Below are 288358 nucleotides of genomic sequence, written 5' to 3'. Positions count from 1 at the left end.
ATAAAGAAAACAAAAATCCTCACAACTGGACCAATGAACAACATCATGATAAACGGAGAAAAGATTGAAGTTGTCAAGGATTTCATTTTACTCAGATCCACAATCAATAGCCATGGAAGCAGCAGTCAAGAAATCAAAAGATGCATTGCATTGGGTAAACCTGTGCTGCAAAGGACCTCTTTGAAGTGTTGAAGAGCAAAGTTGTCACCCTAGGGTGTGCCTGACCCAAGCCATGGTATTTTCAATCACATGATATGCATGTGAAAGCTGGACAATGAATAAGGAAGACCGAAGAAGAACTGACGCCTTTCATTTCTGGTGTTGGCGAAGAATATTGGATATACCGTGGACTGCCAAAAGAACAAACAAATATGTTTGTACAACCAGAATGCTCCTTAGAAGCATGGATGGTGAGACTGCGTTCTACATACTTTGGACATGTTGTCAGGAGGGATCAGTCCCTGGAGAAGGACATCATGCTTGGCAGAGTACAGGGTCAGCAGAAAAGAGGAAGACCCTCAATGAGGTGGACTGACACAGTGGCTGCAACAATGAGCTCAAGCATAACAATTGTAAGGATGGCTCGGGACCAGGCAGTGTTTCATTCTGTTGTGCATAGGGTCGCTATGAGTCAGAACCGACTCGACGGCACCTAACAACAACAACAACAAGTTGAAGGAGGAGATGTGGGGGAGATTAGTTTTCTGGTTTCAGACATGTGCAGTTTTTTTTTTTTTTAACTCTGTGTCACTCAGAAAGAACCAACCTTTCTCCTGGCTCGTTGAACCAGACATGATGGCAGGGCATGGGCAGGCTATCAGACCTCCACTAGCCTTCTTGGTCAGGTGCCGAAACTGTTCAATCATATGGGATGGCTCTGCCACCTATCCCACTCTGGTCTTAGAGTTCTCAAACTAGGATCCACCTGTCAGCCCTGAAGTTTAGGTGAAGGGAGAGAATGTGGAGATGCATCTAGTTGTGAATTACCATCTGCAGAGAGTCAAGGGAACATGACTAAGGACTCCACGAAAGGCGGGATCCCAGCTTGTGGTTAGAGGTGTGGTTGGAACTAGGATATGTCAGAGTGAAGCCCTCCTATCCAAAAGTGAAGCTGTTCTTTTCCATCTGTATGCTTTCCCAGAGCCTTTATTCCTTTGTCTCCCTTTCTCTCACATCTGTCAGTGGCAGAATGGCCCTCAGTAAAACAAGCCTAAGAGGCATTACAGTGGGTGTGAACCTTTTTAGTCCTGACATCATTGCTCTTTCCTTCTAATTGCAGTGCTTCTGGCAAGCAAGGCACCCTATTCTCAGAAGCTTTGGCCAAGATAGTGGTCTAAAAGTACAGGTTTTTTTGGTTTTTTTTATTCCTGCTTCCAGGCAGAGAACGCCCTACCCGTGAGGATAAATGAGCCAGAAGGTTAGGTGGCTTAGGAGTACTCAAGCCATTTCTTTGACTTTTTCTAGCTCAGTTGTTCTCAACTGGGGGCGACTTTGTCCCCCAGGGGACATATGGCAGTGTCTGGAGACATTTCTGGTTGTCTTAACTGGCTGGGGGGAATGCGCTAACGGCATTTAATAGGCAATGACTAGGATATTGCTAGTCAGCCTATTATGCACAGGACAGCACCCCACAACAAAGAAGTATCAAGCCCCAAAATGGAGAAACTTCTTTTTAAGATTAAGAACAAGATTAACTTGCCAATTATCACTGTCATTACTGTTTAATTTTGTCCTGGAGGTTCCCTATAATCTTCTGTAAGGAAAAATACGAGAAGTATAAGGAAGTCTGAAAAAAGTACATGGAGACTCGACAAAGCACCTCAGGACTAGTATTATGAAAGGAAACCACTAAGCTACTACAAACTGTAGGATTTTAAAGTCTTTAACCATTGTACTTTGCTATTTATCAGGAAGTCCCTCCTTCCTGTCTCCTACAGTCTCTCTCCCTCACATGATTTTTTCCTATGGTCATGGAGAAAAATAGTCCTTTGCCTCTTTGGTTTCTTTGATACTTGAGGTACACCAGGCCTAAGCATCTTCCCAAATCTCATTATTGGATACAACCACCCTTGGGCTACACGGCCACAAGAAGCAATATTCTTTAGAAATGTCACCTATGCTGCCTGACAGAAGCTTGCAGAAAGGGCCATTGTAATGTCTCTGGAATATCAGAGTAGGGCTTTAATGCAAAGTGACACCACAGGTCTCTACAAATCAAGGTATCCTCTCATTTCAGTCATGGCAGAATCAGATGCCTCTTGAGCTCTTACTGACACAACCTATTAATCTGCAAGGCCAAGTAGAAAGAGAGATCCCTAAAATTAAATAGTCCTGGTTCTCCACTCCATTGAGAACGGTACAACCCTTTGATTGATGTAAGGAAGTGAGGTGCAATGTAATTAAAAAGTTAAAGATTATCCTGGGAACAGTATGTACTCTCCATGTATTTATTATGCTAGATAGGCTTGGTTATCATGTTGAATAAAACAATCTGTTCATATCTTGAGAGACCAAAGACCCACCAATAAGTAGAGAAACAAAACCAAGAGTATAATGCTGAACAGCCATATTTATTTCTCCATCTCATTAAAAAATGTTATTGGAATTTGGATCGGGATTGCATTTTATCTATAGATTGCTTTGGGTAGAATAGACATTTTCACAATGTTGAGTCTTCCTATCCATGAGCAAGGTATGTTTTTCCACTTATGTAGGTCTCTTTTGATCTCTTGCAGTAGTGTCTTGTAGTTTTCTTTGTGTAGGTCTTTTACGTCTCTGGTTAGATTTATTCCTAAGTATTTTATCTTCTTGGGGGCTATTGTGAATGGTATTGATTTGGTAATTTCCCTTTAATGTTCTCTTTTTTGGTATAGAGGAATCCAACTGATTTTTGTATGTTTATCTTGTATCCAGATAATCTGCTGAAATCTTCTATTAGTTTCAGTAGTTTTTTTCTGGAATTCTTTAGGTTTTTCTGTATATAAGATCATGTCATCTGCAAATAGAGATACTTTTACTTCTTCCTTACCAATTTGGATGTCCTTTATTTCTTTATCTAGCCTAATTGCTCTGGCTAGGACCTCCAGCACAATGTTGAATAAGAGTGGTGATAAAGGGTATCCTTGTTTGGTTTCTCTTCTCAAGAGGAATGCTTTCAGACTCTCTCCATTTAGGGTTGATGGCTTTGTATGAATGCCCTTTATTTTGCTGAGGAATTTCCTGAATGGCCATATTTAAAGTTTCATGAATATACAGGTGTCAAAGTGAGGATAATCCACGAAGAATATAAAGAGGACAGCAACCTCCAACAGAAAAAGCACATGTCGTGTACATTCTAAAGTTAAAATCTCAGCCCATAAAGGGATTTTCAATGTTTCAATGCCTTGGACAATATAGGAACTCTTCCACAGATCATATTTTCCTGGACAAATCCTGTGTCCTCTTTCAAATGTATGTTATTTGTCCCTTTTCTCAAGTAGCTGCCCACAATGTCACAGGGTCATATTTTTCCTATACAAGTATGAAACAGCTTCCCCTCCCTTGCAGACAAGGCAATTTCTGAAAGGTGTCTTAGATTATACTTACATATAAAGAATTTTGATGTAAGGAACTGGGATGTAGTACTGCTAACCTCTGACTGGTCAGCACTCCCTCCCTTCCTGCAATGCAGTCTTTTAAAGGCAGTCTCACTTTAAAATTCAGAGTTTGTAGTCTTTTATTGGAAACAATAATCATATAAAGAGTCATTTTTGCCAAAGTACCTCAGACCATAATTTCCCCAAAGGCCTTCCTTAAAAAAAGCAAAAAACAGTTGCTGTCAACTTGATTCTGACTAATGGCGACCCCATCTGTGTCGGCGTAGAGCTGCATTCCACAGCGTTTTCAATAGCTGATTTTTTCAGATGTAGATTGCCAGGCCTGGCTTTCCTTCTGAGGACTCTCGGGATGGACTCCAACCTCCAACCTGCCAGTTAGCAGCCAAGTGTGTTAACTGTTTGTACAACCCAGGGACTCTAGAGGCCTTCCCTAGTACTTTGATATTCTATTCATTCTCTTTTCAAGCCTAGTCTCCTTATCTTTAATTTTCTCTTTCAGTTAACTGTCAGATCTTCACTTGTCAATGGCTTTGGATATGATTTGAGAAGTTCTACAACATCACTTCCATTGCTTCAATAAAATATTGCATCTTTTGTGGGATTTGCAATTTGACTTTGCAGTGGATGTACACCACACTGTCCAGTGCTTAGACAAAGATGTAGATGAAGAAATGTGATGTTAAACAAGGTGAGATGTTTGAGTCAAGAATAACTGCTTTTTTTTGATGTTTTTAACATTTTATTGCGCTCTAGTGAAAGTTTACATAGCAGATTAATTTTCCAATCAATAATTCATACATAAATTGTTCCATGACATCGATTCTAATTTATACAATCTGTCAGCACTCTCCCCATTCCCTCCTTGGGTTCCTAGTTTTCATTTGTCCAATTTCCCTGTCCCACCCTGCCTTCTCATCTTTGCTTTGGGTCAAATGTTGCCCTTCTGGCCTCTCGTAGTTGATTGTTCTATGTAGCACATTCCTCATAGGTGTTACTGTAAGAATAACTTTTAAGTTGTTGGTTTACTAGTGGATAGTTTCATGTTATGACAACTTTAGTTTCCTTACCTCATACCTGTGGAAGGTTGGATCATGCTAAAGTGTGAGTGAGTTATGGAATCAAATAGAGAGCCGTCTAGGGAGGGTGAGGTGAGGAAAGAAGTCCCTGAGGAAGTGAGAGCTAAACTGAACATTTAGTAGTTAAGTTAGCCAGCACAGTGAGCTAAGGGTTAGAATGTTTCAGGCAGGACACTGTGTGTAAAGGCCCAGAGGCAAAAGACTAACCTCTTGTAATAGCCTCCAGCATGCCTCTCTCCAGCCACTTTTCACTCCTCTAACCCATTCTCTTTACTGCACCGGGGTCATGTCTAAAACACAAATCAAGTAATGTTATTCCTGCTCAAAACGCTTTCACGGTTTCCCATTGTATGCAGGATAAAAAAACACAAAATTTTAACAATCTCCTAGGCCCTGCATTGCCAGGCTCCTCCCTAATTACAGCATCATTCCATGCCAGTCTTTCTCCCCCCTTTCAGTTTCTATCACACAAGCCTTCTTTGGGTTTTCCCAAAAGCTTCTTCCAGGCTTTCCCCCAAGCTGTTCAACCTACATGTTATAATATTCTTACTCTTACCTCCTTTAATTAATCCCTATTCATCCTTCCCATCTCAGCTGATTAAATCAATCAGCTTCTTGCCCTGCACTTCTTCATAACACTTCTAACCGTAATTAAATTATCCAGTTACTTAGTGCGTCTCCTCAAGTAGACTATAGGAACCTTATGTGTTTTGATATATCCCCAGGGTCTAGCCTTTTGTCTAACCCATATTTGCTGAATGAGGAGCAGTGGTTCTTCTGGCAAACTAAAATGAGTTTTGTGTGACTGGAGCTGTGAAGCATTTGCCAAACACTTTCCTAGAACCTGGTTTTCAGTGGCCTTTGGTGGGACTATAAAGCTAATAAGATAGGACCCTAGGTGCAGAATAGCAAGCCTTGGGCCTGACTTTGCCTCCTTCAGGTAGCCTGTGCACACTGATTGCAGTATCTGAGAGAAAAAGCCCCTGTTCTTACCTTTCATCATTTTGCAAGCTGGCACCCTCATTTGGGTTCCTCATATTCCTAGCCTCAGACGTTGGCCAGAACTCCCCATTGCTGTCCAGTTGATTCAGTCTCATAGCAACCTTATAGGACAGAGTAGAACTGCCCCACAGGGCTTCCAAGGCTGTAACCTTTACAGAAACAGACTGCCACGTATCTTTTTTCTGCTGAATGGCTGGTGGCTTGGAACTGTCAACTTTTCAGGTAGCAGCCGAACACTTAACCACTGTGCCAGCCAGGCTCCTTACTGACCAGAAAAAGGGGATGGAAACTCAAGGCCCAGGCCCAGCACTGCCATGAAATCACAGGAGATTCACTGCCCTGTTCTCGGTCCTCTGAGGTGACCAATTTTTGACATTCTCCATAAGACAACTCTAGGGAAGCATGCAGTGCTCAGAGTAGCCACTAGACGGCAAGCCTCCTCTAATGTACCTAATGAGGGCATGCAGTCGGCAATTCAGCTGTAGGTCGGCTCCCCAAAACCAGGAAAGAAAAGGAAGTTTGCCTTCAGGGCAGGTCAGACCCAGCAGCCCTAGGCATGGCTTTCCTAAAGAAAACCTCTTCCTTCCCAGGCCTAACCAGAAAGATAAGACAAGCAAGCAGTGTGGATCCTCCAGAGCTTTAATAACTCCCTTTCTTGGGATATCAGGACCTCACAGCAGGTGAGCTAAAAGGCACGCCAGAGAGCTGTGGTCTCAGTATGGGTCATTAAAAGGGTACAGAGGGTGCCCCACATCTCTCGGAACCCACTTCCCATCCACCTGGAAAGAGAGATGGACATATGACTCCATTAGCAGGAGCTGACATTACAAAGATGCCTGCCTCTCTCCCCCAAAGCTTCCGGAACAACCTCACCTAACTACATCACTATGCCAGATGGCAGTGATCAGCCCCTGGCCTCAGAGAGCGCCACAGTATCAGAAGCATTACAGCACCAAACCCATAATATAGCCAACAGCCTCAGCTGAGTTTCAGTGCTAGGGAACTGTTTATTTCCCTGGGTATAGCAGGCTTGTGCGTTCCTCTCACTGATATCATTTACTTAGAACCTACCATGTGTCAGGAACTGAGTTCATTTTTACAGATAGGAAGCTGAAGCTCAGAGAAGTTAAATAACTTGTTATAGGTTACAAGATATCAAGGGGCAGGACTGGGACTCCCAGGGAATGCTTCTTATCCCTGAGCTGTACTACATCCTGGAGCTCAATAAACAGAAAAAAGACCCTTGTGTCCTGGACAGCAGTGACCCGCCACCACCACTAACATTCTGTCCTTCCCCTGAGCAACTGCCTGAGGCCAGAACCGGGGCAGAATTTTACAGGGATCTCACATTCCCGAACTCTGATAAATTCTTACCATAAGCTTGGGCACAATATATCGCCAGTTTCTGTTCAGACCATCTAAATGTTTCATTTCTTCTGGGCTGAAGGTGAAGTCAAACACCTGGGGGTGAAAGGAGGGGTAGAGGGGGTCACTAAAGCCAGTCTTGTAAATAGAAGCTGGGGTTCCAAAGAACTGCCTTCATAGCCAGAGAGTTGGGACCAGACTGTGACCCAAAAAGCTAAAGGAGGCAGGACCATCACATACCTGAATGTTCTGAAGGATTCGGGAAGGAGTTATACTCTTGGGAATGGACACCACTTTCCTCTGGACCTGCCATCTAAGGCGGGGGATTGAGGTAGATGAGGAACAGTTGTTAGTGTTTCTGAGCACTGTTTCATCCTCCACGCTGCCTTCTCTGAGCTCCTGGAGCCCCTGAGGCCCACCAGAACAGGCAACATGCCTCACAGTGCCCTCCACCCAGATCACACTGCAAGCTCCTAGGGAACCCTTCAACCCTTGCCTTCCAAACCCAGGGTCCCTTGTCCCCACAGACTCCCTTTCCCCAACACTGCACGTACCTGAGCAAGACCTGAGCTGGAGACCGGCCATACTTTTCAGCCAGTGCCAGGACCACTGGATCCTCAAGCAGGACAGGCTCATCAGGATCCCGCCAAGCACGATCAGAGGAGCCCAGAGGGCTATAAGCAGTCACCTCCAGACCACGTGCATGGCAGTGAGCAATCAGCTCCTTCTGAGCCAGGTATGGGTGGCATTCCACCTGAGCCAGAAAACAGCTCATCACCAAAAGTGGCCACACCCAGCTTGTCCAGCCCCGCTCACACATGCATGTCCTGACCAACCCCGCTTTGCTGATGCTCCCCTCTTCCTCAGCCCGCTTTTCCCGTTCTCTTCGCCACCGGTGACGTCATTCTCTCCCAGGGATTGAATACCCACTTTTATGCTGAGGACTTGCACACTCTGACAACTTCCAGCCATTTCCACTTATTAGGGGCATCACTTGCTCACTCATGCTCTGTGCATACATCCTAAACAGCTGGTATGCTTGCCACGCTCACCTGCAGGACAGCTGGACGCACAGAGGCCACACTGAGCACATCGTCGATCTGCCGGCTGTTGAAGTTGGACAGGCCCAGTGCCCGCACCAGCCCCTTGGCCACCAGTGTCTCTAGAGCCTTCCAGGTCTCCTTGTAGTGGGTGGGGTCATAGCGTATCGTCCCATCCGCATTCTTAGGGAAGGGGTTGTCTCCCTGCCTGAGTGTGGAACAGCCCCGAGTGTGGGCATAAATCCCAGGCTTCTGCCCTATCTGCCCATCCAGCTACTCTGTGCCATGCCCCAACTCCAAAGAGACAAAAGGGCCAAGAGTGAGAAACAGTCATGCTTTTTCACCCATCCAGATCATGACTTAGGTGTTAATTCTACATGGAATACCCATTCCCCCTTCTTTTCTTCCTAGACCCAGATTGTATCTCTTCTGGGAAGTCTTCCTTAGCTCCTTCCTCCTCAGGGAGTTACATGCTCTTCCAGCCTACTTCCAGCATAGGATGCAGTACTGATGGCAGGCTCCTCTCACACCCTCTGCTGGGGTTTGTTTGTTACTGCAACCTAGGACCTAGCTCAACAGAAGGGTCAGTGTATGTTTCCTGAATGAACAAAGGAAGCAGGAGGGACCACCCATGCACACCCGAGGATACACAACACACTAAACTACATTCCTTTTTCTGTAGCTAAATTCCTGGCTACTATAGTAGAAAGGCTCAGAATCCCATGGCAAGCTCCACAGCTTGCCTCCTAGACAAGTGTTCCTATCGTGCTCTGCCACTGGGACTTAAGATAAAGTATTAACACTACCCCACCCAGATCCCCTGCCTCCCCAAATAAAGACCCTGGGAACAGCTCACTCAAAGGCACAAGGCCAGTGCATCAGGTACAGGTCCAAATACTCCAGCTGGAGGTCGGCCAGTGTCTTCCGGAGGGCAGGTTCCACATCTTCAGGGTGGTGTTTGGTGTTCCACAGCTTGGATGTCACAAACAGCTCCTCCCTTGGTACCGCCTGGTACAGGGGGCAAGGCCCATAATGAGAAAGGCCATGGGTACCCAGTCTCACCTCTTGCAGTGGAACTGGAAAGAAGCTAGTACCAGATTCCCTCCACCCTCTAGCTCCAGCCTCTGAACTCTCCCATCCCGTCCTCTCTGTAACCCAAGTCCTCACCTTGCCTGGTCCCACATTCTCTTTTAGGGCCTCCCCGATCTCAGTCTCATTGCCATACATAGCAGCACAGTCAATGTGGCGATAGCCAACACTCAAGGCATACTTAACAGCTGCTTTCACCTGTCAGGTAAAAGGAGCAGATTCAGCAGTTGTTCTGAGTCAGAAACTGCCCTACCCCCAACACCCAGGGTCACTGATAGAAAAGCAGTAATATACTTGGGGCAAGAAGCAGTCCTGAAATCAAACGATGCATTGCACTGGGTGAATCTGCTGTTAAAGACCTCTTTGGAGTGTTAAAAAGCAAAGATGTCACTTTAAGGACTAAGCTGCACCTGACCCAAGCCAAGGTGTCTTCCATTGCCTCATATGCATGCGTAGGCTGGGCAATGAATATGGAAGACCCCCTTTGAGTTATAGTGATGGCGAAGAATAATGAATATACCATGGACTGCCAAAAGAATGAACAAATCTGTTTTGGAAGAAGTACATCTAGAATTCTCCTTAGAAGAGAGGATGGTGAGACTTCACATACTTTGGACATGTTATCAGGAGGGATCAGTCCCTGGAGAAGGACATTGTGCTTGGTGAAGTAGAGGGTCAGTGAAAGAGGAAGACCCTCAACGAGATGGAATGATACAGTGGTTGCAGCAATGGGCTCAAGCATAACAATGATTGTGAGGATGGCGCAAGACCCAGCAATGTTTCATTCTGTTGTAACATAGGGTTGCTATGAGTCAGAACCAACTTGATGGCACCTAACGACAACAACAATCCATGCCCTGGAGATGAGAAGATGGAAGATGCCTCTAGTCTAGAGGACCACAAGCCTCCTCAGGGAACTCAAACCTTTTGTCCTGCCCCCATCCCACCAGCCTCCAAGTTACCTTCCCATTCAAGTCATCTTAGCAGAGCCCAGCAGAAAACTAACCCATGTGTTCCCAGCATTGGACATAAAGAAGGATTTAGTAAATATTTTTTGAATCAAAAGATAGATGGATAAATAGAAGTACAGGTCATGGAGACAAGTCCCCAACCCTGAGGAGCTGGTTAGGGAACATGACGTATTCCCAGGCCAAGTATACACCGGAAAAGGCTCTTGGGGAGTCATGTAGCCAGAATGAGCTCTGGAGGCTCAAGGCCAGCAGAAGAGATGACAGGGAAAAAATTAAGGAAGGTGAAGAAGCTGGACCCAAAGTCCCCAGATGAATGAGAAGAAAGCAGCCATCAAGTAGGAGGATAGTGAGTCAATTTACTAAAAACCAGACTAGAAACATGACATCAATAGCAGGATCCAAGGTGCCAGGCCCTTGCCACAAAGCAACCAAAACTCTTCTTGTGGGTGCCTGGTCTGGCATTCAAGACCTCCATCTGGGGGCAGTTACCCACGCTTCCGACCCTACTCCTGCTATTCTGTAACCCCAGACCTTGGCCTTGGTTCTGTGTCCAGGACCTAAGTCAAGGGCCCTCACTCTGCATTGATCTGGCTCCTGGACTTGTCCCCAGGCTGTGTGGAGTACCTTGGCTCCAGGGTCCTAGGCACCTATAGGAAGAACATCAAAGGGAAAAAGGCAGAGATCACCCAACCACAACATAAACACCAGACTAAATCCGAGATAGAAGCCACTGTTCTCTTTGCTGGAGTCCCTCCCAAACTTGATCCCCAAACTTCTCTAGAGTCTGACTCAGATTTCGAAGAAACATGGAAAAACCCTGGGGAGATCCCCCACCCCAGGTGCTCTGTCAACCCTAGGAAAGCAGGTCTCCATCCCCAGGCTCCCCTGGGCTGTGAGGGTCTATACCAGAGGTTAATAAACTATGGCAGCTGCCTTTTTTGTTTGTTTTTTTTCTTTTTTAAAGTCTTTGAACTAAGAATGGTTTTTACATTTTTAAATGGTTACTTATTTAATGGTTATATAAGTGCCTACATAATAACCTCCATTTTGCCTCTTGTCCAGCAAAGCCTAAAATATGTCCAGCAAGAAAAAGCTTGCTGATCCTTGGGTCTACACAATCGACCTAGCTATTCTTCAAACCCGGACACCTGCTGTGTGCCTAGCTGTGTGTGAACACTAGGGAGAGACCCAGCCCCCAAAATCTGGATGTGGGAGAAAAGACATGACCACAGCACAGGGTGACAGGGCAGAGGGGGCTTAGGGAGTGCTGTGAATGAGAAGTGATACAGGGAAGTCAACTCCCCCAATGCCAGAAACAACAAAGGTTGCTGTCACTGCTGTGGACAGTCACACATGTAAATGTGCATCCACACAGTACAGATCCAGTCAGAAGAATGATTCCTTTCCTACACCCTTGGCCCTGCTGGGGCTCTCAGCCCCTCTTCTGAGTAAGCTCGGAAGGTGAAGGCAGCTGGGGGAGCCAAGGACTCACTGCTGGTCCCTTCTTCCCTTACCTTTCCCCACTGCCCTCCAGGCCCATCCCTACAAAAAGTGGAATATGAGGTGGGGGGCTGTCAGGGAAAACCCAGTGTCCTAAATCCTGCCTTTTCTGTGACAGAGGCTCAAGAAGCTCCCCTCTTGTTCCCCCATCCCTCACCTGGCCAGGCTCACTCCTCCAGGTACCCAGTCCAATCAGGGGCATCTTCTGCCCAGTATGCAGGAGGACATGGGAAGTCATCATTGCCTCCTGAAACAAAGACGGGAAGAGAATGGCATGCGAGTCAGTGCTGTAGCTTGGGGGCTCAGCCACCCACTTGTCAAGACCTCCGCAAAACATGGGTGAGAGATGGATGGGGAAGGGGGGAGCAGAAGTGGTAAGGCAACAAATATGTGGTTGTATATATGTTTTAATAGGCAGAAGCAACTGAGACAGGGTGCCCAGAACAAACCAAAGCCAGCAATTCCTGGACAAACACTAACCAGACAACAAGCCTGGCTTGGCTGCCCTTCCTTCTAAAGGTCTGTGTTAAGAGCTCCAGTACCTAAAAATAAAGATAGGGTATATACCCAGAAGTATCCAGCCTTGAGTAAACAAGGTCTCAAGCCAGTGTAAGCAGGTAAAAGACATAATCAAAGAAAGACCAGGTGACAGAATGGGCCTAGAAAGAAGCCACTTCTCTTGAGGATAAAATGAGTGTTCCCAGGAGTTTGTCAGAACTACAGAGACTCCCTGAGTCCCTCTCAGAGGTCTGATCATCCATGTTGGTAGGCCTTAGTGAGCTCCTACAAAGGAACTGAATCATTTTTCAGATGAGAAAATGGAAGCTCAGAGAGGTGAAGCTATTTGCCCCATCTGAACTGCTAAGTACTGGTGGAGCCAATGATCCAAGAAGCTAACGGAAAAAGGCAGGAATAAGACAGGTTAGCACAAACCTGTAAAAACACATGTTCTAAGCCTATGAAAATGCCAGTATCAGACCTCCTTATTTAACTTCACAAGAGGGAAGAGAGACAATCAAGATCAATATCAGCACAAAGCTGATTCCTATGATGTACAGATCAGACATACCTTCTCACACCAACGTTTTTACTAATTCTGACACCAGCCGTCCCTCCCACAGCACTCTCTACTTCTCTGCTGGGTTTGATAATCTGTTGCAATGGCCACATAGAACTCGGACAATATTCACAGTTATCCGGTTTATTAGGGAAGTAATAGGTACAACTTAGGAAACAGTTCTTCGATCAGGACAGCTTCTTCTCTGGCCATGCCCACAGACAGGCCTCTGCTGCTTGGGCCTGGGCCCTTGCACTTGGCCCTCTAACGACAGTCTCCTTTTAAACCCCTCAGGACAGGCTCCTCTCAGCCCCTCTTCTGTCCTGCTCAGGTGTTACAAAGCTCTTTAGCTCCACCAATAAGTAAGCTCCACCAGAGGCACCCAACTCCATCTGGAAGCCTCGTGCCTTGAGGCACTCACTTCTCTTTCTTCTGTGGAACAGCACACCTATAGTAGCCGCCTCACTCTGTGGGCCGGAAGCCCACTGCACTGCCTCACACTATCTCCAGTGTTACAGCTGTCTCCCGGGTCTATGAAGTTCTCAGTGCAGGGATCCTGGGTCCAAAGGATGTGCTCTGCTCCTGGGTCTTCTTTCTTCATGGTAGTGAAGTCTCCTCTCTGCTCTGGTATTGGCTATCTTTCTAAGCCTAGTAGGATGGCAAGACCCTCCGGGGAATTCCATACACCTTATTTGCATGGTCCCACCCCTGCAAGCATTCCATGCACTTTTTTTGCCTTGTTAGCAAGCTACCCAACCCCTTTGTTGGGCCACAAGCACCTTATTTTCTAGTCCCACCCAATCATTTTGTAGGAGTCATAAGACCATGCATGGCTAGCAAGGCCATATTATGTAATATGCACCTCAAATCCTCACTAAATGTCCTTGTACAATGTGCTACAGAAAAGGAAGTGAATTCTATAGGGCACGGATCAGGGGACAGTGCCATTGGCTTTTTTTCTTTCTCTCTGAAATAACTCTTTATTGTGATTCTCTGTTACTTGCCAGAACAAAACTCTTAGATAAAAGCATAAATTTTTTTAAGTTTTTTTTTTCCTTAATAATATTTTATTGTGTTTTAGGTGAAAGCTTACACAAGTTAGGTTTCCCTTTAACAATTTTTATACAGATTGTTCCATGACATGGGTTACAATTTTTACAATGTGTCAGCATTCTCATTATTTCCATTCTGTTTGTTCTGTTTCCATCGATCCAGCTCCCACTCCCCTCCTTGCCTTCTCACCTTTGCTTTTGGGTAAATGTTGGCCATTTGGTCTCATACAGTTGATTGTCTAAGGGAGCACATTACACACAGGTAATATCATTTCTTTTGTAAGCCAAACTATTGTCTTGATGGAATACCAATTGAGATGTTTCAACAAACAGATGTGGGGCTGGAAATGCTCACGCTTCCATGCTAAGAAATTTGGAAGACAGCTACCTGGCCAACTGACTGGAAGAAATCCATATTTGTGACTATTCCAAAGAAACGTGATCCAGCGGAATGTGGAAATTATTGAACAATATCATTAAAATCACATGCAGGTAACATTTTGCTGAAGATCATTCAAAATTGGTTGCAGCACTATATCGACAGGGAACTGCCAGAAATTTAAGCCAGATTCAGAAGAGGATGTGGAATGGGGGATATCATTGCTGATATCAGATGGATCCTGGTGAAAGTAAAGAATACCAGAAAGACTTTTACCTGTGTTTGATTGACTATGCAAAGGTTTTTGACTGTGTGGATCATAACAAATTATGGATAATATTGCAAAGAATGGGAATTCCAGAATGCTTAGTTGTGCTCATGAGGAACCTGTACATATATCAAGAGGCAGTCATTTATTGCCCTGACAGGGAATACAAGAGAACCTCTGAGGGATCAAGACAGCAGCAGGATGCAGACCCCAAATTCTTGTAAAAAGACCAGACCTAATGGTCTGACTGAGACTTGAGGGACCCGGAGGTCATGGCCCCCAGACCGTCTGTTAGCCCAAGACAGGAACCATTCCCAAAGCCGACTCTTCAGACAGGGATTGCACTGGACTATAGGATAGAATATGATACTGGTAAGGAGTGAGCTTCTTGGATCAAGCAGACACATGAGACTATGTGGGCAGCTCCTGTCTGGAGGGGAGATGGGAAGGTGGGTTCGGGAGGACAGAAGCTGGCTGAATGGAATCAGAAAAAGAGGGTAGAGAGAAGGAGTGTGCTGTCTCATTAGGGGGAGAACAACTAGGAGTATATAGCAAGGTGTATATAAATTTTTGTATCAGAGACTGACTTGTCAACTTTCACTTAAAGCACAATAAAAATTTTTAAAAAAAGGCAGTCATTTAAAAGAACAAGTGGATATTCCATGGTTAAAGTCTGGAAAGGTACATCAAGGTTGTATCCTTTCAATATGAAAGCTGAGCCAATAATCCGAGAAGCTGGACTTTATGAAGAAAATTGGGATATAAGAATTGGAGGAGAGGGGGAGGGGCCAAGATGGCAAAGTAGTCAGACGCTTCTGGTGAACCCTCTTACTACAAAGACCCCCTAAAAACAAGTGAAAAGATTACATTTATGACAAGCTAGAAGCCCTGAACATCAAAGGCAAAGTTAGAAAATGGACTGAGCAGCAGAGGGAGGGAGAGATGGTTCAGAAGCAGAGAGGAGTTGCCAGACCTGAATTGCCGTGAACCCTCAGGCAACATTCCCAGGAGTGGCTGCAGTGGGCTGGTAGTAGTGTTCGGCCACATTGTCCTCAGGGAGAAAATCCAGCTTCACAGCCTACTCACACCTCTGGACCCAGAAAAGAATGGCACTCTCAGCAAAAGCTAAGGACTTGCATATATTTTACCACACCACCCTCCCCGAAGCAGGCTTCATTGGCTGTCAATTTCCCTTGCCTGAAATAGGTCCTGCTGTGCAACCTGAGCTATTCTCCCAGTCTTGGAGAAGGAATAAGTTCACAATTGGGGAAAAGATAATCTGCCAGCTCCACTAATCTGGAGAGCTGAGGACAGAAGCAGTTCCTGTCCAGGCATAAACAGTCAGTGCGCTTTGAACACCTTTCCCCGCTGCATGGACCTGTGCAGGCCTATTTCAGGAGAATAGGCCCTTGTTGCCAGACTGCAATTGTTGCAGCTGTGTGGTGGAGAGGTGGGTGTTTGATGTCTGACACTGCTTTGCCTATTAAACAGGATCCTCACCTACCCACACCAGGGCCCTAAGGACTGGTGGTTCCACTCAAGTCACCCAGCCATCTGTGACTGGGGTCCAAGGATAACTGGTACCTCCCAGTCCTTAAAACCAAAAGCACTGGGTACCCAAGGTCCATCTGCAGAACCCACCCACCTATGTGCTCTAGGGAACAGGGATGCGCTTTCCTTACAGACACTTGGGGGATGGTTGTCAGCCCCCTGCCTTGTTCAGAGCATGACCCCCTGCAGCAACTAGATACCGGTACCTACACCAATCACCCTTGCGCCACTAAGACAGTAGGACAGAGCCTGTACCATACACTTGATGACCAACTACCTGGACACCTGAGCTGAATCCATACAAGAAAATGAATGGACTCCTAGGCTCATGTACCTGGTTAACAGCTCTAGCCATCTGGCGACGGGACGTTAGTGCTTCAAAGGCAAAAATAATCAAGATAGCTCACTCAAGAAACCTATTTGGGCATATCAAAACAAAACAAAGCAAGAAGCTAGGATACAGTAAACAAACATAAAATAAACTAATACAATAACTTATAGATGGCTTGGGACAAAAGTCAATATCAAATCACATAAAGAAGCAGACTATGATCACTTCAACAAGCTCTCAGAACAAACAGTCAAGGGATCTTTTGGATGAAGGTGCCCTCCTGGAATTACCGGATGGAGAATACAAAAGATTAATATACAGAACTCTTCAAGACATCAGGAAGGAGATCAGGCAATATGCAGAACAAGCCAAGGAACACACAGATAAAGCAGCTGAAGAAATTTAAAAGGTTATTCAAGAACATAATGAAAAATTTAATAAGCTGCAAGAATCCATAGAGAAAGCAATCAGAAATTCAGAAAATTAAGAATAAAATTGCGGAATTAGACAACTCAATAGAAAGTCAGAGGAGCGGAATTGAGGAAGTGGAAGGCAGAATCTGTGAGACTGAAGATAAAGCACTTGCCACCAATATACATGAAGAAAAATCAGATAAAAGAATTAAAAAAAATGAAGAAACCCTAGGAATCATGTGGGACTCTATCAACAGAAATAACCTATGAGTGATTGAAGTAGCAGAACAGGGAGGGAGAACAGAAAATACAGAGAAAATTGTTGAAGATTTGTTGGCAGAAAACTTCCCTGATATCATGAAACACGAGAAGATATCTATCAAAGATGCTCGTTGAACTCCACATAAGGTAGGTCTTAAAAGAAAGTCACAAAGACATATTATAATCAGACTTGCCCAAACCAAAGATAAAGAATTTTAAGAGCAGCTAGGGATAAATGAAAAGTCACCTACAAAGGAGAGTCAATAAGAATAAGATCAGACTACTCAGCAGAAACCATACAGGCAAGAAGGCAGTGGGATGACTTATATAAAGCATTGAAGGAAAAAAAATGCCAACCAAGAATCATATATCCAGCAAAACTGCCTCTCAAATATGAAGGCGGAATTAGGACATTTCCAGATAAACAGAAGTTTAGGGAATTCATAAAAACCAAACCAAAACTACAAGAAATACTAAAGGGAGTACTCTGGTTAGAAAATCAATAATACCAGATATCAACCCAAGACTAGAACACTGGACAGAGCAATCAGATATCAACCCGGATAGGGAAATCACAAAAATTAATCAAGATTAAAAAAAAAAAGCTCCAAACAGGGAAACAGTGATGTCATTACGTAAAAGAAGACATTAAAACAATAAAGAAGGACTGAGAAATGTAATCATAGATCTTTCATATGGAGAGGAAGACAAGGCAATATAAAGAAACAAAAGTTAGGTTTAAACTTAGAAAAATAAGGGTAAATATTAAGGTAACCATAAATAAGACTAACAATCCTACTTATGAAAATGAAATACAAAGCTCAATAAAAATTATTTAAAAAAATGAAATACAAGAAAAGAATAGAGACTCAGCAGAAACAAAATCAACTACAATGAGTAAGAGGAAAACACAATATATAAAGCTGCTCAGCACAAAAATTAAGTGGGAAAAAGAAACTGTCAACAATACACAAAAAAAGACATCAAAATGACAGCACTAAACTCATACCTATCCATAATTATGCTGAGTGTAAATGTACTAAATGCACCAATAAAGAGAGAGTGGCAGAAATGGATCAAAGACCTAATATAACATCTAAAATGATAAAGATCATGGAAGGAAAAATAGGGACAATGCTAGGGGCCCTAATACATGGCATAAACAGTATACAAAACATTACCAACAATGCAGAAGAGAAACTAGATACCTGGGAGCTCCTGAAAACCAAACACCTATGCTCATCCAAAGACTTCACCGAAAAAGTAAAAAGATTACCTACAGACTGGGAAAAAGTTTTTAGCTATGACATTTCTGATCAGCATCTGATCTCTAAAATCTACATGATACTGCAAAAAAACAACAACAAAAAGACAAATAACCCAATTAAAAAATGGGCAAAGGATATGAATAGGCACTTCACTAAAGAAGACATTCAGGTAGCTAACAGATACATGAGGAAATGCTCACGATCATTAACCGTTAGAGAAATGCAAATCAAACCTACAATGAGATTCCATCTCACCCCAACAAGGCTGGCATTAATCCAATAAACACAAAATAATAAATGTTGGAGAGGTTGTGGAGAGACTGGAGGAAATGTAGAATGGTACAACCACTTTGGAAATCAATTTGGCACTTCCTTCAAAAGCTAGAAATAGAACTATCATACAACCCAGCAATTCTGCTCCTTGGAACATATCCTAGAGAAATAAGAGCCTTTACACAAACAGATTTATGCATACCCATGTTCACTGCAGCATTGCTTACAATAGCAAAAAGATGGAAGCAACCAGGGCACCCATCAACAGACGAATGGATAAATTATGGTATATTCACACAGTGGAATACCATGCATCAATAAAGAACAATGATGAATCTGTGAAACATTTCATAACATGGAGGAAACTGGAAGGCATTATGCTGAGTGAAATTAGTTGCAAAAGGACAAATATTATATAATACCACTATTATAAGAACTCAAAAAATAGTTTAAACAGAGAAGAAAATATTCTTTGATGGTTACAAGAGCGGGGAGGGAGGGAAGGAGAGGGGCTTTCACTAATTAGATAGTAGATAAGAACTATTTTAGGTGAAGGGAAAGACAACACACAATACAGGAGAGGTCAGCACAACTGGACTAAGCCAAAAGCAAGGAAGATTCCTGAATAAACTGAATACTTCGAAACCCAGCATAGCAGGGGCGGGTGTTTGGGGACCATGGTTTCAGGGGACATCTAAGTCAACTGGCATAATAAAAATCTATTAAGAAAACAGACTGCATCCCACTTAGGAGAGTGATGTCTGGGGTCTTAAATGATACCAAGTGGCCATCTAAGATGCATCAATGGGTCTCAACCCACTTGGAGCAAAGGAGAATGAAGAACATCAAAGATGCAAGGTAATAATGAGCCCAAGAGACAGAAAGGGCCACATAAACCAGAGACTACATCAGCCTGAGACCAGAAGAACTAGATGGTGCCCAGCTACAACCAATGACTGCCCTGAAAGGGAACACAACAGAGAACCCCTGAGGGAGCAGGAGAGCAGTGGGATGCAGACCCCAGATTCTTGTAAAAAGACCAGACTTAATGGTCTAAGACTAGAAGGACCCCAGAGGTCATGGTCCCCAGACTTTCTGTTAGCCTAAGACAGGAACCATTCCTAAAGCCAACTCTTCAGACAGGGATTGGACTGGACTACGAGACAGAAAATGATACTGGTGAAGACTGAGCTCCTCAGATCAAGTAGACACATGAGACTATGTCGGCAGCTCCTGTCTGGAGAAGAGATGAGAGGGCAGAGAGGGGCAGAAACTGGGCGAATGGACACAAAAATAGAGAGTGGAGGGAAGGAGCGTGCTGTCTCTTTAGAGGGAGAGCAACTAGGAGTATATAGCAAGGTGTATATAAGTTTTTGTATGAGAGACTAACTTGGTTTGTAAACTTTCACTTAAAGCACAATAAAAATTAAAAAAAAAAATTGAAGACTCATTAACACCCTGTGTTATAAAGATGATACAGTGGCTGTAACAGTGGGCTCAAGCATAATGATTGTGAGGATGGCACAGGACCAGGCAGTGTTTCATTCTCTTGTACATCAGATTGCTATGAGTCGCAACCAACTCGATGGCACCTAATGATAAACACAGAAACAATCTATTATCTGGCTGAAAGGTGACCTCCAGGAGTAGCTTCAGTGCCAAATTCAAAGCGTATCTCACTGTGATGGTCTTGGGGGTTCCTGTAGTCTCTATTGGTTCAGTAAGTCTGGCCTTTTTTAGAAATTTTGAGTTTTATTCTACATTTTTCTTCCATTCTATCTGGGACCTTCCAAAGTGTTCCTGGTCAGAATGGTCAGTAGTGGTAGCCGGGCAACATCTACTTCTTCTGGTCTAAGGTTAGAAGAGGCCTTGGTTCCTGTGGGCTATTTATTCCCGTGGATTAGTTTCTTCTTTGAGGCTTTGATTGCCTTCATTTTCTTTTGCTCCACACAAGTAGAGACCAATAGCTATATCTTGGATGGCTACTCGCAAGTTTTTAAGACCTCAGATGCTACTCACCGAGGTAGGATGTAGAACATTATTTTTGTGAACTATGTTATGTCGATTGACTAAATTGTCCCCCGAGACAATGATCGCAAGACTTTTAACCCAGTAAACCAATCGCACGAGTTATCTGGCTATGTCTAGAGGCCTCTGTAACTGTGCCCCCAGGTGATTTGTTCTATATGCAGAACATACAAATGTGTATATACTTGTCTCCAGATACACCTATACATGCACATGCATTTACTCACATATGCCTTTCTATACACGTATATGCATCTATATCAACCTATGTAACCACACATGTTTTTGGTTGTTTTTACTGTTGTTGCAAAATTGTGTGTTATACCATTTACCAAAACTGGCCCTTTTTCTCATGTCTTTATTTACCTGGATCAAGATGTGATGACTTGACCCATATTTTGTCTTGCCTTTCCCATCACCAAAAGTGACAAGAGTCAAGTACCTAACTATCTAGAATATTATTCCCCCTTCTTCTCCCTCCTTTCTGTGTGTATATCTATTCTTGACTTTTTATAATAGTGGGACCATAGAATATCTTTTTGTGATTGACTTATTTCACTCATTTCATAACATTCATCCACGTATGTTTTGCGGACTCATTAGTTTTTATAGTTGCATAGTATTCCATTTTATGTATGTACCACAATTTGCTTATCCATTCATCCATCGATGGACACTTAGGTTATTTCCATCTTCTTGCTATTGTGTATAATGCTATAATGAACATAGGTGTGCATATGTTTATTTATGTCACTGCTCTGATATTTCTAGGACATATACCTAGGAGTGGGGATTGCTGGATCATAAGGTATTCCTATTTCTAGCTTTTTGAGGAAGTGCCATACTGTTTTCCATAATGGTTGTATCATTTTGCAATCCCATCATCAATGTATAAGAGTTCCAATCGCTCTACAACCTCCACAGCATTTGTTGTTTCCTGTTTTTTTTTTTTTTTTTTAATCATTGCCATTTTTGCAGCGGTGAGATGGTATCTCGTTGTAGTTTTGATTTGTATCTCTCTGATGGCTAATGATCTCATGCACCTTTTCATGTATTTGTTGGTTACCTGAATGTTCTCTTTGTGACACTGGCTTCTAAGAATGAGCTAGACTTTCTCAAGAGTCAAGGGGGAAGTCTTCTCAGGAAGGGGGAACTAGACATAGGACTTCTATGCAGCAAAAAAGTAGTGAATTATATAAGCTGGTAAGAAAATTACCAGCTGAACAATGCAGGTAGGTGACTGGGGAATCCCTCTTTGGAGAGCTTTGAAAGTTAGAAGTTTCTAAATGGCCCGAGAATATTCATTCATTCAGCAAATGTTGAATGGCCCGGACCTTGTGCTAGACCCTTGAGACACATGTATTCAAATAGGGTCCCTGTCCTCCTGGAATTTACAAGCTGGTTTTTTTTTAAAAAAAAAAAAAAAAAAAAAAACTGTGATACAGTTATGACTGAAATCTACCAAAGTCTGCAGGAAAAGAGTAACTAAGTGAGAATGGCTTCTTGGAGGTGATACCTGAGTTACGTATTAATGAATGAATGATCACGAGTTATGTAAGTGAAAGGGAAAGGAGAGGAAAGGTTCACCCCAAGAGTAATTACCTTTTCCCTTGACCTCATCAGTACTGTAAATATCACTTTCCTGGGATTGATTTCATTGTCAAAATACCTTCATAAATGCAACCTTTTTTCCAAATTCTGAAAGGGCATCAAGAGTATTTCGGTAAAGCAGGTAACAAAACAAGTTGTGAGTATAACCAGTATACTAATTGTCTTTCCTAACACTTCTGACCCAGGAAGAATTTTATAGTCTAGTATAACCTGGCTATGAAAACCACTCTTTTCTGCTAAAAAAGCAAACAGACAAAACTGATAAATGTGGACAGCAAACCACAGATAGCTGAGGACAGTACTCTGTAACCAAACCTCCCGGGGCACAAACCTCCAGAGATCATGTAATCACATATGGGCTTCAGAAGGAACTAGCCTACCTACTGCCAGCAGGGTATATGGCTGGTTTTCTGAGCTTCATCACCAAACAAGTGACCTGTTGTCCTCTTCCAGATTTCCCAGCACACATGGGAGGGCTCTCAAATTACACCTGGGGTAAGAGCTTGAACAAAAATCCTACCTGGGGAAAAAGGAAGAAGAAACTTGATGCCTGCTTCTCCCCTTCTTTTGCTGATAAAACTGAAAACCAAAAGAGCTGGAGTGTAGGAACCTGAAATTATGGAGACAGGAAGACCTAGCAAAGATCTGCAAAGAACAAGAGCTCCAAAGATGGGAGTGGAGGGGCCACGGTGGAAGAAAAATGTTTTTCCCTCTGTCAGCTTGTGGCTTCCTCTTTTTCTGCCTGAGGCAGCAGCTTTTCAGCCCAGTCCTGCATTAACAGACTCCAGGCTCTGAGCTTATCAGGACACTGCCTAACTGGACTTCTGGTGCACTCTGTTTTTGAAATGCTTAGGTTATCTTGGGGGAAGTTCTGGATATAAGAGAGAGACCTGGGTGTATGTAGGGAGAGGAGCGCAAGAGGGTCGTATTAGAACTCAGGTTTTACTATTCTTAACTCAGGTCCTAGGTTCTTTTCTGTGGGGCTCATTTTTCCCTTCAGAGCGAAGGGCTCTATACTTGCTGCCTGAATGCAGGGAACCTGGAGACAGTGGCGCAGTGGTTAAAAGCATGCCTGGTAACCAAAAGTTTGGCAGTTCGAATCCACCAGCCACTCCTTGGAAACCTTATGGGGCAGTTCTACTCTTTCCTATAGGGTCACTATGAATTGGAATCAACTCAAAGGCAATGGGTTTGGTTTTGTTTCAATGGGTTTCCCTGGTTGCACTGGTCTTTCTTCTGCCTCCCATAAAAATTGATGTCCCACCCTAGGAGCCCTAATACAAGGCATAAACAGAATACAAAACATTACCAAAAATGATGAAAAGAAACCAGATAACTGGGAGCTCCTAAAAATCAAACACCTATGCTCATCTAGAGACTTCACCAAAAGAGTAAAAAGACCACCTACAGACTGGGAAGGAATTTTCAGCTATGACATCTCCGACCAGCCCCTGATCTCTAAAATCTACATGATTCTGTCAAAACTCAACCACAAAAAGACAAACAACCCAATCAAGAAGTGGGCAAAGGATATGAACACACATTTCACTAAAGAAGATATTCAGGCAGCTAACAGATACATGAGAAAATGCTCTCGATCATTAGCCATTAGAGAAATGCAGATTAAAACTACGATGAGATTCCATCTCACTCCAACAAGGCTGGCATTAATCCAAAAAACACAAAATAATAAATGTTGGAGAGGCTGCGGAGAGATTGGAACTCTCATACACTGCTGGTGGGAATGTAAAATGGTACAACCACTTTGGAAATCTATCTGGCGTTATCTTAAACAGTTAGAAATAGAACTACCATACAACCCAGAAATCCCACTCCTCGGAATATACCCTAGAGAAACAAGAGCCTTCACACAAACAGATATATGCACACCCGTGTTTATTGCAGCTCTGTTTACAATAGCAAAAAGCTGGAAGCAACCAAGGTGTCCATCAATGGATGAATGGGTAAATAAATTGTGGTATATTCACACAATGGAATACTACGTATCGATAAAGAACAGTGACGAATCTGTGAAACATTTCATAACATGGAGGAACCTGAAAGGCATTATGCTGAGTGAAATTAGTCAGAGGCAAAAGGACAAATATTGTATAAGACCACTATTTTAAGATCTTGAGAAATAGTATAAACTAAGAAGAACACATATTTTTGTGGTTACGAGGTGGGGAGGGAAGGAGGGAGGGAGAGGGTTTTTTACTGATTAATTAGTAGATAAGAACTGCTTTAGGTGAAGGGAAGGACAACACTCAATACACGGAAGGTCAGCTCAACTGGACTGGACTGGACCAAAAGCAAAGAAGTTTCCGGGATAAACTGAATACTTCAAAGGTCAGCGGAGCAAGGACGGGGGTTTGCGAACCATGGTTCAAGGGGACTTCTGAGTCAATTGGCAAAATAATTCTATTATGAAAACATTCTGCATCCCGCTTTGAAATGTGGCGTCTGGGGTCTTAAATGCTAACAAGCGGCCATCTAAGATGCATCAATTGGTCTCAACCCACCTGGAGCAAAGGAGAATGAAGAACACCAAGGTCACACGACAACTAAGAGCCCAAGAGACAGAAAGGGCCACATGAACCAGAGACCTACATCACCCTGAGACCAGAAGAACTAGTTGGTGCCCGGCCACAATCGATGACTGCCCTCACAGGGAGCACAATAGAGAACCCCTGAGGGAGCAGGAGATCAGTGAGATGCAGACCCCAAATTCTCATAAAAAGACCATACTTAATGGTCTGGCTGTGACTAGAGGAATCCCGGCGGTCATGGTCCCCAAACCTTCTGTTGGCACAGGACGGGAACCATCCCCGAAGACAATTCATCAGACATGAAAAGGACTGGACAGTGGGTGGGAGAGAGATGCTGATGAAGAGTGAGCTAATTATATCAGGTGGACATTTGAGACTGTGTTGGCATCTCCTGGCTGGAGGGGGGATGGGAGGATAGAGAGAGTTGGAGGCTGGCAAAGTTCTCACGAAAGGAGAGACTGGAAGGGCTGACTCATTAGGGGGAGAGCAAGTGGGAGTAAGGAGTAAGATGTATATTAACTTATATGTGACAGACTGACTTGATTTGTAAACGTTCACTTGAAGCTCAGTAAAAGTTAATAACAAAAAAAAAAAAATTGATGTCCCTCAGGGTTCTGTCCTCAATCCTCTTCTCACTCCCCAATGGAGCCAAGTCTTTAGTCATCACCTAAGCAGTGACTCCTCCCACCCCAATTCTGTACATTCAACTCCGCTGGACATCTCTACCAGATTGTCCCTTAGGTACTAAAAATACTCATCAAATCCAGCAGCAAAATGCAGAGGGATAGTTTAGGCTCTGGGGTTGCACAGACCTGGGTCTGAATCTCAGGTCCACTATATCTAAAGCACTGTGCACAGTGCCTGGCCCATGCTCTTCTTCCTATATGTTCTGTCTCACTAGTGACTCAAGGCCCGGAATAACAAGTGCTAAAGCAAACCAGACAACATGTTCACAGTTTAATCCATGGGGCCTTAAAAGATAGCCATCTAACTTAATGGCCTGACTCAGAATAGAGGAACCCTGGAAGACACGGCCCCCAGACTCTCTCTAAACCCAGAACTAAAACCATTGCCAAAGCCAACTCTTCAGACAAAGATTAGACTGGATTATAAGACATAAAATGATACTTGTGAAGAGTGCACTTCTTAGTTCAAGTAGGTACATGAGAGTAAATGGGCAGCTCCTGTCTGGAGGTGAGATGAGAAGGCAGAAAGGGGCAGGGGCTGGTTGAACAGACATGGGAAATCTGGGGTTGAAAGGAGGAGTGTGCTGTCACATTATAGGGAGAGCAACTAGGGCCATATAACAATGTGTATATAAATTTTTGTATGAGAAACTAACTTCAGCTATAAACATTCACTTAAAGCACACACACAAAAAAATAGCCATCTAAAGAAAGTATCTGCAGTTCCTTTCAGGCATTTCTGTGTATTATCAGATTACGATTTTGATAGGTGATATCTTCTCCCATACTTATAAAGAAGCTAGCTTGGAAAACTACCTTAAATACGTAATGGTGGCCCAGAATTGGTCTGTTTAGTTGGGTAAAAAAATCCTGTTACTAATACTTCTAAATATAAAAAATGATAATGTTTGTTCTAAGCTGTGCTGTAAGATTTAAGCCTGCAATACTACTTGATGTACTTCGTGATGTATGTGAGAAGTATTTAAAAATATATACTTCCTAAGTCTTTCTTTAATCCATCCATATATACCTCCATTGCAATGGCCCTAGCTCCAACCACCATCACCCCTTACATGGACCATGGTAATAGCCAGTTCATGAATCTGGTTCCAATGTCGCCCCTTCTTTCACAATCCATCCACCAAATCTGACCATCTGACTCCCAGGCTCAAACTCCTTCTGTAGCTCTCCCCTACCCTTAGGATAAAGTCCAGATTCCTTAGTAATACCCTTCATAACCTGGCCCCTGCCTTCCTCATTTCTCCATCTCCTCATCTCAGACTCCATGTTCCAGACTCTAAAGAACCAGCTACCACTTGACTCCAGCCCTCTGAATACTTTCCTTCCCCAAGCCCATCCTTGCCAGGCTAACTGTTCCTCATCCTTCAGCTAGCTTTACATTTCTGGCTCCTCCTATGTACTGGTTATCACAGTATCACATTGCTGCATTTTGCTATTTACATAACAGTTTCCCTCACAAAACTGGGTACTCAGAAATCAGGGCCTGTCATCTGTCTGAAGTCAATGCTATATAGCCTGCCAATAAGCACATAAGCACACATGCGCATGTGCGGCACACACTCAAATGGAAGTAGATATGACACCTGGAGTTTGACCAGCAAAAAGTTAAGACATTGTCTCTATCAGCTTCTTCCTTTACTTCTTGGGAAACCTGGAAGGAATCGTCTCTGGAGAATCTCAAAGCACTTTACCATCTTCAAGACACCCCAGCGGTGCCAGACAGCATCATATTGAAATTGCTCCTGTATTACAGAAAAGGAAACTGAGACCTTGGGAAAAGTAATAGTCATGATCAGAATTATCAAGACTTGTCTCAGTGAGGTCCTACAGCCGTAAGTATGAACAAGCTGAAGGAGAGTAAATTCTCAGTACCCTCCTCTGGTGAAGGTTCAGATTGGAGCTTCACTTTTAACAGAGCTCTGGAGCAATCAGGGGAAACAAAAAAACACGCCCTAGCTTTTTCCAAAGCCTAGGCAGGTGCCTAAGCAAGCGAATTCACCCCCCTCCCTCCACTTCCCAAAAGCATGTCTGACCTTCCATGGAAAGTCAGAGCTCCTGAAAAAAACCGTGGAGGTGAGCAAACAAAAAGAAGATGGAGATGGCAACAAAAATTTACCAAACATATATGTTTGCTGGGCGCTTTAAAGGCTTTATCTCGTTTAATTCTCCCTACACCTCTGATGAAGGAACCTTTTTTTGTTGCATTTATGTATCTTATTTTGTTTGTGCTTTAGGGGAAAGTTTACCGCTCAAGTTAATTTTCTCATACAAAAATTTATACTCTTTTTACCGCTGAGGAAACTGGGGCCCAGAGAAGCTGAAATCTTACTCAAGATCATGCAATAAATAAGATGAGGCGCTGAAATCTGAAACTAAGTACAGCCACCTCTAAGGCCCGCGGTCTTCTCTCTATCCTGGGTTGACACCTCTGGGTCAAAGACTGAGGCCACCTCCTCCGGCAAAAACTCACCTCAGCACAGCACAAGCACAACGTGAAGGGGGTAGCGTGATCTTCCCTCAACTCTGCACCCTGCCCAGGTTTCAAAGAGCCTCAGCTTCCAGGAATGGTGGGCTGCACGGAAAGTCGGCTTGATCAAAGAGCCAGGGAGCCGGCTTAGGTATCCTAGTGAAGAGGAAACTCCTCCCGGAGGGAGGGACTGGACCCAAGGATCCGGAGTCACACACTGCGGTTCCACCCCGCCCCCGCCCCCGCCCGCGCCCCCGCCCCCGCCCCCGCCGCGGGGGAGGAGCTGGGGTTTGGAATCCAGGGCTGCAAGGTTGTACCAGCCCCTCCCTTTGGTACTGGAGGTCTGATTGGCGGAAGCTTGGACAAGCAAAGCAGAGCACGAGTTTGAAGATCTTGCGGGGGTGGGGAAGCGCCCCCCACGTGGGTGGTCCTTAGGGCGGGGCCAGACCACTCCTCCTGCTGGCTTGCACTGCACCACGCACCAAAGCGACGCCTCTGCATCCAGCCCAAGCTAATTCTCTGCTTGGATACGTTTAAAAGAGGATTGTTAAAATGCCAATAAACTTGTGATTAAAACTGATGGTATTCGGAGACTTCGAAATTATTTTCAGGGATAGTAGAAGGAAAAATTGGAGGGTCACTAATCCAGAAAGCAAGAATACTGTGGAGTAGATGGGACTGGAAATCTCAGACCTCAAAGCTTTGGATTCTGAGAAAGAGTGAGTCACTACCAGTTAATTCTTCCAACACAGGCCTGACTTACTACACAGTTCTGTTCCCAGGCCTGTCCAAAAGGAGCACCAATATTTAAGAAATGGAAGAAGAAAAGCCCAAAAAGGAGGCAGAGAAGAAACAGCCTGAGAGGTAGGAAGGGACCAAGTGAATGTGGTGTCTCGGAATCCGAGGGAAAAGAGTTGTTTAGGAAGGAGGGTGTCTTAGGCTAGATTGTCTAGAGAAGCAAAACCAGTAAAGCATATAAATACATAGAGAGAGATTGAATCAAGGAAATGGCTCATGCGGTTGTAGAGGCTGCAATGTCCCGAGTCCAAGGGTCAGAATAGAGGCTTCTCCTGATTGATGTAGCTGTGGGAGCTGGTGAACCAAGGTCAGCAGGTCAGAGAGCAGGGCTTTTGTTCGCGGGCTGTGAAGATTGCCAAATCCCAAAGATTGGCAGGCAAAACTGCAGGTAAACTGCTAGCTCAGGTCCCAAGAACCAGAGATCAGATGAACAAGAGCCCACTGTAGGATCCAGAATGAGCAAAAGCCCACAAGCCTTGCCAGAATATCCACTTATATTCAGTGCAGGCCACACGCCCAAGGAAACTCCCCTTCAACTGATTGGCTACTCACAGCAGATCCCACAATGAAGGTGATCACATAATATCGAATCTCATAGTGGAAGTGATCACACCATCATACTAGTATCATGTTACTGAGAATCATGGCCCAGCCAAGTTGACCCACAACCTTAACCATTACAGACGGCGAGTGGGAATTTATTGTTTTTGGCCACCCAGTGTCCATTCTTCCTTTTTTGGAGAACTACTTCCTACCCATTGGATCAGATTTAATAGCCATTAATTCAGGCACCTGCCCTCCTTTAGCCAATGAGTGGATGAATAACCCAAGATATGCCAAGACTGTTAAGTACTTCCTGCTAATAAGATCTTGTGAAGCTAACTGCTTCTCACCTATGTCACACCCTGCCTTCCCTTTGGTCTTTGCCTCCCAGAAAACGTTTTCTTTGGTTAGGCAAAGCCAGGTTTTGTTGCTTGCAACCAAAGAATGCTAACAGATACAAAGGAATAAAAATAGTATCAGTTGCTGCACAAGGAAGAATTTAAAAAAAAAAAACCAAACCGGTTGCCGTCCAGTCAATTCCAATTCATAGCGACCCTATAGGACAGAGTGGAACTGCCCTATAGGGTTTTCAGGAAGCTGCTGGTGGATTTGAACTGCCATCCTTCTGATTAGCAGTAGAGCTCTTGACCACTGTGCCGCCAGGGCTCCCCCAGTTTATAACCAATTTATTGAGCATCCACAATTTGCCATATTGTTTGTATTCACGCTCTATATTCTGCACAGAAACCCTATGAGAAAAATTGAGGCACAGAGAAGTTAAATCACTTTCCCAATGTCACCCAGCTAGTAAGTGGTAGGGCTTTGAACTAGCTCTTCCTGGTTAAATCATGGCTGAGGAAGTGACATGGAACAGACCTGAATTTTGAAATTTGAGTAAACCAGAACCATAACTAAAAACCAAACCAAACCCATTGCTGTCGAGTCGATTCCAACTCAGCGACTCTATAGGACAGAGTAGAACTGCCCTATAGGGTTTCCAAGGAGCGCCTGGTAGATTTGAACTGCCGACCTCTTGGTTAGCAGCCATAGCACTTAACCACTACGCCACTGGAGTTTCCAAACCCTAACTAGAACAGGAAAAATTATGGGTGGAAGCCCTGCTAGGAACTTAATCTTCCTTTTAGAAAACAAGGGCAGCATAGGCATTGCATAGCAACCAAATCTCTTGCCCCTGAGATTTTGCGCAGAGTCGGAAACAGCAGTGCCCTGCTCAAAGATGGTGACTAACCACACTGCTTTGAATGTGTGTTGCGCTCCTCAGTCCTGGCAATAATCCAATCCCGCACATGAGACTTCTGAAAGGGCTTGCTACCCCTCTTCTGAGTTTCCCATTCCTGGGGTTGGACCATAATTTTCTCTGCTCTGGTTATGATTCCAGATCACCCAAATTTTCAAAATTTGGTCCTGTTCCAATTTTACTTCGTTGGCCATGACTGAATTAGTTCCAGCCAGTTCAGAGCCCTGGTAAGTGGATAATCTGTGTTAAAAAGTTGTATTAGTTATGTATTGCCGTATAACAAACTACCCCCAAAACCTAGCAATTTAAAACAACAAACATTTATCATTTCACAGACTCTGTTGATCAAAAACTCAGCTTGACTGGGTGACTCTGGCTTAAGGTCTCTCAGAAGGCTGCAGTTAGGCTGTGGGCCAGGACTAGCATCCTCTAAAGGATTAACTGGGAGAAGATCTGCTTCTAGGCTTATTCATGTCATTGTTGGCAGAATTCAGTCTCTCACTGACTGTTAGCTAGAGACCTCCTACAGTTCCTTGCTACATGGCCCTCTCCACAGGGCAGCTCACAACATGGTAGCTGGCTTCCCCCAGAGTGTGCAAGTAAGAAAGCAAGAGGGCATCAAGATGGAAATGACAGTCTGTTTGTAGCCTAATATTGGAAGTGACATTTCATCACTTCTGCCATATTCTCTTCATTATAAGGGAATCAGTAAGTCTAGCCCACACTTAAAGGGAGAGGGAATGACACAAGGGCATGAATATCAGAAGGTAGGGATCACTGGGGGCCATTATAGGGAGCACGTATTGCAGAAGTCAAGATTGGCTGGATCCTGTGTAGAGAAGTCAAATAAATAAGACTAAAAAGAGACTTTTGGATTTGGCTGACATGAGGGTCTTTGGTGACCACAAGATTCAATGGAATGGTGCAAGCCTGGACCACATGGCCTAGACTTAGAAGTAAACAGGAGATGAAGACATGGAGAATCAGAGGGTAGACTTCTCAAGAAGATAGGAAAGTGATGGGTTAGTGACTTGAGAGGCAGAAGGGAAGGAGAGTTTTTTTAGTATCTGGGAAATTTGAACATAATCACGTGTTAAAGCGAAGGGTTCAGTGGAAAAGTCAGCCCGGGGTTGGCGGGGGCGGGGGGGCCAGGGAGAAGGCTCCCTAGGCCACAGGACGGGAAGAATAAATGGAAATTACTCAAGTAAGGAAGGTGAGAAGAATCTTTAGAGTCAGAGAAAGCAACGTGTACAAAGCTTAAGAATTACTGCATAGGATCAATTAATGGACTGCTGCTTGCATGGGTGTTGATTGTGGATCCAAGTAAAATGAAAGCATGATGCTGGCCCTTATTAAGCGCCCAATGAATAAATGTCTGAAAATTTTATTCATATAGTTTAATAAATTTTATTCATATATTGTCCAAGCTCTCAAAGGAGTAACAAACTTGTAGGGAAAGTGTGACTAGAGTCAGGCCTTAGTAGCTCAGTGATTCTCATGTGTACCACCTATGGAAGCCATACACCTCTAGGCACTTGTACAGGTACCCCTTGCTGGAAATAGCAAGCTAAATTGGGCAAAGAATTTCATAGCAATTATTCTGTCTTTTGTGTTATAGGAGATTGACATGATGATGCATCAACCTGCCAAATTTAATGCAGCTGTGGAAGTCAGTATCCTACAGAGTATCAGTCATGTGCTGTGGTGTCTCTCTGCTTTGCTGCCCCAGGACTTGCTCCATGGCCATGGAAGGCAGTTTGGCTATGTGCAGCACAACCTAGAAGTGTGAGAAATTAAGGTCCCCAGAGATAACTCTCAACAAATGAAGAGACAGGGAACTGTAGTTAAAGGCTCCAGCCTCCCCATCCTCCACTGGGACAATTCAAGGTATGTTTTTCACAATTTCTCAGAGAGTTTCCCAGGGGAATTGAGCCCCAGTCGTCCACAGTATTAACCAATTCATATATTGACTTTTCTCTGTCTCATTTCCCCACTCCCTTCTGATTCCTGGGATCATTTCCCAAATAAATTACCTGTTCTCAAGACACTTGCCATCTGGACTTTTTTTCCTTAAAAAAATTATTGGTATGCTTCCTTTATAACACTAGTATGTGTTCATTATTACAACTTCTCTTTTTCTAATTGTGGTGAAAATATACACACCGAAACATTCATCAACACAATAACTTCCACATTTACAATTCAATGTCATTAATTGCATGTTTAATGCTGTGCCACCATTGTTGTTAGGTGTCCTTGAGCCCGTTCCAATTCACGTACCCTGTGTACAACAGAACAGAACACTGCCCAGTCTTGGGCCATCTTCACAGTCATTGGTATGTTCAAGCCCATTGTTGCAGCCACTGTGTCAGTCCATTGCATTGAGGGTCTTCCTCTTTTTCACTGACCCTCTACTTTACCAAGCATGATGTTCTTCTTCAGGGACTGGTCCCTCTTAATAACGTGTCCAAAGTATGTGAGATGAAGTCTTGCCATCCTTGGTTCTAAGGAGCATTCTGGCTGCACTTCTTCCAAGATAGATTTGTTCATTCTTTTGGCAGTGCATGGTATATTCACTATTCTTTGCCAACACCACAATTCAAAGGCCTCAATTCTTTGGTCTTCATTTTTCATTGTCCAGTTTTCGCATGCATGAGGCAATTGAAAACACCATGGCTTGGGTCAGGCACACCTTAGTCTTCAAAGTGACATCTTTGCTTTTCAACACTTAAAGAGGTCTCTTGCAGACATTTGCCCAGTGCAATGCATCCTTAGATTTCTCTACTGCTGTTTCCGTGGGTATTGATTGTGGATCCAAGTAAAACGAAATCCTTTACAAATTCAGTCTTTTCTCTGTTTATTATGATATTGCTTATTGGTCCAGTTGTGAGGATTTTTGTTTTCTTTATGTTGAGGTGTAATCCATACTGAAGGCTGTGGTGCTTGATCTTCATCAATGAGTGCTTCAAGTGCTCCTCACTTTCAAAAACAAGGTTGTGTCATCTGTATAACACAGGTTGTTAATGAATCTCCCTCCAGTCCTGATGCAGTGTTCTTCTTCACATAGTCCAGCTTCTCAAATTATTTGCTCAGCATACAGATTGAATAAATATGGTGAGAGGATACAACCCTGATGCAAACCTTTCCTGATTCAAACCACGCAATATCCCCTTGTTCTGTCTGAACAACCGCTTCTGATCTATGTACAGGTTCCTCATGAGCATATTTAAGTGTTCTGGAATTCCCATTCTTTGCAGTGTTATCCATATTTTGTTATGATCCACACAATCGAATGCCTTATGGTATCTCATTGTAGTTTTGATTTGCATTTCGCTCATTGCTAATGATCGTGAGCATTTCCTCACATACCTGTTAGCCGCCTGGATGTCTTCTTTGATGAAGTGTCTGTTCATATCCTTTGCCTGTTTTTTAATTGGGTTGTTTTTTTCTTGTTGAGGTTTTGCAGTATCATGTAGATTTTAGAGATTAGACGCTGATCGGATTTGCTGTAGCCAAAATTTTTTTCCCAGTCCATAGGTTGTCTTTTTACTCTTTTGGTGAAGTGTTTGGATGAGCATATGTATCTGATTTTTAGGAGCTCCTGGTTATCTAGTTTCTCTTCTTGTGTTTGTGCATTGTTAGTAATGTTTTGTTTACTGTTTATGCCATGTATTAGGGCTCCTAGCATTGTCTCTATTTTTTCTTCCATGATCTTTATAGTTTTAGATTTTGTATTCAGGTCTTTGATCCATTTTGAGTTAGTTATTGTGCATGGTATAAGGTATGGCTCTTGTTTCTTTTTTTTTTTTTTTTTGCATCTGGATATCCAGTTGTGCAAGTACAATTTTTTAAAGAGACTGTTTTTTCCCCATTTAACAGGCTTTGGGCCTTTGTCAAATATCAGCTGTTCATATGTGGATGAATTTATGTCTGGATTCTCAGTTCTGCTCCATTGGTCTGTGTATCTGTTTTTGTACCAGTACCAGGTTGTTTTGACTACCGTGGCGGTATAATAGGTTCTAAAATCATGTGAAGCCTCCCACTTTGTTCTTCTTTTTCAGTAATGCTTTCCTTATCTGGGGTCTCTTCCTTTCCATATGAAGTTGGTGATTTGTTTTTCCATCTTATTAAAAAATGCCATTGGAATTTGGATCAGGATTGCATTTTATCTGTAGATCATTTTGGGTAGAATAGACGTTTTCACAATGTTGAGTCTTCCTATCCATGAGCAAGGTATGTTTTTCCACTTATGTAGGTCTCTTTTGGTTTCTTCCAGTAGTGTCTTGTAGTTTTCCTTGTGTAGGTCTTTTATGTCTTTGGTTAGATTTATTCCTAAGTATTTTACCTTCCTGGGGTCTATTGTAAATGGTATTGATTTGGTGATTTCCTCTTCAATGTTCTCTTTGTTGGTGTAGAGGAACCGAACTGATTTTTTCATGTTTATCTTGTATCCTGATTCTTTGCTGTAGTCTACTGTTAGGTACAGTAGTTTTCTTGTGGATTCTTTGGGGTTTTCTGTGTATAAGATCATATCATCTGCAAATAGAGATACTTTTACTTCTTCCTTACCAATTTGGATCCCCTTATTTCTTTATCTAGCCTAATTGCTCTGGCTAGGACCTCCAGCACAATATTGAATAAGAGTGGTGATAAAGGGCATCCTTGTCTGGTTCCAGTTCTCAAGAGAAATGCTTTCAGACTCTCTTCATTTAGGATGATGTTGGCTGTTGGCTTTGTATAAATGCTCTTTATTATGTTGAGGAATTTCCCTTCTGTTCCTATTTTGCTGTGAGTTGGATTTTGCCAAATGCCTTTTCTGCACCAACTGATAAGATCATGTGGTTCTTGTCTTTTGTTTTATTTATGTGATGGACTACATTGATTGTTTTTCTAATGTTAAACCATCCCTGAATACCTGGTATGAATCCTACTTGGTCATAGCGAGTTATTTTTTTGATACGTTGTTGAATTCTATTGGCTAGAATTTTGTTGAGGATTTTTATGTCTCAGTTCATAAGGGATATAGGTCTGTAATTTTTTTTTTTTTTTTTTGGTGTCTTTACCTGGTTTTGGTATCATGGTTATGCTGGCTTCATAGAATGAGTTTGGGAGTATTCCATCCTTTTCTATGGTCTGAAATACCTTTATTAGTAGTGGTGTTAACTCTTCTCTGAGAGTTTGGTAGAATTCTCCGGTGAAGCTGTCAGGGCCAGGGCTTTTTTTTGCTGGGAGTTTTTTAATTACCTTTCCAATCTCTTCCTTTGTTATAGGTTTATTTAGTTGTTCTATCTCTGTTTGTGTTATTTTAGGTAGGTACTGTGCTTCTAGAAAATTTGTCCATTTCCTCTAGGTTTTCAAATTCATTAGAGTACAATTGTTACCCGATTGGGGTTTGTGCCCTGGAGCAGTCGAGCCAATGAAACGTACTCCAAGTCAGAAAAAGTGAGATGTATACATCACTAGGGACCCACAACAACGTAGGCTGCCTCTGTGGAGTCCCAAAGAGCAATTTTTATGTCAGAGCTTATGTATCATTTTGGCAAGGATTACCTAATGTTTTTTAAGCATGCAGCCCACAGATGGTTATATACATCACAAAACAACTACCAGAAACTTTTTAACTAAAGATATGCATGTCGGACATCTGTACTCTAATCTGTATGTTTGTAACAGGCTGAAAAAAGCTTCCATAAGAATCTTTCGGCTAGTGGAACTGGCCTGCCAAGTCCACTCTGACTGAGATAAGGAGCAAGAAAGAAAGTTGCAGATCAAAAGGACCAGACAGCCTTCCTAGCTGCGGTCATGCAGGCTGAAGGCCATTTCTCAATAGAACAAAGAAAAGGAGAGAGACCAAGGCCACAGGAGCCAAGAGAGCACTGTACCTCTTTGGAAGAGACCAGTACAGCTGGTGCAATAAAAAATGCTTATAGATTACTTACAGCATCTATGGGGTTAGTTATGTCAAGCTCTCAATCACCCATTTTGAATAGGAGAAAACGTGTTGCAAAGTATTAGGGTCACACAATTTTTCATAGTATTCTGTTATGATTCTTTTAATTTCATTTGGGTCTGTTGTGATATCACTCATCTCATTTGTTATTCAGGTTATTTGCTTCCTCTCCTGTTTTTTTTTTTAGTTTGGCCAATGGTTTATTGACTTTGTTGATCTTTTCAAAGAACCAGCTTTTGGTCTTGTTAACTCTTTTAATTGTTTTTCTGTTCTCTATTTCGTTCAGTTCTGCTCTAATTTTTATTATTTGCCTTCTTCTGGTGCCTGAGGACTTCTTTGCTGCTCTCTATTTGTTTGAGTTGTAGGGATAATTCTTTGATTGTGGCCCTTTGGTTCCAAACCAAGTCATTATGTGAAAATCAGAGTTATGGGGAAATGGAGGATGATTACATCATTACATAACTGCCAAGTTACATCATTATACAACTGTCAAATTACATCATTACACACCTGCCGAATTATTTCATTATATAACTGCCAAACCACTGAGAATCATGGCCCAACCAAGTCGACACATAATCTTAACCATCACAGCCAGCATTACTCTCACATTGCGCCTCAGCATTCATTACTGCCAGACATACACCATTAATGCACAAAATTGTAGAATAGTAGATTTTTTACTATTGTTCTAAATGCGAAATTTTGGATAACAAGACAGTGTAGAAGTGAAGAGTAGGTATAGTTTTTAACTGTTACTGTAATTTAAACTATTAAAAGTAATTATTCTATTTATTTGATTCTATTTATTAGTTTGTGATTTATCATGCAAATCCTGTGCATTCTCAATGATGCGTATAAAAATGAAAAAATTTAGATAAAAAAATTTCTGTAATAGTTGGAAACAGGCTGTTTGGAAAGTGATTCACAGGACATAAAATAGAAAAGACTGAAAGCTATTGTTTTAGAGATATTATTTTCCCATAAAGTGTATAGTATTTTGACAGGCAGGAATTTTGACAGGTTCAAATGTGGTTTGAACCCCTACTGAGAATTTGCATTTCTAACAAGTTACCAGGTGATGCTAACACTCTGGTAAGGACAATTCTGAGGACCACTAGTAGTGTAGTGTTCCTCAAAATTTATTATACATAAGAATCACCTGGGGATCTTGTTGAAATGTAGATTCTGATTCAGTATATCTGGAGGGGAAATGCAAATTCCCAGCAGGGGTTTGAACTGGAATGAACTGGTTCGAAGCCCTGGATAGAGCATTCCCAGAGCATTAATTGCCAAAGGCATGTTGAGAGGAACTACCAGTGATCACTTAAGATGGAGCAAAAGTTCTTGCACAGCATTAATTATTTAGCTAAGAATTATGGACTTCGCAGGAACAGTAAAGTTTTCTGAGCAGAAAAACTAATGAAATAAGTTGTGATGGTTAAGGTTGTGTGTTAACTTGGCTGGGCCATGATTCTCAATGGTTTGGCAATTATATAATAATGTAGTTTGGCAGTTATGTAATGATGTTATCATCTTCCATGATGTGATCTGATGTGGTTAGCCAATCAGTTTTAAGGGGAGTTTTCTCAGAGGTGTGGCCTACATCCAATACATATAGAGACCTTCTGTAAAAGCTCACTCTCTTGCTTTCAACCCTGCATCTGGTTCGTCATCATATGACCTTCGGTTCTTGGGACTTGAGCCAGTCGCCTGCAGTAATGCCTCCTGATCTTGAGATTCATCAACCTTCACAGCCTGTGACCCAGCGGCCTACCTTCTGGCCTGCTGATCTTGCAGTCCTGCAGCTATGTAAGTCAGGAGAAGCCTCCAGTCTGATGCCAGACCCACGGACTTGGAACTTGCCAGCCTCTACAACCATGCGAGCCATTTCCTTGAGATAAATCCCCCTGTATGTGTATTTAAGTAACTGGGGTGACACAGCGGTTAAAGTAATCGACTGCTAACTGAAAGTTCAGCAGCTCAAAACCACCAGTGGCTCTGTGGGAGAAAGATGTGGCAGTCTGCTTCCATAGAGATTTATAGCCTTGGAAACCGTACAGAGTCACTATGAGTTGGAATCAACTTGACAGCAATTGGTTTGGTTCTTTTTTTTGGTTTGTGTATATTTATATGGAAACCCTCGTGGCGTAGTGGTTGAGTGCTATGGCTGCTAACCAAAAGGTCGGCAGTTTGAATCCGCCAGGCGCTCCTTGGAAATTCTATGGGGCAGTTTACTCTGTCCTATAGGGTCGCTATGAGTCGGAATTGACTTGACAGCAGTGGGTTTATACATTTATATATATATGCTTCACTGGTTTGCATCTCCAGAGAACCCCGCCTAAGACAAGAGTACATTGAGGAGATTAATCGGGTAAAATATATAGATCAGATGGGGTAATGTTTGGAGGTAGCAGCAGGCCAAAGCCTGTGTTAATAAGGGTCTGAGTTTGGGAGGTATTTTGTTACTGGAGAAAGGCGAAATACCTTCTATATGATGAAAGTTGGCTGTCTAGGTGAATGACCCATCTGCCCCAGAAGCCAAATGGAGAAGCCATCCCTCTTTTGGGTCTATCAGAGTAGCAAATGCCTATGTATCTACAGCTAAAATGCTAAGAAGCTACAGTCTGTCAGAGGATACTGAGGGAGACAGCTTCAGTAGCATCAATCTAAAGACAATGACTGAAGGAATTGGGTGATATAAATTGGTATGGAAGTGAAGGATTTACTGAGGGATCTTGGGGAGGGCAGTGAGAGTCCACCTGGCTTTCCTAAGGTACAGTGAATTAGTTCTCAGAACCGTTTCATTGCCTTTCCTCTGACACTATATGTGTCAAAGCAGTATTTTTACTAATATTTTACTTCTTAGCATTCCTTCATGCTAGGAAGGGAGGATCCTGGAAAGCAAGCAGGAACATGCCCGTCCCTGTACAGCAGCCTTCCTGTGGTAAATATATTGATTTTCTAATTTATGCATCAGCTCTTTCTGAGTTGGTAAATGCTAATAAGCTCCCTGAGTTAGGATTCCCTAATAATGATTGAGTCTGAAACCTAGGCCCTGGGCTGCATTGACCAAGCCAAGTCTTGCCAGACACCAGCCCACATCCCTGACATGTGTGAGAAATAGACCATAGAGTGGTAAGAATGGAAGCAGGGGGACTAGTTAGGAAGGTCTTAATCACTATACATGGGATGTTAGTAACTTAGATAGGGTAGAAGTGATGAAGTGGTAAGAAGTGGTCAGATTCAGGATGTATTTTAGAGAGTGAGTGATAGAACTTGTTGATGAAAGATATAAAGAGTAAGGGGAATAAAAGGATGACTCTCTGGAAGTTTGGTTTGAATAGCTTGACATATGGTGGTGCTGTATACTAACACTAGGGGATCACTATGTGAATGATAGAAAAGGGTTCTTTTTGCACAAGTTGTATTTGAGATACCTGTAAGACATAAAAAAAGGGAGTCAAGTAGGCAGTTGGATATATGAGTGTGGAGCCCACTGGTGAAATCTGGGCTGTACAGATGATGTCTAAGGTCTTGAAAATTGGTGAGCTTACCTAGGGAGTGAGTGAAGACAGAAGAGAAATGAGGACCAAGGATTCCATTCTGAAGGGTCATGAAATACTTAGAAGCCAGAAAAGGAAAAGGACCCTAAAAGGATATTGGGAAGGAATAACCAATAACATAGAAAAAAAAAAAAAAAAATCAGGAGAGTGTGAAATCCCAGAAGCCAAGTAAAGAAAGCCATCCAGGGAGAGAATGATAAGTCCCAACAAATGTTGCTGAGAGGCCATGTAAGATGGGGACTGAGGATTGACCATTGGATTTGGCGAAGTGGCATTCTTTGGAGATCTTGACAGCAGAGGCTTTAGTGAAGTGGTGGAGACAAAGCTTGATTAGAGCAAATTAGGAAGAGAGTTGGATGTGAGAAAGTATATAAAGTGCATATAGGCAAAATGCTTATAAGCAAAACCCATTTAGGAGTCTCACTACAGCAAAATGGGGCACCAGGGAGGGACTTTTCCCCCTGAATTGGGAGATGCACTATTATAGTAGGCTATGTGCTCATTCGGAAACCCAGGTGGCATAGTGGTTAAGGACTGCGGCTGCTAACCAAAAGGTTGGCAATTCAAATCCACCAGGCGCTCCTTGGAAACTGTGGGGCAGTTCTACTCTGTCCTATAGGGTTGCTATGAGTCAGAACCAACTCGACGCAAGGGGTTTGGTTTGGTTTGGATGTGCTGATCCGGGAGCCCTGGTGGTATGATGGTTAAACACTTGGCTGCTAACCAAAACTTTGATGGTTTGAACCTGTCAGTCGCCCTGCTGGAGAAAGATGTGGCAGCCTGCTTCCCCTTCTGTAAAGATTTACAGCCTTGGAAACCCTGTGGGACAGTTCTACTCCATCCTATAGGGTTGCTACGAATTGAAACTGACTTGAAGGCAGTGGGTTTAATTTTTTTTTTTTTTGCTTTATGTGCTGATCCAGTAGAGTGAGGAAAACTGACAATTCAGGAATAAGAGAATAATTGAAGGAGCAGGCAAGAAGGGTTGGACTTCAGTGGGCAGGTGCAGGGGTGGCTTTTAGATAGGAAAGGAGACTAATAAATGCCATTTAAAGTAATTGATGCCTTCACTGTATCATTTAATCCTCATACTAATCCAGCGTTGGCATTATCATCCTTATTTTATAGAGGGGTAAATTGAGTGTCAGAGAGATTTAGTGATTTACTTAAGATGAGGTAATGGTTAAAATGGGATTAACATTTTTTTTTGCTAATTTCAAAGACAGTGTTTAGTTCACCAAAATCAACAAAAGTTGTTGAATGAATGAATGAATATATGATAAGTGTACACAGAAGCACACTATTCAAGAAGTTGGATAGTTGTTATATAGAATGTCATACTGAGGAATTGGGAATCTCAGAGCCCTGAACCTCCAACCTAAAAGCTGCCGAACTAGATTGGTTATGAGTCAGCCAGTATAGTTGTTGTTTAGATACATCTGTGTTCAAATCCTTGCTAAGCCCCTTATTAACTGTGTGACTTTGGGCAAATTTCCTCACCTATGAAATGAGAATTTTAATACTTTGCTCAGATATTTAGAAGTTAAATGAAATAATGGCTGTAAAATGGTAGCAATATAGTAGGAATTTAGTGAACGGTAGTGATTATTATTTGTATTCAGAGTAGGGGGCTACAGGCTAGGCTGGTGTAAGAGAATGACCCCCTTTCCACTCTGCCCAGTGAGGCTGCTGATGAGAAGGAAAATGCTACCAGCCCTGACAAAGATATAGCAGGACTGCCTGACGAAGGAGGAGCCTGTAGCTGGTTTGCTGGCTTGCAGGAGCTCTCTCTTTCCCCCCTCTCTCTGTCACACACACACACATTTATGTGAAGCCACAACTGTTATAGCTATGTCAGGACAGAACCACAGTCACAAAGATTAATGCTGCAGTGAGGTGCTGGAAAGGAAACTGAGCCAACTGAAACCATTGGGCTGGGGCTGTGAAGGGCTTGAGAGAAGAGGACAGAATACATGGGCAAGACTGGCAACGCAAGGGCAGAACCGCAGGAGGAAGCAGACAGCTTAAATCATACGGCGCTGCAGATTTCCCCTGTCAATTTCACTTCCCAATTTTACATCTTCCATTGTACAGGATGCCTGGTAGCACTGTGGCTGCTAACCAGAAGGTCGGTTGTTTGAGCCCACTAGCTGCTCCACAGGAGAAAGATGTGGCAGTCTGCTTCCATAAAGATTTACAGCCTTGGGAACCCTATGGGGCAGTTCTACTCTGTCCTATAGGGTCAGTATGCGTCAGAATTGACTTGATGGCAACGGATTTACTTTTTTTTCCATGAAGCAGGATTTTACATTCCAGGAATTACATATATGTTGTGATAAGAGGGAAGTGTGGAATTCTAGTGAGAAAAGTAGGAGATGAAACAGCACGTAACCTACGGGTAGGAAGAAGACTATTCATGGAGAGCCTTAGATGCCACATTAAAACATCAGATAAATGACTAGTCGTTTGGAAAAACAAACTCCTAACTCATACTAGACACAAAAGTAAATTTCAGAAGGTTTAAAGGTTTGAATATAAAAAAATAAAACAAAATACTACAAAAAGAAATAGAATATTTGTATAATATTGGGCAAGGAAAGCTTTCTTAACTTGACACCAAAGTTAGAAAGTATAAAGGAAAATATTGACAGTTTTCACTAGATAAAATTGAAAATTGTACAGCAAAAGACATCATAAGTAAGGTTAAGAGTCAAATGTTAAAAAAGGAACAGAGTTTGCAATATTTAATGGCAAAAGGGTTAAAATTCTTCCTCTGTAAAGAATTGCTATGAAATCAATAAGAAAAGACAAATGTTACAATAAAAAATAGGCAAATTCCTTACAGGTGATTATTAAACAAAGAAAGAAAAATGGGTATAAAAAGGCTGCTTATTCAAACACACTAATAGCTAAAGAAATAGAAATCATTTTCCCCATCAAACTGATTAAATTAAAAAGATCAAGCCCCAGTATGGCAAAGTGAATTACTTCATATGGCCTTTCTGGCCATAGTCTTTCTAACTCCCACCAAATGATGGAGTGGGATTATGCAAATGAGGTGCTTGTGCCCCTCCAAGGGGGCTAGATAACTTGCTAATAATGTAAATAAAGTGCTTGGCACTTTGGTAGGGGTGAGACCAGGCAAATAAGGTATATGGAACCCTAACAAGGGGGTTGGTCCATTCTGTCATCCCGGTAGGCTTAAAATTAGCCATTCCAGAGGTGGGAAGGGAGGACCTCACCACCACCAAGAAAGATGAGCCAGGAGTAGAGCATGTCCTTTGGATCCTGGATCCCTGTGCTGAGCATCTCCTGCAACCAGGAGACTCAGAGAGGAAGCTGAAACACCAAAGATGGTGAGAACTGGTGGCAGAGAAGGGGTGACAGCAGAAACAAGAGACCAATAGGAGATGGCACGATGGGCTTCCCGGCAGGAGGCTTGCTGGCAGAGTAAGGTGCCTCCAAGCACTTGGTGAAGCTAGGTTTGCCAACCCACAGGGCTAGAGCTAAGGGCCTTTGGGCCAAAGCTTACTGGCAGAGTGGGGTGCCACTGGGTACTTATTGGCAGAGCTAAAAGAGCTTTCTAATACTTGCCCAAGCAGGGCAGAGGCCTGAGCCGAGGGGCCCAGGGCCAGAGAGAGACCTGCCTGTGGGCAAGGCTGAGAAGAGGTTGTCTTAATTAAAGAACTGTATCCTGAGCGTTCCTGAACATGAATCGTAGCCTGTTATTTCCCTAATAACTCCATAATTGTGAGTTCTGTGTGGCCATTGCAATGAGTTATGGAACCCAGCAAAGAAGTAAAGAATGCCATGGGAGAGACGGTTGGTGTCAGATTGGTAAAAAGCTTGGAGGGAGGAGGCATGTCTGACCTCTGCCTCATAGGAATCGGCCTTGAGCTGTTGATATTGATTCTCCTTCCCCCTCATGAAATTCGAGGAGGTCAGACACCTCCACCATGCCATTTTTATGCCCAGTGTTCCAGACAGTATGGAAAAAAGGATGTACTCATACACTGTTGATGGAAGTACAAAATAGTGCAATCTTTTTATAGCGTAATCTGTAAATATATATTAAAATTTTTAATGTGCATTCCTTCTGATCCAGCAATATTATTATTAATATTGTTGTTATTGTTATAAATTACCCAAATGTTCATAAGAGGGAATTGACAAATAAATTATTGTATATCTACATGATAAAAACTATATAACCACAACAAGGATAAAAGAAACCAAAGTATGGATGTGGGAAAATGTCCATAATATGTCATTAGTGAAAAAAAATCAGGGTTACCAAAAACGGGCTTGATACCAGCTGTGTTCAGCTCATTTAGCTCCAAGGATCAAAGTCCTAGTGTTTCAGAAGGTCAGAGTACCAGTTCCTGTCCCTGGATCAAGGTTGTGCAAGAAGAAGGAAGAGGCTAGCCATGAACCAAGGGCGGGGGTTGGGATTTCTTCTCCAGCTCTGCTGCAGCCATGACAGAGCATTGCTATGGAGCTTGTATTCTTTCTCAGGGAAGAATATGGGTGAGGGTTAAAGCTTGGTGCCCTTCCTACTCCACTAGGATATGAAGGTTACTTCTCTGATCTCTGCTAGTGCTGGGCTTTGGGAACCTGAATTCCTTTTCTAAGGGATCTGGCAAATAAGCCTTTGCTATAAAAAAAATAAAGCTTCTGTAAAAAGTGGCGTGGCAGAGGTATCTGACTTCCTCTAACTTCACAAGGGAAAGGAGAGTCAAGATCAGCAGCCCAAGGCTGATTCCTGTGAGGCAGAGGTGAGACATACCTCCTCTTGCCAGCCCTTTTTTAACAATTCTAACACTGTCTGTCCACCTGAGGCTCAGTTTTCCCACTCAGTGGGGAGGGAAGCCCGATGTGCTGTCCCCTGCCAATCTTCTACGGTCTACTGGTTCTGCTGCCATCATTTCTCTGCTCCTGCTTGTCAGTGTCTCCAGTGTTAAAGCAAGTCCAGTGTTACAGCTTCTACTATTTGTCTTTCAGTGTCTACCTTTAAGACCAGTGGGATGATAAAACTGACTGATTCCCTCATTAGGGTTCCATATACCTCATTTGCATAGCCGCACCCAGTCATTTGGTGGGCCTTATAAGACTGTGGCTAGAAAGGCCATGTAAAGTAATTCACAGCACCACAGCTTCCCTTTTAGTCATCAACCAGCTATAACCAAGCCACTTGGCTTGATCATGTCATTATCTAATTGGAGGAGAGATAGTTGTGTCCATTTTTGAGGGACAGTACATCATGAAATTTCACGGTCCCCGAAAGTAAAAGATTAGGCATTCAATAACCTCTAGTTTCGCATGGGCTTTGAGGAGTAAGATCCTAGGAAGCTGAATAGCTTACTTATTAAGTGAAACCTTTAGGGCCCAGAGCATAGCCCAGATGAAGCTATTATTATTTAAATGTCCAATTAGTAGCTAATTAGAGCTCTGGAACTCCCTGGCCAGGCCCCTCCTGGAAACTCTCTTGGGATTGAAGCAGCAAATCCAGTTTATAACATGTACTGATCAAAATCACTTCCTTGGTGAAAATCCCCACTTTGGTTCGTCCCATCTAAGATAATAAAAAAAAAAAAGATAATAGAGACCCAAATTACTACACGTGTACTTAATGCCTGTAATTTTTTTTCTGAAATGGAGGATAGAAGTCACACTGTGATTCTCAGGCCCAGGCTAGTTCCACATAAGAAAAGCTTCCTCCTGTCAGCAGTTCAGGCCACCATCCAGACCAGAGTGGTGGTGACTGGCCCAGTTTTAGCTGAAGTTGACTCACAATGCTGTCTGCCCCTAGGGAACTCAGAGAGCAGTACTAAATAGTTGAGAGGGCCACTTTCTTTCTACTGTACGTTCATTCTTCTTGCTAGCCTATGGTGGAAGGAAGCAGGAACCTCAGTCCTTGAAAGTAGGGAAATTGAGACATCGATTAATTCACAAATACCTGCTCAGCACTTCCTGTGCACCTGATGTGAATAAGGGACTTGAACGCCTGTGACAGATATAGGTGAATGGGGTGCAAGCAGGATTCCATCAATCTTCTGGCTCCAACTTAGTGCCTCTGCATCCTCATGATACTCAAAAATAAGATCACCACGTGTGCGACTAACCATCTGAGAGTGATCACCCTCTGCTTGACGGATTCTTTCATGCGTTCACGAGTTCATTCCACATTCCCTGAGTACCAACTGCTTACAGGCCAAGTGCTGGATCCTGGTGATGCAGAGGTGAAGATGTAGCCCTGTCCTCAAGGACTGGACAGTCCAATGGTTCCTATTCTCAGTGCTCTGAAGTGCTTACCACCACCAGTACCTTGACTCACCAAGATCATGGCCCATCAGGGGACAGAAATAGAAGTAATCAATAATTACAGAATGATGAGATAAGTGCATCTGTGACAGAAATATGCACAGGGAATGGTGGAATACAGAGGAGGGGCCACAGAAAATCAGCCTAGGAATGGGGAGATTGTCTGGAAAGGTCTCCCAGAATTGATGACACTTGAGTCCAGTTTTGAGAGACAAGCAGGAGTTAGATAAAGAAGAATCAGTGAACAGGCTATCGGAGAGCACAGAGATCTTCAGTATCACTATACACTCAAAAAAAAAAAAATTTTTTTTTTTTTTTTTTGTACACTCAGGGAACCGCAAATCGTACTTAGTGGCAAGAACAACATGAAGTGTGTGTAAGAGAGGACAGAGAGTCAGATGGTGGAGGGCCTTATGTGCCAAGCTGAGGAAGAAGTTGAACTTTATGCTAAATGCCAAGAGGAGATATTAACAAAAGGTTTAGAAGTCATTGGGGGAATGGGGGTGTTTAAGTTGAAGGAGAAGACTTGGGGGACATTAGTCTTCTGGTTTCATACATGTGCAGTTTTTTTTACTCTGTGTCACTCAGAATTAGAAAGGACCAACCTTTCTCCTGGCTTGTTGAACCAGACATGATGTCAGGGCATGGGCAGGCTATCAGACTTCCACTAGCCTTCACGGTCAGGTGCCCAAACTGTTCAATCATATGGGATGGCTCTGCCACCTATCCCACTCTGGTCTTAGAGTTCTCAAACTAGGATCCACCTGTCAGCCCTGAAGTTTAGGTGAAGGGAGAGAATGTGGAGATGCATCTAGTTGTGAATTACCATCTGCAGAGAGTCAAGGGAACATGACTAAGGACTCCACGAAAGGCGGGATCCCAGCTTGTGGTTAGAGGTGTGGTTGGAACTAGGGCATGTCAGAGGTGAAGCTGTTCCTTTCCATCTGTTTGCTTTCCCAGAGCCTTTATTCCTTTGTCTCCCTTTCTCTCACATCTGTCAGTGGCAGAATGGCCCTCAGTAAAACAAGCCTAAGAGGCATTATAGTGGGTGTGAACCTTTTTTAGTCCTGACATCATTGCTCTTACCTTCTAATTGCAGTGCTTCTGGTAAGCAAGGCACCCTTTTCTCAGAAGCTTTGGCCAAGAGAGAGGTCTAGAAGTGAAGGTTTTTTTGTTTTTTATTCCTGCTTTCAGGCAGAGAAGCCCCCACCAGTGAGGATAAATGAGCCAGAAGGTTAGATGGGTTAGGAGTACTCAAGCCATTTCTTTGACTTTCTCTAGCTCAGTTGTTCCCAACTAGTGGCAACTTTGTGCCCTAGGGAACAGATGGCAATGTCTGGAGACATTTCTGGTTGTCTCAACTGGCTGGGGGGAACGTGCTGATGGCATCTAATGGGCAGTGACTAGAATATTACTAGTCAGCCTGTTATGCACAGAACAGCCCCCCACAACAAAGAAGTATCAAGCCCCCACATGTCAATAGTGTTGAGGTTGAGAAATAACTGTAAATACGTACACTTATAGGGAATTGGTTCAGGAATAAAGGATCTGAGCACTCGACCCTGAGGCATCATGTGGCTAGAAGTAAAAACCAGCTTTGATTGTATAAATTTAGGCTGTAAGTCTCCTGCTAGCCTGGCTAACAACTACCCTATGGTTGACCCAGTCTGGGCACTTCCTCTTCACTGTACTAGTCTGGATATATTTATGCTTTTTCATTCCAGCTCTCCTAAAATTGGAAGTTAGGGAAGATGGAAGAAAAGAAGAAAATCATCACTTTGATTATGTTTCTAGTTGGGTGGGGGAGGAAGGTTAAAATTTGAGCCTAGAATTCATAGAGTTCATGAGTTCAACATCCTAAACATGTGCCTCACTTAATAACGAATAAGTAGCAGCTCATTATAAAACAGGACAGAGACAGAAAAAGAACAAATACCAAATCATACCTGAATTTAAGCTTGGAGTCTGATTGAAAATATGGGAATTGGGGTGTTGGGTTTATAAAAATAAAACCAAAGATATGAGTGAAGTCAACGAAAACTCAGAAACAGGTTCAAATAAGGGTTAGGTAAGAACTGTTTAGGAGCCCTGGTGGTGTAATGGTTAAGCACCTGGCTGCTAACAGAAAGATTGGTAGCTCAAACCCACCAGCGGCTCCGCAGGAGAAAATACTAGGCAATCTGCTCCAGTAAGGATGAAACAAACAAACAAAAAAACCCAAACCCGTTGCCATCGAGTCTATTCTGATTCATAGTGACCCTACAGGACAGAGTAGAACTGTCCTATAAGGTTTCCAAGGAGCACCTGGTCGATTTGGACTGCCGACTTCTTGGTTAGCAGCCATAGCACTTAACCACTATACCACCAGGGTTTTTTCCCAGTAAAGATGACAGCCTAGGAAATGCTATGAGGGCAGTTCTACTCTGTCATATAGGGTCGCTATGAGTTGAAATTGACTTGACGGCACACAGCAACAACAGCAAATAGCTGCTTAAGAAGTCCTGGTGGTGCAATGGTTAAGCACTGGGGTTCCAACCCACCCAGCAGCTCAGTGGGAGAAAGACCTCCTGATCTGCTTCTGTAAAGATTATAGCCAAGAAAACCCTATGGGACAGTTCTACTCTGTCGCATAGGGTTGCTATGAGTTAGAAATCCACTTGAGGGCACCCAAAAACAACAAAGAGCTGCTTAAGTACATTTACTTTTTGATGGACTCAAATGATTGATTGAAGCCAAACCAACAAACTGTAACACTGATACCAGCTGCTGTTCGGTCCTTCTGACTCATGGCAACCGCATCTACTTCAGAGCAGAACTGCGCTCCATAGGGTTTTCCATGGCTGTGTCTTTTGGATGTAGGTTGCCAGGCCTTTTTTCCAAGGAGCCTCTGGGTGGATTCGAATTGCCAACCTTTTGGTTAGTAGCCAAGGACTTAACCATTTGCACTGCCCAGGGACGTCTTAATGCCAATAATAATGATGATGATAGTAACTACCGTGTATTAAGCACTTACTGTGGGCCAGAGATAACTGTCACACCATTTTAGTGGGAAGAAAAACTGAGGGTCACGGAAGTTACTTTCATCCTCAGGTATGTATTAGTGTGTGTGTGTGTATTAAACTACTCCGATCTTGATGGGCAGACCAAGGCAGGAGGACAGTTCCCCTGTATTCTGCACCGTTCAGACCACAGTTCTATGCAGCTGAGTTGCTGCCCAGGGAACACCAACCTGAACACTTGGAGGAGATAGAATAAGACAGAAATGGGCTGTCACTTAAAGTATTCAAGCAAAGACCCAGTAACTATCAGGTCTGCTAAAAAGGGAGTATTGTAATGGGAGATTAAGCTCCACGTTCAGTGTCAGGGCACAGAGGTCAGGGTCTAGATTAGTGCACGGCACGTGTTGTTGTTTATGTATTATGGAGTGGATTCCAACCCATAGTGATCCTATAAGGACAGAGTAGAACTGCCCCGTAGGATTTCCAAGGCAGTAATTTTTACGGGAACAGATTGCCAGGGCTTCTCCTGTGGAATGGCTGGTGGGTTAGAAAGAACTGCTGACCTTTCGGTTAGCAGCCTAGTATTTAACCATTGCTCCGCCAGGGCTCCTTGCATGCCAAATAGTGGGGAATTAATTGTTCAGTTAGTTAACTGAGGTTCCTTCCAACTCTGAGGTTCTAGGACTCTGTATTTTCAGATGAGGTAACAGTTCATAAGTAAATATTTAATTGTGCAAGTAACCACTTCATGAAAGGTCTGCAACATCAAAAACTTTTCTATAAACAGAATGGCTGTGTTACACAATTACAGGGCATTATTCACATAGACTATAATGGGAATATCACCCCTTGAAGTTGTGCAACACAGCGGCCCTCGTTATAAATATAAGGTAATTGTAATAAAAACAAATTGTGGCCTCTAGTAAAGGTGGGGAAAAAAAAAGTAATAATTGAGTGTCTTTTTTTTTTTTTTTTTTCCTAGCGTCTCAGAGCATTCTCAAACATGTTTACATGATCACAGCCAGAATCTTAAGCTTCTTTCAAATTCCATCAGGGTCAGTCGCTGCTAGTTGCCCATCCTTCTCCCTTCCTTCCTTTCTACCTAACAGAATCTCAGTTTTGTTAGTAGCAGTAATATGGCCAACTAACAGTTTCTAGCCTCCCTTCTAGCTAGGAGTGGCCATGTGACATTGTTCTGGCCAATAATATGTAAACCCAATGAGGGTTTCTGGAAATTCTTTGGTTCCCCAGCTGGGTCCCTTACCCTTTCTGGCTGCCTTTTTCCTTTCATCATAAAGCTGGAAATAGAGCAGCCATTTTGTGCCTAAAGCTGCATGCTAGGGATTTGGGAACAGAAAGTAGCAGCCTCGGTCTCTGATGGCAGCATGGACCACCATAGCGGCCTTGGACTGCCTAGTTGTTAAATGGGAAAAATGAATCCCCTCTTTGGCTAAACTGTTGTTAATTTGAGTTTGTTACCTATAAAAAAAAAAAAAAAATAGCTGGACTCAATTCTAACAAATATACCATCCTTGACAAGTGTTCCTCAAATTGGAATCTGAAAGCCTCTGTGTGCCTCAGTATAAACTGAATCCTTGTAAATTTGAGGATTCAAATGTTCTCTGAGAACTGTTAAATGTAATCTTTTCCTTTCAGCAATAATCTAAAAGTTAAACTATTCCAAAGCATCCGATGAGTTTGTAACTGAGTACTGCCCTGTGACTTAAGTGTCCATGCATGCATTTGTTGTTATAATTGCATGAAAGCCTCTAGTTTTAATGGTTTATAGGTTTAACTGTAATGGTTTATAAGTTTAACTTTGATAGTTTATAAGTTTATGTCAAGCTGCTATTATTAGTTTATTAAGTCCTAATGTAAAAATTATTGCTGTTTGGGACATCTGCTTTTATGCTCATATTGAACTGCCTTACCTGTTATACCCAGTTTGCTAGGAAGACGGGGCAGTGGCTGTTGATGAGTCAGCTGTGTCTACCACAGCAAATTAGTGCGGTGATAAAACTACTGCTTTGTTAAGTGAAGGCCAGATGATGTCAAAGAACACTGTATGAACAAAGGTTTCATGTTGGCTTGAACAGAAAAAGATGGTGGGAGAATTGAGTCATTATCACAGGGCACAGGCAGTACGGAATCCAAAAGGAGTTGGACTGGAGCAGTCAGGATCATATTCGTGGAGAATACTGCTTATAGGAACCTCATCTGGTATATTTCAACTTGCACTAGCTCAGCAGCAACAGTAGTAGTAATTAACAAGGAAAACATTTTCACAAATCAGTATTTAAAGTTATTTTCAATATTGCATCGTGGAGCAACCTATGAAAAGATTAAGCAGTTTGAAAGAAAAAAAAAATTAACAAATGTTAAATAATTAAATTTAATCAATTAAATCAACTTTGGGGTCTGCAAGAATGTTTTCCCTTTCATACAGTTTACATATTATTGTTTTTGAGAATATTAACTTTAAGATAATAGACTGAAAAAAAACAGTTGCTGTCTAGTTGATTCCAAGTCCTAGATACCACATGTGTGTCAGAGGAGAACTGCTCCATAAGGTGTTCGATGGCTGATTTTTCAGTAGATTACCAGGCCTTTCTCCTGAAGTGCCTCTGGATGAACTCAGACCTCCAGTCTTTGGTTAGCAGCGGAGGGTGTTAACCATTTGCACTGATTTAGGAGAAATATTGAAACCATTATTCCCTGTCCTAAAATGTGACCCAGATGGCGCTGGACTCACAAGGACACATCAGTTGGGCCCTGAGGTATAAAGCCAATAGCTAGGACAATCTGGGAAAACATCTTTTAGGGAACCTTTCACATAAACTAATAAAACAGCACAAATAACCCACATACCTTCCACTCTTAAGTTTTTCTGCTAGTATTTAGTGAATAGTAAGATTTGTTGGACCGGTGAGGACCCTCCTGACTGTCTCCTGAAACCTGTACCAATGATCGATAAGAAAGACAATTCAAAATGTAGGATCACAGTTTCTAGCCAATCTGTGAAAAGGTGAAGGTTTCAATGGTTTTGCTTATTTGTAATGTTAACATATACTAACGACTCTGTAAAGTTTCTCACACTGGGGCGGACATGGCTGTGACAGCATGTTTGTCCGTTTTCCCACTTTCGCTTATTTTGTAATATTCCTTGGACATGGGCAGACATGGCTCTACCAGCATGCGTGTCCATTTTCCCACTTTTGCCTCTTTGAATATATGCCAAATAAAACTTTCTTTTTGCTTTACTAAACTTTGTAATGTTTTCACCCTGCAACAGCACTACCCAGGGACTCCAAGATAAAAAACAAACACTGCTGTCAAGTCAATTCCTACTCCTTCTGAAGAACTGGGCAAGGAACCAGTGCTTTGCCCAGCTAAGAAGAGCCGTACTTACTTGAATTGGACAGAGAAAAATTTTTAAAAGGCCTAGCTTCTAAGAAATAGAGCAGATTATGATTGATGCAAGCATTTTCTCAGTGACTGCCCTCACCCCAAACAATTCTTTCTGACAAAGCCCCACCTGAAGTCCTCAGCAACCAGCAACTTCTTAACAGATTTTTCTTATTTTAATGTAAAGAATTTTAAAGGAAATTTACTAGGTAAATTTCAAATTACAATAATTTAATTCAGGTACTCCTTTTTGTTGTTGTTACTCTTTCCAAGGTGCGATAAACCTCAGTGTTGACGGTGGAGACCAGAGGATATTATTCCTGGGAGAAAATCCATTTTCACGAGTGACGCTTCACCCACAAAATACTGTTCTTTTTCAGTTGCCTTTGATTTTTTTTTTTTTTTTGATTGCTTTTGCTCCTCCCCCCACCCTCATAGAAATTCTCTGAAGTTCTGGTCTTGGCTCACCTCTCTCCACTTTCTCAGGTATCTCATTTACTCCCATAGTTTCAAGTATCATTGATGTTGTAGGTGATGTCAAAATCAATATAATTCATTAATTTATTTAACAGATACCTATTGTACAGACCATGTGATAAGAACCATGCCGCTAAGTATTAAGGATAACATGATCAACAAAACAGGCGGGGTTCTTGCCTTCCATAGCTTTTCTTTGAAGTTTCCACATATCTATCTCCTGACCATCTCCCCTACAATCCCAAATTCAACATGCCTGAAAGTGGGCTCTTCATCATCTCCTGAAATCTGTTTCCGTACATTTCTGTGAATTGCACCATTTTTCACCCAGTTCCCCTGGCCTCTGTGCTTGGATCCCCCCTCCCCTTTACTCCCCAACATCTGATTCCCAAATCTTGCAAAATTTGCCACCTAATCCCATCTCTCCACACTTGGCACCACTGCCTTTGCTCAGGCTCACAACCTCCTTTCTCCTGGTAATGACAATGGCTTCTTTACTGGTCGCTGTATTCCATATCTTTTTTGTCCCCTAAATCTATTCTCTATGCAGCTGCCAGAATGTAGTAGTACAACCTGACGTGGTCGTTCTCCTATTCAAAACTCTTTAATCTCTTTCTGTACTCCCATACTCAATCTCACCTCCTAGGATAAAATCCAAACTCCTTAGCCTGGCTTACGAGGTACATCATGACCCATCTCTGTCTACATCTTTCGCTCTACATTCTGGTCCTTGTCATTTACATTCTACTGTTGAACTATAGCATCGCTATGAGTAGGAATCGACTCGATGGCAACAAGTTTGGTTTTTTGGTTTAATATTGAACTACTTGTAGTTCCCCAGATAAGTCATAGTTTCCTCTCTTGTAGTTTTCTCTAAAATCCTTTAAGATCTTTTTCCCTCGCTTTTTCTTAGCCAACTCTGTAGTGATCCTTCAAAATAGTAAATGGTGTCCTAATTCAACTTTGCATGTCTGGTACTTAGCAGAGTTAGGCCTCTATAAATAAAAAAAAAAAGAAGCACAATAAATACGTTTTAATTAAACTTCTAACTTCTGTGCTGCTGATTTGGGTCGGAATCGACTGAACAGTAATTTTTTTTTTTTAAAGAGGAAGCAGTAACAGGGTAGACTCCAGAGTCACACAATCTAGGCTGGTCAGACCATTGTGAGGCACATCTCCAGGGGTGCACCTTTCACAATATAATGTATGTAAATACCACATTTACATAGATGGCTCTATTGTGTGGGATAGAATCTGGCTTGACTACCCATTGGCTGTGACCTCGGACAGTTACTTAAATGCTTTGGACATCAGGTGCCTCATCTGTAAAATAGGTAGTATTCAGTAAATGTTTGTCTTTTTTTTTTTTATAATTGTGCTTTAAGTGAAAGGTTACAAATCAAGTCAGTCATATAAAATTTTTTACACACCTTGCTACATAATCCTAATTGCTCTCCCCCTAATGAGACAGCACACTCCTTCCTTCCACTCTCTCTTTTCGTGTCCATTCGGCCAGCTTCTGACCCCCTCTGCCTCCCATCTCCTCTCCAGACAGGAGCTGCCCATATAGGCTCATGTGTCTACTTGATCCGAGAAGCTTACTCTTCACCAGTATCATTTTCTATCCCATTGTCCAGTCCAATCCCTGTCTGAAGAGTTGGCTTTGGGAATGGTTCCTGTCTTGGGCTAACAGAAAGTCTGGGGACCATGACCACCGAGGTCCTTCTAGTTTCAGTCAGACCATTGTGTGGTCTTTTCATGAGAATTTGGGGTCTGCATCCCACTGTTCTCCTGCTCCCTCAGGGGTTCTCTGTTGTGTTCCCTGTCAGAGCAGTCATCGATTGTAGCCAGGCACCATCTAGTTCTTCTGGTCTCAGGCTGATGTAGTCTCTGGTTTATGTGGCCCTTTCTGTCTCTTGGGCTCATAATTACCTTGTGTCTTTGGTGTTCTTCATTCTCCTTTGCTCCAGGTGGGTTGAGACCAATTGCTGCATCTTAGATGGCCACTTGCTAGCATTTAAGACCCCAGATGCCACTCTCCAAAGTGGGATGCAGAATGTTATCTTAATAGATTTCATTATGCCAAATGACTTCGATGTCCCCTGAAACCATGGTTCCCAAACCGTTGCCCCTGCTTCGCTGGCCTTTGAAGCATTCAGTTTATTCAGGAGAGTTTGTCATTATTTTTAACTTCAAGCCTGCTTCACCTCCAATGTTTCCTATCTCACTGGTTAATGGCCTCCCTATTAATTATGTCACCAAGATAAGAAACCTAGGAATCAGATTTAATTTACCCTTTTCTTTCACTCAAAGTCCGATTAATCTCCCTACCCCCGCCAAATCCAAACCCGTTGCCGTCGACTCGGTTCTGACTCCTAATTAATCCCAAGGCCTATAGAAATATTCCTTGTATTTCCTCCTTCTTGCTACCCCCATTGCCAGTGTTCTATTATAGTTCTGAGTCTTCTTTTCTCTGGAGCATTGCAGTAGCCTCCTAATTGGTCTCTTTGTCTCTCGCCTCTACTCATTGAATTCATCCATCGTGTAGCTGCCAGAGTCATTTTCCTAAAACACAGTTCAAATAATTTAATTTCACATCTCAAAAATCTTCAATACATTCTATTTATTAACACTTCTGCAATGCCAGTTAATTTTGCTGTATTCTAGTATTTTAAAGATAAATAAAACAGGAAGAACCCTTCCCAGACTACTGATGAACTAGTGAGGAAATCACATGGGATATATGTAAAAAGAGAGCTAGAGGTATGTACCAAGTCCTGGGGGAGGATAAAAGAGGAAGCCCTCTCCCCCACTTCTGTGTTCCTTCTACAATCGCTTACTTAGGCGGTGTCCAACAGATTTCTTCTCTTGTCAGAACAATATCCTGCTATTTCATTTTTATTTTATTTTTACTGTGATTTAGGCAAAAGTTTATAGAGCAAATTAGTTTCTCATTAAACAGTTAATACACAAATTGTTTTGTGACATTGGTTGCCAACTCTGTAATGTGTCTACATTCTCCCCTTTTCCACCCCAGGTTCCCTGTTTCCATTTGTCCAGTTTTCCTGTCCCTTCCTGCCTTCTCCCCTTTGCTTTTGGGTTGGTGTGTCCATTAGTCTCATATACATGATTGAACTATGAAGTAAGTCCCTCAAGTGTGTTATTGTTGGCCCTACAGACGTGTCTAATCTTTGGCTGAAGGGTGAACCTCAGGAGTGTCTTCAGTACTGAGCTAAAAGGATGTCTGGGGTCATACCCTTGGGGTTTCTCCAGTCTTTGTTAGAAAAGCAAGCCTATTTGGGTGTGTGTGTGTGTGTGAATTTTGTAGAATTTTGTTTGAAATTTTTCCCTCACCCTGTGTAGGGCCCTCTGTTCTGATCCCTGCCAGAGCAGTCGGTAGTGGTAACTGGGCACCACCTAGTTGTTCTGGGCTCAGTCTGGTGGAGGTTGTGGTAGTTGTGGTCCATTAGCCCTTTGGAGTAATGTTTCCCTTGTGTCTTTGGTCTTCTTCATTCTCCTTTGCACCAGCCAGGATAGGACCAGTAGATGTATCTTAGGTGGCTGCTCGCAGGCTTTTAAGACCTCAGTTGCTACTCACCACAGTCGAAAATAGAACATTTTCTTAATAGACTATGTTATGCCAGTTGAGCTAGATGTCCCCTGAGACCATGGTCCCCAGCCCTCAGCCCAGTAGCTTGGTCTCTCAGGGCATTTATGTTGCCGGCTGAAAACCCCAGGTTTTGCTCAGAATGACTTGTTACAGCCAATAAACAAGAAGCCAAGGTGGGAGATCAGAAAGATACCTTTATTTTGTTGTATAAGGAAAGGAGCAATCAGGGCTGCTGCCTCCAAGACTGCTCGCAGTCAGCTTGAGGAGGTGGGTTTTACAGAGAGCAGATAAGGAAATACAAATTCATCATGAATATTCAGGACTGACCTTCAGGCAGGCGCTCAGAGCTTGGGGATGACTATGTATTTTCTTTATACAAGGGTTCAATCCCCCAAGATGGAGGAAGAGATTGATTTTCTTTCATTAGGAGGTTGAGTCTCCACCCAGAGGCAGGTTGAGGCCTGTTCTGTGGTTAATTTGTTAAGGACAATTTTAGAAGAATGTGCAGTATATTCTGCTCTGTGTAGGAGGATAAGCCAGAGCAGGTGTCTCTCAGAAGGGTTGGACTCTGAGGCTGTCTGCCTCATTTGGATGTGTCTGTGAAGCTCCTGTGACTTTGCCCTGGTTATTTCATTTTTTATATATCCAAGGGGATAGGTTGTTAACATTTCACTGGGCCGGGATAACTCTTACGGTTCTTAAATGAGACAAAATAAGCCCACGTGCCCAGCTCAGGGCCTGATGAAGAGTGGATACAATAAATGGTAATTTTCTTCTGGCTGAAGTAGGGCTGTGTGTTGTTGGTTAGGCTGCCCATAGCAATAAGCATTCGCTATTAAACCCTGAACTCGATATCCTCCCACCCCAAGGAAATAAGTAATGCCAAATAATTATTCAGCCTCAGGAAGTGAAAGAAAAAGCAAATTAAAAAAGCACTATTTTTGCAAGAAAGGATGATAAATACCAAAAAAACAAGATGCTCCGCCAGCATGACACAGCACTTCCCATTTCTTATCCCTGCCATAAACTACAAGGGAGTTAGTAGAATAGTGGAGAGGCGGGGTGGGGTGGGGAGGGAGGGGAGAGCCCAGAGAAGGGAACATAATACTATTTATTTGACACTCACTGACTGAGCTATTTTAAATCAGGTGCTGTGTTGTGACCTGGGCACACAGAGGTGGATATGACCCAAGCCCTGTTCTCCAAGAAAGTCAGTCTAGCAAGGGAAGAGCACATATAAACAAGTAAAATAGCTTTAAAGATTTTTTTGGCTATACAGGCTATTGTTGGGGCACAAAGGAGGGAATGGTCAATTTTGGGAATGAGAAAAGATTAGGAACAGCTTCAGAGGAAGTAATGCTTGAGCTGCCTTGAAAGATGTTTTTTCTAGAACAATTAGGGGAACAAAAGTTAAACAAAAGCTTTGAAACAGCTACCCATTGTTCAGGTGTTACAAGTAAGGAGGAATTACACTAAAAATAATGGCTAACATTTCTAAAGTATAGTAAGAGCTGGGTATTGTGTTAAGTGATTTACATAGATTATCTTAGCTCTCACAACAATACCATTAAGTATTAATGTTGTTATTGTTAGTTGCCATAAAGCCTATTCTGTACTCCCACTTTATAGGTGAGAGAAGAGAGATTTAGTGGGATTAAAAATCTTGCCCCAGTGTCACCCATTAGATGATCGTGACTGGAGCAAAGGACAGTAAAGAAAACCAAAGACTCAAGGGAGCAATTAGTCCAAAGGATTAATGGACTACACTAACCACAGCCTACTCAAACTGGAGGTGCCAGTTGCCACTTCTGACTGCTATGACTGGGATCAAAACGGAAGGTCCTGGACAGAGCTAGAAAAAAAATTGTAAAATAAAAAATTCACAAAAAATACTGGACTCATAGGACCCACAAGGACTTACAAGGTCACATCAACTGGGCCCTGAGGTATAAAGACAATAGCTAGGACAATCTTGGAGAACATCTTTTAGGGAACCTTTCACATAAGCTAATAAAACAGCACAAAAGACCACATGCTTTCTACTCTTATCTTTTTCTGTTAGCATTTAGTGAATAGTAAGATTTGTTGGACCATTGAAGACCCTCCTGACTGTCATTACTGAAACCTGTGCCAATGATTGTTAAGAAAGACAATTCAAAATGTAGGATCACAGTTTTAGCCAATCTGTGAAAAGGTGAAGCTTTCAATGGTTTTGCCCATTTGTAAAGTTAATATATACTGATGATTCTGTAACATTCCTAGGATTCAGGTACACATGGCTGTGACAGCATGTTTGTCCATTTCCCACTTTTGCCTCTTTGAATATATGACGAATAAAATCTTTCTTTTTGCTTTACTAAACTTTGTAATTTTTTCCCCCTACAACAGTTAATGGCGTAGTCGTCAAGGATTTCTGAAGCTATGAATCCAGTCAACCTTGAGGAGACCTGGACTGCAGATCAGAAGCCAGCAAAGGGAGGGCCTATCCTCTGGACCTAAGCATTCACGCTCCATGTCCCTTTGACACTGGCAGGGTAAGTGCTCTCAGAAAAATCAGTCTTTGCTTATTCTTTTTTGTCCTCTTTCGTGTGTTTTCTTAACTTTTGTTTGGCATATTTGTTTGAAAAGCTGATTGTTTGATTATGAAGAATCTTTCTTAGATTTTTGCTTCACCATTTGGTTAAGAGTGACATTTAGTACCTCTTTTGGTGAACTGCAATTTAGGTCCAGATTCAGGCATTTGAAACATTAAAGAGGTAAATATATTTTTGAAGAGATCTGGATCACAATAAGCTGCAAAATTCAGGTCTTTTTGAGACTCAGAAAATCTGGAAAATAGTGCTCTGTTTTGCCAGATTTGCAGGGGGAGGTGGCAGCTCCTGACCTGTTTTATGAAATTCGCAGGGAGAAGGAATAGCTCCTGACCTGTTTTATGAAATTTAAGGCAGAGTGGGTAGCTCTGTACTTGTTTTTTGATATAGTTTCTCAATAAAGAATCATAATGTTAAAATTAAAATCATCAGTAGCTACTTTAAAGTACTTTCTAGATTTGAGGAACTAGTATATTTAAGGCCTAAAATAAGAGAACAAGTCTCTAGCCAACAGAACGATTAAGTTCAAAAAGAAGGAAACCAAATGCTTAAACCTTAGTGTTTAACATCTTTGATAGGTAAGCCTGGATTTCCCCCCCTGCTACTGAGACCCTGGTTTGGGTTTCATATTTAAAAACACTATAAACTGAATATACTAGAAGTAATTTGGAATTTCAGTGACTACTTTGGGAAAACGAGCTTCCGTTTGTGTTGTCCTTTCTTTCCTTTTTGGGGAACTTTTGCTTGATGCTCAAGTTTTGTGAAAAGTTCTAATATTCTTCCATTTGAGACTCTGGAAAGTTAGTATGTTTTATCTAGAGCCTGTTTTTTCCATTGAATTAGTTAATCTTCCCCCAAATTTCTATATACACTTTAAGAAGCTAGGATCCCCGTATCCTTGTTTTGTGTGATATTGTTTGCTGAGTTTATGTGGTCTTCCTGTCTCCTTTTTTCCTGAGAGCTTACTTCTGGCCTAGATCATTGTGTCTAATTTTCTGTCTCATATGAGGTTGGAGGCTGACTGGAGGCTATGCTGTTTTTTTGTAAGGTTGTCTTAGAACCTCAGTTCTTTCCTCGTCCAAGAAAAATTGTGTCTTGTGTCTGTCTTATGATTTAGATTTTTAGTAGCTACTTGGAGAAACTTTGATATAAATTGGTCTGTTTGAAAAGTGCAGGAAGATCTTTATGATCTGTACTATGTCAATCTTAAAAGTGAAACCTTTCAAAGTAGATATTATATGAAATGTGTTTTATTTACGGAAAAAGAATAATTTTGTCTTAAAGTAAAACTAGCAGTTCCAGGGCATGAAAAAGGAGGTATAGGACAAGCCTAGAAAAATTGCTAAAGGCCTTTGGTATTTAGTGGGTGGATAAAGAGAAAGTAAAACTACTTACCAAGAAAATAGTAAAAGGAAAAGAAATTAGTTATCTTTTGCCTTTCAAAATGCCTAGGTCAACTTAAAAAAAAAAAACAACTTAAACATATGTAAATGAATCAGAATGACCTAATCTTATCTTCTACTTTGAGTCAAAAATAGGGAGGGCAGGGCAGGATCAGGCCTCCTCAGCCCCCAGTCTCTGAGGTCATATAGCTCCAGGGAAGCTCTTGAAAGACCCCTTCCAACTAGGTAGAGATCCTTTTAATACAAAAGATAAGAAAAATTGCCACTTTGCTATAGTTATCAGAAATTGGGTGGATCCCAATCATAAAAGAACTGTAAACAAAGTTCTCTCTATTGTAGAGGAACTCTAAGGAGCCAAAAAATAGGAATCACAATGAGACACATCTGAAATGGTCTGGGAAAATGTTTCCAACCCTAGCCAGAGACTTAAGGTTATATCCATATCAATGGATTGGTCAACTGATCAGAGACTCTGTGATTTCTAAAGCCAGTTGATAAAGTCTTTAAAGGCTAAAACTGGATTGAAAAAATTTGGGAAATAGTAAAAGTTGAATTACACGAACTTTATTTCAACTACAGTTATGTTTTATAGCATACTGGTTTTAAATAATTTCCAAGATGTTTTAGGTAACTTATTAATTAAATTGAGTAAATAGATATTTGTCATAATTTAAATTTATATACTTTTGCTTTTCATGCCACAAGAGAAAGAATATATATATTTAAGTCTGCAAATGAGTGTGTTAGTTTTTGACATTTTAAAAAGATGCGCTATAAGAGATATGAATGAAGTAAGAATTTAGGAAAATTGGAAGTCGTCAAAAATGAAATGGAATGCATAAACATTGATATCCTAAGCATTAGTGAGCTGAAATGGGCTGTTATTGGTCATTTTGAATTGGACAATTATATGGCCTACTATGCCAGGAACGACAGCTTGAAGAGGAATGGCATTCCACTTATTGTCAAAAAGAACATTTCAAGATCTATCCTGAAGTACAACACTGTCGGCGGTGGTAGGATAATATCCATATACCTACAAGGAAGACCAGTTAATGTGACTATTATTCAGATTTACTCACCAACTACTAAGGCCAAAGATGAAGAAATTGGAGATTTTTACCAGCTTCTGCAGTCTGAAATTGATTGAACATGCAATCGGGATGCACTGATAATTACTGGCAACTGGACTGCGAAAGTTGGAAACAAAGAAGAAGGATCGGTAGTTGGAAAATATGGCCTTGGTGATAGAAACGATGCCAGAGATCGCATGATTGAATTTTGTGAGACCAACAGCTTCTTATCACATGACTGAATTTTGTGAGACCAACAGCTTCTTCATTGCAAATATCTTTTTTCACCAACATAAACAGCAATAATACATGTGGACCTTGCCGGATGGAATACACAGGAAGCAAATCGACTACATCTGTGGGAAGAGACAATGGAAAAACTCAAAATTATCCGTCAGAATGAGACCAGGGGCCAACTGCAGAACAGACCATCAATTGCTTATATGCAAGTTCAAGGTGAAACTGAAGAAAATTAGAACAAATTGATGGGAGCCAAAGTATGACGTTGAGTATATCCCACCTGAATTTAGAGACCATCACAAGAATGGATTTGATGCGTCAAAAACTAATGACTGGAGACCAGACGAGTTTTGGAATGACATCAAGGACATCGTACATGAAGAAAGCAAGGGGTCATTAAAAAGACAGGAAAGAAAGAAAAGACCAAAATGGATGTCAGAAGAGACTCTGAAACTTGCTCTTGAAAGTCGAGTAGCTAAAGCGAAAGGAAGAAATGATGAAGGAAGAGAGTTGAACAGAAAATTTCAAAGGGCAGCTCAAGAAGACAAAGTAAAGTATTATAACGACACGTGCAAAGACCTGGAGATGTAAAACCAAAAGGGAAGAACACGCTCGGCGTTTCTCAAGCTGAAAGAACTGAAGAAAAAATTCAAGCCTTGAGTTGCAATAGTGAAGGATTCTATGGGGAAAATATTAAATGATGCAGGAAGCATCCAAGGAAGATGGAAGGAATACACAGAGTCACTATACCAAAAATAATTGTTTGATGTTCATCCATTTCAGGAGGTACCATATGAGCAGGAACCAATAGTTCTGAAGGAAGAAGTCCAAGCTGCACTGAAGGCACTGGAGAAAAACAAGTCTCCAGGAACTGACAGAATACCAATTGAGATGTTTCATCAAACAGATACAGCACTGGAAGTACTCACTCATCTATGCCAAGAAATTTGGAAGACAGCTACCTGGCCAACCAAATGGAAGAGATCCATATTTATGCCTATTCCCATGAAAGGTGATCCCACCAAATGCGGAAATTATTGAACAATATCATACATAAGTAAAATTTTGCTGAAGATCATTCAAAAGTGGCTGCAGCAATACGTCGACAGGGAACTGCCAGAAATTCAAGCCAGATTCAGAAGAGGATATGGAACTGGGGATATCATTACTGATGTCAGATCAATCCTGGTTGAAAGCAGAGAATACCAGAAAGATGTTTACCTGTGTTTTATTGACTATGCAAAGACATTTAGCCGTGTGGATCATAATAAATTATGGATAACATTGCAAAGAATAGGAATTCCAGAACTCTTAATTGTGCTCATGAGGAACCTGTACATACATCAAGAGGCAGTCGTTTAAATCAGGAAAGATGCATATCAGGGTTGCACCCTTTCACCATACCTATTCAATATTTATGCTGAGCAAATAATCCGAGAAGCTGGACTCTATGAAGAAGAAGTGGGCATCAGGATTGGATGAAGACTCATTAACAACCTGCGTTATCCAGATGACACAACCCTGCTTCCTGAAATTGAAGAGGACTTGAAGCACTTACTGACGAAGATCAAAGACCTTCAGCGTGGATTACACCTCAACATAAAGAAAACAAAAGTATTTATAACTGGACCAATAAGCAACATCATGATAAATGGAGAAAAGATTGAAGTTGTCAAGGATTTCATTTTACTTGAATCCACAATCAACACTCATGGAAGCAACAGTCAGGAAATCAAGAGACGTATAGCATTGGGCAAATCTTCTGCAAAAGACCTCTTTAAAGTGTTGAAAAGCAAAGATGTCACCTTAAAGACTCAGGTGTGCCTGATGCAAGCCATGGTGTTTTCAATTGCTTCCTATGCATGTGAAAGCTGGATGATGAAGAAGGAAGACCGAAGAATTGATGGCTTTAAATTGTGGTGTTGGAGAAGAATATTGAACTGCCAAAAGAATGAACAAATCTGTCTTGGAAGAAGTACAGCCAGAATGCTCCTTAGAAACAAGAATGGCAAGACTATGTCTCACATACTTAGGACATACTGTCAGGAGGTGTCAGCCCCTGGAGAAATACATCATACTTGGTAAAGTAGAGGGTCCGCAAAAAAGTGGAAGACCCTTAATGAGGTGGACTGACACAGTGGCTGCAACAATGGGCTTAAGCATAATAATGATTGTGAGGATGGTGTACAACTGGGCAGTGTTTCGTTCTGTTGTGCAGAGGGTTGCTATGAGTCAGAACTGACTTGATAGCACCTAACAACAACAACAACAATGTTAAATAGCATATAAAACAAAGAACTAGATTTCTTGCTATTAAAATAACAAAATTTTCTTTGATTTCTGAGTTAAAGAGTTAATTTATTTGTGTAATCTGCCTTGAAGACAAAGGTTTGGCCTCTCGTTAGAGTAAGATTCCTGAGTCAAAAACCAAGCTGCGTGGCTTTAGAAAAAAAAAAAGCTAAGGTTTTTACGTTTCAGATCTTTGGCCTAATAACTTAAGTTTTGTTTCTCAGTGACCTTTAATAAGCTCCTGACAACCTTGAAACTTCTTGGAAAGCCACGAATTTTTTTTTTTAATAAAGGAAAAGTGCTAAAAAGATTATTTCAATATGTTATAAATTTCATGGAATGTGTTGTCAGAATCAAGAGAAGCGCCTGATTCTCTTTGGGTTAAAATTTATATGTTAGTGTTTTCTCTTATGTTTTTGCCTAATAGTGAAAATATTAGACAATAAATGAATAAGATTGTGTCATAATTTTATTATTATTTCTTACTTGCTAACTGGGTTACAACTTTATTAAATCAGTGGTTCGATTGGGGAATTCACATCATTTACCTATGAATTTTTTTTTTTATTACTATTCAGGTATTTAGAGACTTGACAATCTTGGTATATCCTGACTATATGGTATTATGTCTTAAGATTATTATGTATTATATCTGAAGCTCTTTGGAAATAAGGTTAACCATTATTTTTAGTATTATTTTTTATCTAACGTGTTTTAACTGATTTTATTTGGCCTTTACATTATGCTTGTAATTAATTTCTATCAAGTGTTTCACAATTAAGAGTGTTATTTATATAAGTTAATTATGGCCATATTCAGTTTTGTCATCTGCAGATAAGTGTTTACTTTGCTGATTTGCTGAAAACATTTGACCAAATTTCTCAACAAAAAGATGGACTGTATTGGACTTGTGAAAAGGACTGTGACTAGACTGAATAAAATTTCCAGAACTCTTATGCAGAGGCTGATGGGCTTACAGACCAGCTGAAACAGAAATTAACTACATAAGATTGAGTAAAGGATACTATGGGTTTTATGTGGGAATGTTGTTGATGCTTTAAGGTTCTACTTTCTAGATATAAGAAATTGTTTTCTTTCTCCTAAATTATCTAACTAATGGGTTTGGATATTTTAACTGTTGAATTAGAAGTTCCTGTTGGTAAACTTAGCAAAGTTGTAAATATAAATTTCTGAAGTTGGAGCTATAATTTTATAAAATAGAACAGCATTTCCTATTAGTCTCTCAAGGAACAGTTTTGTGCCTTAACGGATAAATGTTGCTATATTTATTTAAATACACAACCTGAGGTTTTGCAGAATGTAGTTGCTACTGAGACAACATGAAAAGCAGTTACTGATGCGGCTTATGCATAAATAAACCCCTCATGAAATTTGTTTTCTTGGTTCAAAGACCTTAGGGTCATGGTTTCATTAGTTATTTCAGACAGTTGGCCTCATACTATTGTTAGTGTTTCTATTCTACTTCCTAGTTCGCTGTATGGTGCCTGGGATCTTAAAAACCAGATGGTGCCCAATTACTGTTTATTGAGCATTTTTGATCAAAGATTCTATAGCAAGATCATGATCCAAAGGAGGGAACCATGAAAGAGTTATAATTCTTCTGGAATCCAGATTTCTGGCTTTCATGGAGGTTAGAGTAACCCATAATAGGAAATGCTGTTCTATTTCATATTTTAAAATTATAGCTCCAACTTCAGACATTTATATTTACAACTTTGCTATTGCCTTTGGGTGTCATTTTGAACCTTGAGCTTTGAGGAAAAAAAGGGTTCCTTGAAGAATTCAGTCTTTTGGGGAAACTGACTCCAAAGATTAGACTGAGAGTTACGTTTAGGGTAAATCAGTAATCCGTTTAATTAGTCTTCAAGACAGTCTAACGTTTATAATCAAACTCTCACCCTCTTACTATGTAGAAATTTATGTATCTTAAAGAAACCAGGTTCTCAGAGGAGGTCGACCTCATGGTTCAGACTCCATATTGTCTTAGGCTCCACTTTTGCTTCTGAGAAAGTGACTCATGACTGTTAATAGATAAACCAAAGAGGGGCAGCCTGCACTCAGGAAGAACACTTATTATGTTTTAAAGAGATTAACTGACGATCTCCAACAGGTGAGGTCCATCCTCTATTATCTTGCTAATCGTGAATTTTCTAATTCTCTGTTTGTCACATGTAAATTTTTCTATATTTTCTGTTTTCTCCAGACAAACTTTGTGTCTCCTTGTGGATATATGTTTTTATGTGGTAGAGCCAACTATACTAGTTTAGATGACTCCTTTCCAATTGATAGTGAATTTACGTGGGCAATCTCTTGTTTAGATCTCTGGTGAATGCATGGGCAATGCACTTTGGGAATGTTAGGATTACCTTTAGATATTCATAGTAATGATGCCAGTAAATATTGGAAAGGTAATGTTAAACTGTTATACATTGTAAAATGAAAGTCAGATGAAAACTCATTGGTTTAGCGCTCAGGGTATTGTTGGTAGCTTTAATTCCTACTTATGGTATAGTTGAATTGGAGAAATCTTTAAGAAATTTATCAATCACTATGCAACTAATAGATGAAGTTGCTAATGGGGTGGAAACACAACAGCAATCTCTGACCTCATAAGCCAAGGTGACATGAGATAATGGAATAGCCTTAGATTTTTTTATTGGTCCAAGAAAGTGTAATCTGTGCTGTAGCAAATACCTCTTGTTTCATTTGGATAAATAACACAGGAGAAGTAGAACAGGATATACATAGAATTAGACAGGCTACTTGGTTACACACTGTAATACCCTTACAAATACCAGATTTATTTAGTTGGTTACCATCAGGAATAAGTACATGGGCTAGATCACTATTGCAAGGGATAGTAATATTTTTAGTCTGTATCCTGATAGTATTATGCATAATAAAATTTATCTTCTATTGTCTTACACACCTAAAAGCCAAAAGGAGGCCTCGAGCTAAAATGTTGATGTACATTTAGTCTGCTTACTTCAGCAACGCAATTAATGAGAACGTTGCTCTTACTTAAGATTCTGGTGAAGAACCAGATGGTATCTGGTGGAAAACCAGCACTGTGAGTTTAAAGAGCCTACCATGGCCGCCATCTAGGAGCTCCACTAAGTCCAGGTATTGATCATCGATGTCTTATCTCCAACTTCCAATCAAAAGGAGGGAATGATTTAGTAGATGATATTGGAGCCATTATTCCTTGTCCTGGAATGTGACTCAGCTGGAGCTGGACTCACAAGGACTGTTGTAGGGGAAAAAACATCACAAAGTTTAGTAACCCAAAAAGAAAGCTTTATTTGGCATATATTCAAAAAGACAAAAGTGGGAAGCAGACAAGCATGCTGCCAGAGCTAATAATGTCTGCCCCAAGCTGGAGGAAGGCTACATTAGTAACATTACAAAAATGGGTAGAATCGTTGAAAGCTTCACCTTTTCACAGATTGGCTAGAAACTGTGGTATTACATTTTGAATTGCTTTTCTTAATAATCATTGGTATAGGTTTCAGTAACTGACAGTCAGAAGGGTCTTCATTGGTCCAACAAATATCTACTCACTAAATGTTAATAGAAAAAGGTAAGAGTGCAAAGTCTTTTGTGTTTTGTTTGATTGGCTTTATGTAAAAAGTTCCCTAAAAGATATTTTTCTTCCCTAAAAGATAATTTCTAAGATTGCTCTATCTATTGTCTTTATCTCTGGGCCCAGCGCATGTGTCCTTGTGACTCTTTGTGGGCCCAGCTTCAGCTGGGTAACATTCTCTATGCTCAAGGACAGGGAATAATAATCCCAATATTATTTTCTAAATTAAGACCCACAAAGACTCACAAGGACACATAAACTGGGCCCTGAGGCATAAAGACAATGGCTAGGACAATCTTGGAACACATCTTTTAGGGAATCTTCCACATAAGCTAGTAAAACAGCACAGAAGACCCATATGGTTTCCATTGTTACCTTTTTCTACTAGCATTTAGTGAATAGTAAGATTTGTTAGGCCAATGATGACCCTCCTATCATTACTGAAGCCTAGACCAATGATTGTTAAGAAAGACACTTCAAAATATAGGATCACGGTTTCTAGCCCATTTGTGAAAAGGTAAAACTTTTAATGGTTTTGCCTATTTGTAATGTTAATATATACTGATGATTCTGCATTGTTCTTTGGACAGACATGGCTCTAGCAGCAGGCATGTCTATTTTCCCACTTTATTCTGTAATATTTGCTTGGAGTTTGGGCAGACAAGGCCCTAACAGTATGCTTGTCCTTTTCCCACTTTTGCCTCTTTGCATATATGCCAAATAAAACTTTTCTTTTTGCTTTACTAAACTTTGTGATTTTTTTTTTTTCCCTACAACAAGCCATTCCCAGAGACTATCTTTTAGCCAGACCATAGACAGGCCCACAAAATAAAAACACTAGAGAGGAACATGCTCCTTAGAACAACCAATTGAACTAAATCAAAAGGGCAATATCTGCCCACAGGGATAGATGAGAAGGCAGGGAGGGGTAAAAAATCAGGACGAAAGGAAATGGGGAACCTAGGGAGGAAATGGGGAGAGTCCTGACACATCGTGGGGAATTAAACCAATGCTATTTTTTATGGAACATTTTATGCACAAACTATCAAATGGGAAACTAATTTGCTCTGTAAACTGTAACCCAATGCACAATTAAAAAAACAAAATCATAAGGCTTTTAATTCAGGGAATTGACTACAGAGCCCTGGTTTTTAAATCACAAATCCAAGGAGTGACATGATCACATTTCAATAAGATTCCCTTCAGCTATAGTGGAAGGAATGGATGGGAGATGGAAAACAGCTCAGCCAATAATCGGAATAATAAAGCGGCTTTATATTTTTATCCAAGGTACAGAAACCAGGGATACTAGTCATCTGGCAGACGCTGCGGTGACTGGGACGATTTGAGAAGTATTTAGATACTTCTCTCAGGGCTTGGTGTGTAGTTCCCAGGATGTCCTCCGTGAGCGACAGCGAGGACCCTTAATCTGGTTTGCGCTTTAAGGGCACAGCGCGCAAGGGGTCCTAGAAGTAAAGGAATCCCGGCCCCCATTGAGATCATAAATTAATTGAGGACTTTGGGCTTGAGGGCGGCCGAGAGTGCATCCCACTCTCCGACCTCAGCCGTTGGTGGCGGCAGTGATGACTGGGGGCGATTAGTACTATCTGCGACCACTCCCGCCCCTCAGCGAGGGGAAGTGCTGAGTCATTCTGGCGAGGCGCGATGGGACCCGACTGCGAGTGGGGCAGATTCCCCCTCCCTCTCCTCCTCCTGCACCCCCGGCCCACGCCGACTCTCGCGAGAGCCCAAGAAACTATAAAGGCAGCGCCCCACGCAAGCTCCGCAAATTCTTTTCCTGGCTGATCTTGGTGCCTTCTGTTTTGCAACTGGTGAGTCTCTAGGTAGCTTGGCCTCGCGAACCCCCCCACCTGTTGCTACTTTCTGCTCTCTTGCTTTTCTCCGGGGCTCACATAGTCTCTGTTGGAGGCGCCGTGACCGGCGAGGCGGCCCGCGGGGGCCTGGCGCCTGAAAGTGTTTGGGCGGTCCCCTCACCCCGCGTTGCGCATCTCCTTGTGCTTTCGGGGACTGGTTGAGCCCCGAGGCTTACACCCGCTCCAGTCTCTTTCCCTCGAGCAAAGTGTGCTGGTTGGCTTGGCGCGCGGCTGGGTGAGGCGGCGTGGGAGCTCCACGGCTAGCCTCCTGCGAGGCAGGGCGGGTTCGGGAAGCTTCTGGAGTGGACCTAGAACCAGAGCTGTGGCTGCAGAAGGTTACCCGTAATCGGTCTTTGTGTGGTAGAGGTGAAAGCGGCCCCGGTCTTCAGCTGTGATTTGCTGTGAGGTTTTCCCAAATTCCCTCGCTGAAGAATGCGCAATCTTTTCTGCTGGCGATTTCCGAACTACTAGGATGAGGGTGACGTTGGGAGCGGCAAGAAGGTACCTGAACTGGGCTTTGCAGGCGTGGCCCTCTCTAGGGGGTTTGGGAGCGTGTCTCCTGAGGGCGCCGCACCGACCGGAAGTCCAGCAGACTTTCCTCTTGGTTGGTCGGGCTTTTGTGGTGTTGGGGTCACCTGGAAAAACAGGTTTGGACGAGAAGCCTGTTTCTCTTAGGGCCACACCCCGTCGCCAAGTTGCAGCGTACCTTACGGTTTCTTTGTTAAAGGGTGTTAAAATAGTTTTTATTTTATACAGGCTGTGAAACCTTTGCGAAGATCGATTCTAGGCATGCGCACAACGTTTCCTTTGATTGTATTATGAACCGAGAACTTTGGGCATTACGGGAAAATTAGTTTCTTAGGGTTTTCAAACCGGTAACTTAATTGAGTTAAATCTTAACTCCTTATCTTGGTATTGATCTGGGCGAATCCAATGCATTAAACTGAACTCTTGATGGCACTGATTTTTCTTCCGGGATCTCGGCCCCGAGGCCAGACACCCATTTTGAAAAGACTTCTAGGGCTAAATCCAATACCTAAAGTTTTTAAATTGAGCAGATGCCAGAATCTTGGTCTGGATTGGCTTTAGGGCGTGTGCTTTCTTGGGCACATCCACCTGGAGAAAGTTCCAGTGCACTTTACATCTTATAGATGGAGGTGCAGTCGGCAGAAAGGCAACATGAGGGCTTGTGGGAGTCAGGCAATCAGCGTTGGTGGCTTTGTGCATTGTGTACTTGGGTTCTGGTTTGAGAGTCTCTACCTTATCCCTCCCTTCTCGGTGCTTCTGTATAATGAAAAGGCAGAAGAAAATGCCGGTTCATAATGTCTCAGAAAAGGTGACTTCGACTTACTAAAAAATTGTCCTTTTTAGATGAAAACAAAGACTGAGATTTCAGAGACTTTTGTAACATCTGGGTTTGGTCCAGAAATTAGAAAGCTCAGATTGTGGCCCTTCCATTGTGACTCTTGGCTGCTGGCTTGCATTACTAATGATAAAAATTTTGTGTTCAGGACCACTGGACCTGATTGTTCTTGGTTCTACCACTAAGTCCCTAAGTAGGTGAGAGCTACCTTGTATCTAAAAAGACAAGACTTGTTTTTAATTCATTTTCTTTTATCTTTTCCAGCTGATAACAAGATGTCTTCAGGAGCTGCTAAAATTGGGCACCCTGCCCCCAACTTCAAAGCTACAGCCGTTATGCCAGATGGTCAGTTCAAAGATATCAGCTTGTCTGACTACAAAGGTAAGAGTAATTACATGGGATTCATTATAATGGAATTATGATCCAGAGATAACTTGTTAAATTTTGGTATCTGTTACATTTGATTCTAAAATTCTTTGTATCTCCCAGGACAAGGCCTTTAGGGCAGGATTCTGTTACCTTTATGCTGAAGCAAAAGAGTGATGATCAGTGTTTACAGAATAGATATTGTAGGTTCAGACTTCTTCTGGAGAAGGCACATGCTTCATTATATGTAACCATATTAGGTCAATTTGATTTTCTCAGTACTTCTGAATTGTTTTCATTATCATCTCTTCTGTTAAGACGCCTGGCCAGGCCCAGTGGTTAAGAGCTTGCCTGCTAACCAAAAGGTTGGGAGTTCAAATCCACTAGCCCCTCCTGGAAACCCTGTGGAGCAGTTCTACTCTGTCCTGTAGGGTTGCTGGTGAGTCGGAATCAACTTGATGTCAACGGGTTTGCTTTTTTTGCTATATTCTCAAGTCTTTGGGCTATGATACAGCTTAGTGGTCATTTGTGAAATGTGTGTGTCACAGCCATTACGTTATTAGGCAGAGGGCTCAGGCCCATTCCCTTGACTGTTTTTGCCGCCCCCGCCCCCCCGCGCCAGAGAAGAGTTGATGTCACAGCTGAAACAACTCCCCTTAGTTACGTGCAGACACTTGGCAGTCTCTAATGAGGCCATTCCTTTCTTGCAGTCCCAGAGCACCTGGGTCTTCTGGGATAAAGATTTCTTAGAATGCAAACCTCGAACTCAAGTGTACTTCCCTTAGTGGTGTAGTAATTGGTTCTTGGAGTTGGCTTTTGGGTAGAACTTTTAACTAGGTTTCCTAACACGTCGCACTTGTTCGATGGTGATGAGAGCAAGTAAGTGGGGCCCTGTGGAGGGAAGCTTCTCCTGACAAAGTAAGTAACACCAGAGGTACGTGACCCTGGCCCAAGAGTATAGGCATTAGGTCTAGGAGGAGCAGCTCTCTGCCCTCCAGGGCTTGATCTGCTGAGGCTTCAAAGTGCTTGTTAGGTAAAGCCCTGGAGGAGTTATTTAGATGAGTCAGCTTCTAGTTACTTTCCTTTTCAAAGTAAATGTCAAAAAAAAAGGCTACCTGGGAATAAAGTAAATGTTTGGAGTTGTTCCATAGCTCAGCACGTTAGGTGTGGTAAGAGACTTCCTGGACAGTTTGAAGGTCTACTTCAACTGGTAATCTGAGTGACCAGTAAAATTCCAGTTAGAAGTTGTGTTAACCTACCGGGACTTTTGAAACTTTGTTTATAAGATTTTTATTTCTTGTCCTGTCAGGTTTGTTAGGAACGAGTTTGTGGCGATTGAGGTCCTTAAAGGTCCTTACCGGTCCCATCACTATGGTTCATTGTGAAAGACGTACAAAGGCTGACTTCCTTTTGTTGGTTTCTTGTCACCTGTCAGCAGAGAGCTCAGCAATTCAGCTCTGGGCACTCTTCTAAGCATTGGCAATATGCCACCCAGTTAAAAGTGATAATTGCGTTTTGCTTTCCTTCATTGGAGTAAGAACGTGGTGTTTATACTCTTGCCTTAACTAACCGTAGGAGTAGATAGAGGTTATAGGAGTTACAGTTGGCAGCTAATGAGGAGGCAGGAGAATAAAGCATGGAGCTAGAAAGAATTTTTTCTCATTCAGATGTATGAGTCTCCAGGCCCTCCTGCTGCAACAAGTTCTAAAATAGATGCTAGGAGACAGCTATGTTGAGTCGTCTTGCCCGGGCTTTGAATCTGTTCGTTCTGGTTCAAACCCCTATTGAGAATTGCATTTTTAACAAGTTCCAGGTGATGCTGATGTTGCTGGTTAGGGACCATGCCAGAACCACTAGTACATCAGTGGTTCTCAAAATCTATTACACGTAAGGATCATCTGTGGATATTGTGAAAGTGTAGGGCCTGATTCAGTATATCTGCGGTGGAAATGAAAATTCTCAGCAGGGGTTCAAACCAGAATGAACTGGTTTGAAGCCCTGGTCTTGTCATTTAACAATTGTGTGTCTGCCATCAACTTAATAAGAAAGGCTTTTTCATAGGAAATGTATCCTTAGCTTTTCGTTCTCTGTAAGGCTAACCTGAGGATTCTTTCCTTTTCAGGAAAATATATTGTGTTCTTTTTTTATCCTCTTGACTTCACCTTTGTGTGCCCTACGGAGATCATTGCTTTTAGTGACAGGGCAGAAGAATTTAAGAAACTCAACTGCCAAGTGATTGGTGCTTCCGTGGATTCTCACTTCTGTCATCTGGCTTGGTAAATGTCTTTGTCTGTTTGGCATGTGGACTTACTAACTAAGCAGCAATTGGGAGACATTGGCAATAGACTTTCTCAAGTTTTGACTTCTGGCTCCTTGTAGACAGAGTACAAAGGCTCTTGACTTCTTGTTGCTTTCTTGTTACTTGGCAGCAGAGAAGAAGCAGCTTGAGTTGCAGCTGAGCATGTTCTGGTGATCTTTACTGTCTTCAGCCATTCACTTTGCTGCTAGAAAGACTTTTGAGTATTGGGAGAGTTAGATAAGAGCATGGGAAAGAGGAAGGAATGGGTACAGTTAATGCTGTGGCTACACAAGGCTTTAAATGAATGCAATTGTATGTGTGTGCCTTTTGCTGTAGGATCAACACACCCAAGAAACAAGGAGGGCTGGGACCCATGAATATTCCTTTGGTATCAGACCCCAAACGCACCATTGCTCAGGACTATGGGGTCTTAAAGGCAGATGAAGGCATCTCATTCAGGTAAATACCTGCTGGGGGGCTGGCATTCATCGGGAGAATTGTTGGATTGGCTGAGAGGCATTTATTTGGAGAAGACTAGGCCCTGATCTGCAGATACTCCTGCCTCATTGTATTTCTCATGCAGGGGCCGCCTCACTAAGGGCAAGGCAAGTTCAAGTCTTTGAGACCTGTGCCATTTCCTCAGCAAATTACTAAACCTGTACTGCCTAATTCTTCAATCTCTTCCAGGGGCCTCTTCATCATTGATGATAAAGGGATCCTCCGGCAGATCACTGTAAATGACCTCCCCGTCGGCCGCTCTGTGGATGAAACTCTAAGACTAGTTCAGGCCTTCCAGTTCACTGACAAACATGGAGAAGGTGAGCCAGATGTCTGATGACTGGACAGCAGAATCGTGGTGGTATGGTGGGAAAGGTGGCGGAACAAAATTTGTCAGATAAAGAAAGAAAAGTGATTATGTCTCATCAAAAAATAGAAATCTCTGTATTACTATGGGTTGAGGAGGTGTGGGGATAATGGAAAAACTTGGGAAGAATATAAAGGCTTTTTGATTCAAGTGAATACTCTTTGCTTCTGCCCTGCTCGTTTAGAATCACTCACTGCTGCAGATTTTACTTAGTGGAGTGTAGGAGGATCCCTGAGTATGTTGGAGCAAAACAAAAGACTGAGAATCGCATCTAGAGATGAAGCCATTTTGACAAGTGTTGAGGGGAAGAGCTTACTCTCTAGTCCTATTATATTGGGATTTTTGAAATATATAAAGGTGATATTGAACGCTCTGAAAATTGGAAAATAAAAATAGAACCAAGATAATAACTTAACCCAAGGGTAGTTAGGTAGATAGATGTAGTTACTACATTTATTTTCATGTAACGTCTATTTTTTAAAAGTTCATTTTGTTGTACGATTGTATTTGTAGAATCAGTTTTCGTATATAAAGTTTACATAAATGTTTTAATGTAAAAATGTTTAAAAAGTGGGAAGGAGTAGATGAGATATCTATATTCTCGGACGTGTCAGGATCAAAGGCGGTTTTCGTAAGTCTGTTTCTACAAAACCTAAACGTGACCAAGCACATTCAGCTTTTGATTTTTTGTCTAGCATTGCTAGAGTATGAGCCTTTCCTTTCCTATTGCCCCAGAAATAGTAGTCCTGTCCTTATGTGCCCGCATTGCAGTGTTGTGATGAAGCAGAGCCCCATTTGGTTTTAGCTTTGGAGTTGTAAGACCGTAGCTTTTTTTTTTTTTCTCTTTCTCCGAGTGCATCTGTTGCTGGAGTGAGACAACGTTATCCAAGTGAGTTAGCTTAGTTTTTAAGGGCTCAGGTCCTGGTGCTAGGTATGTAGGAGAATGGGGGGTCTTGACCCATCCCAAGCTTAATGTAATTATGTACAAGGTAATTGTGATCAAATGTTACTGACTTCAGATCAAGGGCACAGACAGTTTTGGCTGAGCTTTCTATGACCTGGGACAAATTTCTTCCCTTACTACATCTCATTTTTTTTCCTCTGGAAGATGAGCAATTCACACTAGCGTTCTCAGATCCATTTTAGCTCTGATCTTGTCAAGAGATGAAGAAATTGAGTCTAAATAAGTGGTTTTTGTTAGAGGGACCCAAAAGTGGTTAGAGTGAACGGCTGAATAATAGGGTCAGTGAGCACTGATACCAAGAGGCACCATTTGCAGAAGCATGTCTGGGTTTTAGCCTGGCTGATTGAAGGAGCAGGCACCTGAGGCTGCCCCCTGCTGGGGGATGAGGTTCAGCACAGAGGCAAGAAGGAAGGGGAGTGGCAAAGTCAGCCATTTCCTGGACTTTCCTAGGGCCTTGCATATAGGTTAGACTCTTTTGAACCCTAGCTTGTGACACTGTAAAACTTGCTTCTTTGTATTTTGTATTGGTTTCTGCTACCCCCTATTCCATTAGTTCTGACACAGTCTTTTATGGCTTGTCCCCATTTGAGAGCCTATGAATGCTGTAATGTTTGACAAATAATATCTCTATTACTAAGGACCGGTAAACCAATACTTAACCACACCATTTATTCGTCGTAAATGGTAGAATTGAGATCCAAATTCACATTTTTTTTTTTTTGGTAATTAAAAGTGTTGGAAAAGACATTGCTTAGGACCTTCTGTGTTGGAACCGTTCTCATACTGGAGTTACTGTGACTGGTATCATTTCCTCCTGCACTTTTAAAAAGCTGGTTCATGTGGAACTAACTGTACTAGCTCTGGTGGGCACCATATTGATTCTGATAAACATCTCTGTTGATCTTTCTGCCTGTCACTAAAACTGGTGTGGTTGTAAGCGCTATGAGGCCCAAGCACCAAGGAAACTGAGTTAGCAAGGTCATCCTTTCTGGTTCGTTATACTTCATACTAAGCTGTGAGACGCAGCTGTTTGTGTCATGATTTATAATTGGGCTATTCTAAAGCTCTGTGTTCTCCTAGGCAGAGGAGTATTTTTTGGTACCCCTTTAGTACCTAATGCCAAGCTTCCATCTGGCCCCTTTACAGGAGCAGATTGCCAGGTCTTCTGTCCTGCAGAGCTTCTCTGGTGGGTTTGAACCGCTGGCGTTTTCAGTTAGCAGCCTAACCATTGCGCCACCAGGGCTCCATTGTTGATGCTTAAAAAAGGGACCTGTATTTTAACCGTTTGATGTTAGCGCAAATACCTATAACTATTAAATGGAGATTTCAAGAAAGTAATGGTAGCTGGGTCTGCTACTTAGCTCTTGTTCCATTAATACATTGCCCAGAAAGCTGGTTTTAGAGTCTAATAGCATATGAAGCTATATGACATCTTCCAACATAAAGGGGCTTTCCTCTCTTACTTGAGCAAGTGAGACTCTTAACTGCTGTATTACTGGACTTCAGTGACAACGTGTTTTGTAGAAGACAAAACAGCAAATCAGATAATGGCTTGAAGTCCTTTTGCCTCGCTTTCCTCAGGCTAGCTCAAGGAGTATAGCTAGGTCAGCATTGTAGGAAATGGTTGAAGGCTATACTTCCTGCAGTGTGTGAAAGTATCTAAACCCTGACCTTTTACTTAGCAAAGAGGAGAAGGTGTTTTTACTTAGTGAGACAAGATGGGCCTTCTGTGGAGGGTCCTGCCCCTTGTAGTTCACGCTGTCCAGTTTGGCAGAGTTGAAAGGTGTAGGGCAGGCATCGTCTGCCTGGGGAGGCAGACCGGTTACTGTCTTGAGATCTCTGAACTTCTTCCAGAGGAAAGTAGCAGCTTCATTTTAAAGGCTTAAGAAATACAAGCTTTCAAGGACTGCTTTGGGACCCAGTCCCAGCTTGACTTTTTAGTTTGTTTCTTTTGTGGGTATGGGGAAGTTAGGGCAAATCATTTACCTTTTTTTTTTTTTTGAAAAGCAGTATCTGAAGCACAGATAAAAGCATGGAGAATATTAATAAGCATTTGCCTACCTATCTTAATATTTTGCCATATTTGCTTTTGGACAGATTTTTTTTTAGAACACAGCATAATAATTGAAATTCTTGTTACTTTAAATTTCAGGCGTACCTCATGAATAAATTCAGTAGAATAGTATATTAGGGTTCTGGTGAGGATTAGATTATGGTTCTAGTTAACCTTGGACTGAAAAGGCTGAATGATCTCTAACATTGCAGGACAGGCTCCTTGGGCTGAGGTCTGGCTTTGAGGTGGTCCTTTGTTCGTGGGAGGAGGGTGGTACCCACCACTGAGCTGGTTACTGATGAGAAGCATCTTTCTCTTACAGTGTGCCCAGCTGGCTGGAAGCCTGGCAGTGATACCATCAAGCCTGACGTCCAGAAAAGCAAAGAGTATTTCTCCAAGCAGAAATGAGCATGGGGCCATTTTAGTGCTGGGCTGCAGTGGGCACCCTTGAGAACAAAAGCCTCTTTTGTACTTCTCTTCATGCATAAAACACAAAGCCTTATACTTGGCTGAGACCTGATATGTGATAGATATAGACCTTTCCTGCAGGGGTGGGAGAGGCCAGCCTTTCTTCACCCTGGTGGAAATGGCCTGAGCTGTGCTGTGGGACAGGCCAGCTAATGTGTTTCGTGTACCAGTAGTGGAGCATGAGCCCATTGATCTTTTGTAGTTTCTATTAAATTTGAACCAAGACCTTGATGGTTCTTCATTTTAGGGGGTATCTGCCTTTATGTTTAAGAAAAAATCTACTCTTTGTTTTCCCTTTTGAAGAAGAAAATGAGAGCTGCCTTAAACCAAAACTAAACCCAGTGCCCACCGAGTCGATTCAGACCCATAGCGACCCTAAAGGACAAAGTAGAACTGCCCCATAGAGTTTCCAAGGAGCACCTGGTAGATTCGAACTGCCGACCCTTTGGTTAGTGGCCATACCACTTAACCACTACGCCACCAGGGTTTCCGAAAGCTGCCTTATATCAGGAAGTTACTATATCGAGGGAAAACGCAGGAAACAGGGAATGTAACTGAGCCACACTGTTATATTTTATTTCACTTGTGTGGAGCTGAGCTAGTCCTGGGATAGTGTTGGCCAGGGCACTGCAACTTACGCTGCAGGCTGGGATGCAGGTAAGACCCCAGTGAGATTGCCCAGGCATCTACGTTTACACCATTGTGGCTGTGTGAGAACCAGAGGCTTAGCCTCTTCTGCTAAGTGCCTGGTGCTAGCTCTGTAAAAGAACAAGAGTTGCAGGATTCTGTACCTCTGGAACTGAAAGGGAGGGGGAGACAAACGGCTGGTGGCCTTGGGATAGGGCTTTCAGTAGCAGAACAGTCCTCAGCACATCTTACCTTGGGTTTCTAGCCTTGATTAGAGGAGAGAGACAGACAGCTGCCATCTTTGATCCATGGTGACCTTGTGTACAACAGAATGAAAGGTTGCCTGGTTTTGCATTATCCTCGGGATCTCTGGCATGTTCTAGTCCATTGTCATAGCTGCTGTGCCACATTATCTCACTGAGGGTCTTCCTTGCCCTCACTGGCCCTCCATTTCACCAAACATTCCCTTCCAGCAATTGATACCTCCTGATGATGTTGCCAAAGCAAAAAGCTGGACCATGCTGTTAAGATCCAGGTTTTTATTGGCTAGTTTTCAGCAGTAGAAGCCAGCCCTTTATGATTAGAGGATAGTTGGTCCTTTATTTGACCCTCATCCATGTCATTGTCCTGAGGGGGTGGTTAGTGAAGTTGGGTTTCTCCTGGGGCCTTGAGGCTTTGGGGCAGATTCAGAACTGAGGATTCTTCAGTAGGTCATGTGGCAGACTTCCTATATCAGCTACCCCAGCCTACCCAGCCCTCCAGAACCCAGACTAGAGCTAAGAGCAGCACTGCGGGATTCCTAGAGCCTTTAATAATGGCCAACACACCACTTTTCTATATGCCAGGGACTGTTAGTGCTTTGTGTGAATTTATTCAGTCCTTAAACAATCCGTCAGGTGGGTACCATTATTTAGGGGATGCTTGTTGCTCAGACCCTGTAACAAGTACCTTAGGGCACTGTGAAGAAATGGTGTAACAGGCAATAAATACTCCCATATTGCAGGATAGCTAGGAATTCTGAATCCATCTTGATTTTTAGCTTAGACTGTCTTGACCAAAGCTTAACTTCCCTAAACCTTACCTATATTATCAAAAATAATCATCTTGTACCCAAAATAAAACCTCTCTTGCCAAAGCCAAGAAAGTCTTAGCAAGTACCACTGTCATAAATAGGGGTCTCACAGAAGAGGGAAGGTATCAGGGACCAGGGGATGCAGATGGTGAGACTCTGGGACTGAGCCAGCCTCGCACTGTGCTGGGATTCTGGGGCTTAGGGGTGTGTGTGGTAAGGGGAAGCAGCTCAGGGGATACCAGGCTATGCTCTTCTGAGGGCAGGGCCAAGCCCAACAGGGCCCAGCGCTGGGCTGGCGGAGTAGAAAAGTAGGCCTTTTGCTCTTCTGAGTAGCGTTCTTGGGGTGCCACAGCATCCCGGTAAGTCCAGTCACGCCAATGGAAGTTGAAGCCTTCAAGCAGAGTGATGCGGTCAGCTCTTGTAGGAACACAGTCAAGGGGTTTTGTGGGTAGCAAGTTTGGCACTTCTATTCCTGGCAGCAGCACCACCCCTCGGATGGCAAACCAGCCCCCAAATCTGGGGTGTATACACACACCTGATATGTGCTGGGGTGAGGGTAAAGAAAAGCAAGGTCAGTCATAGAGGTCAGGTCATCTTGGCACCAGGTCCACTTAGGATCACTGTGAGCTAGACTTGTTGACTTACCACTCAGTGGACACTGATTGCACATGTTACATGCTGTTGAGTCAGTTTCGACTCTGACCCTTATCACAAAACAAAAACGTTGCCCAGTCCTGTGCCATTCTCACAATCATCATGCTTGAGCCCATTTTTGCGGCCACTGTGTCAATCCATCTTGATCTTTTTTTCACTGACTACCAAGCATGATGTTCCCCAGGGACTGGTCTCTCCTGTCCACATACAAGCTTGTTCTTTCTGTGTCTGGACTCTCCCTGTTCTAGATAGCCCTTTTCATAAGCTCATTCTGGCCGTGAGGAACCTCAATCAACTTGCCAGTCAGTCATGCCACTGATCTGATCAGTGCTCTGCCCCCTCTATCCTGGATAGCCTTGCAAGACAGTGTTTTAAGAACAGACTGGGTTTTCTGACCTGACATGTCCCCAGAGAAGACTTCACAAAGTAGGCTATGGGGCTGAACTATGGCCAAGGCACAGCTTCTTTGTCCTGGATTGTGTCTACCGACCCATCCAGCGGAGGCAGCAGTGTGGGAGGGGCTGTCACCATTTTCACACAGTACCCACCCATTCACATTTGTCCTCTGACCTGGTTCCCCCAGGGGTCAGCCTCCACGTCCTTTCGTTGGTAGTAGTAAGCAGCCCCTGCCACATGGGCTGCTGTCTGAGCCAGAATCTTAGGGCGTCGGTTGGGGTGTACCTCGTAATCAGCGATGACTTCGATCTGCAGCTCTGGAAGGCTCTGGGATGCAGGACAAGATGGAGGGTCCTGTGAGCATGAGGGGTGTCATGACCTTGGGAGCCCTAATTCTGTGTTAACATTACCCTGTCCTCAAGTCCCATGTGGATGAGAGAACATTACCTTAACCTGGGGAAGGGAGGCTCCATTGTGAGGAAAGTTATACTTCTGTTTTGGAGAGCCCATGTTTGAAGGGAAACACACAAGGTCTTGCTCAGGAACCTCCACTGGGATGGGTAACTTGGCCCTGTCCTGAAGAGCTCCAATGTGGAAGAGGACATAGCCCAGCTTTGGAGAGACCCAGAATATGAGTGTGTGTGTGTATGTGTGTGGTGGGGGGTTATTTTTGTTCTCAAAAGGCATTAAAGACAATAATGCTTGAGGCAGGAGAGAGATGCCTGGAGATGTCAGGCTCATTGCTATTGCAGTTGGAGGCCAAGGGAACCCTGATCTGAGGCTCATATAAAGGTTGCCCATCAGTGTAGGGCCACTGAGATTGATTTTAGATCTAGGGGGCTGCCAGATGAAAGTGGCTAAACCTGGAGTGAGAAGGCACAGCAGGGAGAGATGATCACAGAGTGTCAAGGCTGGCTTTAGGGTACCACTCCATCTGGGAAGTGGCTCTTAGCCCTGGGTCTAGATCATGCATTGAGCTTTGAGGAGCTACAAGCAGCTGTAGGCTTGGGAGCTGGGTGAGAACAGGAGCCTTGCCCACCTCTCTAATGCGGCCGAGGTGGTAGGCCACACACTGGTCCACAGGGTCCGTCAGTGGTCGGAGATGGCAGCTCTGCAGGAAGGGCTTAAGGGCCCGGTCAAACATGGCAGGTGTGCTGAGTACCAGGAAAGCCAGAGTAGGTCCCGGCAGGGACAGGTGGAAGACTGGAGGCAGGAGTGCATTGTACCATGCCACCTGAGGCAGAGAAAAAGTTTAGACCAGGCTGGACACTCTGGCCCCTAAGTCAGGAGGGTCAGCCTAGGCTGTAGCCATGGCTATACCTTAGCCTGGCATTCAAGGCCTCATACACCTTGCTTCAGCTTCCGTCTTATTTACTGAATGAATATTCACTGAATTTGGTAGGGAGTTTAGAATAGAGGCAGAAAGATGATAAACAACTAAGAACAATAGCAATTAGGGCAATGACAGGGCCAGATGAAGACCCTCTGAAATTAGAAAATGCTTTTGGGGAAGCTGAGTCTTGAAGGTTGGGAAGGAAATTGAGAGACATGAGGAGGCAGATCTGGTGTGCATTCTAAACAGAGGTCACAATATAAGCAGAGACAGAGGCAGGAAAGTATTGGGCACATTTGGAGAACAGCAAATTAGTGGAAGTAAGGGTCTGTAGAGGGGAGCACAGAGAGAGAAGAGATGAGTGAGATTGTGATGTCTTGAACACCAATTTAAGGTGGATCTAATTTGGAAACGATGAGGAGCTGCTGAAGATTTAAGGAGTAAACTGACTTCAATTTTAAAAGATCTATTCGGCTGCACTGTAGAGGACAGATTGGAGGCAAGGTGACAGCAAGGAGGCTACTGCAGCTATCCAAATGAGAAAGAATGGTGGCCTAGACCAGAATAGATACAGGTGGGATGGAAGGAAATGGATTTGGGAGAGATTCACAAGATGGAGCCTATAGGTCTTGATGGCTGATTGGATATGTGGATGTGGAAGTGAGACTGGAGCCTAGCACATCTGGTAGGGCTGCTGCGGTCTCTGTTCAGTTCAGTGCACTAGGTTGTCCTCACTCTCCCCCATACCTTCCACCCACCACTGCCTCCACACCTTTACTCAAGGTGTTCCTGATGTTTGGGATATACGTAACCCTCATCCTTATCAATCCATTTTTTCTGATATATAGCTCAATCCTGTGTTCCCTAGTAAGTCTCCTCGCTCAAGTTAGACCCAACTTATCTTTCTCCCTCTACATCCTGTACAGCACTCATTAGACAGGGTGGGGAGTGGGTCGTATTTTAAGCATCAGGCAAAGAACTCAAGCTGACTTCTACTTAGCTCTGTGTCCAAGGTTGCTGCTCAGTGCAGGGAGCACTGGTGAAAGGGAAATGTGCCTATGTAAACAAGTGTGGGGGTGGTAGTGATGAGGCTTCTGTGCCAGGCGGGTGCACAGAATTTCTACCCAGCCCAGCGCTAGTAATTGGCAACATCATGAATTATCCTTCTGTTGGTTGAGGAAACAAACCAGCCAATTGTTTCCTTGTTCAGTTCCTTCCCTCCTCAAAAAAAACCTAGAAATCCTAGCCATGCAAACTTTCTAGGCCTTGCTCTTTCAAGGTGACTCTGGCTCCACGTGTCCCTTTCTTGCTATGAATTACATAAGTGATAATCAGGGCCACACAGGTTACTCGACCATATGGTGTCTCTCATTCATCAATTCGGTATTATATGGGCCTAAAAGGACAAATATGCCTCCGCTTCTCTACTTTTTTAACCCAAGTCCTCACTGACACCCTGTGCCAGTCGGTCAGATGGACATAGACCAGAGGCTCTCGGGTAAGATCAGAAAGCTTCCAGGTACTTAGGCGGCAGGACAGAGACCAATCATACGCCTCGCGCTAACACCACAGGAGGGATAACCAACCTGGAAAGGATAAACCTCGAAGCCAAAAGGGCACAGCGTGTCCTCAATCTTCTGCTTCAGCTCTGAGACTTGCGGCTCCATAGTGCACGCTACACGCTAAGCTTGCTGGGAAATGGAGTCTCAAGGCTAAACTGGGCGGGTAGTTTCGTGGTAACTTGGACTCCATTTCCCAGGAACTACGGGGACCAGCACCGGTATATTATTGACTCTGCGTGATGCATATTGGGATACGTAGTTTATTTGGTCCCCAGAGCCAAGTGCTACATAATGAGGAAAACTCGGTTTCCCGGCAAGGAGTGTGACTGCACTATTGCTTCTAGGGAAATGTAGTTCCGCCGCTTCCATTGCCGGTTGTCTCCACCAGAGGCGAACTCAGTTTCCCAGTGGCACTGCGGTAGTCAGTCCGAAGTCTGATTTATCCCGACTTCCCGGAGGGTTTGAAACCCGCGGCGGCAATAATTTCTGGCGCCGGTTCGGCGCAATGGTGTCTGTGTCCAGAATCTGGGGATGTTTCCAATATTCGGCGCCTTCAACTACCGCCTGACATCTGTTTATCAGGGTGTTCTGCTTTTTCCACAGTTCCCCAAGAGCGCCTCTGCCCTGATTAGTTGCCAAAGTCTCAGTTCTGGGCTGGTCATCCATACCCTTATTATTGCTTCTCCACCCCTTTCTTTTGATGTGACGTGTGGTTTTTCCTGAGCCTTGCTTCGACATCCTCGGCTGGGAGAGCAAGGGCACAAGATACCAGGAGCCAGACCTCTGCCGCAGGATATGAGCAGAAGCCTGAGCTGGTCTGAGCGGCTCGACGCGCTTCTCAATGCCACTGATGGAAATGTGGCCCGGATTAAGGTGAGGGGGCGCCTGAGACTGGCCCGCTTGGGGGTCGGGTTAAGGGACTCTCAGCTCACTGGACTGTGCATCTGTTTCTTTTGTAGCAGCTGCTATATCCCCTTGGGGTCTCCGCCGCAGGTAGGTGGTGCCCGTTTTCCATCCCTAAGCCTTCTCTCTTTTGAGGATCTGCTTTCTTCCAGTGCCTGTACTATTTACTACTTCTTCCAAATTCCAGCTCTTTGTTCTCCTGAACTCTGTTCCACCATACAGATAGGGTCTGGACTTGTCCCCTCCTTATTCCCTCAGCAGGGGACCTGGCTGGTACGTGGACTTCCCCTCTTTACTTGCCTCCCCAGTCTGGAGTCCAAGCTCAACAGTCCTGGGTTCTGAAGACTCCTCCCACTGTCCCAGAGGGACTGAGCTGGGCTGAAGCCCACAGTCCATCCCCTGTCTGGGATGAAGTTACAATTCTCCAATCCCAACTTAGATCCCAGGCTCAGGTGAGGTGTGGACTCCTGGGGCGGGTGTGTGTGTGTGTGTGTGTGTGTGTGTGTGTCTGTGTGTCTGTGTCTGTGTGTCTGTGTGTGTGTGTCTGTGTGTGTGTGTGTCTGTGTCTGTGTGTCTGTGTCTATGTGTCTGTGTGTCTGGGTGTGACTGTGTGTGTGGTTGGTGAAGTCCTTTACACAGGTGTTCATGTGGTTCTTCTGCCTGGGTAGGTGATTGAGGCACTAAGGCAGGCTGTGCGGGGCCTTCTAGAAGAACAAGAGCAGCAGAAATACCAGATCTGTGCCCTGGAAGGTATCTGGCTGGCCCGTTATTTTACACACATAGCCTTGTGTGCGCACATGAGTCTTGATTTGCAAATAGGGTCTCTGGGTTCATATGTGAAGCTTTAAGGGGCTGATCCCTAACTTGTCTTATTACATACAGCATCACTAAGATTGCTGCAGGAGAGCCCAGAGAGGAGGGTCCTTCTCCTTGAGCAACGCCTGGAGGGACTTAGAAGGGAACTGCAGGGCCTCCGGAGCCAGGTGCAGGAGCAGGCCCAGGCTCAAGCTCAGAAGCAACCAGAACCAGGACAGTGTAGTGCTACCAACGGCCTTCACCAGAAATTGCAGAATGAGTAAGTGATGTATAAGACCCCTCCTTCTTCAGGCCTCTGAATTTGTGGTACTCTGGGGGACTGGTGGCTTCCTCCTTCTGGACTTGTTGGTTGGCTCTACAATGACACTGCTGTCACCCCTGCAGGCGGCAACTGCTGTGGGAGGAGTCAGAGGTTCTGTGGGAGGAGCTGAAGTTGCTGCGGGACCAACTGAGTAAGTAAAAGATTAGGGGTGGTGTTCTCTTCTTCCCCTTTTCTGGAAAATTTTCTTGCTCTCCCAGTAAGTGACCATAGCTCTGACTGTCTGAGCTACTCAGAAGTCTGACCGGTATCTTGTTCTGCTCTTTTCCTCTCATGGTGTGGGTATAGTCTTCCCAGTCAGCTTGGAAGCTTCCTAATAGCTAGACCAGAATGCTTCTGTCAATTTTTAGCAGCAGGCTGGGCAAAGGCAGGGAGGGAGAAAGAATGAGGTTGGGGGACAGCCCCTGTACATTCTCTCTCATCTCCAGGCCAGCATCAGGAGTTGCTGCTGAAACAGATGACTGAGGGGCAGCAGGTTCAGGCCCCCAGCTGGAAGGTAGGACCAGGATTGTATCTCTCCGGGGCGGCTCCTTCCTTTCTCTATCTATCTGTTTTATAGGCAGGCCAGGACACCTCCCTCTCATCTCCTTCCCTCTCTTCCTTATGTTGACTCCACCTCCTTCCAAAGCTCTTCTTCCCAATCCCTCTCCCCAGGCGATGAAAAACCGTCCTTGCCCACAGTAGAGTTCCAAGTGTGCTGAAGAGGCCAGTCATGGGGAGGGAGTTTCCCCCTGGAGAGAGAGAGGTTTGGTCCAACCTGGGCGCATGGTCTAGCAGATGTTGGAGCAACTACAAAGTGGCCAGGAGGGCAAGGGTCACGCTCTGGAGGCTGCCAGCATAGAGGCCCAGGATGCCCAGCGGGAGTTCGACCTTCTCAGGTCAGGGGATGTGGGTGCTGTGGCAGTGGAGGGGATTTATCTCACAGAAGCCAGGCACTGGGGACCAAAGTTCCACTAGCCTAGATTTAGCCTGGGTTGATAGGTGTAGTATGGGTATCTGGGTTGCTGCCTATAGGAGCAGTATTGAGCAATCTTCACTTGATACGGCCACTGAGGTATCTTCCCTTTGAAAGAAAAAGGGGGAGGAGACTGGAGTCCTGACCTTGGGAAGGGGGGACAGTTCTCTGCTGGGAGGGCCCCCCGATCCACCATCACCACCTCTGCCTCTGATTCTTCTCTCCTTCCAGGACCTCCATTCATGTCCTCCAATCCAAGCTGCCCCTGACTACCACCTTCACCATGTCCCTTTCTTCACCTGACTCTGAAGTCAGTCTTCTGGGCAGTAACAGTAGCTGGGAACTTTTAAGGAAGCTAGGTGGGGGTAAGGGCTGGGGCTCCACTTCTGGGGGAGGCTGAATCCATGTGATGCCTGGATACCAGCTGCCTGATTGTTTGGCATTGGGTAGAATGGAGCCTCTGCCTCTTTCTTTGTGGATCCATCAACCTCTGTTGCTAGTTATCCCAAGTCAGGCATGCATGTCCCTCCCCATCAGATAGACCCAGGGCCTAATTCTGTGCCTATCACAGTGCTTGCTGATGGTTTGTTCTCTCTTCCCTTTTGCCTCCCTTTAGAGCTCCCGAGAAGCACCCTTTCTAACCCGGAGCCCAACAGCCTTCAGCTTGAGCAGGTGGACCTATCCCTTCAGTCCCCCAAGGTCCTCATGACTGACCTGTAAGAACTTGTAGGAGTAGTGGGATGAAGCCTTCCTTATCCTTCTGTACCCACCCAGGGCCTTAAGGTCCAATTTCAGGGCCCTCTGCCCTCCGCTCTTGATCTAGCTGGTATTTGCCCTGCCTACTGAGGCTTCTCACTACCTGTCTCCCTCACCCCCATCTGCAATAAAATGGTTTAATCCTCCCTGGTGTATTAAGTTTTCTGTGAATCAGCATGCACATGGGATATACTCAGCTATATCTTTTTTTTCATCCTATTACTTGGCTGCTTCCTGCTACCTCTATCTTTAAAATCCAAGTTTATAGACATTTATAGCTGCACCTTCTGAGTGAAAGCCCTGTGCTCAATCAAACTTAGAAGGAGATGGGAGCTTACAGTCCAGCTGGTAGAAAGAGCTAGGAACTGCTCTGGGACAGTAGTGATGTGGGGATGCTCACATTCTAGTGGGCCTGGAGCTGGGCAATAGGAGACTTCTCATCTTCATTTTCTGTTTTTTGAGGTTCACTCCACCCTCTCCACTCCTCATCCTCACCAATATGCCTCCATTCCTGCAGCAGCCTCCTCCCTGGTCTCTCTTCCTTCAGTCTCTACCTGTAATCCAGTGGCTTTCAGAATTTTTTGATGTGACCCCTAGTAAGAAATACAGTTTACATTGTGACCTAGTAAATACAGATGTTTATTAACTGAAGCAAAAATTTTATGATTTAATACTCATTCTTACTAGGTCTGATACACTCTGATACTTTCTATTACATTTCATTAAAAAAACTACCTCATGGCTTCCGATCCTTCCACCACCTGGCTGCTTTCTGAATTGTTATCTCCCTGGGTAGACTCAGGGCAGCTCTTCTTTCTCCTTACGTAGGCTTTGTGTTCTAGATAGTACAGGCCAGGGTTTCCTTAGAAGACACAGCCTCCCAATGAGACCTCATGAGGCTTCAACCATTGCTAAATCTAGTCAAAAAAATAATGCCATCCATCCACCAAGTGGGTGTTTACTGAATATTCCCTGTGTGTTAATCATGTAGTGCTGCTATAACAGAAATACCACAAGTGGATGGCTTTAACAAAGAGAAACTTGTTCTCTCACAGTCTAGTAGGTTACAAGTCCAAATTCAGGGTGTCAGCTCCAGGGGACGCCTTTCTTTCTCTGCCAACTCTGGAGGAAGATTCCTTGTCATCAGTCTTCCCCTGGTCAAGTTGCTTCTCAGGCGCAGGGACCCCAGGTCCAAAGGACATGCTCTACTCCTGGTGCTAGCTTTCTTGGTGGTATGAGGTCTCCCATCTCTCTGTTTGCTTCTCTCTTTTATATCTCAAGAGAGTGCCTCAAGATACTATTCAATCTTATAGATTGAGTCCTGCTTCACTAACAACTGCCATCCACCCTCATTAACATCACAGAGGCAGGATTTACAACATACAGGAAAATCACACAATACTGGGAGTCATGGCCCAAACAAATCGATACACACATTTTTGGGGGGACAGAATTCAATCCATGACACTCTGTATTTGTCTTGAGTGAAGATGTACAGTGGGTTCACGTGAAGATGCTGGGTCTTAGTCTAACTAGGGAGACAGTTATCTGAAATAAAAGCACGATAAAAAGTTGAGGAGAGTAGGGCAGGAACTAATTCCAGTAATGGAGGGCATTTAGGTCATGGAGAGAAAGCCTTGATGCCTGAATAGCTACAAAGCAATTGCAGTGTGATGGATTGCTGTTATGTGGCCTTTCCAGCTATCATCTTATAACTCTCACCAAGAGATTGGGTGGAACTATGCGAGTAAGGTGCTTGTGGCTCACAAAGGGGATTGGACACCTTGCTAATAATACAGATAAGGTGCATGGCACACTTGTGGGGGTGAACCACGTAAATAAGGTATATTGAATCCTAACGAGGGGATTGGTCTGCCATCCTGCTAGGCTCAAAAGAGAGTCAATTCCAGAAGCAGAGGGGCACCTGACTACCACAAAGAAGAGCTAGGAGTAGAGTGCATCCTTTGGGCCCAGGATCCCTGTGCTGAGAACCTCCTAGATGGCAGGAGACAGAGAGAGAAAGCTGTCACACCGGAGATGGCACAAGATGGGGAAAAGCAGTGGCAGAGAAATGGCAGCAGCAGAGGCAGCAGAACCAGGAGAACAGCAGAAGACCATGTGGTGGGCTTCCCAGCCCACAGAGCAAAAAAGCTGAGTGGCCTCTGGCAAGAGGCTTGTTGATGGTGTAGGGTGCTCCCGGGCACGTGGCAGTGGAGCTAAAGAGCTTTGTAACACTTGCCTGAGCAGGGCATAGGCAGGCCAAGGGCCAGGGGCTAGGGGAGAGGCCTGCCACAGGCAAGGCTGAGAAGAGGCTGTCCTGATCAGGGAACTGTATTCTGAGCATTTCTGATCCTGAATTGTAACCTGTTCCTAATAAACCCCATAATCATTAGTATTGTCTGTGAGTTCTATGTGGCCATTGCAATGAATTATCAAACACAGCAGAGAAGTAGAGAATGCCGTGGGAGGGACCGTTGGTGTCAGAATGGGTAAAAAGGTCGGAGGTAGGAGGTACGTCCTTCACAGGAATCAGCCTTGGGCTGATGCCGATGGTGACTCTCCCTCCCCCTTGTGAAGCTAGAGAAGGTCAGACACTGCTGCCACACAGTTTTTACAGGAATCCTCCTTGGTTCTTTCCCCTTGGCATTGGGAGGCTGGGGAGAGTGGAATGGTAGAGATCAGACCTGGGTCAAATAGACTCTGTTTTAAAAAGCATGTAAACAAAACCTTCCCATATGCCGTGCAAACTTTCATCAAAAATACAATATTTAAAAAAACAACAACAAAAAAAAACCTTCCCATCAAGAGCCATCTTTCTGCTGAAGCAGCTGCAAGGAAACCCCTTTTTTACATTGTTCACTGGGCAGGTGATCATCTGGCATGGTGGCTTATTCATTCTGCTTGCTCCAGTACTCTATTTATCTATCAATTATTTTGCCTCAGATTCTGAGGGAGACAGGCTTGCAGGGGTACTAGGGCTCCAACATAAACATCAAAGAGCAACGAGGAACAATGATATTTGAACTGTCACCAGGTGGCAGCACATGATTTGTTGCCAGAAGAACAGTACTGAAGAGGCTTTAGGCCAGCGGGTCTGGACTGGGGTGATTTCTTTTATCTCCCTTCAGTTTAGCATCCTGTGAGCTACCAAACTTATCTTAAAACAGTGCCTTGTTTAGGTTATTCCCCTGTTCAGGAACCTTGGATAGCTCTCATACCAGAAAGGAAAAAGGACAAAATTGTCATTTAAGTTTAACCCACATTCAGTCTCTTCTCTTTCCAGCCTTATCTCTTACCGTACATTTCTTAAACTTTACTGCCCCCGGGAATGCACATCACCTACACTCTAATCGTATTATTTAAATTTCACTCATCTTTCAAGACCTGCGTCCCATCGCCTTCCAGGAAAGAAGTCCAAAGATGTCTGAATGGAGGTCTCTACTCTAAGAGAGTGCTAGTGCAAGGCCTTTTGCTTGCTCTTGTCTTTGAAGACCTTGTCCTGCTTCAGCTGGCTCAGGCATGAGATTATGAGCGCCTGAGGTCTAGGCATAAGGAAAGCATGAGGAAATATGTGCCTGTTGAAACTAAATAGAATTCTTATCCCCCACCCAGCTTTTTTTTTTTTTTCCACCCAGCTCTTTTAAAATCCTGATTTCAAGCCCAGGGCATGTGTTACCTCTTCTAAGAAGGCTTCACTGAATCGAATCTCAGTCTAGATGAATTGCTATCTCAGCATTTTGTTAAACCCCACCCTTCGCTTTTACTATCTCAAGTCACTAATAATTATTTATGTTATCAGTCCAATCTCCCCCCCAATACTGATATCCTGCAGGACACAGCATTCATACAGGTTTTCCTTACTCAGCTAAATTTTCACCAACCCAAAAGCCGCGCCAGTCTAGTCCACTTTCAACTGGCTTTGTCAGTTACCAGTAGCTTTGTATCTGGCATTTTGATTGGTCCGTCTTGTGTTTACTGCCCCGCCCCCTGAAAGGTTCCTGGACTTGGGTTTCCCCAGGTGTATTCCCTCCTCCGTGGTTCCGCCTTTTCAACACACTGCCTCGTCTGTTTTTACCTCCACTTCCTTCCTATTGGTTCCCTTTGTCCCCCGGAGTTGGCCCTTAGGGCTGTTGATTGGCTTTTCTGGACGCCCATTGTGCCCCCCTCAGACCACGTGGTATTCCTAACGTTAATTGGGCAATTCCACTAGCTCGTTTATCAAGGATTGACGATTGATTGGCTGTTCTGGGGGAGGGCTCGAGGAGAGGGGCGGGGCCCCTAGAGACCCCGCCCCCAGCTCCCCTGCCTCGCTCGGCAGGCGTTTCTAGTCGCTTGAGGCCCCGGAGTCCCGCGGAGCTTACGGCTGCCCTTACTGGCTCACCGGCCGGATCATCCCTCTGGCCCCGCCAGAGCGGAGGGGGGAGCGGCCCCGACTGCGAGGCCATGGCAGTAGCCTTCTCGTCTTCCGCCGCCGCTAGCCCCGTTGAGTCGCCGGCTTCTGCGCGAGGGACCCCCACCGCCTCCGCAGGCTGAGGAGCCGCTGCCGACGCCGCGCTGTGAGGGCTACTATGGTCCCTTTTTACCGCCGCCTCCCCCTTCCGGCCGCGCAGGGACCCCTCTGCCTGCCCTGTCCTGCCTCAGGTAACGCCAGGAGAGCGCGTGGGGCACACACCCAGGGCACCCCGGCCCGCGCGCGGACCTGCTACACTGCCTTGGCCGCGCGGTGCGTTGGCGCTCGGATCTTTCAGCGGACAGGACTCCCTTTGCTTCCTAGAGGTCCTGCCCTCCGCAGCTGGGAGGACAGTCCTCTCGCTGGCCCCCTTCCCCTTCCCTCTCCACTTTCCTCACGGTCCCGGGACAGGACCCCGCTTACTCCCGTCAAAGGCTGGAACCCATTAGAAGTTCTCTCATATCTGATACCTGGTCCCTGACTCCTCTCAGGGATTTTCCTCACCTCAGAGACTCAGGAATCCTTCAGTTCCTTGGAAAAGTCCTGTTTCAGAGGGAGACCTCCCTCTTCTCAGTAAGGTCCCTCTCCCCCCAGAGTTTTGGACTCCCTCACTTCCCTGAAACACACTCTTCCCTCAAAAACATCCACTCTACCCTCGAAAGATACTTCCCTCACCTCAGACACTACTGTTTCCTCTTCTCTTTTCTCCTCTGCCTTCCCCTCTTCTCCCCTTCCCTCCTTTTCTCTCCTCTGCTTTTTTGTCTTTCACTTTAAAGACTGTAGACGAACCCAGTATTCAGACTTAGCTACAAGTGAGATGCAGATTTATCTATTTTAAAAACATTTAAATTGATACCCTAAGAAAAACCTTGCTAAAGAATTCTGTCGGCATGGGGAGCCACTGAAGGTTTTGTAAGCAGAAGTTTGGATTATCTCTGGTGGAAGGAGAGGAAGAATTGAAAATTAAGTGTGGAGGCAGAAACGAGCATGCTAGTCCAGGTGAGAAGGATGAACTGGGGTAGTGGCAAGAATATGTCAAGAAGGGAACACAATTCCAGGAGGTTTGAAAAACAGAGTTGAGAGGATTAGTGAGAGGTTTCTGACTCGGCTGATAGGATAGACTGGTAGCGTTAATTGAAATAGAGAACATAAAGAAGCAGTTTTGGGGGAAGGTAATGAATTTGGAAGGAGTCCCTGGGTGGCACAAATGGTTAAGCACTGGACTACTAACTAAAAGGTTAGTGGTTCAAACCCACTCAGAGGTGCTTTGGAAGTTAGGCCTGGTGTCTGAAAGGTCACAACCTTGATGAGTCAGAATTTGCTTATGGACAAGCTGAGTTTGAAGTGCTCTTCAGATATCACTGTGGGTAGCTGGAAATTTGGATTTGAAAATTAGGATAGAAGTTGGAACTGAACACATACATTTGGGAGTCAAGAGGGAATATATGGGTGATATTTGAAGCCTTAATATGGGATGGTAATACTGAAAGAAAAGAAGAAAATAACTGTGGACCAGAAGGAGCATCAGTGTTTGAAGGGTAATAGACACTGAGAAAGAGAGGATAAAAGAATGGGACAAGAACTAGAACAGAATGGCATTATAATAGAAGCCAAAGGAAGAAAGGGTTTCAAAAAGGGAAGGGTTGGTCATCAGTGTTAGTTGCTCCAGAGGTTGAGTACAATGAGGATTGGGAGGAAGCCACTAAATTTAGTAATTAGGAGGTCACTTCTTAGTTTTGAAAGGTAATTTTGATAGTATGGTGGTGGCAGTGATGGGAGTAGCTAGAATATGATGGATTGCGGACTAAATGGGAGGCAGAGGGTGAAATTACTCTTTCAGTATGTGGTTGTGAAGAAGAGCTGGCAGGACTGAAACTAATCTTTATGGAGAACGTACTGTATGCCAGTGTCTCTTACCCTTCAAACAATGATGCTCTTTCTCGTCCATAAAGATGCTATTTTACATAGATCACTTTGTGGTTTAGGTATCAGTATCCCTCTTTTACAGTTGGGAAGATGGTACCAAAGATTTGAACAAGATCTGCCTAGTTCCAAAACCTGTATTCTTTTCACTTTGGCACATGTGTATTTTTCTTTTTAGCATGGGTGAAACTTAATTTTATAGGTTGAGGAGGAGGTTTACTCAGGAAATAACGTGTTGGCATTTCTTTCTTTGACACCAAAAGGATAGAGGTCAAATGGATAATGATGTGGTAAACAAAAAAAAAAACCCAGTGCCGCCAATGATGTGGTAGAAGGGAAAAAAAGGTAACAGATGGCCTTATTTTCTTGATGTAATCAGTCACTGTGGAGTAGTCAGTTATCTCTGGAGACTGATGGAACTGCGGTGAGTTTCAGGCTTGAGTATTGTGGCCACAGAAATCTGTAATGGAGAATAAAAGGGGAATGAATTCAGGATTTAAAAAAAAAAAAAAAAGATTGCTGACCACATTGAAGGCCTAGTTAAAGCTAAAAACAGTATATTTGTAACAGGGCCCAATAGCATGGGTTTTACATTTTCTTTTTTCCAGCAGCTTAAGATCAAGAGGGCAAAAAAGATGGTTGGCTTGATCCAGCTTTGGAATTGGCAAAACCGAAAGATAAAATGGGGAGTAACGTTACAGTTAGAGATAGCATGGGGATGTGATTGCTTCTGTGTCTAGACCGGGGTTATAGAAGTAAAACCTGCAGGGGGCCTGGTGTACTGGGATAATGAGACATTCAGAAATGTTTTTGAAGACAAAGTTTTGTCGGAAATAGAGAATGGAAAAGCCCAGAGTACGTTATTTCCAAGGTAAAGCCAAAAAATTAAGGTGTAACAGTCTCAGTGCTGTTAAAGGGAAATTAAGTTATTGAAGTATTAGGAGGTTAAGGAGCGGTGAAGTGTGTTGAATACATCATCAATATGGATGTTATAGTTGCACAGTATGATGAGAGGATGGAGCAGAGAAGATATTAGGTCCTGTAGGTGGGCTGTTTATCAAGGGTCCCAGAGTTGGGTGGGGGGTTCCCTGGCACTTGTTAGAAAGTAGTACAATGGTATAGATATTTGTGTCTAAGTTAACACCGAGATCCTAGATACCTGGTACCTTGGATGTATGATGGGTTGTTCTCTCATATAAGATGTATGTTTGAAATGGTCTCTCAAATACAAATTCTTTGTGATTTGGCATATGATAAGCCTTGATTTTGTTTAAAGGTATATGTGCTGGGAGGCTAGAGTTCCACCCCAGAATCCCCAATAACATTTTGTAGAAACTTCAGGTTTTAATTCACTGTAAACTACACATTTATATGTGCTCATTCCCTGGCTCGCATAGAGTAGAAAGCTGATTTGCTTTTATGCCTTTTTCCTTGTGTGAAAGTTTTTTTGGAGGTACTCTTAGTGTTATACACCTCGTTTTGTTCTGCAAAATGAATGTTGTGTTGGAATTTGAAACCCATGATAGGAGCTTTTATGGGGTTTGTCTCTTTCTAATAGGTGCAGTCCAGTTACTACATTGTATAGTGTGGGTGATGGTAAATGTTTTGGACCAACCATCAGTATTATATTATTTTCCAAGTCATCATATGGAGATGGCTTCAGTGTGTCTCTGTAGTGTTATTTTTGCTAAGCACTCGGAGCATTTGTTTCAGAGAAAAGCCTACTTGTGGTAATTTTTAAATCTTCTATTCCTGAAAATTTCAGAAAGGTAGCACTGTATAAGGAAAAAACATTGGAAGTCCTAATTGTAGTCAACCACATTAATATTAGCTGTATGACTTTAAGGGTAATTTGGTGGAATAGTGGTTAAGTGCTTTGCTACTAACCAAAAGGTTGGCAGTTTGAACCCACCAGCCATTCCGTGGGAGAAAGATGTGGCAGCCTGCTTCCATAAAAGATTTACAGCCTTGGAAACCCTATGTTCTACAGGGACCCTATGAATTGGAATCGACTCGACAGCAGTGGGTTTGGTTTTCAGGTTTGATATGACTTTAGGCAAATTTCATATCTTCTGTGAGCTTTAGTTTTTTAATTTAGCCTTTTGAATAGGTAATGCATTCAAATGATTAAATACAAGAATATATTTATATATAAATGTAAGTACTAATATATTTTATGTAAAGATAAACAGTGAAAAGTCTCGCTTCCATGCCCATCTCCTATCCATCCACTCAGTTTCCTACCCCTTTCCAACCATTTTTAAGTTTCTTATATATCCTTTTAGCCTTTCTTTAGGCAGACACAAGTATGAATATATAATCTTATTTTTTCAATTTTTCATGCAAATGGTTCCCAGCTGTTATGTACTCCCCCCCATCTTATTTTTTCACTTAATGTGTCTTGGAGACCTTTCCAGATTACCACACAGAGAGCTTCCTTGTTCTTTTTTTTCTTCTTAATACCTGCACAGTATTCTATTGAATGGATATGTCATAATTTATTTTAACTATTTCCTTACTGGTGGAGATTTGTGTTGTTTCCTTTCTTATGGGCATGCTGTAATAAAAACCTTTGATCATATGTCATTTTACTTGTGTGCAACGGTATTTGTGGGAAAAGTTCCCAGAAGTGAGATTTCTAAGTCAAAAACATCTGCATTTATAACTATGAAATATGTTGCCAAATTGCATTCCTTTGGGGTGGTTCCAGTGTACATTGCCTGTTGCATCAGCAGCAACTGTATGGTAGTTAATACACTGCTTACCGTGTGCTAGCTACTCTTTTAAGTGCTTTTCGTACACTATCTCATTTAATCCTAATAGCATCCCTTTGAGGTAGATACTATTATTATCCCTGTTTTTTAGATGAATAAACCATGGCATAGAGAATTTAAGCAACTTTCCCACATCAACAGCTACTGAGTGGCAGAAATTCAGACTCAGGCACTCTGACTCCAGGATCAGTGCTGTCAGCATTATGCTATGCTGTTATCAAACTTAAATTTTTGCAGTCTGATAGAGAAAAATTACACCTTAGAGTAGTTTCAATTTTTTTAATTATGTTAAGATTAAGCATCTTTTTTAATGTTAAAAATCACTTGCACTTCCATTTCTATAAATTACCTGTTTAAATTTTTTACCTATTTACTTGTGTGATAGACCTTTTCATCTTGATTTATAGGTCTCTCTCTCTCTGTCATTGTCTGTATACACATGCACACAGACACGCACATGCGTGCTTTGGTCTGTGATATGTATTGCAAATACTTTTTCCCATTTGTCTTTTCACTTTTGTTGTTTTATTCCCATGCAGGAGCTTTAAATTTTTGCGTTGTCGAACTTCTCAATTTTTTCTTTTATGGCTTTTGAGTTTTGAGTCATAGTAAGGCCTTCCCTATTTCAATCCTTAGTTTTTTTAATCTATCCAGTGGGATCAAGAAAACAGAATTATTGTGAAGGTCAAAGTGTTTTGTGAACTGTAAACTGTAAATCATTATACAGATGAAATATGGTGTTATGTATTAAATTGTTTTCTGAACAGTTTATAGAGGCTATCATTTTTTTCCCTGCATTAAACAGAATAGAATGACATAATTTTCTTTCAGCAATGTGGAAAGCTAGTATGGTACTGATCTTGTGGTCAGTATTTTCCTTAGACAATTTGCATGGGATCTTATCCAGAACTAGGTACTGTAGAAATCATGAAATATTTTTGCATAATTTAGTCTCATTGTTCCTTGTGTTATGTATAATTAGAATCTGACTGTAAGTTTTCAAAAATTGTTTTCCTCACAAATTAGCTACGGTTTGCAAATTTGGACATTATTTGTACTGATATATAGACCAATAGGCAGGTGCATGGTTTAAAATCAGGAAGGAGTTGTGTCAGAATTGTATCTTTTCACCATACTTATTCAGTCTGTGTGCTGAGCAGATATTCTGGGAAGCTGGACTATATATGAAGAAGGTCGTGGCATTAGGATTGGGGGAAGACTCATTAACAACCTGAGGTATGGAGATAACACAACCTTGCTTGCTGAAAGTAAAGAGGACTTCAAACATTTAATGATGAAGATCAAAGACTGTGCCCTTCAGTATGGATTATACCTTAACATAAAGAAAACAAACATTCTCAGAACTGGACCAGTAAGCAACAACATGACAAATGGAGAAAAGATTGAAGTTGTCAAGGATTTCATTTTACCTGGATCCAAAATCAATGCCTGTGGAAGCAGCAGTCAGGAAATCAAACGACATATTGCATTGGGCAAATCTGCTGCAAAACACCTCTTTGGAGTGTTAAAAAGCAAAGATGTCACCTTGAGGACTAAGGTGCACCTGACCTAAGCCATGGTATTTTCAGTCATCTCGTATGCATGTGAAAGCTGGACAATGAATAAGGAAGACCGAAGAGGTATTGATGCTTTTAATTACAGCCTTGACGAAGAATACTGTGGACTGCCAGGAAAACAAACAAATCTGCCTGGGAAGAAGTACAGCCAGAATGCTCCTTAGGAGTGAGAATGGTTAGACTTCATCTCATGTACTTTGGACATGTTATCAGGAGATAACATGTTATCATGAAGAAGGCCATCATGGTTGGTAAAGTAAAGGGTCATGAAAAGGAAGAAGACCCTCAACGAGATGGATTGACACAGTGGCTGCAACAGTGAGCTCAAACATAGCAAAATGATTGTGAGGATAGTGCAGGACTGAATAGCGTTTCATTCTCTTATACATAGGGTCATTGTGAGTCAGAACTGACTCAATGGCACCTAACAACAAAAACTTATCTTCTTTTTTTTTTCCTCCTGTGTAAACTTTGATTCATAGCCTACTATTAAAATATGTTTGCCATAATTAATTTGGAGGTAAGTTAGAGTCCAAGCCCTCATGGAGCTCATAGTCCAGTGAAAGAGACAGATAAGCAGCAGTGAAAATACTATATGATAACTGTGGTAATAGAGATTTGTGCAAGGCATTATTGAAGCATAGAAAAAGGAGATTGAGGGTTCATAGAACACTTCCCACCTGAAATGATTACTTCGAGAGCCATGTGGAGGAAGTCGGGAAGAATCCACTAGACAGAAAGAATGTTATATGCACAGGCACTGAAGTGTGAGCAGGGCTGTACAGGTAGTTCTTTATATTTGGAGTAGATTGTCTATGGGTAGAGGAATAGAGATAGATGAGGCTGGAGATATGGGTGGGGCTAAATGAGGAAGAGTCTTTGTATTGTCATACAAACTTGAAAGTTTACTCAGCCTGGAGAATGGATTAAAAGAGATGTGAGAGGGCAGATAGGAAGATAAGGCAGTAGTAGTTGAGTACCAAGAAAGTAGCACAGGTAGTCCCAGACTTACGATGGGGTCCCATTCGGACAACTCCATCGTGAGTCAGTTCTGACATAAGTTTTTATTATTATTATTATTATTGCCTTTTATTTTCAGGATCTTTATAAATCCAGTCTTTATTTGTCTTTCGTGGTTGGAAACATTACGTATAAACTTAGATATATTTTAACATTGTATGTAGTACATATTACTAGGATAAGATATACAAAAAAACCAGACAAGTGCAGTTCATAACTCTAATACAGTGTAAGTCAGGGACTACCTATAGTTAGTACCCAAAATCAAACCCACTGCTGACGAAGGTAGAATTGCCCTATAGGGTTTTCTTGGCTGTAAATCTTTTTTTTTTTTTTTAATTATTGTGTTTTAAGTAAAAGTTTACAGTTAATTCAAGCCAGTCTCTCATACAAAAACTTCCACACCTTGCTGTGTAGCCCTGGCTGCTCTCTCCCTAATGTGACAGCACACTCCTCTCCACCCTGTATTCCCTGTGTCCATTCAACCAGCTCCTGTCCCACTCTGGCTTCTCATCTCATCTCCAGACAGGAGCAGCCCACATAGTCTCATGTGTCTACTTGAGCCAAGAAGCTCACTCCTCACCAGTACCATTTTCTGTCTTAATAGTCTAGTCCAATCCCTGTCTGAAGAATTGGGTTCGGGAATGGTTCTGGTCTTGGACTAACAGAGGGTCCGGGGGCCATGACCTCTGGGGTCCTTTCAGTCTCAGACAGGCCATTAAGTCTGGTCTTTTTACAAGATTATTTGAAGTCTGCATCCTACTACTCTCCTGCTCCCTCGGGGGTTCCCTGTTGTGTTCCCTGTCAGGGTAGTTATTGGTGGTAGCCAGGTACCATCTAGTTCTTCCGGTCTCAGGCTGATGTAGTCTCTGGTTTATGTGGCCCTTTCTGTCTCTTGGGCTCATATTTACCTTATGCCTTTCGTTTTCTTCATTTTTCTTTGCTCCAGGTGGGTTGAGACCAATTGATGCATCTTAGATGGCTGCTTGCTAGTGTTGAAGGCCCCAGATGCCACTCACCAAAGTGGAATGCAGAATGTTTTCTTAATACATTTTATTATGCCAGTTGACCTAGATGTCCTCTGAAACCATGGTCCCCAGGCTCCTGTCCTGCTACTCTGGCCTTCGAAGTGTTTGGCTGTACTCAGGAAACTTCTTAGCTTTTGGTTTAGTCCAATTGTGCTGACCTCCACTGTGTTGTGTGTTGTCTTGTCCTTCACCTAAAATAAAAAAAAAATAGTAGGCTGTAAATCTTTATGTACGCAGACTGCTACATCGTTCTCGCACAGAGCAGCTGGTGGGTTTAAACAGCTGACCTTTCATTTAGCAGCCAAGCACTTAACCACTGCGCCACCAGGGCTCCTGGTGTAAGTCAGCAAGTACTACAAAAGCTAGAATGAGGTGAACATCATGTAAACTGAGATAGTAAGGGAAGGCTACACCCAGAAGGTGGGCTAAGTCTGGGGGATAATGATTATGCCAGTTTTAGTGGAGCAAAGACTTTGAATACCAGGCTAAGGAATTTTATTAGCAACAGAATGTCACTGAAGATTTATAACTGTTGTGTGTGTTATGTGAACTGTTACTAGTTGCAGTTTGCTTCCTTCTGGTTAGTCTGAAATGCTGTTGAAATCTTTTATGCCTATGAAATAGTAGAAATACTATCAAAGAAGATTATATGTTAAAAGAGGTGAAATTTTGGACTGAAAAATGACTCCTTATTTGAAAAGAGATAAATATATAGCAAAGACCTATGAAAATAGGCATTATATGAAAACATCTTTTATAATAAAAGTTCTGTGTGGTCTCCTTTGGACTTTCAAGACCAGATAACTTTGCTAGCATGTATGGTTAAGTCTGGTCTTGTTGAGGCTCCACAGGTTTAGGGAAATCACATTAAAAGCCCTTTTAAAGCTCCATAATTGTATTATAGAATACATCTTTAACCAGAACTGAAATGTTTTTTCCAGAACTTTTAACAGAAAGAAAATATTTCAAGGAAGCAAACCTCTATCAGAAATCTCTTTAAAGAAATATTAGGTAATACTCTGCAGTTAATATGAACTACCTAAGCTTAATGCCTACATCTTTTGCATTTGGATTTCTATAGGTTCGTAATTCAATGTTTTAAAAGACTCAGGATCATTATACATTGATTGTGAAATTATGCGTACTGTGCTATATTTATTACGGCAATAAGTTGTTACTGTGTTTTATAATTATAGATGCAATATAATATTACAAGAATGTTATAAAATGGAAGTGAAGAATTAGTAATAATCCCTCTACTCCAAAATAAGCATGATCACCTTTGTGTAAATCCTTTTTTCCCCAGTACATAATTTCCAGTGCATAATAGTTATAATAATTATTTAATTTTTACATTCGCTTCCCTTCTCTCCCATTTAATATTATAAATTTTATCTCACGTAGCTGTACAGTCTTAAGTTACTATTATGAGGATGAGTGAAGAGATGGTTTTTAGTTGTTGTAACCTTTTTCTTCAATTTTTAATCAAAAGTAATGCACGATCATTGTAGGAAAAAAAAACCTTCTGAGGATATATTACATTTAAAAAAAAGTTGTAATTACCTCCACCACTGAGATGAAAGTTTAGTATATGTATTCCTCTAAATTGTTTTCTAGGCTAGTACTAATGTTTATTATTATTATATTAAAACAAAAAGAAGATTACACTGCACATTCTAATTTTCAACTTGTTACTGTCACTTAACAGTAAATTTCGGACATCTTTTAATGACAAATATTAAGTTATATGGATGTTATTTTTTAAAGCTATCCCTATTGACGGACATTTGGGTTGCCTCCAGTTTTTCTCTATTACCAACAGTGTGTAAGTTAATATTCTTGTACACTTATGCTTACAACCTGCTGTCGAGTCGATTTTGACTCATAGGGACCCTATAGGATAGAGTAGAACAGACCAAGGAGCGGCTGGTGGATTCGAACTGCTGACCTTTTGGTTAGCAACTGAGCTCTTAACTACTGCACTACCTATAATAACTCATTTTTAATGGCTGAAAAATATTCATTCATTTGAGAAAGAAAACAAGGTTGAGTAAAAATATTTTTGGTGAACTTTAGATAATCCTCATGTTATTTTGTTTTCCCTTTTATCACATTGCTCCTTTGACTATACAACAGCCTGCTTTAACCTCAGGAACCTAACTTCTTCCTGCTTGATTTCTTTCCCACCATCTCTGAAACAGCCTTCTAACTCACCTCACCAGAAGAACGTGAAATGCCTGTCTGCCCTAAGTAGTCATCTCAAGGTTTTACAAAATCAAATAGGAATATTTGCCAAAAGAAATACTGATTCTGGAAATTCATTCACTCCTGTTAAGTGCCGTTAAATTGATTCCAACTCCTAGAGACGCTACATGACAGAGGAGAACTGCCCAATAGGGTTTCCTAGGCTGTAATTTTTATGGGAGCAGATTGTCAGGTCTTTTTTTACTATGGAGCCACTGAGTGGGTTCTAACCACAGACCTTTTGGTTAGTAGTTGAGCACTTAACCATTGCACCACCAGGCCTCCTAGTATTTTAGTATTTCAGCTTATTTGAATGGGGTCCATTGTGAGTTTATCTTGTGTCAAGTTTCATGTTGTGGGTGTATATAGTGTCCTTACTTTTTTTAGTGTACTTAGAAGATCAGAAACTGTGTGCTTTATGTCCAAACCAAACCCAAACCCGTTGCCATTGAGTCGATTCCGACTCATAGCAACCCTATAGCACAGAGTAGAACTGCCCCACAGGATTTCCAAGGAGCGCCTGGTGGATTTGAACTGCTGACCTTTTGGTTAGCAGCTATAGCCCTTAACCACTATGCCACCAGGGTTTCCTCTTTATGTCCGGATTATGGAAAATAATAGTCCCACTGAGTTTTGTCCTAGTTAGATCCTATGCGTAATATGTGTTCATTTTTTTGCTATCCTGTTTTGGAAGTACTTTGACAGATTGGAGGGCAATAAAGGCTGAACCTGAAAGAAGGTGACCAGGGTGATCTTCACCCCAGATTCCACGGGAAACTTGAAGGAATTGGGCATGTTTGCCCTGGGCAAGACTTGGTAACTGAAAAGCTATCATGAGAAAAAATACAGACTTAATTCTTTGTATACGTATTTGCAGCAGTCAGAATTAGGATTAAGGGTCGTAGGGGGAGCAGAAAAGGAATTTGTATTTATTAAATTCTTACTGTATGTCAGGCATTCTGCCTAGTTCTTTATATATTTATTTTTATGCTTTAGTCCCTTAGTGTGTTCTCGTTTAATTCTTAGGACAACTCAATAAGATATAGTTAATATTTATTTTATAGATAACAGCTCAGAGAAGTAACATGCCAAGGTCATTCAGCTACTAAATGGGAGTCAGAATTTTAAAGCTTGTCCTGTTGAACTTATTTCAATTACACTTGTACATTTTAAATATTATGTAACATATTAGAAATATTGGTCTTTCCCTACAATTATTTCATGAAATACATTGTAGTCAATGTTTTCACCTTCCTTTTTCAATCTCAGTATCTTTGCAATCACTTGATCCGTTTTGAATTGTCTAGTACAGTTCACTGGGTAGTTCGGTTCTCATGATATATCATCTGTTCTTCCACCTAAGCTGTTTCGAGATACAGTATTTTTTGAATATGTATGTGCTGCTTCACTAGATATTTTATTTCAAGCAACAAGTATTCATTCACACAGTTGGTTTTTTTTTTTTTTCCTTTTATTTCTAGTGTTGGTGTTTTTTTTGGGATCTCTCTGCTTTAGTCAGAGGAGCCTGGGTGGCACAAATTGTTTTGCAGTCGGCTGCTAACTTAAAGGTTGGCAGTTTGAACCTACCCAGGGGCTCTGCAGAAGAAAAGTCTTGTCAGTCTGCTTCCTTAAAGAGTACAGCCAAGATATGAAGCAGTTCTACTCTGTCACACATGGGGTTGCCATGATTGGGGGCGGACTTGAAGGCAGCTAACAATAACATATCAACATGCTGTATACATTTGCTGAATTATTAGTTTTTTTCCTTGACAAAAAGTTTATCATCTTTTGTTTGTTTTTATTATGAGAAATATAATGAACACCCATCTACCCAAATCCCAGATTCAACAATTATTAACATCTTATAAAATATGCTACATCTATTTTTATCTGATATCTTTTAATGTAAATGCAAACATAATAGTTCACCCCTATTTCTGTGTACCTCTCCAAAAGTATTACAAAATCTTAATATTATTATGCTTAACAAAATTAATAATTTCTGCTATCATCTAATACTACTCCTTATTAAAATTGCCTCAGTTGTCTTTTATAGCTGGTTTGTTCCAATCAGAAATATCATCACTGCATTTAGTTGTGTCTTTTAAGTCTCCTTCAGAATCAGAATTTGAACATAGCACTGTATAATCCAAAGCCTGTATTTTTCCTGCATTTTCAAAGCAAAAACATTGTAACAATCAACTTTTCAAAGACAGAACAGGGTGCTTGGGGGAAGTAGTAAGCTCTTTGTTCCTGGTGTTATTTCAGTAGGCTGAACTGACTGTGGCCTCTGTAGTATTCGGCCCACTGGACATTTTTCTTCATCTTACATGAATTCTATTGTATTTATATGGTTGCTATTTCCACCTTTGGTTTTTGGATATACTTTTTCTTGGTATTATTTTTAACTCTTTTGTTCCTTTTCAGTCTCATTGTAGATTCTTCCTTTTTTTTTTTTGTCCTGTGTGTATTGATGTTCCTTTGGCTTCTCATCTACCCTCACCTAAGTATGTATTGAAGAAGCTTGGACGTTGGCACATAGTAGTAAATACTATCTGTTACTCATATTATTTACTTTGGGAAACTCTTAAGAACTGCTGGTGACCCTAAAATCTGATTCTCCAGTCTAGTCCTCTCTTAAGCTCCAACCTGGTAACGCTGCCTCTTGGAGATCATCACCTGGTATTTAAGCATCTCAAACTCAGTAAAATCAGAACAGAATTTACAGCTCCTCACTCATTCCCCCCATCACCCAAACCGGAAACATGGGAAGGATTCTAGTTAAACTTGGAGTTAGCCTAGGTGCCTGTTCTGCTTCCTACTTCCATTTTACCACCTTTTTAAATCTCTTTCTCACTTCTCTGTCCTCACTGCCCTAGCCTTAGTTAAACCCTCCTTGCTTCTAATCTGGAGTCCTTGGGTAGTGTAGACAGTTAACATGCTTACTTGCTAACTGAAAGGTTGGAAGTTTGAGTCCACCCAGAGGTGCCTTGGAAGAAAGGCCTGTTGGTCTATTTCTGAAAAATCAGCCATTGAAAACCCTGTGGAGCACAATTCTACTCTTACACACGTGGGGTTGCCAAAAGGCAAAATCAACTTGATAGCAACTGGGTTTTTACTTCTCATCTATTGTGCTCATTGATTTACATGTGTCTTCCCAGGAGACTCAGCTCCTGGAGGAATGGGGTCATGTTTTATTTTGTTTTGTATATTCTCTGATTTTTTTCTTACCAGAGAGACGGTATTAGTATAGTGTTAAAGAATACAGGCTCTGGGTTTGAATTCTGACTCTACTACTTCTGACTCTACCATTTCTTAGCTGTGAGAGCTTAGGCAAGTTGACTAATTCCATCATAGCTCTATTTCCTCATTTGTAAAATGGGAATAATAATAGTATCTGTTTTATAGGGCTGGTAGGAGTATAAAATATAGAGCACTTAGAAAATTGTCTAGAATATTGTAAGTGTTCACTAAATATTAACTTATAACATGTATCATAATGCTTCACACTGAGTGGGAACCCAGTTAACATCTGAATTAATAGAGGGCATTCCTGAATTGGCCAAAAGATTGGACTAGTCATAGCCTCCGGACACCCCGGTGGCATAGTGGTTAAGTGCTATGGCTGCTAACCAAAAGGTCAGCAGTTCAAATCCACGAGGTGCTCCTGGGAAACTCTATGGGGCAGTTCTGCTCTGTCCTATGGGGTCACTATGAGTTGGAATCAACTCGACAGCAGTGGGTTTTTGGTTTTTGGACATTTTTCTTCATCTTTCTTGATTTCTATTGTATTTATGTGTTTGTTAGCCTCTGATTGCCTTTACAACTTTCAGTCTAAGTTTCTGTTTTATGTCATGGTCTAGGGGGCCTGATGGATTGTGGTTATACAGCAAATGTGATGCTTATCCAAAAGAGCATAATACACTTGTAAGAACTGGCTTTTGCTCTGCCTGGTACTAGTATATGTTATTGTGTATGTGCCTGGCTAATTAAATAAGGGATGCCAGCTTTTATGCTAGATTGCCTTTGGTTTGAAAGGAAACTGCAACTCATTATTTAACAGCAGGGTGGCAAGCTCAGCAGTATTGCTTTTGTTTTTAATTAGGCAGTCATCCTGAAATGTGTCTGTATTTGCTATGTTGGTCCACTGAAAGGATAACAGCCGAGCTGACCTGTCATGTAGATTTGCCATGTGGTTGGTCTTGATACACAGCTGATGTGCTTGTCAGTATTCCTATTCTGGAACATGGCCAGTTTTCTGGGCTGCGTATCACCCTGTAATGAATTCTTGTTTTATTTTGGCTTAGTTACGAACTTTTTATGCTATAGAAAGAAAATATGGTGGCATTGGTATATATGTTTGCATTATTTTTCTACTCTTTATACAGTGAAAGCTGTGAGAGCCGAAACTCCATGGGACTGCCTTGTTTTTCTGGGTCTTGCAAGCTTTCTGCCTTTGACAGGGTGCAGTCTTACCACTTTTCTATTGCTCATTTTATGGAAAATATTTGAGTTTTCCTTCCCTGACAAGTTCCATCTTATACAGGTTCTGGCTCTTACAGGTTTTACTGTACCTAGGTGTAAAAGTTCACTGCATCTCAGAAATCCTTTTTACTCACTTTGTGGGATTTCATTACCAACTTTTTATACACATGAATCCATATTTGGATGGATATTGAAGAATTTTGGTTGCTGACTGTCATGGATTGAATTATGTCTCCCCCAAAATGTGTGTATCAATTTGGTTAGGCCATGATTCCCAGTATTATGTGGTGGTTCTCTGTTTTGTGATTGTAATTTTATGTTGAGAGGATTAGGGTGGGATTGTAACACCACTTTTACTCAGGTCACCTCCCTGATCCAAGGTAAAGGGAGTTTCCCTGGGGTGTGGCTTGCACCACCTTTTATTTCTCGAGAGATAAAAGGAAAGGGAATCAAGCAGAGAGTTGAGGACCTCATACCACCAAGGAAGCAGCAGTGGGAGCAGAGTGTGTCCTTTGGACCTGGGGTCCCTGTGCCTCAGAAGCTCCTTGACCATGGGAAGATTGAGGACAAGGACCCTCTTCCAGAGCCGACAGAGAGAGAAAACCTTCCCTTGGAGCTGACACCTTGAATTCGGACTTTTAGCCTGCTTTACTGTGAGGAAATAAATTTCTCTTTCTTAAAGCCATCCACTTGTGGTATTTCTGTTATGGCAGCACTAGATGACTAAGACACTGTCATTTGGCCATATCATGCCGCCTGTTGACTTATGGCTGTTCTGTGCATTGCAAGATTTTATTGCATACACTTTGTTTCTGTGAAGTGAAGGAGATACCAAAACAAAACCCACTGCCCTTGAGTTGATTCCAACTCATAGCGACCTTATAGGACAGAGTAGAACTGCCGCGTAGAGTTTCCAAGGAGAGCCTGGCGGATTCGAACAGCCGACCTCTTGGTTAGCAGCCATAGCACTTAACCACTACGCCACCAGGGTTTCCAAATAATGTACTTGGAATGCAAAAGAAAGTATGACTGGGAGTTGGTGTATCTTCCCTGTCACACTGGCACATCTGTTCTTTGGAAAGTCTGTTTAAATTAATGCTAATTTTTATGTCTGTAGCGTATGGTTGAATGACTGAAGGCTTTTGCTCTAGAAGCTAGTGGAACCATCATCTGTATGTTCTTTAGTCTCCACTGTTGGGGGAGAATGGAGAATAGTAGTAGCTTTCTATTTAGCTAATAGGCAAATCATTTTCCACAGAAATTTAGCTGTGTTTCTGGAGGAGGACACACAGTGTCATAGGAGGAAGTGTTTGGATTTGGAACTACTGGATTTGAATTCCGAGTCTATCACTAGTTGTATGAGTTGGGCAAGTCATTTAATATTTCAGAGTCTTCCTCTTTAAATTGGAGCTGATAATACCTACCTTGCAGAGTTGTCATAAAGATAAGAGATAACATATGTAAAACAATTGGTAGGATACGTGGTCCATAGTAAATGGTGGCTGCAGAAGCATTTCAGACGTGTATGGTCTGAGTAGGAGTTCTAAAAAAATTTCCTTGATTCTCTGGAAAATTATTTGTGGAATTCCTACTTTGGAAAGATAAAATATATAACAATGAGCATATTTAGCCCCTAGGTGGCACAAACAGTTAAGCGCACAACTGCTAGCCAAAAAGTTGATGGCTCGAATCTACCCAGAGGTGCCTTGGAAGACAAGCCTGGCAATCTGCTTCTGAAAGGTCACAGCCTTGAAAACCCTATGGAGCAGTTCTACTCTGTACAGATGGTCTTGCCATGAGTCAAAATTGACTTGACAGCGACTAACATCACTAGCATAGGATATTTAAGGCCCCTGTGTGGTGGAATGGTTTGCAGTGGACTAATTGAAAGGTTGGCTGTTCATATCCATCTAGCCATGCAGTGAAAGAAAGGCCTGGTGATCTACTTCAGTAAGATTACAGCCATTGAAAATCCTGTGGAGCACAGTTCTGCTCTGACACACATGGGATCTCCATGACTTGGAATCGATTTGACAGCAACAGGTTTAATTTTTTTTTTTTGTATATAGGCTGTTTAGTTCACTAACTTTTTATTGGTAACTTTTCAAATTTTCCAATGTTACCAATCAGAACTTTTAATTTAAAAACTTACCTTTTTGTGAAAAATAAATCAATCCCAATATAAGTGAAAATTAACCTTTGAGTAAACAAAGTCTGTGTAGATGAGAAGGGTCCCTGGACGGGGCAAATGGTTTGCATTCTGATACTAACCTAAAGGTTGACAATTCAAACTCACCCAGTGTTCGTGCAGAAGAAAGGCCTGGCGATCTGCTTCTGTAAAGACTACAGACAAGAAAACCCTATGGTGCAGTTCTACTCTGTAACACACGGGGTCGCTATGAGTTGGAATTGACTCCATGGCAATAGGTTTGGTTGGGGTTTTTTTTTTGGATGTAGAAGAGAAAGAAAAATAGTTTGAGCTTTCGAGTTGGTAAATACTGAAGTTGAGAGCACAGTTACCGAAAACGTGTCTCCTTGTAAGCCTCATAATTTTGACATTTTTGAAAGATTACTAATAGCTATTTCCTAGTTTAAGAACAAGTGTGATTAAGCTTTTCTAACACACTTTTTCTCAACGGGGGCACTATTGGTATTTAAAAAAAAGAAAAGAAGTATTTAGGGTGGAACAATTCTTTGTTGTGCAGTACTGTTCTGAGCATTGTAGGCCATTTAGCTTCCCTGGCCCCTGCCCACTAAAATGCCAGTAGTGCCTACACCCCTACATCCTCACCATTGTGACAACACTTTCCTCCTGACAACACCCCCCGCCACGAAATTTTCACATGCCCTTAGTTGAGACCTGGAGTCCCTGGGTGGTGCAAATGGTTAATGTCCTCAGCTGCTAACCAAAAGGTTGGAAGTTCGAGTCCTCTTCCGAAAAATCAGCCATTTAAAACGCTGTGGAGCACAGTTCTGCTCTGACACACTTGGAGTCGCCACGAGTTGGAATACACTCGACTGCACCTGTTTTAGTTGAGAGCCACTGAAGCTCTGGCTGAAATATTTTTAGTGGAGCAGACTTTTCATTTAAGAATTCCAAGTTTTTACAAGCTTATAATTCTTCTCATTATCAACAAAGTGTAGTCTCGAATCAAGCAGTCTCTTTAGATATAGGCCTACAATTTTGTAAATCATTATATCTTTCTACTAAATGTGAGGGTAACTGTAATTGTCTCTGTTCCAAAAAAAAAATGTTTATGTTAAGGGACACTATTAGTATCAAAAGGTAATAATCCATGAATAAGATGAAAAGAGGTAATCCAGAGGCTGAGAACATCATATATTTTAAATAATGTATTTTTTGATAAATTGTTTGTACAAATGAATTGGTTTCAGATTAACAAAACAAAACAAAAACCTAGGGTGTCTTTTCAGACATACCTTTGCAACTTTATATGGCTAATTTAAACATGTCAGATTAAATTGACAGCCATTTATAATTTGGCTTAAAATGTGATCATTAAAAATGCTGGCTAAGGGAGCAGAAGGCAAGGTTTGAAAGTTTTCCCTTGCTCTGCACTTCTTCAAAGGGGGTTTAATGAAGCTCTTACTCTCATAAAGGGGATTGCACTTTTTCCCACTGATTTCAGCTGTCTAGTATTTGGAATTACTTTAGCATGTAATGGAAACCTGGGTGGTGTAGTGGTTAAGAGTTTGGCTGCTAACCAAAAGGCTGGCAGTTCGAGTCCACCAGGTGTTCCTTGGAAACCCTATGGGGCGGTTATGCTCTGTCCTGTAGGGTCACTATGAGTTGGAGTCGACTTGACGGCAGTGACTTTGGGGTTTTAGCATGTAATAGGGATTCTAGGAATAAGTACCAGTGTTTTTTATAAGCTCTTTTTATTTTATGTTTGTGGCTTTGAATAATTTAGGCTTCCCAAAAATTCCTTCAATGCGTTTGACATTTTAGCATAGGATATATGTATTGTTTGGACTGAAAACTATAGTGGAATGGTTGCAGGATGAATGTTTGGGAATCTAGAGACTTGCCTTGCACATTAGGATGCTATTTGTTTGCCAGATTGCTTTCATTTTTCTTGGGCTGAGGCATACTGCATAGCTGTTGTTTTGGCAATAGATTTTTTTTTAATTGGGAAAAAATTTATAGAAATATAAGTAGTGCAATATAATAACTACCTTCCAGAATTAACAAGTATTAATAAAATAACAACATTAGCAAATATATCATTTTTGTTATTTGCTACAGATTAATTTTTTTAATAAAAGAGAACACTATTGCTATAGTTTCTTTGTTCCCCTTCATTGTCTCATTTCTTTTTTACAAAGAGACAATTGCTATCATGAATTTAGTGTCTGTCTTTCTGGTTCATACGTTCAGACATTTACTATAAATACGTACCTTTAAATAATATAATAATTAAATAATAATTATAATAACTAACATGAGTTGACTGCTTACTGTTTGCCAGGCCCTGTTCTAAGTGCTTTATATCTACTAACTCATTTAATCAATAACCCTAGTGGCGCAGTGGCTGCTAGAGAAAAAGTCAGGTTTGAACCCACTAGCCCCTCAGCGAGAGAAAGATGTGGCTGTCTGCTTCTGTAAAGATTACAGCCTTGGAAGCCCTATGGGGCACAGCAGTTCTACTCTGTCCTATAGGGTGGCTATGAGTTGGAATGGACTAGGCGGTAGTGAGTTTGTTTTTTGTTTTTTTTTTTTATGGTTGTTTTAAGAATTAAATGAGTTAATGCATATAAAATGTCATATGTAGGTACTATTTTTCTTTCTAGTTTACAGGTACAGAAATGGAGACAAAGGTTAAACAATGTGTCTGAGTTTATATAACTATGTTATGGAGCAAGGATTTGAACTGAGATCGTATGGCTCTAGAAGCCATACCTTTAATCGCTATGCTGTACTGCTGCTGTATAATACATTATATTTTGTGTGATTTTTTTTTAGAGGTAGTTCTACAATTTTTTTTAGTAACAAAAAAACAGTGTTTTTTTTTTTTTGTTGTTGAGAATATGTGCAGCAAAACATAAATTTTAATGATACCAGTATTCACACACAATACCAGTTGCTGTTGAGTAAATTCCAACTCATGGTGACTCCATCTGTGTCAGATTAGAACTCCTCCATAGGGTTTTCAGTGGTTGATTTTTCAGAAGTAGATTGCTAGGCTTCTCTTTATAGGTGCCTCTGGGTAGACTTGAACCACCAGCCTTTCAGTTAGCAGCCAAGCATTTAGCTGTTTGTAACACCCACCAAGCACGTTAGCTGTTTGCACCACCCAGGGACTCCATACCACTACTACAACTTGCTTTTTCTCCGCATTCAGCAATACTGTTGAGATACATCTGTATTGCTAGATGTAGTTCACTCATTGTAAATGCATGTATTTTATTTAATGAACATGCTACGATTTATCTATTGCTCCTACAGATAAATATTAGGTTGTTTCTTTTTCCCTCTCCCCCATTACATACTCCTGTGCAAGAGTTTTTCTAAGCGTATAACCTTTAAATTTTTTTTTTGTTGAGAATGTAAGGAGCCCTGCTGGCGCAGTGGTTGCAGGCTCGGCTGCTAATCAGAAGGTCAATGGTTTGAACCCACTAGCCTCTCTGCAGGAGAAAAATGTAGCAGTCTGTTTAAGTAAAGATTTATAGCCTTGGAAACTCTATGGGGCAGTTCTGCTGTGCCCTATACTTGGTGTGAGTCAGAATCGACTTGAGAGCAGTGGGGTTTTTTTGTTGTTGTTGTTGAGAATATATGCAGCAAAACATACACCAATTCAACAGTTTCTACATGTACGATTCAGTGACATTGATTACATTCTTTGAATTGCGCAACCATTCTCGCCCTCTATCTTAGTTATCTAGTGCTGCTATAACACATATACCATAAGTAGATGGCTTTAACAAACAAATTTACTCTCTCATAGTTTAGGAGGCTAGAAGTCCAAATTCAGGGTCCAGCTCCAGGGGAAGTCTTTCTCTCTCTGTCAGCTCTGAGGGAAGGCCTATGTCATCACTCTTCCCCTGGTCTAGAAGCTTCTTAGTGCAGGGACCCCAGTCCAAAGGACGTGCCCATTCCTGGCTCTTCTTGCTTGGTGGTAATGAGGTCCCTCTCCTCTCTGCTGGCTTCTTTCTTTTATATCTCAAAAGAGATTGACTCAAGATACAACCTAATCCTGTAGATTGTGTCCTGCCTCATTAACATAACTGCCTCTAATCCTGCCTTATTAATATCATAGAGGTTAAGATTTACAACACATATTTTACAAAGTAAAATGGAGGACAATCACATAATACTGGGAATCATGGCCTAGCCAAATTGATATTCATTTTTGGAGGACGTAGTTCAATCCATAATACCCTCCTTTTCTGAGTTGTTCCTCCTCCATTAACATAAACTGCTGCCCCGTAAGGTTTCTATCTAATCTTTCAGGTTGCTGTTGTGAGTTTGATCCAATATAGTTCTTAAAACAGCATAATGCTCAAGGCAGACATTTTTTACTAGTTAAGCTAACCTATTGTTTGGTTTTAAGAAGACTTCAGGGGATATTTTTGGTTTAAGGTTTAAAGATTATCTCAGGGCAGTAGTTTCAGGGGTTCAGCCAGCTTCTGTGGCTCCGGAAAGTCTGGAGTCCATGAGAATTGGAAATTCTGTTTTGCATTTTCATTCCTTTGATCAGGATTCCTCTACAGAATACTTGATCAGAATGTTCCATAATAGTAACTGGGCACTATCCATTTCTTCTGGTCACATGGCAAAGGAGGCAGGTGTTCATGGAGACAATTAGCCACATTCCATTTCCTTCTCCTATTCCTTACTCTCTTCTTCTGTTGCTCCAGGTGAATAGAGACCAAGTGTGCCTTGGATGGCCGCCTGCAAGCTTTTAAGATCCTAGGCACCAGGCAATGAACTAGGAGATAGAACAGAAGCACAAACATGTTATAGTCCAGTTAACTGGGGTATCCCATGAAAACATGACCCTATACCTCCAAACCCAGGAACCAAATCTCATGAGATTTTTGGCTGTATGTAGGTAGCCTCAGCAGCTACTCTTTTTTTTTTGGTCGTTGTTATAAATATATCACACGACTTTTACCAATTTAATTTTTTACTGGTGTACCGATTATTGACAGCAATTGCAATAGTTTGCTGTGCAGCCTTACCCTAATCAATGTGATTTTAGCATGTAACTTTTAAAATACTTTTCCCCCTTCTTGGAAAGTGCTCTGAGCCAGAATACAAAGTCATATTTTCAAAATAAAAATATCAAAATTGCCAGCCTATTGTGCTGTTGTGAAACTTGTAACAGACTCCTACCAAACCAGTTTAGTTGCAATTAGCAATTCCTTACTTCCTCCCACCTAGCTGAGAATGTAAAACCAGACCTGCTGAGATGCAATGAACAATTCTGTCTTTACCCTTTGGCTTGGAGAACTAGGACCTGCCAACTCCTCCCCTCCAACCCTGAGGGCATTGTGGAGGTTAACAATGTATTTCATTCAAAATGAAATATATTTCAAAAAATGAAAAAGTCAGTGGATGGCAATCTTATCAAATTATTTAGTTAGTTTAGCGGGCAACTATGTTTTATGTATTTGATTTCAACTTTATATCTTGTATTTTATTTTCCTTAAAGTTTAGTTTGCTTTTTCTTCTTTTCTGTGTTTCCCAAATTGTAATCAGCCTGGCTTTCCTCTGCATATAAATCCTGGTCCTCTTTTCTACCCAGGTGACTAGTTTAACTCATTACAGCTCTCATAGTGGAAAAACACTGAACCTAAGAAATGATGAAATGGAAGAAGCTGGGGCTTTGGTGTTGGATGGACCAGGTTCCAATTCTGGTTCTACCAGCTTGTGTGTCCTTAGGCAAGTTACTTAACACCCTGAGCCTACATTTCTTTTTCTGTAAAATGGAGATTGCACCTACCTTGGTGTTATGTTTTGAAGATTAAATGAGGAAATGTTTGCAAAATTCCTTGTGTTTGAAAAAAGCTATTAACTCCCTTTCCCTGCTGCAGAGGATCCTCAACTCTTAGTATACATAAGAAATGTCGCAGAAACATTAGAGGGGGCTTGATAAAATTTCCAGGTGTCACTGCCCAAGAGATTCTGAATCATCCCAATGGTAGAACCCAGGAATCTTGGTTTTAAATTGGTTAATTTTTTTTCCTTTTCTTGGCTGTGACCTTTCACACCTCTGGGTGGGTTCGAACTGCCAACCTTTTGGTTAGTAGTCAAGCACTTAACCTTTTGTGCCACCCAGGAACTGAAATCTGGGTTTTAAACAAGCTCCTCAGGTAATTTTGGAGCAGATGAATGATGGGCACACTTTGAAAAATGCACTACTTTTGGTTCCAATTCTGCTTTGCTAGTAAATAGCTCGTTGTTGTTGTTAGCTGCCTTAGAGTTGACCCCCAATGCATGGCAACCCCATACACAACAAGATTGGACCATCGTGATGCATAGGGTTTTTGGAAATAGACTGCCAGACCTTTCTTCCTAGTCTTAGTCTGGAAGCTCTGCTCAAGCCTGTTACAGCATTACAGCAATACAGGAGCCTCTGCTGACAGATGGGTAGTGGTTGCACTTGAGGTACATTGCCCAGGCATGGGAATTGAACCTGGGTCTCTGCCATGAAAGGTGAACCACCACTGCCCCCAAGTAGCTTATAATCCAAAATCCGTTGCCATCAAGTCTATTCTGACTCATAGCAACCCTATAGGACAGAGCAGAGCTACCCTGTAGGTTTTCCAAGGAGTGGCTGATGAATTCGAATTGCCAGTCTTTAGGTTTGCAGCCCAGCTCTTAGCCACTGTACCACCAGGGCTCCATAAATAGCTTATACCAAAACCAAGTGAAACCCATTGCTGTCAAGTCGATTCTAACTCACAGCAACCCTATAGGACAGAATAGAACTTCCTCATAGGATTTCCAAGGCTATAATCTTTACGCGCGGACTGCCATATCTTTCTTCTGTGGAGCAGCTGGTAGATTTGAACCACTGACCTTTCAGCTAGCAGCTGAGAGCTTAATCATTGCACCACCAGGGCTTCTCAGAAGTGCAATAGTGGTACGTAAATATTTTATTCTTTGGGAACTCAGGTTATTCTTCCTTCTGTGAAGACTCCAGAGGAACTAGCTTAAGCAAAAATAGTTTAAAGATACAGGGTTATCTCATGGAACCATAAGCCAGGATATAATTAGGCCTTAGGAATTGGGAACTAAAGCACAGTAGGGAAGTCAAGAAGTTCTCTCTGTATCTGTCCTTTTTTTTTTTTTTTTTTTGCAAGTCTACCCCAATCTTTAGGCTTTTGATGCTTTCCAAGCTACATAGTGGAAAATGGCCATGGCCAACGGCTCCTGACTTTATATAGCCTAAGCCTCTGTTTAGAAAAGCAGCCAGGCTGAGGCTGGACTATCTTAATTCCAATTCCCAATTACCAGGAAAAGAACTGTGATTGGTCCATCTTGGGTTGGGTCTCCACTTCTGGCTATGGCTAGGGAGGCAGAGTCATGTTGTAAATATGGCCCTGGGAACCTTGCCACTACCCCATGGTCGGAGGTGGTGGAGTGAGGAAGCGTAGGTGTCCACCATATTTATGAAAGGATCTCATTAACTGAAGAGTCACCATGTTGTATTTTGTATCAAAAAACCAAACACATTGCCGTCAAGTGGATTCTGTCTCATAGCAATCCTATAGGGCAGAGTAGGACTGCCCCATAGGGTTTCCAAGGAGCAGTTGGTGGATTCAAACTGCCAACATTTTGGTTAGCAGCCAAGCTCTTAACCACTGTGCCACCAGGGCTCTGTGTTTTGTACAGAACCCTTATAATCAATTCTCATGGAAAAAAAGTGAAAATAGGGAGACAGGCTAAGAGCAAAAGTGGGCTGGTGCCTTTATTCTTAGTCATGTAACAGATGTGTGGAGCCTTCTATAGTCACTTCCGTGGTACTGTGCTGATAAATCAATTGCTTTTGATATTTTCTTTTTTAAAAAAATTATGTATAATTTTGAATGCTCCCTGCTGTCTTTGTTTTTACATATATTGGACTTAATAAATTTTCAAATGTAGAGAAAATTTTGAGGTTGTGTAGAGTATTGGTAGGAGCACAGGCTTTTTAATCAGTTTTGTGTTTTAATTTTACCTTGGCCATTTAGTGGCTGTATGATTGTCTGACCTCTCTGTGAAATGAACATAATAATTTCATTTCATGGATTATTTGAGAATCAAATAAGATGACATATATCAAGCTCTTGTACTGTGTTTTCTAGATAGTAGGTGCTCAATGAATCATAGACATTAATTATCATTGTTATTTTGTTACTTAGAATACAATTGATCATCTTCATTTTATTGTTTAAAGACTGGTTACATCTTGGGCTTTAAATAAATCAGTGGTTTTTGGAGGTAAAGGTGTAAGTATTTTTTAGATCTGAAAATCTGCAGCTAGAATGTAAATTTGCAGTGAGAGCTCACTGTTTTGCATGTTGATGGTTTTAATGAGGTGTATTCTCCATCTCTTGTTTAGTGTCAAACCAGAACGGAAGTACAACTCAACAAAAAATTAACATGTGTGGAGTTCCTTCTTAAAAGAAGAAAAGTGGTTATTGAAACTATGGATCGGAGCAAACGAAATTCAATTGCAGGATTTCCTCCACGTGTGGAGCGTCTTGAAGATTTTGAAGGCGTTGGTGGAGGGGATGGGAATGTGACCCAGGTGGGAAGAGTTTGGCCATCTTCATATCGAGCTCTTATAAGTGCCTTTTCCAGACTGACGCGTTTGGATGACTTCACCTGTGAGAAAATAGGGTCTGGCTTCTTCTCTGAAGTGTTCAAGGTGAGTGATGTCCAAACTTTTTATGTCTTGCTGATGGTCAGCTTCACTGCAAAGGATTGATAAGCTGTGCTTCATTAAAGGTCATGGGCTTTGCCTAGGTAGGGTGCTGTGTATCTTGAGAGGTGTTCCAAACTCTCTTCTCAAGCTATTTATTAAATTGGATTCTTAAAAAAATTATAAAAATAATGCATGCAAATAAAAATTTCAAACAATACAGGAGTTCCACCTCTGCTTCTGTTCCCACCCTATCCCAAATGCGTATTTTCTTCACTAATAACCACTATTAACAGTTATTTACAGAATAAGTGTAATGGAAGAAAGTTCACCAATGTCTTCCAGCTGTCCTGGCACATTGTATGTGTTCAGGAGATATTTGTTGAATAAATGAATGAAAACAAAATTCTTCCATATGGCCTCTTAAATTTCTGCTGATCTAGTGTGCTCCTTCTACATGGAAGGCAAATTTCTCAAGGCTGTCATGTATGATTGTGTAGTGTGTGCACTGCACAGTGGTGCCTGGTTAAGAGGGCTGGTAGCGCTTGAGATCTAGGATGTTTGGTTCACCTGGCAGAGAGCTTATCTGTCTGTATCCATCCATTTTTCTTGGCGCAGAGGTACCCTCTACTTGACAAGCAGTTACCCCCAGGGCAGTTTTTACCCAGAGGTGGTAACTTTTTTCTCCTTCATCTGCCGAAGAGGAACTCCTTTTTCTAATTCATCTACACAGAGGTGGATTTACACAAGAGTATTATAGGCTTGGAAACCCTGGTGGCGTAGTGGTTAAGTGCTATAGCTGCTAACCAAAGGGTCGGCAGTTCGAATCCGCCAGATGCTCCTTGGAAACTCTATGGGGCAGTTCTACTCTGCCTTATAGGGTCGCTATGAGTCGGAATTGACTTGACAGTACTGGGTTTGGTTTGGTTTGGATTATAGGATTGCAGAAGCACTGAAATTGGAAGTATTGCAACTAGTGCCTCTTCCTTTTTTTTTTTTTAAATAGGAGAGAAGAGAAACATTAATTCCTTATATTTAGATGTAAAGATATGTATTTTATATACCTTATACTTATTTTGTACTTTGTGCTTCCATACATTTACACACACTGTAGTATTTATTCTTTCTGCCTAGAAAAGCTTTCTCTTCATTATTACTTGGATGATTCTCATTTATCCTTGGCCGAGCTCAGGCTTCTCCACTGTGGTGTGAATCTCATCCTGATATATCCCTTCAGGTTAAGCATTCCTGTTCATATTCTTGTAGTTACTTTACCATACAATACTTACTTTTCTGCTATAACTTGCCTTTTGCTTTCTAAAGAAGGTTTACATGTTTAGAAATCACATTATAAAAATTATTGTTTCATAGGGGCTTAGTTAGGAGTTAGGGCTGGAGAGTATCAGATTCACGGTAGTAAAACTATGTTTCCTATATGATTTTCAGTAATGAAGATTTTAAAACGTAACAATAAATACAGTTTTATCACATGGTAAGATATAATTGATAAATAAAGATGACAAAAATAAACTTAGACATCATTAAATGAATCTCGAAAAGCACATCATAAGAGTCAGTAGGGTCTCAGGTCATTCAAAGAAGTTACCATATTTAACTACTCTCAAAGTGTCTTCTTTCCTGCTTTGTCTTCCTATATTCCATCCACTAACAATTTGTTTTTGTTATATTCACAGTATTGATACCCAGTGATGAGCCATCTATTACCAATAAATGTCTATTCAATGCAAACCACATACCCTAATTAACAGAGCAGGTTATATCCAGTTGTGTTTTTAAAACTTTTGTAGTAGGAGAATCGACTGTACTGTAGTTACTTAATTTCTTGCCTGCTTCCTATCTTGAATTCAGCACCTTCACATTAGAAACTCTGTCTTAATTATCTCTGGCCTCTACCCATACACCTAGCATATTACCTAACACTTAAAAATGCTTAATAAATGTTTGTTGAGTGTCTGGTCTTTGACAGCAGTTTTTGTATAACAAATAGTTATAGTTGGTTTATAATCACTTAAATTTTATTACCTGCCAAGAATGTTAAACATAATACTTTCCATAGTGTATTCAGCATTGGAAAAAGAATGAGAGAGAGCAAAGAAATTGATTGTTTGAATTGGCTAGCCTTCTTAGGCATTGTAGGGGGCACGGAGTTTGAGGAAGAGCGACTGGGAATAGTGGTTTTGAATTTAGTGGACTAGAAAATGGTAAACCATGAAGGGATGTTCTGTTTAGAGTGCTGCAAATCCTACCTGGGAGAAGTGAATTGCTTTTCTGTGTCTGGCCATTTGGGGGCCGGGGATGGAATACTAAATAATTTGCTAAGAAAATGTCTTTAAAAAAACCAACTCAACTCCCAGAAAGCTTTTGGGGAAACCTTTATCAGTCTGTACCCATAGAGGATTAAACATGACAATGAGTAAAAAAAGAAAGGAGGGAAAAAAAAAACTCAAAACCCATTGCCATTGAGAGAACACACTAAAAAGAGGAAAAATTTTTGGTAGTAAGGGAAGCAAGTCTCATTAAAATGAGGAGAAACATTCTTTGGGGACAAATATTTGAGGGAAGAAATTGATCTCAGATGTTAACTGCCAACAGATGACTGACTAGCTGCTCCGCCTAAGGGTCAGGGGGTCTTCATGGGTTCAGACAGAATCTGGTACTCAGCTTTGCAGATTCAGAAACCTGATTCTGTCAGTTTACCCAAAATTGGTCAAAGGACACTAATTTATATTTAACAATTATCTCTTGAATTTCTGCCATGTGCCAATACTGTGTTGGAGTACACATGTAAATAACATAGATATATCCCTATTCTGAAGTTATTCACAGTCTGGGAAGGAAACATCACATATTATGGAACAATCATGTGTGCTAGACACGTTGTGGAGTCTTTTATGGGCATTATCTCATTTAATCTCTTAACAGTTCTATGAGATAATTGCTGCTAATATTACCATTTTACAGATAAGAATATTGAGTCTTAGCAAGGTTAGGAAATTTGTTCAAGGGTGGACAGCTAGTAAGTGTTGAAGCTGGAATGTGAACCCAGGCAGCCTGACTGTTTTGTTTTCTTTTAAAGAAAGCATTATCAAACCAATTTTATTACTGAGAAAGTGTTATCCTGGTTTGGTAAAGTAGAGGGCCAATGAAAACAAAGGAGAGCCTCAGTGAGATCGATTGACGTAATAGCCACAACAATGAATTCAAATGCACCAATGATCTTAAAGATGGTACATGACCAGGCAGTGTTTCTTTCCGTTACACGTAAGGTTGTTGTGAGTTGGAGCCAACTTGACTGCAGTTATAACAACAGCAGTCATCCTAGTTGGTTGTTTGCTCAGATATGCAGCTGTGAGAGCTGTAACTCAAGGGACTGCCTTGTTTTTCCGGGTCTCGTGAGTTTTCTGCGTTTGACAGGGTGCAGTCTTACCACTTTTCTATCACTCCCTATTAGTGGAAAATACATATTCGAGTTTTACTTCTCTGACAGGTTTCCGCCTTACACAGGTTCTGGCTTTTGCAGGTTTTACTGTAGTATTAATGTAAAGTGTTATTTATTTTACCAGCTAAATATCTCTCAAAACTGAATATTCTGTTCTATCTCTATGGCCACTGTGTTAGTTCAGACGTCACCAACTCCCACCTGTATTACAGTAATAGACTTTGTAAGATTATTTTCATTATGTTAAAGTATTTTTAATAATAGCTTCATGAAATATAAATCATAAAATTTATACTTTTAACCCCCACATGTCTGTCAGTTTGTTGTACTGTGGGGGCGTGCCTGTTGCTGTGATGTTGGAAGCTATGCCACTGGCAGGGTCACCAATGGAGGACAGGTTTCAGCTGAGCTTCCAGACTAAGACAGACGAGGAAGAAGGACCTGGCAGTCTACTTCTGAAAAAAATTGGCCAGTGAAAACCTTATAAATAGCAGAGGAACATTGATGCTATGTGGAAGATGAGCCCCTCAGGTTGGAAGGCACTCAAAAGACGACTGGGGAAGAGCTGCCTCCTTAAAGTAAAGTCCACCTTAATGATGATGGAGTTAAGCTTTTGGGACCTTCATTTGCTGATGTGGCATGAATCAAAATGAGAAGAAACAGCTGCAAACATCCCATTCATAATAGGAATGTGGAATGTACAAAGAATGATCTAGGAAAATCAGAAGTTGTCAAAAATGAAATGGAACACATAAAGATTGATACCCTAGGCATTGGAACACTGAAATGGACTGGTATTGGCCATTTTAAATCAGATCATCCTATGGCCTACTATGCTAGGAATGACAAAGAGGAATAGCATCATGTTCATCATCAAAAAGAACGTTTCAAGATCTGTCCTGAAGTACAGCACTGTCAATGATTGGATAATATCCATTTTTTTTTACAAGGAAGACCAGTTAATACCACTGTTATTCAAATTTATGCACCAACCACTAATGCCAAAGATGAAGAAATTGAAGATTCTTACCAACATCTGTAGTCTGAAATTGATCAGACATGCAATCAAGATGCATTGGTAATTACTGGTGATTGGAATGTGAAAGCTGGAAACAAAGAAGAATCAGAAATTGGAAAATATGGCATTGGTGATAGAAATGATGCCAGAGATCACATGGTAGAATTTTGCAAGACCAATGACTTCTTCATTGCAAATACCGGTTTTCAGCAATACAAACAGTGACTATAAACGGGGACCTCATCATATAGAATACACAGGAATCAAATCAACTACATCTGTGGAAAGAGACGATGGAACAGCTCGATATCATCAGTCAGAATAAGGCCAGGGGCTGACTGCAGAACGCACCAGCAATTGCTCATGTGCAAATTCAAGTTGAAGTTGAAGAAAATTAGAACAAGTTCAGAAGAACCAAGATATTACCTTCAGTGTATCCCACCTGAATTTAGAGGCCTTCTCAGGAATAGATTTGATGCATTGAACACTAGTGACCAAAGACCAGACAAGTTGTGGAATGACATCAAGGACATCATACATAAGAAAGTAAGAGGTCATTAAAAGGACAGGAAAGAAAGAAAAGACCAAAAGGGATGTCAGAAGAAACTCTGAAAGTTGCTTTTGAACAGAGAGTAGCTAAAGCAAAAGGAAGAAATAATGAAGTAAAAGAGCTGGACAGGAGATTTCAAAGGGCAGCTCGAGAAGACAAAGTAAAGTATTATAATGAAATGTGCGAAGACCTGGAGATAGAAAACCAAAAGGGAGGAACACGTGGCATTTCTCAAGCTGAAAGAACTGAAGAAAAAATTCAGGCCTCGAGTTCCAATATTGAAGGATTCTATGGGCAAAATATTAAATGATGCAGGAAGTATCAAAAAAAGATGGAAGGAATACACAGAGGCACTGTTATCAAAAAGAATTGGCCGACATTCACCTATTTCAGGAGGTAGCATGATCAAGAATTGATAGTATCGAAGGAAGAGGTCTAAGAAGCACTGAAGGCATTGGCAAAAAACAAGGCTCTAAGAATTGGCAGACTACCAATGGAGATGTTTCAGCAAGTGGATGCAGTGCTGGAAGTGCTACTGTTCTATGCCAAGAAATTTGGAGGACAGCTGCCTGGCCAACTGACTGGAAGAGATCCATATATATCTATATATATACCCATTCCAAAGAAAGGTGATCCAACGGAATGTGGAAATTATCGAACAATATCATTGATATCACACACAAGTAAAATTTTGCTGAGGATCATTCAAAAGTGGTTGCAGCAGTACACTGACGTGGAACTGCCGGAAATTCAAGCCGAATTTAAAAGAGAACATGGAACAAGGGATATCATTGCTCATGTTAGATGGATTATGGCTGGAAGCAGAGAATACCAGAAGGATGTTTCCCTGTGTTTTATTGGCTGTGCAGAGACATTTGACTATATGGATCATAACAAATTATGGATAACATCACAAAGAATGGGAATTTCAGAACACTTAATTGTGCTCTGTACGTATAACCTGTACATAGACCAAGAGGCAGTTTGTTCAAACAGAACAAGGGAGTGCATGGTTTAAAGTCAAGAAAGCTGTGCATCAGGGTTGTATCCTTTCACCATACTTATTCATTCTGTATGCTGAGCAAATTATCTGAGAAGCTGGACTATATGAAGAAGAATGGGCATCAGGATTGGAGATTCATTAACAACCTGTTATATGCAGATGACACAACCTTGTTTGCTGAAAGTGAAGAGGACTTGAAGCACTTACTAATGAAGATCAAAGACCACAGCCTTCAGTATGGATTACACCTCAATGTAAAGAAAACAAAAATCTTCATAACTGGACTGATAAGTAACACCATGATAAATGGAGAAAATATCGAAGCTATAAAGGATTTCATTTTTCTTGAATCCACAATCAATGCCCATGGAAGCAGCAATCAAGAAATCAAAGGTTGTGTTGAATTGGGCAAATCTGCTGCAAAACACCTCTTTAAAGTGTTAAAAAGCAAACATGTCACTTTGAGGACTAAGGTGTGCCTGACTCAAGCGATGGTGTTTTCAGTTGCCTCATATGCATGTGAAAGCTGGACAATTAATAAGGAAGACCAAAGAAGAATCGATGCCTTTGAATTATGATGTTGGTAAAGAATATTGAATGTACCATGGAATGCTAGAAGAATGAACAATCTGTCTTGGAAGAAGTACAGCCATAATGCTCCTTCGAAGCAAGGAAGGCAAGACTTTGTCCCACATACTTTGGTCATGTTATCAGGAGGGACCAGTCCCTGGAGAAGGATGTCATGCTTGGTAAAAAAGAGGAAGGCCCTCAACGAGATGAATTGACAAATTGGCTGCAACAGTGAGCTCAAGGAGAACGACGATTGTGAGGATGGCACAGGACTGGGTAGTGTTTTGTTACGTTGTGCATAGGGTTGCCATGAATCAGAACTGACTCAATGGCACTTGTAATCGTTAAGGTTTATATATATATATATATATATATATCAACTTGGCTGGGTATTGTTAGTGGTTTGGCAGTTATGATATAAGTAGACTTTCTGACAAGACTCGTGGACTTTTGCTTACTCTGGATCCTGCAACTGACTCCTGTTCATCCGACCTCTGGTTCCCAGTATTGTGTGATTGTCCACCATTCTGTCATCTGATGTGGTGTAAATCCTATCTCTGTGATGTTAATGAGGCAGGTTTCAATCTACCAGATTAGATTGTATCTTGAATCAGTCTCCTTTGAGATACAAAAGAGAGAAGAAAGCAAAGAGACGGGACCTCATACCACCAAGAAAGCAGAGCCATGAGTGCACGTCCTTTGGACCCGGGATCCCTGTGTTGAGAAGCTCCTAGGCCAGGGAAAGATTGATGACAAGGACTGTCCTCCAGAGCTGACAGAGAAAGCCTTCCCCTGGAGCTGATGCCCTGCATTTGAACTTCTAGCCTACTAGAATGTAAGAGAATAAACTTGCTTGTTGAAGCCACCCACTTGTGGTATTTCTGTTATAGCAGCTCTAGATGACTAAAACAGAACCTAACAACAACAGTGGGTGTGAAAGGAGCCCCAGTAGTGCAGTGGTTGATTCCTTGGCTTCTGACCGAAAGGTCTGCAGTTTGAACCCCACCAGCAGCTCCGCAGGAGAAAAGATCTGGCAGTTCGCTCACATAAAGAGTAAAAATCCTATGGGGTAGTTCTACTCTGTGCTATAGGGTCGAAACTGACTCAACAGCGCACAACAACAACAGTGGATGTGAAGTGGTATTTCATTGTGGTTTTGATTTGCATTTCCCTGATGACTGATGGTGTTGAACATCCTTTCATATGCTTATTGTCCATTTGTACATCTTCTTTGGAGGAACGTCAGTTCAGATCCTTTGCTCATTTTTTAAATTGAGTTATTTGTCTTTTTATTGTTGAGTGGAAGAGTTCTTTATGTTTTCTAAATACTACCAGTCATGTGGAAACCCTGGTGGCGTAGTGGTTAAGAGCTGCGAATGCTAACCTAAATAAAGGTCAGCAGCTCGAATCTACCAGGTGCTCCTTGGAAACCCTGTGGGGCAATTCTGCTGTGCTGTGTAGGGTTGCTATGAGTTGGAACCAACTCAACTGCAACGGGTTTTTTTTTTTCTTACTAGTCATGTATCAGCTACATGACTGGCAAATATTTTTTCCCGTTCTGTGGGTTGTCTTTTTGCTTTCTCAGTAGTGTCCTTTGAAGCACAGATGTTTTTAAATTTGATGATGCTCAATTTATTTTTTCTTTTGTAGCTTGCGATTTTGGTGTCACATATAAGAAACCGTTGTTTAATCCAAGATTAGGAAGATTTACCTGTATGTTTTCGTCTAAGAGTTTTATAGTTTCAGTTCTTATATCTAGGTCTTTGTTCCATTTTGTGTTAATTTTTGTATCTGTTATGAGGCAGGGGTTCAAATTCATTCTTTTGAACGTGGATATCCACTTGTCCTAGCACCATTTTTTGACAAGACTATTCTTTCTTCATTGTTCTTGCACCCTTATTGAAAATCAGAGTTTATTTCTAGACCCTCAGTTCTGTTCATTGACCTATATGTCTGTCCTTATGCCAGTACCACACTGTCTTGATTACCATAGCTTTGTAGTAAATTTTGAAATAAAAAAGTGAGTTCTCCAACTTTGTTTATCTTTTTCAAGATTGTTTTGGTTTTTCTGAGTCTCTTGCATTTCCACATGAATTTTAGGATCAGTCTGTAAATTTCTGCATAGAAGCCAACTGGAATTTTGATAGAAATTGTGCTGGAATTGTAGATCAATTTGAGGAGTATTGTCATTTTAACAATTGTTGTCATTGTTAAGTTGCTGTCAAGTTGATCCCAACTCATGGGACCCCCATGTATGCACAGTTACACTGCGCCTTAGGATTTTCAAGGCTTTGACCTTTCAGAAGCAGATCACTAGGCCTGTCTCCTGAGGCGCCTCTGGGTGGTTTCAAACCAGCAACCTTTTGGCTAGTAGTTGAGTGCTTAACTGTGCCACCCAGGGACCGTCTTAACAATATTAAGTCTTTTGATCCATAAACATGGGATGTCTTTCTATTTATTTAGGTCTTCTTTAATTTCTTTAAGGAGCCCTGGTGGCACAGTGGCTAAAGTGATCGACTGCTAACCAAAAGGTGAGCAGTTTGAAACCATTAGTGGCTCCGTGGGAGAAGGATACGGCAGTCGGCTTCCTTAGAGATTTACAGCCTTGGAAATCCTATGGGGTCAGTATGAGTTGGAATCAACTCAATGGCAGTGGGTTTGGTTTGATTGGTTTAATTTCTTTAACTATGTATACTAGTTTTCATTGTATAAGTCTTGCAATTATTTTGTTAAACTTATCCCAAATATTTATTTTTGATACTATTATAAATGGAATTTTAATTTCGGATTGTTCACTGCCAGTGTATAAAAATAAAACTGACTTTTGTGTATTGATCTTGCTGAACTTCTTTCTTAATTCTAATCCTTTTTGTTTTCCTCGTGGATTCCTTGTTGTTGTTTTTGTTAGATGCCGTCGAGTCGGTTCCAACTCATAGCGACCCTGTGCACAATAGAATGAAACACTGCCTGGTTCTGTGCCATCCTTACAGTCGTTGTTATGCTTGAACCCATTGTTGCAGCTACTGTGTAAGTCCACCTTGTTGAAGGTCTTCCTCTTTTCCGCTGACCCTGTACTTTACCAAGCATGATGTCCTTCTCCAGAGACTGATCCCTTCTGACAACATATCCAAAGTAGTAAGACGCAGTCTCACCACCCTTGCTTCTAAGGAGCATTCTTTGTATTTCTTCTAAGACAGATTTGTTCATTCTTTTGGCAGTCCATGGTATATTCAGTATTCTTCACAGACACCATAATTCAAAGGCGTCAATTTGTCTTTGGTCTTCCTTATCCATTGTCCAGTTTTCACATGCATATGATACAACTGAAAATACTGTGGCCTGGGTCAGGCGCACCTTAGTCTTCAAGGTGATATCTTTGCTTTTCAACACTTTAAAGAGGTCCTTTGCAGCAGATTTGCCAATGTGATGCATCTTTTGATTTTCTTTACTGCTGCTTCCATGGGTATTGATTATGGATCCAAGTAAAATGAAATCCTTAACAAGTTTTCCCTTTTCTCTTTTTATCTTGATGTTGCTTATTGGTCCAGTTGTGAGGATTTTCGTTTTCTTTATATTGATGTGTAATTCATACTGAAAGCTGTGGTCTTTGATCTTCATCAGGACGTGCTTCATGTCCTCTTTACTTTCAGCAAGCAGGGTTGTGCCATCGGTATAATGCAGGTTATTAATGAGTCTTCCTCCAATCCTGATGCCCATTCTTCTTCCTATAGTCCAGCTTCTCAGATTATTTGCTCAGCATACAGATTGAATAGGTATGGTGAAAGGATACAACCCCAGTGCACACCTTTCCTGACTTTAAACCACTCAGTAGCCCCTTGTTCTGTCCAAACAACTGTCTCTTGATCTATGTACAGTTTCCTTATGAGCACGATTAAGTGTTCTGGAATTCCATTCTTCGCAACGTTATCCATAATTTGTTATGATCCACACAGTCAAATGCCTTTGCATAGTCAGTAAAACATAGGTAAATATCCTTCTAGTATTCTCTGCTTTCAGCCAGGATCCATCTGACATCAACAATGATATCCCTGGTTCCACGTCCTCTTCTGAATCTGGCCTGAATTTCTGGCAGTTCCCCGTTGACGTACTGGTGTAGCTGCTTTTGAATGATCTTCAGCAAAATGTGCTCGTGTGTGATATTAATGACATTGTTCGATAATTTCCTCATTCGGATGAATCACCTTTCTTGGGAATAAGCATAAATATGGATTTCTTCCAGTCAGTTGACCAGGCAGCTGTCTTCCATATTTCTTGGCATAGACGAGTGAGCACTTCCAGCCCTATGTCCATTTGTTGAAACATCTCAATTGATATTCCATCAATTCCTGGAGCCTTGTTCTTCGCTCGGACTTCCTCCCTCAGCACCATCAGTTCCTGAATCATATACTACGTCTTGAAATGGTTGAACGTCAACTAATTCTTTTTGGTATAATAACTCTGTATATTGCTTCCGTCTCCTTTTGATGCTTCTTACATTGTTTAATATTTCCCCCATGGAATCCTTCACTACTGTAACTTGAGGCTTGAATTTTTTCTTCAGTTCTTTCAGCTTGAGAAACGCTGAGCATGTTCTTCCTTTTTGGTTTTCTATCTCCAGCTCTTTGCACATGTTATTATAATACTTTAGTACATGCCCCCATGTGTCTGTCAGTTTATCATACGTGGGGGCTTGGGTGTTGCTGTGGTGCTGGAAGCTATGCCACTGGTATTCAGATACCAGCAGGGTTACCCATGGAGGACAGGTTTCAGCTGAGCTTCCAGTGAATTCCTTAGGACTTCTATATCCAAGATCACTTCATCTGCAAATAGAGGTAGTTTTACTTTCTGTCTAATCTGGATGTCTTTTATTCTACTTGCCTAACTGCACAACCCCCATTTTTGATTGGGAGAATTACTTCTGTCCCTTTGTATGCAGTTTGGTAAGGCTATAAATCAAGGAATCTTGCCCTCCCTTATGCCGAGAGATAGGTAGGTTATAATTTAAAAAAATCTGCCGTTATTTATTGAGTGAGAGGCAGTCTGCTTCTGTAAAGATTTACAGCCTTGGAAGCCCTATGGGGCAGATCTGCTCTGTCTTACAGGTTCACTATGAGTCGACTTGACAGCAGTGGGTTTGGTTTGTTTATTGATAAACCAGAGGCTTAAGAAATGAAGAATTCTGAGGGTTGGAGATACAGCTGTAAAGTCCCATTGGTGCTGCCCTCCCTGTGCCTACCTTAGGAAAAGTTGACTCTGTATGTTTGCCATACCTGCTGATAACTCCTCCCTGGCAGAACCTGACATGGTCAAATAATTACCATTTGATACTACTGATTATCTTCTCTTCATGTATATGTTATAATTTACTGTTTTCTGTTTTTATCTTCATTATTTTCTTAGGTCTATTTTGTTCTTTCTCTACCTTTTGGAATTTCATTCTTACCCCAGTTTTTTTTCCCCCCAGTATTTCCAATTTTCTCATGTATGTAATTAAGCTTTAAAGTTTCCTCTTGATTAGGCCATATCACAGTTTTTTTTTTTTTTGTGCTCTCATCATTTCTAAATGTCATTTTGCTTGATTTCCTTTGAATCTAAGAAGCATATAAAATAAAGTTTAAAAGTTTCCACTTTGGGGGTTCTTTGGTCATTGTTTGGTATTTAATTTCTAATTTTAGTGAGTGAGGATCAGAGAAAATGGACTGTATGATGTCTGCCTTTAGGTTTTGCTTTGGCATAATATGGTCAGATTTTTTAAATGCCTCAAATGTGTTTGAAAAGAATATGATTTGTTTTGTTTGTTTTTACATAAAGCTTTGTGTATGTCTGTTAGATCAGGCTTTTTTATTACGTTATTCAAATGTCCTGTGGCCTTACTTTGTTCTACTAGTCTATTACTTAGAAAAGTGTTTATTAAAATCTCCCAATGTTTTCATAGGTTTCTTTTTTTGTTTGTTTCTATCAGTGTTTTATTTGTTTCTAGACCATCTTGTAAAAAAAAATGTATTAATAGAAGCTCATAACTGTTATGGATTGTACGCTGTTGATAGATGCACGTTTTATCAGTATTTGTCCCATTTTATGCTTTTAGCTTTGAATTCTATTTTGTCTTCTGTCAACATTACATACTTTCCTGTTCTAAGCATTTGCCTATATGTATTGTTGTTTTCGTTAGTACTTTTCTGATGTACTTTTTTTCATCTCTATTTTCAACCTGTCTGTAATATACCAAAAAAACCAAACAAACCCGTTGCCGTCAAGTTGATTGCGACTCATAGCGACCTTCTAGTACAGGTAGAACTGCCCCAAAGAGTTTCCAAGGAGCGCCTGGTAGATTCAAACTGCCGACCTTTTGGTTAGTAGCTGTAGCTCTTAACTGCTATGCCACCAGGGTTTCCATCTGTAATATAGTATGTTTTATATAAACAGTTTTTGTATTTAGATTTTTTTTATCCAAAATTAAAGTTACCCATTAAGAGACAGAGACTGTAATCTGTTTACATTTATTGTGATTAAAAAAACCCATTGCCATCAAGTCCATTCCAACTCATAGTGTCCCTAAAGAACAGAGTAGGACTGCTATCTTTACATTGAATAAACTCTTAAATGGTAATTTAATTGAGGATAGAATTTAGGACAACAGTTACTTTCCTTAGCACGTTGAAGACATTCTTCCTTTTTTTTCCGGACTTCTGTTGTTGCTGATGATAAATTAATTCTCAATCTGATTGTTATTCGTTTTTAATCAGTTTTTTCACTCTGGTAGATAAAATTCTCTTTTTCTTTGTTCTGTAGTTTTCGCTCTCCTAGTCTAGGAATGGATTCATTTATATTTCCTCTCCTCAGGATTTGGTGTGTTCCTTTACTCTAAGAAATCATGTCGCTGTTCAGTTCTAGCAAATATTTGGACATTATCTTTCCAGTTTCTGCCATTGTCCATTTCTATAGTCTCTTCAGGTTCCATTATGTACTTATTGAATTGTCTCATACTAGCTTTCATGTTTATTCATCTCTTTTTCATATTTTTTATTTTCTTGTCTCTTTTGTGCTTTTTTGGTAATTCTTAGCTTATTTTCCTAATTATCTAATTCTGTTTTCATTTGGTCATTTCTGTTGTTTAACCATCCATTGAGATTTTTATTTCAATTATATTTTTCTTTTCTAGACTTTCTATTTGTTTTTCTTAAATGCACCCCTCTTTTGTTTTACAGTATTTGACTCTTACCTTCCTTTTTCTCTTTGAACATCTAATTTTATATATTTTATTTTTTATTATAATTGAATTTATTTTGAAAATTACATTTATGTGATATAAACCCAAAAGGTATAAAAGGCTATTTAATGAAAAATAATTTATATCCTTCTGTTCCCCAGTTTTGCTTCCTGGAGGCAATCAGTATTCATCATTTCTTATTTATCCTTCCAGAGATATTCTATGCATAAAAAAGCAAAAACATGTATGTGTGTATTTGTGTGTGTTTAACCCTTTTCCAGTAAAAAAATAGAAGATGTGATTTGTGCCTTGATTTTTTAAAAAGTTCCTTTCCTTTCCTTCACCTGCCTACCTACCTATACTTACCCATACCTATTCTTACCTTATCTGCACCTACCTACCTACTCCAAGATAGGAGATCACTGGAGTGTAAGTTCTATGAGGGCAGGAATTTTTCTCTTTTTATCTGTTTGTACTCTGCTGTATCCTCAGTGCCTAGAAGTATATTTGGCACAGAGTAGCCATTTCTCTACAAGTTTTCCTTCTTTTATCTTAGTGATTTGTAGGACCTCCTAATATTTTAGAAGGTTAACCATTTATTTTTGCTGTGAATTAGATACTTTCCCAAGCTTGTCAGTGTTTTTTAACTAGTTCATAACAATTTTTGCTGTGTAGAAATATTTTATTTGGTCATTGTCTTAATCTTTTCATTTCTGGCTTCTACGTGTTTGCATACTTAGACTTTCCTCACTTCTACATTATAGATAAAATATCCAGGTTTTATGATCATTTTTATGATTTTACTACTTAAATTTAAATATTTATTCCATCTGAAATTGATTTTTCTAGCTGGCTACTCATTTATGCCAATAATGTTTATTATATATTTTAATATTTTTCTCAGTGATTTTGAAATACCACCTTTATTTTATACTTAAGTCTTCTAAGTTTTTGGTCTATTTCTAGACTTTGTATTCCTTTCCATTGCCTGTCTGTCTTGTCATACAGCAGTATTACACTACTGTAATAATGTAATCATTGAGTCGTTCTTTTAATATCTGATTAGTCTGGTTTTCCATTATTCTTTCTTTTCCGAATTTTTCTGGTATTTGATTTTTTTAAATATGAGTTTTAGATCGGTTTTCCAGTTTCCAAATATATACTACTGATATTTTTATTGAGATAATAGTAAATTTATGAATTAATTTAGGGTAGAATTGATAACTTTGTTATATTGAATCTTTTTGTATAAACACATGACATGCCTTTATGTCTGTTGAAATATTTTGTCTCCTTGGAAACTCTATGGGGCAGCTCTACTCTGTCCTATAGAGTCGCTGTGAGTTGGAATCGACTCGATGGCACTGGGTTTTGGTTTTTGGTAGAAATTAAAGTTTTTTTTTTTTTTTTGATGTGTATCTTGGATTTCTTGCTAAATTTATTCTTTTTTTTCTGTTGCAGTTGTAAATGGGACTTTTCCTTCTATTGTATCTTCTAACTGTGTATATGAGGGCTGTTGATTTTTGCATATTAATTTTTTATGCAGCTGGCATACTGAATTTTTTTATATTTGCAGTATAGTTTCAGTTGATTCTCTGTTTTTCCAGGTATATAGTTGTATCAGCTATGAATGAGGATAAATTTATTTATTTAATTTCCCGTTTTATACCTCAGTTATCTTTTTCTTGGCTAATTGCATTGACTAATACTTTTTGGAAACCCTGGTGGCATAGTAGTTAGGAGCTGTGGCTGTTAACCAAAAGGTTGGCAGTTCGAATCTACCAGGCGCTCCTTGGAAACCCTATGGGGGAGTTCTGCTCTGTTCTATAGGGTCACTATGAGTTGGAATCAACTCTGCAGCAACTGGTATTTTTTATTATTTTTTATAGGTTTTCTTATGTACTTTCAGAGAGCTGAATACATTTTGGTCATTCATTTTTTTTTTTTTTCTTTGCTTGTTTTAAGCCCCTTACAGATTAGTTGTATTCTTAGACTGTGGATCCTGCTATTCGTTGTGTCTGCTAGTTCTCATTCATGGTTTGTCATTTGTCTTGTGGCTTTATAATTTTTGATTGAAAGCTTATCTTGAGTTTTAGGTTGTGGAGGTGTCCCAACGTAGTGGTTTTACATTTTCCTCCACTGGGATTACATAGGTTCTGGATCTGAGCCTGAACCTAAATGTTTTATTTTACTTTCTTAGCTCAGGCTTTCTGTACAGTACAAATTTGAATTCTGAACTTGATTCTCACAAGTTCTCATTCAAGGCAATAATAAGGTCTAGCATTATCCCATTATCAATGCCCATTATAAAATAGGAGAAAGCTAGTAAGTTATATTTTATGGTATTTTAGAAAGTGACTAGGTGATTTTTTAGTGAGAACATTATCATTGGGAAAAGGCGAAACAGGTCTGTTTATTTCTTGTCACACATAATAATCTAATAGAGTCCTTGGATGAAATTTGGCCTGCTGTGTGTTTTGTAAATAAACTTTTACTAGAAAATAGCCACGCCCATTTGTTAATGTGTTTTCTGTGGCTGCTTTCATGCTAAATGGCAGTTGAATAGTTGCAACAGAGACCATATGGCCTTGAAAGCTTAAAATTTCTGCTCTCTGACCCTTTACAGGAAAAGTTTGCCAACCCTTGGTCTAATAACTCAATCGTTCACAGCTAGGTAATGGTTAATTTTTATCTTTGATTACAAAGTACAGATGATTACAGGGCTTTAAAGGTCAGGTTAAATAAAAAGTGTATCAGTGGCAATAAAAGGAAATATTTGACTTTTGGTATGGGAGATACAAACTATGCAGGTAACTTAAGGTCTTCCAGTTGCCCTAGATGGTGAAAGAAAGATCATTTGATGGGTGACTTCACTTTAAGGAGTCTGTATTTATGTAGCTTATTTGTAATCCTTTAAAATAATTTTAGTTTTAGAATTTAGGACCTTAAAAATAGGTATTAGTTATGTTTGTTCAGTTTTTACTGTTCTTTCATTTAGTTCTGAAGTCTGGCTCTACATAAGTAACACAGACCATGCTTTGTTATGCTTGTGCCCGTTATTGCAGCTGCTTTGTCAATCCATCTCGTTGACTGTCTTCCTCTTTTTTGCTGACCCTCTATTTTACCAGGCATGATATCCTTCTCCAGAGTCTGGTCCCTCCTGATAACATGCCCAAAGTATGTCAGTAGCCCCATAAATACCAATTAGAATGATCTGTCATTTTCCTTACCAAAAATTATTATTTTTTAATTACCTTGTCATAAATAATCTTATTTAGTTACATAATTGTAAAAATATCTGCTGGACCTCTGACCTGAAACTGAAGCCGTTCCTTTAGACTACCTCCCAGCCAAACAATAGGCAAGCGCAAACAGAAAACAATAGCACCCCAGAGGAATGTATACCTTAGACAATCAATTATATGATTATAAAAAAATTTATGTGATTATATAAAAAACAAAGGTGGGAAGGTAGGAAGGGGTAGAAAATGAGGACAAAAGAAAATGGAGAAGGCAGGGCAGAAATGGGGAGAGTACTGACATGTTGTGGGTAAATGAAACCGAAGCCAAGAAATGCTTTATGGATAAACTATTGAATGGGGAACTAATTTGCTGTAAACTTTCACCTAATGCACAATAAAAAAAAAAAATCTACTTGAGTAGTTGACTTAAAAGTAACTTGGGCTCCTCTAGGATGTGACCAACCTGTAATTTGATTGAATAAACTTGGGTTATCTTTATGGATTGTCAGTCTCCTAGGACTTCAAATAAAAATTAAGTTGTTATTGGATGATATGTATTTTAGGTTGCATTTAATTATTAGTGTTCTATGTATTACCATGGTAAAAGTAGAAAGTTTTGAACATAAAGTTCCCTTTCAGTACTTATAAGGTGATAGAGACAGAGAGAGAAGAGCAGAGAGAGACAGACACATGGAGAGAAAAGCCAATACTTCATTCTAGGAGAAGTATATGTAGAAGGAAATCTAAGCTCATTAGTAGTGAAGCTAGTGAAGCATATCTCTATTTTTCTCATACTTTATGTTTGGGAATACAAATACCATAAAAGTGTATTTATGAAATATATGTAAATGGTTGGTTTTTATAATAGTTCCAGGAATGGATTAACTAAAAAACAAATTAATAAAACCCCAAAAAACAGCTCTTCTTTTAAATGTATTTAACTACTACATTTCACAAAAGTCTGTTAATTTTATTTATTTATTTTAATTATTTTTATTGTGCTTTAAGTGAAAGTTTACAAATCAAGTCAGTCTCTCACACAGAAACCCACATACACCTTGCTACACACTCCCAATTACACTCCCCCAATGAGACAATTTTTTTTTTTTTTTTTTTTTAATGAGACAGGCTGCTCTCTCCCTCCACTCCCTCTTTTTGTGTCCTTTTCACCAGCTTCTAACTCCCTTCACCCTCTCATCTCCCCTCCAGGCAGGGAATGCCAACATAGTCTCAAGTGTCCATCTGATCCAAGAAGCTCACTCCTCACCAGCATCCCTCTCCAACCCATTGTCCAGTCCAATCCATGTCTGAAGAGTTGGCGTTGGGAATGGTTCCTGTCCTGGGCCAACAGAAGGTCTGGGGGCCATGACCACCAGGGTCCTTCCAGTCTTAGTCAGACCATTAAGTCTGGTCTTATGAGAATTTGGGGTCTGCATCCCACTGCTCTCCTCCTCCCTCAGGGGTTCTCTGTTGTGTTCCCTGTCAGGGCAGTCATTGGTTGTAGCCAAGCACCATCTAGTTCTTCTGGTCTCAGGATGATGTAGTCGCTGGTTCATGTGGCCCTTTCTGTCTCTTGGGCTCATAATCACCTTGTGTCCTTGGTGTTCTTCATTGTCCTTTGATCCAGGTGGGTTGAGACCAATTGATGCATCTTAGATGGCTGCTTGCTAGCATTTAAGACGGCAGACGCCGCTCTTCAAAGTGGGATGCAGAATGTTTTCTTAATAGCTTTTATTATGCCAACTGACTTAGATGCCCCCTGAAACCATGGTCCCCAGACCCCTGCTCCTGCTACGCTGGCCTTCGAAGCATTCAGTTTATTCAGGAAACTTCTTAGCTTTTGGTTTAGTCCAATTGTGCTGACCTCCCCTGTATTGTATGCTGTCTTTCCCTTCACCTAAAGTAGTTCCTATCTACTATGTAATTACTGAATGCCCCTCTCCCACCCTCTCTCCCTCCCCACCTCGTAACCACAAAAGAATGTTTTCTTCTCAGTTTAAACTATTTCTCAAGTTGTTATAATAGTGGTCTTATACAATATTTGTCCTTTTGCAACTGACTAATTTCACTCAGCATAATGCCTTCCAGGTTCCCCCATGTTATGAAATGTTTCACAGACTCCTCACTGTTCTTTATTGATGCGTACTTTTCCATTGTGTGAATATACTATAATTTATTTATCCATTCAGCCATTGATGGGCACCTTGGTTGCTTCCATGTTTTTGCTATTGTAAACAGTGCTGCAATAAACATGGATGTGCATATATCTGTTCGTGTAAAGGCTCTTATTTCTCTAGGATATATTCCGAGGAGTGGGATTGCTGGATCGTATGGTAGTTCTATTTCTAGCTTTTTAAGGAAGCGCCAAATTGATTTCCAAAGTGGTTGTACCATTTGACATTCCCACCAGCAGTGTAGAAGTGTTCCAGTCTCTCCACAGCCTCTCTAACATTTATTATTTTGTGTTTTTTGGATTAATGCCAGAAGTCCGTTTATTTTTAAGGTTAAGTGTACCTTAGCTGATTTTTCTGAAGTAGATTGCTAGGCCTTTCTCCCTAGTCTGTCTTAATCTGGAAGCACCACTGAACTCTCTTCAGCATCATAGCAACATGGAAGCCTCCACTGACAGACAGGTAGTGGCTGCGCTTGAGGTGCATTGGCCAGGAATCTGGGCCTCTCACATGGAAGGCAAGAATTCTACCCCTGAACCATCACTGTTCCTAATTTGCTCTGTTGTTGTTGTTAGGTACCGTTGAGCTGGTTCTGAGTCATAGTGACTCTGTGTACAACAGAAGGAAATGGTGCCTGGTCCTGCGCCATCCTCCCAGCTGTTGCTATGCTTGAGCCCATTGTTGCAGCCACTGTGTCAGTCTACCTTGTTGAGGGTCTTGCTCTTCCTCCCTTATCCTCTACCAAGCCTGAAGTCCTTCTCCAGGGATTTATCCCTCCTGATAACATGTCTAAAATATGTGCGACGTGGTCTCACCATCCTTGTTTCTAAGGAGCATTCTGGTTGTACTTCTTCCAAGACAGTTTTGTTCATTCTTTTGGAAGCCCATGGTATATTCGATATTCTTTGCCAACACCACAATTCAAAGGCATCAATTCTTCTTCAGTCTTCCTTATTCATTGTCTAGCTTTTGCACAGTCTTTATGGACCAGCGTAGTAGTTCTCACCTGAGGGCAATTTTGCCCTCCAAGAGACACTTGAAAATGTGTCTGGAGACATTTTTTGGTTATCACAACTGGGTAGGGGTGCTACTGGTGTGTAATGGGTAGAGGCCAAGGGTGTAGCTAAATACCCTAAAATGCAGAGGATAGCAAGCACAACAAAGAGTTACATGGCCCAAAATGTCAATAGTGCCGAGATCGAGAAAGGCATTAGAAATAGATGAAAGTATTTTATAACCTGTATTTTCCCCCATTTGGAAAAAATATGCTTTTAGAAGCAAAATAGTGTGGGTTTATATTTTGAACCATTTTTCCTTTGACCATCTTTTTTTTTTTTTTTTTTTTTTAAGACCACAAAACAGAGAATAAGATAATTTCATTGCTTCTAGGAAAATGACTTGGAACATTTTGGATGTTAGTACGGTCTGTTTAGGGAAGAATTAAGTATGCGTAAATGCAGGTGATGTGCGCATGCCTGTGTGTACATTTGAGTGTAAAAGGGAAAAGTAAAACCAAATGACATAATGACCCTAGCCTCTCAACCTCTGGTAAGTGGAAAATCTATCCAATTCCAGTGTAGCAGTGGTTGATGGCCCACTTAGTGTTTCAAATTAAGAGTGCCTCTGTTGGAATATACCAAGTAACCATTAATAATCTTTAGTTTCTATATATTTGCCTATTTCATGTAAGTGAGGTCATACAGTATTTGTCCTTTTGCAACTGAGTTATTTTGCTTAGCATATTTTCAAGATTCATCCATGTTGTGGCATGCATCAGAACTTCATTTCTCTTCATGGTTCTGTAATATCCCATTGGATGTATACACCACATTTTGTTTATTCAGTCATCTGTTGATGGATATTTTGTTGTTTCCACTTTTTGGCTATGGTGAAAAGTGCTGCAGCGAATGTTGGTGTACAGGTTTCTGTTTGTATTCCTGCCTTTACTTGGATTGCTTGGTCATATGGTAATTCTGTGTTCAACTTTTTGAGAAACCTCTAAACTCTTTCCATAGCGGCTGCACCATTTTACATTCCTACCAGCAGTGGAGAAGGGTTTTTAAATTTAGGTCTTTGATCCACTTTGAGTAAATTTTTGTATGTGGTATGAGGTAGGGGTCCAAATTCATTCTTTTGGATGTACGTATGCAGTCTTCCCATTACCATTTGTTGACAAGACTATTTTTTCCCCGTGGAATTGTCTTGGCACCCTTGTTGAAAATCAGTTGACTCTGGCTGTGAGGGTTTCTCTCTAGACTGTCAGTTTTATTCATTTATGCGTATACCTATCTCTATGCTAGTGCCACATTACCTTGATTGTTGTTGTTGTTGTTAGGTGCCATCGAGTCGGTTCCGACTCATAGCGACCCTGTGCACAACAGAATGAAACACTGCCCGGTCCTGCGCCATCCTTACAATCGTTGTTATGCTTGAGCTCATTGTTGCAGCCACTGTGTCAATCCACCTCGTTGAGGGTCTCCCTCTCTTCCATTGACCCTGTACTCTGCCAAGCATGATGTCCTTCTCCAGGGACTGATCCCTCCTGACAACGTGTCCAAAGTATGTAAGATGCAGTCTCGCCATCCTTGCTTCTAAGGAGCATTCTGGTTGTATTTCTTCTAAGGCAGATTTGTTCGTTCTTTAGGCAGTCCATGGTATATTCGATATTCTTGGCCAACACCACAATTCAAAGGCGTAAGCTCTTCTTTGGTCTTCCTTATTCGTTGTCCAGCTTTCACATGTGTTACCTTGATTACTGTAGCTAATGTGGAAATATTATTAGTTACCTTGATTACTGTAGCTAATAATATTTCCACATTTTGTTTATCCATTCATTAACTGATGAACATTTATATTGTTTCCATTTTGTGGCTATTATGAATAATAGTTTGGTAGGATTTAGAAGGAGCCCTGGTGTGCAGTGGTTAGGCACTCAGCTGCTAACCAAAAGGTCATTGGTTCGAGCCCACCAGCTGCTCCATGGAAAAAAGATGTAGCAGCCTGCTTCCATAAAGATTACAGCCTTGGAAATCCTGTGGGGCAGTTTTACTTTGCCCTGTAGGGTTGCTGTGCATCAGAATGGACTCCATGGGAATGGGTTTGGTTTTGGTTTAGTACTATTTAAGATAAAAAACTATGAGTTTTCCATTTTCAAGATTTTTTTGGCTATTCTGGTCCCTTGCATTTCCATATGAATTTTAGGATCAGCTTTTCAATTTCTGCAAAAAGGCATCTGGGTTTTTCATAGGCATTGCATTGGATGTGTAGATCAATTCGGGAAGTATTGCTGTCTTAACAATATTCAGTCTTTTGATCCATGAACTTGGGATGCCTTTCTATTTATTTAGATTTTAATTAATTCCTTTCAGCAATGTTTTGTAATTTCAGTGTACAAGCCTTGCACTTCTTTTGTTAAATTTATTCCTAAGTGTATATTCTTTTTGATATTGTTGCAAATGGAATAATTTTTTGAATTTCATTTTGAGATTGTTTATTGCTAGCATAAAAAAATGCAATTGATTTTGTCTGTTGTATCCTGCAACCTTGTTGAACTCATTTATTAGTTCTGATTGTTTCTTGGTATTGATTTTTTAGGATTTTCATTATATAAGATCATGCCATTTCATCAACGTAAATTTTGAATGCAGAGTTAATCGGTCAATAATCAGTCCCCAAATAATTATTGACAAGATTAGTTGAATTTCTTATGGATCCACAGCTTTTCTTGTTAACCAGGTTATACAGTCCTTTAAATATGTCTTCCCACATCCAAAGAGGTATGGCTGCTTGGTTTTAAACCCACCATTCCAAAATACTCTGTCACTTTGGAAACAGATTATATTCTAAAGGCATTACTGGTAAGGGAATCAACCCTGAAAGAGTGGTATTCATAGTACTGATTTGGTCACAAGAAAAAGCCTTGTTTGTCTTATTCCTCTCGGGAATAAGATTTTCTCCTGTCCCCTCCCTGGACCTTTGCAGTGTGAGTTACTGTATTTTTACACAAATAGCGCACATGTCCTGCTTTTTTTTGCCAACTGTGGGAAATTAGCATAGTGCACTTATGAAAATACCTGGGGGGGGGGAAGGGGGCAGGTGTGGTAGGCAAAAAAAAAAAAAAAGAATGTGCGTGTTATTTGTGTCAAAATACATTAAATGCCCATATTCTGTGTCCTCACAGAAACCTGTTACCTTTCTGACACTCTGTTGAAATCATCCGTTTTAAGTGTTTTTCATCCCACTTAGCTTTAAGCTCCATGAGAACAGGGACCATGGCTTATTTACTTCTATTTCTCCAAGAAATAGCACTATGCTTGGCGCAGGCTAGACATTCATTCATTCATTAATTCAGTTATTGTGGGCCAGACGCTGTGCTTGATACAGTGATGATCAAGACTGTTCCTTTCTTTGGGGAGTTTTAATAGTCTAACGGTAAATTCTGACATTAAGTAGTTACAAGGGTAATGAGTGCAACACAAGGGGAAACAAAGCATGTTAGTTATCTGTAGCTGTATAACAATATTACCACAAATACACATTTATTCTTTCAGTTTCTGTGGGTCAAGAGTCTAGTTATGACTTAGCTGGCTGTCCTCTTCAAGGTTTCACAAAGCTGCAGTCGAGGTGTTAGCCACAGCTGCTGTCTTGCCTGAGGCTGAACTGGGGAAAGATCTGCTCACTTAGTTGTTGACAGCGTTTAGTTCCTTGCAGGCCACTGAGCTGAGGGCCTCATGGCAGCTTGCCTCTTTAGAGCCAGCAAATAAGAGTGTCCTAGCAAGATGGGTTACAATCTCATTTAACATTATTATTTTTAGATGCAGTTAATCTTTTTTTTTTTTAAATTTAAAAAATTAAGGTTGCAGTCACCGTTGCCATATTATATTGATTAAAAGCAAGTCACAGATCTTGCCCACACCCGAGGGGAGGGAATCATATAAGAGCATGAACACGAGGAGGTAGGGATCATGGAGGCCCCCAGAGTTATCACATTACAAGTTGCAGTGGGAATACAAAAAAGCCATAATCTGATTTAGGGAGGAAGGATGGTCTCACTGAGAAGATGAGGTTAAAATTGAGACCTAAAGGTTGTATAGGAGTTAGCCAGGCGAAGGAGCAGGTTGGAGATGAGTATTCAGGCAGAAAGGGGTACCTATGGGCGAGAAAGTCTGAGGTGCAACTGAGGATCTGAAAGAAGTTCAGAATGGCTAGAAGAGGGTCAGGGAGAGATTGGTAAGAGAGTTAAGTAGAGGCGAATTGTTGAGGGCATCATGCGTATTAAGAATTTTGCACTTTATTTTAAGCAGGGGGTTTATGTGCTCTGATATGTGTTATAAAAAGATCGCTTTGACTGCAGCGTATCAGAGGAATTGGAGAATATAAGAATAGATTGTTTGGCAGTGGTCAGGGTGAAAGATGACGTGATGTGACTTGGCCAAGGGAGGTGGTAAGGGGATGGAGAAGAGTGAAATGATTTGAAATACTAAACATGTGTTTTACCAACTTAAATATGCTTGTAAACAATTGAGAAATATTTAGAAGGTACAATCTGCAGCATTTGGTGAACGGTTGGACAGGATGATGAGGTGAAAGGAGGACTCAAAGTTTGGGAGGATTCCAAGTTTGAGGAACCTGGTATTTGGAACATAGGAGGAACCCTAAAGGAGGAGCACATTTGATTCCAAGGTGGAACAGGTTTGGACTAGGGTTTGAGGTACTTATGAGATCAACACATGGAGATGATCAGTAAGCAGTTGCTTATAACCATCTGGAATTCAGGAGATAGATCTGGCTTGGAAATGCAGATTTAAGAGCCATTAGCATAGAGTAACTGAAGCCATGGATATGAATGAGATTGTACAGGGAATGTAAGTCTGCTGATACTGAAAGAGGGCCTGGGACCAAGCATTGAGAAACTGCAACATTTAAGGGTTGAGTAGAGGAAGAAAGAGCTGACAAAGGAGCCTGAATAGGAGTAGCAGGAGGGGTAGTAGAACCACTGTGCACATGTATCTGTGTGTTAGTAAGAGTGATGAAGAAATCTAAACCTAAGATGAGCACAAGGTTTGCCTTCTTTTCACTGTACCCTGTATAACAATGTTCATCTTGTAGTGTTGCAAGAATCGGATGAAATAAATGCAGTGCGTAGCACATCAAGCAAAAACATCAAGCAGCTATTGTTATTTTCTCTTTCAGTTTCACAGGGCAATTCAAAATTGATCCTAGATCAGCTTACTATTTTTTAGATGTGATTTCACTTGTTTTTCAATTTACATGCATAGCTTATTGGTTAGGCAGGGACTTGGGGAGAATTTATTTGCAGATTTTAGGGCTCTCTCTCTTTGTGACTTCTTGCCTTCCAGCATTTACCCCCTAACTTTCTGGCTGCCCTACCTTCCTTGAACTCTTTAAACAAGGTGATTTCATTTTTGATGGTTATAGGAAATCAAATACTTGTTTTCTTAAAATCGCTGTATTTTTCATAGCTTTATTGACCACTCCCTCCTTTTGCCTCCTGTGTACTGTGCACAGACTCTTATCTGAGCAATGTTACATGTTACGGCTTTTGTTTACCTGTTTACCTTCCTCTAGGAGAGCCAAACGCCCTGTGCTTTTCATCTCTGTATCTCTAGTACCTGTCACAGACTCTACTACATAAAGGGAACTCACTAAATATTTGTGGCATGAGAGAAAATCATGTGTGTGTGTGTATAGTATAAGAATATATTGATTGATGGGCTTAAGAGGCAGTATAGCGGAGAGAAACTCTGGAACTGGCCTGCCTAGGATCTACCACTTATAAGTTTTCTGCCCTTGGGCAACTTGCTTGACTTCTGTGCCTCAGTTTCTGCATATGTAAAATGGAGATAGTAATAGTATCTACCTCTTGGTATTGTGGAAATCCTGGTGGCATAGTGGTTAAGAGCTACAGCTGCTAACCAAACGGTTGGCAGTTCGAATCCACCGGGTGCTCCTTGGAAAGTCTATGGGGCAGTTCTACTCTGTCCTATAGGGTCGCTGTGAGTTGGAATCGACCCGACGGCAACCGGTTTCATGGTATTGTTGAGAAAATATAAAGCACTTGGAACAGTGTGTAGCACATAACACACCATATACGTATAGGACTAGTTGTTATTATTCCTATTAATATATGTAGTTAATATCTATTGAGTTCTTTGTGCTAGGAACTGTGTTAAGAACTTGTATATATTATCTTGTTTACTCCCCAGAAACAATCCTGTAAATTAGCTGGTTATACTTCTGTTATACAAATGAGGAAACTGAGATTCAAAGATGTTTAGTATCTTGACTAAAATACACATCCAGTAAATGGTGCAGCTAGGATATGAATTCCTATTTACCTAATTGATGAATAGGAGATTGCATCTAATTTTGATCTAGTATAGAAGAAGGAAATAGATTGTTAATTTTTATATATTCATATATCATATTTGTGGAATAGATACTGTGTATGTATTGCATTTTTATAAAGTTCAAACCGATTAGGTTTGTATGGCAAATACACAACTAGTTATATCAGATAGAGGCTGAAGTTCCCACTCTCTTTTCTCCCCCAAACCATTTTCCTAAATTGACAGTGCCATGTCTGGAAATGCCAAGCTGTAAGAAACACTAAACTTTCCAACTAAAAAAGCCAGATATCTGCCACCTGCTCGGTACTGAAAAATTGATTTATTCACATTCATGGTTATACATACATTTATTTAACACACATGGTTTATTATTCAAATGCTGAAATCTGTAGTAGTTGTGACAGTTGTGCTATAAAGAAAGGAAGGAGAGCATTTTAGTAAGTGAATGTTATTTCGTTCTGAGATGTTTTGTTTTTGTACTTCGAAAGGTAAAGATTTTGTGTTCTCTGGTATCTTTTTGTTTGCTTTGTCTGAGGATTAAGATGCTGGATCTCAAAATGCTAGTGTTACTGCCATGGTCTCAGTGCCCCCAAATGTACCAAAAACTGACTATAACTTGAGAAATTTACAAGAGGGTGAATCTTTTCTCTCTTAAATGTGATCAGTGTTGCAGCCTGAATCTACAAATACCTCAAGGGTTTTTCTCAAATAGTCTGTATTTCATTTCATGGTTGTGTTTGTGCCTTTCTATATGCCTCTCTGATACCACACTGGAAAATGTGTTTTCATTGGCATCGCCTGTGATCCAGTTCTAACAAGGTGAAAGGCTTGCATGTTTCAATAACCACTGTGTCAGAAGAGTTAAACTTGGAGGTAGATAAAGCAGCTTTAGTAAGATGGTTAAGAAGTAGGTCGTGAGGATGATGTGAGGTAGTATGTACTCTATCTGCGGGGGTGAAGGTGAGGAGAAAGTCTTTTAGACATTTCAGCTTATTGGTGTTCAGAGTTTTGCTCTGAGATGTCAGTATGTACCAAGGCCTTTTGGGGGACAAAGTAATGGGCTCTGGGAGTGAACTGAAAATAACCCATGAGCAAAAGAGTAGTGTGTGTATGTATATATGTGTGTCTGCCTGCTTGTCTCATATCAAACCAGCCATTGCAAAATTGAACTGCCCCACATAGAAAGTTAAGGTAACATTCAAAATCCAGAATGGGGTTAAGGAAGAATGAGTAGAGAAAACTCTTAAATGCATAGCTTTGACATGAAAGCAGTATTATTTAGGAATTGAGCAGGATTTTTAACCATCAGAAAATGTTTTGAATGCTAGAAACAGTCAAGGAAAAAGGTATGGATAGGGAAGACTGGAGCAGTAAGGACTGAACCTTGAGAAGCACCTTTATTTGGGAGAGGATGTGGAGAAGAAGGAAAAGAAATAGCAAGAGAGGCAAGCAACAGTCAAAGATAGGTTCATAAAGATCAGGGAAGCTGCTAAATCTACAATTCCAGGGGGCTGAAATCATACTGCCGGGATTTACAAAAAGAGAGAATAAAGAAGAAAAATAACTTCCTTTCCTACCCCTCACCTCTTATTTTTAGAGTTTAGCACTGAAAGGGCTGGGAGAAGAAAGCAGGTAATAGTTCAGTGCTTCTGAGGGCCCTGTGCCTTGAACATGGTCTTTGTTGCATTGTCCTATTGCCTCTCTTGCTAAATTTGCTAAACTGCTTCTTGCTACATTTCCTATTGTTTTGCAACTCCTTTTGAGGTATTGAGGGGTTCAGAGAGGGAGCTCTCCTTGAAGGTTCTGTGTTCTAGGGTATGTAAATGATGTGTTTAAAATGAGACTCCCGTATTTGTTATCACAGGTATACTTAAGGTTCACACACAAGTTTGTGATTTTAGCTTTTGGTCTTATTGAGTACATTTAAAAATGGCTTCAGAGCTGATGTGGAAAGCTGGGCTACTAAACAGTCAAGAATTTTGCAGATGTCTCTTAATGGGCTGAGCTCAGCACTAGATAACATCAAGGAATAATTTATCATAGCAGATTTTACTGTGTGCATATTTCTGTGCAGGATATAAAAGAAATATCTCCTAAGGTCCTTCACCTTAACTGATAATCCAACTGGAAAAAATGCAAGCACGCCAAGTTGTATATGTAACTTGGATTCATTCAGTGCATAGAGGTTATTTATGTAAATGATATGATATACATGCTAACATGTGAAGGATATTCTAAAAAGTTGATTGTATAGTGTATTATTTTGCAGTGAGCAGAGCGAGAGGGTTGGTTGACTCTGCCTTTGTGATCTCATAGCACTCTAGTGATACCTCTTTTCCAGTATATAATAAACAATATAATTACTTGCTATCTTGTCTCATTAAGTCTTTTATTTACTCAGAAGATATTTAGTTAATGCTCATTAGTTATAGGATATTGAGCTAGGTGTTAACTAGTTAACAGTTGCTGTTGAGTAATTTCCAATTCATGGCAACTTGCTAGGGATAGAGAAATAAATTAAGATTAAATTCTGCCTTAAAAAGCTCTTTGCCCAGGGTGGAAGACAAGAAGTATCGTTAAAATACAGTATCTGCTAAAATAGAGCCTTTAGCACAGGCATGATATAGATAGCTAGCTATCTGTCAATGAAGAACCAGTTGCTGTCAAGTTGATTCTGACTCCTGGCAACCCCATGTGTTTCAGAGCAGAACTGTGCTCCATAGGGTTTTCGGTGGCTGATTTGTCCAAAGTAGATCTCCAGGTCTTTCTGCCAAGGTGCCTCTGGGTGGACTTGAACCTCCAATCTTTGGATTAGCAGCCAGACATGGTGGTTACCATTTGTGCCACCCAGAGACTTCCTCTATGTGTGTGTGTGTATGTGTGTATTAGAGAGAGAGCGAAGGCTTTATATATTACAAGCCTATGTTGTTAGATATATACAAGATCATGATTATTATTTCTTGGTAGAATTAATTATTATATAGTTATAATTATTATATAGCGTCCACTCAATGCTTTTTTTCTTAGGTCAGTTAGTCTCAGTTCTGTCATGCCAATAACTTTGTGTTGTCTGGGTTCCTGTTCTGGTTCTGCCATTTACTTAGATGTATGATCTTGAGAAAGTCACTTACCCTTTCTGTGTCTCAGTTTTCATAGCTTTAAAAATGAGGATGTTAATAGTACCTACATCACAGGATTACTTTGGGGATTAAGTAAATTAACATATATAAAGCAGTTACAGTAGAACTTAGTATGTAGCAAGTGCTATAAATGTTAGCTATATTATTGCTTTTTATTTATAATTTTTTAATGCACTTTTAACTACCCTGAAATGAAATTGATAGGTAATTTTGTTTTCTAATGCTCATAATAAAAAAAAAATGATACCCTAACAATATGATAAAGAAAAAATAAATGAAAATTAAATTACTAAAGTATAGTTTTCAATATGCAATTTTTTTGGCATGTCTTGTCTAGAAGACATAATGAAGCAGTCAGATGCTAAACTCTTATGAATAAGTTTAGATTTAAGAGAAGACCATCAGAAGCCACTCCACGCAAGAAGGAAAATTAAAGAGCAGAGAGAGATGCCAGTGTGTTAACCAATCCAGTGGGCTAGTGTAGTAACCAGCCAGGCTTATTGGTATGTGATAAGAGAAGGAGAGAGTAACTTCAGTTGAGATAGGATAGTTTGCCAAGACAAATTACAGATGGATGAAGGAAAGAAAATGAGGAATGCATCTTTGCCAACTTTACCAGAATGTTTCTTTGTAAAATGCTCACTTAATGTTGAATGTTTCATTGTATCATTTGGGAAAAAGAGTTGGCAGAGTAAGCACGTTGATAACTTTATTTGTGGGTGAAGCAAAAATGCATTTTTGGCTTATATTTGATATTTTGAAATAAAGACTAAATACTGTAAGTCCCCATGAATGTGAAAGCTGCGAATGGGTTCTGATACAGGTGTATTGAATTGGGGATTCAGATACCAGGAGCAACATTTGCCATTGATGGTCTGATTTTCTGAAATTTTAACCAATTTTTGATGTTCTGAAAAAAACAAAAAGCAATTTTTCCACAATTCACGAGGTATTTGGATTCCTGGAAAGTTCTGTGCATCTATTAAAACCATACAAGATTACTTTGTTTTTATGTAAAATGGAGTTAGAATCCAAGTTCGGGTCATTATAAATATATTCTTCATTTACATGAATGTCTTTCAAGATATTTGAATTTCATACAGCATGTGGGGCTGTGCTCCCTTCTGCAGCACTATCCTGCAGCATACAGGATGTCTAGCGTCTCCAACCAGCAACATTCCCCCTCTTCATTGTGATAACCAAACACTTCACCTGAAAACTTCCAAAACACTTTCTAAGTGAGGTTTTATAGCCTCTGTTGAGAACTACCAAACTCTATTTTGCCAGGTATTAATGTTACGACACCAGCTTATCGTGTATTTATTGTACACTCACTGTAACTTCTTGTCTAGAAGTCCTAAGCTGCTTATTTAATAGTTAACTTTATGGTTAATTGCTCTATGATAACTCATGTTATTGTCCTTATTGTTATTTCTGTTTCTGTTAACTGGTCAGGTGTTTATGCTTTTCTCTCCCTCTAGAAAATAAGCTTCCTGTCTCAAGTTTTAATCAGTTAAATTCAGCAAACACTTTTGAGCAGTCAACTGCTAAATGCTAGACACTGTGCCAGAGAAGAGGTTCTCAGCTTGGTTTCATACCACACTGCCAAAGGTGAAGTGTATTGCATGCAATTTGCTTTTTGTTATTAAAAATGGTTAAAGTACCAACATATGCAAATAATTTAATTTTAAAAATATAAATTAGAGCTTAATTAGAGTCACCTTTGTATTAACTGTCACTCTCACTTGCATGTCAGTATGTATGCTTTCTTGAATGGAATAAATTTTTTTTTTTAGAGATATAGCTAATGGACATGTGATTGTATATAACCTGTAACTTAATTTTTCCATTCTAAAGTTTCTAGTGAGCAGCCTACTAATGTCTATCATAGTTTTATAATTATTGCCATGCTTTTTTTTCCTGCAAAATTTTTTTCTATTTTGACAAAAATCTAGACTTGTCCATATGAGAATATGTGGTATGTGTCAGGATGTGTGTGGGCTGGAGGGAGGGAAGATGGAATTGCTATTCTGAGGGATAAGAAATGAACAAGGCAGTTCTTGCCTTTAGGCGTCTAGGGGACAGATAGACAGGAAGCCTAACAGCACGTAATATGCAAATGCTGTAATAGAGATCAATAAGGACAGAATACTCATCTGACTTTTCTTGAAGTAAAGCGGGATTTTCTCAGAGGATGTGATAGTTCCTGCATAATTAAAAGGAATTTGTTAGGAGATTGGGATGGAAGGGCGGGAATTGAGGATTGCATCCAGGCAAGGAGAATAGCATGATCAAGGCAAGGAAATGTGAGAGTATAGTGTTTTTGGAGAGAATTCTAAGTAGTATGTAGTAGTTAAAGGAGAGTAAGGGAGGATACAAAGGCAGTTGATGGGCTTAATTTTGATAAGGAAGAGCCACTGAAGAATTTTAAGCAGGAGAGCAACTAGATAACTTTGCAATTTTGAGGCACAGGGGAGCTAGAAGAGCTGACAAGCTGATGTCTCATGCTGATCTGCAGTCTTCAGCATTTAGTGCAGTACAGTACCTTCTGGACGTTGTTACTGTTGTTAGGTGTTTTCGAGGCAGTTCCGACTCACAGTGACCCTGTATACAGCAGAACGAAACACTGCCTGGTCTTGTGCCATCCTCACAGTCTTTGCTGTGCTTGAGCCCATCACTGCAGCCACTGTATCAGTCCATCTCATTGAGTAAGGGTCATCCTGTATTTTGCTGTTTGTCTACTTTACCGAGCATGATGTGCTTCTCCAGGGACTGATCCCTCTTGATAACATGTCCAGAGTACATGAGATGAAGTCTCTCCATCCTTGCTTCTCAGGAGCATCCTGGCTGTCCTTCTTAAGACAGATATGTTTGTTTTCCTGGCAGTCCATGGCATTTTTTCAATATTCTTCGCCAACACCATAATTCAAAGGCATCAATTCCTCTTCGGTCTTCCTTATTAATTGCCCAGCCTTTGCATACGTATGAGGTGATCGAAAATACCATGGCTTGAGTCAGGCACATCTTAGTCCTCAAGGTGGCATTTTTGTTTTTTAACACTTTAAAGAGGTCTGTTGCAGCAGATTTGTCCAACGTAGTATGCCATTTGATTTCCTGGCTGCTGCTTCCCTGGGTGTTGATTGTGGATCTAAGTAAAATGAAACCCTTGACAACTTTAGTATTTTCTCCATTTATTATAATGTTGCTCATTTGTGAGGATTTTTGTTTTCTTTATGTTGAGGTGTAATCCATACTGAAGGCTGTGGTCTTTGATCTTCATCAAGGCTTCAAGTCCCGTTCGTTTTCATCAAACAAGATTGCGTCATCTGCATATCGCAGGTTGTTAATGAGTCTTTCTCCAGTCCTGAAGATCCATTCTCCTTCATATAGTCCAATTTCTCAGATTATTTGCTCAACGTACAGATTGAATAAGTATGATAAAAAGATACAACCCTGACGTACACCCTTCTTGATTTTAAACCACACAGTATCCACTTGATCTATTTGAACGACTGCCTCTTTGTCTGTGTACAGGTTCTATGTACAGGGCACAATTAAGTGTTCTGGAATTCCCATTCTTTGCAGTGTTACCCATAATTTGTTATGATCCACACAGTCGAATGCCTTTGCACAGTCAGTAAAACACAGGTAAACATCTTTCTGGTATTCTCTGCTTTCAGCCAAGATCTAGCTGACATCAGTAATGATATCCCTGGTTCCATGTCCTCCTCTGAATCCAACTTGAATTTCTGGCAGTTCCTGTTGATGTGCTGCTGCAACTGCTTTTGAATTATTTTCAGCAAAATTTTTCTTGCATGTAATATTAATGATGCTTCTATACATAAGACAATAATATTTGCTACTGTTTGAATGTAGCTGAAAAATGAAAGATTATCAGTCATTTCTGAGTTGCATGTACACATCTTTAGTTTGTGGCTTGTACCTGCTGTTTGCAGATCTTAAAGTTATCTTTACCTTCAGTTTTAGTTTTAGGATCTGTTCTGAACCTTTGATCAAGGGGAGAAAATCTGTTCTTGATTATTGCATGCCTAATGCCACTTTATATTTTCTTTTATTGTGCTTTAGATGAAGGTTTACAGAGCCAATTAGTTTCTAATTAAACAATTAATACACATATTGTTTTGTGACATTGATTGCCAACCCCATGACATGTCAACACTCTCCCCTTCTTGATCTCAGGTTCCCCATTACCAGCTTTCCTGTCTCCTCCTGCCTTCTCATCTTTGCCCCTGGGTTGGTTTTCCCATTTAGTCTTGCTCGTTTTATGGGCCTGTCTAATAAATCTTTGGTCAAAGGGTGAACCTCAGGAGTGACTTCAGTACTGAGTTAAAAGGGTATCTGGGGACCATACTCTTGGGGTTTCTCTAGTCTCTGTCATACCAGTAAATCTGGTCTTTTTTTGTGAGTTTGAATTTTGTTCTACATTTTTCTCCAGCTCTGTCCGAGATCCTCTATTGTAATCCCTGTCAGAGCAGTCGGTGGTGGTAGCTGGGCACCATCTAGTTGTGCTGAACTCAGTCTGATGGAGGCTGTGGTAGTTGTGGTTTATTAGTCCTTTGGACTCCCTTGTGTCTATGGTTTTCTTCATTCTCCTTTGCTCCTAACAGGTGGGGCCAATGGATGTATCTTAGATGCCTGCCCATAAGCTTTTAAGACCCCAGACGCTACTCACCAAAAGTAGCATGTAGAACATTTTCTTTATAAACCATGTTATACCAATTCAGCTAGATATCCCCTGAGACCATGGTCCCCAGTAATTCAGTCCTTCGAGGAGCTTGGATGTGTCTGTGAAGCTTCCATGATCTTCCTTGCCTTGGTCAAGTTGTACTAGCTTCCTGAGTGTTGTGGCCTGTCTTACCCTTCACCAAAGTTACCACTTATCTATTGTCTATTTAGTATTTTTCCCTCCCTACCCCTCCCCTCCTTCATAACCATCAAAGATTGTTTCTTTTTGTGTGTAAACCTTTTCGTAAGTTTTTATAATAATGGTCTCGTACACTGTTTGCCCTTCTGTGATTGACTTTTTTTACTCAACATAATGCTTTCCAGATTCATCCATGTTGTGAGATGTTTCACAAATTCATCATTGTTCTTTATCGTTGCATAGTATTCCAGTGTGTGTATGTACCATGGTTTGTTTATCCATTCATCTGTTGATGGGCACTGAGGTTGTTTCCATCTTTTTGCTATTGTGAATAATACTGCAATGAACACGGGTGTGCATTTGTCTATTTGTGCAATGGCTCTTATTTCTCTAGGATATATTCCTAAAAGGAGTGGGATTGCTGGATTGTATGGTATTTCCATTTCTAGCTTTTTAAGGAAGTGCCATATTGTTTTCCAGAATGGTCGTACCATTTTACATTCCTACCACCAGTGCAGAAGAATTCTAGTCTCCCCACAGCCTCTCTAGCATTTATTATTTTCTGTTTTTTTTTGATTAGTGCCAGTGACATCAGGGCGAGATGGGATCTAATTGTAATTTTGATCTGCTTTTCTCTAATGGGCTCGTGATCACGAGCATTTCCTCCTGTGTTTTGTTAGCTGCTTGGATATCCTTTGCCTATTTTTTAATTGGATCATTTGTCTTTTTGTTGTAGAGGTGTTGGATTTTCTTGTAGATTTTAGAAATTACAGCTTTGTTGTATTTGTCATAGCCATGGATTTTTTCCCAGTCTGTAGATTTTCTTTTTATTCTTCTGGTCAAATCTTTTGATCAGTATAAGTGTTTAACTTTTAGAAGGTCCCAGTTATCTAGCTTATCTTCTGGTGTTTGTGTATTGTTAGTTATGGTTTGTATCCTGTTTATGCGGTGTATTAGGGCCCCTAGCGTTAACCCTATTTTTTCTTCTATGATCTTTATAGTTTTTGGTTTTATATTTAGGTCTTTTTTTGGGGGGGGTTAATCCATTTTCAGTTAGTTTTTGTGTGTGGTGAGGTATGGGTCCTGTTTCATTTTTTTGCAGATGGTACATATAGTTCTGTCAGAACCATTTGTTAAGAAGACTGTCTTTTCTCCATTTCATAGACTTTGGGCCTTTGTCAAAGATCAGGTGATTGCAGGTGGATGACTTCACCTCTGTGTTCTCAATTCTGTCCCATTGGTTAATGTGTCTGTCATTGTACCAGTACCGGGATGTCTTGACTACCGTAGCTGTTATATATAGTAGGTTCTGAGGTCAGGTAGTGTGAGTCCTCCTACTTTATTCTTCTTCAGTACTGCTTTACTTATCTGGGGCCTCTTCCCTTTCCATGTAAAGTTAGTGATTAGTTTTTCCACATCTTTGAAGAATGCTGTTAGCATTTAGATTGGGATTGCATTGTATTTGTAGATTGCTTTGGGTAGAACTGACATTTTCACAATGTTGAGTCTACCTATCCATGAGCATGGTATGTTTTTCCATTTATGTAGGTGTCTTTTGGTTTCTTGCAGCAGTGTATTGTAGTTTTCTTTGTACAAGTCTTTTACTTCCTGGGTTAGATTTATTCCTAAGTATTTTATCTTTCAGAGGGCTATTGTAAATGGTATTGTTTTACTGATTTCCTTTTCAAAGTTCTCTTTGTTGATGTAGAGGAATCCAACTTTTTGTATGTTGATCTTGTATCCTGCGGCTTTACTGAATTCTTCTATTAGTGCCAGTAGCTTTCTTGTGGAATCTTTGGGATTTTCTATGTATAGGATCATATCATCTGCGAGTAGGGATATTTTTACTTCCTCCTTACAAACTTGGATGTCCTTTATTTCTTTTTCTTCCCTTATTGCTCTCTCTAGCTAGGACTTCCAGCACAATGTTAAATAGCAGTGGTGGTAAAGGGCATCCTTGTCTTGTTCCTTTTCTCAAGGGAAATGTTTTCAGTATCTCTCCATTAAGAATGATGTTGGCTATTGGTTCTGTATAGATGTCCTTTATTATGTTGAGGAATTTCCCTTCTATACCTATTTTATTGAGAGTTTTTTTTTTTTTTAATCAGGATTAGGTGTTGGACTTTGTCAAATGCCTTTTCTGCATCGATTGAGGTGCTCATGTGATTCTTTTGTTTTATTTATGTGGTGGATTACGTTGATTGATTTTCTAATGTTGAACCATCCTTGCATACCTGGTATGAATCTTACTTGGTCTTAGCATATTATTTTTTTGATACGATGATGAATTCTATTGGCTGAAATTTTGTTGAGAATTATTGTATCTATAATCATGAGAGATCTTGGTCTTTCTTTTTTTGTGGTGTTTTTGCCTGGCTTTGGTATCAGGGTTATGCTGGCTTCACAGAATGAATTTGGAAGTATCCCTTCCTTTTCCTTGTTCTGAAATAGTTCAAATAGCACTGGTGCAAGCTCTTCTCTGAATGTTTGGTAGAATTCTCCAGTGAAGCCATCTGGGCCAAAGCTTTTTTTGGTTGGGAGTTTTTTTTTTTTTTTTTAAATTATTAATATTATTACTTCTTCAGTCTCTTCTTTTGTTATGTGTCTGTTCAGATTTTTTAGCTCAGTTTGTGTTAGTTTGGGTAGGTAGCGTGTTTTGAGAAATTTGTCCATTTTCTCTAAGTTTTCAAATTGTTATAGTTTTTCATAGTACTCTGTTAAGATCCTTTTTTTCCCCTGTTGGATCTGTTGTAACGTCCTCCATTTCATTGCATCGTCTCCTGTTTTTCTTTTGTCAGTTTGGCCAATGGTTTGTTGATTTTGCTGATTCTTTCAAAGAATCAATTTTTGGTTTTGTTGATTTTTTTCTATTGTCTTTCTATTCTCTATGTCACTTATTTCTGTTCTGATCTTTGTTATTTCCTGTTTTTCTGGTGGCCATGGACTTCTTTTGCTGTTCTCTTTCTATTTGTTTATGTTGTATAGCTAATGTTTTGATTTTGTCCCTTTCCTTTTTGATGTGTGCATCTACTGCTATAAATTGACTTCTGTGCACTGCCTCTGCTGTGTTTCAGATGCTTTGGTATGATGTGTTTTCATTCTTGTTTGATTCTAGGAATTTTTTAATTCCATCTGTGATTTCTTCTATTACGCAGTGATTTGTAAGCAGGGCGTTATTCATGTTCCATGTATTTGATTTTTTTTCCCTTGCTGTTCCTGTTATTAATTTCTACTTTGATGGCATTGTGATCAGGGAAGATGCTTTGTATTATCTCAGTGTTGTGGATTTTGTAGAGGGTTTCCTTGTGGTCTAAGATGTGGCCTATTCTGTAGAACATTCCATTTGCATTGGAAAAGAATGTACATGTCACTGCTGTTGGGTGGAGTGTTCTGTATATGTCTCTGAGGTCAAGTTGGTTGATTGTGGCCTTTAGTTCTTCTGTATCTTTGTTGAGTTTCTCTCTAGATGTTCTGTCCTTTACCAAGAGTGGTGTGTTGAAGTCTCCTACTGTTATTGTGGAACTGTCAATTTCCCTTTTCTGTGCTGTTAGAGTTTGTTTTATGTATTTTTGAACCCTATCATTTTGGTGCATAAATAATTATTATGGTTACATCCTCATGGTGGATTGTCCTTTTAATCATTATATAATGTCCTTGTTTGTCTTTTATGATGGGTTTTGTTTTAAAGTCTGTTTTATCTGAGATTAGTATTGTCACTCCTGCTCTTGTGTGCTTGATATATTTTTTTCCATCCTTTGATTTTTAAGGTATTTTTGTCTTTGTTTCTAAGGTGTGTCCCTTATAGACAGCGTATTGATGGGTCCTGTTTTTTTATCCATTCTGTCACTCTTTGTCTCTTTATGGGTATATTTAAGCCATTTATGTTCAGTGTGACTATTGATGGGTGTGAGTTTATTACTGTCATTCTGTGATTTTTTTTTTGTGGTTCCTTGTTTTCTTTGTTCTCTTACTCTCTTGTGCTAAATTTGTTTTGTTTGTGGATTTTTTTTTTCCATTTCTCTTTTTTTTGTAGATTTTGTGTTTACTGAGATTTTATATTTTTCTTCTTTATTTAGATGAGTAGGTTTGCTAACTTTCTTTGAGGGTACCTTGAAATTTACCCTTATATTCCGGTCCTTTATTACTTGAAATCAGCTTGACTTCCTCTCCTTTTGAAATCTCTATACCTACACTGTTTTTTCCCTCTTTTGTTGTTCTGACTCTGTTGTCATTTACTGATTGACTTCTCTGATTCCCCATTGTAAATCTTTTAGTTTTATCATTGAGACTTCATTACCTAGGTTGGTATCTGGCTGATGCACTCCTGTGTCCTGGATTCAGGTTGTCATCTGATGTTGTTGGTTCTCTAACTGAAGGACTCCCTTTAATAATTCTTTTAGGTTTGGTTTGGTTTTTACACATTCTCTTGAGTTCTGTTTGTCTCGAAACGTCCTAATTTTGCTATTATATTTGAGTGAGAATTTTGCAGGATATATTATTCTTGGTTGGAAACTTTTTTCTTTCAAGGTTTATATATGTCATCCCATTGCCTTCTTGCCTGCATGATTTCTGCCAAATAATCAGAGCTTAGTCTTATTGTTTCCCCTTTGTGTGTGACTTTTCATTTTTCTTGAGCTGCTCTCAGGATTCTTTCTTTGTTTTTGGTTTTAGCAAGTGTGATTATGATATGTCTTGGTGATTTTCTTTTGGGGTCTATCCTATATGGGGTTTGTTGAGCTTCTTGAATGGTCACCTTTTCATCTTTTATGATATTAGGGTAGTTTTCTATCAACAAACCTTCAATGATCCTCTCTGTGTTTTCTCCTCCTGTTCTGGAACTCCAGTCACATGCAGACTTTTGCTTTTGATTGTATCCCACATCATTCTCAGGGTTTCTTTATTTTTCTTCATTCTTTTCTCTGATTTTTTTTCCTCAAATAAAGTGGTACCCAAGCATTTGTCTTCAATTTTGCTGATTCTGTCTTCCATTGTTTCAGATTTGCTCCTAAAGCCTCCTGTTGCACTGTCCATTTCTGAAATGTTGTTGTTTATCTTTTGAATTTCTAGTTGCTGTTTGTGCATGATTCCTAGTTGTTTGTTTTGACATTTTGGTCCTGTATTATTTTCTTGAATTCTTCCATTGCTTTTGTCTGTGTTTTCCCTGATTTTATCTATATCTTCCATGATTTTGTCTATTTTTTCCTTGTTTTTGTCTGAGTTTTTCTTCATCTTTTGTAGAGCCTTGAATATTAGAGCTCTGAGTTCCCTATCAGGTAGTTTCAGTGCCTTTTCTTCTACTGGAAGGTCATCTGATGCTTTATTTTGGTTGTTTTCTGGGATCACCTTGTCCTGATTTTTTATGTTTTGATATTGTCTGCTGTCTTCAGGATATTTAGGAATTATTTTCTTCATTTATTGATTATAGATTTGTTTGTTTTGTCCTGCTTTTTTGTTTTATTTGGTTATATGTGGGCAGGCTTGCTGGGTGTGCTTTGTTCCTTGCTTGTCTGTGGGCAGGATGCTTCTTACCACCTTGTCCAGGTGGACAGGGCTGGTCGCTCAGCTGTGGTACAGCAGGGCAGGTCCAGTGTGGGAGAGGGGTGGGGATGGGTCATTTGCAAAATGTACTGGGGCTGACAGGGTGGGGCAGAGGGCAGTGCAGGGCAGAATCCCGTGGTCCACACCTGTGCTGCTTGGAGGTATGGCATTTGGTGCACTGTGCAGATCGGCAGGAGGGAGGGGAGAGGATGTGATGTGTGGAGCTAAGTGAGTGAAAGAAAGAAGAGAGAGAAATAGAAGAAAAAAGAATAAAATGAAGGAAAAAAGTGAATAAAATGGTGGCATGGTAGGATTTGATGAATGAGGATGGGGCGGACTTGGCAAGGCTGTGTACTGGTGGCGGTCTTGCCAAGAGGTGTGGCCTGGCCTGTTAAGAAAGGGTGTGGGTGTCACATGGGGCTAGTTGAGCAGGGGAAAGAGAGGAAAAAAAACCCAGCAACAACAATAACAAAAATAAATATGGTGCTGGGGGTGCTAACTGTTGGGGGTGGGGTGGGATTGGGGTGGTGGCAACTTGATGTCTCTTTTGTTGAGCATCGTGGCAAGGCCCCTCAGGAAGGGGCATAGGCAGTGTAGGGCCTTGATGGGAGAGAGAAGGGGAAAGATAAAAAAAAATGTGGTGCTGAGTGAGCAGGCCTGTGGGGACAACACATACCTGGGGAGGCCGTGTGCCTGAGGCTGTCTAGCTGAGCAGACAGCGCAGCCTGTTGAGAAGGGGTGGAGGTGGCACATGGGGCTATGTGGGTAGATTAAGGAAAAGGAGGGAGAGAGAAGAAACAACAACAGCAAAGAAGAAAAAACTAACAAACAAAAAGAAAAAAGGAATAAATGTGCTGAAGTACTCTGCCAGTGTGGGCAGCGCAGATCCGGGGAGGCTGTGTGCCGATGGCTCTCTAACTGAGTGGTGTGGCACAGCCCTTTAAGAAGGGGTAGGGATGGCACAGGGGCTAAGTGGGTGGGAAAAAGGAAGGGAAGGAAGGGAGAGAGAGAGCAAAGGAATGGAAAAAAAATAGCACTGAGGGAGCTTGCCAGTGGGGTGGCATGGACCCGGGAGGTGGTTCTCTAGCTGAGTGGTGTGGCACAGCTCATTAAGAAGGGGCAGGGATGGTGCATATGGCTAGGTGGGCAGGAGAAAGGAAAGGAAACAAAGGAGAAAGAGAAAAAACTATCTGCATTCCTTGGTGGCTGAGGTCCAAAATGGCGAACTGGTGCTGTGTTAGCTGGTAGGGAACTTCCACTCTATAGCTCTCCTTGTCCTCTGTTCCCTACCAACTTCTTATTCTACATGTTGCTTAGTTGTGTTATTTATCCCTTCATTTGATCCTTAGGGTTCCCAGATTGATGTTTGTATCTGTTTTAGTTAGTTTTTCGGGTCTTTGCTCTAGAGGGATGGCATTGTGTGTCTGTCTACAGTGCCCTGTTGGCTTCACCTCTCCACTTTATATTTTCTTAGTGACTGTGATCACTTAGTCACTGGATGGCACAAATGGTTAAACACTTGGCTGCTAACCAAAAAGTTCAGAAAGGTTGGGAGTTCAAGCTCACCCAGAGGTACGTTGGCAGAAAGGCCTGGAAATCTACTTCTGAAAAATCAGCCATAGTCACATTACTGCCCTGACATATGGGGTCGCCATGAGTTGGAATCAACTTGACAGCAACTGGTTTGGTTTTTTTTTTTGGTTAAAAGAAAACACCTTGATAAGTAAATGATTCAGTGACCCACAGAAAGTATATTGAAGTATCATTTAACTGTTACTGCCATTGTTTTCACTGGGGCCTTATGATATGCTAGGCTTTACCCTAGGCACTGAGAAACAAAGTTGAATACAAAATAGATCCTGGTCTCATGGTGCCTTATAGCCTAGTGAGAAGGTATTAGTTATAGTTATAGTCATCAACTATGAGATGAGTGTTATATTGGTATTATGAATGTAATTCTGAGGTAATAGAAAGAAAGTAACTAAAGAAGCCTTCAGAGAGGAGTTTTTTTTTTTTTTTTTAAATGTAGGCTTGAAAAGTAAGTAGAATTTGGGGGGCTAGAGGAATGGAGAGGAAGAATATTTTATGCAGATGAAAGACATATGACGGTGAGTTATGAACATGTTGGGCATCCTGTCTTGTTTAAAGAAGTGGGGCGGGGGGTTTGTTTTGTTTTTTTAAATTAGTTTGAAGCACACATTGTTTAACCCTGAATTTTCATACATTTTTAAATATATCAAACTTTCTTAACAGCTATCATTTTGTTAAAAACTCAGGATAAAGACCAGACTTACTGGTCTGATAGAGACTGGTGAAACCCATGAGACTATGGCCCGTAGACACCGTTCAAACTTGGAACTGAAATCTCTGCCAGAGATCACATAATAGCTATACAATAGACAGGCCTATAAAATGAACAATAACACCAGTGAGGAATGTACACCTCAGAATAATCAACTGTATGAGACCTAAAGAGCAGCATTTGCCCAAAAGCAAAGTTCAGAAGGTTGGTGGGGGCAGGACGGGTAGACATGGGGAAGCCAAGGAGGAAGTGAGGAGAGTGCTGACATATTCGGGGGTTTACAACAAAGTCACAAAACAACCTGTGTACAAATTGTTGAATGGGAAACTAATTTGCTCTGTAAATTCTTACCTAAACAACAATTAAAAAAAAAAAAAAAGACAAAAAGCAAAACAAAACAAAAACAAGCAAACAAACAAGAACTCAGGGTGACAGTTTTCAGATGATTAAAGAAAAAGAAGAGTGACTTTCAGGATGGAGAGCCATTACTAAAACACAGATGTCTTCTGTAAATAGAGTTGGAAAAATACTGTCAGTGAGTTCTTTGTATATAAATGTTTCTTTTTACTTATCCATGCAGGATCTGAAAAGGAAAGCCAGTTCTCTTTCATCAGTCACGAGGTGCATGACAACAGAATCATTGATGCAGTGGGAAGAGGGTTGGGTTCCAAATCTCCCTGAGTGATCTAGAAGGAGGGGAGAGGCAGCCAGTGTTCTCCCTTGGTTTTTCTGATCAGGGTTCCTGAAGCTCCGAATGTTTTTTTTTTTTTTTTTTTCTCCCCTGTCTAGTCTAGTCACTCTGGAACATCGTTTCTTTGAGTTCTAAGATGAACTGTGATGTCCTATATTAATAGACATGCTAAGTTTCTAGCGCTGTTGTCATTTGAAAGGAATTTATAGAAGTTGAAGAGTTAAGTCAGTTGTCATGTTTTCTGTTGGAATTCCTACTTGGCCAAGTAGAACATACTGAAATAATACTCTTAAAGCCATAGGATGATGACATTTCTGCATAGCAGGTCTGTATTGTGTAAGATCTGAACTGAAATTTTTTTTTTTTAAAACTGGAAAGTAATGAGGTCCTTGGGACTTCATTACTTCATTTTTCTACTGCCTCATTCATATTTTTTGGTAGGAATACATAGATCTCAGTGAATAATTGAGCTTCTTTTGAGTTGCTGTTGCTAGTTGCTGTCGAGTCGAATTGATTCCAATTCATGGCTACCCCATATGTGCAGAGTAGAACCATAGGTTTTCAAGGCCGTGATCTTTCAGAAGCAGATTGCTAAGCCTGTCTCCTGAGGTGCATCTGGGTGGGTTCAAACTGCCATCCTTTCAGCTAGTAGTGGAGTGCTTAACTGCGCCTCCCAGGGACCTCTTCTGGGTAAGGGAACTAAGTGTTTTCTCTGGTGCTTTTATTTTACTACTACTAAGACCATATTTAAGGTGCCCTGGTGACGAAGTGCTTAAATGTTTGGCTGGTAGCCGAAAGGTTGGCAGTTCGAACCCACCAGCCTTTCTGTGAGAAAAAGATGTGACAGTCTCCTTCCATCAAGATTTACAGCCTTAGTCCATAGACATATCCAAAATCCCTAAGGGACTGAGTTACTGGGCTGAGGGCTGGGAACCATGGTCTCGGGTGACATCTAGCTCAATTGGCATAACATAGTTTATAAAGAAAATGTTCTACATCCCACTTTGGTGAGTAGGGCCTAGGGTCTTAAAAGCTTACGAGTGGCCATCTAAGATATGTCTACTGGTCCAACCCCATCTGGAGCAAGGGAGAATGAAGAAAACTGAAGATAAAGGGAAAAGATGAGTCCAAAGGACTAATGGACCACTACTACCACAGCCTTCACCAGACTGAGTCCAGCACAACTAGGTAGTGCCTGGCTACCACCACCAACTGCTCTGATAGGGATCACAATAGAGGGTCCCAGACAGAGCTGAAGAAAAATGTAGAACAAAATTCAAACTCACAAAAAAAAGACCAGACTTGGTCTGAGGGAGACTGGAGAAATCCCAAAAGTATGACCCCTGGACACCCTTTTAACTCAGTACTGAAGTCAATCCTGAGGTTCACCCTTCAGCCAAAGATTAGACAGGCCTGTAAAACAAACAGTAGCACATGTAGTTCAACCACGTATACGAGACTAAATGGACGCACCAGCCTAGAAACAAGGATAAGAAGGCAGAAGGGGACAGGAAAGCTGGACAAATGGAAATGGGGAACCTGAGGTCAAGAAGGGGAGGGTTTTGACACGTTGTGAGGTTGGCAACCAATGTTACAAAACAATATATGTATTAATTGTTCAATGAGAAACTAATTTGCTCTGTAAACTTTCACCTAAAGCACAATAAAAAAAAAAAAATTTACAGCCTTGGAAACCCTGTGGGGCAGTTCTATTCTGTCCTACAGGGTTGCTATGAGTCAGCATTGACCCAACAGCAATGGATTTGTCGTTTTATTTTTTTCTGAGTTCATATTTAGAGGGTGAAAACATATAATTAATTTTGTTGCAAGTATTATGGTTTTTGTACCTTGTGTGGAGAGTGCATTGAAATTATAAAATAATATTTTAACATGTAAAATAGATTGAATTCTATAGAAGGTGGATAATTTTGGAAGTAGACTTTTCTCTGCATATGGGTATGAGCGTGAGTGATGTGGCCCATGTGCTTCATGATTACAAGGTGCTTTGGGTTGGGTTACTACAGTATTAGTTCTACAATGTTCACTGACTTCTTTCTACGGTTAACATGCAGTGCTTTTTTTCCCTTATAGATGTATTTTTATGGTGTTTGGGGGGAGATTTTGAGGATGTGAGTCTAGTGTCTTATAAAAACTGTTTCATAATAAGTATTATGTAAGACTTATGCTTATATCTTTTTTTGTGCATGTTTAAAATTCCACAGAAGGAACTTTTTTTCCTTTTGGTGTCCTAAAACTTATCAGTGTCGGCCATAGAAATCAGCCTGAAAATTTCCCCCACTTTTTTCAAAAGGTACAGAAAAAAGACTTGATTTCTTGAAGTGTTCATTAACTATATTTTTCTGACCAGCTCAATGTGAAACAATTTTTGTCTTGGATGGAATAAATCCATCTCCATTAATGGAAGTGAGACCCTAATGTAGTCAGGGTTTACAGAAAAACACCCTCTACCATTTCTGTTTTTTTTTTTAAACTGGCACTAAAACATCTGGGCATGTTTACGTGTGGAAACTTTGACCTCATATATAGCTGCTGCCCTTGAGCCTCTTTTCTTGTTCTATTTTGTTTTCTAGGTGTGCCACCGAGCTTCTGGTCAGGTGATGGCTCTTAAGATGAACACATTGAGCAGTAACCGGGCAAACATGCTGAAGGAAGTACAGCTCATGAATAGACTCTCCCATCCCAACATCCTTAGGTAATGGCTTTTCCCACCTTCTGGTGACCAAAGAGAAAGCTGAAGCACTATTGGAGGCTTGTTAGAACAGCATTGACAGCTAAAAACAGGGACTTAGGATTTTTCATGCTGTATCTATCTTGCTGGGGTTTAGCTGTGCCCTTTGTCTGTCTTTTTCTACCCACCGAGACTTAATATCCTGGTAATTAACTGCATTTAATAAAACAACTTCTTATGTGCCTCAAGCTGCTTTACTCTTAGTAGCTGCTTATCAGACCAGTTGTTTCTTATTGCCAAATTAGTAATTTATCAAAGAGAAAAGACTTTGGTCTTTATGTGGTTATTTACATTTCTTAATTGCATCTTGAGGAATCATAATTAAATCTGTGAATGAAAACAAAAATGAAATTATGCCCTCAAGCTGTCTACCCTTATCTTTCAGCACTCACATAAGAAGGAGACATACTTTTTAAAGGAGAAGTATATTTATATATAATAAGATTATTTAATCATCACTTTCTAATAATCAGTATCTGAATCTTTCTCATTTTAATTATCGTGATATTTTAGTGAGGTGAGTATATTTCCAAATGAGACCAAATAAGACAGTTCAATTCAATACATACTTAAGAGTGCTTATGTGTAAGACACTAAAAAATTAAAAATGCTATTCACTTAGGGTTATTTATTGCAAATATTTTATATATTTATATTGGAGTAGAGAGGAATAATACACCTTAAGAATGGCTTACACGTTTAATCCGTGGTTCTACGTTATAGAAATTAGGTTATATTGTTTCTCTGAAACTTACTATCTTTAAATAAAATTACTGACTTCCTAGTCCGCTACAAAAATGTTCAGCCAATATTTTTTTTCTTTTTTATTGAACTTTAGATGAAAGTTGACAGAACAAACTAGTTTTTCATCAAATAGTACACACATTATTGTCTGACATTGGTTAACAACCCCACGACATGTCAACACTCACCCTTCTCACCTGCCTCAGGGCTGGTGTGCCCCTTTAGTCTTGTTTTGTTCCATGGGCCTGTTCAATCTTTGGCTGAAGGGCTCAGGAGAGACTCATTACTGAGCTGAAAGGATGTCCGGGGGCCGCACTCGCTGGGTTTCTCCAGTCTCTGTCATCAGCCAATATTTTTATTATGACTTTCTTCCAGATCCACAAATCAGAGTAACATGTTTTCTGAGCATCTAGTATATGCGTGGTGATATGTTAGATACCAAAAGGTGTGTATATAAAATGGAATGTCTGCTAGCAAGGAATTTACACTGTAATTGGGGATCTAAGACTTACATACGTGAAAAGAGAACTGATCAAATCAGCTAGGATACTACTGCCACTTGGTAGAATAAACTCTCAAGTGCTACAGAAATTCAAAGGAGAGGTCATATTGCCTTGGCAGAGTCAGAGAAGCCTTCTTGGAGGAGGGGACTCGAGCTAGACCTTGCATTTTGTTAGGGTTTTATTTATTATTGAGCTATTTGAAACGTAGTATTTTTTAAATAATTTATTTTATTTTGTTGTTCTTCCTACCGAGACTATACACAGGAAAACATAACCAATTCAACAATTTCTATATGTACAATTCAGTGACATTGATTATATTCTTTGAGTTGTGCAGCCATTCTCACCCTCCTTTTCTGAGTTGTTTGTTCCTCCTGCCCCCTAAGTTTCCTCTCTAATCTTTCGAGTTGCTGTTGTCAATTTGATCCCACATAGATGGATCTTAAAACAGCATAATGTTCAAGGCAGACATTCTTTACTAGTTAAGCTAAAATATTGTTTGGCTTTAAGAAGACTTCAGGGATAATTTTTGGTTTAAGGTTTAAACATTTCTCAGGACAATAGTTTCGGTGTTTGATAGGGTTTTAGAAGATAGGGAAGGTACTCAGAAAGGAGCAAAATAGTATAAGTAAAGCACAGAGGTGAAAGTGCAAAGCTTTTTCAGGAGTCAGAGTAAAGACCCATTTGGATACTAATAATAGAGAATACAGCCTTCACTATGGATTACACCTCCACATAAAGAAAACAAAAATCCTCACAACTAGACCAATGAGCAGCATCATGATAAATGGAGGAGAAAATAATGAAGTTGCCAAGGATTTCATTTTACTTGGATCCATAATCAATGTCCATGGAAGCAGCAGTCAGGAAATCAGATGATACATTGCATTAGGCAAATCTGCTTCAAAAGATCTGTTTAAAGTGTTAAAAAAAGCAAAGATGTCACATTAAGGACTAAGGTGCGCAGGACCCAAGCCAGGATATTTTCAGTCACCTCATATGCATATGAAAGCTGGACAATGAATAAGGAAGACTGAAAAAGAATTGATGCCTTTGAATTACGGTGTTGGCGAAGAATATTGAATGTACCATGGACTGCCAGAAGAACAAACAAATCTGTCTTGGAAGAAGTAAAGCCAGAATGCTCATTGGAAGCAAGAATGGAAAGACTTCTCACATACTTTGAACGTGTTATCAGGAGGGACTAGTCCCTGGAGAAGGACATCATGCTTGGTAGAGTAGAGGGTCAGCAACAAAGAAGAAGACCCTCAACAAGATGGACTGACACAGTGGCTGCAACAATGGGCTCAAACATAACGATTGTGAGGATGGTGCAGGACTGGGCAGTGTTTTGTTCTGTTGTATGTAGGGTCACTGTGAGCCAGAACCAACTCGATGGCATCTAACAACAACAATAGAGAATCACCATTTATTTAAAGCCTTGTGAGCCCGGTGCTTTACTTATTTAAAGATTTAATTTTCACAACCACTCTCTAGTGTAAGGAATTGAGGCCTAGAGATTGTGTTGGCCTGGGCTCTTTTTACTCGGCTTCCCCTAGAAAAACTGAGAGTTCAATAGAGTAGTATTGGTAGGTAAAACTGGAAAGGTAAAATGGGGCCAAATTATGCAAAAAGCCGAGAAGATTGTATTTTATGCTTTGTTTATTGGATTCTGAGTAGGACATGATAGAGAGTAAATGATGGCAAGGTGCAGAATGGTTTAGTGATAGGGAACTGGTGGGCAAGATATCAGTTAGGAGGCCTCCACCATGTTTGAATATGAGGTGGATAAAGCTTGATTTGATATTTTTAAGCTGATCATATTTTCGGCTTAAAAAATCGTGTATTGTTATTATTATACAAGTGATACACGATCACTGTGAAACATTTTGAAAAGTTAACAAAAGCAAGAAAATAAAAATTGCCCTTAATCTTGGCACCTGGAGATAAAATTAGTATTAACATTTTGAGATATTTCCTGCCAATCTTTTTCAATTCAGTACTCCTTTTCCTCATCCTCTTCACTGTGAACTGGACTGACAAATGAATGGGGAGACTGACTTTAACTTTTATTCCATCACAGCAAAATGTTTAATAAAAGCAGTGTAGTATAATGGTTAAAAACGAAGGCTCTATATTCTAGACCAGACTGCCTGGATTCAGATTGTGAATCTTGGGAAAGCTACTTAACCACTCTGAGCTTTAGTTTTCCCATCTATAAAATGGGGATAATGATAGTGAATATCTCATAGAGTTGTTGTTGAGGATTAATTAAATTAGTACATGTAAAGCACTTAAAATAGTACCTGGCTTTGTGGTAAGTGCTCAGTAAATGTTAGATATTATGATGAAACCTGTGAGAGCTGAAATTCAGTGGGACTGCCTTGTTTTTCTGAGTTTTGCAAGTTTTGACAGGGTGCAGTCTTACTACTTTTCCATTACTCCCTATTAGTGGAAAACATTTGAGTTTTCCTTCTCTGGTAATTTTCTGCCTTACACAGGTTCTGGCTTTCCAAGTTTTACTGTACTAGTTTCTTTTTCTCTGGACAGTTCTTTAAACGGCCCATTGTAGCCTATCTGACTTTTATTCATTCATTCACTCAACAAACATTTGTTGAATGCCTGCTGCTGTTGCTAGCACAATCAAGGGTTTTTCTGCTAGAGTAGCACTGCCCAATAGGACTTTCTGCAGTAATGAGAATGTTCTTTATCTCTGCTGTCCATCTGGTAGCCATATGTGGCTAATGAGCATTGAAATGCAGTTAGTGGGACCAAGGAACTGAATTTTAAATTTAACTTTAACTAATTTAAATTTAAATACCCACATAGAGCTAGTGGCTACTGTATTGGACAGTGTTGGGCTGGAGTCTAACTACATTTTTGTCCTTAGTTCGCATTGTTCTAGCCTAAATGTAATGTTGTGATGAGATCAGTGTTACCATTCCAATTCTGATGTCTCATTAATCCATTTTCTTGGCTTATCTCCTTTTGATCCATTGAAGGTTTAAAATCTAAGTAAGCATATCTAGTCTTGTTATTGCTTGAGAATGACCCCCCCCTTTTTAAATTTATACAAAATAATAATCTTTGCTCTCAGCTAAGTTTTTTAAGGTATAAAAAGTAATATTAACTTTATCCTGATCTTCACTGTAAGCCAACAAATGAGATAATGTATATAAAGCCTCTGGCACAAGATCTGGCACACTGTAAGCATATAGTACATAAAAATCCTTATAATTATTGTGTTAACCGTGGTGGGTTTACACTCTGCTGGTGACTGTTTTTGTTCTGCATAAGCCATCTGTCTCGAATAGACTGATTTTTAAAAGTCTGGAAGTAGATTAATTTTAAAAGCAGCTTTCTAACTTTATATCTTCTGCATTTTTGTGTTTTCACTTTCATTGTATATTTTGAATACAACAAAAGGAAATTATCCTAGCCCATGGCCTAAAGCAAGCAGAGTCCTCTTGGCTTTTGTTATCCAGAGAAGTACTGTGGCAATAGAAGCATTTATTATATGTCCTTCTCCACCCACCCACCAATTCCATCTCAGGGCGGATCCATATGTGTCAGCACAGAACTGTGTTCCTAGGACACCTTAAATGTCAAAGTAAGCATGACCATGTTCCATTCTCAAAGTTCTTAGGATTTTTTTTTTTTTCCTAAATGGTTTCTAGTTGTCTTACCACTTTACTGTTAACATTTAACTTATAATTTCAATTTTTTGTTACTATTAGTATCCCCACGAGTCTGTCAGTTTGTCATACTGTTGGGGCTTGCATGTTGCTGTGATGCTGGAAGCTATGCCACTGGTATTGAGATACCAGCAGGGTCACCCATGGAGGACAGGTTTCAGCTGAACTTCCAGACTAAGACAGACTAGGAAGAAGGACCCGGCAGTCTACGTCTGAAAAGCATTAGCCAGTGAAAACCTTATGAATAGCAGTGGAACACTGTCTGATATAGTGCTGGAAGATGAGCCCCCCAGGTTGGAAGGCACTCAAAAGATGACTGGGGAAGAGCTGCCTCCTCAGAGTAGAGTTGACCTTAATGACGTGGATGGAGTAAAGCTTTCGGGACCTTCATTTGCCCATGTGGCATGACTCAAAATGAGAAGAAACAGCTGGAACGTGTGAAGTATGAATCTAGGAAAATTGGAAGTCGTCAAAAATGAAATGGAACACATAAACATCGATATCCTAGGCATTAGTGAGCTGAAATGGACTGGTATTGGCCACTTTGAATCAGACAATCGTATAGTCTACTATGCTGGGAAGGACAACTTGAAGAGTAGTGGTGTTGCATTCATCGTCAAAAAGAATGTTTCAAGATGTATCCTGAAGTACAACACTGTCAGTGATAGGATAATATCCATACGCCTACAAGGAAGACCAGTTAATACGACTATTATTCAAATATACGCACCAACCACTAGGGCCAAAGATGAAGAAATAGAAGACTTTTATCTGCTGCTGCAGTCTGAAATTGATCATACATGCAATCAACATTCATTGCTAATTACTGGCGACTGGACTGTGAAAGTTAGAAACAGAGAAGGATCAGTAGTTGGAAAATATGGCCTTGGTGATAGAAACAATGCTGGAGATTGAATGATATAATTTTGCAAGACCAACAACTTCATCATTGCAAATACCTTCTTTCACCAACATAAATGGCAACTCTACACATGGACCTCACCAGATGGAACCCACAGAAATCGAACTGACTACATCTGTGGAAAGAGACGATGGAAAAGCTCATTATCATCAGTCAGAACAAGGCCAGGGGCTGACTGTGGAAGAGACCATCAATTGCTCATATGCAAGTTCAAGCTGAAACTGAAGAAAATCAGAGCAAGTCCACAAGAGCCAAAATATGACCTTGAGTACATCCCACCTGAATTTAGAGACCATCTGAAAAACAGATTTGACTCTTTGAACACTAGTGACCGAAGACCAGATGAATTGTGGAATGACACCAAGGACATCATACATGAAGAAAGCAAGAGGTCATTGAAAAGACAGGAAAGAAAGAAAAGACCAAGATGGGTGTCAGAGGAGACTCTGAAACTTGCTTTTGAATGTCGAGCAGCTAAAGCAAAAGGAAGAATTGATGAAGTAAAAGAACTGAACAGAAGATTTCAAAGGGAGTCTCGAGAAGACAAAGTAAAGTATTATAATGACATGTGCAAAGAGCTGGAGATGGAAAACCAAAAGGGAGGAACACATGTGGCATTTCTCAATCTGAAAGAACTGAAGAAAAATTCAAGCCTCGAGTTCAATAGTGAAGGATTCTATGGGCAAAATATTAAACGACACAGGAAGCATCAAAAGAAGATGAAAGGAATACACAGAGCCATTATACCAAAAAGAATTAGTCGATGTTCAACTATTTCAAGAGGTGGCATATGATCAGGAACCGATGGTACTGAAGGAAGAAGTCCATGCTGCTCTTAAGGCATTGGCGAAAAACAAGTCTCCAGGAATTGATGGAATATCAATTGAGATGTTTCAACAAACAGATGCCACGCTGGAGGTGCTCACTTATCTATGCCAAGAAATATGGAAGACAGCTTCCTGGCCAACTGACTGGAAGAGATTCATATTTATGCCTATTCCCAAGAAAGATGATCGAACCGCATGTGGAAATTACAGAACAATATCATTAATATCACACACAAGCAAAATTTTGCTGAAGATCATTCCAAAACGGCTGCAGCAGTATATCGACAGGGAACTGCCAGAAATTCAGGCCAGTTTCAGAAGAGGATGTGGAACCAGGGATATCATTGCTGATGTCAGATGGATCCTGGCTGAAAGCAGAGAATACCAGAAGGATGTTTACCTGTGTTTTATTGACTATGCAAAGGCATTCGAATGTGTGGATCATAACAAATTATGGATAACATTGCGAAGAATGGGAATTCCAGAACACTTAATTGTGCTCATGAGGAACCTTTACATAGATCAAGAGGTGGTTGTTCGGACAGAACAAAGGGATACTGATTGGTTTAAAGTCAGGAAAGGTGTGTGTCAGGATTGTATTCTTTCACCATACCTATTCAATCTGTACGCTGAGCAAATAACACGAGAAGCTGGACTGTACAAAGAAGAACGGTATCAGGATTGGAGGAAGATTCATTAACAACCTGCGTTATGAAGATGACACAACTTTGCTTGCTGAAAGTGAAGAGGACTTGAAGCACTTCCTAATGAAGATCAAAGACCACGGCCTTCAGTATGGATTGCACCTCAACATAAGGAAAACAAAAATCCTCACAACTGGACCAGTGAGCAACATCATGATAAACAGAGAGAGGATTGAAGTTGTCAAGGATTTCACTTTACTTGGATCCACAATCAACAGCCATGGAAGCAGCAGTCAAGAAATCAAGACTCATTGCATTGGGCAAAACCCCTTCAAAGTGTTGAAGAGCAAAGATGTCACCTTGAAGACTAAGGTGCACCTGACCCAAGCCATGGTATTTTCAGTTGTATCATATACCTGTGAAAACTGGACAGTGAATAAGGAAGACCGAAGAATTGACGCCTTTGAATTGTGGGTGTTGGGGAAGAACATTGAATATACCACGGACTGCCAAAAGAACGAACAAATCTGTCTTAGAAGAAGTACAGCCAGAATGTTCCTTAGTGGCAAGGATGGTAAAACTGCATCTTACATACTTTGGACGTGTTGTCAGGAGGGATCAGTCCCTAGAGAAGGACATCATGCTTGGCAGAGTACAGGGTCAGCAGAAAAGAGGAAGACCCTCAACGAGGTGGACTGACACAGTGACTGCAACAATGAGCTCAAGCATAAAGATTGTGAGGATGGCTCACGACCAGGCAGTGTTTCGTTCTGTTGTGCACGGCATCACTATGAGTCGGAACCGACTCGATGGCACCTAACAACAACAAGAATTTGTTAGTATGGCTCTTAGTCTGGTTTCAATGTATAAATACTATAAAATCTCTTTATAGGTCCAAAAGCTAGGCAGAAGTATGAACCAAAATTTTTCTGAAATTGAGATTGTTGTTGTTGTTAGGTGCCTTTGTCAGTTTGTCGTACTGTGGGGGCTTGGGTGTTGCTCTGATCCTGGAAGCTATGCCACAGGTATTCAAATACTAGCAGGGTCACCCATGGCCGACAAGTTTCAGCTGACCTTCCAGACTAAGACAGACTAGGAAGAAGGACCCGGCAGTCTACTTCTGAAAAGAATTAACCAGTGAAAATCTTATGAATAGCAGTGGAACATTGTCTAATATAGTCCTGGAAGATGAGCCCCTCAGGTTTGGAAGGCACTCAAAATGGGACTGGGGAAGAAAGAGCTGCCTCCTTAAAGTAGAGTCGACCTTAATGAAGTGGATGGAGTAAAGCTTTTGGGACCTTCACTTGCTGATGTGGCATGACTCAAAATGAGAAGAAACAGCTGCAAACATCCATTAATAATCAGAACATGCAATGTACGAAGTATGAATCTGGGAAAATTAGAAATCATCAAAAATGAAATGGAACATATAAACATAGATATCCTAGGCATTAGTGAGCTGAAATGGACTGGTGTTGGTCATTTTGGATCAGACAGTCATAAGGTCTACTCTGCCAGGAATGACAGCTTGAAGATGAATGGCATTGCAGAACATTTCAAGACCTATCCTAAAGTACAGTGCTGCCGGTGATAGGATAATATTCATATGCCTACAAGAAAGACCATATAATATGACTATTATTCAAATTTCTACACTAAACACTAAGGCCAAAGATGAAGAAATTGAAGATTTTTCCCAACTTCTGTAGTTTGAAATCGATAAACATGCAATCAGGATGCACTGATAGTTACTGGTGATTGGAATGCGAAAGTTGGAAACAAAGGATTGGTAGTTGGAAAAGATGGCCGTCGTGATAGAAACGATGCTGGAGATGGCATGATTGAATTTTGTAAGACCAACGACGTCTTCATCGCAAATAATTTTTTAACCAACATAAACGGTGACTATTTTTTTTTTATACACATGGACTTCAGCAAATGGAATACACAGGATTCAAATCGACTGCATCTGTGGAAAGAGACAATGGAAAAGCTCAATATCATCAGTCAGGACAAGGCCAGGGGCTGACTTCGGATAAGACCATCAATTACTCATATGCAAGTTCAAGGTGAAACTGAAGAAAATTAGAACAAGTCCATGAGAGCCAAGGACGACCTTGAGTATATCCCATCTCAAGAACAGATTTGACTCATTGAACGTTAATGACTGAAGACCAGATGAGTTGTGGAATGACATCAAGTACATCATACTTGAAGAAAGCAAGGGTCATTAAAAGGGCAAAAGAGAAAGAAAAGACCTAAATGGATGTCAGAAGACTCCGAAACTTGCTCTTGAACGTCGAGTAGCTAAAACAAAAGGAAAAAATGATGAAGTAAAAGAGCTGAACAGATTTCAAAGGCCAGGTCGAAAAGACAAAGTAAAGTATTATGATGACTTGTGCGAAGACCTGGGAGATAGAAAACCAAAAGGGAAGAAAGCGCTTAGCATTTCTCAGGCTGAAAGAACTGAAGAAAAAATTCAAGCCTGGAAATGTAATACTGAAGGATTCTGTGGGGGAAAAAGTGAGATTATTAGATCTAAATTGGGAGGAATTTATTTATTGGAACCCTGGGATTTTCACAGACATGCCTCCTCAGGGACTGGCCCTGGGAGGGAGGTCGTTGAGCAGATGAGGCTTTTGGCTCTCTGCTCTGCTTCATCCAACCAAAGCAGCTCCACTTTTTATGTTTTATATTGGACTTCTAAATAAGAGTTTTAAAGAAACAGTTCTTCTGCTTTAAAAAAGAAAAAGTTGAAAATCACTATATTAGTGATTTGTAAAGCATACTTAGGAAAGAAAGCTATCTGCCTGACCTGCCAGAAGGTAGGCATCTTATCCCCTGGGCATGCCTTGGTCCTCTGCTTGGTCCTCCTGTTGTGTGCCCAGCAGGAGTGATTGAGCTGACCTTTTGCAGTTTTATTTCTCTCTCTTCCTTGACCTCAACCTTCCTACTTCCCCTTTTCATCTCTTTCCCTCCTAAAATTTCTAGTTGTCAGGAGATGAATGAGCCTGGTAAGTTATAGAGGCAGTAGGTATGTATATTTTCTTCCTGTATGTGTATATATATTTTTTAACACATGAGCATAGTTAAGATTAGTTGTTTTATCATCAGTTGCTCTAAGTTATCTGTTTCAAAAAAGGAACAATAAAGTACTTTCTTGAGTTCAGGGCCTGATTGTCTGGGCCTCCTGTGAATAAGGTTGTTTACGCCAGGAAGTCTTGTGATCAAGATCTGTAACCCAATTCCACGCCCTGCTCACTTCCACTCCCCAATGGCCTTTCTGAGGACCTGTAGCAGGATTTTTTCTCCTACATCTCTGTTATTCCTCATGTCATGAGGAATTTAATATTTCTTTTAGACTCTTTGCTCATGTCCTCATGCTTGTTTTTTCTTTTTGGCTACATTTTGAATTTATTTTCCTATCTACTAGTTTTCTTTCAGAATTGTTTTAGCAACCCCTTCAAAATCCATTTCCAACATTATAATCGCAATTTTGTTAAAATGGAGAATATGTCTTCTCCAAATACTTACTTGGAATGACTCAGTCCAGTCCTGTGCTAGGTAAGGTCATGGTGAATACAAGGGAAATGGAGGCCTGTTGTCTCCAGACAAGTCTCCTTAGGAAGCAAGTTATATGTGTAAGAAACAGAATGTTGTCAGCTAATGCTAAGAAGATATGGCAGGATATTTTCCCAATCTCAGTTAAAATAGTCATTTACCCACCCTGAAAATCCTGAAGTCATCTTTAGTTATTCCTTTTGTCCCTTGCTTCTGATCAGAAGCTAAGCTGTTGATTCCATATCTTCAAAGACTTTTTCATCTGTTCCTTCTCTTATACAGCTGCTATAGTTCAAACCTCTTCCCTTTTGCCTGGAGTGAATTATTTCCCCTGTCTCTCTTTGCCTCCGTTCCCACTCTTCCTTATGTTGTTATTAGTTGTTATGGAGTTGGTGCCAATTCGTGGTGACCCCATGTACGATAGAACAAAACATTGCCCAGTCTGGTGCCATCTTTACAGTTGTTGGTATGCTTGAGTTCATTGTTGTGGCCACTGTGTATTTTGAGTGCCTTCCAATTCAACTTCAGGGGCTCATCTTCTAGCACTATATTGGACAATATACTGTTATGATCCAGGGGGTTTTCGTTGACTAATTTTTGGCAGTGGATAACCAGGCCTTTCTTCCTAGTCTGTTTTGGTCTGGAACTCTATTGAAACCTGTTTACCATTTGAAATATCAGTGGCATAGCTTCCAACATCATAGCAACACACAAGCTACTGATTTTAGAATTGAGTCAAAAATCCTTTATAGTCAGATTCCTTCTTACCTGTTTTCTCAGCCTTATCTTCCACTGTTTCTCTTGTTCACTTAATACCAGTAGCCAGTTGCTGTTGAGTCAGTCCAACTCATGGTGACCCTGTGGGTGACAGAGTAGAACTGTGCTCCATAGGGTTTTCAGTGGCTCATTTTTTGGAAGTAGATCATCAGGCCTTTCTTCCAAGGTGCCCCTGGGTGGACTCAAACTGCTGACCTTTGGTTAGCAGCCGAGTGCAGTAACTGTTTGCACCACCCAGGGACTCTTCACTTAACACAGTTCTACCTAATTGTGGGATCTTGGACAAGTCATTTAACCTTTGGGCTTTGGTTTCTGCTTCTGTTATATGAGGGGAATGGACCAGATCAGTGATTAGAAATCACACTGAATTAGTGTTGAATAATTAAAAATATATATTCACAGAGGTGTGTTTGTTTCCAGAATAAATGAACAGTGATTAAATATGATGAATTAAAGTAGATCTCTTTGATTTTATCATTGTAATTCTAGTGAGAGCTAGGTGGAAAGAGTCTCCAGAGACGAGAGCCCTCAAAGCATATTTTATAAGCCCTAGCATATTTAGCATATTAGTTAGGGATCTTACATTTTCTCCTTTCTCTCCTCTCTGCCAAAGTAGATGGTTTAAAGACTTGGGACTTGAGTCTGAGTTCTAATTTCATATAACCAGAAAAGTTTTGTTAAATAAAGTACAGAATAAGCTTCAGTAATGTTTGTGTCATTGTACGTGGGTGGTGAAATAGTACAATCCCAGAAAGAAGGTGACTTCTGGTTTTTATTTTGATTATCATTATTACTGTCATCATTGTTATTTGAACCATCATATATTGAGGCTGTATGGAATCAAGTTTAAGAGTTGAGGATCCAATCCAAACTTTGAGTTTTTGCTGGTCATGTGACCTTGGACAAGCCACTAATTCTCTCTCTGCTTCAGTTTTCTCATCTGTAAAATGGAGATAATAATAGTACCTATTGTAAGGATTAAATGAGGTAATCCCTGTAAAAGTACTTAGAACAGTGTCTCGCACATCATTTAAGTGTTCAAAAATGTTATCGTCACCATCATTATTCGACTTGAAGAAGGGACTGTCACGTTTATCTCTCGAGCTGTCACTTAATCCCCTTTGCCTGGCACTGTGCTTAGTACATGTGTGACAGGCAGTAAATACTTGTTTTTTAATTGTTCTGTTTATCTATAGAGAGCACAAGCCTTGTACATAGTAATTCTCGATATACACGTTTGTTAGATTGAATTGAAGTTATTCTACCTCTATACATTTCTTCCACTTTGGGAGAGGGAGAAAATTAAGTCATCGTGAGAGTGTTGTTTCAGAAGTATGTTCTCATAAAATGAAATCTGTTTTTACATTTCGTTAATTTGTTGTAAACTTATGAGTAATCTTAGAATAAAAGATAAATTTGGGAAGGAAGAAGAAGCTGTATCAGAGTTTGGGAAGACAGTCGTAGATACTTGGATTTGTTCTCTTCTGAACTTCCCGGATTTGAAAAAAAAAAGAAAAGAAAAGCATTTCGGCAACAGTTAAAGTCACTGCATGTATGTGTATTAATAGCCCTGCCTTTGTCAGGAGATTTGGTATTTTGCTGCTTGGCAGTTTTGAGCAATGTGGTTTAAAATTTTTTGTTAAATAGAGAAGAATACTTATAGAATGAATTCATTCTCAGTTCAGTTTCAGCTGTTATTCAAGATAGAAGGTATTTGTTTTCCTCCCAGGACACCCAGGTTATTTTTATGTTTATTAAATTGGTTTAACATTTATAAACAAGCAGATCTAATTTTAGCATTTTAGATCTTTATATTGTCTTACTAAAAAAAGTAAAACTGGACCACAAACTTGATTGGCCGTCTTGTTATTATTCCGTGTAATCCTACTGACATGATCTAGGGGTTCCTGAGAGATGTTTATTCTGTCTTTTGCTCTCTTAAAAATGCACCATAAAAACCGTGGACAGAAAAGAGAAAGCCAGACCGAACCAGCTCTATTCTGTGTCACCTGATGTGAGGCTCTGGGTGGTTAATGCCTGTCCAGCTGAGTTTTCCTTATGGGTTATTACATCTCAACCAGTTTTCCATGATGTAATACTTCTAAAACGAATTTAAACTGCAGCAAGCCTTACCCGAGGATCTTACTGCCTTTTTTTTTTTTATTAAGTCGAAGTTCATAGTTCTTTTGGGACTTGAGATCTGAGCCATTGCCCCTGCTTTTCCTTTTTGGTAATTCTTTCTGGTCCAAGAAAGTGATGGTGTCTTTGCTTTATTTGGGAGTAAAATGCAAAGCAGTTCATTTTAGTGCCACATGTTAAAGCTTAGTGGACTCTGGTGGAGAATGTTGCAGAGGCCTTCCTTCTAAAATGATAAGAGGAAATCAGGTAAAAACATATTAAAACTTCTGAAGGACAATCCTTTTTTTTTTTTTTTAAGAAAAGTGAACCAATCTAGTTTTCAGTGTTTCAGATGTAAGCCTTTTAGAAAGCAAATTAATTTCAAAATTATGCCCACATTTTAATATTCTAAGTTTATTTCAAGCCTCTTAATTGCTTTTTCTATAACCTCTGGACTCAAACATTTTTCTGGAAAGACCAGTACAAGTCAGAGAGTTCTATATTTAGATGCTGTTCTTTGCTTAAAGTTGGCAGCAGAGAGGCTTTGTAAAGCAAACCAGTTAGATTTTCATTAATCCACAGTTAGGCAGTCTTTTTTTATGAGTAAAAAATGAAGTTATTATTGAACCATTGATTGTTTTCTTCCTTACCCATTGGCACAGGACAAAACACAGGCTTCGGAACCAGATAGACCCAGATTCTACTACCCTCTCTGACTTTTGTCAAGTCTCTTAAACTCTCTGAATCTCATTCCCTAGATGGTAAAATAGGGTGAATTCCATCTCGGTTAATACATATAAAGTGCCTAGCATAGTTTCTAGGTATATTGTGGGTGAACAATAAGTTGTTTTTCTCCCACCGTCTTTGACAGAGTGGCTGTAGAACTCTTCATACTAGGCCCTGTTATGCAGTCTTAAGGAGATCCAAGTCTAACAGTAATGTTGGTGTTGTTTTATCAGAATGAGGACAGATAGATGCATTTGAGACTGCTGTCACATCTCTCCCTTCACTCCTCTGTTTAGGTAATAAACTTTTATTTTCCTCTTTTTTTTTTAATTTTGGTGAAAACATACATACCAAAACATCTGCCAGCACAAAGACTTCCACATTCACAACTCAATGACATTTATTACATTTTTCATGTTGTACTGCCATTATTGCTATCCTCATCCAAAACATTTCACCACTATTAAAGTCAATGTTCCCCAACCAAAGACTTCACCATTCTCCCTCCCTCCCACTTCTGGTAACCTAATAATCTTTGTTTCTGTGTATTTGCTTATTTCATATAAATGAGATCATACAGTATTTGTTCTTCTGCAACTGACTTATTTTGCTCAGCATTATGTTTTCAAGGTTCATCCCTGTTGTGGCATGCATCAGAACTTCATTTCTCTTTATAGCTGTGTTAATATTCTATTGTCTGTATATACCACATTTTGTTTATCCATTCATCTGTTGATGGACATTTAATCTTTCAATATTGTGCCCACATTTTAATATTCTGAGTTTATTTCAAGCCTCTTAATTGTTTTTTCTATAACCTCTGGACTCAAACATTTTTCTGGAAAGACCAGTACAAGTCAGAAGACTCCTATATTTAGATGCTGTTTATTGCTTAAAGTTGGCAGCAGAGAGGCTTTGTAAAGCAAACCAGTTAGATTTGGTGTCAAGGCAGGGTCCACAGTCACCAGCAACAACCACGCAAATGCTTTAACAGTGGATGGGAGATGCTTTACTCACGTAGAGAAGAGACAAAGTGAGATCAGCTTCACTGGTGGGCACCAATCTGCCACGGCCAGCAGGCCCATCCCACATATGGCTGGCACAGGGCAGGTGTCCTGTGTTCACCCTTCTCGTGCTGTAGTACGAGAAACCCTGTTCACCCCCTACCAGGAGCAGATACAGAGGTGGGGTTGGCCAGGTGCCATGTGATACCCGTGCATGTGCAAGAGACAGAGGAAATTACTGTGTGCCCAGAAGTAGGGGGAAGCTTCTCTGATAAGGAGAAGGAACTGGGCGAAAGAAGACGACCCAATTCCCAGCCTCCTTATCAGAGAATGCTCTGGGCCCCGGGCCTTTACTTAGGCAGCCTGGCTGGGAGGTGTAGAGGCAGACCATTCCCCCAATAGTCCACTCCCTGACTCCCATGAGGGTGACAGAAAAAGAAGCAAAGCAGTACCAAGTCCTGGTATGCCTGTCCCCCATGCTGGACATTGAGCTGCATGTCGGTGATTTGATCTATAACTCTGATGGATGTTGTACCTGTGCATCATTTGAGGCAGCATTTAATGAGAATTACTCTTAGGACTCTCCCCAGCAGACTGATAGGCCTGCTTGGAGGAGAGATCCCAACCAGCCACCCTTGTTGTGGCTTCATCCAAGCCAACTGAACAGATCAAAGGGCTACATTTATCTAGTCTTTTTATGTCTGTATAACATGTCCTGATCCATTTATGTAAAAACAGCATATTTCTCTCAACATGGCACATTACAGAACAGTACATGTTCCAATACAAACAATACAAAAGCTCCCTTTCTCAGGGATTATCATTGGCAGACCAGGCTAATTCAAACTCAGTGTAATCAGTCAGTGTAGTACCTTGGACCACCTCGTCATATTCTGCAAGTTCTCCATGTCCAGGGTAATGTCAGGTGCAGTCTCAAAAGTACTGCTCTCAGAGTCAAATCATCCAGTTCTGTGCTGTTACATTTTTAACACAGAGAGAAATTTCCTTCTAAAGTCGGAGCACTCCCCACAGGTAGCTTTCGTACCTTAAAAGATGTTTTCCATGAGTAGTGGTATCCACCGTATTCAATTACCACATGATCTCCTCAATACACTAGGTTTCACATTCGGTTGGTCCAGGAGATGTCCTCTTTATTGACAGATCAGCTGGAAAAATATAGGGAGATGACTCGTTATCTTAGTTCAGATGTTGACAGAGCCACCAGTTGGTCTGATTGGTAGCTCTAGCAAAAGCTTGTGTCACTGGGGACCATGGATGAGAGGCCTGTGAGATAATCTGGGAAAAAAAGAGACAACATTAACAATCCCCTCTTCCCTATTTCCTATGAGACTTGAGGTGAGGGTTGCCTGGGTATAGCAACCCAGGCTGTCTGTCCTAGTCTTCAGGCAGTGATCTCTGTGGGAACCCAGATCTTTTGACCCTGAGTTTCTAACTGGAAGAAAAGTCACATCCTGAACACATTTATCATTGCCTATAATGTCATCCACCTGTACCGAGGGGTTGAGTGCCTCAATATTCTTGTTGCCTGTTCCTCGCATTCCCATCCCAGTGGGTTTCCACAGGGGAGAAGTGCTTGAAGGTAGCATCACCTCTGGTCTGAACCACAAACCACCCCACGAGGAGTGCATTCCAGTGGGGAAAAAAATGAAAGGCTGAACATACTGAGCTTGGAATTTCTGTTCAGACAACTACCTGGTCTTTCTCCACCCTCTCCAAGCTCTGTATTGGCAAACATGGACAGCATTGTCATATCTCATGCACTGTGTCCTAGAGTGCAGACATAAATACAAGTACAGAGGGTATATGTAAACAAAATTTACATCATAATAGTCAATTCCTCCCGTTAACAAAGTTTATAATGTGACCTTCTATCATGGGGCCTTTTGCCCTGGGGTATTTTAGTCCAAATGATTCAGTTTAGTCCTTATTTCTGGGGAACTGCCTGAGGCAGTCAGTTTCAAATTGTTTTTTCCATGACATCAGGGTATCAGTTTCATGAGTGTCGACGACATCTGGAGATGCCCTCTATGGACAAGCAGGAGCCAAGGCAGTTTCTGTTGTTTCATTGGCTCAGTAGTCTTCATGACACTATGGCAAGGGAGCACTGAGAGTTGAGGAGGAAAGCTTTCAGGAACATTTTTGGAATAACAAAGATCATTAGTGTTCCCCCCTCCTAAGATCCACGTTTATTTTTCTTTTTTCACTGTGTCTCCTTTAACAAAATTTTATAACATGTTTAAGTTATCTCCATTTATCCAGATCTCTTGTCAGGAATAGTTGTATACAGAAGAAACACAGTTTGAACAAACATACGGTACAAATGAGAAATGCCCTTGCAAGGAACTTCTGCGTTGAGACCCCACACTACTTGCCTGAGATATACAGTTCAGGCTGGAGTTACCTTGTCCCCTTCCATCAGCCATTTAAGCCTGTCCATTGAAGTGGTCAATTGCCCTTATGGCTTGGGGGTGATATAGAGCGTGAAGGGTCCATGCAAGATCCAGTGGAAGCCTCTGTATACAAAAAGAGGCCCCGATATGATTTACGTGCCAAGAACACCTTGGCCTGTTGGCACTTGAGAATCTGTTGCTGGGCAGGTTTTAGCCTTGGCCAGGGCCTTGTATGCAGGTTAGCTTTTCTCTGCTGTTCCACATTCTCTGGTGACAGTGACAAGTCCTTGCACGTAGGCCCAGTCTAGGATGTTGTGTGAATCTCCATGGGTTGTCCTGTCTTAAATTCAGGAGGTGGTTGACTGTACATCTCTTTGCCCTGGAGCAGAGGATGCTTTAGTCTCTGCAGTCAGGTGCCAAGAGCGGCCTGCCCGTTGGTTGTTTTCACCTCTCAGCATCAGGGTCTTTTCTGGTGACCATCCATACAAGTAACAAAAGCTTATCAGGAGCAGCACTGAGATATATATATATTTTGTCCAGATGTCTTATCCCCACAGGAGCTTGCTTTATATGTCAGTCTGAGGCTTGTCAGTGACCAGTGCCCCACTAAAAATAGCCCTAATGGCAGCAATTTCCCTGAGGGCTTAGATGCAAAAGTTTACAAAGGTGTACGTTAATATATCAGCATCATCAGTACATGCAGTAGGGGTTTGTAGGAGCCCTGAAGGGACTTATCCATAGTCAGGTTTGGGCAAGGGTCTCAATGATGGTGACCTCAGACTGAAAAGTTTTCCTCATTTTGCTGCCAGGTATTATAGAGATCACAATGCCTTGTACAGTGGTATCTAAAAATCCAAGACATACAATTCTTTTCATTTCCTCATTGAACTTTAATTATAACATAAGGCCTTTGGCCCTCCGTTGTGACAGAGGGACCTAGGCTTAATCCTCAGTCTTAATTATTTCTGAAAGTCAGGAGATCTGGGTAAAGTTGGCAGAGCGCTCAGCCGTTTGTTGAGCCATGCCTCCATCATACCAAGTGCAAACATGGGTCCAGCCCAGTTGCCTGGTAACATGGACCTGATTCCTCCTATTTTAGTTTACCCCTTACTGTCGCAGCTGTGACTACATTGCTGCTCGATTGTCTTCCTCAGGGGCAGTTACCAGAGGATTCCAGAGAGGGCCTCTAAGGTCTCTTCAAGGCCAATCAACACAAGCCATCTTGAAGGGCTTTTTATTCTTTTTTTTTCTGTTGTTTTAAATCTTACTTTGTGCTGGGTGCTACAGGGTGTTCTCAGTGCCAGGGACCTGTTTAGCCCCTCCAGCCATCTCTGGTCTCCTTGTTGGAGGGCTTTGAGTAATGGCTAGGGGATTGTTCCCCTAACCCTTGAATTCCCCAGTTTCAGTATTGAGATAGACACAGCGTGGTGGTGGAACTTTTCCACTGCTTCTCCCACTGTCATGACAGGAAATAACAAAGATGGGGTGGGGGGGGGGAGGGTTGCCACCGAGGAGCGCCCTGGTGTATGAAGACCTCCAGTGCCATTTGAGACAAAATAGTATCGTCTATCCTTATTTCAGGTTTCACCTTCAGCAGTACCATCGTTTGTTCTGCACCGAGTAAAAACCAGTCTCATTTGGGATACGCTAGTGGCCTGAACTGGGAAGAGCTCCCTCAGTGGTGGCTCCAGATTCCCCTCAGGCACAGTCTGTGACCCCTGTGTCACCATGAGAGCAGACAACATTGTCTGTGACTCTCGAGATAACAGTGTACCACACCAATTCATCCCTGCCAACAGGGAGATTGTCTTGGTCCCCATTTGTCATTGTCTGGCCAGAGAGAGGCCAGCACTGTCAGTTTCTCCTTCCTGGGAGAGCTGGCATCATCCCAGAAAGTCTCAACTGACCACTCTTGTGTTTCCACCATGCCATCACGTCTTTTCTGGCGATCCTGTGGACTATGCCAAATTGCTGAGGCGGGGTCCACAATCACCAGCAAAAGACCACGCAAATGCTCTAATGGTGCGTGGGAAACGTTTTACTCACATAGAGAAGAGACAAAGCGAGATCAGCTTCAGTAGTGGGCACCAGTCTGCCATGGCCAGCAGGCCCATCCCACATATGGCCGGTGCAGGGCAGGTGTTCTGTGTTCACCCCTCTTGTGCTGTAGTGCGAGAGACCCTGTTCTCTCCCCACCAGGAGCAGATATAGAGGTGGGGTTGGCCAGGTGCCATGTGATGCCCGCGCATGTGCAAGAGACGGAGAAAGTTACTGTGTGCCCAGAACGGGGTAGGGATGCGTCTCTGGTAAGGAGAAGAATCTGGGAGAGAGAAGGTGACCTGATTCCCAGGCTCCTTATCAGAGAATGTTCTGAGCCCAAGGCCTTTACTTAGGCAGTCTGGATGGGAGGCGTAGAGGCAGACCATTCCTCCAACATTTGGCTATTGTGAAAAGTGCTGCAGTGAGCATTGGTGTACAAATTTCTGTTTGCATTATTGCCTTCACTTCTTCTAGGTATTTACCTAGGATTGGGATTGCTGAGTCATATGGTAATTCAACGCTTTTTTTTTTTTTTTTTGAGGAACTGCCAAACTTTTTTCCACAGCAGCTGTACCATTTTACATTCTCCACAACCTTGCCAACACTTGTTGTTTTCCATTTTTTTGACCATTGCCATTCTAATAGGGCTGAGGTGATGTCTTATTGTGGTTTTGTTTTGTATCTCCCTAATGGCTAATGATGTTGAGCATCTTTTTATGTGCTTGTTAACTGTTTGAATATCCTCTTTGGTAAACTTTATTCAGGTGATCTACCCATTTTATGACTGGATTATTTCTTTTTTGTTGTTAAGTTATAGAAGTTTTATATGGTTTTTGGATATTAAGCCGTTATCTGATGTACAGTTTCTAAAAATTTGCTCCCAGCCTGTAGGTTTCTTTTCACTCTGTTGATAAAGTCCTTTGATGTATGAAAGTATTTAATTTTTTTGAGATCCCATCTATCTGTTTTGTCTTTTGCTGCTCAGGCTTTTGTTATCATATCTGATAATCTATTGCCAAACACTAAGTCCCACAGCCTTATGCTTAAACACTTTCTTCTAAGAATTGTGTGGTTTTACTTTTCATGTTTAAGTCCTTGATCATTTTAATTGATTTTTGTGTATGGTGTGAGGCATGGATCTTGACTCATTCTTCTGCATGTGGAAATCCAGTTTACCCAGCACTTTTTCTTGAAGAGACCCTTCCTTCCCTGCTGAATGAACTTAGCACTCTTGTCAAAAATCAGTTGCATCGATTTATTTCTGGACTTTTGATTCTATTTCATTGGTCTATATGTCTATTATTATACCATACCAGGCTGTTTTAATTACTGTGGCTTTGTAGTATGTTTTGAAATGAGGAAATGTGAGTTCTCTTACTTTATTCTTCTTCAAAATTGCTTTAGCTATTCGGGGTTCCTTGTCATTCCATATAAATTTGAGGACTGGCTTTTCTATTTCTGCAAAGAAGGCTGTTGGAATTTTGATGAGTATTGCATTGAATTTATAGATTGCTTTTTCTTGGGTAGTACTGACATCTTAACTATATTAAACCTTCCAATTGCTGAACACAGAATATCCCTCCATTTATTTAGGTCTTCTTTAATTTCTTTTAGTAATGATTTATAATTACCTGTGTCTAAGTCTTTCACCTTCCTGGTTAAATCTATTCCCAGGTACTTTATTCTTTTAGATGCTATTGTAAATGATAATGTTTCCTTAATTGCCTTTTGAGATTGCTCGTTGCCGACGCATAGAAACATGACTACTTTTTAACAGTTTCTATATGTATAATTTAGTGGACATTGATTACATTCTTCAAGTTGTGTGACCATTCTCTCCCTCCATTTCGGAATTGTTCCTCTATCACTCACATAAACTCACTGCCCCCTAAGGTTCTGTTCTAATCTTTCAAGTTGGTGTTGTCAATTTGATCCCTGTATAGATAGTTCTTAAAACAGCATAATACTCAAGGCAGACATTTTTACTAGATAAGCTAAACTATTGTTCAGTTTTAAGATGATTTCAGGGAATATTTTTGGTTTAAGATTTAAAGATTACCTCAGGACAATAGTTTCAGGGGTTCACCCGCCATCCATGGCTCTAGAAACTCCAGAGTCCATGAGGTTTTGAAATTCTATTATGCATTTTCCCCCTTTTGATCAGGATTCTTCGATCAGGATGTTCAGCAGTGGTAGCCAGGGCACCATCTATTTCTTCTGGTTTTATGGCAAAAGAGGCAGTTGTTCATGGAGGCAGTTAGCCACGCATTCCATACCCTCCTCCTATTCCTGACTTTCCTTCCTGTGTTGCTCCAGGCAAATAGAGATCAATTATTGTGCCTTGGATGGCCACTTGGAAGCTTTTAAGACCCCAGGCACTATGCAACGATCTAGGAAGTAGAACAGATGCACTAAACATATTATTTGGCCAGCTAACTGGAATGTCCCATGAAACCAAGATCCTAAATCTCCAAGCCAAGGATCCAAATCCCATGAGGCGTTTGGTTGTACATAAGCAGCCTTAGCAGCTACTTTTTTTTTGTTGTTATTGTTGTAAATGTATGTATCATACAACTTTTGCCAGTTCAGCTTTTTACAGGTATACAACTTATTGACAGCAGTTGTAATAATCGACTTTACAACTGTAGCTTTAGTCAATGTGATTTTTCCATCACCATTAACCCCCCTTTTCCCCTTCCCTCCCACCCCTGGTAACCACTAATAAACTTTGGTCTCTGTACATTTGCCTTTTCGTGTCCCTTTATATAAGTGTGGTCATAAAATATTTGTGCTGTTGTGATTGACTTATTTTGCTCAGCATAACGTCTTCAAGCTTCATCCATACTGTAGCATGTATGAAGACTTCATTTCTCCTACTGGCTGAGTAGTATTCCATTGTATGTATGTACCACGTTTTGTTTATCCATTCATCTGTTGACGGGCATTTAGGTTGTTTCTACCTTTTGGCTATTGTGAATACTGCTGCAGTAAACACTGGTGTACATGTCTCTTTTTGAGTCTCTGCTTTCAGGTCTTTTAAGTATATACTTAGGAGTGGGATTGCTGGGTCATATATTAGTTCTGTTAGTGTTTTGAGGAACTGCCACACTATTTTCCACAATGGGTCTACCATTTTGCATTCCACCAGCAATGTGTAATTGTTCCAATTTCCCCACATCCTTGCCAACGTTTGTAACTTTTTTTTTTTTTTTTTTAAGTCTTAGCCATCATGTTGTTCTTGTTAGGTGCCGTCAAGTTGGTTCCAACTCATAGTGACCCTGTACAGCATAACAGAACAAAACACTGCCTGGTCCTGTGCCAACCTCACAGTTGTTGCTGTACTTGAGCCCGTTGTTGGAGCCACTGTGTCAGTCCATCTCGTTGAGGGTAGTGGGAGTGAAATGGTATGTCATTGTGGTTTTGATTTGCATCTCTGTGATGGCTAATGACGCTAAGCATCTTTTCATGTGTTTTGATGGCCATTTGAATGGGGATCCTTTGAATATTACTGTTTGCTTCTCTCTCACTGCTTTCAGGATTCTCTCTATATCTTTAATTTTTGAGAACCTAACTGTGATGGTCTTGCTGTAAATCTCTTTGGGTGTATCCTGCTTGGAGTTCTTTGAACTTCTTGGATTTGTAGATTCATGTCCTTTGTTAGATTAGGGAAATTTTCTATTATTATTTCTTCAAATGTTCTTTCTGTCCCTTTCTCTTTCTTTTCTCCTTCCGGAATTCACATGATGCATATATTAAGTCTCTTGTTGTTGTCCCATAATTCCATTAAAATGTGCTCAGCCTTCCTGAGCCTCCGTTCAGGAGTATCTGTCATTTTAACTATCTTATCCTCTAATTTGCTGCTGCTTTCTTATGCCTAATTAAATCTCTTGGTAAGTCCTTCTGTTGTGTTTCTCGTTTCAGTTATTTTCCCTTTCAGTTGCAATATCTCCTTTTTCAGATCCTCATTTTGTTCTTGAGTTGTTTTCCTTATTTCTTTTAGCTCTTGTATTTTTAGTTCTTTATTTATGTTTAGTGTTGTTGCATTATATTCTTCCATTTTATTTCAATATTTTGTCATCCCTACTTGCACTTTCATTCCCTTTGAGAAACACAGCTAATTTTTGTGTGTGGACCTCATAACCTGCCACTCTACTCAATTCATTTATAAGTTCTAATAGCTTTCCTATAGAATCTTTGGGGTTTTCTATGTATAGGATCATGTCATCTGCAAATAAGAGTAGTTTTACTTCCTCCTTCCCAATTTGGAAACCTTTTGTTTTGTTTTCTAGCCTAATTCCTCTGCCTAGTACATCCAGAATGATTTTGAATAGCAGAGATAAGAATGGGCATCCTTCTCTTGTTCTTGATTCTAACGAGAAGGCTCTCAGTCTTTCTCTATTGAATATGATGTTAGCTGTGGGTTTTTCATAAATACCCTTTATTAGATTGAAGAATTTCACTTCTATTCCTATCTTCTCATTGAGTGTTTTTATCGTGAAAGGGTGTTGAATTTTGTCAAATGCCTTTTCTGTGTTGATTGAAATAGTCATGTGGTTCGTTTCCCTTATTTTATTAATGTGGTGCGTTACGCTGACAGATTTTCTAATATTGACCAACCCATGCATTCCTTGATCGTGGTGTATAATCCTTTTAATACGCTTTTGAATTCAGTTTGCTAGTTTTTTGTTAAGTATTTTTGCATCTGTGTTCATTAGGGGTATTGATCTTTAGTTTTCTTTTCTTGTGGCGTCCTTGTCTAGCGTTGATATTGGTAATGCAAATCCATTGCTGTCAAGTTGGTTCAGACTCATAGTGACCCTATAGGACAGAGTAGAACTGCCCTGCCCCATAGGGTTTTCAAGGCTGTAATCTTTACAGAAGCAGATTGCTACATCTTCTCCCTTGGAGTGGCTGGTGGGTCCTAACTGCCAACCTTTCAGTTAGCAGGAAAGCACTTAACCACTGTGCCACCAGGGCTTCTGGAGGGTAATGCTAACCTTGTAGAATGAGTTAGGTAATAAACTTTTGAAGAGGGACAACATTTATTCCATCCTTGATTTCTTCTATTACCCAGCATTTTTTAAGCAAGGTGTTGTTTGGTTTCCATGTATTTAATTTTTTTTCCTTGCTGTTTCTGTTATGGATTTCTACTTTTATGGCATTTTGATCAGGAAAGATGCTTTGTATTATTTTGATGTTTTGGATTTTGCTGAGGCTTGCTTTATGGCCTAAAATGTGGTCTATTCTGGAGAATGTCCCATGTGCACTGAAAAAGAATGTATACTTTGCTGCTGTTGGGTTGAGTGTTCTGTATATGTTTATGAGGTCGAGTTGGTTGGATTTTCTGTATCTTTATTGAGTTTCTTTCTAGATGTTCTGTCCTTCACTGAAAATGATGTGTTGAAGTCTTCTACTATTATTGTGGAACCGTCTCTTCAGTGCTATTAGAGTTTTTTTTATGTATTTTGGGTCCCTGTCATTGAGTGTGTATATATTTATTATGGTTATGTCCTTCTGGTGTATTGACCCTTTAATCATTATATAGTGTCCTTATCTTTTATGGTGGATTTTGCTTTGAAGTCTATTTTATCAGAGATTAATATTGCTGCTCCTACTCTTTTTTGGTAATTTTTTGTTTGATATATTTCTTTCCATCCTTTGAGTTTTAGTTTATGTCTTTGTGTCTAAGGTGTGTCTCTTATAGGCAGCGTATAGATGGATCGTGTTTTTTTTTATCTATTCTGCCATTCATTGTCTCTTTACTGGGGCGAAGGGGGGCAACATCGAAGCTTTAGTGTTTAACTCTGAGCTTCATACAGAACTGTGAGCTCAATAAATATTTGACTGACTAGATCTGCATGCCACCAGGAACGTGATAATGTTATTTGTAAAGAATCAAAGCCCAAAGTCCATTTTAGATCTGGACATTATCGCCTAAGATAGTGATCTATAAACTTTTTTAATTATGTACCTCTTAGTTTTCTATGGCTGCCATAACAAATTGCAGCAAACCTAGTGGGTTAAAACAAATTTATTGTCTTACAGCTCTGTAGATCAGCTGTTTGACAAAGGTGTCACTAGGCTAAAATCAAGGCATCAGCAGGGCTGTGTACCTTTCTGGAGGCTATAGGAGAGAACTCATTTCCTTGCCTTTTACAGTGTCTGACTGCTGCCCCCATTCTTTGGCTCATAGCGCATTCCCTCTTCAATACCAGCATTGTCTGGTCAAGTCGTTCCTCCATCACATCACTCTGACATTCTCTCTTCTTCCTCCCTCTTCTACCTTTGAAGACTCTTGTGATTACAGTGGGCCCACCTAGATAATCCAGATTAATCATCCTATTTTAAAGTCAGTTGAATAGTAACATTAATGCCGTTTGCAACTTTAATTCCCCTTTGTCATATAGCAACATATTCACAGGTTCTGGGGATTAGGATGTGGACATCTTCGGGTGGGCCATTATTCTGTCTACCACAATATCCCATTAAGAAAATATTTTTATACAACAAAAAGACAAATTATACAATTAAAAAATGGGCAAAGGATATGAAGAGATACTTCACCAAAGAAGACACATGAGGAAATGCTCGAGATCAGTAGCCATTAGAGAAATGCAGATCAAAACTACAGTAAGATACCATCTTACCCTGACATCACTGGCACAGATTGAAAAAACAGAAAACAACAAATGTTGGAGAGGCTTCGGGGAGACTGGAACTCTTAAACACTGCTGGTGGGAATGCAAAATGGTATAACCATTTTGGAAAACAACATGGTGCTTACTTAAAAGGCTAGAAATACTGTATGATTCAGCAATCCTACTCCTAGGAATATGTCCTAGAGAAATAAGAGCCGTCCCTTGAACAGATAACATTATTATTCACAATAGCAAAAAGATGGAAAAAGCCTAAGTGCCCATCAACAGATGAATGGATAAACAAACTATGGTACATACACACAATGGAATACTATGCAATGATAAAGAACAATAATGAATCTGTGAAACATCTCACAACATGGATGAATCTGGAGGGCACTATGCTGAGTGAAATAAGTCAATGACAAAAGGACAAATATTGTATGAGACCACTATTGTAAAAACTCATGAAAAGGTTTACATACAGAAAGAAACAATCTTTGATGGTTATGAGGGAGGGGAGGGGTACGGAGGGAAAAAACACTAACTAGACAATAGGTAAGTGGTAACTTTGGTGAAGGGTAAGACAGTATACAATACTGAGGAAGCCAGCACAACTTGACCAAGACAAGGTCATAGAATCTTAATAGACACATCCTAACTTCCTGAGGGACTGAATTACTGGGCTGAGGGCTGGGGACCATGGTCTTGGGGGACATCTAGCTCAACTGGCATAACATTTATAAAGAAAATGTTTTACATGCTACTTTGGTAAGTAAGTAGCGTCTGGGGTTTAAAAGCTTGTGAGTGCCCATCTAAGTTACTCCACTGGTCCCACCTGTTTGGAGCAAGGGAACATGAAGAAAACCAAAGATACAAGGGGAAGATTAGTTCAGAGGACTAATAGACCACAACTACCACAGCCTCCACCAAACTGAGTCCAGCACAACTAGATAGTGCCCGGCTAACGCCACCACCTGCTCTGACAGGGATCGCAATAGAGAGTCCCAGACAGAGCTGGAGAAAAATGTAGAACAAAATTCAAACACAAAAAAAGATCAGACTTACTGGCCTGGCAGAGCCTGGAAAAATCTGAAGAGTATGGCCCCCAGACATCCTTTTAACTCAGTGCTGAAGTCATTCCTACGTATCACCCTTCAGCCAAAGGTTAGGCCCATAAAACAAAAGGAGATCAAATGGACACACCAACCCAGGGGTAAGGACAAGAAGGCAGGAGGGGGTAGGAAAGCTGAAATGGGGAACCGTAGGTCAAGAAGGGGAGAGTGTTGACACATCTGTGGGGTTGGCAAACAATGTCACAAAACATTGTGTGTATTAATTGTTTAATGAGAAACTACTTTGCTCCGTAAACCTTCATGTAAAGCACACACACAAAAAAATTTTTTTTAGCATGTCCCCATTTTCTACCAATCTATAATTAAATGTATATAAAATGCAATTTTACTCTTTTATATAAAATTCACATAAATGTTCAAATTTTCTTTCCATACTCCAATGGATAATCTCTCTAATTTCCCATTTTGGAGACCAGGGCCTAGAAAAGATCCTGCCTTGAAATAAGAACTTTTAACTTTTCATTAAATTCAGTAAATATTTTCTGAGCACCAACTATGAACATGGAGCCCTGGTGGTGCAGCTAAGAGCTTGGCTGCTAACCAAAAGACCAGCAGTTGGAATCCACCAGCCACTCCTTGGAAACCCTATGGGGCAGTTCTGCTGTGACCTACAGGGTGGCTATGAGTCATAATCATCTCGATGGCAATGCGTTTAACTATGAACAAGGAATCCTTGGGTGGCGTTAAATGGTTAAGCACTGGACTGCTAACCAAAAGGTTGGTGGTTCACACCCATGCAGAGATGTCTCAGAAGTAAGGTCCAGTGATCTGCTTCTGAAATGTCAGAGCCTTGAAAACCCTATGCAGCAGCTCTACTCTGTGTACTTGGTGTTACCATGAGTTAAATTCGACTCAGCAGCAAATAGCAACAATAACAACATCAACAAGTATGAACAAGGCAATGTTTTAGGAATACATTGAGACACAAAACTATGTAGTATATTTAGTCTGGGTAGGTTAACTACCGTATTTAAACAAGATAAAATCTCACTGGCCTAAAAGTTTGTTCTTTATTTATGTCCCAGTCCAGTGCAGGCTGAGTGGGAGCAGAGGGGAGCCCTCTGTCACTCCAGGCCAGGGCCTCATGTTCCTCTACTGGATCTTCTGCATCTGTTGGCACATGAGGGAAGAAAACATGGAGGATAGTGCTGAGTCTTTTAAGAGACAGGCTTAGAAATGACATAATCACCTCTGCCTGTATGCCACTGGCCAGAGCTCAGTGTATAGTCTTTACCAACTACAGTAGACACTGGGAAATGTAGTCTGCCACAGGAGGGAAAGGGAAGCAATTTAGTGAACAAGTAGCCGTTTTTTTTTCAAACACAGGATCCCTGTCCTCAAGAAGCTTCTAATTTAGTGGAGGAAGTAAACATAGATACTACTTGATATAACAGAAGGCAGAGCTGGGTAAGCACAACAGTGGAGGTCTAAATAGAGTAATACAAGTGTATATGGAAGAGAAAGATTAATTTTCATTGGAAAGATCAGGGAAATATTTGAAATTACATCTCTGAAATAGTGATAATAAAAGCACCAACCTGAAAGGGTTGTTCTAAGAATTAAATGACTTAACATGTGGCAGTGGCTGGTACATAATGTACTATATAAATGTTTGGTGCTATCATTGTTCTTGTTATTTGGAGATGTTCTTGAAATGAATTTTTAAGGATTGGTAGAGCTTTAAAAAATGGATTCCAGACAGAGATACTAGTTCTAACAATGATATGGAACTGGGAGAGTTCAGGGCATTTTTAGGAGTGGCAAGTAGTCATATAACTAGAACATATAAAGAATGCAGGTGACTGTAATAGGAGATAAGGCAAGAGATTTGGGTTAGATTGTTCAGACCCTTGAATAACTTACTAAAGAATTTGGACTTTAATCATGGGCTGAGAGCTGCCACAAAAACTTCTTAAGGGAAGGAATTGTGTCTTACTCATCTTTATATCCTCTTTAAACTATATTGAGAAGGAACATAAAATTGTGATTAAGAGTGCAGGCTCTGGAAGGCACTTCCTAGGTTTGACTCCTGGCTCTGCCACTTATTAGCTGTATGACTGGGCAAGTTACTTAATCTCTTTGTGCCTCATTTTCTTCATTGATATGATTGGGATAATAAGAGTACTACTTCATTAGGTTATTATTTTTTTTTATAATTTTTATTGTGCTTTAAGTGAAAAAAAAAATTTTTTTAAGTGAAAGTTTACAAATCAAGTCAGTCTCTCACACAAAAACCCATATACACCTTGCTACACACCCCCAATTACTCTCCGCCTAATGAGACAGCCTGCTCTCCCCCTCTACTCTCTCTTTTCGTGTCCTTTTCGCCAGCTTCTAACCCCTTCCACCCTCTCATCTCCCCTCCAGGCAGGAGTTGCCAACATAGTCTCAAGTGTCCACCTGATCCAAGAAGCTCACTCCTCCCCAGGATCCCTTTCCAACCCATTGTCCAGTCTGATCCATGTCTGAAGAGTTGGCTTTGGGAATAGTTCCTGGCCTGGGGCAACAGAAGATCTGGGGGCCATGACCAATGGGGTCCTTCTAGTCTGAGTCAGACCATTAAGTCTGGTCTTATGAGAATTTGGGGTCTGCATCCCACTGCTCTCCTGCTCCCTCAGGGGTTCTCTGTTGTGTTTCCTGTCAGGGCAGTCATCGGTTGTAGCCAAGCACCCTCTAGTTCCTCTGGTCTCAGGATGATGTAGTCTCTGGTTCATGTGGCCCTTTCTGTCTCTTGGACTCGTAAATGCCTTGTGTCCTTGGTGTTCTTCATTGTCCTTTGATCCAGGTGGGTTCAGACCAATTGATGCATCTTAGATGGCTGCTTGCTAGCTTTTAAGACCCCAGCTGCCACTCTCCAAAGTGGGATACAGAATGTTTTCTTAATAGACTTTATTATGCCAATTGACTTAGATGTCCCCTGAAACCATGGCTACGCTGGCCTTTGAAGCATTCAGTGTATTCAGGAGACTTCTTTGCGTTTGGTTTAGTTCAGTTGTGTTGACCTCCCCTGTATTGTATGCTGTCTTTCCCTTCACCTAAAGTAGTTCCTATCTACTATCTAATTAGTGAATGCCTCCTCCCACCCTCACTCCCTCTGCCCTCTCATAACCGCAAAAGAATGTTTTCTTCTCAGTTTAAACTGTTTCTCAATTTCTTATAATAGTGGTCTTATACAATATTTGTGCTTTTGCAACTTACTAATTTCACTCAGCATAATGCCTTCCGGGTTCCTTCATGTTATGAAATGTTTCACAGATTCCTCACTGTTCTTTATCGATGCGTAGTATTCCATTGTGTGAATACACCATAATTTATCCATTCCTCTGTTGATGGGCACCTTGGTTGCTTTCGTAAACAGTGCTATTGTAAACAGTGCTGCAATAAACATGGGTGTGCATATATCTGTTTGTGTAAAGGCTCTTATTTCTCTAGGATATATTCCAAGGAGTGGGATTGCTGGGTGGTATGGTAGTTCTATTTCTAGCTTTTTAAGGAAGCGCCAAATCGATCTCCCAAGTGGTTATACCATTTGACATTCCCGCCAGCAGTGTGTAACTGTTCCAATCTCTCCACAGCCTCTCCAACATTTATTCTTTTGTGTTTTTTGGATTAATGCCAGCCTTGTTGGAGTGAGATGAAATCTCATTGTAGTTTTGATCTGCATTTCTCTAATGGCTAATGATTGTGAGCATTTCCTTGTGTCTCTGTTAGCTACCTGAATGTCTTCTTTAGTGAAGTGTCTATTCATATCTTTTGCCCATTTTTTAATTGGGTTATTTGTCTTTTTGCAGTTGAGTTTTTGCAGTATCATGTAGATTTTAGAGATCAGGTACTGATCAGAAATGTTGTAGCTAAAAACTTTTTCCCAGTCTGTAGGTAGTCTTTTTACTCTTTTGGTGAAGTCATTGGATGAGCTTAGGTGTTTGATTTTTAGGAGCTCCCAGCTATCTAGTTTTTCTTCTACCGTCTTTATAATGTTTTGTATACTGTTTATGCCATGTATGAGGGCTCCTAACGTTGTCACTATTTTTTCTTCCGTGATCTTTATCGTTTTAGATTTTATATTTAGGTCTTTGATCCATTTTGAGTTAGTTTTTGTGCATGGAGTGACATATGGGTCTTGTTTCATTTTTTTTGCAGATGGATATCCAGTTATGCCAGCACCATTTGTTAAAAAGACTGTCTTTTCCCCATTTAACTGTTTTGGGGCCTTTGTTCATTAGGTTATTTTGAGGATTAAATCAATTACTATAATGTGAAATGCTTAGAACAATGCATGTATTTTAAGTGCACTTTAAGAGCTAGCTGTTATCATCATCATCATTCCCAATGCTTGGCATGTAGTAGGTACTCAATAAATTTTGAATGGTCAAAAGTTGTACTTAAAATTTATAGCAAGTGTTTATATACTGTCATATGCCAAGCAAGAGAATGAAATTTGCTGTTAAGAAGCTTGTAGTCTAGTAAAGGAGGTATAAAACATGTTCCAAACACAATTGAAGATAGGAAGTGATAGATGCTGTAGAAGAGTGGTGTAGTTGGAGTGCCTTGAGAGTTCAGAAGTATGCTAGTTCAGAAATCACTTCTTGGTCTCGGGGGATATCTAGCTCAATTGGCATAACATAGCTTATAAAGAAAATGTTCTACATGCTACTTGGGTGAGTAGCGTCTGGGGTCTTAAAAGCTTGTGAGTGGCCATCTAAGATACTCCACTTATTCCACCCTGTCTGGAGCAAGGGACAATGAAGAAAACCATAGATACCAGGGAAAGATTAGTCCAAAGGACTAATAGACCACAACTACCACAGCCTCCACCAGACTGACCCCACCACAACTAGATGGTGCTCAGCTACCACCATTGACTGCTCTGACAGGGATCACAACAGAGGGTCCCAGACAGAGCCGGAGAAGAATGTAGAGCAAAATTTAAACTAAAAAAAAAAAAAAAAGACCAGGCTTACTGATCTGACAGAGACTGGAGAAACCCCAAGAGTATGGCCCCTGGACACCCTTTTAACTCAGTACTGAAGTCACTCCTGGGCTTACCCTTCAGTCAAAGATTAGACAGGCCTGTAAAAGAAACAATAACACATGTAGTTCAACTATGTATACAAGACTAAATGGGCGCACTAGCCTGGTGCGAGAACCAGAAGGCAGGAAGGGACAGGAAAGCTGGACGAATGGAAATGGGGAACCCAAGATTGAGAAGGGGAGAGTGTTGACACGTTGTGAGGTTTGCAGCCAGTGTGACAAAACAATATGTATATTGTTTAATGAGAAACTGATTTGCTCCATAAACTTTCACCTAAAGCAGAATTAAAAAAGAGAGAAAGAAAGAAATCACTTACATTTAGAGGGAACCAAATTTGTGGGAGGGAAGTATTTGAACTGGGCTCCAAGTATGTAGATATAAGGCAGTAGGAATAGCCTGAGAAAAGGCGAAGGTGTGGCAAAGCATGGTGGTGACACTTTATGGAAAACAGTATGTCATGCTACAGGAAGAACTAAGGCAAATTAAGTCTGATTAAAGTATAGTTTGCTTGTAGAATCAGAGTTGGGATTTTCCTTTTGGTCTTACGAACTGTAGAGCAGTGATGTTTTTTGACTAGACAGAATTCTGCTACTAAGTGTGTGGTCCACGAACCAAGTAGCATCAGCATCACCTAGGAGCTTATTAGAAATTTAGATTTTCAGGTCCTAGCCGTGATCTACAGAATCAGAGCCTACAATTTAACAAGATCCTTAAGTGATTCATTTGCAACTTAAAATTTGGGAAGCACTGGTCTAGAAGACACAAGCAACTCTTCCGTACTTCTCAGCATGGGTGTGTGTGAAATATTAAACTGAGAATAACAAAGTTGCATAATTACTCTCAAGCACATGCATTTAGAAAGGCCTTCCTTCCTGAGCTAAGTAATTCTATCTAGCATGATTTGGGGGTGATGGTAGTGGGGTATAAGAATCATATAGAATGTAATTTTTTAAGGTCCTGTCTTATACCAAAAACAAACTTTGGCATAATTAGCAATAAAAATTACAGTGAAAACTTGCTGATACTAAATGCTTTTCTAGGCACATATCACTTTCCTGTCAAGGATGAGTAATACTTCCCCTTTAAAGTATATTTTGTTTATAGCAGCTAGAGTGATTAACTCTGCTCAAGCTCTTCAAATATAAAGCCAATGCTTGTCTCAGTTTGCCATCTCTGTGACACCATTTTGGATGCAGTGCTCGTGGTAGTGGTGGTGGTCTGTGTCAAGAATGAAGCGGGGGAGGGCAGGCAGAAAAGCGCCACATAGAAGTAGTGTGATGCCACTGTGACGTGGTGATGTGAGTAGGGGATGGGGAAAAAGGCCCGCAGGAAACTGTCACATGGAGCCAGTGCCTGCTTAAATGTGCTATCTGTGACATCTTTGTAGATGTGGGATAGTGGTGGTAGGCCTGCAAGGAAGGGAAACAAGAGTATATCACACCCAAACCAGGACTTTCTAACTTCTAGAAGACCCACAACCTTAGAATGTAGCTGTTGTTTTGCTAGTGGAACACTGTTGCTTGGCTTCTTTGTAAATATTTGATTAAATTAAATCAAATACCTCTTGGCTTTTCAGCTTTGTGCCAGCCTCTAAATGGTCTTTGTTATAAGATGAGTTTACATTGTGAATTCATTTGGTGTTTATTGTTTCCTTATCCAATAAATGTTTGTTTAGCATCTTATGTGCAAAACATTGTATGTCAAACACTTTATAGGAACAAGTGAGACCAGATCTGGGGAGTGAGTCAGAAATGTTAAAAATAGTAATAGCTTACATTTAATAACAATAATAATAGCTAACACTTTCTACTGCTTATGTTTCAGGAGCCTAAGTTATCTCATTTAATCTTCATAATAACCATATGGGTTAGGTAGTATTAATATTTCCATTTGATGTGAAGAAATTGAAATACAGAGAGATCATCGGTAAGTGGCAGAGCTAGGATTCAAATCCAAGCAATCTGACTCCTAACCCAGGACCTTTTTAGTTAATCCTAATCAGCAGCCATTCAAAGGAAGGTGAAAAGTGCTAGTACTACTATAGGAGGGAGAGAGGTGGAGGGAGAGAGAGAAGGCATTAATTCTAACTGAGGGCATCTTGTTCTTAAGTGCCATCAAGTGGGTCCCAACTCCTAGTGACTGTATGTACAACAGAATGAAACACTGCCCGATGCTATGCTTGAGCCCATTGTTGCAGCCCCTGTGTCAATCCATCTTATTGGGCGTCTTCGTCTTTTTCACTGACCCTATATCTTATGCTGGGATTTCTAGAGAAGAAACACCAGTAAAGTGTATAAATATAATATATATAGACAGAGAGATTTATATCAAGGAAATGGCTCATGCGGTTGTTGTTGTTGTTAGGTGCCGTCGAGTCAGTTCCGACTCATAGCGACCCTATGCACAACTGAACGAAACACTGCCCAGTCCCTCACCATCCTTACAACCATTGTTATGCTTGAGGTCATTGTTGCAGCCACTGTGTCAGTCCACCTCGTTGAGGGTCTTCCTCTTTTCCGCTGACCCTGTACTCTGCCAAGCATGATGTCCTTCTCCAGAGACTGATCCCTGCTGACAACATGTCCAAAGTATGTAAGACGCAGTCTCGCCATCCTTGCCTCTAAGGAGCACTCTGGCTGCACTTCTCCCAAGACAGATTTGTTCGTTCTTTTGGCAGTCCATGGTATATTCAATATTCTTCACCAACACCACAATTCAAAGGGGCCAACTCTTCTTCGGTCTTCTGTATTCATTGTCCAGCTTTCACATGCATATGATGTGATTGAAAATACCATGGCTTGAGTCAGGCGCACCTTAGTCTTCAGGGTGATATCTTTGGTCTTCAACACTTTGAAGAGGTCCTTTGCAGCAGATTTGCCCAATGCAATGCATCTTGATTTCTTGACTGCTGCTTCCATGGCTGTTGATTGTGGATCCAAGTAAAATGAAATCCTTGACAACTTCAGTCTTTTCTCTGTTTATCATGATGTTGCTCATTGGTCCAGTTGTGAGGATTTTTGTTTTCTTTATGTTGAGGTGCAAGCCATATTGAAGGCTGTGGTCTTTGATCTTCATTAGGAAGTGCTTCAAGTCCTCTTCACTTTCAGCAAGCAAAGTTGTGTCATCTGCATAACGCAGGTTATTAATGAATCTTCCTCCAATCCTGATGCCCCATTCTTCTTCATATAGTCCAGCTTCTCGGATTATTTGCTCAGCATACAGATTGTATAGGTATGGTGAAAGAATACAACCCTGACGCACACCTTTCCTGACTTTAAACCAATCAGTATCCCTTTGTTCTGTCTGAACAACTGCCTCTTGATCTATGTAAAGTTTCCTCATGAGCACAATTAAGTGTTCTGGAATTCCCATTCTTCGCAATGTTATCCATAGTTTGTTATGATCCACACATTCGAATGCCTTTGCATAGTCAATAAAACACAGGTAAACATCCTTCTGGTATTCTCTGCTTTCAGCCAGGATCCATCTGACATCAGCAATGATATCCCTGGTTCCACGTCCTGTTCTGAAACTGGCTTGAATTTCTGGCAGTTCCCTGTTGATATACTGCTGCAGCCGTTTTGGAATGATCTTCAGCAAAATTTTGCTTGTGTGTGATATTAATGATATTGTTCTATAATTTCCACATTCGGTTGGATCACCTTTCTTGGGAATAGGCATAAATATGAATCTCTTCCAGTCAGTTGGCCAGGAAGCTGTCTTCCATATTTCTTGGCATAGACAAGTGAGCACCTCCAGCGCTGCATCTGTTTGTTGAAACATCTCAATTGATATTCCATCACGGGCCGCGGAGACCAACAAATCCCAAGATTGGCAGGCAAGACAGCAGGTAAGCTACTAGCTCAAGTTCCAAGAACTGGAGGTCAGATGAACAGGAAAGAGCTGCAGGATCCAGAGTGAGCAAAAGCCCACGAGCCTTGCCAGGAAGTTCACCTATATTGAATGCAAGCCATATGCCTTAGGAAACTCCCTTTCAACAGACTGGCTATTCACAGCAGATCCCATCTTGGAGGTGATCTCATTACATCAGATCTCAACATGGAGAGTGATTACATCATTATACAACTGCCAGACTGCATTATAGCTGCCAAATCACTAAGAATCATGGCCTAGGCAAGTTGATAAACAACATTAATTATCACACCTTCTGTCTTACCAAGTATGATATTCTCGGGGACTGGTCCCTCCTGATAACATATCCAAAGCAAGTGAGATGAAGTTTTGCCATTCTCCCTTCCAAGGAGCATTCTGGCTGTACTTCTTCCAGGACAGACTTGTTCATTCTTCTGGCAGCCCATGGTATATTCAATATTTTTCACCAACACTGTAATTCAGAGGCATCAATTTCATTGAAATCATGCAGAATCCCATTTTTCTGTGCCTCTCGGTCTGTGTACAGGTTCCTGATGAGCACAAGTAAGTGTTCTGGAATTCCCATTCTTTGCAATGTTATACATAATTTGTTATGATCTACACAGTCGAATGCCTTTACATAGTCATAAAACACAGGTAAACATCTTTCTAGTATTCTCTGCTTTCACCCAAGATCCATCTGATATCAGTGGTGGTATCCTTCATTGCACAATCTCTTCTGACTCTGGCTTTACTTTCTGGCAGTTCCCTGTCAGTGTACTGCCACAACCATTTTTGAATGATCTTTAGCAAAATTTTATGTGTGTGTGATATTAATGATATTGTTTGAGGATTTCTGCATTCTGTTGGATCACCTTTCTTTGGAATGGGCACAAATACAGATCTCTTTCAGCTGCTTGGCCGGGTAACTGACATAGATAATCGAGCACCTCCAGCGCTGCATCTGTTTCTTGAAACATCTCAGTTGGTAGTCTGTCAATTTCTATACCCTTGTTTTTCGCCAATGCCTTCAGTGCAGGTTGGACCTCTTCCTTCAGTACCATTGGTTCTTGATCATATGGTACCTCATGAAGTGGTTGAATGTCAACCATTTCTTTTTGGTACAGTGACTGTATTCCTTCCATCTTCTTTTGATCCTTTCTGTGTTGTTTAGTATTTTGCCCATAGAATCCTTCAAAATTGCAACTTGAGGCTTAAATTTTTTCTTCAGTTCTTTCAGCCTGAGAAATACCGAGTACGTTCTTCGTTTTTGGTTTTCTAACTCCAGGCCTATGCACATTTTATTATAATACTTTGTCCTCTTGAACCATCATTTGAAATCTTCTGTTCACATTTTTTACTTCATCATGTCATCCTTTTGGTTTAGCTACTGTATGTTCAAGAAAAAGCTTTGGAGTCTCTTCTGACATCCATTTTGATCTTTTCTTTCTTTCATGTTTTTTTAATGACTGTTTGCTTTCTTCATGTATGATGTCTTTGATGTCATCCCACACCTCATCTGGTCTTTGGTCAAATCTGTTCTTGAGATGGTCTCCAAATTCAGGTGGGATATATTCAAGTTCATACTTTGGCTCTCACAGACTTATTTTAATTTTCTTCTGCTTCTACTTGAGCTTGCATATGAGCAATCAATGGTCTGTTCTGCAGTTGATCCCTAGCCTTGTTCTGACTGATGATATTGAGCTTTTCCATAGTCTCTTTTCACAGATGTAGTCGATTTGATCCCTTTGTTTTCTGTCCAGTGCGGTCTATGTGTATAGTTGCCATTTATGGTGTTGAAAAAGGTATTTGCAATGAATAAGTTGTTGGTTTTGCAAAATTCCATCATGTAATCTCTGGAGTAGTTTGTATCACCAACGCCATGTTTTCCCACTACGGGTCTTTCTTCTTTGTTTCCAACTTTCGCATTCCAATCATCAGCAATTATCAATGCATCTTGATTTACAATTTCTCAATCAAGATGCATTAACGGCATCTAGGAGAACATTATAGAGAAGGTGAAATTTTAGCTGATCCTGAAAGGATGATTTCTAGTAAGTGAAGTATCCCAACTCGGGAAGGGGCTTGAACCATGTTACCAGCTCTTAAAAATCATTCATGCCATTCTGCAAATCTTTACTGAGAGCTTGCTTACTGTGTGCCAAGCACTATACTAGGTACTAGAAATGCGGAGATAAAAAAAATTCTGAATCTTTTTTCACAGTGAGGAAAATTATGAGAGTGATGTGTAAGAAGGCAGATTATAAAGAGTTTAGGAATGAGTGAAGGTTAAAGAAATCTGGAGATAGTCTATGTAACCTATTAAGATTTGGTCACTAATGAAAATGGGGTCATTATTTACGGAGGGGGTGAGAGAAGAATTTTTCAGAACGGGAGAAGTTTAAGGATATTTGTAGGCTAGGAGGATAGAGCCAGCGGAGGAGGAAAGATGGGTGAAGAATAACGCTCATTAGAAAATATGAGGTTCCAAAGGTAAGTTGAAGTAGGTCATAGAGTTTTAAATGATGTAAGGAATTTTGGCATTATTTTGTAGGGAGAAAGGAGACATTGAGGGGTTATGAAAAAGGAAATGACATACTTTGTGTTTTGGAAAGGTAACTCTGATAGCCATGTAAAGGATGGCATAATTTAGTATTGTTAATAATGAAGTTAAAACCACCAACCTTTATTTGAGCACGTGCTAGACACTATGCTAAGCATTGTATCTGAATCATCCAGTTTAATCCTCCTAACAACTGCCGACCCTTTCGTTAGCAGCCATAGCACTTAACCACTATACTACCAGTCTTCAATATAGTGCTATTTTTATGTCCTTTTTTGCAGATGAGGAAATTGAAATTTATAAAGATTTAGGCAACTTGCTTAAGGTCCCCAGGAGGGGACTGTATGGTCTAGTGCAAGGGTCAGGAAACCGTTTATAAAAACCGTTAGAGGGCCATCATTTGCCAATCCTCATGGTGCTCCATCATAGTTCAGGAAGTCTTAATGAAGGGGGAAATGTAGCTTATATTTTTCTTTACTTCTTTTTGCTGTGGTTGTATAGTGGGAATAGAGTTATTCCTAGGCTGGGATACCATTTAATCTCAAAGAAGCATCCTTTCTGTAAAAGGGTGACTAGAAACAGCAGTTTGTGCATAGAGTTCAACCATATTCTGTAACATACCCACTTAATCTTTTTATTACAATCTCCTTCCAAAAGAATGACCTCTAGAAAGGAAGTTCTATGAGGGCAGCGGCTTTGTTTTATTCACTGCTGTGTCTTCAAGGCCTTGCATATAATAGCCACTTAATAAATAATTATTTAGTGAATGAATAGCGTACTGACCCTCTTAATTCCAATTTTTTTTTTTTTTTTGTAATTGCGCTGGAGGTGAAAGTTTACAGCTCAAGTTAATTTCTCCTACAAAAATATTATACACATATTGTTTTGCAACATTAGTTGAAATCCCAACAATATGACAGCACACTCCCCCTTTCCACCCTGGGTTCCTGTGTCCATTCAACGCATTCCTATCACTTACTGCCTTCTCATCCTGCCTCTGGACCAGTGCCGCCCATTTGGTCTCGTGTATCTGATTGAACTAAGAAGCATACTCCTCACGAGTATTTTTTGTTTTATAGTATGTCTAATCTTTGTCTGAAGAGTAGGCTTTGGGAATGGTTTTAGTTCTGGGTTAACAGAGTGCCCAGGGGCCATAGCTTCGGGGATTCCTCTAGTATCTGTCAGCCAATTAATCTGTTTTTTTTTTTACACGTGAATTTGAGTTTTGCTCCACACTTTTCTCCCACTCTGTCAGGGACTCTGTTGTGTTCCCTGTCAGGAGGGTCATTGGTGGTAGCCGGGCACCATCTAGTTCTTCTGGTCTCACGCTAATGGAGTCTCTGGTTTATTGTGGCCCTTTTGTCTCTTGGGCTAATATTTTCCTTGTGTCTTTGGTGTTCTTCATTCTCCTTTGCTCCAAGTGAATTGGGACTAATTGATGTATATTAAATGGCCTCTTGTAAGCTTTTAAGACCTTACTGGGGAGTTTTGAAAATGCTTAGAGAAGACTGACCTAAAGATACTGTACAGATGTAACCCACCCAGATTGATTATCTGCTTCAGGGCAACTTCCTCTCTTTTTCCCAATCGAAGTTTGTGACATTGATTGAAATTGCAAGATACTGTATCTAGATAGCTTATACACATTGTGCCTTGTTGCCCAGAAACAGCTTTAGCATTCACTCCTCCAGCCCTCTGTGTTGTATATGTTCATTATTTGTTAGAGTTTTACCTGCCTCACATTACCCCTACACATTCTCTTCCATATTAGATAATGAGTTACGTAGTGAAGAAATTGACAGATAAATGAAGTCAGATGTCTCACTTTTATAAAACAAGTAGTAAGCAAGGGTTGGGGAATGGAGAGGAGATTGAGCATGTTGGAATCATCTTCTGTCCAGCCATCTGTGACAGGATTTGATTCTTACCTGGCCCACTTCAGAGTTACTGCCAATAATAATTATAATTGCTTATGTTTAATTTTGAACTCTTACTGTGTACCAGGTACTATACTATGCGCTTTACATTCATTATTTCCTTCAGTCCTTCCAACAATCTAATGTTGTAGATCCTATTATCTAGACATAATGTTCCACTAATAAAGAGTAGAATTGGGATGTGAACTCACACCCTCTAACTTCAGAGCCCTTTTAACTTACTCTCTATTTTACTTCTCTTCTCTAGGCAGAAGTTAGTTTCACCTAGACATGAGAGCCTATTTTCAGTATTACCTAGATCTTTCCTCAGGTTCTTTCCTTTCTCAACTTCCCATCTAGTCACTGGATAAACTTACAGAAAACCAGCAGTTAACAAACTACTCATTGGAGGAACACTGAAATTTCCACATTAGCATTTTTGGTCGAAGTAGCTTGTCTTAAAAACTCTGCTGTGATATTACAGGCAGCCAAGCATCCTTCCACATTCAGTTCTTTTTAATTCAGCATCATTTATTGAACATGCATACTATTTGTTAAGTACTGTCAGGTGGGGTATATGACATGGATTCTGTCTTATGGAACTATGGTTCTCCCAGCACAGTTGCTGCTGTGCCTTGTGCCTTTGCTAGTAGCCAGTCTTTTCCCTTTTCTTTGCCCTTCCAAATTACAACTTACTTGGGACTTGGCTATGGTAAATGAGGCTTCGTTCTTGGCAACCCAAGCCCCTGTTGTCACTGGCTTTGTGACATTTATCTTCCTATTCCCACTTGATGATAACCATCAGTCACATTCATTAATTTATAGTTTTTATTTTTCAATTACTTTTACATATAAATATGACCTATTGGTTGGAAAAAAAAACTTCAAATATTAACAGAAGCATATAAACTAAAAAAATGACTCACTACCCCCTCAGTACTAATTACTAATACTTCTAGACATTTTCTATTAATATACATTTTTTACATAAATGAAACCATGCTATATTGTTTTGCAGTTTGATTATTTCTCATTTAACTGTATATTTTGGGCATCTGCTTATATCAGTACATAAAGACCTGCTTCATACTTTTTAATGACTATATAGCATTCCAAAACAATCCTTTTGCCGTTGAGTCAATTTCGACTCGTAGCGACCCTATAGGACACAGTAGAACTGCACCATAGGGTTTTCAAGGAGTGGCCGATGGATTGGAACTGCTGACCTTTCGGTTAGCAGCTGAGCTCATAACCATTGCACAGTATATGAATGTATCATTAATATTTAACTAGTGTTTTTTTTTTTAGTGTTTTGTTGAGGAGTTGTTGTTAGGTGCCATCTAGTCAGTTCCAACTCATAGCAGCTCTAGGTACCACAGAACAAAACACTGCCCAGTCCTGTGCCATCCTTATAATTGTTGTTATGCTTGAGCCCATTGTTGGCAGCCACTGTGTCAATGCATCTTGTTGAGGGTCTTCCTCTTTTCTGCTGACCCAGTATTTTACCAAGCTTGATGTCCATCTCTAGGGACTGCTCCCTCCTCATAACATGTTCCAAATTATGTAAGATGCAGTCTCGCCATCCTTGCTTCTAGGGAGCATTCTGGTTGTACTTCTTCCAGGACAGATTTGTTCATTCTTTTGGCAGTCTGTGGTATATTCAGTATTCTTCACCAACAATTCAAAGGTGTCAAGTCTTCTTTGGTCTTCCTTATTCATTATCCAGCTTTCACATGCATATGATGCGATTGAAAATACCATGGTTTGGGTCAGGCACACCTAGTCCTCAAGGTGACATCTTTGCTTTTCAACACTTTAAAGAGGTCCTTTGCAGTGGATTTGCCCAATGCAAGGCATCTTTTGATTTCTTGACTGCTGCGTCCATGGGTGTTTATTGTGGATCCAAGTAAAATGAAACCCTTAATGGATATTTAGGTTAATATACATTGTTGAAGTAGTTGTCCTTTTGCATCTATTTTTGCTCACCTGAATTGAGTATATTTGTAAGATGAATTCCCAGAAATGAAATTGAGTTGATTAAAGTTTTTGCTAGATATGATCAATTACCATGTCAAAGAATTGTGCTAAGAAGTCAACAGGGTAAGTTTCTGTTTTCTCACCTTCTGAACAACACTATTACCAGTCTTCTTAATGTTTAGATTAAAAAGTGGTATCTCCTTGTTTTAATTGAATGAATTAAGAACATTTTGATATATTTATTAGACACATTTTTCTGTAAACAATATGTGTACTTTTGCTCATTTTTCTATTGGATGGTTTATCTTTTTTAAAGTTATACATCTGGAAGAGTTTTTTCTATATTTTCTATATTAATTTTCTATATTAATATAAGAAGTTAGTCTTTTGTCATACCAGCAATTTTTCCAGTTTGTTGTTTGTAAGTTACAGACTTTGAGATTGAGTAGTTCAGTCTACCTACTTTGTGGGTAAGGAAACTGTCTTAGTCATCTAGTGCTGCAATAACAGAAATACCACAAGTGGATGGCTTTAACAAAGAGAAGTTTATTTTCTCACAGTAAAGTAGGCTAAAAGTCCAAATTCAGGGCATCAACTCCAGGGGAAAGCTTTCTCTCTCTGTTGGCTCTGGAGGAAGGTCTTTAATGTCCATTTTCCCCTGGTCTAGGAGCTTGTCTGTGCAGGAACCGTGGGTCTAAAGGATGAGCTCTGCTCCAGGTACTTCTTTCTTGGTGGTATGAGGTCCCCAACTCTCTGCTTGCTTCCCTTTCCTTTTGTCTCTTGAGAGATAAAAAGTGGTGCAGGCCTCACCCCAGGGAAACTCCCTTTACATTGGATCAGGGAGGTGACCTGAGTAAGGGTGGTATTACAATCCCACCCTAATTCTCTTTAGCATAAAATTATAATCACAAAATGGAGGACAACCACAGAATACTGGGAATCATGGCCTAACCAAGTTGACACATATTTTTGGGGGGATTCAATCCATGACAGAAACTAAGCCCCAAAGGTGAGTGATTTTTTTTTTTTTTAAATGAGCACGTAGTCAGGTAGTGTCAGAGTTGAAACCAAGTTTCCTTATTTCCAATTTGGTACTTTTTCCATTTTACCATGCAGTCTTTAAGGTTTATTGCCCTCCCTTTTCCACCATCGCTTTTACCACGAGGTCTTTCCACGAGTTGTTCCATGGTAAACTTAGAAATTCACCAGTCTAGCATGGAATGGAAAGATTGAGAGGTTTATAGGGTTGTACAGGAACCCAGGGGCCTTCACAGGTATTGGCATGTTTCTCATGCATGTATAACTGAACTAGTTTCTCTAGATGGCATTTATGTCCTGTCCTTTCTTTTTGTTTAAAAAAAAAAAATCTGTTTTGTTTTCATAGGTTCATGGGTGTATGTGTACATCAAGGACAGTTGCATGCACTTACAGAGGTAAGAATTCAATAAGCATGTTGAAGTGACTTCTTTGCCTTAGTTTCAGCACTTATGGTACTATAGTAATTATACTTGCATATATAAACAAAATGTATGTGCATTTGTGTTTATGCAAAAGTGGCAATATTAACAGTGCCTTGTTGCTGGGGTACAATGGCCACATCTCTTAAAACCCTTAAGTTCCCTCATAATACCTGGTGAATACTCTGACAATATGAATGTCTTGGTTGTCTAGTGCTGCTGTAACAGAAATACCTGAAGTGGATGGCTTTAACAAACAAATTTTTTTTCTCACAGTTTAGGGGACTAGAAGTCCAAATTCAGAGCACCGGCTCTAGGGGAAGGCTTTCTCTTGGCTCTGGAGGAAGGTCCTTGTCCTTTCAGCTTCTGCTTCCTGGTTCCTTAGAGACCTCCATGTATCTTGCCATCTCTCTTACCCCATATCTCTTTTTGCTTGCTTGTTTAATCTCTTTTATGTCTCAAAAGAGATTGACTCAAGATACACCCTACACTAATCCTGTCTCATTAACATAACAAAGACAGCCCATTCCCAAATTGGATTATAACCATAGGCATAGAGGTTCGGATTTACAATGTATATTGGCGGGGGTGGGGGGGGGGGACATAATTCAGTCCATAACAATAAGCCTCAAGCGTATTGGTTCTTGCTGCCTGGATGACACCCTCCGTAGCCGGAGGATGGCCTCACTTGGCTGCTGTAAGAACAGCTTGGGGGTGGTATTTGACCTCCAGCTCCACTAGAGGGAAGGAGAACCAAGATCAATAGCCCAAGGCTGATTCCTATGAGGTGAAGGTCAGACACACTTCCTCTCTCCACGATCTCTACCAGTTCTGACACTACCTGTCCCTCCCTCCCACAGCACTCTGCTAGGTTTGATAATTCATTGCAGTGGCCACACAGAACTCATAGACCGTACTCAGTTATGGGGTTTATTAGGGAAGTAACAGTTACAATTCAGGCTCAAGAATACTCAGTATATAGTTCCTCCATCAGGTTAGCCTCTCCTCAGCTGTGCTTGCAGGCATGCCTCTCCCTGGCCCTCAGTTTCTGCCCAAACGCACTCAGTTTCCTCTCTCAGTGAGCAGGGAAGCCCACTGCACCATCAACTGCTGCCAGGTCTCTGCTGATCTCTCCTACCTTGGTGGTGGTGGGCTCCTCTCTGCTCCGGAATTGGCTCTCTTTTAAGGCAAAACTGACCAGTCCTCTTGGTGGGCTGCAGTTATCTTATTTGCACAGCCCAACCCAGTCACCTAGGTGGTAGTCACAAGACCATGGCTAGAAAGACCACACAAAAGTAATCAATCAGTAATCAATCATACCGCAGCTGCAAACTTTCTCATGGTAACAAATTCCTGGACCACCTGGAAGTGCTTTGTGTCCTGATCTAAAATCACAGTCACTACTCTATTTCCTGATTGGTCTTATCACTCAATGGAATCAGTTTACATCCCCAGTATTTCATTTTCAGCCTCTGCTAGGCAGATTAATATGTGATAGTCATTACTCATCCTCTGAGGACCAGAGAGACTTTCTAGAACAGAGGTTTCCCAAATTCAGGCATCAAATTATCAACTTCAGAATTTGCTTGGGTGCTTCTTAGAAATGCAGATTTCTGGAACCTTCCCCTAAATTTAGTAGGTCCAAATAGGGTTCATCTGTATTCTTAAGATTCCTGGATTATTCTAATGAACATCTGGAGTTGAGAATCTGTTTTCTAGAATGTTTTTACATCCCTCCTTGAGAAGTAAATACCAAAATGTGAAGAAACTTAGGAAGGAAAGTTGTTCAGCAGAATTTGCAAAAGTATGAGTTTCCTGCTGGCTTAGTGTCTGGTATTGGTCCTTAAATCTTAGGAAGGAGGGTCCCGTGTACCTCATTCTCTGTCTCTTTTTTCAGTCACTGAAATACTAGAATGTGGAATGTATGTTGCTATGTACACTTTTTATGAAAGGCCTAAGAAGGCAGAATAGTGAGATTTTAATTTCTCTGTGGCTTACTGTTTTCATCTGTAAAATAAAAATAATAATATACTCACCCCAGGGTTGTAAAGATTAAATACATTGTTATGAGGAAGAGAATGTTTAGAAGGTGGAGATCGGAGGTTTAGTTTTGGTGTTTGAGTTTTGTGGTAGACATGCAAATGAAGATGCTGAGTAGAGTATACCAGACTATAGGCGAGATGGAAACTTGGTATGCATCAGCACATAAATGGTATGGTATTTAAAGGCATGAACCTGGGTAATATCACTCCAAGGGAGTATGGAAGAAGGCTGCTAGGAGCTGAGCCTGGGGCATCACAATGTTGAAAGTCTGAGGAGAAGGGCAGACTGAAAAGGAGAAGTTAGTAGGATGGGAAAAAAAAACAAGAGAGTACGTTGGCCTGGAATGGAAAGGGAGGAGTTTCAAGGAGGAGGGAGTGATCAATTGTGGCAAATGCTGCTGCTAATATAGTTGGTGACCTAACAAGGATGTTGTGAGGATGAAATGTAAAATGCGTAGTACAGTGTCTAGTGTATAGTAATTGCTTAGTGTTGCTGTTAGGTGCCATTGAGTTGGTTCTGACTCATAGTGACCCTAGGTACAGCAGAATGGAACACTGCCTGGTCCTGTGCCATCCTCACAGTTGTTGCTATGTTTGAGCTCATTGTTGCAGCCACTGTGTCAGTCCATCTCATTGAGGATCTTCCTTATTTTCGCTGACCCTCTACCAAGCATGGTGTCCTTCTCTAGAGGCTGGTGCCTCCTGATAACATGTACAAAGTATGTGAGACAAAGTCTGGCCATCCTTGCTACTAAGGAGCACTCTGGCTGTACTTCTTCAAGACATCTTTGTTCGTTCTTCTGGCAGTCCATGGTATATTCAGTATTCTTCACCAACATCATAATTCAAAGACATCAGTTCTTCAGTCTTCTTAATTTGTTGTCCAGCTTTCATATGCATATGAGGCAATTGAAAATACCGTGGATCAGGGGAACCTTAGTCCTCAAAGTGACATCTTTGCTTTTCAACACTTTCAAGAGGTCTTTTGCAACAGCTTTGCCCAATGAAATACATGGTTTGATTTCTTGACTGCGTTTCCATGGGCGTGGATTGTGGATCCAAGTAAAATAAAATTTTTGACAACTTCAGTATTTTCTCCATTTATCATGATGTTGCTCATTGGTCCAGTTGTGAGGATTTTTGTTTTCTCTATGTTGAGGTGCAATCCATACTGAAAGCTGTAGTCTTTGATCTTCATAAGTAAGTGCTTTAAGTCCTCTTCACTTTCAGCAAGCAAGGTTGTGTCATCTGCATATCACAGGTTGTTAATGAATCTTCCTCCAATCCTGATGCCCCATTCTTCTTCATATAGACCAGCTTCTTGGATTATTTGGCCATTTTACAGATTGAATAAATATGATGAAAGGATACAACCCGGATGCACACCTTTCCTGATTTTAAACCACGCAGTATCCCCTTGTTCTGTTTGAATGTCTGCCTCTTGGTCTATGTACAAGCTCCTCATGAGCACAATTAAGTGTCTGGATTTCCCATTCTTCATAGTTTTAACCATAATTCGTCATGATCCACACAGTTGAATGCCTTTGCATAGTCGATAAAACACAAGTAAATATCTTTCTGGTATTCTCTGCTTTAAGCCAAGATTGCTTAATACATGTTAACTATTACAGGTTTTATTATTAGCAGTGTTTAGCCCTTCCTTTGAACTAGTATTTTTCTTTTGGTAATTAGTTATTTTTATTTGGTACACTGGTGTTGGTGTCATTAAAATTAAAAAAAAAAATCTTTTTAAGTATTATGTAACAGAACAAGTACACATAGAAAAGTGTATAGCTCACTAAATTTTTACGAATGAACACACCCATAGTCAGTACCCCAGATCACAAAACATTTTCTGTGTATTTCTTTTCTCAGAAATGACTCTATGAATTCCTCAAAGGCAAGAATTTCTCCCTCTCAAGCTTTCTATTAGCCAGAGTTCTGACACTAATAAGCGTGAAAGTGTTGTGTTCCCTGTTTTTATGGTTGTTCTCTGAAATGTGAGTTTATTGGAAGGACTTATGTGTTGGTTTTATTGGGGAGAACATACTTTAAAATCTGTGATCATGTCACAAATTTAATAGTAGGATGTAGCGGGAATGGCAGAAATGAATGATCATTATGGAACATGTTGCCCATATTGTACTTAAATAATATTTTCTGTTGATTATTAGCTTGTTTATATATAACATACGGTGTGTACTATGCTAAAGAGTATGCAGTGCCAGTCTTTCCTGTATCATTAATGAGATATTTACATGGCTTATGAATTAATAATTTTTGTTATGACGTTTTTAGGCTAATGGCTATGAAACTGAAAGATCCAAATGCTTTTGGCTATTTTGAGAAGGGATCGGCAAAGGCCATGATTTCACAGGTCTCTGGAGATTTCTAGCGTTAATTGCCTTATAATTTGACTTCGCAGCACAGCTATTGGTTTCGCTAAGGATGATAAAAATAAATTATTGGTAACACCTAGTACAAGCTTGCAATTTGGATGACATTCAGTAAATATTTCTTGATTGGTGGAATGTGTGCTCTCTACACTAATGTAAGCAGCATTCCTCATTTCTCTTCTAATTTATTTGTCAGTAATTACGGCAGATAAGCAAGCTCTTGTTAATACATAAAGTAGTGACATGATTAAGAAGACTATTTCTTATATACAGTAGTGATCTGTACTTTTCTGGGCTTGAAACTACTTCCATGAATCTTCATTGTAAGTGCAGACATTAATTGAACTTTAAACAGTCCAACACTTAGGTTTTATTTTTAGCCACCTACTATAAACAAACAAACAAAAAAGACAATTTTGGTGTTTTTTTGTTTATAGTAAGGATAGACTTCTAAGTTTTTAAGCAAATGAGCTTTGTTAAAGTGAAAGCAGTTTGGTAAGAAATCAGATGGAACCATTTAAGTGAAATGAGTTGAATTAAAAGTCCATATTTATTAGGTAGCAGTGTTCCATAATTATGTCTTTGACTCAGAAGATAAGACCTGACCTTGTCTTTCATTTACTCATGAGTATTAGGGAAGTGAGGAGCCCTCGTAGTGCAGTGGTTAAGTGCTCGGCCTCTAACCAAAAGGTCGGCTGCTTAATCCCACCAGCCGCTGCATGGAGAAAGATATGGCAGTCAGTTTCCATAAAATTTTATAGCCTTGGAAACCCCATATGGTAGTTCTTCTCTGTCCTACAGGGTCTCTGTGAGTTGGAATCCACTCAACAGCAATGAGTTTGGTTTTGGTTTTGGTGGGCCTAGTGATGGGCGTTTTAGTGCTTTATGTTAGCTATAATTCTCATAGCTCTGTAGGATAGGCCCTATTTCCTCCTTTTTATAGACAAGAAAACTAAGACTTAGAGAAATTAAATGACTTTCCCAAAGTAGATTCAAGTTCATCTGACTGCAAAACCTACACTCTTGCCATTACAATATGCTGCCCTTAATTCAATGTGGTATTCCCCGCAATGCAGAGGGTCTTATATGTGTAGCACATGCAGTATTTGTAGAATCCAGTTCTGACTAACTTCAGATTATTTGGAAAATATTTTTCTTCGTTATTGGATGTATATAAAATATGTTTGGGTGCAAGTAATAGAAAATAGTTAAATGGCCTTAAAGAACAAAGTAACTCATAAAACTAGAATTCTAGCAATTTATTAGGTTAAGGGTTGGTTTAATTCAGCAGCTAAATAGATGTTATCCAGAGGCCCCCCCCCCTTCCATCTCTTTGCTCTGTCTTTATATTGTCAGCTTCATCCTAAGGCTGGCTGTCATTATTAAAAAAGAGCTGCCATCAACTTACATGCTCTATATTTTCTCTTCCACAGCCAAGATGGAGGTGGAGGAGTAGAGTAGAGAAGGAGAAAGAACAGAGAAGGATGCTTTTAGACAGACTATGCATCATCTCATAACCCTTTTCTTTTTAAGCTTAAGAAAGGTGCAAAGAGGGAGCTATCCTTACAGTTTGGGGGACCTCTTTGTGCAGAACCTCTCAGTGCCTACAAGACTGGGAATTTAGAGAATGGGTAGAGCATGGAGTTGTGGGGCAGGAGTCTCAAGTGACTATACTCTCTGGCCAAAAGAGTCAGCAGATGAATTGCTTGGTAGGTAGGACATTTTGGGATCTCCTTGCATTTTATTCCAGGGGAAATTTTTCTTCATTTTTGTCCACAGCAATTGTCCTTTTTGCACAGCAATTGCAGAATATTCCTTGGCCTGGTGAGATAATTTTCTTTATAGCAAAGCTTACCTTTAGTAGAGTCAAAACTAACCCCACATTTTTTATATGGAGAACAGGGTTCTAACAAAAGAAAAGATAAGGTTGGAAATGGGGACCAGTTTTAGGGGGTAACCCAGTTGTATTTGAAATAATAGCAAAACAATTGAGTGGAAAATGGCAAGTGACAGAAAAAAAGAATAAGAACCAGAATGAGTAATAGCCAGTAATATAGAGAGATCTGAGAATTAACAGCATAAGGTAACAGCTGGATATTAAAAAAAAAAGTTTCTAAGGAAGAACATGGGAAGACATTTCTCACTATTCCAGCTGAGCATTGAGTTTATGACAGGCAGGCAGACACGTGGTACTGAAAGAAAAGCTCTTAGCTCATGAGGAAATGGACCAGCCCTGCAGACTGCTGCAGAGTTTTTTTATACACATAGCTCTTATCCTCATCTCACTCCCCATTCTTACCCCCACCATATACCTTCTTTCTTCATTATAGGTATTTTGGAAGCTTCCTGTTTATGTGAGTTGATATGTGTCATTTCTGAGTTGGTTTTATCAAACTTATAAGAAGCCTTATATAATCAGAGAGCTTACAACGAAAGAAAACTGTGGGTTCATTGACCAAACTCATGCCTTATTTATAAAAATGAGCACACAGACCCTGATTTCAGTTTCTTGGATGTGTTGTAATATTGCTATTAGCTGCACCTGCTTTTCTTGTTTCGTGTGGCCCATACAGAGTATTCGTCTGGCCTTATCTACCTTGACTCAGACGGGAAGTTGTCTGGTACCAGCCGTGGGCTAACTACGGGGGCAGAGCCATACCTATCTTTCATGTTTGGAGTGGCTTTTTTTTTTTTTTTGTACCATTTTTTTTTTTTTTTATTATTAACTTTTATTAAGCTTCAAGTGAACGTTTACAAATCCAATCAGTCTGTCACATATAAGTTTACATACATCTCACTACCTACTCCCACTTGCTCTCCCCTTCTTGAGTCAGCCCTTTCAGTCTCTCCTTTCGTGACAATTTTGCCGGCTTCTCTCTCTCGCTATCCTCCCATCCCCCCTCCAGACAAGAGTTGCCAACACAATCTCAAGTGTCCACCTGATATAATTAGCTCACTCTTCATCAGCATCTCTTTCCCACCCACTGACCAGTCCCTTTCATGTCTGATGAGTTGTCTTCGGGGATGGTTCCTGTCCTGTGCCAACAGAAGGTCTGGGGACCGTGGCCACCAGGATTCCTCTATTCTCAGTCAGACCATTAAGTTTGGTCTTTTTATGAGAATTTGGGGTCTGTATCCCACTGATCTCCTGCTCCCTCAGGGTTCCTCTGCTGTGCTCCCTGTCAGGGCAGTCATCGATTGTGGCCGGGCACCAACTAGTTCTTCTGGTCTCAGGATAATGTAGTTCTCTGGTTCATGTGGCCCTTTCTGTCTCTTGGGCTCCTAGTTGTCGTGTGACCTTGGTGTTCTTCATTTTCCTTTGCTCCAGGTGGGTTGAGACCAATGGATGCATCTTAGATGGCCGCTTGTTAGCATTTAAGACCCCAGACGCCACATTTCAAAGTGGGATGCAGAATGATTTCATAATAGAATTATTTTGCCAATTGACTTAGAAGTCCCCTCAAACCATGTTCCCCAGACCCCCGCCCTTAAGCATTCATTTTATCCCGGAAACTTCTTTGCTTTTGGTCCAGTCCAATTGAGCTGACCTTCCATGTATTGAGTGTTGTCTTTCCCTTCACCTAAAGCATTTCTTATCTACTGATTAATCAATAAAAAACCCTCTCCCACCCTCCCTCCCTCCCCCCCTCGTAACCACAAAAGTATGTGTTCTTCTCAGTTTATACTATTTCTCAAGATCTTATAATAGTGTGGAGTGGCTTTTATTGTTATTATTGTTAGTTGCCACGGAGTTGATTCTGACTCATGGTGACCCCATGTGTGCAGAGTAGAACTTGCTCCTTAGGGTTTTCAAGGCTGTGACCTTTTGGAATTAGATTACCAGACCTGTCTTCTTAGGTGCTTCAGGGTGGATTTGAACTGTCAGCCTGCTACTAGTCTAGTGCATAACTGTATGCTCCACCCAGGGACTCCATGAAGTGGCTTAGGGGAAGCTATTACTACTACTTGATAGTTAAGACATTCTAGAGGTTCCAACAAATGACTGGTGAGGGTGAAGGAAATGGCAAAGATGTGAATTAGAAATTATGAGGGAAGAGAGAGATCCATTTTGCATATGTATTTAACTTTGAGTGAACCTGCTAGGCCCTCTCCTGGCCTTTGGGCTTATCAGGATGAATAAGAACCCTGTTCTTGTTATCCATACTTTTGTAATGAACTACCTCAAAATATAGTTGCTTAAAACACCCATTTTATTTTGTTTGTGATTTTGTGGGTCAGGAATTTGGGAAGGGTTTTGCTGGGTCTCTCTGATGCATAAGTGTCAGTTGGGGTGACTGGGCAGCTGGAGGATCTACCTCTTTCAAAATGGGTTCTTCATTCACATGTCTGGTGCCTTGGCGCTCCTTGGCCCCTCTTGTTCTCCACACGGTGTCTCAATCTCTAGGTCATCCGCATGTGGTTTGGGCTTCTCACAGCATGGTGATCTCAGGATAATTAGACTGTTTACACAGTTACTGGCAGGTATTATAAGCCACCCAAGTGGAAGCTGTAAGGCTTCATATGGCCTAGCTTCGAAAGTTCCAGAATGTCACTTAAGCAGTATTCTATTAGTCAAGCAAGTCACTAAGACTAGCTCTGATTTATGGGAAGAAGAATTAGATTCCATTTCTTCATGACCATCTTTAATCCACTGCAGTGCGCTTTCATAAACTCAATGTTCAGTGGCTGGGGTAGTGAGAAACGTCTTCCCATGTTCTTCCTTAGAAACTTTTTTTTTTTTTTAATATCCAGCTGTTACCTTATGCTATTAATTCTCAGATCTCTCTATATTATTGGCTGTTACTCATTCTGGTTCTTACTCTTTTTTTCTGTCACTTCCCATTTTCCACTCAATTGTTTTGCTATTATTTCAAATACAACTGGGTTACCCCCTAAAACTGGTCCCCATTTCCAACCTTATCTTTTCTTTTGTTAGAACCCTGTTCCTCCATATAAAAAATGTGGGGTTAGTTTTGACTTTACCATCATCTTTTGAATTTCATCTGTCCCCAATCCTATTTTCTTCTTTGTTATGTCTTTCTTTTTATTAATTTTCATTTTATTGCAGTAAAATATATGTAACAAAACATTTACCATTTCAGCCATTTTTACATGTTTAATTCAGTCACATAAATTATGTTCACAATGTTGTGCAACCATCACCACTATCCATTTCTAAGTTTTTTCATTACCCTTAACAGAAACTCGATATCCTTGAAGCAATGGATTCCCATTTCCCCTACCCACCTGTCCCTGGTAACTACTAAAAAACTTTCACCTCTATGCATTTGCCTATTCTAGGTATTTCATGTAAGTGGGATAATATATGTCCTTTTGTCTCCAGCTTATTTCACTCAGCGTAATGTTTTCAGTGTTCATCCATTTAGTGGTAGCATGTATCAGAACTTCATCATTTCTCTTTATAGCTGAATAATATTCCATTGTATGTATATACCACATTTCTTTTTTTTTTTTTCATCCATTTAGCTCCTGATGGACACTTGGGTTGTTTCCACCTTTTGACGATTGTGAATGATGCTGCAGTGAACGTCTGTTTGAGTCCCTACTTTCAAGTCTGGTTTCGTTGATTATTTCTGTTGTTTGTCTATTTTATTTATTTCCTTTCTGATGCTTGCTTTTGTTTTTCTGGTTCCTCAAGTTGTAAAGTTAAGTTATTGGCTTGAGATATTTCTTCTTTTTAAAGTTGAGGTGTTTACTGCTATAAATATCCCTCTGAACCTTGCCTTTGCTGTATCCCATAAGTTTTGGTATATGTGCTTTCATTTTCATTCAGCACTGTTTTCAGATTTTTATCTTGATTTCCTCCGTAATCCATTGATTGTTTAATAGTGTGTCATTTAATCTCACATATTTCTGTATTTTTCAGTTTTCCTTCTGTTATAAATTTTTACTTTCATTCTGTTGTGGTCAGAGAAGATAGTTTGTATGATTTCAGTCTTTTCAAATTTATTGAGACTTGTTTTGTGACCTGGCATATGGTTTGTCCTGGAGAATGATCCATGTACATTAGAGAAGAATGTGTATTGTACTGTTGTTGGGTGCAGTATTCTATATATGTCTGTTAGGCCTAGTTGCCTTATAATGTTGCTCAGGTCCTCTCTTTCCTTACTGATTTCCTTTCTAGATTTTCTGTTAATTATTGAAACTGGTGTACTGGAGTCTCCAATGATCATTGTAGAACTGACTGTTTCTTCAGTTCTGTCAGTGTTTGCTTTATATATTTTTGGACCCTGATGTTAGGTCCATATATGTTTATAATTGTTATATCTTCTTGATAAATTGACCCTTTTATTATTATATAGAAGCCCTGGTGGCACAGTGGTTAAGAGCTATGGCTGCTAACCAAAAAGGTCAGCAGTTCAAATCCACCAGCTGCTCCTTGGAAACCCTGTGGGGCAGTTCTGCTCTGTCCTGTTAGGTTGCCATGAGTCAAAATTGACTTGACGGCAGTGGGTATCATTATGTAATATTTCTGTTTCTTCAAACAGATTTTGACTTAAAGCCTATTTTATTTGATATCAGCATAGCCACCTCAGTTCTCTTTTGGTTACTGTTTGTGTGGAATATTTTTTTTCCATCTTTTCACTCTCAACCTAATTCGTGTCTTTGGGCCTAAGCTGTGTCTCTTGTAGACAGCGTATAAATGGGTCATTTTTTTAATCCATTTTGCCACTCTTTGCCTTTTTACTGGAGAGCTTAATCCATTTAAATTAATGGTAATTACTGTTTTTTTTTTTTACTGTTAAGGAAGGACCAACTTCAGCCATTTTTCTATTTATTTTTTGTGTGTCTAATACCTTTTTCATCCACCATTTCCTCTAGTAGTGCCATCATTTTTGTTTGTTTGTTTGTTTATTATTTATTTATTTATTTATTGTAGTAAACTACTTTGGTTCCCTTCTCTTTTTTTTTTGTGTGTGTGTATTATATAATATATATGTATTTTTTTGTGATTACCGTGAGGATTACATTTATCATCTTAAATTTATAACAGCGTAGTTTAAATCGATAACAACATCACTTCAGAAACATATAAAAACTTCATATGGTTTTAAATATGCTACTATTCCTCCTCCCTTTATGTGTTGTTGTTAGGTGCCATTAAGTCAGTTCTGACTCATAGCAACTCTGTGTACAATAGAACGAAGCACTGCCCGTTCCTGTGCCATCCTCACAATCATTGCTATGCTTGAGCCCATTGTTGTAGCCACTGTGTCAATCCATCGTGTTCAGGGTCTTCCTCTTTTTCTCTGACCTTCTACCAAGCATGATGTCCTTCTTCAGGGACTGGTCTTTCATGATAACACGTCCAGTATATGTGAGACGAAGTCTCCTGATCCTCACTTCTAATGAGCATTCTGGCTGTACTTCTTCCAAGACAGATTTGTTTGTTCTCTGGCAGTCTGTGGTATATTCAGCATTCTTTGCCAACACATAATTCAATGACATCAATCCTTCTTTTGTCTTCTTTATTCGTTGTCAAGTTTTCACATGCATATGAAGTGGTTGAAAACACCATGGCTTGGGTCAGGTGCACCTTAGTTCTCAAAGTGACATCCTCGCTCTTTAACACTCTAAAGAGGTCTTTTGCAGCAGATTTTCCCAGTGCAATGTGTTGTTTGATTTCTTGACTGCTGTTTCCATGGGCCTTGATTGTGGATTGAAGTACTCCTTTATGTAGTTGTTATCATAAATTACATCTTTATACAGTATATGCTCAATACTGTAAATTTATAATTATACTGTGTGTATTTGTGTTTTGGACCCATGTAGGGCATGGCTACTAAAATTATAAACTAAAAACACCATAAAACTGGCCCTCATATTTGCCCATGAGATTACCTTTATTGGAGATTTTTCTTCTCTACATATTATTTTTGCATTATTGTTTAGTGCCTTTCAGATCTAGCTGAAGAACTCTCTTTAGCATTTCTTGTAGGACAGGTCTAGTCAGAATTTCCCTCAGCCTTTGTTGATCTATGAATGTCTTAATTTTGCCCTTATTCTTGAAAGATACTTTTTCTGGATGTAGAATTTTGGGGTGATAGTTCTTTTCTGTCAGCATTTTAAATAAGTCATTTCACTGCTCTCTGGCTTCCAAAACTTCTGAGAAGAAATCAGCATTCAGTTTTATTGAGGCTCCTTTATATATGACATTCTCCTTTTTTGCTGCTTTCAGGATTCTCTTTTTATCTTTGGTTTTCAAGAGTTTGATTAAAATGTGTCTCATTGTGGATCTCTTTGAGTTTATCCTACTTGAAGTTTTTTCAGCTTCTTGGATTTGTAGATTCATATCCTTCATCAAATTTGAAAAGTTTTCTGCCATTATTTCTTCAGATATTCTTTCTGTCCCTTTCCCTGTCTCTCTTCTTGTTCTTGGATTCCCATGATGCATATGTTGGTTTGTTTGATGATATCTCACAGTTCCCTTAGGCTTTGCAGTCCTCTTGATCCTTTTCTCTTTTTGCTCATCAGACTCAATAATTTTAATTGCCTTATCCTCTAGCTCACTGACTCTTTCTTCTGCCAGTTTAAATCTGGCGTTTAGCCATTCCATTGAATTTTTCATTTCAGTTATTGTATTTTTCAGTTTTAATAATTCCGTTTAATTCCTTTTAATAGCGTCAATCTCTTTATCAGAGTCCCTGGGTGGTGCAAATGGTTAATGTACTTAGCTACTAGCCAAAAGATTGATGCTTTAAGTCCATGAAGTGGTACATCAGAAGAAAGACCTGGTGATCTACTCCTGAAAAATAAGCCATTGAAAACACCACTGAGCACAGTTCTGCCCTGACACACATGGGGTTACCATGAGTCAGAATCAACTTGATGGCATGATCATGTTCTGTTTTCCCGGTTTCCTTTCATTCTTTGCTTGTTTTTTCCTTTAGTTCTTTGAGCATATTTAATACTGTTGTTTTACAGTCCTCTAGTCTGTCCATGGAAACCCTGGTGGCATAGTGGTTAAGTGCCACGGCTCCTAACCAAAGGGTCAGTAGTTTGAATCTGCCAGGGACTCCTTGGAAACTCTATAGGGCAGTTCTCCTCTGTCTTCTAGGGTCGCTACGAGTCAGAATCCACTCGACGGCACTGGGTTAGTCTGTCCATTATCTGGGTTTCCAGAGAGATGATCTCTCTCCATTCACCTTGTTCTTTTAAATGGGCTGTCATTTTCAGTTTCTTTGTATGCCTTGTGGTTTTTTGTTGAAACTGAACAAAATATGTATGGAACGTTACAATGTGTTAGCTCTGAGTATGTGTGTGACTTCCTTAAGTCTCCCATCTGCATTGTACTTTTGAAAACACAAAATTCTGCAAGAAATTTCCAAGTGGTCACAACCTTCAGTCTTTGCTCACTGCTAACTCCCCTGTCCTGTGTAAGCTCTGATTCAGGCCAGATCAAGGCTTCAGTCCCTCAGGCAGCTCCCAGACAGATCAGAAAACACACACTGAACAGTCCTCCTGCAAAGTCTGCCCTACTCACTCCATAGCCAGAGATCAGGCCCCCTCTCTGATAATGTGAGCTGTGGTCTTCCTCTGCTGCAGCAGCCATCATGGCCCCTATGCCAGGAAGGGGAGGGGCAGAGACAGTAGAAAAAAAAGTTTTTCTATTATTTAAAAGTCATCTTTTTAGTGTTTCAGCATGCAGTTAGTTGGTGCAATCCTCTGCTTACTTTTCAGGGTTCTTACAGAGTTGAGATTACAGATTTCTAGTAGCTTCTTTTGGTGCTCGCGTGGGAGGGTTAGGATTTAAGACCTGCTCATGCCGCCATCTTCCAGGAAGTGTTCATCTTTCTGATTTCCCTTCTTTTTCTCCATTCCAACAGCTACTGTCTTATTCCATGCATGGATTTGTACAGTAATTTATAGCTGTTTTTTCTGTCTCTGTCTTTGTTTCAATCACACATGCTTTGATAATGTGATGCTTCTATTTAAAAACATTTAGCATTCTAGACATTTTGTAATCTGCTTTCACAATATGAATCACTCTTTTAGTTAGATTGGTCTTTTAAAAATATCTTTTAAAAAGCCATCTGTCAGTTTGCCGTATTGTGGTGGCTTACATGTATCCATGATACTGGAAGCTTTGCCACCAGTATTTCAAATATCAGCAGGGTCACCCTTGGTGATCAGGTTTCAGTGGTGCTTCCAGACTAAGACAATCTAAGAAGAAGGACCTGGCAGTCTACCTCTGAAAAAAATTGGCCAGCGAAAACCTTATGAATAGCAGCAGAACATTGTCTGATGTAGTGCCATAAAATGAGCCCTTCAGGTTGGAAGGCACTCAGAATGCGACTGGGAAAGAGCTGCCTCCTCAAAGTAGAGTCAATCTTAATGTCGGGGATGGAGTCAAGCTTTTGAGACCTTCATATACTGTATGTGGTAAAACTCAAAATGAGAACAGCTGCAAATATCCATTAATAATTGGAATGTAGAGTGTATGAAGTATGAATCAAGGAAAATTTGAAGTTGTAAAAAAATGAAATGGAGTGCATAAAGATGGATATCCTAGGCATTAATGCGCTGAAATTGACTACCATTGGCCGTTTTGAATTGGGCAGTCATACGGTCTACTATGCTGGGAATGACAAAGTGAAGAGAAATTATGTCACATTCATTGTTAAAAAGAACATTTCATGATCTATCCTAAAGTACAGTGCTGTCAGTGATTGTGTAATATCCATATGCCTACAGGGAAGACCAGTTATTATGACTATTATTCAAATGTACACACCAACCACTAAGGCCAAATTGAAGATTTTTACCAACTTCTGCAGTCTAAAATTGATCAAGCATGCGATCGAGATGCATTAATAATTACTGGTGATTGGAATGCAAAAGTTGGAAACAAAGAAGAAGGATTGGTAGTTGGAAAATATGGCCTTGGTGATAGAAACATCACCAGAGATCATATAATAGAACTTCACAAGACCAATAACTTCTTCATTGCTAATACCTCTTTCCAACAACATAAACAGCGACTGTACTTGTGGACCTCCCTAGATGGAATACACAAGAATCAAATCAACTACATCTGTGGAAGGAGATGATGGAGAAGCTCAATATCATCAATCAGAAGAAGGCCAGGGGACAACTGCAGAATAGACCATTAATTGCTCTTATGCAAGTTCAAGTTGAAGCTGAAGAAAATTAAAACGCCTACAAGAGCCAAAATACGACCTTAGGTATATCCCACCAGAATTTGGAAGCCATCTCAAGAAGAGAGTTGATGCATCGAACACTAATGACTGAAGACCTGACGAGTTGTGAAATGACATCATACATGAAGAAAGCAAAAGGTCATTAAAAAGACACGTAAGGCATGCCCTTTATCACCACCACTCTTACTCAACATTGTGCTGGAGGTCTTAGCCGGAGCTATTAGGCTAGATAAAGAAATAAAGGGCGTCTAAATTGGCAAAGAAGAAGTAAAGGTATCTCTTTTTGCAGATGACATGATCTTATACACAGCAAAACCTGAAGAATCCTCAAGAAAAGTCCTGAAACTAATAGAAGAGCTTAGCAGAGTATCAGGATACAAGATAAACATACAAACATTGGTTGGATTCCTCTGCACCAACAAAAAGAATATCAAAGAGGAAATCACCAAATCAATACCATTTACATTAGCCCCCAAGAAGATAAAATACTTAGGGATAAATCTTAGCAGAGACATAAAAGACCTGTACAAAGAAAACTACAAGACACTACTGCCAGAAACCAAAAGAGACCAACATAAGTGGAAAAACATACCTTGCTCATGGATAGAAAGACTCAACATTGTAAAAATGTCTGTTCTATCCAAAGTGATCTGTAGATACAATGCAATTCTGATCCAAATTCCAACGACATTTTTTAAAGAGATGGGGAAACAAATCACCAACTTCATATGGAAGGAAAAAAGGCCCCAGGCAAGTAAAGCATTACTGAAAAAGAAGAACAAAGTGGGAGACCTCACACTACCTGATACCACCACAGTAGTCAAAACAGACTGGTACTGGTACAACAATAGATACACAGACCAAGGGAACAGAATTGAGAATCCAGACATAAATCCATTCACATATGAGCAGCTAATATTTGACAATGGCCCAACATCAGTGAAATGGGAAAAGACAGTCTCTTTAACAATGGTGCTGGCATAACTGGATATCCATCTGCAAAAAAATGAAACAAAACCCATACCTCACACCATGCACAAAAATGAACTCAAAATGGATCAAAGACCTAAATATAAAATCTAAAACGGTAAAGATCATGGAAGAAAAAATAGGGACAACGCCAGAAGCCCTAATACATGGCATAAACAGTATACGAAACATTACTAACAATGTACAAACACCAGAAGAGAAATTAGATAACAACAAAAAAAACCCAGAACCCAGTGCCGTGGCTCCTAAAAGTCAAAGAGCTGTGCTCATCCAAAGACTTCACCAAAAGAGTAAAAAGATTACCTACAGACTGGGAAAAAATTTTTAGCTATGACATTTCCGATCAGCATCTGATCTCCAAAATCTACATGATACTGCAAAAACTCAACAACAAAAAGACAAAAAACCCAATTAAAAAATGGGCAAAGGATATGAACAGGCACTTCACTAAAGAAGACATTCTGGCTGCTAACAGATACATAAGGAAATGCTCACGATCATTAGCTATTAGAGAAATGCAGATCAAAAGTACAATGAGATTCCATCTCACTCCAACAAGGCTGGCATTAATCCAAAAAACACAAAATAATAAATGTTGGAGAGGTTTTGGAGAGACTGGAACACTTCTACACTGCTGGTGGGAACGTAGAATGGTGCGACCACTTTGGAAATGGATTTGGCGCTTCCTTAAAAAGCTAGAAATAGAACTGCCATACCACCCAGCACTTCCACTCCTTGGAATATACCCTAAAGAAATAAGAGCCTTCACATGAACAGATATATGCACACCCATGTTCATTGCAGCACTGTTTACAATAGCAAAAAGATGGAAGCAACCAAAGTGCCCATCAACGGATGAATGGATAAATAAATTATGGTATATTCACACAATGGAATACTGTACAGTGATTAAGAACACCGATGAATCTGTGAAACAAGTCATAACATGGAGGAATCTGGAAGGCATTAATGCTGAGTGAAATTAGTCAATTGCAAAAGGACAAATATTGTATGAGAACTATTATAAAAACTCTAGATAAAGTTTAAACACAGAAGAAAATCTTTGATGGTTACGAGGGTGGGGAGGGAGGGAGAGAGACATTCACTAACTAGACAGTAGACAAATTTTTTTTTAGGTGAAGAGAAGGGCAACACACAACACAGGAATAGTCAGTACAACTGGACTAAACCAAAAACAAAGAAGTTTCCTGAATACAACCAAATGCTTCGAAGGCCGGAGTAGCAGGGATGGGGGTTTGGGGACCATGTTTTCAGGGGACACCTAAGTCAATTGGCATAACAAAACATATTAAGAAAACGTTCTGCATCTCACTTCGGTGAGAGGTGTCTGGGGTCTTAAACGCTAGCAAGTGCCCATCTAAGATGCATCAATTGGTCTCAGCCTACCTGGAGCAAAGGAGAATGAAGAACACCAAAGACATATGGTAAAGATGAGCCCAAGAGACAGAGAAGGCCACATAAACCAGAGATTCCATCAGCCTGAGACTGGAAGAACTAGATGGTGCCTGACTACCACCGATCACTGCCCTGACAGGGAACACAACAGAGAATCCCTGATGGAGCAGGAGAACAGTGGGACGCAGATATCAAATTCTTGTAAAAAAGACCAGGTTTAACGGTCTGAGACCGGAGGGATCCTGACGGTCATGGTCCCTGGACCCTTTGATAGCCAAAGATTGGAACCATTCCCGAAGCCAACTTTACAGACAGGGATTGGCCTAGACTATAATATAGACAGTGATAGTGGTGAGGAGTGAGCTTCGTGGCTAAGTAGACACAAGAGACTATGTGGGCAACTCCTGTCTGGTGGTGAGATGAGAAGGAAAAGGGGGACAGGAGCTGGCAGAATGGACACGGGGAATACATGGAGGAAAGGAGGAATGTACTGTCTCATTAAGAGGAGAGCAGCTAGGAGTACACAGCAAGTCGTGTATAACTTTCTGTATAAGAGACTGACTTGTAAACTTTCACCTAAAGCACAATTAAAAAAAAAAAGCGGTAAGGAAAAAAAGACCAAAATGGATGTGAGAAGAGACTCTGAAAGTTACTCTTGAACATAATGTAACTAAAGTGAAAAGAGGAAATGATGTGAGGTTGTGGTAGATGTGAAATAGCAAGCTGGAGGGAAGAATGCTTTTAAAAGTGGCCCCAGTAGCCATGTCACTGGTAGAGTTGTTCTATATTTTGGGGATAGGAAAGCAGACTGGATTGAATGGCCAGGAGACGCAGCCTAATCTTAAATCATATTATGAGTCTAAAGATTGCCACTACAGTTTCATGTAGAAAGGGAATATGCTTATTATTCTCCTTATTTTTTTGTTTGAAAAGATTTGTTCTAACGATTTATCTTTTAATGTTTATTTAAGCAAACTCATTTTGATTATTAAATGTTTGGGAGAAGATGTGTGTGGAAACTTCTATCATTTTTTTATTTTTAATCTTATGGGAAAAGGGTTGTTTTTATGCTTGTAGTAAGTTAAATGCATAGAAAAACACTTGTAGTACTTCATACACACTAAATAAACTTAAGTTCTTAAAGTGGTGAATAGGTTTATACTGTCTGTGGGAGAGAGGGAGAGAAGAAGGGTGGTGTCTATGGCCTTCTTTTACTTGGCTTTCAGCTACTGATAAAAGAAATATCTTGTATAATTTCCAAAAGGAGATCTCGTTATATTTTCTAAGTCTATGTGATTCAGACCATTTTGGTGAATTGGTGATAGGGTGATAAAAGGATCCTCCAAACTTCATATCACTGAGTGTCCAAATACACTGGTTTTGTGTATCATTTTATATCCAATGCCTACCATAGTACCTGCCATATAGTAAGTGTTATTAAATATTTGTTTTTGCATGGTATTTATCATAAAGTTTCTCTAAAAGAACATTTCTATTTTTGATCTTAAGTTATATTAATGACTAAATTGAGGGGGCCTGTCAGAAGAACTAGATGGTGCCTGGCTACAACCAATGACTGCCCTGACAGGAAACACAACAGAGAACCCTTGAGGGAGCAGGAGAGCAGTGGGATGCAGACCCCAAATTCTCATAAAAAGACCACGCTTAATGGTCTGACTGAGACTTAAAGGACCCTGGCGGTCATGGCGCCCAGACCTACTGTTGGCCCTGGGCAGGAACCACTCCCATAGCCAACTCTTCAGACATGGATTGGACTGGACAATGGGTTGGAGAGGGATGCTGGTGAGGAGGGAGCTTCTTGGATCAGGTGGACACTTGAGACTCTGTTGGCATCTCCTGTGTGGAGGGGAGATGAGAGGGTAGAGGGGGTTAGAAGCTGGCAAAATGGACACGAAAAGAGAGAGTGGAGGAGGAAGTGGGCTGTCTCATTAGGGGGAGAGCAATTGGGAATATATAAAGCAAAAAAAAAAAAAAAAAATCAAACCCAGTACCGTCAATTGTGACTCATAGCGACCCTATATATAGCAAGGTATATATGAGCTTTTGTGTAAGAGACTGACTTCATTTGTAAACTTTCACTTAAAGCACAATAAAAACTAAAAAAAAATAATAAATTGAGGAGGCCTTCAGTAAACCAGTGCCAGTTGCCATTGAGTCAGTTGTGATTCATGGTGACCCCGCATATGTCAGAGTAAAACTGTGCTCCATAGGGTTTTCCGTGGCTGATTTTCGTAAGTAGATTGCCAGACCTTTCTTCTGACGCATCTCTGGGTGGACCCAAACCATCAACCTTTTGGTTAGCAGCCAAGCTCCTTAACTCTTTGCACTACCCAGGGACTCCCCTCCAATAAATGACAGAACATAAAACCTTCATTCATTTATTTAAATTAACTCAATCATGCATTTATCTAGTCAACAATTTACTGTTTATTTCTCTGGATACTGAGCTTACAAAGTTGAGAAAGGCCTGGTCTCTGCCATTAAGGCTGTAGTAGTGTGATTAACAATAGTAGAAGTACGTACAGGATACTAAAGTGGCACAAAGTGTGGGATGGTGTATAACAGAATGCTTTCCAGAATAAGGGACTGTAGCTGGCTTTAGGAGGACAAACAAGAATTAGCAAAGCTATAAAGAAAAAAAAAAAAAAAGGTATTCTGGGCAATAGGTAAGCATATGTGAAGGCAGAGAAGGTGAAAGGAATTTAAATATTTGGAAACATTTTGGGTTAGTAAAAGATAAGAGAGCAAATGGCTCTCCTCTAAGTCTTTTACTTTATAACAGGAGTTACTGTGCCCTTTCTCTTTGAGTCAGCTCATTACTACTGACTGCCTCAGGCAGGCAGGCTGGCCCTGGTGGACCTCCTGGAGTGGAGGCACACTCAGGCCTTGGTGGATGTACAGTTGTACGCTTGTGGTGGCTGTGGATCCTCGAGCTGAGAACAGGAGGCTCTTTTGGAGCACAAGCCTCCCACAGGGTGCTCTTGGGATGCCTGTCCTGGAATTACCCGGGGCAGTAACAAAGCCTTCTTTTCTTTTTTAAACCAAGCCAGCAGGATGGGATGTCTGCTAGCCTTTGTGTTTGGAATCAACCAACAAACATACAGCGGCCAGCACAATGGCATTGTTGGGCTACAGTGAAAACTAGGTCGGGGCCCAGGCCCTCCTCTGTAATATAGCCCATCCAAGGAGTACGGGGCCAGCAAGCCACTGGTTTGGCTATTTAGCATTGATGCTTGGTTCCTGACTTACTGATGGCACATAAGATTCTGGAATCTCTTCCCATTTGCTGCTCTGGACACCTCAGTTGGGAATTTCTGAGTTACCTTTGATTCTCTTTCCTCAGTTCCCATATCTTCCAATTAGTTGCCATTTCCTTTAGATTCTACCCCTGCATCTTCTGACTCTGGCCCATTTTTTTCCATGCCCATCACAGAACTCCAAGTCAGGCATTTGGTCACCTCTCATCTGGACCGTTGAAATGTACTTCAAACCTGTCTTCTTGCCTCCAGTGCCTCCTCTGTCCTGCTCTCAGAGTGGTCCTTCCTAAAATGCAATTTTAATCATATTATACCTTTTAAACCTTTCAGTGTCCTGCCAAACTCAGTGTAGATGCCTCATCTTGGCGTTCCAGAACTTCCACATCAGTAATAAATACAATAATAATAATACAACTCATATATGTTGAGAATTTTCTTGGATGTTGTTCTAAGCATTTTATGTATGTCAGTTCATTGAATCTTCATAATAACTATGAGTTGGATACTAGTATTATTCCCATTTTATAGATGAGAATTAAAGAAATTGAGTAACCAATCCAGAGTCACAGACTAGTAGGTAGCCAGAGGTGGGAGTCAATCCTAGGCAGTTTGACTCTGGGGTTGGTGAGCTTCACCACTACATTGAACTGCCCATCCTAACTTTTTAGCTTCCTACTTTCTTCTTTACTTATACCATATGCAGAAGGAAAAAAAAAAAGAGGAGTAACTACTAATCTCTGCACTTTTATCTTTGTGTTGCTTTTGCATAAAATGTCTTTCTTACTACTAAACCTAATGAAACTGAATCTTCAATAGTGAGTGCATGTTAGCCAGGCCTAGGCGGGGGAAGGATGTTCCAGGTAAAAGGACCAGCAGTGTGTACAAATGCGCAGGTAAGCAGAGGTCAGACCTTTATAAGCAAGAGTAAAAGGCATGTTTGCCGTGCTAAAGATTGCGGGTTTTATTCTAAGACTCACAGGGCATCATTAAATAATTTTAACAGGGCAGCGGCTTCAGCGTGGCGTTTCAGAAGGATCATCTTGACTTGTGGAAATCACTGGAATGAAGGCTAAGTCAGTTCAAGATGCAAGAAGGGGGCAAGAAGACTAGTTAGAAAGCTAATGGAATAGCCTAGGAGAGGGATGATGATACCACATTGATAGTGGGAGAATAGGTTGTGTACTTTGAGCTAAGCATTGTGCTGAATGTACTTCGTATATCTTATTTCTTTCAGTAACTCTTTGCCTTTGCTGAAACGCCAGATCCTATTGATTCTGCCTTGATATGTCTCTCAGATATTACCCTCCCTTCCATTCTTGATGCCATTGTCTTATGTAGGCCTTTGTTAACTCCCATCTGGATAATTCCAGAAACCTCTTCAATAGGGTTTTCAGTACAGTTTTTATACTACCAGTGGAATGATATTTATGTATAGCATATCTGATTATGTTGTTCTTCTGTGTGAAAAAATTGTTGACTATATGTTTGTCTCCCCTACTAGACTGTGAACTAAGGCAGAGACTGGCCCTGCTTATCTCTGTTTTCACATAGCAGGTTTTTAGTGTTTGGGTAAGTGGATAGATGGATGGATCTTCCTTAGCACAACTCCCCTAATTAGTGGCAAACTGTCTCAGCTTGTTGGATGGCAGCCCATTTATTCACCTTGAGTAAGTGCCCTACTGCTGGATCAGTTGGGTAGATTTAAAACAAAACAAAAAAAAGGAATAATAACTCTTACAGTTGGCATTTTCTTCAGAGCCTTTCTAAATACCTTTGAACCACTGTTCAGAGATAAGTATATTTGGTTTTAGGTATCAGTACACTGATAATTCAGTTTAAAAAACAACTACCATTTTGTCTTATTATTCTGATTGGTTATGATTGGGTGAGACTACCATCACCCAATCATACTAGAATCAACAAAGATTGGGAACAGGAGTCCTGGGTGTAGTGAGTATCACCTCAGGGAGAGAGAAGTATTGCCTAGTGTTGAGTGTTGTTCTGTATTATTCCCAGTCTGGGCATGTTTGTGTCTGTCTGTGCTAGAGTTGGTACCCACCAGAGCCTACAGGGATATGTGGGAGGAGTCTATACTCTTCAGCCTAGACAGCTCCTACCTATCCGTTAGGATCCAGCTCAGATATTTCTTCTCTGAAACCTTCCAAGCTCACCAGGAAGAGCTTTCATATCCCCCAGTATTAACCTATGCTATTTTTTTTTTTTTATAGCGTTATTGGTATAATTTACTACCCATGTGTCTCTCACTGGATTTCTTTAATTGGGTGTTATTCATCTTTATATACTCACATTTTCTGTGTGCCAGGCACTGTTCTAAACGTTGGGGCATATAGTGTTGAAGTAAATGAACAAGACCCTACTCTCATGTGAGGGTGTCAGTAAGGGAAAGAGTGCTCAGTAAACATTTATATAAATAACCTGAATTGATATTCCTTAGTGGAGGACTATTGTCCATTTATCTGTCCCTTGGTGATTTTTTATTTTTTAGGATGTTGGCGTTTGATTTCTTGCATTTTATTAAAAAGGTTTATTTACATAATGTTACCAACACACATTTATTCATTGAGCGCCTTTTAGGAAAAGGGTTCATATCGTAAATAAAATCAAGTATCAAACACAAATGAAATGGAAGAACCACTGTTATTTTATTCTGATTTTGTTAGAGTATGAGGAAGAGAGGCAGGTTTCGGTGTACGTAAATTTGGGGAACAGTCACCGAGAGGTATTGAAGTACCTAAAACACGCCCGATTGGCCGATATCTATAGTTTTCTGAGTTTAAAAGTTTAAAACAACAATAAAAAATGTAAAAACTTCTCTATTAAAAACCTGTAACCCATTGCCATTGAGTCAATTCCGACTCATAGTGACCATATAGGACAGAGTAGGACTGCCCCATAGGGTTTCCAAGGAGTGGCAGGTAGATTTGAACTGCTGACCTTTTGGTTAGCAGCCATAGCTCTTAACCACTATGCCACCAGGGCTCCTCTCTCTTTATTAAGTTATTTAAATGTATTGTCAATGCCTGAGGTTATTTAGTAGGGCTGCCTGAGGTAGTGACCTGGAAGAAAACCAAAAGCAAAGCAGCTGCTATCCCCATCCAGAAAAGCTGAATGCACTAGTGCAGTTGTTCTTGTCTCTGCTTCTGCAGAGGGATTTGTTCAGAAGGCACACCAGCTGAGTCTGCATCTGGAGTTATTATGGGGAAGTGAATATTCCAGCTAAGGGGCACATAGAATGTGTGGCAAGTTAGAAACCTTCCTTGTTGGCAGATCTCAAACTTCCTTTCCCCATACATGCAAAAGTCTTGAGACACTGAGAAGTTGTGGTTTCTAAGGGCCCAAAGACTTACCACCCCCAGTAATGTATTCACCAAAGGCAGGCAAGAGAAACGGGTTGCAAAAATAAACTCCATTTTGTTTCCTCCTCTGCTTCTGTTTTATGCTTTTTCTATCTTTCCTGGAAAAGCCAGAGCTAGTTACTAAAAAAACTAGCCAGTGAGATTTTTCACCTTGACTCACCTTTTCTCCTCTGCTCCTCACCCTCTGGCTTGTTCTGTGGATTTCTCAAGGCCTCAGAGGCATCGCTGTACCAAGTAAATATATGCTTGTCTAAATCAGAACCAAGAGTCCTGGCCTAGCCTGACCCACAGAGAGTGCACGTACAGTCTTTTTGTCATAGTCTCTTCTGCCTGTCACCCTGGAAACCCAAGCAGCTCCCAAAGACAGGCCTTCCAAGTAACACTTGTCATCATGCCAATTAAGTGAACCCTACTTCTTCATACCATTGGATTCTCAGAGCTAAAGAAATTTGCCTCCATGATTAGGTATCACCTTCTTTGTCCACAAGTGGCTTGGAAGTTGCAAGCTTAGTTTCTTTTCAAATGTGAACCTTAAAACAACAACAACAAAAAAACCCCATTGCTGCCAAGTCGATTCCAACTCATAGTGACCCTGTAGGACAGAGTAGAACTGCCTCATAGGGTTTCCAGGGAGCACCTGGTGGATTTGAACAGCCGACCTTTTGGTTAGCAGTCATAGCTCTTACTTAACCACTACACTACCAGGGTTTCCATGTGAACCTTAGGCAGATTCACTTAGAGTGAAGAGAAGAATGCTGTACTAATGCTGTAATTATGCCTCATTTTAATTTTTCCAGTGATGGATTATCAAGCAAGGTGAAGCAGATCAACAGGTTTCTCTTTTGAGAAGTTAAGTGTATTTTTAGCCATTCTGTCAGCCTTGCCAAACTGGAGCCACCTTATCCAACGATCTGAAGTGCTGCATGGTGCTGCCCCCAACTGGTTCCTTTCGGTGCTTATATTAATTAACCACATCAGAAAATCTTAGATTATATGGAACGTAACTTTTTTTTCTAAGTACTTTCATATATTTTTTATTAGATTCTCATAATAACATTGTGAGTTAGGTGGATCAGGAATAATTATACCTACTTTATAGTTGAGAAAACTTAAGCCTCCTTAATTGACTTGTCCAAAGTTACATGACTATTAAGTGGCAAAATTGAACTGGAGTTCAGATCTCTTGCCTTCTATCCCATAGGCTTCCTGGTTCTTTGTAAATTTAATATAGCCCAAAAATAAGTATTAATTGTGTGTATATAATAAGTATATGTACTAATAGTAACCTAAGTATATATGTATGTGTATATATATGTATATATGGATGGATGTGTATGTGTGTGTGTGTGTGTGTGTTTTAGAGGAATTTGTTCCCTTTTTCTTTTCTCTCTTGGAAGGTGGAGGGAGAATAATCCATTATGTAAGGCTTGAGTAAATTCATTAACCTAATTGGCAAAAAAAAATTTTTTTGTTAACTTTTATTGAGCTTCAAGTGAATGTTTACAAATCAAGTCAGACTGTCACATATAAGTTTATAATACACCTTACTCCGTACTCCCACTTGCTCTCCCCCTAATGAGTCAGCCCTTCCAGTCTCTCCTTTCGTGACAATTTTGTCAGCTTCCAACTCACCCTATCCTCCCATCCCCCCTCCAGACAGGAGATGCCAGCACAATCTCAAGTGTCCACCTGATATAATTAGCTCACTCTTCATCAGCATCTCTCTCCTACCCACTGTCTAGTCCCTTTGATGTCTGATGAGTTGTCTTCGGGAATGGTTCCTGTCCTGTGCTAACAGAAGGTTTGGGGACCGTGACTGCCGGGATTCCTCTAGTCTCAGTCAGACCATTAAGTCTGGTCTTTTTATGAGAATTTGGGGTCTGCATCCCACTGATCTCCTGCTCCCTCAGGGGTTCTCTGTTGTGCTCCCTGTCAGGGCAGTCATCGATTGTGGCCGGGCACCAACTAGTTCTTCTGGTCTCAGGATGATGTAGGTCTCTGGTTCATGTGGCCCTTTCTGTTTCTTGGGCTCTTAGTTATCGTGTGACCTTGGTGTTCTTCATTCTCCTTTGCTCCAGGTGGGTTGAGACCAATTGATGCATCTTAGATGGCCGCTTGTTAGCATTTAAGACCCCAGACACCACATTTCAAAGTGGGGTGCAGAATGTTTTCATAATAGAATTATTTTGTCTAATTGGCAAAAATTTTTGAGCTCCTACTCTGCACGAGGCTCTTTGGCTCAGATGCTGTGATCTCCAGTGTAATATAGTGGTAAAGACTATGGACTTTTGAACTAGACTGCTTGGGTTTGAACTCTTGCTCTGCCACTTAATAATTGGATAACCTTGAGCAAGTTAACCTCTAAATGCTTTGGTTTCTTCATCTGTAAGATGAGAATAATAGCATACTTACCTCCTAGGGTTATTCTGCAGATTAAATGAGATAATATATGTAAAGTTCTTAGAATCACTGCCTGACACTAAGTAAAAAAAAAAAAAAAAAAAAAACAGAACAAAACCTGTTGCGGTCGAGTTAATTCCAACTCATAGCGACTCTATGGGACAGAGTAGAACTGCCCCATAGGGTTTCCAAAGAGTAGCTGGTAGATTCAAACTGCCAGTCTTTTGGTTAGCAGCTATAGCTCTTAACCACTACACCACCAGGGCTCCAGCAGTAAGTTAGCACTCTGTAAATATTAACTGCTATTATTATTATTCTCATCTATACCTAAATATGCTATTTGATCTTACAAAAGAAAAAAAAAAAGCAGCAACTCTTTACGGGTATATAGGAAAGAAGAAGAACAGCCAAATTTCTTGAAAGAGTACATCATCACATAATTTCACCATAGCCCTGTCTCCTACTCACTCCTCACTTCATTTCAGTCTTATCTCACCACTTTACTGAAACTCTGCTTGCCAAGGTTGCCAGTGATCTCCTAATTGCAAATTTAGTGGACACTTTTCAAGCTCATTTTATTTGACCTGCAGCATTCGATATCGTTGATCATTTCCTTTCCAAAATGTTCTCTTTTGGCTTCTGTGATGACATTCTTGCTTGGTTGTTCTTCCTCTGTCTGCCCCTTTAAATGTTCCTGTTCCTTGGGATTCTGTTAATTCCTCACATTACCTGTTAACTCCTGGACATTTTCATATATTCCTTGGCATCGGTGACTATTTTCATCTGAGTGTTGTTGACCCCTAGATGTTAGTCTCTAACTCAGACTTTGTTCCTAAGCTTTTTACGAATTTTTATTCTTTAAGTGAAAGTTTACAAATCAGGTCAGTCTCTCATACAAAAATTTAAATACACCTTGCTATATACTTCTAGTTGCTCTCCCCTCAATGAGATAGCACACTCCTCCTCTCCACCCTGTATTCCCTGTGTCCATTTAGCCAGCTTCTGTCCCCCTCTGCCTTCCTTTCCCCCCTCCAGACAGGAGCTGCGCACGTAGTCTCATGTGTCTACTTGAGCCAAGAAGCTCACTCCTCACCAGTATCATTTTCTATCTTATAGTCCAGCTTAGTCCCTGTCTGAAGAGTTGGCTTTGGGAATGGTTCCTATCTTGGGCCAGCTGTTCCTAAGCTTTAAACTACCTATCTGTAGGACATCTCCACCTGTGTTATCCCACAAGCACCTTAAACTCAACATGTTCAGTTAAACTCACTATCTTTTAACATTGCTGCTGCTTCATAAAACTTGCTCCTGCCCTTATATTCTGGATATCCAGGAACCATCTAGAGCTTTTCATTGTCCTCATCCCACCATCGGGCAGTCATCAACTTTTATTGACTCTGCTTTCTGAATATATCTTGAATCTTCCCCTGTTCCAATGCCTCCACTCATACCTTGACTCAGGTGCCCTTCTCTCACCAGCATTATCGCAGTGATCTCCTATCTCCCCTTCTCCATATTCTCCTTCTAATCCATCCACCATACCATTGCTAAAATAATTTTTTCTTTTAAAAGCAAATACAATCATGTTGCCCCTTGCCCCCACTTTAAATGCTTCTTTTGTTCCCTATAAATTGGATAAAGTCCGTGTATCTTAGCAAAGCATATCAGACTCACTTCTTGCCCTTCCTATATACTGTACTCTGATCGTAATACATTAGTTTCCTGAATGCACCGTGAATTTAACCTATAACTTTGCATATGCTGTTCCCTCCCATATGTGTATTGTCTTTTCCGCTACCCCAGGTCATCCTTACAGACTCATTATTTCCTCTGTGCAGCTTTCTCTGACTGCCCAGACTTTATACTCTGGGCTGCATGGTGCTGTCATACCTGTATATGCCTATATTTTAGCATTTACCACATGATATTGTGTCTCTCTAATAGAGGTATCTTTTGTGTGCAGCACCTACCACAGTGCCTGGATTCAGAATAAGCCCTCAGTAACTTAAATAAATAAATAAATAAATAAATAAATAAGCAGTCTCTGTCTTCCAGGTGTTTACTATCTAGTGGTTTCACCACCAGGCTAAACATTTTTGACAAATAATAGCTGAATTTTCCTTCTGTTTTGCAGTATATCAACTCTGGAAACCTGGAACAGTTACTAGACAGTAACCTGCATTTGCCTTGGACTGTGAGAGTAAAACTGGCCTATGACATAGCAGTGGGCCTCAGCTACCTTCACTTCAAAGGCATTTTCCATCGGGACCTCACATCTAAGGTAAGAAGGCTTTATTTACATAGCTCTTGGAAGGACACTGTCCTTCTCCCTTACTAAGAAAGCTGTGTTAAGTGACCAATATTAAAGAGCTTAGAAATGATGGAGATCTCTTAGAGATTTAACATTTAATCACAGAGGATACAACTCTTTACTCTGTATAGCTGGTCCTTAGCCTGTCTCACCTCACAGCAGGTGCCTTCAGTGTTGAGCCAGGCAACACATACATCTTGAGAGCATTCATGTTTGACTTCAGTCTCCTGAATGTGTGTTGCAGGAGCAGATGACATAAGGAGGGTTAAGAGATTCTTGCTTGTAGGAGTGACAACAGTCAAGGTGGTGTGAGGGCCTATCTCTTAGTGCTGTCTCCACGGTCCCCAGGAAGTAGCACTTAGCTAAGAGCAGAAGTTTTAGTGATTTTTAATTGCTTGAGTGCAGGTTTTGAGGGCCATGATGTACTGGCCCATTTTCTGTCTGTGTGATTGAGTTTCTGCCATCCTGCCTGTTCTGCTTTGGGATCAGCTGGTCTCTGTAGTATTCTCTTGCTTTCCAAATTGCTGTGTGACTAGGTTAGAAAAGAGTTGTTTTGAGAGGAAGTTGACCATGCTACAAGCCAGGCACCTCAGGGCCAAGTGGCCCAGGACATCACTGTGACAAGGTTTATATGAATAGTACTGTTTGATGGTTGGTGGGGGAACGATAAGGCCATCTAACAGATCTACCCAGGAGCTGAATCTAAATTCTTCTAGGGAGGGATATAGGAGTATTGTGTCTGCCCAAGAATTGCTGTTGTTTCATTCTCCATCCTTAACAAATATACATATATATACATGCACACATATATTCCTACACACCCCTTCTGTCATGGACAAGTGGGCGGGAGCCTGTTGTAAGAAGGTTTCAATGAAAACAAAAGCAGGCTGTACTCTCAGAGCCAACAAGACCTAGAGCAGCAAGTTCCTGGCTGCCTTACACTGCAGTGGTTCTGGTATTTTAAATAGCAGTACTGTCCCTGTTTATAAACTACTGCACAGAAGCAATTGGTTGCTAACCAAAAAGCTGGCAGTTCAAACCCACCCAGCACCCCCGCAGGAGAAAGTCCTGGCAATCTGCTTCCGTAAAGAGTACAGGCAAAAGCAGCCATCTAGAATACTCCACTGGTCTCACCACTTTGGGAGTAAGGAAGAATGAAGAAAACTAAAGACACAAGGGAAAGATTAGTCCAAAGGACTAATGGACCATATCTACCATGGCCTCCGCCAGACTGAGTCCAGTACAACGAGATGGTGCCCGGCTACCACCACTGACTGCTCTGATAGGGATCACAGTAGAGGGTCCCGGACAGAGCTGGAGAGAAATGTAGAACAAAATTCTAACTCAAAAAGAAGGACCAGACTTGCTGGCTTGACAGAGACAGGAGAAGCCCTGAGAGTATGGCCCCTGACACCCTTTCAGCTCAGTAATGAAGTCACTCTTGAGGTTCACCCTTAAGCCAAAGATTGAACAGACCCATGGAATAGAACAAGACTAAAGGGGTGCACCAGCCCTGGGGCAGGAACTGGAAGGGGTGGGGGAGGGACAGGAAAGCTAGTAACAGGGAACCCAGGGTTGAGAAGGGAGAGTGTTGACATGTCGTGGGGTTGTTAACCAATGTCTTAGGACAATGTGTGTACTAACGGTTTGATGAGAAACTGGTTTGTTCTGTAAACCTTCATCTAAAGTACAGAAAAAAAAAGAGTACAGCCAAGAAAACTCTATGGGGCAGTTCTGCTCTGTCATATGGAGTCGCTATGAGTTGGAACCAACTTGATGGCAGCTAACAACAACAACAGCAAAGTTGATCACTTATTTTCACTTTTGGCATCCAGCCAAAATCAAAGCTTTGTGTCCTACTCAAAGAGAATCATTTCTTCCAAGATGGAAGTAGTTCATGACAAGTCATCCATCAGTCACATAGATTATTTCCTTCACATCTTCATGAGTGTCTAGTCCTAGGCCTGGTACCATGGAAGAAGGAATATTTAAAAAGGAGTGTTTCTGACCTTGACATGCTTAAAATCTTGTTTTTGGGAAATAGCTAAAGTACAGTCCATAGCATTTTATAATTGAGTGTTCGGCCACATAGCACAGACTATGTGTTTTCAGAGCAGGGAACAAACACTAAAGGCTGGGATAGCTAAGCTTTCTGGAGAAGATAGGTCTCCCCACCGCTCCCTAGGAATTCATCATATTCCCTTCTATGCCCCCAGAATACTTTGTCCCATTGTGCTAGTGCCCAAGTATGGTTCTGTCTAGGCTTGTTGTGTTGTATTGTAAAAATGACTAACCTTTTTAGACCTGTAGGGTAAGACTGCTATCCTTTGGTTTCCCTGAAGTGGTTATTCCCAGTGTCAGCTGGCCTGAGACAAGAAACTAGGAACTTAGGAGAAAGAATTCCTTGTATCTCTGGGCTTTCCTGGGTCTGGACTTAAAGGAGGTATTGAGGATTCTTCCAGGTGGTGAGAACCAATGACTTTTGCAACCTGGAGGCGGGCAGAGAAGGACACTGTAGGAGACCTTAAGTTGAAGACAAACAGTTGAGTTCCATAAGCCAGATTATTCAGTTTGAGATACTGTGTTGATTGGTGTTTTATCATCTCTGAGCTTTTGACTAAGTGCATATGAATGTTCCAGCCTCATTTTAACTATATTGCAGGGGCTCGGAGGAGGGTTGTATGTCTACACCTAGGCCAGAGCAGCCCCACTCAGGAGACCTGTGTGGTGGTGGCAGTGGCCATAAAAATGAGATGCCTCAAGGGAAAAATAAGGCCACAGGGACAAAGTAGGGCTTTGAGGTTTCCAGATCTCTTCATTGTCACCTGTGGAGGGTTGAGTTTGATTTCTTTAAGGGTAGTAACAGGTTTATTTACAGTGTAGTAGTGTACACTGCATATTATTTGATTGTTCTGTTGTGTCTGTATCTCCCACCAGCATATGAATTTCTCAAGTGTACCTCTTATTTGCCTTTGTATTCCTAGCACCTAGCATGGATGCTGTCAGAGTAGGGGCTTCCCGGCTGTTTCAGGGCATGGGCTTGACAGCACAGGGGCTAAAACATCTGCTCAAGAGCTGAGATTTTGGGTCCCAGGCCCGGTTGCTCCCCACCTCTCCAAATGACTTCAGTGCTTTTAGGGCTTCTGTGTTCCCAGTGTGTAAAATAGATTCTGTCCTTGGCCTCACAAGAGTGATCAGACAGAGCTGACAGAAGGGATTTAAAGTAGTGGGAATGTGTTCCAGGTGGGTAAACCAGAACAGAGAGAAGCAGATGCATTCTTCCCAGATGATTCTGAGCCTGTGGTTAAGACAAAGAGGATTCCTAGTTTCCTACCAGCGTGCCTCCTGAAAATAGTATTACCTTTGTAAGGTTGGTATCCCAGCGGTTACTGCAGTACTGCTCCAAGTATGAAAAGTCTGTCAGACATAGCAGTTCAGTCTAATTTTGGAATTACTTCTAAGAAACAACCTGATATGAATTGGTGCAGTGGTGATGCTGACAATTTACTCCGAAAGAAGTGACTGGTAATGTGACTTTAAAAATATCCAATTCATGAGTTCCATCAAGAAGTAGCAATAACTACACACAGGCTTTTATCAGTAGCTTTAGGAGTAACTGGAGCCCTGGTGGCACAGTAGTTAGGATCTTGGCTACTAACCAAAAGGTTAGTCTAGTTGGAGAGACAGGTCATTACACAAGAGCTATAATAAAGTATGGCATCGTGTGGTGGGATGCAGAGCAAGGGATGGGACACATCACAGCAAGCCACATAATCTTTTAAGAGACTTGGACTGTAGCAGTCCCTGGGACATTTAGGAAAGCAATTCAGTCTCTGGTCTCTCTATGCTGTGAAAAAAACCTCTTAACCTTTCTCGAGGCGTAGAATTGATCCTTTTTTTCTTGATCCCATTTGGATTTATCAGTGAGTTTGTTGGGGGTGGGGGAGAGAGGAGGTGATGGCACATTGAAAACCTTTTCCTTTTTGCTCACAATCACTATCCATTCCAAAACCCAAACCCAGTGCTCTCGAGTCAATTCTGACTCATAGCGACTCTATAGAGCAGAGTAGAACTGCCCCATAGAGTTTCCAAGGAGCACCTGGAAACTCTAACTGCGGATTCAAACTGCAGACCCTTTGGTTAGCAGCGGTAGCACTTATCCACTACGCCACTAGAGTTTCCCACTAGCCATTAGAGAAATGCAAATCAGAACTACAATGAGATACCATCTCACCCTGACATTACTGGCACTAAACAAAAAAACAGAAGGTAACACATGTTGGAGAGGCTGCGGGGAGATTTGGAACTCTTACGCACTGCTGGTGAGAATGCAAAACAATGAAACCATTTTGGAAAAAGATATAGCGCTTCCTTAAAAAGCTAGAAATAGAATTACCATACAATCCAGCAGTCACACTCCTAGGAATATATCCTAGAGAAATAAGAACCATCACTGGAACAGATATATGCACACCCATGTTCACTGCAACATTATTCACAATAGCAAAAAGATGGAAACAACCTAAGTGCCCATCAACAGATGAATGGATAAACAAACTATAGTACATACACACAATGGAATACTACACAACAATAAAGAACATGAATCTATGAAACATCTCACAACATGGATGAATCTGGAAGGCATTATGCTGAGTGAAATAAGCCAATGAGAAAAGGACAAATATTGTATGAGACCACTATTATAAAAATTCATGAAAAGGTTTACACACGAAGAAACAGTCTTTGATGGTTACAAGCGAAGGGAGGAGTGGGGAGGGAAAACACTAACTAGACCATAGCCTACCACTGCCGTTGAGTGACCGTAGATAAGTGGTAAACTTGGTGAAGGGTAAGATAGTGCACAATACTGGGGAAGTCAGCACATCTTGACCAAGGCAAAGTCATAGAAACTTCATAAACACAGCCAAACTCCCGGAGGGACTGAGTTAGTGGGCTGAGGGCTGGGGACCATGGTCTCGGGGGACATCTAGCTCAGCTGGCATAGCATAGCTCATAAAGAAAATGTTCTGCATCTGACTGGTGAGTAGCATCTGGGGGCCTTAAAAGCTTGTGAGCAGCCATCTAAGATGCATCTACTGATCCTACCCCATCTGGAGCAAAGGAGAATGAACAAAATCAATGACACAAGGGAAAGAGTAGTCCAAAGGACTAATAGACCACAATTACCACAGCCTCCACTAGACCGAGTCCAACACAACTAGATGGTGCCCAGCTACCACCACCAACTGCTCTGACAGGGATCACAATAGGGGGTCCCAGACAGAGCTGGAGAAAAATGTAGAACAAAATTCAAACTCAGAAAAAAAAAAACGACCTGACTCACTAGTCTGACAGAGACTGGAGACACCGGAGAATATGGCCCCCGGATACCTTTTTAACTCAGTACTGAAGTCACTCCTGAAGTTCACCCTTCAGCCAAAGATTAGACAAGCCTATAAAACAAACAATAACACACATAGTTCAACCATGTATACAAGACTAAATGGGCACACCGGCCCAAAAACAAAAATGAGAAGGCAGGAAGGGACAGGAAAAGTGGACGAATGGAAATGGGGAACCCGAGATCAAGAAGGGGAGAGTGTTGACACATCATGGGGTTGGCAACCAATGTCACAAAACAATTTGTGTATTGATTATTTAATGAGAAACTAATTTGCTCTGTAAACTTTCATCTAGAGCACAACAAAAAAAGACGACATAACAGCCAAATGCAAAAAAAAGAAAACCATTTTTGTTGCTGTTGTTGCAGAAACAACTTTAGCTTAGAGCTAACACTAACGAAAGGACTGAGCTGAGAAGCTCAGATGGTTTTATTCAGTGCCAGTACTGACTGTGCAACTGTTGCAGGACACCTCAGGAATTGCTGTCAGGTGCCTAATCTGGTCCAGTTCTGAAGGATTTTTGTAGGTCTCCAGGAAATGTATCCATGGCCACCTCTTTGGTTTCCCTTCATTGAGAGCTCAGTTCTACTACAGAGAGTCAAATGTATGATTAGTGTATACATTCTGACACATGCTTTTGAGAGAAACCCAGTTGCTTCAGTCATCCAACCAAACTTCATTGAAAAAAGTTCCACTGAGCTCTTTCTGTGTGCTTGTGCTAGATTAGAGATAAAAACCAAAACAAAAAAAGAGAGATACAGAGGTAAATTGGACCATTCTCTGCCCTTGAAGAGGCAGTCATGTAAGGTGCTGTGCAGCAGTGAGATGTATTATAATAGGGGTAAGGACAAAGAGGAGTGGGAGCCAGGCAGCAGCAGTGCCTTGGCTGCTTTTTGGACCTAAAGAGGGCACCTCTCCCCTTAGAGAAGTCTAACTGAGCTTCTCATGTCTACTGCTTTATCTAGGCAAGGCTACCTACCACATTCAGAATTCTTCATCCTCTATGTAATGGGCTTTGCATCCCAGACAGCCTGAAATCAGTTCCAGTTCTTTCAGAACCCCACAATATTCTGAGCTCCACATTTTGTGCTCTGTAGCCATATAGTCTGTACCAGGGCCATGTACATTACAGCTTGGATAAGAAATGCAAGCATTACACTAGATGCCCTGGGATTAACCCAGCATTGGAGGTAAGATTAGGGTCCCAAGTAAAGAGGTCTTATTGAAAACCCTATGGAGTGCAGTTCTACTCTGCAACACATGGAGTCATCATGAGTCAGAACTGACTTGATGACAACTGGTTTGGTCTGTTTTTTTCTTTTTTTAATTGTACTGTCTGCACAAACAGTGCTGCCTACTCAATGGGCCCTGGCCCCTGCTGCCTTCCTAAGACTACACTGCTCCTGCCATGGCCTTGCTGCCTCCAGCAGGAAACTTTCAGCCTCCTCCCTCTGGGGAGGCTACTGGGGAGAGCCCTGTAGAATCAAGAGACCTGGGTCTTAACCACTTATAGTTGTAAGCCTCACTTTTCTTATCTTAAATGTAAAAATCTCAGATCTGTACATCTGACAATATATTGTGAAGAACCAATGGGATTATGTTTGTGAAAAAATGTTTTAAATTCCACACAGATCGATGTAGGCAATATTTCACTTACCCTAGGGGCTGGGAAGTATTCTCTAGGGCCACCTTTGTCTAAAGATCACTGCTTTCCTAGAGTTTTCAGTCTAGTCAGGGGAAGGGATTAGAAACAGACACTTTCATCATAATATGGCAGATGCTAAGATTAGAGAGAGGAGAATGCATCGAATGCTTTGAGAAAGGATGCTTAACTCAACCTGAGGGTGCAGAGAGGCTTCTTGGAAGAGATGATGCCTGAACTGAATCTTGAAAATTAAATTCTACTTAGTAAGTATATGAGGAGGGTTAGTATTTCAGAGTAGGGGAATGGCAAAAGCAAAGGCACAGATGTATTGCCTGCCGATTTTGAGGTTGGAGTGGTGGGAGATAAGATTGAGAGGAGTCTGATTATGTCATACCATCTACCCTGGATTTTACAGATAGGAAATGAAGAGCCATTGTCAGCTTTTTAAAGCAATAACAGCTGTATTGATATATAATTCACATATGGTATACAATTCAGTTTTTAGTAGATTCACAGAGTTGTATAATCATTGCAAAACCAAATCTGTTGCTGTCGAGTCAGTTGTGACTCATAGTGACCCTATAGGACAGAGTAGAACTGCCCCATAGGGTTTCCAAGGCCACGTTTTTCTACCTTGGAGCAGGCTGGTGAGTTTGAACCACTGACCTTTTGGTTAGCAGAAGAGCGCTTAACCACTGTGGCACTGTATCCATTAGCAGTCACTCCCTATCTCCCCCTTCCTAAAGTTCCTGTCAACCACTAATCTATTTGCAGTTTCTATGGATTTGCTTACTCTGGGCATTTCATACGAATGGAATAATACAATATATTATTGTTGGATTTTAAATAAGGGAGTAACAGATTTGCATTTTAGGAAGACCATGCTGGCATGAATGAGGATGGATTATAGAGGTCAAGCCTGGAGATCCAGAGACTAGGTAGAAGGCTATTGCAGTATTCAGGGGAGGAATGATAAGGACTGAACTTGGGCAGTAGTGGTGGGGTTAAAGAGAGAGAGATCAGTTTGAAAAATGTTTAGAAGGTAATATTGGTTGGAGGAAGAGTAAACAGCCTAGGATGAATCCCAGGTTTCTAGCTTAGAAAACTGAGTGGAAAGTGACTACCAGGTGCCATAAAAATACAGCTAGACCAGAACTATTGCCCTGAGATAATTTTTAAACCGTAAACCAAAAATGTCCCCTAAAATTTTTAAAGTCTTCTTAAAACTGAACAATAATTGAGCTTAACATAGGGTTGCTGTGAGTTGGAATTGACTGGACGGCAACAGGTTTGGTTTGTAAAGAATGTCTGCCTTGAGCATTATGCGTTTTTAAGATCTATCTCTATGGGATCAAATTGACAACAGCTACTCCAAAGATTAGATAGAAAACTTAAGGGGCAGTGAGTTTATGTTGGTGGGGGAGAACAACTCAGAAAAGGAGGGTGAGAATGGTTGCACAACTCAGAGAATGTAATCAGTGTCACTGAATGGTACGTGAAGAAATTGTTGAATTCGTGTATGTTCTGCTGTGCATATTCTCAACAAGAACAAAAATAAAATAAATTACTTAAAAAAAATACAGCTAGAGTTGTAGGTTTTATGGGGGAAAGATAAGTTCAAGTTTGTATGTATGCAGTTCAGTATGAGTAATCCATTTCCAATGTCTGGAAATCTACTGGATATACAAATCAGGCTTGAGGAAAAAGATCAGGCCTAAGGATGTATTTCAGGGTCATTAGGACAAAGGAGATAATCAAAAATGTGGAAAAGCCTCTGCAACACAGCCAAGAATAGCTGCAGGCCCAAAATAGAACCTTGAGAGGATCATCCTTATGGAATGAGAAGAAGAGCCTGCATTGGAGTCTGCAGAGTAGCCAAAGGCAGAGAAAGAAATCCAGGAATGTAGTGTCATAGAGGCCAGTGCAGAAGAATCAAAAAGGAAAGGAAGAGATTAGCCTCTAATAGCTAGCTCCATGACCACAACTGCTTTATTCAGCAGCTCTGCATACCCGGTACTAACACAATTCTTGAATCATGTAAAACACTGAAGGAAGGCATCAGCAAAGTCTAGAGCAGAAAGACCAAGTTGGAGAACTAATTTTGTCTGTTGGGTTTAGTGTCATGGAGGTCATTGGGATCCTCAGTGATAATACTTTCAGCAGAAGCCAGTGAGGAATGAGTGGGAGATAAGGAAGTAAAGACAGTGAGTGTTGCCTATAAAACTTCTCTAGCCCAAGACCCCTTTAAGGGCAGGCTCAGAAAGTTTGTTGGAAAGTACCATAGGGACTAACCCTGGTTAGGTTTCCTCTCCATTTTCCTTATCACTTCCGATGCAGATTCCTTGAATTTGTCTTTTTTGGTGGGGAAAATGTTTTCAGAAATGCTGAGAGGGCAGTGGATTCACTCCAGACCAGAAGCAGACTGGCCTAGGCAGCTTTGTCCCACGTGAGGCACTGATCATTCCTGCCTTAGCCAATTTCTGAGCTGCTCACAGAGAAATTACTTTCTCCTGGATGGGTGGTTTGCAGTGAGTGAAGTGTAGGCCTCCGTGAATGTGAAGATGGGGCAGCAACTGAACAGCTTTAACAAGGGCAGTGCATTGTGATTATGTTCTGCTCCTTATCTGCTATTCTCAAGCTGACTTTAACAGGGTGTTTCTGAGGGCTGTAAAACAAATAGCAAACAGGACTTTAGACCAAGCCTTGGAGACAGGAGTTGCTGGTGAAATAGGAGGAGGAAGGGAGTGAAATGGGTGACATATTTGAGCTGCCACTGCCTAACAGGCCAGTGCCCTATAGCTTAGGCTTTGGCTGTCTAATAGGCAGGCTGGCCTAGGGGCCATCCTCTCACAGGCAGTCAAAGTCAGGGAGCCAGGGGTGCTGAGCCAGGACGACTGACAGGAGGGCCAGATCCAGGACAAACACCAAGGAAGGACTGCCTGCTTGGAGGCCAGAGATGGCATGTGTCTTCCTAGGATCCGGAGTAGGAGAGGATGTGATAAAATCACAGGCTCCTTCCAGCATGGGGAAGGAGGAAGAGAACAGTGTGATCAAATCAAGGCCAGAGTAATGGATTGATTTGTACCTGATGTGGAATAAGCAGGAGGTAACTTGGCAGTGCCTTGGCAACTAGATGCCAAGGCTAGTGAGGAGGAGCGGGGGCTGGTTTAGGTCACATAGGGCCTCGCTGGCTCCAAAAATGTTCCTGCGAGCCAAGGATCCCTACTCTCTGTGCCTTTGGAGGAAGGAGGGTGGGGTGGGGTCCATGTAGGGCTATTTTGAATGCAGTTATTTGGGGAGAGGTGGTTGCTGCTTTGTATTTATTTACAGGTCATTTGGGTTCATGCTTTCTCTGGAGGCAGTAGCATTTGTTCAGTGAGCATGTCCTGAGCCTCTCCCATGAATTGAGTACTGTGAGGAAGGAAGGCCCAAACCAGAACCTGCTCCTGAGGAGCTCAGAGCTTCTGTGCTAAACTGTAAGAAGAGGTGGCATACAGCAGGTGCTAAAGGGCTTGAGATGAGTGAAAGAGATGAGGGTGAGAGCTGGAGAAATCACCTTGGAGAGGTTGTTGTTGTTAGGTGCCATAGAGTTGGTACAGTGACCCTGCGTACAACAGAATGAAACACTGCCCCATCCTCACAATTGTTACTATATTGGAGCCTATTGTTGCAGGCGCTGTGACAGTCCATCTCATTAAGGGTTTTCCTCTTTTCACTTACCCTTTACTTTACCAAGCATGATGTCCTTCTCCAGGGACTGGTTCCTCCTGATAACATGTCCAAAGTACCTAAGATGAAGTTTCGCCATCCTCGCTTCCAAGGAACACTGTGGATCTATTTCTTCTAAGAGATTTGTTTGTTCTTCTGGCAATCTATGGTATATTTAGTATTCTTTGCCAGCACCATAATTCAAAGGTCAATTCTCTTCCGGTCTTCCTTATTCATTGTCCAGCTTTCACATACGTATGAGGCGACTGAAAATACCACGGCTTGGGTCAGGTGCACCTTAGTCTTCAGAGTAACATCTTTTTTTAACACTTTAAAGAGGTCTTCTGCAGCAGATTTGCTCAGTGCAGTACATCTTGGTAAGGTAGCTTTCCTTAAACACAAAAATTTCTAAGGAGAATTGGGAGAATGTTCCAAATGGAAGGGAAGCACTATAAGCAAAGGCAAAGGTTTGAAGGGCCTGTTCATGTTTGTCAAGTCAAGCTTGTTTGTGCCAAGTTTGGATGTGGATGTGTGCATGGGAGTTCTGGGAGGGGATGGGTAAGCGGGGAAGGAGGGTGGAAAGGTTCATTGGATAAAGCCAGACCATAGAGGTTGCTTGTAATCCTATGGACCATCAAAGTGTAGGCTTGGACACATTCTTATATTACCTGGCAAGGTCAGGCCTGGGCTTTGGGTCTCTGCAGTCTGAGGAAAGGAGGAAGGAAGGCCAGAGACCTGATAGTTTGTCTTCCTCCACTAGATTGTAAGCTCCAAGAGGACAGTGGTTTCTCTTTTGTTCAGTGAGGTATTGTTGGCACTTAGAACCATGCCTAGCGCATAGATAAATATTTGTGTTTGAAGCATGAAGTGAGTGCTAGGACAGCCACCCAATCTCCAGTACTAACTCATGTCACGTGGCTATCAGAGCACCTAGGGCTGATCACTGAAGACAGTCTAAGAATGTGGTTCATCAAGGAGTAGAGGACAAAGTGTTCTGTGTGTAGACTCGGAATGAGTGAGGAGAGAAGGGGTGGGTGATGGTAACTGAGGCTGCTGGTTCCCAGTTCTGAGCCACATTGTCCTCTTCTTCTTTGGAAACCTTAGAATTGCCTGATAAAGAGGGATGAGAATGGTTACTCTGCAGTGGTGGCCGACTTTGGTCTGGCTGAGAAGATCCCTGATGTCAGGTGGGTAGTCCTAATGGGTACTGGGGTCACAGAGGATGGGGGTTGAAGCTAAGGGGAAACTTCAGAGTCCTCTCTAGAAGCCAGGACTTGGTCACAGCTCAACCTCAGCTCCCTAAATTTGGTCACTCCTAGTCTGTGCCCCACCCTTGGTGGGGGGGAACTCCCTACGGTCAGAGATCCCATTGTATCAGCCAGTAGCAAGCTCATTCTCCACATAATCTCACCCCACAGCATGGGGAGTGAAAAGTTAGCCGTGGTGGGCTCACCCTTCTGGATGGCACCTGAGGTTCTTCGAGACGAGCCCTACAATGAGAAGGTGAGTCCGGGGACCTCACGTCCTTGTTCTCCTTAGACTCTCTTAGGAGAAAGCATCCAGGATCACCTTTATGTTCAGAGTGAGAATCCACATCATTCTTGCCAAGAGCAGGGCTGGTATTTGGCAGCTGCCCAGTGAATGAATTTGAATGAAATCTGGGCAATAGGGCCCAGGCCTGGGCTGGGAGACATGGGAGGCAGATAGCTCACGCTCACCCCATGAAAGAAAAACTCAAGGTCTGACCACCCACCAGGCGGACGTGTTCTCTTATGGCATCATCCTGTGTGAGATCATCGCCCGAATCCAGGCTGATCCAGACTATCTCCCCCGCACAGAGGTGAGCTGCAGGGATGGGGACCCACTGGCATAGGATTGCTTTTGAGGCTACGGAACTGTTTCGTCCTTGGGATGGTGCTGCTGGAATTAAGACTGTGGCTACTTCTCAGGAACACTTCCCATTTTCTCCTTGAGCTGGCCAGGTCGGGTGGGGAAATTAATGACCTATGCCCACGCATGTCCCCATAACCCCCTCATGCCCAGTGTCCCCCCCATACCCATCCACAGAACTTTGGGCTGGACTATGACGCTTTCCAGCACATGGTGGGAGACTGTCCCCCGGATTTCCTGCAGCTCACCTTCAACTGCTGTAACGTGAGTGTCTTTCTCCCCAGGGGCTGGCTGAGCCCTTTTCACTTGGTTGGGACTGCAGGGAGAGGCTGCTAATTAACCTCATATGGGGCTTTCTCACTGGATGAGTGCCAGGTGGCATGCTTTCTCTGTGGCAGTGCCCTCCCCACTTATCTAGGCCTAGCCAGGCTCTCCAGAGCCCTGGACCAGGGAAAGAAAAATTTGCTATTATCCAGTCCTCAGCCCGCACGGTAGACTCACCAGTCCTTGCTTTGGGTGTTGATGGAGCTCTGGCCAGGTTTTATTGTCTGACTGTAGATCTAACTGGTACTGTGTCTCCATGGGAAAGGCTCTCCTAGCCTTAATTTTATACAACTCTGGGGCTGGACCTACTTTTTATGGCTGAGGGGTAGGTAGGCTTTGAACAGGTAGCTCCCAGAGACATGTTAGCAGCAGAACTCAAGAAAGAATGAACCAGTGTGAGCATGAACATATACTTTTGAAGGGTCCTGTGTCAAACAGGAGGATAAAGCATACAGAAAAGGAGGTAAGACGGAGGAAGGATAATAAGACAATAGTATCTTCCCTGCCCTTAGTCCTGGGTGTCACCCTCATGGCCTGGGGCCTTCAGAAAAGATCTCTTAGCTGAACATCTGAATCTTTTAATATGCCAGAAACAGACTTGAATGCCATCCTTGGGGTGGGAGTTGGAGGGCAGAGCTAATGGCTGGTGTGGATGCCTACAGATGGACCCCAAACTGCGTCCATCCTTTGTGGAGATTGGGAGAACCCTGGAGGAAATTCTGAGCCGCCTACAGGAGGAAGAGCTGGAGCAGGACAGGAAGGTGCAGCCCACAGGCAAGGGTAAGAGAGAGTGGGACCAGAGAGCCCAACCTGATCCTAAGGGAGGAAATTAGGGTGTGGGGCCTTCCCCCCTAGGGTTGTGATTGCAAGATCCCAAGTCCAGAAGCAAAGGGGAGGGGCTGAGGATGATGGGGAAAAAAAAAAATACTGAACCCTGTAAGAGTTGTGACTTGGCATATTGCTTCCCTCCTCTGTTTCCTATCTACCTTGCTTTCATAACTGTGAATACTTTGTAGTACAAAGTGCTGCTTCTACTTGTTATGACTGGTGAGAGTAACCCCGACTTGTCTCACTATTCTTTAGGACTTACAGAGAAAGGACCTGGAGTGAAGCGACTGAGCTCACTGGATGACAAGATCCCCCCCAAGTCTCCACGTCCAAGACGTACTATCTGGCTATCTCGAAGCCAGTCAGACATCTTTTCCCGTAAGCCACCACGTACAGTGAGCGTCTTGGACCCCTACTATCGGCCACAACGAGGTGCTACTGCCCGCACCACCAAGGTCAACCCTTTCAGTGCTCGTCAGGACCTCAAAGGTGGCAAGATCAAGTTTTTTGACCTGCCTAGCAAGTCTGTCATCTCCCTTGTATTTGACCTAGACGCACCAGGGCCTGGAACTATGCCCCTAGCTGATTGGCAGGAACCTCTGGCCCCGCCTGCTCGACGGTGGCGTTCTTTGCCTGGTTCACCTGAGTTCTTGCGTCAAGAGGCCTGTCCATTCATGGGCCGGGAGGACTCACTATCTGATGGGCCCCCACCACGACTCAGTAGTCTCAAGTACAGAGTAAGAGAGATTCCACCATTCCGGGCATCTGCCCTACCAGGTGCTCCAGCCCATGAGGCCATGGACTGCTCCAGTTCCCAGGAAGAGAATGGTTTTGGGCCCAGGACCCAAGTAGCCAGTCCAGGCCCTGCAGGTGTCTCTGAGGAGATGGAGGTTGAAGAAGAAAGGCCAAGAAACTTGGCCCCAGTCCCCTTCTCCATCTCAGGCATAGGCTGGCAAACCCAGGGAGAGCAGGATGGGTGAGGGGGTTAGTCCCCTGCTCACCTTGGGGATGGACCTTCAGCTGAAGCCACAGGCCCCGCTGGTGCACAGCCTTGATTCTTCCGTGGAGCCCATAGAGCAGGCAGGCTATGTCAGGCCAAGCTCAACTTGGGCTCCCAATGCCTAAATGGCTGTGTATGAGAGGAGAGGCAGCAGTGAAAGGCTTTCCTAGTTAGGGCCAACAGCTGATACCAGGCTTCTGAAATCCAGCAAGGAGGTCGAGCTCCCACATGACCCCCCAGTGCATTTCCCAAGACAGGACCAGAGGACTCTTAGTTCTAGGTTAAGCTGGCAGGCAGCTATTACCCCAGGTTCTTCCCCCATCCCAGGTCTGTCTCTTGCCCTTTCCTGGGGCATATAAGCTACTGGACAGAACCTGGAGCTGACCAGGAGGCCATAAAAGGCATGGCTGTTTCTCAGACCTGAAGACTGGGGCGCTTCTTGCCAGCATGTCTAAGACACTTGAATAATTGCTGTTTGCACTTACTGCACGGTCAGACCACATCACTACATTTCTATGCAAGTGGAGGACAAGGCAGCGTGTAGTGGTCATGGCTCTTAGCTAACCTACTCAAAGACCTTTTCCAATTGATTAATCTATTTTCCTATTTATGAAGGAGTCTTAATGTTCTGCCCTTAAGACTTTCAACCTTGTGGTTGGGAGTGGGCTGGTTTTGTAGGCCCTAGGGCCTGCTATATGTATTTGTCAACATGTGATACACCAACTGGTTAAATGGTTTATACATGGACTGATTTTCTTCCTTTCCTGCTATGGCTGGAGCTGTGGGAATAGTCTGTTCTTACAGAGCCGCAATAAGAAATAACCAAAGATGAAGCTGGTCAAATATTTTCATAGCTTGTTTCTGTTGATTTTTTAAAACTTTCTCAAGACAGTTTCAGATTTAAAAGTAAATAAAGATGGTGTTATACAGGGGCTAGTCGGCCTTTTTATTTGTACCTTTGTACCTCAGCCTCTGAGGTAAAGGAGAGGGTCCAGTGGCAATGCAGTATCTCTGCCAGGACCCCAAGTTCCTCTGTTCTACCCTCAGCTACTCTTCATAGGCCCCGAGTGCCGTGCAGAAGTTGGGTCAGCTGCTGTCCCAGGCCAGCTTCATCTTCTGGCTGTGGGCTTTGGAGGAACGGGAGAACTGGCTCTTGGCCACTGTGAGGGGTACAGCTTTGCCACTCAGGTATACTTTGTTGTGGCATTCAGGTAGCCAAGGTCCAGAGCTGTGGGATTGGGTTCCTTGGCTCACTCTCACATAAGCCATCACATAGCCTGTCATAAAGGCATCGAAACCAGCCCGGTGCAGCCCATCCCCAGGCACTGGGTTAGGACTAGCTTGACTGCGTGGCACTTCTGGGGTAGCCATGTCAGTGCCTCCAGGCCTTGTGGCCTTAGGCCCCATCTGTAAATCATTTTTGTGATCATGCTCACAACCAGGCTGGTTTGTAGTCTCATTCTCAGCCACCTCTTGCTCAGTTTTCTCAGCCTTGAGGCCATCCTCACAGACCTGCTTCATGGGAGGACCATCCTCAGCTTCCCCAGAGATCTGTGTCCCCGACAGGCCCAACAAAGCTCTCCGCCGTTTATCCCGCCGTCTCCACCGTCGCCGCTTATCTTCCACCACAGCCTCGTCAGCGTCAATGATGAGGTCAATGTTATGGGATCGAGGACACTGTGGTCCCAGGGGGCACCAGCCATAGGCCTAGAGATAGGAAAGCGTCTTAGGAGAGGGGTACCAGGCATCAGACCCTCCCTTCCCCCAGGAAACGGGTGGGTGCTCTCACCGAGAAGTTGTCACAGACACTGGTGGGATGGGGACGGTGGGTTGCAGGAGATGTGCAGCAGCGGTAGTCAATGTGGGCCCTCATGCTGGAAGGGTAGCTACAGAACTCCAGGGTAAGGTGTGGGCTGCCAGCTGCCCGCTGCTTCCCATTTTCCCGCTCACTGCAATAGCACAAGAGGGTATTGGTCTACTAATACATAAACTCCATGAGATTAGGGATTTTTGTTGGTTTTGTTCACTGCTGAATCCTCAGCACCTAAAACAGTGCCTGGCACATGGTAGGCACTCAATACATGTCTTAAATGAATGAAATAGACTCATACCAAGCCCCGCCCCTTTCCCTCAGCTATCCCCTCACCATTTCCTGAAGGCATACTCTAAGTAGGAGGCTACAAAGTGGGCATGAAACTCAACAGCGTATTTGGTGTCATAAATGCCAGCTGGAAACATCTCACACAGGTCAGCAGTGAAGGTTCCCAGGCTCTCAGGCAAGTGTGCATAAAAGTTCTGGTACAGAAACACCAAGTCTATAAGGCCGTTGTGTAGCACCAGTGGCCGACAGGCCCGGATTAGCTCCAGGAACAGTGTCCGCACAGACTGGCTCTGGCTCTCGTCACCCTGGGTGGAAGGAAAGGTTCATGGGAAAGAAGAGACTCCCCTAAGGAGCCTCTTCTTCAGTGTACTTAACCCAGGCCCCTCCACAGAAAGCCTTCCCTCCCTGCCTAACCCAATACTTCCCACCCTTGTGATTAGGCTAGAGATCTACCTTGTCATTGCCCTTGTGGTAGGGGATGCCCTGGGCATACTGCCGGTTGAAGTTGAAGCCATGCTGTACCAGGAACTGCACAGACTTTGGTTCTATAACATATTCCTCCATGCACAGTAGGGTCAGATTAAACACCTGGGCCAGGTACAAGTGTTCACCCTGAGAGAGGAAGCAGGGCTGCCATATCAAGTCTTAGGAGAAAACATCACACCTGATGTTCCCTAGGATCTCAGCCCTCCTCCTCCTAGCCACAGGCCTGGGACAGGGGTGAGATTAGTTCATACCTTGTCTGGCTGCTGCTTGAAGCAGGCAAGGCCCAGGGAGAGGATGGAACGGGTCCTGGCAGCTTGACACACAGCCTTGTAACGTTCCTCGATGCACCTTCGGGTTGGGTTTGGGGGTGGCTGTGGCTCAGAGTTAGCCTCATGGAGGACCCAAACCACCCAGAACTGTGATCCCCCATTCCAGGGTTAAGGTCTACCCCTCCTGCCAGGGCTGGGACTAAGAAGAACACAGATTATACTTACTGGTTCAGTAGACTCTTCCTGTCACCAAGCCCACTCAATTCCTATGGGTGGGTAAAAGGACAGTTGTGTCAGGCCCAGCCTTTTCACAATGACCTGTCTCCCTGTTCCCTGACCCTCACCGTGTCTACAGCCACAAAGCTAGCTGTCTTTATGGCCAGCAGGAGGGATGGCCATATCTCCTTGAAGTTGTCACTTTGCACATCCACCACAGGAACTTGTACTACCAGCTCCTTCTCAGATTTTGTGCATTTGCTGACACCGCCTGGGGGTAAGGAACGGGGTGGATGTTAATGTTCAGGCTAGGGTCCAGGGGAACAGATACTCCAAGCTAGGCCATGGCTGGGGCCTGGGGAGTAGTTTCCATTGGGGCAAGATATGGTAGCTTTTTCCTCAAGCCCTTGTATCAGTCATGCTCTACACACAGGCCTTGGAATGGACCAAAAAAACCAAACCTGTTGCCATCAAGTCGATTCCGACTCATAGCTACCCTATGGGACAGAGTATAACTGCCCCATACAGTTTCCAAGGAGCACCTGGTGGATTCAAACTGCTGACCTTCTGGTTAGCAGCCATAGCTCTTAACCACTATGCCACCAGGTTTTCCTTGGAATGGACAGTACCATGAATTGGAGGAGAGGAGGCCTGAGGCCTCCAGTGGCTTATGTGAGCCTTTGGGATAATTTCTGCCTACAGCGCTAAGTATCACAATCTGTAGAAGAGGGAGGTTGAACTAGATGACTTTTGAGGTTCCTTCCACGTCCTGCAGGAAATATTTTGCAAGCTTGAGTATTTCAGCTCCCTTAATACCTTGAAAGGCTCCATACTATTCTCATGATGCTCCAGCACAAGCCACAGCCCCAGAACGCTCCAGAGTTTGATAAGTAATGCCCCCCACACAGTTTGTAATATGTCCCGCTTCCTTTGGACCACAACTCCCAACCTGCCCAACTAAACAGCCATCAGCTCAGACTACATCTCCCGACATACCCTCACTTCCCCTGACTAAACTCCCAACACCCCAGGCATTGCAGACCGAACCGTGATGCACACCGGGAGGTGTAGTCTTCTCCTGACTGGTTTGGGTTGAAAAAGCTAGTCCTCTGAAGCCCGAGGCCAGTTTCTAGAGCTATACGTCGCAGGCCTTCCCCGGAGCGTGTAGGCATTTAAGACGGCCCCTGAGAAGTCACTCACCGTCAGAAGCCGCTAGAGCTGAGGCTGCGCCATCATCACTGGTGGCGGCCATGACACCACGCGTCTCCCGCCTGAATTGTAGGAGAATGCACCCGACTTCCGCTTGGTTTCCTGGCGCGATTCCGACAGCCGGGGATCAGGGCGGGGCCTCGCTCTCAGCGTCGCGGACGGGTTGGACTTCGGTTCTGACTTGCCGAGTCTGGCGCTGGGGAATCGGTCGCACGCGCGCTGAGAGCCTATTGGCTGGTGCCTCCTGGCAGGCCGCCCAGATTGGCCGGGGCCTCACCCCTGGAGTCTGTCTCTGAGCCCGGCGCGGGAGACGGCGCGGGAGGTAATTTCTTCTCTCCACACGCCCCCGCGGGAGCTTGGAGCTTAAATTCTCGGTTGTCTTCTTCCACACGGCCCAGGGAGGTGGCGGTGGGGTGTGTGGGATGGCAATGGGTAAGCAAGGCTTCCCAGAGGAGGTGGCGATGCCTGATCTAAGCTTAAAGCGCGTGGGACTTAGGCAGAGAGAGGGTTTGCGGGAAAAGAAGGGTGTTCTGGGCTTGGGCAAGCTCCTAGAGAGAATGGAGAGCTCAGTGCGTTCCAGGAAGTGAAAGGCGGGGAGGGGGACATAAGGCAAGGCTGGAGAGGAGGTAGGGAGACTGGTTAGCTGGGAGACTTGTGCAGTGAGCCAGGCAAATGACGATCACGAACTGAATTAAGGCTCTGTCCGTAGGGATGGTGAGAAAAGGACAGGTTGTAGAGCAACGAGGAGGTATAATTGATCTAGAGGGTGACTGGATGTGACTCCTCTAACCTGAGAGAGCCGACACTAAAAAAAAAAAAGCTACCAGAGATAAATCCTTCCCCAAGGGCTCTGGTTCCCATCACTTTGGCCCACAAAGGGCTCTCAGCTGTTTCTCCTTGATTATTAACTTTCTAGTCCATCTTCAACCTCTCTCCCTCTACTGAGTCCTTTTCGTCATTATTCAGGATTGCACAGATTTTGCCCATCCTAAAAAACCTCCTTTTGACTATCCCTCAACCCATTAATTCATTTCACAGTATTTTTGTGTACAGTTTACCTGGCACTGTGCTCAGCCCTGTGGCTATAACTGGACAAAAGAGACTCAGTTGTTGCCTCCATGGAGTTTTACAGACAAGTAGGTGAAGCAGACACCAATTAAAGAATCACAAGTAAATGTAAAATTACTATTGCTGTAAGAGCTAGGAAGTCCCTGAGTGGTGCAATGGTTAATGTACTCAGTTGTTAACTGGAAGGTTAGAGGTTCAAGTCTACCCAGAGGCACCTCAGAAGAAAGGCCTGGCAATCTACTTCCAAAAAATCAGCCATTGAAAATCCTATGGAGCCCAGTTCTACACTGACACACATGGGGTCACCATGAGCAGAATCAATTCAATGACAACTGGTATAAGAGCTACAACAGAAATACAGAAGAGGGTAAGATAGGGGGACCTGATTTGGACATTAAAGTCAAGACCTGAAGAATGAATAGATGGTAGATAAAGCATAGGAGAAGAGCTGTCTAAGCAGAAGAAATGGGCTGGGTGAAGGCCTCATGGCAGACAGGCACTTGAGGTTTGAAAGAACTAAATTCAAACCAATGTGGCTGGAGCATAGTGAGTGAGGGTGTGAGGCAGGCAGAGCCCAGATCATTGGAGCCTACAAGGCCATATTAAGAAGATCCTCTCTTATCATAAGAGCGATTGGTGTGACAGCCAAAGTCCTCATTGTGGAATGGCCCACAAAGTTCTTTGAGATCTGGCTTCCCCCCACACCCTTTACTTCTCTGACCTCATCTCTCACCTCCTGCTTATCACTTACCCCCTCCTCATTCCATTCTAATCATACTGATCTTACTGATCCGCAGTCACCCCAGCACCCTCCTTAGGGCCTTTGGACTTCTTATAATACCCTTCCCACAGATACCCGCATGGTCAATTCCTTTAACTGTTTTAAGTCTTTGGTCAAATATCACTTCAATAAGGTCCTATAAGGAGGAGCCTTGGTGGCATAGTGGTTAAGTGCTTGGCTGCTAACTGAAAGGTCACCAGCCGCTCTGCAGGAGAAAGGTATGGCAGTCTGCTTCCCTAAAGATTTCAGCCTTGGAAATCCTATGGGGTAGTTCTACTGTGCCCTGTAGGGTTGCTCTGAGTCAGAATCGATGGCAACAGGTTTGGTTTTTTTGGTTTTAACATCCTATAAAGGAGCCCTTGTGGTGCAGTGGTTAAGGTTGGAGGTTCAAATATACCAGCAGCCGCCCTGGGGGAACAAGATGTGGCAGTCTGCTTCTGTAAAGATTACAGCCTTGGAAACCCTATAGGGCAGTTCTGCTCTGTCATATAGGGTGGATATGAGTTGGAATCGACAGCAATGGGTTTTTGGTCAACATCCTATAAAGTCTATTCATTATGTATATTATTTATTATGTGCCCTCATTATGCTATAAGCTCCGTGAGGACAGGAATCTTTGAAATTTTATTTACTGAAGTATTCTAAGTACCTAAAACCACTTCGCACATTGTAAGCATTCTATAAATATTTGTTAAATGAATTAATAGGAAGCCATTGAAGGTTTTAAGTGAGGAAGTAACATGATCTTGAAGAGATCATCTTGCTCTTTGGAGAGTGAATGTTAGAATGAACTGTGGAAACAAGCAGGTTTGGTGAAGGAAATTTGGCTATGAAGGGAAGGAGAGTGGGTCTTGGCTGGAAGGGACTGGAGGAGCAGGACCCTAAGAGCGGAAAAGGAGGACAGTGCAAATGGAGCTAAGTTTGTGTGTTTATTTTTTTCTGAGGGAGGAAGCAAGGTCTTTTTATGAAAATAAGTGATGAAGTGGTGAAGTTGAGGGTTTGAAGAAAGGGCTTGAAACAGGTGTATCAGGAACTGCAGTATATAAGAGTGTAAGAGCGCAGCCTCTGAGGGCAGACTAGGTTTGAACGGACAAATTACTTAATCTCTACAAGCCTCAGTTTCCTCATCTCTAAAATGAAGGTAATACTAGTACCTACTTCATGCAGTTGTCAGGAGTTGATTGAGAGATTTCAGTAAAGCACTTAGCATGAGAACTGGCATATAGTAAGCACTCACTAAGTGTTAGCTACTTTTAGCTATTAGAGAAAAGACAGCCAGAAGAACTGTGAGGGAGCAGTCAAGATCAACCGGATGCTTTTTCTCATTACTAGTGGTCAGCCGGCTGTGGCTTACTAGATCAGAAGATTAGGAGTAAAAATAGCTGATCTCTACCCCCCACTGATTTACCATCTGCTTTTGGACAAATCTCCGTCTCCGATCCTTGGTTTCTCTTTTCTATAAAATGAAGGTTTTGGACTATTGTTATATTATGTTGTTATGTTAGGTGCTGTTGAGTTGATTTTGACTCATAACGACCTCATGCGACAGAGGAGAGCTGCCCCCGAGGATTTTTTAGGCTGTAATCTCTACAGGGGCAGATTGCCAGGTCTTTCTCCTATGGAGCTGATGGGTGGGTTTGAACTGCCAGCCTTTCAGTTAGCAGCTGAGCACTTAGCCACTGCACCATCGACTAGATGACTACTAGAGGCCCTTTCAGCATAAACATGCTACATCTTGATTTAGGAGATAATATTGGAGCTGTTATTCCCTGTTCTAGAACATGGCCCAGCTGGAGCTGCGCTCACAAAGACTCACAGCACATCAACTAGGCCCTGAGGTATAAAGACAATAGCTAGGACAATCTTCGAAAACATCTCTTAGGGAGACTTTCACCTAAACAAATCATAAACAGCACAAAAGACCCACAGACTTTCTACTGTTACCTTTTTCTATTAGCACTTAGTGAATAGTAAGATTTGTTGGACCAGTGAAGACCTTCCTGACTGTCATTACTGAATCTGTACCAGTGATTATTAAGAAAGACAGTTCAAGATATAGAATCACAGTGATTTAGCTGTTTTTAGCCAATCTGTGAAAAGGTGAAGCTTTCAATGGTTTTGCCCATTTGTAATGTTAATATGTATTGATATATGTATATACTGATGACTCTGTAGAGTTCCTTGGACAGACCTGGCTCTGGCAGCATGGTTATCTGTTGCCCACTTTGGCATCTTTGAACATATTCCAAATAAAACCTTTCTTTTTGCTGTACTATAACTTTGTGATATTTTATCCTAGAACAGTTTCTAAACAGATAAATATTCCATGCTCCCAGATACCTCTAAACAACCCCAAATCCACACACACAGTCACAGTAAGCATCAGGGATACACAGGTGCTCCCCAACAGGAGGCCTCGGTCCTTGAACTGGCCCCTATTCGTTACCTGTCTCCAGGGCTTGTACTAATGCCAGGCCCTCTGAGGCCAGTTGCAGAAGCTCAGCCATTCTGGTCATGCTTCAGTGCCACAGCCAGCCAAGAGCAAACCCATGAGCATCTCGAGAGTGCTTGAGAAAAGTGAGGTATTATCTGTGGGTGGTATAGGGAGGGAGGCGGCTATACTCCCTGCAGTGCCCCAAGATTCAGCCTCGTGACTGACTACTTTGGCTGGTCCCTTGTGTTCTAGGCCATCATGAGGAAGCCACGACCAACTGGGAGAAGTCACAGGAAGCAAATGTCTAGGCAAGAGGGAAGGGAGAAATGTGTCCTCAACAGCAGCCAAGCCAAGCCTTGCAGCCCCAATGGTGAGGAGCCCGGTCCTGGTGGAGAGCTCAGGGGGCTGGTCTTATTGGCCATGAATGGGGCAGACTCAAGCTGGGAAGGGAGCATGGCATCAAGGCATTAAGAAACTTGGGAGCTAATTCTGACTGTTGCTGTATGACTTTGGGCTAATTGTGCTGAGTGGCACTTTTTTACCAGTAAAATGGGGCAGTATTGTGTGCAGGGCCTTCGTGGGGTTTAAATGAGTTTATGAGCCTGGAAGTGTTGTATAAACAGGAAAGCTCTGCCCAGGTGCCATTTGCTTGGCTGAAACTGTTGGGTCTTTATTATGGCTCATAGACAAAGAAACCAGCTATACGACCCTGGGAAAATTAAGGCCAGAAACTTGGCCAAGACTTCCGGTAAAAACCAAAACCCAGTGCCCTTGAGTCAATTCTACACACAGCTAAAGAACGCTAGTCTGACCCCAGCTCCAAAGCTTAAGTGAGGGGATTGTGGGTAGCGGGAGACCTAGTGGGAATAGACAGCTAACCAGGCAGCCGTGTCCTGGGTCCTGGTGCACAGCCTGTGCAGGGACAATCTCAGTGTCTTGGGCACCCCCAGGTCTGGTCAGGCAGCAGGAGAAGGTGGTATTGCTGGCCTCTGTCTCCCCGTACCATCTATTCAAAGACACAGCTGAGGTCACAGCCTTCCGGGGGAGCCTGCTGAGCTGGTACGACAGAGAGAAGCGTGACCTACCCTGGAGAAGGCGGGTAGGCAGGCAAGGGACAGGGAGGGCAGGGTAAGAGGCTGGTACCCAGTCTCTTCACGCTGACTCCCCATCTGGGCTTCCGCTGGCAGGCAGAGAGTGAGGTGGACCTGGACAGGCGGGCATATGCTGGTGAGTATATCTCCTGAGAGTGTGGCCATCCTGCCTGGGGTCCCTTGGGGATGAGGGCTAGGACCAGGGAGGTCAGCAGTGCCCTCATGCCAGCCCCTCTCTGCCAGTGTGGGTCTCAGAGATCATGCTGCAGCAGACCCAGGTTGCCACGGTGATTGACTACTATACCCGATGGATGCAGGTGACTCCAGGGGAGGAAGGGGAGGGTTGTGGGCCAGATCCCAGATGAGAACCTGTCCTTTGGGTGTGCAGTTTAGAAGGGCTTCTTCACCTCCCTCACACTTGACCTCATCTCTTCTTATCTGCTTTGGGGTTTAGAAGTGGCCGACACTGCAGGACCTGGCCAGTGCTTCCCTGGAGGTGAGAGCCACCCTATGACGGGGGAATGGGGATAGCTGAGGACTGACCCACTAATCTCTCTGATGTCTGACCTCACCCACAGGAGGTGAACCAGCTCTGGGCTGGCCTGGGCTACTACTCTCGAGGCCGGCGCCTGCAGGAAGGAGCCCGGAAGGTGAGGGGGTGGCAGGAAGGGCAGGAGCCTAGGGGCCTCAGGTGTCTTGCTCATAACTTCAGCCTTCCCACCCCAATCAGGTGGTAGAAGAACTAGGGGGCCACATGCCACGTACAGCAGAGACTCTGCAGCAGCTTCTGCCTGGCGTGGGGCGGTACACAGCTGGAGCCATTGCCTCCATCGCCTTTGGCCAGGTGAGCCCATAGCCCCACCCCCACTGTGTGCCCTGCCCACCCTCCCCCGTCCCAGCCCAGGCTGACTCCTGGGCTCCTTTGTGCCAGGCAACCGGTATAGTGGATGGGAACGTAGTACGGGTGCTGTGCCGTGTCCGGGCGATTGGTGCTGATCCCAGTAGCACCCTTGTCTCCCAGCAACTCTGGTAGGATATTGGAGTAAGGGGTAGAGTGGGAGGGATGTCTCCAAAGGGTCTTTGACTCAGTGATGTTCCCTTTTTGCAGGAGCTTAGCCCAGCTGCTGGTGGACCCAGCCCGGCCAGGGGACTTCAACCAAGCCGCCATGGAACTGGGGGCCACAGTGTGCACCCCCCAGCGCCCACTTTGCAGCCAGTGCCCTGTGCAGAGCCTGTGCTGGGCATGCCAGAGGGTGAGTCATCTGGGGAAGGGGTAGTCAGGAGCCCTAGGGAGTGGCTCTTGCCCCATGACACCCCTCCCTATGCCTCTCAGGTGGAACAGGAGCAGCTCTCAGCCTCCCAAAATCTGCCACACAGCCTCGATGTGGAGGAGTGTGGTGAGTACCAGCCCTAGGCCCAGCCCCAGCCCTTCCCTGCCCTGTCAAGGAGCTGCCTGTGGAAGCCTCATTCCAGTTCTTCCTACAACCTGAGCACGTTTCTGTGGATCTGAGTCAAGACCTGGACTTGACACCTAAGCCCCCCTGGCCTGAGTGGGGTTTGGGGATCTCTTGCTTCCAGCTTCCAACACTGGACAATGCCAGCTGTGCCCATCACCCACAAAGCCCTGGGACCGTACCCTGGGAGTGGCCAACTTTCCCCGCAAGGCCAGCCGCAGGCCCCCCAGAGAGGAATACTCTGCCACCTGTGTCCTGGAGCAGCCTGGGGCCCTTGGAGGCTCTCGATTTCTGCTGGTGCAGAGGCCCAGCTCAGGTACCTGGATACCGGGAGTGAAGGAGTAATGGCATGAACGCCAAGGAATGGATGGAGGAGTGAGCAGCTAAGGCCTACCGCACGTCTTCCTGCCTTTCCTTTCAGGTTTGCTGGCAGGACTGTGGGAGTTCCCATCTGTGACCACGCAGCCCTCAGGGCAGTGCCAACGCAAGGTCCTACTGCAGGAACTGCAGAGTTGGGCTGGGCCCCTCCCAGCCACCCGCCTCCAGCACCTCGGGGAGGTGAGTAAGCAGTGGAGGGGCGAGAAGTGATGGCTTTTGTGGCAACGTCCACGGGCCCGTTTCAGCCCCTTAAATCCCACCCCTCCCTTACCAGGTCATCCACGCCTTCTCTCACATCAAATTGACATATCAAGTGTATGGTCTGGCCCTGGAAGGGCAGACCCCGGTGATCACCACACCACCTGGCGCTCGCTGGCTGACCCGAGAGGAGTTCCACACTGCAGCTGTCTCCACTGCCATGAAAAAGGCATTTCTTTGTTGTCTTTGTTACACTTTTTTGTATTTCCCAAATGCTCGCTGTGAATCTATTACTGTGTAAACAGGGTGGAAAAAAAAAAAAAACATATATTTTAAACAGAAGTGCTGGGGTATGAAGTCGAGGGCAGAACACAGGGACTTGGCTCCTTGTGAGGAAGGTGCCAGCCCTGTACTCTCCCTGTCTTCCTGGCTAGGTGTTCCGGGTGTACGAGGGCCAACAGCCAGGGACCCACAAGGTGAGTGTCTTAGCCCTCAACTAGCCATTACCGCCTTCAGGGGCTCTCAGTCAGTTAAGAGATACCTGCTCAGGAGAGCATTTTCTGCTTCAGGCTTCACCCGAGATAGAAATAGTTCCGGACTTTGGGAGTTTATAGTCTGAGGTCCAGGGTAGGGGGCCACACAGTGGACAGTACAATGTCACAGGTGTATGAAATGTTTGTACTGTGTTGTGGGATGTGGTGGGAAGTATCAGCTCTGCCTGATCATGAAAGGCTGCTTGGAGAGACCGTTTATCGTCTGGATCCCAGAAATGTGTCATTTTCTTCAGCTGTAGGACGGGAATTAGCAGTAAGGCCGTTCTTCCCAGGCCCAAGAGTAGCGTGAGCAGAGGTGAAGCACACTGCAGTCTGTGGTGCACTGGGAGCTGGGAGCATTTGGTTTAGCTGGAGGGGCCACCAGGGCCTCCCCAGGTCGATTAGGGCCTGAGGCAGCTGAAGCTGTTTTAGGTAGAAGAGAGAGGAGTTAGATGTGCATTTTAGGAAGATCCCTCTGGCTACCTTTTGGAGAGTTGATCTGAGGAGCACATACTGGAGGTCAGGGTGAAAGCTTTTGCAACATTCCAGGCTAGAACTTGAACTGAATCAGTGGAGTGAGAAGGGAACGGGAGGAGGATTCTGTGCAGCTCCCTCCTCGGTGCCTTCTTAGTTTGGCTTCTCTGCACAGGGTTCCAAGAGGTCCCGGGTGTCTATCCCATCGTGCCGGAAAAAGCCCAGCCCAGGCCAGCAAGTCCTGGATCGTTTCTTTCGGCCCCATGCCCCCACTGATGCACCCAGCCTCAAGAGTGCAGCCCAGTGATGCCTCTGGAAGTACCCACCCCTGAGAATCCTGTTGTTTAATAAAGTGTTTATTTTCTGTAGTCATTTTGGAAAGCTTTCCACCCCCTCACTCCCCACCTCAGAGGAACCCAGGAAGTGGTCAAGTCCTCCTTGGTCCTGGCTTCCACTGGCTGAGCTCCCAGGAGAGGGAAAAGGCAGCTCCAGGGAGCACCTGCCAGTACGTGCCTGCAGTGGACACCCAATACCCTCAGTCCAGGTCTCAGGTCACCTCTGATTGGAGCAATGGCATTGCCCCAGGGCAGTTGGTTGGGCTCAGCCCTGACCTACCACCTCCCCACCTGCAGCTTCCTAGGGAGAGGGGAGGCACTGGGGAGGATTTGTTGTCTTAAATTCCTACCTCAAGTACTAAATCATAGTTATTTAGGGTTACATTACATAGTGTATACAGAAAAGCAAGGGGTTGATCACAAAATTTGGGGAGTGAGTGGGAGAGAAATGGGATCAGAGAGGGCACTTCGGGGGTTTCAAAAGTATTGGTTATATTCTCTTCCTGATCTTGTAATTCCTTTATTATTCTTTATATTTTGCATATATATTAGGTAGTGCATGTAAAAAATGTTTCATAGTACCAACAAAGTCCACCTCCTTGGACCCCAGTTGAGACCCAATTTCTGGTGGGTGCTGAGGACACTGAGTAGAGGTCACACCTGGCCCATGGTGCAAAGTCTTTCAGTAGTCAGGTCTCTGTGGATATTTCTCTGGGTGTGTCTGGACTCCAGTAACACCCTCCTCAGGCTCTCCGGCACCTGGCAGCCTGCTCCTGCACCGACTGCCACAGGGCCCTGATGTTGCCCTGGCCAAAGCCTGTGGCACCCTGCCTCTGAATCAGCTCCAGAAAGAAGGTGTCCTCGGGAAAGAGGGACTTGGTGAAGACCTGCAGCAGGAACTTGCCTTGATCACCATCTAGCAGGATCCCCTGTCTGGCTAGCAGGCTAGGTTTGTGACCTGCAGCTAGGATCTGGCCCTCCTTGCCTGGCTGCTGGTAGTAAGCCTCAGGAGGAGTCAGGAGCTGGCCCCCTGCCGCTGCCACACCTTCAGTGGCCACCACAATGTCAAGCGTGTACAGCCCTACGTGCTGCAGGCCCGGTCCTTGGTGTCGGGCCAGGAACTGCTCCACCTGGTCCTTTCCGTCAGTGCCCCCCGGCAGGGACTCAGCCAGCACGAGAGTGGGGACAGCACTGCCCGTCGGGGTCTGCAGGGCCGTGAGCCGCAGCCCGCCGCGCCCACCCACTGCAGTCACTTCTAGGCCCACCTCCGGATCCTCACCTGGGCTCAGAGGCAGGTGGCGAAAGCCCAAGCAGTCTTGGAACCAGTGCATCAGTGTGGGGGAGCTGCCGGGGGTGCAGGCCAGGGTCAGGTGGTCCACGTGGCTGACCCAGCCGGGGCCGGGCACCGGGGGCACAGGCCCAAAGCCTGGCAAGAAGGGCCCGCGGTGGCCGGCGCGCTCCAGCAAGGTCAGGCTGAGGTTGCCGACCGGCGAGTTCACCACCGCGTAGGTGGCCGCGCCCTGGGCATCCCGTAGGCTAACAGGAGGCACCGGGAGGCAGCAGCCCCGCGCAGTTAGCGCCCGGGCTGCGGCCGCCGCGTCGCCCACTTCGAAGCACAGGTTCGTGGCGCTGGGCACTGCGTGACGCGAGTCCAGGCCATACAGCGGGTCCCCGGGTCCCGCGCCCTCATTCACCAGAAAGATTGCGTCTCCGCTTCGCAGGGCTAGCTGCCGCCAGCCGTCCGCCTCCCGCGCCGCCAGGGGCTGGAAGCCGAAGAGGCGCTGCAGGTCCCGGGCGAGGGGTTGCTCCACGGGCACGTGGAAGGCAATGTGGCAGAGGCGGCGGGCGGACGCAGCCATGGCTCTCCGGATGGCGACCCCGGCCTGTCCGTCCCCTGGGGCCGCCCAGTTGTCGTTCGGTACCTCGGCTCCCGGTCCAAAACTGCTCGTCGGAATCCAATGGAATCCAATTCTGCCCGCAGTTTGCGTTTTTTTCGCTCTTTTCGGGAGAGAAGTCACGGACCGATCCTTGTGGGGAGCGTGGGCTCGCGGTTTACGCTGCCGCGCCACCCGAACCTGGAGTTGCTACCGGACCACCGGGTCTGAGGTGCTAGCGGTAAGAGCCACGCGGAGTCAATGCCGGGGGCGGAGCCGGAGGTAGGGGGCGGAGCCGGCGATTCCGCGGGCTGCGCTCAGACCCTGTCGCTGAGGTACAGCGGGGAGGCAGGGCTGCCCCTTTGTAGGGCCTCGGCCCGGGTCACACCCTTGGTCACTGAGCCTTCCTCCCCCAGCTCCGAAATCACAATAGTCGCCTTCACTCGGAGCCAGGCTCTGGGCTGTCGCTCGTCCCTCAATCTTCAGGAACGGGAAACAGCCCTTGGCTGGGGGAGGAGCCTGAATTCTCCCTCTACAAGCTCAGAATTCCTTAGTAGTTTCATGTTTTATCTTTAAAAATTCTGGAGAATTTTCCTTTTAAATTTCATGTTTCTTTTGCTAAATTTTAATATGATGTGTTAAGTTACAGATTTTCACCCCCTCCCAAAAATAGTCCAGACAAATTGATGTTATAGGGAGATCTATATGACTCCTATACACACGTCTCTCCTTTCTCCCAGGTCATTTCTCGGCTGCACCTGTCTCTTTTTTCATCCCCGCTTCTTTTTCCAATTGTTTATCCGTTTGTCCCAAGCACGATTTAGAGAAAAAATGGTGGCTCAGGATCTGAGAGGAACAACTGCACGAGTATCCTTCCTCTCCTCCCCACTCCCACCCACTCCTGATTGGGACTAGAATTCAGGCCCTCGTTGCTCTTAGCGACTTCCTGACTGGGCACTGGGCCCCAGGAACTTTCTGGGGGCATTTCTAGCCCTGGGACTCAGAATTCTATGAGATCGCCGGATTGAGGAAATCAGGAGTCTTTTAGACTCGCCTGGGCTGCCCTTGAACAGCTTGGGAAGGGTATTTCCAGAAGAGCAAACAGTCTAAGCAAAGGTCCAGTGACGGACGGAATGTGAACCAACCCTCAGAGGAGCATGAGATTGGGAAGGTGTTTTGGGGTGATTGACATCTTCCGCGACATTGCAAAAGAGATTCCTTTGTCAGGTAACCTGGAACTGGTGACCTATGGTTGGGTTTGCTTTGCAAGAAGGAAAAGCAGGATGTGACAGAAGACAGGATTTAGGGGAAAAAGGTCTGGCTGGGTGTTCAGGCCTGCAGCCAGTAGGGTAGTACCCAGAAGCTGACCAGAGGCAGTAAAAGTCACTCGGGGTTCCAAAAGGCACAGACCTGAGTTTGAAATCCACTTTCAACATTTATTAACTATTATTTTGGGGCAAGTTGCTTAACTCCTCCTGAACCTCAGTTTCCATATCTGTTAAAAATGGGAATAGTACCAACTTCATAGGGTTGTTGTGATTAAGAGATAATATGTAAAAAGGCTTGACAGAGAATATTGCACAGAGTAAGTGTTCAGTAAATAGCTGTTTCCATTATGGTTGCTATTGTGTTATTCTATCTCATTGTATAATGACAGTGGCACTTCTGAGGGTGTTGTATGGCCTGCTGGAGGGATGGGGCAGGGACTGCCCTGGTATGGGGTCAAAGGCCAGGCAACCCAGTTAATGTAGTTTGAGCAGAGTAATGGCCCAGAAAAAAGCTTAGCTCACTCCAGGGAGTCCTGGGTAGTATTAAATCCCCATTCTTTTCTCTTCACCTCCAACCCCTATTAAGACTTCTCCCCATCTCGAGTGGAACGTGTAGGGACTACCGTAGGGCAAGGATGCCCTAGCTCCTGCCCAACTCCATTTGACTGCTCATTGACTATGTGGCCTTGGGCAATGCCTGAACCTTCCCCCATCTGACAAACCAAGAATGTAACCCCAGGCCAGTTTCCTGCCTGGGATCCCTTATGGTGACCAGGATGATGCTGAACCCTTAAGTGACTGCACGGGCAATGAGAGCCTCCACTGTGGGGAGCTAGAGGACCTCATCTTCCCCACCCCCCATTCCAAAAGGGGATAGTGACCACAATCCTAGCTCCTAGACTGTGCCAAGATTTCTCGGGCTGTGAGTGAGTGCAGCTGGTAAGCTGGCAGGGTCCCAGGTTTTAGTCTGAGAATCTGGGCCTGGCTGTGTGGGGTCAGGACTGGGATTGCTGGTGACTTTTGACTAGGTTGGTGGTGGGGCCAGGGCAGCCAAAACAGCAGAGGCCACAGGGGGTCACAGAGAAAGGGACTGCAGTAGGATTAGGACAACAGATAACGTAGGGCTACTCCTCCCTAGGCCTGAGCTGTGGCCACTAGATTCTGGGGGAAGGGGACCAGGGCTGGGGCAGAATGGGCTATCGTGACCCTACATGGTCAGGCCCCCAAGTGAGTAGCTCTGGTGGCTCCAGGCCTCCAGTCCACATGTAGGGTTTTCTACTCAAGGGTCTCAAATATGAGGTATGGACATAGGGAGCAGAAACAGAACCCCTGGGCCATCATTTCCCACCTGCTCCTGAGGGGAGGAGGGTATAAGTGGAGGCCATCTGAAAGGAAAAGGTGATCTTGGCTGCGGCAGGGTGACCTTGACCCAGAACACAGACTGGGCTCTGAAGAGACCAAATGGGGGTAGGGTGGTCGTGGGTCGTGGGTCGTGGGTATTTGTCTCCCTCCGGGTCAGACTTCGCTTTCCGCAGCCCCACTGATGTCCAGTGCTGAGGTAGGGGCTAGGTCAAGGCCGAGGCAAAAGGGACAACGCCACTGGAGGGCGCGCGGGACCAGGTGGCCGTGGTGGTGCTGCTGGAGACCTTGTGCAGCTTGTACAACTTCAGCGGGGTCAGCAGAGGTGGAGGCGGGGGGCTGCAGGTAGCCGAGGCGCTGAGGTCGCGGAGTCATGTCCTACCTGCAGCTTCCTGCCTAGGCCCAGGGTCTACCCGAGACGCACTCCGCCTCCTCAGAAATCCTAACTCCGGCTCTTTCCCATTACCAGCCCCACTCGTGCGCGTTTACTCTCTCTGTGCCCCCGAAACTGGCTACTTTCTGGGTCCGCCCACCCGCCCCCGCCTTCGCGTGACACCGCTACTCTCCCAGACGACAAAGGGCTTGACGTTTTACCAGCGATGGTTCGGAAAGCCACACTGAGAAGGGGATGTTTGAGTTAAGTGTTGAAGTGAAGAAGCGAGCCAGGTGGCTCTCTGGGAAAGAACATTCTTGTTGGGCAGAGAACTACATTCAGTGTCTCCACTGCTTACCTTCTACTTACTCCACAACTCGCTCTGACTTCTTCGGTCAGTCCACCTTAAAAGGCTCTAATATCACCAATGGTCTTCATGTTGTCCAGTGGTCAATTTTCGTGGTCTAATCTCACTGTATCTCAGAAATATAGAGTTGACCACTCCTTTCTGAAACACTCTTCCTCCGGCTTCCATAACGCCATACTCATCTGGTTTTCCTTTTACACCTTTGGCCACATTTTCTCTTCTCTGCCCACTTCTAAATGTTAGCACTGCTCAGGGCTTTCGTTACCATCTACGCGCAGATGATTCCCATATTTAAGCCCCCTTCCTAACCTTTATTCAACTGTTTATTTGCCATTTTCACTTGGAGTCCCACAGGCACCTCACGTTCAAAATGTCCAGCACTGTCCTCCTCCTTTGTGCTCACATCCCAGCAGCTGCCTCATTGCTTTCCAGAGGTCCTAGCCAGAAACCTGAGAGTCATCTTTGAACCTCCCTGTCTGTGATCCCTCACCTCTAGCCAGTCACTGTGTCCTGCCCATTCTATTGCCATAATATGTCTCAAACCCTCTCGTTTCTCTTCATCTCTCTGCTATCACCAGAGTACAGGTCACCACATCTCTCATCTGAACACTGCAGTGGCCTTCTAACCAGCTCCCTGCCTCTACCTCCCTGACACCACCTGAGTCTAGATTACTACCATCTCTGTATCACCTGGATGCTGCAAAGATCTTCTAATTGCCTTCCTGGCTCTAGGCTTGCTCATCTCTGAATCAGTCTTCACTCTGCAGCCAGAGTTAGGGTTGAGAAATGCAGATCTGATTATCTTACTATTCTAAAACTCTTCAATAAGTTCCCATTAAATTTTCCTTAGGGTAAAAACAAAAAATTGCCCTGCAACTGACCAGGCCCTTCATGTTTGGTCCTGCCATCCTCCTCAGCCTTTTTGTTACCACTCTCCCCCTCCTCCATACTGATAATCAGTTGCTTGAAAATTTTCTTGCTCCTTCCCACCCAGAGCTTTTGTCTTTGCTGATACCTCCTGCGTGAATGCTTTTTCCCTCCTGCCTTGAACTGGCTAACACCTTCTTGTTCAGCATGTCTCAACATAACTTGCTTGAACATGCCTGCCAAGACCCCCAAAACTAAGACCGTCCTATCATAAACTTAACAATCTGTATTTTTTAGTATTATCATGATTGTAATTTAAAGTTTTATCAGATTATTTCCTTAACGTCTGTTTTCCCACTAGAATGTAAGCTCCATAAGGGAGAACTTATGCCCAGTGCCTAACACAAGGGCTGGCACATGATGGTAGCTCAGTAAATACAGGCACTCCTGACTTTCGACATGTTTGAGTTATGACGAACTGCATTTATGACGTCCGTTTTTTTGCACATCTTATGTTAGTAATATGTTGCATCGTATAATTTGCTGATGTTATCATTCTCAGATGTTCACTAGCAGACGTTCACTTTTATGATTTACTGTTCAGAACACTCCCGGGTTTATAAAGATACTGATAATAAAAGGCAATAATAATGAAAACAACAACAACAAAAAAAGTGAGGTATTTACCTTATGTCAGAATCAACTTACGACAGTTGTTCAATGGTTGTAAATCTGGGACTGACTACCTGTATTTATTAAATGAACCAACTAGTCTCAAGGGCCAGGTCACAGAGCCAGGTGTGGGCAGACTGCAGTTTTTCCACAAGACCTCTAGGTGTCACCCTTGCCCTGCTGCTTAACCAGGCCTTGTGCCTAGAGACTATGAAGGGGCTGAGAGGTGCCCAGTCTGGTCCATTCATCCAGCAAGCTGGAAAGGGTTATGGAAAGGCCACCTTCTCCCAGGTCTGACACCTTCTCCATTTGCCCTGAGCCAGCTGCCTTGATAGGGTGACCAACCACCCCAGTTTGCCTCAGAATAAGGGGGTCTCCAGAACTCAGACCTTTCAGTAGTAAAGCTGGGACAGTCCTGGAAAAATAGGCATGGTTGGGTTACCCAACCACAGACAGAGGAGTGGACACTGAGGATTGTCACCTCCAGAAACCCTCCCATGTCTGCCTCAGACTGGAGTCCAGGCCCAGCAAGACAGCTCAGCTTCAACCCTGCCAAGCTCCTCACAGCAACACTGCTGGGTGGGCTGACCCTGCAGCCTAGTAAGAATTTAGGGAGAAAAAGTATATGTACTTTAAATGAATGTAAAGAGACTGACTTATGTCTGACAATAGCTATCATTCATTGAGTACCACTGGGTACAACACAGCTTATACATGTTGTTTTTAATCTTCACAGAAACCCTAAGAGTAGAGAAGATTATTCCTCTTTCAGAAATGAGGAAACTGAGACTCAAGCGGTTAAGTGACCGCTCCAAGTCACATAGCTGTTAAGTGGCATGTTGGAATTCAAACCCATGTCTGTTCAGCTACACACCTGCTGTTTTCAAGGAATCTGCAGCCTGGCTGTTTTTCTTCTGCTCTGGTCTTCATTTGGGATCCCCAGGGATGTGAGTGGAAGGCATAGGGCAGGTGTGGGTAAGGACATTGAGGAAGAGGGCCTGTGATGAGGGCCTGGCAGTGGTGGTGTGCCAATCCACACAGCACAGATGGCTTGCCCATCCACACATGGGTGGGCTTTGCTGCCTTGGGTGAGGTGTGGATATGGTCTAGGGACTTCCAAGGAGGCCTCTTGACAGATCATCACTCAGACACCAGGCTGTGCCCTCACTGAGGAGCCAGGGCTGTGTTTCCCAGAATCCAAGATGGACCCAGCCAACTCTTACCAATTGTAAATGGGCATCCGGACCTGGGAGAAGCAGAGGGGAGGAGCCATCAGGAGCTAGCCATAAATCGGAAGGACAAGTGAGGGACAGGGAAATATGTGGGGGCCAAGACAAGGGACATGCTTAGCAAGGAGCCTTGTGGCTAATGATATAGTCAGGATTCTTTCCTGCCCAGAGATATTATAAGGCTGAATTTTATTTTTGCCCAGGTGGTCATTTAGGAATTGAACTACTTTTAAATGCTGAACAAGAGTTGGTTATGTAGAGGTGCTGTGGGACCTCTTGCCAAAAGCTCATGGAGGACAGCAACCTGGTGCAGTGGAAAGAATATGACCTTAGAGTCAGACAGAATTGAGTTCTGCTACTTTCTTGATGAGTAACCTTGACAAAGTTATTCAACCTCTCTGAGTCTTGATTTCCTCAGCTGCAAAATATAGACAAGAGTAATGTCTATGTCACAAGTTTTTTTTGAGGTCTAAATTTGCTGACCGATGTATGTAAAGCTCTAAATCAGTATATAAAAATGTATATTTATGTAGTGCTTTTTTGGGCGCAAGCCCTGTTTAAGTGTATTGTAAGCCCAGCATGAACTTATAAAACCCTATGAGTTGGGTAGTTTCAACATCTGTGCTGTATGGATGTGAACATGGAGACTCAGGGAGCTTGAGTAATTTGCCTGCGGTCACAGAGCAGGCAAATAGCAGAACCAGGATTTGTACCTGGGCAGTCTGGCTCCAGGCCTCATGTACTTACCTACCAAGGCATGGTGCCATATACAGTAGGGCTGGATAAAGAATAACCTTGTTATCATAGTAATTTAGTATTAAGTGCTTTTTATATCAATGGTGCTAAGTGTTAATTATTAGCATATTTGGATGCAACACTTATGCTTTCGTTCCTATTTTTTCCACAGCCGTGGCAACAAAGAGCCTTGTGCCCGCTACGGCAGAATGCCCTGCCTTTGTCCGACCCAGCCTGGTGCGTTAGTCTCTGCAAACAACAGAAGATGTGGTCACCCAACTGTCTGCCGCTAACCCCGCCAGAGCACCAATGGAGGCTGAGGCTGAGGCTTCTCTGACTGGAACTGAGCTAGGAGAGCTGCAGACAGGTACAGATCCGCAGGCTGGAGCAGGGCTCACAAAAGAGAGGTCATGCTTAATAAACCTGATTAATTCCTTTGAGCAGCAACAATGCTAGCAGACAGGGGTGAAACAAGGGACAGTGATTTATCCTGATTCCAAGGCACAGGAGCTCAGCTAAAACCAATACAGAGATTTCATGAAGATGCTGCTAGGGCTCGGAGGGTCAGGTAGGGCTCAACCCTGGAGGCAGCTGGAAGGAAACAGAAGCACCAAGAGGGTGTCATAGATTGAATTGTGTCCCCCCAAAATATGTGTCAATTTGGTTAGGCCATGATTCCCAGTATTGTGTGGTTGTCCTCCATTTTGTGATTGTAATTTTATGTTAAAGAGGATTAAGGTGGGATTGTAACACCTTTACTAAGGTCACACTTCTGATCCAGTGTAAAAGGAGTTTCCCTGGAGTATGGCCTGCACCACCTTTTATCTTAGAAGAGATAAAAAGAAAGAGAAGCAAGCAGAGGCTGGGGATCTCATACCACCGAGAAAGCATCATCGGGAGCAGAGCACATCCCGGGGTTCCTGCACAGAGCATCTCCTAGTCCAGGGGAAGATAAATGCCAAGAACCATCCTCCAGAGCCGGCAGAGAAAGACCTTCCCCTGGATCTGCCTTGAATTTGGACTTCTAGCCTACTAGACTGTGAGAGAATAACCTCTTTGTTAAAGCCATTCACTTGTGGTATTTCTGTTATAGCAGTGGTAGATGACTAAGACAGGGGTAAATACTTGTTTATGGTGACCTAGTGAGGAAGAAACCCAGAGCAGAGATGGAGTATACCCTGTCCAAGCCATCTAACCAAAACACAGATCTGATCTCAATTCTTTACTGTTTAAAGCCCTTCCAGTGGCTTCCTACCACCTAAATGTTATAATAATGTGGACAATAATAAAACAGTAATAGATGCATTTATTTGGTATTTACTATGTATCAAGTGCTTTATAAAGGAGGAAACAGAGGCAGAGAGTTTAAGTAAGTTGCCCAAGGTCACACAGTTATTAATACAGGCTGGGACTTTCAGATGGCACAGACAGGCCTGGAAGGAGATAATTATTATTCCTTTATCCTCTTTGTTGTAGCAGAGAAATGGCCTTCCATAGATGCCGATGTCCTAATATCTGGAATCTTTTATGTTATGTTAAATGGCAGAGGGGAGTTAAGGTTACAATCAGCTGAGTATAAAATGGGGAAATTACACTGGCTTATCTAGATGGGACCAATGTAATCACAAGGTCTTCAAACGTGAAGGAGGGAGGCAAAAGAGGATTCAGAGTCAGAGAAAGAGTTACAACAACAGAAGCAGAGGTTGAAGTGATTTGATATGAGAATGACTCAACCCTTCATTGCTGGCTTTGAAGATGAAAAGGGGCCATGAGCCAAGGCACACAGGCAGACTTTAGAAGCTGGAAAAGGCAAGGAAACAGATTCTCCCTTAGACTCTCCAGAAGGAATGTAGCTCTGCACCTTGTTTTTAGCTCTGTGAGCCCCGTTTTGGACTTCTGACTTCCATAACTGTAAGATGGTAAATCTGTGTGGTTTTAAGCTGTTAAATTTGTGATAATTTGTTATATCAGCCATAGGAAGCTAATACACCCTTGTTGCCTTCTGATTCCTAAAAGGGGCACAACAAAACTTACTTTTACATCTCTATTTCCTTAGTATATCTTTAGAATTCTCTACTTTCTCCAACATCTGCTAGTTTGTCCTCCTGAGCCACATTATCCCCTCCAAATAGAAGGCTCTTTGGAAATCTTGCTGAGTCCTGGAGCCCAAGAACATGTCTAAGTCTCAGTCCTTCAAGGCCTGTCTCCACTGCTACCTTCAGCTTGAAGTCCTTATTATTTTCTCCAATGAATGCTCTTTCTTTCTCTCAACCCCTGCAGTACACCTCTCACTGCATTCAGGACCTGTGACTTATCTCATCTCCTCTAGGAGTCAGTTAGTCCTTTGCTATTTTAAACTGCTGGCCTTTGTAATCAGGGGAAGACATGTACCCAGTTCAGTTTGGGGAGAGAGCTCAGCAAGAGATAAAGAACAGAGAGGTATTGTTCCCCTGGTACTCTAATCTCATCTCCCTCTTCTTGTGCCTGCCAGCAGATGATGTCAACTACTATGAAGAGATAACAGTTAATCCCGTGCGGAAGGCCAACCAGTGGCTGATTTACCCACTGTATTGGGTAATTCTCTTGTGCTCGTCTCACATCTTCTTGGCCCTCTTTGACACCATCCAGTGCTGGAGAACCAGTGTCACACAAGTGTCATGAGATAGCACCTCACCTAAGCTGCTCCACACATCTCTTGCTTTATGCTCCGGGGCTTCTGTGGGAACCACCTAGCACTCACACAGGTGATTCTGGAAGTATGAAGATGTTTACACCTCTTGAGACAACCCTTGGCAAAAAGGAGATGGGAGCTGGCGGGTAAATCCTTTGGCCTGTAGGTGGATAATTTTGAGGTGCTTTTTACACAGTTCCTCAAAAAATTGTAAGAGGACAAACCCTAGTTGCCACAGCTGTGATCGACTCAAGAATGCACCTTGAGCTAGCTTTCCCTTCTTTCTGCTTTTCCCTTCCCTGTGTTTCTAGAAATTTATCCATTTCCTCTAGGCTTTCAAATTTGTTGGAGTGTAGTTTTTCATAGTACTCCGTTATGATTTTTTTTATTTCAGTTGGGTCTGTTGTAATGTTCTCCATTTCATTTCTTATTTGGGTTATTTGTATCTTCTCCTGTTTTTCTTTTGCCAATTTGGCCAGTGGTTTGTCAATCTATTGATCCTTTCAAAGAACCAACTTTTGGTTTTGATTCTATTGTTTTTCTATTCTCTATTTCATTTATTTCTGCTCTGATCTTTATTATTTCCTTTCTTCTGGTGTCTGTGGGTTTCTTTTGCTTTTCTCTTTCTATTTTTTTGAGTTGTGTAGCTAATGTTTTGCTTTTGTCCTTTTCTTCTTTTTTGATGTGTGCATCTATTGCTATAAATTGACCTCTGAGCACTGCCTTTGCTGTGTCTCAGAGGTTTTGGTATGATGTGTTTTCATTCTTGTAATTTTTTTATTCCATCTCTGATTTTTTTCTGTTAGCCAGTGGTTTTTAAGCAAAGTATTATTCAGTTTCCATGTATTTGATTTTTTTCCCTTGCCCTTTGTATTATTAATATCTACTTTGATGGTATTATGATCAGAGAAGATACTTTGTATTATCTCAGTGTTTTGGATTTTGTTGAGGGTTGCTTTGTGGCCTAAAATGTGGTCTATTCTGGAGAACATTCCATGTGCATTGGAAAGAATGTGTACTTTGCTGCTGTTGGGTGAAGTGTTCTGTGTAAGTTTATGAGGTCAAGTTGGTCGATTGTGGCCTTTAGATCTTCTGTATCTTTGTTGAGATCCTTTCTAGATGTTCTGTCATTTACCGAGAGTGGTATGTTGAAGTTTCCTACTATTATTGTTGAAGTGTCAATTTCTCTTTTCAGTGCTGTTAGAGTTTATGTATTTAGAGCCCAGTCATTTGGTGTGTAGATATTTATTAGGGTTATGTCCTCATGGTGGATCATCCCTTTAATCATTATATAATGTCCTTTTTTTGTCTTTTATAGTGGATTTTGTTTTAAAGTCTATTTTGTCTGATATTAGTATTGCCACGCCTGGTCTTTTTTGGTTGCTGTTTGTTTGATATGTTTTTTTCCATTCTTTGGTTTTTAATAAACTTATATCTCTGTTTTCTAAGGTCTGTCTCTTGTAGACAGCATATCGATTGGTCCTGTCTTTTTTTATTCATCCTGTCAATGTCTGTCTCTTTATGGGTGCATTTAAACCATTTATGTTCAGTGTGATTATCGATAGGTGTGAGTTTATTGCTGTCATTTTGTAGCGCTTTTTTTGTGGTGCTGACTTTTCTTTGTTCCCCTCATTCTCTTGTATGGAATTCCTTTTATTTGTGAGTTCTTTTTATTTGTTTGTTTTGTTTTTGTAGATTTTGTGTTAACTGAAGCTTTGTTTTTCTTCTTTATTTTGATGAGTAGGTTCGTTAACTTTCTTTGTGGTTACCTTGAAATTTACCCCTGTCTTCCTAAGTTTGAACTAGTCTTCTATTACTTGATATTGTCTTGACTTCCTCGCCATTTGAAAGTTCTATACCTACATTGTTTATTCCCTCTTCTATTGTTCTGATGTTGTTGTCATTTACATTGACAGAGATTGACCTCTCTGGTTCCCTGTTGTAACTCTTTTAGTTTTGTTTTATCCTTGAGAGTTCATTGCTTGGGTTGGCATCTGGCTGATGTGGTCTTGCATCCTAGATTCAGGCTGTGGTCTGATGTTGTTTGTTCTCAAAGTGAAGGACTCCCCTTAATAATTCTTAAAAGTTTGGTTTGGTTTTTACATATTGCCTTAATTTCTGTTTATCTGGAAATGTTCTAATTTTACCATCATATTTGAGTGAGAGTTTTGCAGGATATATTATTCTTGCTTGACAATTTTTTTTCTTCATGGTTTTATATATGTCATCCCATCGCCTTCTTGACTGCATGGTTTCTGCTGAGTATTCAGAGCTTAGTCTTATTGTTTCTCCTTTGTATGTGACTTTTTGTTTTTCTTGAGCTGCTCTCAGCGTTCTTGCTTTGTCTTTGGTTTTAGTGAGTGTGATTATGATATGTCTTGGTGATTTTCTTTTGGGGTCTATCACATATGGGGTTCATTGAGCTTCTTGGATGGTCAGCTTTTCATCTTTCATGATATTAGGAAAGTTTTCTGTCAGCAAATCTTCAGTGATCCTCTCTGTGTTTTCCGTTTTCTCCCCCTGTTCTGGAACTGAATCACATGCAAATTTTTGCTTTCAGTTGTATCCCACGTAGTTCTCAGGGTTTCTTCATTTTTCTTCATTCTTTTCTCCGATTTTGTCACAATCAAAGTGGTATCCAAGGATTTTTCTTCACTTTTGCTGATCCTGTCTTCCATTGTTTCAAATTTGCTCCCAAAACTTTCTATTGCACTGTCCATTTCTGAAACCTTCTTGTTTGTCTTTTGGATTTCTAGTTGCTGTTTATGTATGCTTTCTAGTTGTTTACTTTGACATCTTGTTCCTGTATTATTTTCCTGAATTCTTCCATTGTTTTGTCTATTTTTTCCTAATTTTTGTCTATGTTTTCCTTCCTCTTTTGGAGAGCCCTGAATATTAGAGATTTGAATTCCCCTTCGGATAGTTCCAGTGCCTTTTCTTCTACCAGAAGGCTATCTGTTGTTTTGTTTTGGATGCTTTCTGGAGCCATCTTGTCTTTTTTTTTTTTTAATGTTTTGATATTGTCTGCTGTCTTTGGGACTTTTAGGAATTATTTTCTTCATTTATTGATTGTAGCTTTGTTTGGTTTGTCCTGCTTTTTAGTTTTAATTGGTTATGTCTGGGCAGTCGGGCTGGGTGTTTTTTGTTGTTTGCTCATCTGTGGGCATGATACTTCTCAACACCTTGTCCAGGTGGGCAGTGCCACTCACTCAGCTGTGGTGCAGCAGGGTAGGTCCAGTGGAGGGGGGGGACAGGGATGGGTTGTTTGCAACATGTGCTGGTGCCGGCAAGTTGGGGCTGGAGGATAGTGCAGGGTGGGTCCAGTGGTCTGTGCCTGTGCCATTCAGGAGTACGGAGCAGATAGGCAGGAGGGAAGGGGGAGGATGTGATGTGTGGACCTAAGTGGGTGTGGGAAAGAAGAAAGAGAAACAGAAAGAAACAAAAATGCTGAGGGAGCACACTGGCATGTTGGGGTGGACCAGAGAAGCCAGGTGCTGGCGGTTCCCCAGCCAAGTGGTGTGGCATAGCCTGTCAAAAAGTAGCAGAGACAGCACACACGGCCAGATAGTCAGGAGAAAGAAAAGGAAGGAAAGTAGAAAGAGACAAGAAACTAAGGAAAAAAATGACCCAAGGGAGCCCACTGGCATAGTGGCACAGACCAGGGAAGTGGCTCCCCAGCCAAGCAGTGTGGCTCGCCCATCAAGAAGGGTGGAGATGGCACATGGCACCAGCTGTGCAGGAAAGTAAAGGAAGGGGGTGAGAGACAGAAGAAAGAAAAAGAAGCCAAAACAACAACAAAAATGGCACTGAAGGAGCCAGCTGGTGGGGACAGGGCAAATCCAAGCAGCAAGGAGCCAGTGTCTCCCCATCTGAGTGACTACAGCCTCCTGGGAAGGGATGGAGGCTGCACAGAGAGAAGAAGTGTGGAAAGTGGTAGAGCATGTATCTCTGGTTACTGGGTGCTTTATCTCCTGCTGGGAGCCCTGTGAAGTTGCCTTCCCATACTCCTTGTTCACCGTTCTTGGTGGCTGAGGGGTCCAAGATGGTGAGTCCATGCTACGTTAGCTAGTAAGGGACCTCCACTCTGTAACTCTCCTCATTCTCTGTTCTCTGTTGGTTTCTTATTCCATTTGGTGCTTGGTTGAGTTCTTTATCCCTTCATTTGATGCTTAGGGTCCCAGGATTGATGTTTGTATCTGTTTCACTTAGCTTTTTGGGTCTTTGCTGCAGAGGGACAGCATGGTGTGGTGCTTCTGTCTATAGTGGCACATTGGCTTCGCCTGGGCCATCCACAATTTCAGTAAAGGTACGAAGAGGCCCGTGGCTATACCTTACTCAGCCTGGCCTCTTCTGTAGCTTATTGCATGTGGCAACTGCTCAATTTGAGCAATGTACCCATACCTATTACGTCACTCCACTTACAAGTTGCCAGGTAAATGTTGGCTCCTGTTAAATGCCCCTTCCTGACACATACAGTATCAAAAAAAAAAAAATAATAATAATTCAAACCCATTGCTGTTGAGTCGATTCAGACTCATAGTGACCATATATAGGACGAGTAGAACTGCCCCATGGGGTTTCCAAGGAGTGGCTGGTGGACTTGAACTGTTGACCTTTTGGTTAGCAGCCAGACTCTTAACTGCTGCGCCACCAGGGCTCCCACATACAATATAGGGCAATAATAATAATAGCTACTACTATTATTTACTTTGCACATGTCATAATACTGTCATCTCGAGCCACCTTTTGAAATCTTCTGTTCAGCTCTTTTACTTCATCATTTCTTCCATTCCCTTTAGCTACTCTGTTCAATAGCAAGTTTCAGAGTCTCTTCTGACATCCATTTTGGTCTTTTTTTGTTCTCCGACTTTTTAATGACGCTTGCTTTCTTCGTGTATGATGTCCTTGATGTCATTCCACAGCTCATCTGGTCTTCGGTCATTAGTGTTCAATGTGTCAAATCTATTCTTGAGCTGGTCTCTAAATTCAGTTGGGATATACTCGAGGTCATACTTTGGCTTTCCTAGTCTTGTTCTAATTTTCTACAGCTTCAACTGGAATTCACATATGAGCAAGAGATGGTCTGTTCCACAGTTGGCCCCTGGCCTTGTTCTGACTGTTGATATTGAGCTTTTCCATCATCTCCTTCCACAGGTGTAGTTGATTTGATTCTTGTGTATTCCCTCCGGTGGGGTCCATGTGTCAGCATTTATGTTGTCGGAAAAGGGTATTTGTAATGAAGAAGTTATTGGTCTTACAAAATTTTGTCATGCAATCGAACAAATTTGTTTCGCAAGAAGCACAGCCAGAATGCTCCTTAGAAGCAAGAATGACAAGAGTTCATCTCCCATACTTTGGACATGTTATCAGGAGGTACCAGTCCCTGGAGAAGGACATCATACTTGGTAAAATGGAGGGTCAGCAAAGAAGAGGAAGACCCTTAAGGAGATGGATTGACACAGTGACTGCAACAATGGGTTCAAACATAATGACGATTATGAGGATGGTGCAGAACCAGGCAGTATTTTGTTCCGTTGTCCATAGGGTTGCTATGAGTCAGAACCAACTCAATGGCACCTAAAAACAACAACAGCAAGATAATTTATTTTGTATGCACGCAGAAGCTGGACAATGAATAAGGAAAACTGAAGAAGAATTGATGCCTTTGAATTATGGTGTTGGTGAAGACTATTGAGTATACCATGGACTGCCAGAAGAACAAACAAGTCTGTCTTGAAAGAAGTACAGCCAGGGTGCTCCTTGGAAGTGAGGATGGTGAGATTTCGCATCATGTACTTTGGACATGTTATTAGGAGGGACCAGTTCCTTGAGAAGGACAGCATGTGTGGTAAAGTAGAGTGTCAGCGAAAAAGAGGAAGACTCTCAACGAGATAGATTGACACAGTGGCTGCAACATAGTAATAATTGGCAGGATGGTGCAGGACCAGGCAGTGTTTCATTCTGTTGTACATAGAGTTGCTATGAGTCAGGACCAACTCGATAGCACCTGACAGCAACAATTTGTTAAGTACTTATTATATTCCAGTTACTGTGCTAAGTACTTTATTCACATTATCCCAGTTATTTGTAACTCCCTCATGTAATAGAGTTATTATATCTACTTTCAGATGTGAAAATTGAGGCTCTAAGAAGTTAAGTAATTGTCCAAAGTTGTACAGAAAGTTAGTAGTGGAGCAGGGTTCAAGCTTCGCATTCTGAATTGTACACCTTAAAATGGTGAATTTTATGACATGTGAATTATATCTCAATAAAAAAAGAAAAGAAAAACTAGAAAAAAAGTTGAACCGGATGGACATTTGTCTTTAGATGGGCTCGTACTTGATGTTCACATTACCAATCTTCCAATGCTCCATTAAACTCATTGAATGGGCTGTAGTCAGTACACTAAATATTTGTTCACTTTTCATCTACTCTAGAAACCACTCTCCAAATCAATATCCATGAGGTCAGGAACACTGCAATTTTGGAACGTTCACATGAATTCAAATGTGTCTTATTCCCCAAAGCATTATGTGTCAGCATTGATAGATAAACATTACATGACATGATTGCTGATTTGAGGAGTCTAAAAAAAAGCAGAGAAAAAAGTGCAGGGCCCCCTAGTTCTTTGAGTGACCCCTTGTAGCCCAAACAAGATTGGGACACAAAGAGAGGAAGAAGCATTGAAACTCTACATCATTTAATAATAATAAGGGACTAAGAAATTATGTTGTAATAGTAATAATTGCTAACATTTTTAATCACTCTCTGTGCAGGTACTGGGTTGATTGCTTATATGCTTTATCTCTTTAAATCCTCAGAACAACCTAATTAGGCAGAAACTATTTAACTCCATACGTATCAGTCTAGGTTCAGTACAGGAAACAGAAATTGCTCAAAGTATTTTAAATAGAAAGGAATTTAACACAAGGAGTTAGATGCTTACAAAAGGGCACCTCTAAGATGAGAAAGTTCTGGCATGAGTCTCTAGGATTCTCAGAATACTGAAGGACTAACTTGCCAGGAAGTTACTCTGCCACAGTTAGGTAGATGGGGGAATCTGAAGGCTGTCATTGGCGCCATTGAGTTCAAGAACATATTGTTGTAGATGCATTCTGCAGACCAGGAAACTGCTGTACCTGTTGCCATGAGTGCCTAAACTGCTAACAGATGATGTCAACAATGAGCCCCCAATATGGCAACACCCTTTAGGAAGACAACGCAGCCACCTGATGGCAGGCTGATACATTATACCTCTTCCATCATGGAGGAGTCAGAAATTCATCCTCAGGGGAATAGACAAATATTCTGGGTATGGATTTGCCATTCTTGCCTGTAATTCTTCTGCCAACTCTACCTACCATCTGTGGATTATCAGAATGCGTTATCCACTTCTCATACCAACTGGTCTTACTATGTACAGCATCAATGAGTTACCAAAGACTCAGTTTGGCACCAGTTGGGAGATAATGCTCTGAAATGATGGGGTTCTGTCTTATACCAGTTAAATGAGTTGCTATCAAGTTAATTCCAACTCATGGTTACCCCATGTATGTCAGAGCAGAACTGTGCTCCATAGGGTCTTCAAGAAGGACTGCTTTTTTCAGAAGTAGATCACCAAGCCTTTCTTCCAAGGTGCCTCTGGGTAGACTGGAATGCCCAACCTTTCTGTTAGCAGCCAAGTTATTAGCCATTTGCATTACTCAGAGACTCTCAGTATATACTCTGATTCAGAGAGAAGTATATGGCGCTCTCTCTCCCACAATTGGAATATATGGGTCCAGAAATCAAGGTATGCAAGTGGGAGTGACTCCTTTCACTCTTATGTCCAATAACTCAGAAATTTTGCTTCCCATTTTGGCAACTTTGACCTCTGATAATTTGGCAGTCTTAATTCTCAAGCAGAGAATGTATCTACAAGGGATACCACACCGTTTCCATGTAATAGGAAGCTATCATCTGGCTGTTTTGGGTTCCTTATGCCACTGAATCCAAAGGAAGATAAATGGGTTACTCTGCTAGCTAAGGGAATTGATTTCAGCTACTATTGGGAAATTTGGTTGCTGGTATGCCATGGGGCCAAGTAGGACTATGTCTGGGACCCGGGGATTCTCTGCAGCTCCTTTTAGTTTTTCTGTGAGCCACAGTAAGGTTAATAGTATACTACAGCAACTGAAGAAAAGGCAGAACTACTGAAAACTCATACCATTTAGGAATGAAGGTTTGAGTTGGCACACCAGATAAAGAACTCTGAGCAGCTGAGCTTCTGGCTGAGGACAACAGAAACATGGAATATATAATGGATAAAAGAAGTCCTAGATCTCAACTAGGGACTCATGAATAATTGTAGAGTGAAATAGCTTTGCGTATTTTCTCCTGCTTATTATGTGTATGTATTTATTTGCATATATTAATTATTTTCTTATTTTGCTCTCCTCGTTATAATTTTATATGTGAGTTATTGGATATTAACCTTACAGTTTTGTCCTTAGGTAGTAGAATATTCAGGGAGACTGTGATTGAATTTGAGGAGCAATTAGTGTAGCCAGTGATGAATACAATGACAGTTGGGACCGTATGTCTCATTTTGGGGAAACGATAAGAACTTCTTCACTTGAACGAAGGATAGCTACATTTTCTTAGATAAAACATAGAGCTGTTTTGTTGTGTGAAAGTTCAAATGTGGATACAAGGGTGTATATAGATGTTTTATAGTGTAAAAATTTTTATAGAGGCAGGAGTTAAAATAGGTTCCCTGGGCCAGGAGCCAAACAAAAATTAATCACAGGGCCATTTACAAAAACGGCCAATTTACACAGCATCAAAACTTAAACAAGTTTTACTTATCAGCGTGTCAGCATGGGTTATCATGAGTTAACAATACTTACCAACGTGATTTAGCAACACTCATCCAATCAAAATAAGCCAGCTTAGCATTCAGTGACCTACTTTCCCAAAAAAGGGCAAGATATTTCCTCATTTAAGCTATAAAAGGCTGCCTTGTAACTGTAAATTCAAGCCCCCCTTTATTTTAAACTCGGGTGCTCCCTGTTTGTGAACAGCTTCTCACTCAATAAACCCTGTTTTCTCTAACTGACTTGTTGATCAGATTTTTCTTTTGACAGTAGCCAAGGCGTGGGTTGCTATGAGTCCGATGGCAATGGGTTTGGTTTTTTGGGGGGAATGGGGTGGGCTGTGCCAGTTATAAATTTGCTCTCTCTCAGTTCTAAGTCCACCCTTCTTTACCCTGCTTTATGATATTGGAGCTGGACTCTGTAGACATTTCTCTTTTGCCAACTGGAGCGCTGTCTTTGCCAAAAGAGCATGCCGGAGGGACACAGCAAGGGCAGAGTAGGAGTGAGGTGACTTTTCTTTCTTCTTCCCATTTGCTATATTCTGCATGGTTACAAGTGGATCAGGGCTCAGGAATCCAGTAGTGCTCACCTCAGTGGTCTTCATGACCCAACTGCAATCTTACCACCCGCTAATTTTTCTGCCACTCAGCAGCTGGCTGCTTCCTTCTATTAGCTGCAGTGCGTGCTTTCCGGCAAGCTTTTCTGCCGTTCAGCATCAGGCTACTCCTGCAGTTGATAAGGTGAGGCTCACAACCCCTGGTAAGTTTCTCCATCACCTTGCCTGCCACTCCTGTGGACCAGCTGTGGTTTGTGCTGTGGACCAGCTGCTGCAAGTTTCTCCACTGGGTCACTCTTGCAGAACAGATGCGACCCACATCCTCTGGCAAGTTCCTTTGCCACCTGTGAGCTGTGTGTTCTGTGGCAGTCTTGCCCTCCCTAAGGATGTCTGAATCTCAGCATTGATAGTGGGAGTTCTTCTAAGTTTCTAAATTCCTTCCTCAGCCCTAGAGAAAGTAGCTATTTTCTGCAGTTGTCACTTTTGTGCCTCTTAGAGTTTTCTTTTGCCCTCTTTTTTTTTTTAGTAATTAACCACGTTTTTATTATTTAAATATTCTTCTTATTAAAATTTTTTCTATTCAAATTACCAGCATGATTTCTGTCCCCTGACTGAAGCCTCGCTGACATCAAGCATAAGAAAAATATCTTAACATTTGAGAGTAAAGTTGATTCCTGGAATTACATGGGCTGATGAACCAGACACAGTTCCTGTCTTCACAAAGCTTACAGTCTAGCATATATCTATTGCTCATATTTGTCTCCTCACGCAGCCTCTATAATACTCATGACTGACACCTACAGATGGAAAGGGGACTGTGGGAAAGAAAAATCACACAGAACAATAGATTTGAAAGGTTTTTAGGCTACTTAGTTTTGTGCATCTGTCCAACTTTTATTTCAACTTTGCTGCTAGGGTGTTGGTCAATTCAAAGATTCACTTTTGATAGGGATATTTTTTAGGAAAAAAGGAATTAATTATTGTTAGGATAAATATAACAGGAAAAGAATATTTGATTAGAGGTCATTAGACTCTTCTCTATCAGTTGGGTGGGTGTTTGTGGTGGACACTGTGACATGACGCCCAGATTGAAGAACTTGTTGTCACAGTTGTCAGGAGTGCTATCCTTAGACTGTCTTCAGCTATCATCCTTGTCAGGGACTGGCTCCACTGCAGAGAGTTCCCTTGCCTGAAGTCATACCCTTTCCTAGAGTCGCCCACATTTGATGAATGCTCAATGCAAGAGTATGAAGGCCTGTTTGGCCCAATTTGGGACATCTCTGAAGGGCCATTCTAGCTCCAGAACTTTCCGGGCTGAGTCTGCATCGCAGCTTGATTGCTTGCTCATTTCACTGCTGCTTCCTTCTTCTCCCTCCCAAGGTCACATCTCAATAAACATCCTTTGTGTTAAACTCTGTCTTAGAGTCTGTTTCCCAGGGAACCCAATTTGTAACTGTGGGTGACTGATTTCTCAGAACAAAGCCCATTAAAATTTACCAGCGGTTTTGCTCAAGCATTTTTATCAGGAATGCAAATATTTTCCTAAAAGGTTATGAATTAGATCACACAAAAGGCTCTGTGTGACAAAAAAAAAAAAAAAAGAAAGAAAGAAAAACAAAGCCCAAATAATATTCATTACAAAATTTGTAGGATACTGGAGTTTCGGAATCTGCATCCCCTGACCCCACTAGAAAACAAAGGGCAGGGGAGTGACTTCCCTACTTCACCACAGACAATGGCAGAGCTTCTGAATGGAATGCCAGGGCTTCATTTCCTCCGAGTGCTAGCAGGGAACATGTTCCCTTGTGGAGCGTGGCGGTGACTTGGACATAATGAGACTTCCGCAGGCCA

The 288358-nt window shown here is 41.8% G+C and overlaps 8 protein-coding genes across 18 annotated transcripts; 4 read left to right on the top strand and 4 right to left on the bottom strand.

Annotated features, from left to right (window-relative positions):
- Window positions 1-4352: 4352 nt before the first annotated feature.
- Window positions 4353-28021, bottom strand: LOC126073036 (aldo-keto reductase family 1 member A1-like). Of its 2 annotated transcripts, XM_049879146.1 has the most exons (9): window positions 27858-28021; window positions 11797-11886; window positions 9247-9366; window positions 8936-9087; window positions 8092-8287; window positions 7594-7793; window positions 7280-7352; window positions 7049-7135; window positions 4353-6453 (listed from the first exon to the last, which is right to left on the bottom strand). In XM_049879146.1, exons 2-9 carry the CDS (start codon window positions 11878-11880, stop codon window positions 6388-6390), a joined length of 978 nt encoding a protein of 325 aa, XP_049735103.1. In that variant the 5' UTR covers window positions 11881-11886; window positions 27858-28021; the 3' UTR covers window positions 4353-6387. The 2 variants fall into 2 exon arrangements, with proteins under 2 accessions (XP_049735103.1, XP_049735105.1); XM_049879148.1 differs by lacking the exon at window positions 9247-9366 and having other exon boundaries at window positions 4354-6453; window positions 27858-28020.
- Window positions 28022-69712: 41691 nt separating this feature from the next.
- PRDX1 (peroxiredoxin 1) lies at window positions 69713-78458 on the top strand. The gene is made up of 6 exons (XM_049879144.1): window positions 69713-69813; window positions 71483-71599; window positions 73707-73860; window positions 74220-74342; window positions 74571-74701; window positions 78088-78458. Exons 2-6 carry the CDS (start codon window positions 71494-71496, stop codon window positions 78171-78173), a joined length of 600 nt encoding a protein of 199 aa, XP_049735101.1. The 5' UTR covers window positions 69713-69813; window positions 71483-71493; the 3' UTR covers window positions 78174-78458.
- Window positions 78459-78737: 279 nt separating this feature from the next.
- Window positions 78738-83998, bottom strand: MMACHC (metabolism of cobalamin associated C). Of its 2 annotated transcripts, none has more exons than XM_049879138.1 (4): window positions 83902-83998; window positions 82022-82216; window positions 81157-81336; window positions 78738-80477 (listed from the first exon to the last, which is right to left on the bottom strand). In XM_049879138.1, exons 1-4 carry the CDS (start codon window positions 83980-83982, stop codon window positions 80058-80060), a joined length of 876 nt encoding a protein of 291 aa, XP_049735095.1. In that variant the 5' UTR covers window positions 83983-83998; the 3' UTR covers window positions 78738-80057. The 2 variants fall into 2 exon arrangements, with proteins under 2 accessions (XP_049735095.1, XP_049735096.1); XM_049879139.1 differs by having other exon boundaries at window positions 81157-81309.
- CCDC163 (CCDC163 homolog) lies at window positions 82384-87749 on the top strand. 4 transcript variants are annotated; one of them, XR_007516643.1, is made up of 9 exons: window positions 82384-84750; window positions 84837-84870; window positions 85039-85232; window positions 85449-85530; window positions 85663-85855; window positions 85981-86048; window positions 86344-86411; window positions 86570-86793; window positions 87487-87566. XR_007516643.1 is itself a non-coding variant. In XM_049879141.1 (8 exons), the coding sequence occupies exons 1-8, from the start codon at window positions 84673-84675 to the stop codon at window positions 87577-87579; spliced, it is 807 nt and encodes a 268-aa protein (XP_049735098.1). In that variant the 5' UTR covers window positions 82384-84672; the 3' UTR covers window positions 87580-87749. The 4 variants fall into 4 exon arrangements, 3 of the variants coding, with proteins under 3 accessions (XP_049735098.1, XP_049735097.1, XP_049735099.1); XM_049879141.1 differs by lacking the exon at window positions 86570-86793 and having other exon boundaries at window positions 84840-84870; window positions 87487-87749; XM_049879140.1 differs by lacking the exon at window positions 86570-86793 and having other exon boundaries at window positions 87487-87749.
- A 4191-nt stretch (window positions 87750-91940) lies between these two features.
- Window positions 91941-253409, top strand: TESK2 (testis associated actin remodelling kinase 2). Its single transcript, XM_049879125.1, has 11 exons — window positions 91941-92267; window positions 117699-118007; window positions 163743-163864; window positions 208392-208440; window positions 237678-237824; window positions 249717-249799; window positions 250031-250115; window positions 250369-250452; window positions 250680-250766; window positions 251489-251606; window positions 251910-253409. Exons 2-11 carry the CDS (start codon window positions 117786-117788, stop codon window positions 252632-252634), a joined length of 1722 nt encoding a protein of 573 aa, XP_049735082.1. The 5' UTR covers window positions 91941-92267; window positions 117699-117785; the 3' UTR covers window positions 252635-253409.
- Window positions 253410-253497: 88 nt separating this feature from the next.
- TOE1 (target of EGR1, exonuclease) lies at window positions 253498-257008 on the bottom strand. Of its 2 annotated transcripts, none has more exons than XM_049879131.1 (8): window positions 256927-257008; window positions 255855-255997; window positions 255736-255776; window positions 255493-255589; window positions 255209-255385; window positions 254801-255060; window positions 254444-254603; window positions 253498-254361 (listed from the first exon to the last, which is right to left on the bottom strand). In XM_049879131.1, the coding sequence occupies exons 1-8, from the start codon at window positions 256976-256978 to the stop codon at window positions 253741-253743; spliced, it is 1551 nt and encodes a 516-aa protein (XP_049735088.1). In that variant the 5' UTR covers window positions 256979-257008; the 3' UTR covers window positions 253498-253740. The 2 variants fall into 2 exon arrangements, with proteins under 2 accessions (XP_049735088.1, XP_049735089.1); XM_049879132.1 differs by having other exon boundaries at window positions 255209-255367.
- Window positions 257009-257129: 121 nt separating this feature from the next.
- On the top strand, window positions 257130-265957 carry MUTYH (mutY DNA glycosylase). Of its 5 annotated transcripts, none has more exons than XM_049879128.1 (17): window positions 257130-257257; window positions 261241-261361; window positions 261471-261588; window positions 262169-262317; window positions 262406-262445; window positions 262553-262626; window positions 262764-262805; window positions 262888-262959; window positions 263040-263153; window positions 263241-263338; window positions 263418-263562; window positions 263643-263706; window positions 263888-264079; window positions 264185-264321; window positions 264416-264568; window positions 264774-264815; window positions 265522-265957. In XM_049879128.1, the coding sequence occupies exons 3-17, from the start codon at window positions 261477-261479 to the stop codon at window positions 265651-265653; spliced, it is 1566 nt and encodes a 521-aa protein (XP_049735085.1). In that variant the 5' UTR covers window positions 257130-257257; window positions 261241-261361; window positions 261471-261476; the 3' UTR covers window positions 265654-265957. The 5 variants fall into 5 exon arrangements, with proteins under 5 accessions (XP_049735085.1, XP_049735084.1, XP_049735083.1 ...); XM_049879127.1 differs by having other exon boundaries at window positions 261241-261366; window positions 262767-262805; XM_049879126.1 differs by having other exon boundaries at window positions 261241-261366.
- Window positions 265932-267594, bottom strand: HPDL (4-hydroxyphenylpyruvate dioxygenase like). The gene has a single exon (XM_049879137.1). The coding sequence runs from the start codon at window positions 267538-267540 to the stop codon at window positions 266425-266427; it is 1116 nt and encodes a 371-aa protein (XP_049735094.1). The 5' UTR covers window positions 267541-267594; the 3' UTR covers window positions 265932-266424.
- Between the last annotated feature and the right edge of the window lie 20764 nt (window positions 267595-288358).

This window comes from Elephas maximus, chromosome 3, assembly GCF_024166365.1.
Source record: "Elephas maximus indicus isolate mEleMax1 chromosome 3, mEleMax1 primary haplotype, whole genome shotgun sequence".
In the NCBI taxonomy this organism is placed as follows: domain Eukaryota; kingdom Metazoa; phylum Chordata; class Mammalia; order Proboscidea; family Elephantidae; genus Elephas; species Elephas maximus.
This window is presented reverse-complemented; position numbering and strand designations above follow the sequence as displayed.

Excerpts from the sequence above, each read along its gene's own strand:
- LOC126073036 (XM_049879146.1), bottom strand. The coding sequence starts at position 11,880 with ATGATGACTTCCCATGTCCTCCTGCATACTGGGCAGAAGATGCCCCTG. Across the intron at positions 9,367-11,796 it reads GGAGGAGTGAGCCTGGCCAG|GTGAAAGCAGCTGTTAAGTA; the intron begins GTGAGGGATGGG and ends TTTACCTGACAG. Across the intron at positions 7,794-8,091 it reads TGCGTCCAGCTGTCCTGCAG|GTGGAATGCCACCCATACCT; the intron begins GTGAGCGTGGCA and ends TTTCTGGCTCAG.
- PRDX1 (XM_049879144.1), top strand. The coding sequence starts at position 71,494 with ATGTCTTCAGGAGCTGCTAAAATTGGGCACCCTGCCCCCAACTTCAAA. Across the intron at positions 71,600-73,706 it reads CAGCTTGTCTGACTACAAAG|GAAAATATATTGTGTTCTTT; the intron begins GTAAGAGTAATT and ends TTTCCTTTTCAG. Across the intron at positions 73,861-74,219 it reads CACTTCTGTCATCTGGCTTG|GATCAACACACCCAAGAAAC; the intron begins GTAAATGTCTTT and ends CTTTTGCTGTAG.
- MMACHC (XM_049879138.1), bottom strand. The coding sequence starts at position 83,982 with ATGGAGCCGCAAGTCTCAGAGCTGAAGCAGAAGATTGAGGACACGCTG. Across the intron at positions 81,337-82,021 it reads ACCTCGGCCGCATTAGAGAG|GACCCTCCATCTTGTCCTGC; the intron begins GTGGGCAAGGCT and ends TCATGCTCACAG. Across the intron at positions 80,478-81,156 it reads CTGACCCCTGGGGGAACCAG|CACATATCAGGTGTGTGTAT; the intron begins GTCAGAGGACAA and ends CCCTCACCCCAG.
- CCDC163 (XM_049879140.1), top strand. The coding sequence starts at position 84,673 with ATGAGCAGAAGCCTGAGCTGGTCTGAGCGGCTCGACGCGCTTCTCAAT. Across the intron at positions 85,233-85,448 it reads AACTTAGATCCCAGGCTCAG|GTGATTGAGGCACTAAGGCA; the intron begins GTGAGGTGTGGA and ends CTGCCTGGGTAG. Across the intron at positions 86,412-87,486 it reads TTCAGGCCCCCAGCTGGAAG|AGCTCCCGAGAAGCACCCTT; the intron begins GTAGGACCAGGA and ends GCCTCCCTTTAG.
- TESK2 (XM_049879125.1), top strand. The coding sequence starts at position 117,786 with ATGGATCGGAGCAAACGAAATTCAATTGCAGGATTTCCTCCACGTGTG. Across the intron at positions 118,008-163,742 it reads TCTTCTCTGAAGTGTTCAAG|GTGTGCCACCGAGCTTCTGG; the intron begins GTGAGTGATGTC and ends TTTGTTTTCTAG. Across the intron at positions 237,825-249,716 it reads ATCGGGACCTCACATCTAAG|AATTGCCTGATAAAGAGGGA; the intron begins GTAAGAAGGCTT and ends TGGAAACCTTAG.
- TOE1 (XM_049879131.1), bottom strand. The coding sequence starts at position 256,978 with ATGGCCGCCACCAGTGATGATGGCGCAGCCTCAGCTCTAGCGGCTTCT. Across the intron at positions 255,998-256,926 it reads AGCTCTAGCGGCTTCTGACG|GCGGTGTCAGCAAATGCACA; the intron begins GTGAGTGACTTC and ends CCTTACCCCCAG. Across the intron at positions 254,604-254,800 it reads GAGTATGCCTTCAGGAAATG|TGAGCGGGAAAATGGGAAGC; the intron begins GTGAGGGGATAG and ends GTGCTATTGCAG.
- MUTYH (XM_049879126.1), top strand. The coding sequence starts at position 261,334 with ATGAGCATCTCGAGAGTGCTTGAGAAAAGTGAG. Across the intron at positions 262,627-262,763 it reads ACTATACCCGATGGATGCAG|AAGTGGCCGACACTGCAGGA; the intron begins GTGACTCCAGGG and ends TTTGGGGTTTAG. Across the intron at positions 263,154-263,240 it reads CCTCCATCGCCTTTGGCCAG|GCAACCGGTATAGTGGATGG; the intron begins GTGAGCCCATAG and ends CCTTTGTGCCAG.
- HPDL (XM_049879137.1), bottom strand. The coding sequence starts at position 267,540 with ATGGCTGCGTCCGCCCGCCGCCTCTGCCACATTGCCTTCCACGTGCCC.